At 39.0% G+C, this 286,901-nt stretch overlaps 17 protein-coding genes across 27 annotated transcripts in view; 10 read left to right on the top strand and 7 right to left on the bottom strand.

Annotated features, from left to right (window-relative positions):
- The window catches only part of olfml3b (olfactomedin-like 3b), a 3,844-nt gene extending 3,796 nt beyond the window's left edge, over nucleotides 1-48 (bottom strand). The window contains exon 1 of the mRNA XM_034683639.1: nucleotides 1-48. This exon is cut by the window's left edge and continues 51 nt beyond it. Coding sequence (XP_034539530.1) covers nucleotides 1-48 — 48 coding nt within the window.
- An 8,692-nt stretch (nucleotides 49-8,740) lies between these two features.
- On the top strand, nucleotides 8,741-20,934 carry avil (advillin). The gene is made up of 20 exons (XM_034688480.1): nucleotides 8,741-8,845; nucleotides 9,032-9,146; nucleotides 9,315-9,389; nucleotides 9,591-9,787; nucleotides 9,871-9,979; nucleotides 10,161-10,271; nucleotides 12,094-12,299; nucleotides 12,474-12,552; nucleotides 12,750-12,848; nucleotides 13,849-14,002; nucleotides 14,111-14,211; nucleotides 15,287-15,424; nucleotides 15,551-15,709; nucleotides 15,852-16,031; nucleotides 16,356-16,513; nucleotides 17,115-17,259; nucleotides 17,337-17,525; nucleotides 17,598-17,666; nucleotides 17,880-17,990; nucleotides 20,777-20,934. The coding sequence occupies exons 2-20, from the start codon at nucleotides 9,087-9,089 to the stop codon at nucleotides 20,888-20,890; spliced, it is 2,454 nt and encodes an 817-aa protein (XP_034544371.1). The 5' UTR covers nucleotides 8,741-8,845; nucleotides 9,032-9,086; the 3' UTR covers nucleotides 20,891-20,934.
- A 785-nt stretch (nucleotides 20,935-21,719) lies between these two features.
- si:ch1073-456m8.1 (leucine-rich repeat flightless-interacting protein 1) lies at nucleotides 21,720-33,597 on the bottom strand. Its single transcript, XM_034687436.1, has 6 exons — nucleotides 33,362-33,597; nucleotides 32,984-33,058; nucleotides 27,531-27,566; nucleotides 27,132-27,293; nucleotides 26,914-26,997; nucleotides 21,720-24,453 (listed from the first exon to the last, which is right to left on the bottom strand). The coding sequence occupies exons 1-6, from the start codon at nucleotides 33,452-33,454 to the stop codon at nucleotides 23,911-23,913; spliced, it is 993 nt and encodes a 330-aa protein (XP_034543327.1). The 5' UTR covers nucleotides 33,455-33,597; the 3' UTR covers nucleotides 21,720-23,910.
- A 10,153-nt stretch (nucleotides 33,598-43,750) lies between these two features.
- LOC117827462 (growth/differentiation factor 11-like) lies at nucleotides 43,751-65,108 on the top strand. Of its 2 annotated transcripts, none has more exons than XM_034704067.1 (3): nucleotides 43,751-44,666; nucleotides 57,151-57,524; nucleotides 61,689-65,108. In XM_034704067.1, exons 1-3 carry the CDS (start codon nucleotides 44,252-44,254, stop codon nucleotides 62,067-62,069), a joined length of 1,170 nt encoding a protein of 389 aa, XP_034559958.1. In that variant the 5' UTR covers nucleotides 43,751-44,251; the 3' UTR covers nucleotides 62,070-65,108. The 2 variants fall into 2 exon arrangements, with proteins under 2 accessions (XP_034559958.1, XP_034560038.1); XM_034704147.1 differs by having other exon boundaries at nucleotides 43,887-44,666; nucleotides 61,692-65,108.
- Nucleotides 65,109-85,613: 20,505 nt separating this feature from the next.
- gpr25 (G protein-coupled receptor 25) lies at nucleotides 85,614-86,758 on the top strand. Its single transcript, XM_034685956.1, has one exon. The coding sequence runs from the start codon at nucleotides 85,634-85,636 to the stop codon at nucleotides 86,756-86,758; it is 1,125 nt and encodes a 374-aa protein (XP_034541847.1). The 5' UTR covers nucleotides 85,614-85,633.
- A 10,655-nt stretch (nucleotides 86,759-97,413) lies between these two features.
- On the top strand, nucleotides 97,414-122,849 carry inavab (innate immunity activator b). 2 transcript variants are annotated; one of them, XM_034697783.1, is made up of 10 exons: nucleotides 97,414-97,720; nucleotides 109,596-109,710; nucleotides 114,859-114,992; nucleotides 116,498-116,620; nucleotides 116,732-116,963; nucleotides 117,090-117,143; nucleotides 117,387-117,693; nucleotides 118,335-118,490; nucleotides 118,682-119,387; nucleotides 120,219-122,849. In XM_034697783.1, the coding sequence occupies exons 2-10, from the start codon at nucleotides 109,656-109,658 to the stop codon at nucleotides 120,309-120,311; spliced, it is 1,860 nt and encodes a 619-aa protein (XP_034553674.1). In that variant the 5' UTR covers nucleotides 97,414-97,720; nucleotides 109,596-109,655; the 3' UTR covers nucleotides 120,312-122,849. The 2 variants fall into 2 exon arrangements, with proteins under 2 accessions (XP_034553674.1, XP_034553681.1); XM_034697790.1 differs by lacking the exon at nucleotides 97,414-97,720 and adding an exon at nucleotides 106,579-106,745.
- A 1,669-nt stretch (nucleotides 122,850-124,518) lies between these two features.
- On the top strand, nucleotides 124,519-132,223 carry adipor1a (adiponectin receptor 1a). Its single transcript, XM_034689548.1, has 8 exons — nucleotides 124,519-124,605; nucleotides 126,613-126,828; nucleotides 126,909-127,022; nucleotides 128,222-128,393; nucleotides 128,532-128,718; nucleotides 130,047-130,234; nucleotides 130,350-130,543; nucleotides 130,764-132,223. The coding sequence occupies exons 2-8, from the start codon at nucleotides 126,682-126,684 to the stop codon at nucleotides 130,890-130,892; spliced, it is 1,131 nt and encodes a 376-aa protein (XP_034545439.1). The 5' UTR covers nucleotides 124,519-124,605; nucleotides 126,613-126,681; the 3' UTR covers nucleotides 130,893-132,223.
- Nucleotides 132,224-134,277: 2,054 nt separating this feature from the next.
- On the top strand, nucleotides 134,278-136,110 carry rabif (RAB interacting factor). 4 transcript variants are annotated; one of them, XM_034689567.1, is made up of 3 exons: nucleotides 134,278-134,367; nucleotides 134,972-135,123; nucleotides 135,818-136,110. In XM_034689567.1, the coding sequence occupies exons 2-3, from the start codon at nucleotides 134,980-134,982 to the stop codon at nucleotides 136,067-136,069; spliced, it is 396 nt and encodes a 131-aa protein (XP_034545458.1). In that variant the 5' UTR covers nucleotides 134,278-134,367; nucleotides 134,972-134,979; the 3' UTR covers nucleotides 136,070-136,110. The 4 variants fall into 4 exon arrangements, with proteins under 4 accessions (XP_034545458.1, XP_034545465.1, XP_034545450.1 ...); XM_034689574.1 differs by lacking the exon at nucleotides 134,278-134,367 and adding an exon at nucleotides 134,374-134,500; XM_034689559.1 differs by lacking the exon at nucleotides 134,278-134,367 and adding an exon at nucleotides 134,374-134,505.
- A 3,975-nt stretch (nucleotides 136,111-140,085) lies between these two features.
- On the top strand, nucleotides 140,086-159,944 carry kdm5ba (lysine (K)-specific demethylase 5Ba). The gene is made up of 27 exons (XM_034687928.1): nucleotides 140,086-140,427; nucleotides 148,793-148,870; nucleotides 149,499-149,621; nucleotides 149,738-149,908; nucleotides 150,500-150,625; nucleotides 151,246-151,339; nucleotides 151,423-151,520; nucleotides 151,626-151,784; nucleotides 151,908-152,027; nucleotides 152,668-152,826; nucleotides 152,978-153,159; nucleotides 153,288-153,450; nucleotides 153,580-153,699; nucleotides 154,082-154,276; nucleotides 154,486-154,667; nucleotides 155,151-155,275; nucleotides 155,422-155,572; nucleotides 155,682-155,802; nucleotides 156,018-156,373; nucleotides 156,699-156,837; nucleotides 156,922-157,101; nucleotides 157,185-157,343; nucleotides 158,072-158,491; nucleotides 158,637-158,721; nucleotides 158,821-159,008; nucleotides 159,111-159,374; nucleotides 159,491-159,944. The coding sequence occupies exons 1-27, from the start codon at nucleotides 140,275-140,277 to the stop codon at nucleotides 159,626-159,628; spliced, it is 4,449 nt and encodes a 1,482-aa protein (XP_034543819.1). The 5' UTR covers nucleotides 140,086-140,274; the 3' UTR covers nucleotides 159,629-159,944.
- A 3,067-nt stretch (nucleotides 159,945-163,011) lies between these two features.
- Nucleotides 163,012-175,121, top strand: nelfcd (negative elongation factor complex member C/D). The gene is made up of 15 exons (XM_034690667.1): nucleotides 163,012-163,260; nucleotides 165,168-165,277; nucleotides 165,406-165,515; nucleotides 165,591-165,700; nucleotides 165,781-165,888; nucleotides 168,093-168,245; nucleotides 169,584-169,714; nucleotides 169,857-170,022; nucleotides 170,871-171,005; nucleotides 171,138-171,277; nucleotides 171,461-171,575; nucleotides 171,664-171,759; nucleotides 171,873-172,013; nucleotides 174,410-174,539; nucleotides 174,768-175,121. Exons 1-15 carry the CDS (start codon nucleotides 163,204-163,206, stop codon nucleotides 174,800-174,802), a joined length of 1,737 nt encoding a protein of 578 aa, XP_034546558.1. The 5' UTR covers nucleotides 163,012-163,203; the 3' UTR covers nucleotides 174,803-175,121.
- A 2,196-nt stretch (nucleotides 175,122-177,317) lies between these two features.
- Nucleotides 177,318-187,867, bottom strand: ctsz (cathepsin Z). The gene is made up of 6 exons (XM_034691784.1): nucleotides 187,555-187,867; nucleotides 183,516-183,679; nucleotides 183,129-183,308; nucleotides 182,887-183,037; nucleotides 178,330-178,492; nucleotides 177,318-178,036 (listed from the first exon to the last, which is right to left on the bottom strand). The coding sequence occupies exons 1-6, from the start codon at nucleotides 187,680-187,682 to the stop codon at nucleotides 177,911-177,913; spliced, it is 912 nt and encodes a 303-aa protein (XP_034547675.1). The 5' UTR covers nucleotides 187,683-187,867; the 3' UTR covers nucleotides 177,318-177,910.
- Nucleotides 187,868-190,791: 2,924 nt separating this feature from the next.
- On the bottom strand, nucleotides 190,792-203,927 carry npepl1 (aminopeptidase like 1). Its single transcript, XM_034683711.1, has 12 exons — nucleotides 203,677-203,927; nucleotides 201,100-201,285; nucleotides 199,747-199,917; nucleotides 199,518-199,607; nucleotides 199,332-199,413; nucleotides 198,520-198,662; nucleotides 196,355-196,432; nucleotides 196,176-196,276; nucleotides 195,845-195,968; nucleotides 194,814-194,990; nucleotides 194,032-194,142; nucleotides 190,792-191,579 (listed from the first exon to the last, which is right to left on the bottom strand). The coding sequence occupies exons 1-12, from the start codon at nucleotides 203,824-203,826 to the stop codon at nucleotides 191,421-191,423; spliced, it is 1,572 nt and encodes a 523-aa protein (XP_034539602.1). The 5' UTR covers nucleotides 203,827-203,927; the 3' UTR covers nucleotides 190,792-191,420.
- Nucleotides 203,928-207,237: 3,310 nt separating this feature from the next.
- Nucleotides 207,238-221,679, bottom strand: LOC117818991 (serine/threonine-protein phosphatase 6 regulatory ankyrin repeat subunit C-like). The gene is made up of 28 exons (XM_034692168.1): nucleotides 221,515-221,679; nucleotides 220,722-220,805; nucleotides 220,469-220,547; nucleotides 219,986-220,056; nucleotides 219,675-219,875; nucleotides 219,318-219,405; nucleotides 217,485-217,627; nucleotides 216,198-216,410; nucleotides 215,974-216,052; nucleotides 215,743-215,857; nucleotides 215,414-215,496; nucleotides 215,199-215,301; nucleotides 214,415-214,483; nucleotides 214,183-214,323; nucleotides 214,031-214,087; nucleotides 213,210-213,321; nucleotides 213,054-213,125; nucleotides 212,745-212,946; nucleotides 212,455-212,542; nucleotides 211,937-212,054; nucleotides 211,605-211,824; nucleotides 211,424-211,511; nucleotides 211,239-211,322; nucleotides 210,981-211,126; nucleotides 210,588-210,670; nucleotides 210,158-210,240; nucleotides 209,680-209,771; nucleotides 207,238-209,563 (listed from the first exon to the last, which is right to left on the bottom strand). Exons 1-28 carry the CDS (start codon nucleotides 221,539-221,541, stop codon nucleotides 209,376-209,378), a joined length of 3,129 nt encoding a protein of 1,042 aa, XP_034548059.1. The 5' UTR covers nucleotides 221,542-221,679; the 3' UTR covers nucleotides 207,238-209,375.
- A 2,083-nt stretch (nucleotides 221,680-223,762) lies between these two features.
- LOC117819000 (natural resistance-associated macrophage protein 2-like) lies at nucleotides 223,763-247,822 on the top strand. Of its 3 annotated transcripts, XM_034692181.1 has the most exons (17): nucleotides 223,763-223,938; nucleotides 231,626-231,710; nucleotides 233,162-233,298; nucleotides 234,242-234,361; nucleotides 234,604-234,723; nucleotides 234,952-235,058; nucleotides 235,157-235,227; nucleotides 235,314-235,381; nucleotides 235,499-235,654; nucleotides 237,183-237,341; nucleotides 237,920-238,006; nucleotides 238,432-238,551; nucleotides 238,637-238,786; nucleotides 238,912-238,985; nucleotides 240,741-240,894; nucleotides 241,123-241,176; nucleotides 245,237-247,822. In XM_034692181.1, the coding sequence occupies exons 2-17, from the start codon at nucleotides 231,677-231,679 to the stop codon at nucleotides 245,306-245,308; spliced, it is 1,683 nt and encodes a 560-aa protein (XP_034548072.1). In that variant the 5' UTR covers nucleotides 223,763-223,938; nucleotides 231,626-231,676; the 3' UTR covers nucleotides 245,309-247,822. The 3 variants fall into 3 exon arrangements, with proteins under 3 accessions (XP_034548072.1, XP_034548090.1, XP_034548081.1); XM_034692190.1 differs by lacking the exons at nucleotides 223,763-223,938; nucleotides 231,626-231,710 and adding an exon at nucleotides 232,199-232,275; XM_034692199.1 differs by lacking the exons at nucleotides 240,741-240,894; nucleotides 241,123-241,176; nucleotides 245,237-247,822 and having other exon boundaries at nucleotides 223,774-223,938; nucleotides 238,912-238,989.
- Nucleotides 247,823-249,451: 1,629 nt separating this feature from the next.
- Nucleotides 249,452-255,288, top strand: cnpy2 (canopy FGF signaling regulator 2). 2 transcript variants are annotated; one of them, XM_034691946.1, is made up of 6 exons: nucleotides 249,452-249,625; nucleotides 249,825-249,925; nucleotides 250,009-250,124; nucleotides 253,272-253,469; nucleotides 253,697-253,793; nucleotides 253,892-255,288. In XM_034691946.1, exons 2-6 carry the CDS (start codon nucleotides 249,832-249,834, stop codon nucleotides 253,933-253,935), a joined length of 549 nt encoding a protein of 182 aa, XP_034547837.1. In that variant the 5' UTR covers nucleotides 249,452-249,625; nucleotides 249,825-249,831; the 3' UTR covers nucleotides 253,936-255,288. The 2 variants fall into 2 exon arrangements, with proteins under 2 accessions (XP_034547837.1, XP_034547844.1); XM_034691953.1 differs by having other exon boundaries at nucleotides 249,501-249,717; nucleotides 253,892-255,287.
- A 9,318-nt stretch (nucleotides 255,289-264,606) lies between these two features.
- LOC117817320 (EEF1A lysine methyltransferase 3-like) lies at nucleotides 264,607-269,190 on the bottom strand. The gene is made up of 3 exons (XM_034689966.1): nucleotides 268,867-269,190; nucleotides 268,655-268,766; nucleotides 264,607-265,163 (listed from the first exon to the last, which is right to left on the bottom strand). The coding sequence occupies exons 1-3, from the start codon at nucleotides 269,026-269,028 to the stop codon at nucleotides 264,775-264,777; spliced, it is 663 nt and encodes a 220-aa protein (XP_034545857.1). The 5' UTR covers nucleotides 269,029-269,190; the 3' UTR covers nucleotides 264,607-264,774.
- A 3,348-nt stretch (nucleotides 269,191-272,538) lies between these two features.
- Nucleotides 272,539-285,103, bottom strand: stx16 (syntaxin 16). Of its 3 annotated transcripts, none has more exons than XM_034690991.1 (9): nucleotides 284,607-285,103; nucleotides 280,487-280,498; nucleotides 280,266-280,373; nucleotides 279,217-279,357; nucleotides 277,037-277,199; nucleotides 276,815-276,903; nucleotides 276,261-276,404; nucleotides 274,190-274,270; nucleotides 272,539-274,018 (listed from the first exon to the last, which is right to left on the bottom strand). In XM_034690991.1, the coding sequence occupies exons 1-9, from the start codon at nucleotides 284,730-284,732 to the stop codon at nucleotides 273,917-273,919; spliced, it is 966 nt and encodes a 321-aa protein (XP_034546882.1). In that variant the 5' UTR covers nucleotides 284,733-285,103; the 3' UTR covers nucleotides 272,539-273,916. The 3 variants fall into 3 exon arrangements, with proteins under 3 accessions (XP_034546882.1, XP_034546883.1, XP_034546884.1); XM_034690992.1 differs by having other exon boundaries at nucleotides 284,652-285,102; XM_034690993.1 differs by lacking the exon at nucleotides 280,487-280,498 and having other exon boundaries at nucleotides 284,652-285,103.
- Between the last annotated feature and the right edge of the window lie 1,798 nt (nucleotides 285,104-286,901).

Here is a 286,901-nt window from a genome sequence, read left to right as displayed (position 1 = left end):
AGCGCTGGCCAAGCAGGCCAAAGTAACCAAGACAACAAGTCCTCTCATTGTGTGTCAGGTCAGTCTCTTCAGCTCCTGGACAGATTTGACTCAGGGTTGAGTGAGTGTGAGGAGGAGGCAGCAGATTCCCAGAGGTGGGCTGGAATGTTTTACTAAGCTGTCGGGGAGGAGCCAAAAACATCTAGTGTAGATGGAGGCACAGGGTCTGTACAAGAGACAGGGCAGTTTTTATTCTGCTTCAGGTTTTATTTCATTGATAAATTAAAAAAAGAAAAACATGAACATTTATGACTGTTTAAATGTATGCTTTAAAGTGGGTAGGACATTTTTTTATTCAAGCACAGAACACTTATACAGGACCACAGGCAGTTGCGTGTCCAGAGGGGTGGCCAATGGTGGCACTGGCACCCCTTAAAATCCAGTTGGCCACCCCAGGGACCACCCCAAAATCCTAAACTATGATTGGCTGTTTGCCTTATCAGAGGTGGGGTTTCTATTACAATCTATAATTTGGGATGAGTTAATAGGCTGACAGTAGATTTCTTTATTTGTGCCCTCAAATGTGACTTTGAAAAAACACATTTTTTAAGTCCTTAAAGAATTAAGCTTAGAAGATTTATACCACCTTGTCATGATTTGTTTGTTTTATTTAAGTCAAAATGAATATTACAACTGTTTTATTCTTTAATGAAAGTAGGTTGTGAAGACAGAAAGGGTAAATGTTATTTATTTGTAAATGCACTGGCCACCCCTGCCTATGTGAGAGCCTCAGTTGGGCCACCCCGGTCAAAAAGTTCTGGACACGCCCCTGACCACAGGTAGTACAGGAGGGGGAAATGTTACGTCAGTGGGAGTTGGGAGGCACTGTTCTCACGTTTTAAGTGAAGACCATAAAGAATGATCTCTCTTGCAGGTCACAATGTGAAGCATGTGATAAGACACAATTTATCATTTGATTACTTACAAGAGTTGACAGAAACTAACAAGTTCTGACACTCCAACCTGCACATTTCCTCTCCCAGTTGAAGCCCATGGAGGTCCCTAACAAACAAACCATCCCTTCTCAACCATCCCTGCATGAAGGACTCTGAATACTTCTCACTTACTCTCACAGATTTCCCTCATTAGGAATCTCACATGCAGATCTTGTAAACACTGTCTGCATATCTTGCAACCTTGGAGCATTGTGTACCATGCTAGTCTGCCTAATATGTGCTTGTTGATATTGGCCAATGGCATGCCACAAATTGGCCACCACATTTGCTGATAGTTCTGCGGCATGCCGGTGTGCTGCTCTCCTCAGCGGTATACCACAGGTTGGGCGTTACACTATTTTTTTCTTTATTGAAAACATAAATATACTAAAGTGGTGTAAATTAAGAAAGGTATACATTTCTATTGTTCCTCTTACATGTGTATCGAAAGTCTGGTTGTTTGTGACATAATTTAAGGTGTGGCTTAATGATAGAGTCAATTCTCTCACCTGGAAGGTTGGGGTCTTGATCTCAGTTACAGCTGTCCATATGCCAAACTGCCCTTGAGCAAGACACTAAACCCCCAAACTGCCTCTGGTGGCTGTGACAGTTTTGTGTGAATGGGAATAGTTAATGATTAATACAGATGGGCGAGTTACATAGCAGCCTCTGCTGGCAGTGTATGAATATGGTGTGAATGGGTGAATGTGACATGTAATGTAAGAGCACTCTGAGTGGTCAAGAGACTAGAGGAAGCGCTCTATACTCAACTCAACTCAACTTTATTTATTTAGCACCTTTCATACATAAAAGCATGCAGCCCAAAGTGATTCACAGAATAACAGACAGTCAGAAAACAACAGCAATGGTAAAATTATAAAAGGCATGATTATAAAAAAGAAATAATTAAAAAAGAAAAGAAAATCAACACAGTAAAATTAATAAAATAAGTAAGAGTGGAAAGAAAAGTAAAAAAATAAGGTAGAGTTAACAAGATCAGATGAAAACAAGAAATACATAGATAAATAAATAATTATTTTTTATAAATAAGAGAAATAAATGCATGATAAAACAATGGTTTAGATAATAATGATTAAAATAATAAAAATAATAATAATAATGCAGTCCAGGGCTAAAATAAACTACTCCAAATTAAAAGCTAGATTAAAAAGCTATGTCTTAAGTTTACTTTTAAAAGCACCCAGAGAGCTCACCGCCTTGATGTCCAGAGGCAGAGAGTTCCACAGCCTAGGGGCGTTAAAACATAAAGCTCTCTGAGACACACAAGGAACATTTTAAAGGGAAGCATTTGAGGACCTCAGTGATCGGGCTGGAACATAAAATGACAGGAGATCAGTGATGTATGGAGGAGCAAGGCTTTTAAGAGCTTTAAAAACAAGTAAAATAACTTTAAAATCAATTCTAAAAGAAACAGGGAGCCAGAGCAGAGTTTTTAAAAAGAGGAGTGATGTGATCAGTTTTCTTTCTCCTTGTTAAAACTCTGACAGCAGCGTTCTGAACAAGCTGCAGTTTCTTGAGAGACTTTTTGAGCAGACCCGTAAAAAGGGAGTTGCAGTAATCAATGCGGCTTGTAATAAAAGCATGAATTAAAATTTTGGCATCTTTCAGGGATAAAAAAGCTCGGACTTTTGCAATGTTTCTAAGATGATAAAATGAAGTACTTATGACCTTGTTAAAATGAGCATTAAAATTGAAATCTGGAACTCTCTCCCCCAACACCTCATTCTCTCCCTCACTCACCAAATTCAAATCCGGACTCAAAACACACCTTTTTACGAAGGCTTTTAAACTATAATTGATTGTTTTTTCTCTTGTTTTGTTTTATTTTGCTGCCTTGCTCTTCTTTGCTTTTTTTTTTTGCAGTTTTCCTTTGCTTTTCTATTGTATAATTTTATCTTATTTTCCTGTAAAGCGCTTGGAGAATCTTTTAAAGCGCTTTTATAAATAAAATGTATTATTATTATTATTATTATTATTATAGAATGCAGCTCAGCATCTATGTTAATCATAAATATGCCTGTAAAAACAGCAATCTCCACACTGATATTAAAAGGTTAGCCAGTCAAACTTTGTCCTCTGAATGAAGCTTTCTATTATGTAGAATCACAGTATATCTCTCACTGATTACTCCTGCTACAGTGGCTAAGCTAACAGGCAAGCCACCAACTAAAGTTATATTACTTTTTGGCAATCATGGAAGCACCAAATAACCTTTCTTTCAATACATACGAAGGCAGGCAAGAGAAACATATACATTCATTTATTATTTATATGTCCAGCACTCACTTGCAGCATGCCATTGGCCACTTTTTGATCCATAGTTGCTGTTGTAGAAATCTGCCTTTGCCCACATAGCAAAATTGGTCTGGCCCGGTTCTGGCCCACAATACACTTAGACTCGGCCAACATACTGCAAAGAATAACAGCCCTTAAGTTTGCCCAGATATAGTTTGCCAGAGACAGCCCACACATGGGCCAGCTTAATCAGAAGCTCAACCTTAATCGACCCAGATGCGGCATGGACAGATCTGGGCCACACAAACCAAGCCACAATTGGGCCAGATGTGGCATGCCATCATATATACAATGCCATCATTGCCAGACCTGGCCCACATCTGGTTGACATACCACTTGCCATGCCAGCAGTCAGCCAGCAGTGCTGGCTTGACGCCAGATCTGGCCCAGACCCATCTGCTATGTGGGTGTTTGGTGTTACTCACACTGTCTTAAACACCAGCCTGTATAAGAAGCAGTTCCATGACCTTGGTCATTCGGACACTAATGAATAAGTAATACATTGGTCAAGGGGATCAATATATCATGCTTGGAATATAAAATCACATATACCTTTATTATTATTCCCTGCATCATGTTAGCATCAGTAACCAGTCATTGAATGATCATTTTTGTAATCTTAAACACAGGCGGGCTTCAAACTGAACCGTCTCATATCTTGGATCCATCAAAGACACCAAAACTACAACTGCAGGGACTAATCTCAAGCTACCAACTGATGTAACATTCTTAAAACAATATGTTTCAACATAAGGAAATCCATGAAAAATCTAAATAATGCATCTTTTCTCATACTTTTTTTCATCAAACAGTGGTGACTGTAGTCCTGGGGGAACAGTTTTAATAATTGGCTTCTGTCTACAATATTCCCAAAGCAGAAGTTAGTTTGGCAGGTTGTGAATGACAGTGGAAACATAGATGGTAGTGTTCACACTGTGGCTGGTCTTAATAATAAAATCCCCTGGCTGTGATAAAGTCAGAGCTCATCTCTTTTCACAGGGTTTCCCATAGGAAAATAAATTTAGAGAGGAGATCTCAAAAGTATTTCATTTATGTCTCCTAGACAACAATGAGATCTGTTTGAAAGCAAAATGAGACTATAGCTTATGTCTCCTGTTTCTCATTCTTGCCTTCAGAAAAAAGTTGTAAAAAGTTTCAGCTTAGTCTCCCTTTCAGTTCAAAAGGAGACCTGGTCAAAATCTGAAATGATTCTCAGGTATTTCTCAAGTGTTGTGACTCCTTTTGAGCTCAGGTGGAGAAATCAGGGAGCTCTCTCAATTGTCTCAATCTAACCTCATCCATTTGTTTTTGTCAGACTCAGTTTTTGTGTCTGAAGTTGAGCTCAGATGGAGCAAAGAAAGAGCCTGAGCTCATCTTTTCATGAACATTTATAGTGCCCTGCAAAATTAACATTTCAATGTAATTGTCCACAAACTTACAATTCTCATTAAAACATTAATTTGAAATATGGGCCGCAAAAGGTCCGACCATATTTAGCCAGATTATTACAATTCAAGGGATTGATTGGCAGAAGCGCTGGTCGCCTAGCAGTCTAGGCGCCCCACATACAGAGGCTACAGTCCTCGTCGCAGGGGTTGCCGGTTCGATTCCTGGCTGGTCAACCATTTCCTGCATGTCTTCCCCCGCTCACTACTCCCCACATTTCCTGTCTCTCTTCAGCTGTCCTGTCAAATAAAGGCAAAAAGGCCAAAAATATATTTAAAAAAGAAGAAGAAAATGAGCCATTAATGAGATCTCTCATTTAAGTCTCAAATAAGACTCATGTCATGGTCTCAAATATTTCTCCTTGTGAATTTTAGGAGAAACGAATGAGAACAATTTGAAACTTGAATGAGGCTGAAGTGAGAATCTCAATTTTGTCTCCAGAGACTTAGAAGAGAAAGCTTTGAGCAGTAACATTTTCCTCTGGGTTTTTTTTTTTTTTGCACTGTGTTTATCGTCAGCTCTTAAACTCACACTGAGACAAACAGTTTTTAATTTATAGCACAACACTCCTCCTGTCCTGTTGAGTTTTACGTGTTTATGACTCATTTCATTTTGTCTATTTTTAATCACATGACATCATTTCCAGCAGAGTCATGCTTGAGGCAGACAAACAAGAAGTAAGATGTTTTTCTGTGCATCTGTCATCCCCTATCTATGATATATGGTATTATCACCATAATGGTTCAATATGGTAAACATCAACATCTGAGCTGAGTGAATTTTGCTTATCAAAACAGTATTACCAACTCATGATGTCACTTTGCATTTTCATATTTTCAGCACCGCACCAGTATGTCTGACTACACAGTTTCATTGACGATATTATCCCTGCTTTTATCTCCTATTACCTCCAACAAATGCAATCTAAGCAGGAAGTGTGACATAGAGCAACTGGCTGTATTGCTCACCTACATCCTGAACTCTCATGTAAATCTAGTTTCTAAAAAGTATGTTGGTTCGTTTTGAGAAAATAAGGTTTAAAGCTTTACAGTTCTAAAACTACACTTCTGAATGACTTAAATAGAAAACAGTGAAGACAGAAATGACTTGCCTCATACTTGGACACACAGCAGCCTGCAGGGAAATCCAGAACAACAGAAAACATTGCTAAAAAAAAATCAGTCAAGGAATGAAAAAATGTGGAAGGATCACAACAGTACATTCACTCTGAAAATAGATTTAAGACAATAACATCAAACAGTCCTGGCTCTCAGTTTGGATAGATTATGTAGTCTGCCTTTACATATTTAAATATCCATACAGGAATTTTAGCTTTCCAACAGAAAACCCTGAATCCAACATTTCCAGACCACTCTCCAAAAAATTATACAGCAGCTGCATAGGATGTCAGGACCCTGGTGTTTCCTGAGTCTGAACCTAAAGTCAGGGCTGAGTGTGTCAGTTATTCGTGATCATTACAATGACAATGTAGCTCTGCTGTGATGTGAAGAAGAATACAGCATAACATAATAACTATGAACATATGCATTTGTATGTCAATTCACAGAATAATCAGAGCACCAAGAGTTACCAGCACAGGAAGTGTGTTAAAATACAACAAAAAGGATACTCTCATTTCTATTGAGGTGTGGCGACGATTTTCTACTGTCAGAGGATATTTTTTCTGTCGTCCTATCCACACTGCTTTGCTGTACCTCATATGTAAATCTACCGATAGACCCACACATCATTACATCTACAAACTAATGCTAAAACTAAAGCTCTTTGTTTTGTTCAGCTTTACAATGTGGTCAGTGAATGATTATAGTGGACTGTAAAAGTATGACTCACCTTAATTCCATTCCCATCATACATCATCATTGTTCCAGGTTTGCCCAGAGAATATGTGAATTTGAATAATAGTGCTCTATTTTAATATTTATTTGGTTTCATTTTAATACTGAAAATCAACCAAAACCAGAAACAAGTCACATAAGTAGATATAAATACTGTACAGGTGAGTTAAAACAGGAAGAGATAATGATCACAAACTACTTAAAGGTGACATATCATGCAAAATCGACTTTTTAATAGTTTTCTACCTGAAATATGTGTCCCTGGCATGTCTACAAACCCCCTGAGAATGAAAAAAATCCATTCTGCCCCTGTTCTGATTTCTACACCTTTCTATAAATATGTGCTGAAACGAGCCGTTTCAGACTTCCGTGTTTTTGTTACGTAACAACAATATCCGGTCTGTCACGGAGTCGGAGCCCAAAGCTTGTTCAGCCCATAGACTGTATAAAATACAACTCAACCCCTCCTCTGTTTTTCATTACCTGCACACATGTGTGCTAACAAGGAGCTTAGGAGGGAGGCATGCTAGTTGTAGGCTGTCTTAATAAACACAAAGGTTGGTTTTACTCCCCACGTCTGCAGATTTGAAGATCTAGGGAATGATTTTTATTTGTCATGGAAAAGTGCTAGCGCTAGTTAGCATAGCTACATAGCTACATGTTTGTAGCTGTGAACCAAGACACACATCGACATACTGACAAATAAAACAACAAGTAACACAGAATCTGTGACCAACCCTTCAGAAAGGTCCTGCTGCCTTTCTGGCAGAGGTCGGTTTTACTCCCCACGTCTGCAGATTTGAAGATCTAGTGGATGATTTTTATTTATCATGGATAAGTGCCAGCGCTAGTTAGCATAGCCACATAGCTACATGTTTGTAGCTGTGTACCAAGACACACGTTGACATACTGACAAATACAACAACAAGAAACACTAAATCTGTGACCAATCGTTCAGAAAGGTCCTGCTGCAGGCGCCTCTCCGTCAGGATCAGATTCTGGATCAGATTCAGAGGGTTGAAGTAGCGCAATCTGTGAGCAGCCGTGTATATTCAGCCAACATGTAAACATTAGATCAACATGCTGGAGAGCTGAGGGCACATCCACTTCCTGAGGGGGCGTGGTCAGAGAGAAAACAGAGTGTTCTGAGGAGGACTGAAGAAGAGGGATTTTCAGGCATGCCAAAATCTGATTTCAAAGTGTTTTTTTGAGCATAAACTTTAAAGACATGTTTTGGGGACCTCTTAGACCAATATATATTGATGAAAAAAGCGTGATATGTCACCTTTAATGAGGAGTGAAGGTTTTCAGGTGTTGCATATGAAAATGTTGCTGTGCTGTATAAATGACAATCCAAGGTTGCCAGGTACACTGATGAGTTTGCCTCTGATAGTTTAAAACATATTGTCTTTTACTCTTTATATTACTAAGTCACTGACTGAGATATATGTGTTGAATATGTTGCAGAGAGTAGTAAAATGAACTCATAAGGTTTGAGAAGACTTTTTTTTATTCAAAGTAACACCAATTTAGCTTCATGTTGGACCAACAATGAACAGCTTTAAATTCAGGATGAAAATCAGTGCAGCAAAACAAGAGTTCCTCCTTGCAGTGCTCTGTCTTGTCAAGATTTGACTGCTACTAGAGTACAAAAAATCCAATCCAGTCCAACCCACAACAATCATCATTTTCCTCAACTGATGTCACTTGAGGAAATTGATCAGATTTTGCAACATTTCATATAAACAAAAAATACAACTTTTTACAAGCTTATTTGTCAATACTTACAGCAGACCTGTACACATGCTTCCATTCAAAACAGAAGTGTGTACTCTTTGTGCTTTCATCATTTCTAAAAGTTCATAAACACTTATTTGTTATTATTAATTGGCTGTCTCTCCTCCCATAGCTGTACAAATGCCCATATATGGTGTAAAAGTTGTGGTACAGGGCCGAGTAGGCAGTCCAATGAATGGACTCTGTGATGATGCTCAGTGATACTGTGTGTACATGCGTGTGTGTGTTTATTTGAATATGTGTCAATCTTTTTTTTTTTTCTGCACATTTGCCTGCAGGGATCTGTGTCTCCCTCAGTGATTGGGCAGAAGACAGTGAAAGGTCCCGAAACATGCAAACACACGCAAATCTTTCAGGGGCTCAGAGGGGAAGAGCAGGATTGAAGGCCTTTTGTTATCAGATGGTAATCAGCTGCTGGACTAGACACATAGGAAGATCTGCAAACAAGACAACCAGGTGGGTTCTGTTTGAGGATAATATCATGTTGCATTGTTGCATGCTGTATTCCAGTTGTGCTCAGTTTATCAGGAAAAAGACATGTAATCAAACTTTTTAAATTTTAAGTGAGCCTTTGTGTTGTTGCATGTCTGAATTTGAAGCTCCAAATTTACAAGTGATTACAACGATGATTTCCTCTTTCAGGAAAAGAAAAACCAAGCAACAAAAGTGCAACTAAGGTTAGGTGCCTCTGAGCAACATGGAGTACGCATTTAAAGCGGTAACTCACAGCCCTGGGATTATCATCTGGAGAATTGAGGTAAATTGATTTAACAGCTGTTGCTGTCGTAGTGAAGTGATTTCTTTCGTCAGATCAGTTCTTCAGTCTGAAGTTAGAAGAAAAAAAATGATGCTGCAAGAGAAAATGACTAAAACAGCAGTGATGATGAATGAAAGAAAACCTTGCTTTGTTCTCTCTGTGCATCAGAAAATGGAGTTGGCCCAACTCCCAGAGAAATCTTATGGAAACTTTTATGAAGGCGACTGCTACCTGCTCCTGTCTGTAAGTCTAGGAAGTTGGCTGATCAATCCTGTGGTTCTGTATGCCAGTGTGTCTTTTTATGTTAAGCTCCATATTGTATTCATAGTCTTTGTTCTTAGCTCATGTGAATGGTATTATATAATGAGGTAATAAGTGTATTAGATGGTATCCTACACACACACACACACACAGATTTTTTCTCCACTTCCTGTATTTCTCCAGACTCAAAAGGTGAGCAGCTCTCTGAGTTATGACATCCACTACTGGATTGGCTCTCAGTCCTCTCAGGATGAACAGGGTGCAGCAGCTGTTTACACCATCCAGCTCGATGAGTTTTTAGGCTCCACTCCAGTCCAGCACCGTGAGGTTCAAAGCCATGAGTCTGATGCCTTCAGGGGCTACTTCAGACAGGGAATAATGTGAGTGAAAATGTTGTCACAGTTGGTCATCATTCTTACACACAAGCATGAAGCATAAAAAAGTATCATTCTGTGTTGTGCAGCTATAAGAAAGGTGGAGTGGCATCAGGCATGAAGCATGTTGAAACCAACACGTATGATGTTAAGAGACTTCTTCATGTCAAAGGAAAGAAAAGAGTGACTGCTAATGAGGTGAGCAGTGGTTTACAATGGTGTTGTAATTGGAAAATTTCCCTACAGGGAGTATAAGCAGTGTCATTTTATTGCATCGTATTGTAGCGTAGTGTATTGAATGGCATTGTATCTTATCTTCCATATCATAACAGAGAGAACAGCACATGGAAAGAGTGATTTATATTTGTATTTGTTTCAGGTGGAGATGAGCTGGAAGAGCTTCAACCTTGGTGATGTGTTTCTGTTAGACATCGGCAAGACCATCGTTCAGTGGAATGGACCCAAGAGTAACAGACAGGAAAAGCTCAAAGTAAGTGTTTTGTGACTGTAATGCTTCCTGCGTACAACTAAACATTCATGACGAGGAAACTAGAAAAAAAGCTAATCTAAAATCAAAATTCTTAGCAGAAACTCTCAATCTGTGTTTATAAGGTTCCATCCTAGGTCCAATTTTTTTCTCCATTTACATACTCCCATTAGGTCAACTCATCCAGAAACACAACATCTCATACCACTGTTATGCAGATGACACACAACTTTATCTCCCCATCAAACCAAATAATCTGTCAGATCTCACCTCTCTCACCAACTGTCCTGCAGATATAAAAACCTGGATGGCTCAAAACTTCTTACAACTTAACAACAGTGAAACTGAAGCCGTGCTCTTTGAGCCTCAGGATGCCACCAAACTAATTCGCAATAACCTAGGCAATCTGTCAAACTTCATCAAACCATCTGTTAAAAACCTTGGATTTATTTTTGACTCAGCCCTCACCTTTGACTCACAGGTAAAATCAGTGGTAAAAAACAGTTTCTATCAGCTCAGAAACATTGCAAAGTTAAAGCCAGTTCTTTCTTGAATCGACCTTGAAATACTCACCCATGCCTTTGTATCGTCCCGCCTTGACTATTGTAATTCCTTATATTCTGGAAACAGTCAGTCTTGTCCCGCCTGCAGCTGGTCCAAAATGCTGCAGCCAGGCTTCTGACTGGTACCAGGAAGAGGGATCACATCAGCCCCGTCTTGGCTTCCCTCCACTGGCTTCCAATTCGCTTTAGAATTGATTTTAAGATTTTGCTTTTTGTTTTTAAAGCTCTGAATGGTCTGGCCCCTCCCTATATAACTGACCTCCTGAGCCCTTACAAAACCTCCAGGCCTCTGAGGTCTTCTGACACGGGCCTCCTGGCAGTTCCCCGGTCAAAATATAAACTGAAGGGCGACCGCGCTTTTAGTGTAAAGGCCGTCCCCTCTGTCGACTCATTTTAGACTCGCCTCAAAACACACTTTTATATTTTAGCATTTGAGTCCTCTAGCCCTGAATAGGTTCTCATTTCCAATGCTGTGCTTTCCTTGTCGTTTGTTTGTCTCTTTTTAAATGATTTCTTGTTTGGTCTCACATTGTGTTTTGTATGTATTGTACAGCACTTTGGTCAGCTTCTGCTGTGTTTTAAAATGTGCTCTATAAATAGATTTGACTTGACTTGATCTTACTCCCTCCCAAAACATTTTTGTTCCTTCTGTGTATGTGGTAAGAAAAGAGAAAATCAACTTACCAGTTTGCAACAACTTTGTTCCAAAGTGATAAAGCATATTCCTCTCTTTTATTATTCTGATATCAGGATGTTTTATTATTATGTGAACTAAGATCCATGTGGAAGGATTCATTTTGAGGTATTTAAACTCCTCTGTGTTATGTCCTTGATGTCATTGTTCAGCACTTTATCTGATCTAAAACAATATTGACAAAAGGTAGGATTCCTTTTCGTGTTGTTCTGATAAGATCTAAATATCATCAGTAAAACGTATGTTATGTTATGTTATGTTTGTCACATGCTTGGTTTTCAAGTGGTTAAGTTGTATGACAAGGATCATGCTAAAGAAGGCAGCAGGGAGACTAAAGAAACAACACAGTTAGTGTCTATAAACCAAAAAACTAGGAAATGATAAACCTGATGAAATCATCAGGTTTAACCTCTCAAATAAGATATCTGCCTCCAGTGCAACGTCAGAGGTTGAAAATCAGTTCACCCAGGCTACCTAGCACTAATTATGGTGGTTGCGGATGTTAGTGTATGTAACAGACCTGGTAATGAATTACTGTGTGCACTCAGTGTTGTACCTCTGATCTCAGGGCATGTTGTTGGCCAAAGACATCCGAGACAGAGAGAGAGGAGGCCGGGCAGAGATCAGAGTGACAGAGGGTGATGCAGAGAGCAACTCTCCTCAGAACATGGAGATCCTGAACGATGCCCTTGGAGAAAGATCCTCTGCGCTGACAGACGGGCCTTCGGATGAAACTGCAGATCAGGAGCAGAAGTCAAAACTCATGCTGTGCCAGTGAGCTGTAACCCTGAATGTGATATCTCATGTTTCATGTGTTTCAGTGAATAAGGATTCATGTTCAGTCTGGCTAAAATTTCCCATTTCTCACTCTTCTTGTTCTTGTTCTTCTTGTTCTTCTTCTTGTTCTTCTTCTTCTACTTCTACTTCTTTGTTTCTGCCTTTCTTTAGCGTGACGGATGCTGATGGCCAGATGAAGGTAACAGAGGTTGCAAGCAGACCACTGGTTCAAGATCTCCTTAACCATGATGTGAGTTTGTGCAATATTGACAAAATAAAGATTGAATGTGTTACATATTGTGAGCACAACAATTATCTGTTTTTGTACAGCAACAGTCTTCGAACATATATTTTTAGTCTAGAATCTCAGAGAGGTCACATTAAGGTTCATTTTGTGATTGTATTAAATTATTTGGACTTGTGTGTATTATGCTATTGTTATTTTAGGACTGCTACTTCCTGGATCAGGGAGGAACTAAGATCTTTGTGTGGAAGGGAAAGAAAGCAAACAAAGCTGAAAGACAGGCGGCTATGAGCAGAGCTTTGGTGAGTGTCTCCACACCAGACATAATCATGTATCTTCAACTTGTGTTTGGTGGCCCGAACAGGCAGTATTTTAACTTAACTAAAACGTATAAGTTGGCCATATAGTCTTGTGCAACAGTCCTGCTTTAATAAGGCAAGGTTATATAAGGTTGCATTAGTTTTGGGTAGATTTAAAAAAAAAAAATGTATTTAACCTTTATTTAACCAGATGAGTCCCATTGAGATCAAGACCTCATTTACAAGGGTGACCTGGCCAAGAGGTCAGCAGCACACGTCAAAATAAATAGCACAACTCAACAACATGGAGCATATATACAGACAGTATAAAGCAAACAATCATTTAAAAGTGCAACTTATTTTCAAGTAAAGTGCAATTTGTGATTACAAAACAGCATTTAAAGACACAGGCACTGTTCTGGGGTCTGCCTTTCATTTAAGATGGACCTAAAGGTGTCCAGTGAGATAAGATCTGACAGATTCAAGTCCTTCTGGAGTTTATTCCAAGCAGTAGGAGCAGCAAAACTGAACGCTCTCTTACCGAACTCTGTCCGAACACGGGGAACACACATTTGTTAAGTGTCGCAGGAGCGCAAGGCATAGTGGCTTTTTGATCTTTGTAGGTAAACACATAAATACATTGGGACCAAGCCAAGAAGACATTTATGAATTAGACGTAGCCAATGTGTGTGCCTGCGCACACTCAGGGATGGCCAGTCAGTTTTAACGTAGAGTTCACAGTGATGAGTGAGGCGTGTGCAACCCGTGACAAACCTCAGAGCACAGTGATACACACTATTTAAAAACAACAAACATTTAGCCCAGGCTCCCAAGTACAACACATCACCATAATCAATAAGAGGCAGGAATGTTGCAGAGACTAAAAGTTTCCTCACTCTGAGAGAGAAACAGGATTTATTCCTGAAGAAGAAACCCAGTTTCACCCTAAGTTTGGAGACCAGATGTACCGACCGAGTGTGTTTGCTGCTTTTCTCTGTTACAGGAGTTTATCAAAGCCAAAAACTATCCGATCACCACTAATGTGGAGGTGGTAAATGATGGGGCAGAGTCAGCTCTGTTCAAGCAGCTGTTCCAGAGGTGGACTGTGAAGGACCAGACTCAAGGTCTGGGTAAAGCGCATACAAGAGGGAAAGTGGGTATGTGCTCAAATTCACATAAAAAAACACAGCCAACACTAAAATGACCCACTGCTGCTCAGTTGTGTTGAATACTGATTGTTTTTCTGTCACCATTTTCTGCTTTAGCTCACATCACACAGGAAAAATTTGATGCATCTCTGATGCACGTGATGCCAGAGGTGGCTGCACAGGAGAGAATGGTAGACAACGGCACAGGTCAAGTCGAGGTAACTGTGACAGTCTGCATTAACAGTGAGGAGGGGCTGTCTTTTGTCTTATTTTATCAGTACGTCTAAAACGCACTCACTGAATACTGTTTTAGCTGTACATTTAGATCAGTGCAGACACATTGAACAGGAGCTTGTAAATCATTGTTTTCTTACCAAGTTAACTCTGACAGTCCAAAGTTGGTAAGTTCACATACCTTCATCAATATGTGCCAAACATTCATTAGAAAAATGGAGATGCATAACACTGGTGGTGGAATAACAAATATTAGCTACAGGAAAAAAATATAATATTTATGATATAATATGATTAAATGATGTGTCTTTTCACTTCAGTTCAGTGTATTTTAGCTTTGAAATAACATTAAAGCTGCTGTTGGTAGGAATGGTGTAAAAAATTTTCCTTTTTTTTCTGCTGGGTTTGGAGAAAAGGTCATAATGCCCATCGGTGCTCATCGGTAAGTGGAGTAATTTGAGACTATTGTGAAACCTCTGTGTTGTCCAATGCCTTTGTTTCAAGCAATGTTATTATTCCCTTTGTTCCCATTATGAAGGACCAATCATAGCTAAGCTCCAATCCTCTGATTGGTTAAGGGGCAGCTCCGAATATGTCCTCCGCCTGGTTATGAGTCCGGCACTATCATGACTGCACACGCCGATCTGTGTTGGGCGGCTAAGAGGAAATCTGGTTGGGAGGGGTAGTGTTGACATTTGAAGTCCCTCTCTCGGAACAGATGTTTACTCTGTGACTACCAACAGCAGCTTTAACAAAGGATCTTTTGAATAATCTGCTCTTACACAGTGAGCCAACATGCTTACTACCATGAGTCTGAAACAGCCAGACTGAACTCAACCACATTTAATGTCATTGATGTGTTTTTCGAACAGCAACATGTGAAACGTACAGTAAAGAAGGGTTCATTTATGAACTGAGATGTCATAAATGCCACTTTGGACAAAGTAAACTCTCTACCTTGAATTTGAGACCTTCAGAAATGCCAACTGTGAAGTTCAGCAGCAGATTTCTGTCTTGTGATTCATATGATGTGTTTATTTACCTTTATGACGTGGTCAGGTGTGGCGGATTGAGAATGTGGAGCTGGTACCTGTGGACCCTGAAATGTACGGATACTTCTATGGAGGGGACTGCTACCTGATCCTCTACACTTACCTGGTTAACAGCAAGCAATGCTACCTGCTCTACATGTGGCAGGTGAGGCTTTAGCTTTGGCTTTGTTTTTTTCAACCTGTGGTCTCATACAAATTCTGGCTCTGGATTTATCTTATTATCACAATAATATATGATGAAAATAACATTTTGTAACACTAACTGTTTCAGGGTCGTCATGCGACACAGGATGAACTGGCAGCCTCTGCATTTCAGGCTGTGGATCTGGATCAGAAGTACGGTGGTGAGCCAGTTCAAGTGAGAGTAACAATGGGCAAAGAACCCAGACACTTCATGGCTATCTTCAAAGGGAAAATGGTCATCTTTGAGGTACACCTGTAAAATTTTAATTTAAATGGACAATTTATGCTATTGATATGTTTCACAGGCTGATTTTCTCTTCTCCACTCTTATTCTTTGCATGTGCATACAAATTTACTGACACACAGGTTTTCTCTGTTTTTTCTTTAAGGGGGGCACATCTAGGAAAGGGTCGCCTGACCCAGAGCCACCAATAAGGCTGTTCCAGGTCCATGGATCCGACCCGTCCAACACCAAGGCCATTGAGCTTCCTGCCCTGGCATCTTCACTGAACTCCAATGATGTGTTTCTTCTGAGGAGCCAGACAGGGATCTATCTGTGGTGTGGGAAGGTAAGAAAGATTATGCTTAAACATCAAAAAAGTGAGGAGAAACTAGGTGTTGGTGAACGGGCCTGCACAGAGCCCTATCCAACTTGACTTACAGTATGTTGATTTGACCCCAGTCAAGCTGAGCTCTATTCCCCAACATCTGTATCTTCAATAATGTTCTAGTGGTCCAGTAGGAGCAGATCCCTGTTGCTGTGTCTGTTGGAAAGTCAATCAGCTCTATTTTTGCCCATTGTACTTAGTTATCCTGTATTTTCAACCTTCTGTGTAGCTCATGGTAACTATAGGTATTATGATGTTGTATTATACCTGATTCTCTGTGAGCAGGGGTCAAGTGGAGATGAGAGAGCCATGGCAAAGGAGGTCAGCTCTGTGATTGGTCAAAGCTCACAGAGGGGCTCTGAGGAGCTGGTGGCAGAGGGTCAGGAGCCCATTGAATTCTGGGAGCTACTTGGAGGGAAAGCTCCTTATGCAAGTGAAAAGAGGTAATGATGATACAAACATGTTTAACCCTCCTGTTATGTTGCGGGTCAAATTGACCCTTTTTAAAGTCTATTCTAGGTAATATATGTCTTCCAAACCAGCTACATGCAGCATAAAAATCTGGGCAGCATGTGACAGAAGAGGAGTCGTGTTAATTTATCAACATTACTTCATAAAAATAAAAAGATTCAAAATTTAAATGAAAATAAACAAAAATCTAAGTCATGTACAACTATTATATTTATATTTAGGTCTTTCCAATGTACATTAAGACAAGTTTTAACATTAATTTTAATGATAACGAGTGAGTTATCCTCATTGAACCATGATCTGTGAGAATTAAAGAAGACCAATGGACTAAATCTTGATTTAAATGGTTAGTAATGGTGCTAAAAATTATATTAAAAAAATGTGTTTGGGGATTTTTTTGGGTTCTGACAATTTTGGATAATTGAATATGCCCCGGGTCGAATTGACCCAGGAACATTATTGCTGTTCCAGAGAAACGAACATGACAGGAGGGTTAAGGTATTCAAGTTTAGAAATGTGTCTTATCAGTGTTACAGGTATGGTAACACACACATTACATGCTGTTGTCTGCAGGTTACAGCAGACAGTCTTAGACCATCAGCCGCGCCTGTTTGAATGCTCCAATAAGACAGGCCGTTTTATTGTGACTGAAGTCACTCAGTTCACACAGGACGACCTCAATGAGGATGACGTCATGCTGCTGGATACATGGGACCAGGTAGGAGGCTGTAATGAATATAAATAAACTTTTAAATGTAAATCTTGGTGACCATGGCCTTTTATGTTTGGTGTCAGGTGTTTCTCTGGATTGGTAAAGACACTAATGAGGTGGAGCGCACAGAATCAGTGGTCACAAGTCAGGAGTACCTGCGCACACACCCAGGTGATAGAGACCCAGACACCCCCATCGTCTTGATCAAGCAGGGCTTTGAGCCACCCACCTTCACTGGGTGGTTCACAGCCTGGGACCCCTCCAAGTGGAGTGTAAGTGTTTCGGTTTGACCTGAAACAGAACATGAACATGCACTTGATGGTGACAACTTTTTTTTTTTGTAGGGAGGAAAGAGCTATGAGGAGCTGAAGAAGGAGCTGGGAGATGCAGCGTCACCTCTTCTTGTTTCAACTGTATGTACAAGTCAAATTCATACATCCCTTTTTTAAGTTTGTTTTGGGATTTTATGCCCATGAGCACAGGGCAGTGGAGCAGGAAACTGATGGAAACCTCTTGCCAGAAATCTGAAATGTATTTCTAATCCAATTCAAAATCAAACCAGAATTGGATATAGTGAATAATATAGATGTAGAAGTGTGAACTGAATCTTAATGTCTCCTTTGCAGGAGCAGAGCTGTGTTGAAAGTGAGAAAACGTATCAGTCATTTCCACCTGACGCTTTGATCAACAAACAGGCAAATGAACTGCCTGAAGGTGTCGACCCCGGCCAGAAAGAGGTGGGTGTAGGCAGGGGCGCCACCAGGGATTTTGGGCCCCATGAAAAAATATCACATTGGGCCCCATATATGTCTTGTGATATACCATTTATAATAACATCATAATCAAAGTTAAAACAGTCTTTAAAAATGAATGCACAACAGAAAAGAGCAGCACTGAATCATGCAGAATAATGGATCTATAATGCATCAAGTTCATTAATTACAATTATTAAGAGGTTAAAGCTACTTAAACAAATTGCCCCTTGTGGGACCGCCCAAAATTCAGTCAGCATCAAAATATCTGATTTGAAGGTATTATTTGAGTAATCTCTGTGACATTAAAACAGACTAAATCACTCAATGCTTCAACCTGCCCAGCATCCAAAACAGACTATAGGCTGTAGCTTATGTAGCTTAGCTATAGCTTTGTTTTTACAGGCTTTTGTAGTAGTACAGATAGAGAGAGAGAAACAAGAGATTCCCACAGACCCCCTTCAATAATGCTAATTGACATGCTACGTTGCTCACCTTCTTGTTCATTGGGTTGGGGGGAGTTGTGTGGAGACAGTGTACCTGCTGACATATCAGCTGCTGAGTGTGGTAGGGAGGGCGGGGAAACCCATTTAGTATAATTAGCTACAACGTAGTTCATCTCATTGTGGACATCAAACTAGCAAACAGGCTGATTTTAACCACTCAAAGACTATATCAACCTTTCCTGGAGAAAAACTGGGTGACATACTGTCGCCCTTTCTTCTCTCTCTCCTTTCTTTCCCTCCTTTTCTTGGACCCAGACTTTGTCTTTCCAGACATTTTAGCTGCCCTTGGCTCACTCTCTGCACTGTGCAACTTCTGTCTGACTGCAGCCCAGCTGATTAGCGCGACTCAGGCTGGGCTGTATTAAAGGTGACATATCATGCAAAATTGACTTTTTAATGGTTCTCTACCTGAAATATGTGTCCCTGGCATGTCTACAAACCCCCCGAGAATGAAAAAAATCCATTCTGCCCCTGTTCTGATTTCTCCACCTTTCTGTAAATGTGTGTGAAACAAGCCTTTTCAGACTTCCGTGTTTTTGTTACGTAACAACAATATCCGTTTTTCATTACCTGCACAAATGTGTGCTAACAAGGAGCTTAGGAGGGAGGCATGCTAGTTGTAGGCTGTCTTAATAAACACAAAGGTCGGTTTTACTCCCGACGTCTGCAGATTTGAAGATCTAGTGGATGATTTTTATTTATCATGGATAAGTGCTAGCGCTAGTTAGCATAGCTACATAGCTACATGTCCTAGCTGTAGCTGTGTACCAAGACACACGTCGACATACTGACAAATAAAACAACAAGAAACACTAAATCTGTGACCAATCGTTCAGAAAGGTCCTGCTGCAGGCGCCTCTCCGTCAGGATCAGATTCAGAGGGTTGAAGTAACGCGATCTCTGAGCAGCCGTGTATATTCAGCCAACATGTAAACATTACATCAACGTGCTGGAGAGCCGAGGCACATCCACTTCCGGAGGGGGCGTGGTCAGAGGGAAAACGATGAGGTTCCGATGAGGAATGAAGAAGAGGGTTTTTCAGGCATGCCAAAATCTGATTTCAAAGTGTTTTTTTGAGCATAAACTTTAAAGGCATGTTTTGGGGACCTCTTAGACCAATATATATTGATGAAAAAAGCGTGATATGTCCCCTTTAATATGAATTTGCCCAAATACAGTAGAGATCTCTGATATACATTTTATGAAGACAACGGGACCGTTTTTTTAAAATTACCTTATTCTGAATAAAATATTAATTATGATTATTCTTTTTTTTTCAATTATTATTTTCGGGCCCCCTGTCAGTCGTAGGCCCTTAGAATCATCCTAACTTTCCCCCCCTATATGGTGCCACTGGGTGTAGGAGTGGCTGCTTTTGGTGTATGCTTTGCTGTGTGCTTAAACCTTATCATGCCCTTTTCTCCTGGGACAGTACAGTCTTTGAACGTATGTGTTTTATATAATCACACTTGTGATAAAGACTTGATGGAAAGCTAGAGGCTATTTTATACGTTAATCTGCAAAGTTGTTACTTCATAGAGCAACAGAAAGCCCTCGAAATGTAATCATTAACCTTTATACTTGAAATCAGACTTTATAACTGACTCACAATTAACAAAGAAATTGACAGTTTCTCCAGAATCCACATGTAAAGCAATAACTTGGTAATGCTCTATATTAAAGCTTAAAAATGTAGGGGGAAATAGTATTTATTTGTGATCTATAGTTTCATTACTGAATTTTACTCTGTTTTATGTGACTTCGTTTTTCCATTTCCCTAAAACCCCATTCTTCATGTTAACGTAGTTTTAGAAAATTATGGACCTTTAAATTAAAATTCCACCATGATTATCTTCAATGAAGTATCATGAAGTACCACTACAGATGCATTTAGCATTATTATTTAGGAGCCTATTTTTCTTTCTTTCTTTCTTTCTTTCTTTCTTTTATTTTTAATAAAAAAAAACTAAATTCTTATTCTAAAAAAACCCTAAAACTTATAATTTCCTCATTAGACTCCACATCACTGCGACACACACACATACAACACACATGCACACATTGTATTAATTGCAGGCAGGTCAGACACTCACTCACACCAGGATCCTATTTTTGATAAGTATTAAGCAAATTATTTCTTTACTCACACAACATTTCTGGCTTTGCTCTTCCTTTGTCTCTTTGATGGATTGTAACCCGCAGAGCAATCGTGTTCGTCACCTTTACAAATAAACAGAAGTACTAATTTTTCTTTCTTCTCTTCAGAAATATCTTTCTGACTCGGACTTCAGCGATGTGTTTGGGATCACCAAAGACGACTTTGTGAGCTTGTCGGGCTGGAAACAGCTGAACATGAAGAAGGAGAAGGGGATGTTTTGATCACACTTTTTCCTCTATTATTATTATTAAACTACTAATGTTAATTTAAAAATGCAAAGAGATGCTATTTCTGGCTTTCCACTGTAGCTTTTTCCTCTTCTTTATCTATTTGTGAAGAGATAATTTCTTTGTAATTCATATATTTATGTACTATTTGAACATACATTGATGTTCAATTGATACTGATCAATTCAGAGTCGTCATGATGATATTTCAACTTTAAGTACAAATAAAAAACTATTGGTTTGATTCTACTGTGTGTTTGTAGCAAACTCAACTTAGTAATTTACTATAATAAAACAACTGTTTATGCTAGATCATTAAAACAGAGCTACAATAAACCCTTTAAGAACACTCCACAGTAATTGTACTTGATCTAATGTAGCATGAAAACAGATGTATGATCTCTGAACTCCTCCATAAACACTGAACCTCATCAGCAAAGCACAGGTATCCAACTTTTGATACAAGGCTACAGTGCCAACTGTTGGTCAAACTGTGTCATAACACTGTGTCAGATATTTGATAAATGGAAAATGTTTCTGCAATGCTACACATTTTAAGTTACAGCATTTAAACATTTTAGGTGAGCTGATTGATAACCATTTTGGCATTTTGTAAATGACATTCAATTTTAGGCTTTTCCCCATTATCATCATCACAGTGTTTTTGTAGTATTACATTCTGAGTTACCTTTTAGAAACACAAGCTGACTTGAATTATTGCTAAAATCTCTCAGCCATCTCTGCATTGATTTCAGATATTTAGTTGTACTGTGTCATATTTTAAACACTGGTTAATAAAAAATAAAAAAACGAACAACACTACATTGGCATTTTTCACTTCTTTTATTTTGATATGTCTGGAATGTCATTTTAATTACAAGTATAAATCCGTGCCATCTTCTGTCACCTGTGACCATTTGATACAAAGCTCAGAACATGTCAAAAATATGTCCACCCATTAAAGGCATCAAACTACACTAAGAACTTCATTTTTTTGCATCGCTGTGTGACAAAAATATGCAAAAAAAAAAAACAATTAAAAACGCACAGCTATGTACTTAAATTCAACAAAAAGCATCAGTGATACAAAATAAAAACAAGAAAGTTCCAAAAATGATGTAAAACATTTATTTCAGTGGGACAGATCAAATCCTCTGATCTGACAGGAATGTAATGAAAACTATAAAGTTGATGAAAAAATGTAGCCGACCAATGATTGTGGATGTTCATGTATGAACGTAAGACCAGCGTTGATGTATAATAATGACCTGAATGTTTAAGACCCGACTACATTTCCACCACACAGCACTACAGTAACAGCACTTCAGTAGCAGTAACCTGGTGTAAATGAAGTCAAACAAAAGACACATCAGTAAATACAAACATGAATATCCCGCCATAAACCCACAAAACAACATGCAACCAAATGCAGCAACTGCACAAGTGCTATCATCTAGTATCACACTTTCTTTAATGCTTTAATATGGTTCCACTTTTTGTTTCAGATCTGCCACGATTGGAGATTAAAACTGATTTTCCTTAAAAAATGTCACATATGTTCCCTAAAATATTTGTTAAAGCTGCAAAAATTCCATCATCTCCAAACAGAGTTCTGCGTGCAAATGTACTACATAATGACCGACAGACTGATTCATTTGCAGACTGAAAATGTTTTACATTCTTAGGTGCTCATGCAAATCAAATGAGGTGATAGGGTCTTACTGTTGCTTCAAGCATTAAAAAGAGGAAATATAACATTATATAAAATAACCATAAAACATTGTGATTAAAATACAAAGTGAGTATAACAGCATTCAGAGACATACAGAGCAACTAATTTCAGCAAGTGTGTCTGTAAATGTGCAAACATACAGTTTTCACTGTGCAGGCAGAGAGGCAGCCTGCAGCAGGTCAGCAGATCAGTCATCACTGCCATGTTTGGTTGTAAAGGGAATGTTGTTTCTAATGTAATCTGACAAATTTATGCCACAATACAAGAGTTTCAAAAAGTGCAAATGCAGCCAATTTAATTTCCCTAAATCAAAATACGAACAGGAAAGGGCCGTATATAAAAGATTAAAAAACACAACTACAGGCAGCAAATAAAAGTCATTTTCCCTTACTAAAAACATTTAAAATATATATTTACCACCTGTCTTTGAAAGCCTGTATCAGAGCTTCATGAGGGGATGTCAAACGCATCTTGAACCCTCTATTCTGGCAGATCAAATATCCTCCAAGCTGTAAGTGTGAGACATTTACACTGCCTCTCTAAAATCCCAACTCTCTGTTGTGTAATTATAAATCAGAACACAGCAACAGTTCAAATTCTTTCTAAGCTCATTTTGTTTTATATACAGGTAAATCTGATTTGTGTCCTGGGACCTGGTAGTGTAAAAAAAACCTTCTTAAAAGGCCCCTAAAGAAGTGAACCATCAAAGAACAAGGAGTCCTTTCTGTGTTTATCCATGAATACGAAAAATAAAAAATTTAAGACGTACATTCAAGACAAATGATTGGCAAGTTATTTAAAGTAGTCTTGAGTTGAATCCCAGTTTAGTAAACCACCTGAATCCTGAGTTCCTTTGTCGTGAATTTAAAACCGAAGCTTCGTATTACAGTGATTGACAACTACATTTGCAACGTACCCTTTTATCCATCATCAATTACGCTGCCCAATATTCTCACCATTAATGATTTAGTCATAAAATGTCAAAAAGTAGTGTCTCAAGTCCAAAACACATTTCTTTGACTTACATATAAAACAAACAAAAGCTAATTTTGGCATTTAGATTTTCAATTGCTCAATGATAAAGCCAAGTTTTTAAAAGTTGTTTATGTTAAGGTATTTCATTTATAGACTTCTCCTTTGAGCTTCAATAACAGCTATGGCCATTGCTTATAGCAAACCATATTTATGTGATGTGTGTTAACTGCAAATGAAAGCGCTTTAAAATATTTCAAAATCATCAATAATCTTTGACCTTTCTCCAAGCAGTACATCAAACAGATTGTTTAAGACACAACACAGAGTTCAGGGTTTTGGGGGTCATTGGGCTGGCAGCTGTTAGTGGTACATCCCTCATTATTTTCTGAATCATAAGGAAGCTCTGAATTGTCACCTGGGAAAATCCTGTCCATCTCCGGAGTCTCAGCAGATGCATCCTCGTAGGCACTTATGCTGTCTGAGTCGTTCCTGTCTGGAGAAGAATCTCGTCCCTCCTCCACGCCGTTTTCGTATGGCCTCCGCAGGACCCCATCCTGTAAGACCAGGTTGCCCAGGGCAAGAGTGGGCACATGGGCCAGGGCCTGATCGGCCATCTTCTTCAGCTTTGTCAGGGTGTTTCCTTCTTCGTCTGCCTCTTTGCTCTTTTCCTTTTCCTCTGATGCTCCGCCTCTGCTTTCCCCGCTGCATGGTTCACACAGCGAGGAGTCTTTTTCTTCTCTGTGAGCAGCTTCAGTCAAGTGCTGGACATCGTTTTCCATTTGGTGTCCCCTTATTGGCTCATCAGCACTTACAAATGTGTTCACTGGAGCAGGTGGATGGTTATTTTTCTCCTGTAAATAAATTTGTAATAGTCAATAAAAAAGTGATGTTCCTTTTCAGATCAAACAGTTGAATTTGAAAATCCTTTGTTTCTGTCAGAGCAACTAAATGCTCAACTATGGAAATGAAGAAGTGCTAAAAACCTTTTAGTGCTGAATATTCAACAAAACTGACTGAATGATATTCAAATTGATATTTGGTTTGAATTCACCTCAAATAAATCACAAGATCATTTCAAGTTCTTAAACAAATTTAAACTTTGGTTTATTCAAGGCTAACAATTTCAGAACCCTTCAGTATTTCAGATGTTCAGGTTTTCCAGTTGCTCTTCAATCTTTGAAATGATTGAATGTAAACTGACCGAACAAGGACAGGATATCTTTGTTGGCCCTGGATGTTCAGCTTTCATCTTTGCTTGTTAAGAACCAGTTTCATTGTAGCATGCTGAACCTTTTTATTGAATGCTAAAATCAGATGAGACCCCCAAAAAGCCCTTCTTGAACTAACCCAGTGACAGTTTTATAGACAACAGGTGATAGATTTATATTAGAGATAGACCGATATGTCTTTTTCAGGGCCGATACCGATACCGATTATTAGAAGTCAAGGAGGCCGATAACAGATATCTGGAGCTGATGTTCATTTGCAGTAAAAGGTGAAATATCGGCGTAAAAATTTTGAATACTACAAACTACAACACTTAACTTTGTTTAAATGCCTTTCAGCATAATGTTTACTAAACAGCTTTTCATATTTGCAACATGTTAAAGGTAGTTTTTTTTATCTTAGACAATAGAAGTCTTTGTTTTAAAATTCTAACAAAAGGTGCAGGGAGCTCCGAGGCTCAGCAGCATGTCTTATAAAGTTAAATGAACACTTAAACAAATAAAAAGCTCTCTAAAGTTTTCTACAGTAAATAAAGTTTTTCAAAATGTCAATATAACTGAATGTTAATAATTCACTTATCTTTGTTTTAAAGGGATATTTCAGCTTTTTTTAGTTGGGTTGTATGAGTTTTAAATCACTATTAATTGTAGGGGCCACAACGGATGCTGCTCTGCTTGTCCCCTATGATGAGAAACTGCAGGGAGAAATTAGCTAAAATAACTCAGTTTTATATTGATCTCTTATCGGCCGTCAGATATTTAAAAAAGGCCGTGCCGATATGCGTCAAAATGCCGAATATCGGCGCCGATAATCGGCCAGGACGATAATCAGTCTATCCCTAATTTATATATATATATATATATGTATATATATATGTATGTAAAGACACAATCACTTCTAATATCTTTAAATATTTTGTGCTTTTGTTTTTGTTAAGATCCCTTTATACATACACTTCAGATGTATAATACAGTTTTATATTTAACATACTGCATTCAAAGCTCTGCATTAATCTTACAGTCCTCTCTGACTCACAACATCTGCAGGGACTCTCTAGATCTGGATTTCCATTTAAGGAAGTGTAAATTAAATGAATGCACTGTACACATTACAGACTACACACAGACATACACACTCAGACGGGACAGAAAGACACACACACATATGTAGATGGATGTAATAAACACATTGATATTTGGTACAGGCTTTACGTTCTTCTTCACGGGGTAACAGACAAAAACTCATGTATAAAAAAGACTTTAAGGAATTTTGTCATCTTGTAATTCTCTGTAGCAGAGCCATGTGCAGCTCTGATTTTTGTAGACTGTTCCACACCTGTAGAGCTCAATGGAGGAGCAGACCTATAACTGACAGTTATCCCTGAGTCAGAGGCAAAACCAACACAACCTGTTAAAAAACATGCGACCAAACCCGCAGCCTGAGTCAGGAGCTTTGAAACACTTACGCAAGTGGAGCGTGTCAACACCTGTAACCTTTCGGCAGAAAATATAACCAACTCAATTTTGATTCTAATGTAACTGTCTTTAAAGGCGTGTTGGAAGTGTCATCCACTTCCTGGTTTGAGAAGTTTTTTGTTCTACTAGCCTACATCACTCTTTGAGGGGAAATGTCCCATTATTACACTACTGTTCTGCGGGTTAACCTGGGGGTTGAATTTTTGACTTAAATAAATCGTTATACATTAATCATACATTAATGTTAAGATTTATAAGTCTTTACTGATACCTTGGACCAGCTCATTTCATTTTAAGGGAACTGTGATTTGTTTATGCTCAAGCAGAACAAGCTTTCACAGAGAACTGATCAGTAGCACACATAGTGGACTTGAATGAAGGACCCCAGTGCATGAGGTACTTCCAGATCCCGTCCTATACTGACTTATTAGCACGTGTCAGCTGAGAAAGGTTGAGGCTAGCTGAACTAAACATGCACCATCCTCCTTTTTCACATTCCTCATAATGTGTTATGTAACAGGTTCAATAAGACTGTACCTCGTTATACATTCAAAAAACCCTGTGCCTCTCTGCTGTTATGTAATGTTCTCTCTCTGAATGCCACTTTACCTCTTTTAATCTCTCCACCTCCTGCATAAGAGAGGACACCATGCTCTCCAGTTTCCTCTTGGCCTCCCGCTCTAACACTAACTCCTAATGCAGAGAGAAAGATGGCAAAATGGAAGGATTAGGGTGTTATTTCATGATTACAAGACACTAAGGATGAAGACTAAAGAGGTCAGTATGTGGCTCATATGTTGTTTCAGTTTAGGTGGGCTTGGTCGTACCGTGTTAGTCTGTCCAGCTTCCCTCTGTGTCTCGGCTAGAAGCTCCTCCACACCCTCCAGCGTGTCCTGCAGGACGTCCACCTGGAACAACAGAGTCTCTCGCTCAACCTCCAGCCCACGCAGCTCTTGCACCACCTCATCATAGCTGGCCTGCAGCTCCAGCTAAAACACAGGCACAGTTTGAAATCAGCGTGGGCAACTTCAGAGGTATACCAACACATGCCAGTCAGTGGGTGGGGAGGTGTTTAGCTCTCAGAGGCATCAGTGGGAGGCCTCCTTTGGAAGCATGACAATCCCTCATAATGCACAGAGATCTGTACCACTGCAGTCACCCATTCTAACAGAGCTGTGTGCACGATAAAAATAGCAATATTTGTCAGAGCAGGAGGACGTGCTCACCATTTCTGGGAGGCCCATGAAGAGGTCCGGATCGGTCTGTTGAAAAGGAAAGAAGACAAACAAATAAAAAACTACAGTATGAACAACTACCACAACACAGGTCTGCAAATTATTGTTTTAAAAAATACTATTAAGGTTATTCAAAAATTAAATCACAGTAACTTTCATGAAACATGAAACATGATCTTCCAAATGCTGTGTTGGAAGATAGTGAAAACTGATCCTAAGAGACATGAAAGGTTAATCTATATTAAGATGTATAATTGTCACAATGTGATAAAATACAAAACTAAATACACATTTTTTATTTTTTGCTTATGTAAATAAGTGACATCATATGTCCTGAAAATTAAGACGTATTGTATTTTGGTCATTGTTTTCTCTTAAAGAGATACTCCCTTTCTTTTAACTTTCACAATATCACAACTGAAAATCTTTTTATTATTCATTAATCTATTATTTTCTTACATTATTACAGTTCCTCTACTTGTTGAGTCTGTATCCTTGCTGTGTAAGCAAAAAGTTTGAAGATCTGATCAAAAGATGTCATATTATGTCCTTATGTAGCTTTTAGTCATTTTTAATCATATGGTGCTATTTGTACTTTTCTTTTCTTCTCTCTTTTTGTTTGTTTGTTTGTTTGTGTTTTGGTTTCTCCTCTACCTTCTTACTTTGATTTTATGTTACTCTATTTTATCTTTGTTTAATCATGATCTTTTTAGGGAGCCTTTTTAACATCTGGCAAGGGACTACGGATGTAAACTAGCCTTTTGGCTAACTCTGGCATATTTACAGAAGTGTTAATTAATATGCACGGTCCTTTAAAATAATAAATTAAATAAATAAATAAGAGCATTGACATTTCACCTGGTCCACCTTTGGTTTCTTGTTTCACCTTAAAGCAAATCATCTTCCTGCGTCACAGAATCTGACAAGTCACAGACTTTGGTACATCACGATCAGGATACAGGAGAGCAAGACTGAACAGACTGGTGAAGGCCAGCTCAGTCCTGGACCCTGTTGAGGTGGTGGCTGGTAGGAGGATTATGGCCAATCTGTCGTCTTTGGTGAACATTTCTTTTTTTTAGATTTATATTCTGATAGATTAGATATATATTGACATAGAGTGGTCTAGACCTCCTATGTTTGTAAAAGCGTCTTGAGATAACGTTTGTTGTGATTTGGCGCTATACAAATAAAGATTGATTGATTGATTGATTGATCACAGCTATCAGAACAGCTTAGGTAAATACTGTGTGATGGAAACAGAGACACCATGTCTGACAGAAGCTCTCAAAATGCAGAAATGATTAAGATCTAAAAGTTAAGATTTAAAAAAACAGTGGATGACGGGTAGATAGAAACTCAGCCCAACTTAAACAAACTATACTGCATGGTCTAAAGTGCATGGTGCGAGTGCATTCAGGGTGTGTCCAAACCCTCTATTGCAAATGACACAGCACATTATGTGAGTGCAAAGTGGGGTGCAAGCTGGAAGGCGTTTGTATAAATCTTCTTTGTAATAACAGGTTTGCTTTGGGAATAACAAGGATTAGAGCAATGGACCTGTACCTGGAACATTGCTTTGGAAGATTCAAGTCTTCTTTTAAATAGAGCAGACTTACGCTTGTTTAACCTCACTCCTCCTTCTCTGCCCATGTTCATGTGAGTCACATGTCTTTAAACTTTTTAAACTGTAATGAAAACAAGAGGGAAGTTATTGTGTTTGAATCAAGTGCTGCATGTAAGACCCTAATATTGGACCTGGGCTCATTTTAAATGAGATAAACAGATATATTCCATCGTCTGATTTTGTTTTTATCATTTGAGGCTTTTATCTAAGATTAAATCAGTTTTATCTTTTAATGATTTTGAGCGTTATACATGCTTTTATTTCAACTCGACTAGACTACTGCAATGCACTTTATGTAGGCGTTAACCAGGCCTCCCTGTCACGCCTACAGCTAGTTCAGAATGCTGCCGCTCTGCTTTTAACAGGCACCCGTGAGCGAGGGCACATAACCCCCATCCTCGCCTCCCTCCACTGGCTCCCTGTTCATTTCAGGATTTAAGATTTTATTGTTTGTTTTTAAATCTTTAAATGGAATCGCTCCACAGTACATCACCGACCTCCTACAAAGCTACACTCCTGCCAGGTCTTTAAGGGTCTACAGGACAGCAGCTTCTTGTGGTCCCTAAGACCAGGCTGAAAACCAGGGGGGTCGTGCCTTCTCAGCAGTGGCCCCCAAACTGTGGAACGAGCTGTCCTCCTATGTTAGATTGTCCACAACATTACCCACTTTTAAAGTCACGCCTTAAAACATATTTTTACTCCTTGGCTTTTAACCCAGTTTGAGAGTTGTGTGGTCTCTTTCTCTGTCTGTTCTTTTATTTGATTTTTATTTGCTCTTACAGTGTTTTTATTCTATCTATTATTATTTTTTTAAGTGTTTTATTTGGTTTATCATGATTCTTTTACTTTATTTTATTTTCTGACACCGTTTTATGTTCTGTGTGTTTTAACTGATTTTACCTCACTGTGCAGCAATTTGCTAAACTTGATTGCTTTTTTAAATGTGCTATATAAATAAAGTGGATTTGATTGGATATAGACCCCTGTATGAAATTGTAGAAAGTAGACTGCATCTTTTCATATACCTATTTTTACATATGAATTGTAGCTCGGCTACTTTACTAAATTTGTATCTGACACTAGGCAGCCAGCATTAATACTTGTGGGCAGCACATCTATAGACACTAGTAGTTAAGAGTAAAGACTTTAATATAACTAACTCTATTACTTTTTCTTTTCAATTTACAATCATAATAATAATACTTTATTTATATAGCACTTGTCCATACAGGTAACACAGTGCTTCACAGTGGGCAATAAAAACAAGAAGAAGTGCAAAGCAAACTGAAGCGATTAAAAAATATAATGAAATAAAAACTAAAAAGCCTAGAAACGTATAAAACAGACCCATAAAATCAGAGCTACAATTAAATAAAATCACACAATAAAAGCTTTCCTGTAAAAATGTGTCTTGAGTAATAACATAAAGCAAGGGACTGGTTCTGCAAGTCTAATCCCCTCTGGCAGGCTGTTCCAGAGAGTCTGGAGCCCTGACTGATAAAGACCTGTCCCCTTTGGTTTTCAGTCAGGTCCTTAGAACACCTAACAGAGTACTGCCAGAGGATCTCAGACTGCGTCCAGGTTTGTAGGGGGATAAAAGCTCAGAGATATATAGGAGGGGCAAGTCCATGTTGTGCTTTAAAAGTCAGTAAAATAATCTTAAAATCAATCCTAAAATCAGCAGGCAGCCAGTGTAGATTGAGCTAAAATGGGGGCACATTTTTTAGTTCCTGTTAAAAGACGAGCGGCTGCATTTTGCACTAATTGGAGACGGTGGATTGATTTCTGACTAAGACATGAGTACAAGGAATTACAATAATTAAGACGGGAGGATATAAAAGCATGAATGAGTTTCTGTAGATCTTTAGCAGACATAAATTGAGACGTGAACAAATACAACTATATTGTTACAATAAACAAAAAAAACACAGGCCTGTGAAACAGCCAGCAATCGTATCTTCCTGCTCACAATACTTCATATCACAATATGCTGAATTGTAACACCAGTGTTGTTATAACTGTTGTATTGCCACAGTCATGCTGAAAGAATATTACAGTTACTGATGCAACAGATTGTGAGCAACATTTCAGGCTGAGTTGAGGCTGCTAGCTATTTTGATCCACTGGTTACCAACTGTGAGGCTCATCCAAAGGGCCCCAGAGGAAATCAGAGGAGCCCTTTAGTGAATTATCAGGCAGTGTTGTTCTGCTGTAAAATTGTGTATGCATTTCCAATCTTTGATGTTCCTGTGAAACAAAATATCATATTGTTCATATAAAAAACACGTGATATTCAACCATTCTGCATTGGAGCTGCTGACAACTTATAGGCATGTAAAGCACACCAGAATCAGACACAGTTTTAACTGAGATGTCAAATTGGGAATCGAGGTGTAACAGCTTATTAAAAATCATGTTTCTTTATGTGAAAATCTTCATCTGACCATCGCTGTCAGCTGAATAGAGCCAGTGAAATTATTCATTTGACAATGAAATGTCAGAGGCATGAATCCTGGAGATATCCACGATGATTGACATGTTTTACTGGCCTGAGATGATTCTAATGTTCAGGTGCAATGATATCTCTGTTTTGCTCGCAAGAAAACACACCAGACTGCACCGGTGAACATCCAGGGATTGGACATCGAGAGGGTGGAGACCTACAAATACCTGGGTGTTCACCTCAACAATAAACTGGACTGGTCACACAACACCAAGGAAAAGACTTAACAGACTGGTCAGGAGGGCCAGTTCTGTCCTGGGCTGTCCTCTGGACTCCATAGAGGAGGTGGGTGAGAGGATGTTAGCCAAGCTGACATCCATCTTGGACAATCCCTCTCAAACCCCTGCATGAGACTGTGGGGTCCCTGAGCAGCTCCTTCAGCAGCAGACTGAGACTCCCACCCTGCAGGACGGAGCGCTAACGCAGGTCCTTCATCCCATCTACAATCAGACTGTTTAACACCAGCACTGCTGTGTCCCGTTAATCAGCTGTTCTCATCTTTCATTCCACTAAATGGAAGTTACTGTGTGACTTGGCACAATCACAAATAACAATTGAATCTGAATCGCACTGTTCTTCATACTGTGTATGTTTGTTTTGAAATAACCTGGTGCATTTTTTATTGTGATATAACTTACCTTATCTATTTATCAGATAGAAGTGTACATAGTGTGTATACATCTGTGATAGTTGCCATATTTTATTTTATTCTATTTTATTCTATTCTATTTTATTTTATTATATTCTATTTTATTTTATTCTATTCTATTTTATTTTATTTCATTTTAGTTTATTCTATTTTATTTGTTTCTATTCTATTTTATTTTATTCTATTTTATTTTATTTCATTTTACTTTATTCTATTTTATTTTATTATATTATATTTTATTATATTTTATTTTATTATATTATATTTTATTTCATTTTACTTTATTATATTTTATTTGATTCTATTCTAATTTATTTTATTCTATTTTATTCAATTTTATTTTATTTCATTTTACTTTATTATATTATATTTTATTATATCATATTTTATTTTATTTCATTTTACTTTGTTTCATTTTACTTTATTCTATTTTATTTTATTCTATTTCTTTTTTTCTATTCTATGTTATTCTATTCTATTTTACCTTTGTCATTCCTATTATTATTATTATTATTATTATTATTATTATTATTATATTTTTAAACTATGTTAGTACATTGTTGTTTTCCCCTGTCCCGTGATGTAAGCTTCTGTAAGAAAAGAATTTCCCTCAATGAGGAACAAATAAAGTATATCTCTTATCATGATAAGTTGTGTGTCTCTCCTACCTGACTGTCAGTCCTCCTCTTCAAGGTTCCAGCTCGGCTGTCGCTTCGTGCCAGGCGCCTGGACGAGCTCTCGGACTGATTCAGGAGACAAAAAACAAACACTTCAAATAGAGTCTGAAATTATTCACAAGCAAAAACCACAGGAAAGCTAACACGCTAATGGGGAAGTGAACTAAAGCTACTGACGGCCTGATAAAAACGAGTCTTAAAATTCACATAAGCCACCCCGCAGTGTTAACTAATCGACCTGACTTCAGGCTCACAGCATTTATTAACGTTAATGATTTAGTTATCAGCTGCTGAGAGTTTCCACAGAAAAACGTGCTGTTAGCTTGAGCTGTAAACAAAAACAAACGACGACGTGATTTCTGCGCCCACCTCTTTTATGAAGCTGCGGAGAGACTCGTCCTCGCTTATTCCCCGAGACAGCGTCCGTTTCTTTGGCGAACCATCCAGAGTGACTGAATGCATTTTTTTATTTGAAGTGTTTTTATTTTAGGCTTCCGTTTATGTAAGTGCCACCTCCGAGCTCTCTGCTGAGGTGCTGTTTGGGTGTTAGTTTCCTACGCAGCAATACCAATGAGCGAACTGCCGACGCCCAGGCAGGCCGTGATCTACGGAAAGCCACGAGGGCAAAACTGCCTTTAAAAACCGCCCTCGCTCCGCCTCCGCTTACACAGAGGTCAAAGATCAGCCACGGGGGAGGCGAGCAGGAGGCGAGTCACTCACATAGGCAGTGGTGGACAGTGACTGAGTACATTTACTTGAGTACTGTACTCAAAGGCACTATGAGGAGTTTTTAACTGGCTGAGAAACAGACTGAAACTGGTACTGATGCCTCTTTATGACCCTCAAAAGCAAACAAGACTATCCACAACAACGCTGATACCTTCTCTGTTGTCATTTTAAGGCCTGAAGCTGCTCTGAGGGGGTAGGTATTAGAACCATAGACTGTATAAAATATGGACATAGTATCCGTGACGTCACCCATCTGTTCCTGAGAGCTGTTTTGAAGCAAATCGATGGCAGCAGCCATATTGGAAATGCGGAACTCAACCAGGCAGAGTGTGACCAAGCGGCAACCTCCGGTCTAAAAATACTAGTCCAATGCGGAAGTGTTAAAAACTGCAGTTCATCGAGGATCCGCTTGAGGCTGGCTCAGGAAGTACCAGAAGTCACATACACATGAATGGGAAAAAGACGACCTTTACAGCAGAAATAAACATGTTTACAGCCTGGTACAAAAGACGAGTGTAGTCTGGATAGCTCATTTCTCAATGTGCTCTCACTGTGAGGGGGGTGAGTTTTTTTCTAACGCTGCAATTTCGAAGATATATAGATTACTAGTCTTCCAATGAGAGGCAGAGCTGCCTGTGGGAACACTGCAGCTGTTGGCTAGGAGGCTCAAAGCCCGCCTCTTTACGTCACACTGGCTCGACAGAAGCAATATGGCTGCCGCTGACGATTGGCTTCAAAACAGCGCTTCAGAAACAGATGGGTGACGTCACGGATACTACGTCCATATTTCATACAGTCTATGAGTGTGACGTAGTTTGAGCCTCCTAGCCAACAGCTATGTGTTCCCGACCGGGAGTCACGTCAGTCATGTCCTTATTTGGGCAAAACTCGTAATCTTAATATCTTCTGAACCGCCACGTTCGAAAAAAATTCACCCCCTATACAGTGTGTGCCGATCATAGACTGTAAAAAATATGGACGTAGTATCCGTGACGTCACCCATCTGTTCCTGAGAGCTGTTTTGAAGCAAATCGACGGCGGCAGCCATATTGGTAATGCGGAACTCAACTAGGCAGAGTGTGACGTAGTGTGAGTCTCTTAGCCAATGGCTGTGTGTTCCCAACCGGGAGTCACGTCAGTCATGTCCTTATTTGGGCAAAACTCATAATCTTAATATCTTCTTAACCGTCACGTTAGAAAAAAATTCACCCCCCGTACAGTGTATGCCATTAGAGAGATTAGCTTTGTAGGGCCAAGCCGTTTTTTGAACCAGGCTGTAAACATGTTTATTAATGCTGCAAAGATCGTCTTTTTCCCATTCATATCTATGTGGTTTCCGGTGTTTCTGCAGCCAGCCTCTAGCGGATTTTCGATGTATTGCAGTTTATATCACTTCCGCATTGGCTTCATCGTTTGAGACCGGAGTTTGCCGCTTGGTGCCGATAGAGAGATTAGCTTCGTAGGGCCAAGCCCTTTTTTGAACCAGGCTGTAAACATGTTTATTAATGCTGCAAAGATCGTCTTTTTCCCATTCATGTCTATGTGGTTTCCAGTGTTTCTGCAGCCAGCCTCAAGTGGATTTTCGATGTATTGCAGTTTATAACACTTCCGCATGGGCTTCATCGTTTGAGACGGGAGGTTGCCGCTTGTTTTGAAGCCAATCGGCGGTGGCGGCCATATTGTTTCTGTCGAGCCAGTGTGACATAAAGGGGCGGGCTTTGAGCCTCCTAGCCAACAGCTACAGTGTTCCTGCAGGCAGCTGTGCCTCTCATTGGAAGACTAGTAATCTATATATCTTCGAATTTGCCGCGTTAGAAAAAAATTCACCCCCCTCACAGTGAGAGGACATCGAGAAATTAGCTATTCAGACTACACCCGTCTTTTGTACCAGGCTGTAAACATGTTTATTTCTGCTGTAAAGATCGTCTTTTTCCCATTCATGTGTATGTGACTTCCTGTACTTCCTGAGCCAGCCTCAAGCGGATCCTCGATGAACTGCAGCTTTTAACACTTCCGCATTGACTCATATTTTTAGACCGGAGGGTGCCTCTTGATTAGAACAGATGATTGACATCTCGCTTTAGAGACACCCTTTTTTGGCTGTTTTCATTGCAAATAATCACATAGTGTGATGAATGTAAATGTGAAAAGACAACAGGACGAGGTTATTGTCCAAGGGCACTTATTTTGCATGTACTGGACAAGAGATAAGAGGTGTCACTTTGTCCACAAGGGGGCGCCAGAATCAATACAAACTAAAAGTTCCTAACAGCAGCTTTAAGTACATTTTTTGAGTATCTGTTGTAACTCCCTCCAGCATGGCCGTGGGAAGAAGGGGTGCTGAGGGTGCTGCAGCACCCACTGTTGGAAAAGGCATCACACATTTTTTTTCTGGATGCATAAATAAGAATCAGAATCAGAATCAGAATCAGCTTTATTGGCCAGGTATGCTTGAACACACAAGGAATTTGACTTAGGTAAACTGTGCTCTCTTTGTACAAGGCATAAGAATAAGGCATACAAATAAAAATAAAATAAAAATAATAACAATAACATCAGCTATAAATACAAAAGCAACAAACAAAACAACAAATAGGCATGACTAATATGTACAGGCTAAAATAATATGATAAAGTGCAGTGGTGAGTAGCAGAGGTAGTTTTTACATTAAAAAAATAGTAGTTGAATAATACAAAAATAGAAATATGGAATTCTGCTTGGAGAATTGTTGCATTGTATATTTACAGAGAGTATTGATCCAACAGGTATGACACTGTTATGGTTTAGTGTTCATCAGAGTGACAGCCTGGGGGAAGAAACTGTTCTTATGGCGGGTTGTTTTGGCGCACAGTGATCTGTAGCGCCTGCCGGAGGGGAGGAGTTTGAAGAATTTGTGTCCAGGGTGTGAGGGGTCAGTGGTGATGCTACCTGCCCGTTTCCTGGCCCGGGACCGGTACAAGTCCTGGATGGGGGGCAGGTCGACACCGATGATTTTTTCTGCAGTCCTTATAGTCCATTGCAGTCTGTGTTGGTCTAGTTTGGTTGCAGATCCAAACCAGACAGTGATGGAGGACATTAAGTTGAAACAAATACATTAATTAACACAATAAATCTGTTTTTTTCCATTGTATTATTTTCTGAAAATGTAATGCCTGAGGAAGATCTGAGAAATAATTATAGCAATTTTAAATAATTATTCATTTTAAAATTACCCGATGCCTGGGCCCTGTGTGTGTGTGTGTGCCTACTTAGAAACTAAACGTATTTGGATAAGTCTGAAGCCATGGTGCTCAGTCGGAAAAGGGTGGCTTGCCCTCTCCGGGTCGGGGGGGAGTCTTTGCCCCAGGCGGAGGAGTTCAAGTATCTCGGGGTCTTGTTCACGAGTGAGGGGAAAAGGGAGCGCAAGATTGACAGACGGATCGGGGCGGCGTCTGCAGTGATGCGGGCGCTGTACCGGTCTGTTGTGGTGAAGAGGGAGCTGAGCCAGAAGGCAAAGCTCTCAATTTACCTGTCAATCTATGTTCCAACCCTCACCTATGGTCACGAGCTGTGGGTAGTGACCGAAAGAACAAGATCGCGAACACAAGCGGCTGAAATGAGCTTTCTCCACAGGGTGGCTTGGCTCGGCCTTAGAGAGAGGGTCAGGAGCTCAGACATCCGGGAGAGGCTCAAAGTAGAGCTGCTGCTCCTCCGGATCGAGAGGAGCCAGATGAGGTGGTTCGGGCATCTGATCAGGATGCCTCCCGGACGTCTCCCTGGGGAGGTGTTTCGGGCGTGTCCATCTGGGAGGAGGCCACGGGGAAGGACCAGGACACGCTGGCGAGATTATATCTCTCAGCTGGCCTGGGAGTGCCTCGGTATCCTCCCAGAAGAGCTGGTGGAAGTAGCCAGAGAGAGGAGTGTCTGGGCCTCCCTGCTGAGACTGCTGCCCCCGCGACCCGGACCCGGATAAGCGGAAGAAGATGGATGGATGGTATTTGGATAAGTTCTGTTCAATGCGCTTTACTGCCTTTTGGGCCTGTTTTACCAGGTTTGGCTTGTATGCTCTTTGCTGTACAATGGGGTATAGAAGTTGCAATTTGTGAATTTATAATGAAAAGTTCTCTTGAAAGCTTGTATTCAAACCAGATAAATAAAAATAAAATGTATGTGCGCTATAGCCTATCAGTTGCATAAGTAACCTAAATGCAAAAAGAAAAAAAAATGCACCTCTTACTACAGCACCCCCAACTTAAAGCCACTTCCCACGGCTCTGCCCTCCAGTCAAGACACGGACACAAGGCGTCCCTTTTCTTACAGGCATTTATTTCACACAATCAGTGCCTGTGAGCATGCCGTGAGAACTGTAATAAAAAGCAGCAGCTTTCTCCTCTCTGCATTAACCTTGCTGCATGGCAAGCATGAGGTGCATCTTGCTAAGCCCCAACCCTTTCTCATGTTCTGGAAGCTTTCACTTTCTATTAGGAACAATGTGGGGATAACTAGGAATTATTTTTCTTTTGTTTTAAAGCACACCATGGACAGTGGTGGACAAACACAGCTTCATTACTTAAGTCAAAGTATAGATCCTCCAGGTCAAATATTACTCCAATACAAGTGAAAGTTGTTCAGTCAAATTATTACTTGAGTTAAAGTACTGGAGTACTTCCTTTTAAAAATACTGAAGTATTCAAAGTACTTCTTAAAAAATCTCAAAATGTATTTTCACAATACAGAAGTGAAGTTCAGAATATATAGAAGTACATTCTGTTACATCATGTTTATTTAGAAACCATAACTTGAAATCTCTAAAAACTATACCATGGAGTACAGTAACTAAGCTACTCCAAGCAAGGACACCTTAGTTTGAAATGTTCATCTGGAATGAAACAAATGTTACGTAGCTCAACACGCTTTGCACCACATATCCGTGGAGACGCACAATATACAGGTATGTCTAAACCACTGAGACAAACAAAACTACACAAACACATTTTACTGTCATAGGGGTCAGATTTCAGAACAGAGAAGGAAATTCATGAACTGACTTCAAAGCAGAAGTAGTGAGTAACTAGAGCACTGATAGAATTGTAGTGGAGTAAAAGTAACAAGTTCCCCCAAAAAATAATACTCAAGTTAAGTACAGATACTCAAAAAATGTACTTAAGTACAGTACTCAAGTACATTTACTCTGTTACTGTCCACCACTAACTATGGAGCATTGTAAGTGCAAAGTGCTGTCAAGGAGGATAAGACCAAATATTCAGGTAAGTTGAGGGCTTTCTGAAGTGGTGGAAAGTAGCATTTACTGTAAATTCACTACAGTTTACTTTAGCCTGAGACACTTGCACTTTGAGTATTTCTTATGTTTCTCTTTGTTCTCTCTACTCAACTACATATCAGAGGTAAATGTACTTACACTCCAAAGAAATTAGACCATTAGATATTTTAGCAAGACTAGCTATAGATGCATTATGTTGACCTCATCTTTCTTTTTAATTGAGGTGGCATAAGGTAAAGCTGTAAGATATAGGGAACACAAATTGCCCTTTTTAGAATGTATTCACTAACAGACCATTACTTTGTGAACTTTTATGTGCTAAAAATACCTCCGCCTGTCTCACAGGCCTTTATAAAAGCTAATATTTTGACAGGTCTTGGGATGAAAGGTATGGTGTTAATGAGGGCTGTGTTGTATCACAGGGAGTCATGACATGGTGACAGGGTGTCAGCTTGAGCAATACAAGAATCCAGAAACTGATGCATCTGAATCATAGACTGTATATTATCTGAATGGACTCATTATTATTGTTATTTTACTGTAAAATGTTTCTGATTTAAATTCACAGAGTCATGTTAATAGAGTTTTGTCATGTAAACAAGCCTGGGAGACCTTTTTACATCCCTCTCTTTCTTCCATTGCAGAGTCATCTCACCTGAAACCAGTGGATAGCTGAAGCACCATGATCATGGCTGGCTGCAGCTTAGTACCAGATGAGGCTTGCGAGTCAAAAGGTTTCTGAAGCCTTGAACTCAGCCTCAAAGATGGGACTGCCCTCTTGGGAATAAAGGTGACCAATACTGTGGCGAGTCGTTTCCATGTCTGCATATCTTACAGACAGAGCCCAGTTCTGCTCCACAGGTTGGTGAATTAAAACAGGCTTCAAACATAACATTTATACAGATTCCCAGCAGGAATCTCTGATAAGTGACTATGTGCATCAAATGCTGAAAGGAACGCATCGTCTGAAAGATAAGACGAGAGATAGTCTGATACAGTTCATAATAGGCTTAATAAAGTGTACCACTCACAGCATGTAAATAATAGAAACCCTTTTATATTTGTTCAGCAGATATATTAAAAATTCATAGAGCAAATAAATATTGTTTCTATTCATCTTAAGTCATAAATTGATTGCATAATTTTATTCAGTGTCCTGCTAAGACTCATATGAAAAGATTGATACCACTTATGGGTGCGTGTTGAAGACAGCTACTGCCACTAACTGGTTAGCTCAGCATAAAGACATGGAAACAAAGGAGAAATAGAAGAAAGTTAAAATATATCTAAAAGCAGCTCTGAAGCTCATTGATAGATACTTTGTAGCTCTTTTATATTTTTGTTTATGTCTTTTATTGCAGGGGTTATTTGAAAGAATGTTGTCCCTCGACAGAAATTCTTTCCTCATTTTTTACTGCGATTTTCAACAGGTAAAACACACAAGATATACATTTTTTTATGTTGAGCTTTGGATGGGCTGGTTGAATTTGTAGGCCAAAAGTTTTCTCCTGTTTCTAATATTTTTTTATATATATATTTTATTGTAATTTTTTTAATGATAACATCCTCACATGAGCACTACATGAAAATATAGACATACAAGCCAAAAAAATAGTAAATAGTAATATAAGATAATCAGTGAAAATAGTTATTTCTTCATACTGAATTTTAGTGCCTGCATTCAGGTTGTTTTTTTCCTTATAAAGCCTCATTGCAGCGCTCACTTGAAGCAGCTATGTTTAGAACTCTGCAGAGAAAGTTTGGTAGTGAGATGAAATGTAGCAAGAGAGAGGAGTTTTGTTTTCTTTTGATAATTTTCTTTACCAGGGATGTGAAAGTTTATGCGTAAAATTCCTCTTGACTTACCTTTTTTTTATTCGCAAGAAATGCATGCAGGTCCTGTGATTATTACCCTCGACCTGCTCTGTGAAAAGCAGAAGCTGTGCAGCAGTAATGTTGTGGATGACCAAGCAAAAATAAACCTCCAAGAGCAGAAATGGATAGAGATGGGCAAGTTCATCTTTAACCCTCCTGTTATGTAAAGGGGTCAAATTGACCCTTTTTAAAGTCTATTTTAATCAATATATGCCTTCCAAACCAGCTAAATGAAAAAAATCTGTGCAGAAGAGGTGTGTGTTAATGTATCAACATCACTTCATAAAAATAAAAATAATCAAAACTTAGAATAAGATAAACAAAAATCTGTCATAAAAACTATTGTATTTATATTTAGGGCTTTCCAATGTACATTAAAAAAAAGTTTTAACATAGATTTTAATGAAAAACAAGTGAGCTATCCTCATTGAACCATGATCTGAGAATTAAAGAACACCAATGGACTTAATTTGATTTAAATGGTTAGTAATGGAGTAAAAAATTAGATTACAACAAATGTGTATTGGGATTTTTTGGGGTTCTGACACTTTAGGATAATTAAATATGCCCCGGGTCAAATTGACCCAGGAACATTATTGCTGTTCCATAGAAACGAATATAACTGGAGGGTTAAAGCCCTGCAAATTGGTTCTCTCAACACGTTATTTGCACTTACTCTGGATGTAAATTCAGTTACCACCAGATTATGTCAAGTCTCAAATATCACTTGAAGCCAAACACACAGTTGAGAGCCATCCTCCTTGTCAAAGTTGTACAGACATCTTCGTTGCAAACTATCCACTTGGCCTTTTATTTTCCCTCCATGTGAGGTTAACACAATAACATTGTGTGAGATTATTTGCTGTGAATGTGAAGGATCCGTAGTGGTGTATTAACCAAAAGATGCACGTTCAGGACTTTGCTAGGTGAAAAAGCAAAATGGCTTTGATCAGGATGTTATGTTTATGTCAGTGTGTGAATGCTTGACTGTTTTTTAAGGCCAAAAGAGTTTGAACCTATGCAGATTTAAGTCTTTCTGACATTTATTAGTACACTGAAGCATGCATCATGAAACTGGGGCTGTCAGGTAATGTCAAACCAATACTTCACCTTTTGTAAGCTAACTAAAAAAAATAAATCAAAGTTTTGTCATTGTTTTTTTAACAGTTAACAATTTCACACAGCTATGATCTCATCACTCTTCATCCTGCAAAAAGTTGTCTTAACACAGAAAAGTAGTTTTAACATGAACATCTGTTTTCCTATTATTTTCTTCCACAACAAATTCAGGCTTCGGTGAGAGCAACATCTTTACGACAGTGGGTGATGGTGCTCATGGGAAACGCAGTCTTCATCCTGGAAAAACACTAGCGATTCAACCAAAGGAGCCACAGGAATCAACACAACATGAAAGTTTCTCACAGCGCCTTCAAACACTAGGATGATACTGATCTTCTTGTCAGGTGGTTACTGTCATCTGTGCTTCTATGTTGGTCTGTAAATGTTACATTTCCACTGATTAATATGAACAAGAAAGCCCCCAAACACACTAAGCAGGAACATTAATCGTGCTTCTGGTAAAATATAGAAATATTGCAGTACTATTTTTTCCCTGGAGAAATCACTTTTATTATTTGCATCGAGTCTAACGCAGCAATTATAAAAGGAAGTGATTGTAGCTGCTTGATACATTTTTTTTTTATAGTTTGGAGAATCCTTCATGAATAAACTGGAGCTGAAGCTTCCACATTTTATGCACCAGAAAACAAAATAGAAGGATTGTGAGGAATAAAACAGACAGTTCTTATCAGCTTTATTAACAGACATTTACAAGCAGTGGTTAAAGATGCAATGATGTATAATCCTGTGTATTCATCTGCAATAAAGTATTTGAATAATGTATTTAATACTGTTATATAACTTGAGCTGTGAACCCAGTTATAGAAAGAAAAACAACAATAAAGAAATGAAGATATGTGAAACACTTATCACATGAGGGCAGATACTTAAAACATTGGTGATCATCAGCTGCAGCTGTGTTTTCCTCCAGCAGAGGACACTGGTGAGTTAGTGAGAGCAGACAACTCACTGCTTTAGAAAGTACAATGTGTTAGTCAAGAATCTGCTTTACATGACAAGTTTGATGAAGTGCAAATATGGTGCTAAATACAGAATCTGTTAATTTGCCTATATTAAGGCTATGGTTTGATCAGGTTGACAGTTGGACTTATTGTATGGGCTCATTGACAATAAGTGACTCAAAAGACTAAAAATTAAACAATCTTTTGTGATAAATGGAAATAATTAAAGAATCATAATTTGAATTGTAATGTTTATGCTGAATACACTTATTGATACAATGAATGTTGGCATTGGAACTTTAGATGAGGTCTATATGAGTACAGAATAAGAAAATGCTTTACCTGCATGACTTAAATTAATCTATCAGAATAGATTATAAACTGTATTGTTCATGCCACACAATTTTAGTTGCATGTAACCTCTTTTAAATACACATTCAGCTCATTAGAACCCTTGATTCTCAGGATAAAGGTCAGTTTAAACCTTATATGTTCACAAATACTTTCATGCTCAGTTTACTTCAGATAAGCTCGTGCAACTTCTGTAATCTGCATGTCAAGTGGAAGTCCTCTATTTGGGAAATTAGTTTAGCTGTTAAAAACGTATCATACATATAAATGATATGTGTGATTTATGAGATGATGTGGAGAATTCAAGAGGAACTTATAAAGCCTTTTCATTTAAAACCTAATAAAGCATTTCAGAACACATGCGCAGAGTCACCATCATCATAATAACCTAATTAGGCTTTAGCTGTGATGTGAGATATTATTTGTGCACTGTAAAAACATTTATACTCTCATAACAGCGCGCGCACCCTTCCTCCGCTCTGTCCCTCTTGACTTGGTGACAGACCTAAAAGCCTTTTGTTGCAATCTTAGCCAATGGAGACGGATTACGACACCGGGCAGCTGAGATATATAAAGAGCCCCTTTTTGACCGCACTTGCACATTTTTCAGTGACACTTCTGAACACTCACACACCTCCTTGGACTAAATTGTACAGAAGAAACCCCAAAACGAGCATTACACTACATGTGAGCGGACTATGCATTCATTAGGCAGATAATTTGGTAACTTCAAGTAAAAAAAAAAGCCTGCACCGTGACACACTGGGACCTACTTTTTGTTTTTGAAAATTTATTGCAAATTCTGAAAAAAGCAACTCCGGATGATCGTGTTGGATTAGATGCAGGTCACTGTATCCCTGCCTTCTGTAGGATAAGTCAAGGACCGACGCACTACCGAGAAAGAGGATATAACGGGATAAAAAGAAAGAAAGAAAGTTGTATTGCTTGTTTCCAAGGGTCGTCATGCCGAGGTACAACTTCTTACTGTGCCTGATGGTGCTAGTGTCCCTGGGACAGTCGGGGAGCGATGAGCCCAATCTCCTGCTGCCCTCTCCCAGCGAGACGCCCACGGATGCCGGGCTGTCCCTGCTGGACGAGGACGCCGGTTCCCACGAATGCTCCGCCTGCGTGTGGAGGGAGCAAAGCAAAGTGCTGAGGCTGGAGACCATCAAGTCCCAGATCCTGAGCAAGCTGCGTCTGAAGCAGGCGCCTAACATCAGCCGGGAGGTGGTCAATCAGCTGCTCCCCAAGGCGCCTCCGCTCCAGCAGCTGCTGGACCATCACGACTTCCAGGGAGACGCGTCGTCCCAGGATGAGTTCATGGAGGAGGATGAGTACCACGCCACCACGGAGTCCGTGATCACCATGGCCTCTGAGCGTGAGTAATAGTTTTTACAGCCCCACAATATTGTCTCCAAATGCGTCATTACGCGTAATTGCTTGAGCAGAGAGGTTCAAATGACACAGGCCTCCACTGAGTGTATGGTCACTGACTTAACCTACTTTTTACATTCAAGTTGGGGTCCACTGTGCGTGTCTGAGGTGGACTGATAAAATTAGACAAATGGCTGTGGTCATCTGTGGACCACGGTTGTCAAAACAGGCCAGGGATTACGCGTGAAGCTGATAAATCAATAAACAGCAGCATAAAGAGGCCCGTCACTCTGAGGGAGACAGCTCCAATATGTCCTGATGAACTTTTGTTTTCATGATAATGATGATGATGATGATGACGATGATGATGATGATGATGATGATAATGATGAGGGAGGGCTGCTGCTGCACTCCTCGGTCCACCTGCTGTCAAACTTTTCCTCTTCACATGATTTGTGTTTAACAGGGAGTAAACACATGACAGGCCCGTTGAATGTCAAGTGCATTATTACCAATAACACAGTTAAATCTCTTTATGTCTATTTTGCATAAAAGCCCTTCATTGTGCAGTTGTGATCGCTCTGATTATTGCACCCTCTAACAATTTGCGCCCTCATATAGTTCCCCATAAATCCACAGATAAAACTCAGGCAGCCCCCCTTGGAGACATTTTATAAAATTACTGTTGAACCCCGGCAGCTGTGCTCTATCGCTCTTTTATAGGAGCCTCTACCGGTTTCCCTGCTGTTCATCGCAGTGAGAAAAAGTGTGTCCAAAAAGCTGCTATTGTTCCCCTCATGCAGCGGCCCCCCTCGGCCGCACTTGCCTTTTAAATGCGAAGTTTATGGGCGCAGCTCGTTTTTTTTTCACCACGAGTTACACAAAGACCCAGAATCACTTAGGGTCGAGGGGAGTGTGTGACCTTTTCCTGGCGAATCGCGGGGTTCAACAACATTTACACACGTAATATATTCTGCACAAGGCGGATAAAACACACTCCAAATAATCAGTTTTTTTTTACCCCACGAGGGAACAAAGATAAGCCTGCTAGCAGGAGACATGTGACATTATTGATTCCTCATTCTATCTATCTATCTATCTATCTATCTATCTATCTATCTATCTTTCTATCTATCTATCAACCATCCATCCATCCCTCCATCCATACATCAATATCCCTTTTCTTAGCAGTTATTTTTTGAATGAACTAGTTATTATGCAGACTTTTTTCTCTTCACCTGTCCTAACACCTGTCCCTGTAATTTTTGTATTCAGTGCTTCCATCTACTTATCTAAGCCTTTAACCTTATGTTTTTGTTTGTTTCTGCCACCTGCAGATACAAACAAAAACAAATATTTAATATGAAGGCCTTAAAGTAATCTTTGTTCTGAGGGCATTGAGGGCGTTCAGTTTATTCTAAGGATAAAGCAATGTTCAGCTGATGTGTTATGTTTAATAAGTGAGGTAGGGAGGTGTGTCTGTCAACCCTATATTTAGCAGTTATTTTTAGAGACATTTGTAAAATAAAATCCTCATGTTGCTGCTCAAAGTTCTTACTGTCCATACATCTGTCTCCCTCGGTCACTGCCTTCACTACTTGCTCTTTACTGGATATTTACTACAGAAGGGTTTTCTTTTATTGGCTGATATTTCTCTGACGTGCAGATCAATCTCATGTAAGATATTAGCTTCTCCACCTGTAAATACTTAACATATTCTGTGCTCCCAGCAAACATGCAGACAGCCTTTCACCCTTAGCACACTACAATCAACAAGATCCTTTAATTACAACTGGTAACATTTTGATTCTCGTCTCCAGCATGGTCACAGCTACTCTTACTGTTTTGATACCTTTTAAAGCCAGGACAAGCCATTGACATGCTTGATGTTGGATAATTCTATATTTGTATCAGCATCAGGAGAGCTAATGACTGACATTACCAATGTATCTGTCACGTTACAGCACTTCCTCTGTGTTCTGTTTGCCTCATCTCTTTACGTCAGCTGCAGTTTTTATCATCTGCTCCTTCCCTCTCCCCCACCCCTCCCTCCTCCCTCCACCCCCACCTTCCCTCCCGTTAGCCCCCTCTTCTCTCCTCTCCTTCCTCTTCTTTTTACCCGCTACTCATGGAAGAGTTGAGAGAATGAGTGCATCTCTTTTTGCCTGTGGCGCCTTGGTGATCCCACAGGATTAAAAGTGCCTTTTTCTGTCTCTGTGATAGAAGGAGGACTTCAAACACTATTGCCTGCGCACCTCGAACCCGATCACCCTTTTCACGGTGGTGCACACTGCCTTTGATGGGCCATGTGGGTTCACACAGTACATACTGAACTGGACCTGTGCCAGAGTTGCTTCTTAGTATTCACTCAAGGTACGTGGGTGCCGCAGTGGGGGTTGAGAGGGTCCATGCATCCTGGTCTCTAATTACTATGAAATTTCATGGAAAAGTACAGCTATTTATATCAGAGTGCGGCACTGAAGCATCTCCCACCATGCTGTGTGTTGTGTAGGTAACCGCTTCGCTCGTGGTTCTGGCATTAAAATATGACTCAGTTTGGAGCAGTTTATCGGGGTGGTTTTGTTGTGCAGCTTTCTGAATGAGATTTTCATCAACAAATCTAGCCGCACTAAGACAAGAGTTAAATTCTTTGTGTTTTGTTTGATTTATGTGTTTAATTGTGTGTTTGTGTGTTGACAAAGTGAGATTTTGGACCTGAGATTGTTTTGCCCAAGGTAGGGTGAGGATTTGACCTCACTGGTCTCCCATTTGTCACCTGTCCAAGACATTTAGAGCAGACCTTCCTCAGTCATCACAGACCCTCTCCTTCTTCCTCCTTTCTTTCCCTCTCTGTGTCTTTGTGTTTTGATGCAGAGTAATTCTCATTCAACTGTTTCATTATGTAATCCAGAAATATCTAATACTGAAAACAAACTTTCTGTAATAACATGTCAGAAAGAATATCTATGGAGAAGTGACACGCACTACTCACAACTTAGAATTGTATCATCTATGTAGTGTGTGAAAAAAGGTTTTGGCATTTGTCATCATCTTGTTCTTTGATTAGGCTTGTTTTCTGTGACATTTTAATTAATTAAGAGATTGTCCAACAACAAAGAATCCAGCAGAGAGCAGCACTCGCTCAGCCTCCCTTCAAGTCTTTATTCAAAGTTAAAATGTATTCAGGCAAACATACAAAGCTGTATGTCAAGCTATCTGCAAGGAAAACCATCCCCTCAGGAGTGGAAGCTCAGGCTTCAACTCAAACTGAATCCTATTTGATTCTCTTTCTGTGATCACTCAGGTGTCCTTAAGTCTTTTATCTCCAAAATAAACTATCTTATACCTTAGTTTGGTCCTGTCGGATATGAATACATAAGCTAACATTAGAAAGTTCAGTGCAGCTACTGTTACATAATTCTGTAATGATGAAGCACATTCAGTTAAAGCAGAGGCTAACACAACTCTTTAAAAACATAAAAATGAACTCACAGCTCTACACATCTATACAGATTTCCACATTTGCACATTTGTGTAGACACATGAGGATGCTCACACACACTCAGTCACACCCACACAGTCACACACACACTCCAGAAAAAAGTTCTCCTATTGACAAAAAGGGTCACAGAGTTCACAGCTATGTGATATATTGGACGAGGAGACTATTAACCTCATCGGGTCTCTTTCTTTGACAGCAAAGACGAACCGGTAGTAACTTGAACACTTATCCCCCACCACACACACACACACACACACACACACACACACACACACACACACACACACACACACACACACACACACACACACTCTCTCTCACACACTCATCCACCAACCACTCCCACAAAAAAACAAGTCTTTTATAGTGTTGACCCTATAAAAGGGTCATTTCCTGAAAGTGCAGGAACCATAAAAATTAAGAGGGAGAGCGCTAAAAGGACAGAGCAGCAGAAGTTGGACTGTCTTCAGCTCAGTGGCCAGTGTTTGCTGGAAGTTGATGACTATGTGAGGTTTTTATAGATTTATTTATTCCATGGAGGTCTCAGTTTGACAATGACACCTGTTCTCCCCGCTTAGTTGCCTGCATCAGTCGAGGGAAAGATAAACTTTGGTGTTGATTTGTTTGGACGCCGGGGGGCACGACCAGTCTGTTTAAAAAGAAGTAAAAATGTAAGAAAGAAAGGTCTGTACGACTGTAGAAATTGCACGACGTACTGTCAACTTTATGGCTAATAAAATTTCAAAGGGACCAAAGTCTATTAATACTGGGACAAAATTTCCCCAGGACCTCAGGAATCTCACTCCTTCCCCTATTCCCACGCTCCCGGGTACCGGTCTCTGCAGTCACTCTGTGTTCTTCTCTTATTTGGGAATATGGTGCTTTGGAATTTAATGCATGCTTTACCAAAAATACAGCCCTGAGAAGTGAGGGGAATAGATACAGGACTCCATTTAATGCAAATGAATTAGAAATACTTCTGTTTCCACATGAAAAAAATTATAATTTCTGCCTTCTTGTTGCTACTTGTTTTTGCATCAAAGAGTGTGATGGAGTTAGGTGCACTGTGGCTCATGCTGCGGGCATGAAGGGGGGGTGAAGGGAAGAAGGGAGTGAGCCCATAGGGAGCAACAAGCAGCTCAGTCCTATCCTAAAGGGACAGAAATCATGGAAGGGTTTTATAGGTACAATTAAAAAGACCTGAAACAGATGTTACGTTTCACTAATAAAGGAAATAATTACTTCACACCAGTAATTAAGCCCTGTGTAGGGACATGAGTGAGGAGGAGGAGAGGGAGGAGGAGGAGGAGTGAGAAGATAAAATGGAGATCATTGAGGGGATTATTGTTGATGGATGCGTTCAGTGTGTGTGTGTGTGTGTGTGTGTGTGTGTGTGTGTGTGTGTGTGTGTGTGTGTGTGTGTGTGTGTGTAAGAGTCCATTAAATCTAAGAGGCGTTTAGGCAAAGGAAATGCTGCATGGGCATAATGCCGGATCCCAGGAGGGAGCCACTGTGTCGGAAAGAAGCACAATTAACAGTGGATTACCTCACGATTATCTGCATTAAAATTTAATTTGCCTCCTCTCTGCTGCAGAGGAGAGCATCTCCTTGCTGTATTTATCACCTGTGGTTGTATATCTGCATGCTGTACCCACATTGGCCCAGGACGTTAATTATGGAAGTGATGTAAATGCTCGGTCAAAGTAATTTCTTTAGGGACATGTTTTGATTTATATAATGTACAACACAGATAGATCAAGGGGAGCTCATAAAGAGAACTGTAGATATTTTCATGTTGCTGAGAGGTTCTCGAGGAAACAGTTAAGCAGAAAAGCTTCCTGGAGGGAGAGTTGGCACCATGTGGTCACACTATCTTTGTCTTCAGAGAAAACTCTTGGCTGAGATTCTGACAGATTTGGGTAGCTTCAGGGATTTTTTTCTCTCATAGCTAAGTGCGATCAAACAGAATGACTCCCAGTGAGAAATCTGGCACATTTTATGAGCATTTGAGGTGATGCAACTGATCAGTGGTCAATGACTGTGTGAAGATAGTGTGTGTTGTTCTTTCATGTTCAGTGACAATACATTTACCATAATTATATGCCTGCTTATTTCTTTAACTGAATAAGGAGTTCTTCTGCAGGCTCTGAATAAGGATTTTGCTGATTATTTAATCCTGATGATGCCAATAACTGAGCTTTAAATATTGTGGAAATCAAAGGATCAGCCTAATACTTGAGTTAATTATGCTTCATTCCTCTCTGTGTTAAATGGGTTGGGGTTGTTCTATTTCCTTAAAAAGCAACATCCAGCTGGCACTAATTTTCTTTATTTCTTTTGTAAAAGAAAACATTAAGATTTAAAGATACTTTAGGTAAGTATATGGATTTTTGGCTAATCAAGCATGGAGTACCTCCAAAAAGCTTCTTCCCCTCCTTTCATGGTCTAGATTTGCTTTCTTCTTCTTAGCGCTGCTGCAGCTGCTGCCGTTGCTGCTGCTGCTGCTGCTGCTGATGCACAAATACAAGATGTGCATTAAGTTGAGTAGATCCATCATCCACTTAAGTCAGATTTGTTATATTTTCTGCACATTACTAGAAGTTTCAAAAATGTGTTTCAAGTTCATCCAAATGCAGCTCATAGATTCTAATCAGCTTTTAGAGCTGAAGTTGATTGGATATATCATTATATAATGTATTTTGTAATCTGTCAGTTTTGTTGGTTTTATGGTTTTCAGACTACTACCAGTCAGGCTCACAGAGCATGGCTCACAATGGAGGGGAGGAAACATGTTATCTAATCAAGTATAAGTTGAATACAGCGGTTGCTGTGTCTCCGTAGGCAGTATGACGTATTTTTAGAGTTTGTGTGTCCCTCCATGATTCAGAATATTCTACCCAGATCAATTCTTCAAATTGATCTGGGTAGCTCTTTGTTAAACCGTGTTCTAGACTCTCAAGTGGTTCATCTCAGCAATGGCAACGCTGCTTGGCAAATGGTCACAAGGACTCCAAATTAATGTTATTATTGATGTATGGAGCTACAGAGGCTAACAGTTTAGCATACTAGCAAGCAAGTATACCAATGTAACGCAAAGGTGTAATGAGAGGAATAACACATTGGATGTTGCTGTTTGGACGGCAAATAAAAACTGTGTGACTACAATAGCAGTACATTGACTCACTCAATGAGATTACCTTATTTGAGGTCTACTGCCTCTGAAAGTTAAAGTAAACATGACATTACTTTTGGCTTGGTTTCTGATTAGGAAGACAGTGGGAAATCATGATGTTGCTTCATCAGGAAATATAGTTTACTAGAAAATTCATTTTTTGGTAGTAGTGCAATGAAATGTGTTTTAAAGCAAGCACTGTGCTGTGTGTCTGTTGCACTGATGGACTTTGATATAAGTCATGGAGCTTTTCTCTTATGCTGCTATGGAACTTTGTTCCTCTTCTAGTTCCTAGTGTATCTACATTTGTGCCAATCACTGCTTAGATCTGTCTTTCTGCATGAAGTATAACATTACCATTATTTTCCAAAGTATTGTTGTGTTTGTCCTATAAATTAACCATTCTTTATTTACAAACTAGGTGTGAGTAAAAATAGGTTTATTTAGCGACACTTTTCACAAGCTGTGGTATGGTGGTTGTACAGTATAGTTTGAAGTGTTCAGGTAACTTGTGGCATGTGGTAAGCTAAAGGACAGGCTCATAGAGATTCCTTGTGGAACGACCAGTTATTTGTCTTGCTTGTGGTGATGTTACTCTACACATCAAACCAAACTTTGCCTCAGTTGCTGTCTTTGTTTTGGATTGTACAAATGATAGAATTATAGAATGATTGTTTGAGTTTAGGGATGGTGTTTAGCAAATATCAAAACACTGGTGTAACTACTTTGAATAAATCAACAGATGTTAACAGGTTTTGATCATATTAACAAGTGAACAAATTAACATAGTGACTGACTTGCTCAGCCTATAAAATCAGGAGACCTATGTTTATGTGTGGCTTAAAAACTTTTCATCATCAAATATATATCCAATGACATCCTAACCATACAATCACTCAAATGTTTATTCTCCCTCCTTAATTTTTCATCAGTCATCTCTGACCGAACATCTTGCCTCAGAGCTTTAGCATATTTTGAATTCTCACAGAGTGTTACTGCCAAATCAATCGCCAGACACACATAATCATGCAAACACAGCCGCTCAAGATGCAACACTTTTTAAAAAGAGTCCATGTCAATTTGCTGCATAGGGGCAAAATCTCCTTCCTCAAACTTTCACAAGTATAACAAAGGTTACTCTATAATGTATAGAGGCTGAAATCCAATAGAGACAAAAATGAGTGCAACCGTTTTGTTTCCTTTTAGTGTTATAAAGAAAACTTTTTACCTCTGAATTCAGACGTGTGAGGTGTCATTTTTAAACTTTTAAACTAAATCTGTTGAATTTGACTTTTGAAGACGCAGCATCACATTGTCCCCTGACGTTAACATCTTGCATGCATGTGTGGATGCACACAAACACAAGCAGTGAGACCCCAGCATGCCTCCTGCTGTCCAGCTGTCCACCTTATTGCAGTTCACTGCACGCTGGCTCTTTTCATCCTCTGTGCTGCTGGAGATGTCCCACTAACCTAACCCTCGTAACACCAACACATATAACCCCAACACTAAAAACAATGAGCTTTGAGTGTGTTTGCTGGAGACTGTCTGTTCTGAGCCAGTGGATGTTGTGGGTTTATGTGCAGTTGCATGTTTCCATGTGTTCACCGAGCTTGAACAGGGAGCATTAGGAGGTGTCTTTTGTTGCTCCTGGGGGGCTACTGTGCTCAGTCCTAATAGGAGTCTTGTGCCTGCCGTTGTCCCAGGGGAGGGCTTCTGAATGAGGGGGTCTAACTTCACACACACACACCCCCTCCTCCTCCATCCACAGCTCGAGCCAGGCCTCCCCCACCACCCTTCTCCTGTCCCTTGGGACTGGCCGAGAGACAAAGAGGGAGCGAGGCTGGGGTGGGATGGGATGTTTGAGGGGGTGCACTGTGGCCCCTGTCTTATTAGAAGGGTCGTGAACGTGTCACGATGATTAATATGCCGAGGTGCGTGGGGATACCCTGGAGTCACATTTATTCAACATGAAGGATCCCAAACACACACTCACCACAAAATGGCACATTTGCATTTCCCATTAAGAAAAGAAAATATAGATATATATGCAAATGCAACTCCTATATGGGTTCATAACATTATGCATTATCCATTTGGACATTAACAATAAGTGACCATTTCTCTCTCTATCACAGTTTAACTGCTGATTTTTAACGTGACTGCTTCATTATGACATGACTCTGATTTTTAGGAGTTAGGCTTAAGACTTGAACTCTAAATTAGATGCCTTTTTTTTAAAAAAGTAGTGTGAATTTTTAAAGTCAACAACATGTTGTGGACATTTCCTTGAAGCCCTTTCTATGTATTTTAACCAGTTATATAAGTTTAGGTCTTATAATTGCAGAAAACATATTTATTTTGTTTTTTGTTGCTTATTTTCATATAAGATGCACCAACACAGCAATCAGCCTCGAACAAATAGAGAAAACTTTCCCCCAATTTCTACCTCTGTGTATGTTTGTTGAAGAAATCAGAGATTTTTCAATTTGTACCCCATTGCCAACATCAAAGCAATCTTACTGCTAACACATGTTAACTATTCTTTGTACAACTACACCTTAACTCCACCTCTCCATCTGTTTTCAACAGTTAAAAAGCCTTATGCTCCTGCACCCTTCACTTACACTACTGCATTGGGTTATTAGAAGCATTTAACTTTTAAACAGGCTGCGGTCATATTAAAATGGACAGATGGCAGCGTGAATAAACCCTTATATTCTATAGTTCTCCCCTCACCTACACGTATAGGAGGCTCTGGGCTAACTGTGGGACACAGGTACCCAGGGAGTCCACCAGATGTTTGATAGGCTCACCTGCAGGCCTGCTGCGTGCTGGCAGTAAAATTCATGCGCTGCATATGCTGCAATTATACCACAGGGAAATAAGCTGCAGTAATAATGAAGTAGGCTGGAAACATGAGGAGGGAAAGCAAACAAGCCTGTTTCCTTTGGAAAAACACAGCCTCTGTCCACACTGCTTTTAGTTCTAGTTGTTTTTTATGTTTTAAGTAAAGTAAAATTAGTTTTTATTTTTAAGCATTAGGGAACTGCTCGCTATCCTTGTCTTCAGTTTGGCCAAGCAGAGAGGTGTCATTGCCCCAGTAGGTGGTGCTGAATGCAAAATCAGAGTTGACATCTTTACTGCAGAAATGAAACACTTAACTAAACTATAACTGTGCAAATTGTCCAGGAAATTAAGCCATAAAACAGTCCGGCAGTAAAAACGGTGAGCTAACTTTGCTCACAAAGTTAGAAGGATTGAATGTCCCTTTGGTTTTCTGATCTTTACAAGCTAGCTTTGCTCGTTTTGCACAAGTAGAGTGCTCTGCCAAGACGTGGGCTGTAATTAAGCTGCAGGCATTCAACCTCTACGCTTTGCACTCTTACTTGGGCACTTACAGGATCTATAAAGGCACAAATTGATTTCACCTATCAATGCAGTCATTGTTTAACATGATGTAGCTCATATGTTGTGCATGTGTGTTTAATAACCTTGGTCCTGTACCAGCTCTGCTTCTCAGATTACTCCTCAAGAAGAAAGGCCTCTCCTCTAGAAACTGAACCATTTTAGCTCAGCAGTGTTTGGCGGTTGTTCTTTTATTTGTTTTTTCCTCCTAGAACTCAACAAAAGCGATAACAAATCAGTTTGCAAAGAAAGAGCTGGTGTGTGTCCTCCATCTGGAGCGATTGAACACAACAAAAAGTAGTTATCACAAGTAAACCCCAAACAAACTGCAGAATCATTCATTCCCAGTTTTGTGCTGATGAGCAAACACAACACCACCCACGTTAATTGCTGTGACCCCAGCAACCCACCAGAAGGAACATTGACATATTGTTTGTCCAGCGTGAGACACTGTATAATTTACACTCACTAATGACTGGGCCTGGAAACACAGGCTGAAGGACCACGTCTGTCCCCAGCTTGGCCCTTATTCAATGTTCGCCCTGGACTCTTCTAATGGATAGTCCATCTGTACCTCAGTGAATTCATATCCCTCAATGCATGACCATAATTCAATTACAACACTTGTTTGGTGTAAAAAAAAAAAAAAGGTGGGGGGGGGGGGGGGGGGGGGGGGGGGGGGAGAGAGAGAGAGAGAGAAACAGCCCAGTGCAGTGTGTTCTTCTGGTCAATGGAGGTTTGATAAACAAAACACGATTGGCTGGAGAATCTCCTCCCTAATCAAAACAAAAACAAACCATGGCTCTATCAGTGCTGTTGTGTTGCTGACATTTGAAATGATTCATTTTTTTGTTTAAAAAAAGGCATTTTGTAAAATAAAAAAAAGACATATTACCATTGCCATGGGGTCGACCTTGACCTTCAAACTCAATCTGGCTATTAGGGTAGCCCCCTCCCCAGCACCGCTGAGATGTAAAGAGGCTGACGGTTTTGACCCCTGATCCCATTTCTTAACTAGGCTGAGGTGCAAAATAACCTTTTGACCCAGGAAGCATCTTTAGGTTGCCTGAGCAACCCCAGATTTAGCAATGATTGACAGGTCCATCCACACACTCTTTTTAATCAGTTTTTTTAAGGGAACAACAACCCTCCTGTTAAAGATAAATGACAGAAAACGATGGTTTATTTGCTGAAATCATGTCAGATCTGCTGAGAGAAAATGGGCAGATTAGATATTCTATTGTAGTCAGTTTTCACATTATTATGCCAGATAGATGCAGAATAAATTTCCCTTAATAAATGAATGCTTTACATGGAAATTAATGTATGAATGCAATGCATGGACGTCATTATATCAGATGGAGGTCTATGGTAATGAAGCATGTGCAGATTTGACATGTGGTGCAAATCATAGAAACAGCAGAGCCCAGGATCATGACAGGAATAAATCTGCTTATTTTAGGAGAAGCCTTGTGTTCATTTGACATAACCCATAATCCACAACCCAATCATATATTCCAACAAGGACAAGCCCCTGAAAAAAACCAAAGATTTTTAATTTTCACTAGTTGCAATGTAGGGGTAGACCATTTCATCATGAGTGACCCAGGGGAATCTAAGGTGACCATCTGGCCTCTGGCCACCATTACTTGATCCTTGTTTTAATATGCAAATGTATCTGTTTGTCCGACCTTGATGTAATCACAAATGTAACCTCACTGAAAGGACCGTGTGCACATATGATAACCGACAGCCTTCATGCAGATGTGGCTACAATTAGCAGACGACAAAAAAGCAATGATGAGATTCAGAATTTTGTGTTAGGTTTGTACTTTTTCTGAAAGCTACATGCACTTAAACTCAAATTAATGTTGATCATGATGAAATGACTTAAATGTTGTTGTTATTATTGAACTGTGGATTTCTTGTATTCTCAAGTATTCTTATTTTCTTCATTTTGTCAGGAAAAGTGAACATTTTCAGCCTTACGCCATCACTTCTATGCCTGCTTACTTCTTAAAATCCCACTGCTCATAACTGTGGTGCCATATTCAAATGTTTGGTGCTGAATCAACATCACAACACATATTGTAGAGAAAAAGCATTGCACTTCAAATGAAGTCAAACAGTCTGAGCTAAAGGTGGATATAAGTTGTTGTTTTTGTGGTCCTCTTTTGGTATTGATGTATCTTTTATCTACAGATGTCCTTGCTTTGCTCTAATAAGAATGCAGTTATTAACATTACAGTGGAGGAGTCAGCCCAATGCAGCCCTCTCCTTTTTATGTGAAGTGTTAGATTTCCAAAGGCTTCACTCAGGCTCAGGGTTGCTGTAGTTTTAGGGGTATGACAGACACTTGTTTTGCCTTCATGTCTAAATGCATCTATGTTGTGCTCTTCTCTGCAGCTGAGCCCCTGGTGCAAGTGAACGGGAAGCCAAGCTGCTGCTTCTTCAAGTTTAGCCCAAAACTGATGTTCACCAAGGTGCTGAAGGCCCAGCTATGGGTGTACCTGAGGCCGCTGCAGCAGACCTCCACCGTCTACCTGCAGATCCTCCGGCTGAAGCCCATCACGGAGCAGGGCAGCCGCCACATCCGCATCCGTTCCTTGAAGATCGAGCTGAACTCCCGGGTCGGCCACTGGCAGAGTATTGACTTTAAGCACGTGTTGCAGAACTGGTTCAAACAGCCTCACACCAACTGGGGAATCGACATCAACGCCTTCGACGAGAGTGGCAATGACCTGGCAGTTACCTCGCTGCGACCAGGGGAGGAGGGGCTGGTAAGGACCCTCAGACCTGTCCCAGGGGTTGAGGGGGTGGAAGGGCTGGGGTGGAGGTTGCTTTCATTAAAGCTCAAAAACATGTTAATGCATTTTTAAGTCAAAGGAGGGCAGCCAAATTAATGCAAATGATAAAAAAATTATTTGAAGATAAGCGTGTATTTTTTCAGAACTAAACTAAAATTCCCTTCTATGACAAATTTATATGAAAAAGCAAAATGGTATTGACAGCAGAAGTTTAAAAGTTTAAATTCAGTCTACAGAAAACATGGCTGCTGCGTCTGAATTAACCATCCCCAAAGTTAAAGCTCAGTAATACTAGTACAGCATAACCTGTGTTGTGTTTGGGCAGAATTTGTTTTCTCCTCATGGGTCAGTGAAACCTGAAAATATTCATTTATTAAAATCATCAGTGAACCTGTAATTCAGTCAGAAATCCTGGAGTAACTGGGACTAACTGTTACATACAACATCCATGTTAAATTATGTAAGCCAGTCCTCCCAGTTAAGCAACACCAAATATTTACTAAGCAGACATTTGGGTCAGATCTCCACAACACATATCAGCGGTCAGCTCTGGTGTCTCAGCCAATAAATCGCTGTCCTCTGAGCACACAGCAGTGTGCAATATTATTCTTAAAGAAAAAAAAAGGAAAAGATCAAAAACACATGCAAGTATCAAAATAAAACAAAACACAACAAGCAAAGAAAGATTGAAACTCTGCTTCTTCCTGATCCGTGGGGTCTTTTTTTTCTACAACAAAAGCCCTTAAGGCCGAGCTGACATGGTCTCACCCCAACGGCCTTTCAGCCTATTTCCTCTTTTGAATGCGTCACAAAAAACAGTGCTGGAGCCCAGCTGGAATCACTGTGGGGAGAGGAAGGCTTTGTAAAACAAACATGATAGAGTAAAATATTTGATCCGCTTGCTTTCCCCCAAAGGTCAAGGTTATGGCAGGCTGCAGATGACCCTTAGGGTCAGAGATCACACCGAGCATACAGAGTTGGCCATCGGCACTGGAAAAGGCCAGTTTCTATCAACCAGTCTGTGGTGTGATTCTGCACATATCCTCCTACTTCAAAGTTATTTATTCCCCCTTTTGTTTTTGTGAACTATCAGGTGGGAGGCTCTCAATCATAAGCACTTTAATTATTCTGATAACTTTGGTCAAGACAAGACACATAACATAAACTTCAGTGAAACGTTTTAGAGAAATACTTTAAATCTTCCCAGAAAAGATAACTTACAGTAGCTACCCAAAATATTAATTTCATTTTCACTTCAAATCAATAAGAAAATGTGTTTGGAGGACTTAAACCTTTGTTTTTGTTTTATATATATTTAGATGCTTACTGTGTGAACACGATAGGCCAGGGAAAGCACAGGTGACACTGATTGTAGTGAATCAGCTCCAGTTAAAGTGAAGCAGCAAACAATCACCAAGAGCTTCAAAGTGATTCAGTAAAGAGACATTTACTTTTTATTGTTTTTTAATGTGATCTATCAGACCTGCGACCCAGAGCTTTTCCTGCCAACACAAGACAAAATACCTGATCCTAAAAAAAAGGTCTCAGCTTTGTTACAACAGAGTTAGAAATAACATAAAACCATGTAATTGGTTTAGTTTCTGGAGCCCTGCTCCTTGTAATCGGGGGTCAGAACACATGTTGAGATGTTGAAATGATCATTTAGGTTGAAAGTTTACCGTCAACATTGAAATTATTTTGTAATATTTTCCTGCTTGAGCTTTTATTAAATGTTGGTCTACCTTCTTCTGCTAGCAGAAGCACAAGTAAGAGAGGATGTGCTAGACAAAAAGTTAAATCTGTTTTTCAACTTTACTGAACCTTTGCTCTGACAAAGGTGCTTGAGGGGCAGCTGTCTGCTTTGTTTTAAAGGTGATTTATCACTAACAGAATGTGAAGAGTCTTCAATTTAACATCTAAAATACATGAAAACAAAGAGAAAGTCCATTTTCTGCTTCACATTTTAGACTTTTCAGTCAGTGTAGCTATCACATACAACACCACATCAGTTCATTTGTACAAGCAGTTTTTATCTCTACTTTTAAACATTGATTTATAGATTTTATTGACTCTTAAAGCTGAGCTATTAAGGCTGTCTCTAGGTTATTTGAGTCCCTAAGTTAGTTGTTACATGGATTGGAGACAAAATATGTGCAGTTGTTGATTTATTTAGTGTGTGTTTGTATCTTTCCTTGAGAGAAAAATTCCATATGTAGTCCTCCTTTGTTGCATGAACATTTTGTGAAAATCTTTGTCCTCCTTAGTTTGTCAAAGATACTATGTACCAGCAGAGACTCAGCTTCACAGCAGACTTTTTGAGTTGCAAAAGCAAAGAAATCAGAACTTTTCACATTGACAACAGCTTATAAACCTTACAAGTCCCTGGAGATGGAGATTGTGCAAAAAAACATGATAAAGCCACTAGAAATATTATTCATCAAAAGTTAAAGGAATCAAACAGCCCCTCTCACTCTGGATCACTTTTATTTTTTCTAGTTCTCTTGTCTTCAGAGTTTCAGAGAGCAAAATATGTCATGAGGGTCGACGTGTTCTGTCTGTCCTGTTGGAGTTAAATCAATCATAGCTTAGTAGCGCTCATTCTGATATCATGGACACGTCAAATCAGCATAATATCACAAAAACTTGCATGTGAAACCTACTCAAACTCATAGTCTGAGCGTTATATATGTTTCTAAAACTGTGCTTAGCATAGCTTAGCTTACTGACAAACACATTTCAATCAGAGAGACCTCATTATTCATTTTACAAGTTAATAGAACATGATGAATGATAGCTTTATGCGTTTAGTAAACATGATGAATCAGCAATGTCTTTGGTGATAAGACTCCAATATGTTGTCTTCGAATACTTGATTCAAGATTCAAGATTCAAAGGCTTTTATTGTCAATTTTCACTATATATATGAAGACATAAAAGGAAAATCAAGATGCTGTTTCTGTCTTCCAACTCTTAAATAGCCAAAATTTTAATATAATATACAATAAAATTATAATAAAATACAGTTAAAAACAGCCTGTGTACACAGTGCAGGTAGTGCAGTGCTGTGACAGTTTAAAAATGGACAATGGAAATAGATATTAATGTAAATGATATTAAGGTGCAGACAGTATTGGAGATAAGTAAATGGTTTAATGTGCATGGTTTAATGAAAGGGTAGCAGGATAGGATACTCAAAACTGATGGTGGTGGTGGTGGTGGTGTAGTAAGGGTGCAGGATGAGCTGAGGAGCTGGATTTTGATAAGATGGATCAGAGGTCACTGGGATGGAGGAGGTTTCAAATGATACACCTGGGACACCAACTGAAAGCAGAACAGAGGAGAACAGATTTTAAGTTTTGGGCAGCAGCAGGATGATTGGTCAATAGAAGGAGAGCCTAAAACTGAGGTTGAAAGAGTAACGACCATAATTAGCTGTTCCCAAAAGAACAGAGATTGGGAGTGAGGTGAATAAATGATGACTTAGGAATGAGTGAAAAGGAAATGCAGGAAACTGTCCGTGTGGTAGGCAAAATAAGTGGAAAACATTGGCCAAAATGTTGTTCTTAAACTCGTAGACATCACCTGACGACCATAAGCAGTTTATTAACCTCTATAAACAGACATAAAACATTAGGGGGAAGCTAAAAATCCAATCAATATGTTTTCTCTATCTCCAGCTTCATTCCCATATCACAAGATTGTTTGTAGGGCTGTGAACAAAGAAAAGTGCTGGGATAATGTCTGGCTACTCAGGAAGCCCTGAGTGATGATATCATCAGACGATAGTGGATGGGTTCAGAGATTAGGGAATATGTGTGTTGTCACAATACTTTGCATTTGTAACAAAAGTTCACACATTATGTAACTTATAAAAATTAAACCAAATTAAATGAAGCTTGAGAACAGCATCCAGATTAAATAATCAAGGGATACATGAAGCATCTTATTTGATGTTCTGGGCCATTATAAAATCTGCCATATTAACAAATTGGGATTGACAGTGGGTGGTGATTTAATGCACTGTTTATGTTTCACTGGCTTCTTGTCTGGTATTGTTTTAGGCTGATGTGTCAGCCATGTTGTTCTCTTATAACCACCTCTTTCTCTGTGTCTTGCCCCTCCTCCCCCTGATTCCAGCAGCCGTTCCTGGAAGTGAAGGTTCTTGAGACGACCAAACGATCTCGAAGAAACCTCGGCCTGGACTGTGACGAGCACTCCACCGAGTCCCGCTGCTGTCGCTACCCTCTGACTGTGGATTTTGAGGCTTTTGGCTGGGACTGGATCATTGCACCCAAACGCTACAAAGCCAACTACTGCTCGGGCCAGTGCGAGTACATGTTCATGCAGAAATACCCACACACCCACCTCGTGCAGCATGCAAACCCTCGAGGCTCTGCAGGGCCCTGCTGTACCCCAACCAAGATGTCCCCCATTAATATGCTCTACTTTAATGACAAGCAGCAGATTATTCACGGCAAAATCCCAGGGATGGTGGTGGATAGATGTGGCTGCTCTTAGGCTGCAAAGGAGACACACACTTGTGTACAGGCATCATCGCATTAAACCACCGAAAAACCCTTACGGAGCTCACTCGGCACCAGAACCCACTCCTCTGCACCAGATTTCACTTTTGCTCAGCCACAAAATCCTCCCACTTGGTTTCCATTTTTGCAGTAATTTAATTGATTCTAACTGTAAAAAATTTTAAATGAAACATGAATCAAAAACAGACTGAGGGATGGAAAATCAGTACTTGGAATGATTTAAAGAGGATGTCCGTGTGGAGCAGCTTCAAGAAATGGTAAATGAGACAAAGTTTTGTTACAGAGTGCGTGTTAGTTTTGTGGATTTTAAAGATATTGTTTTTTAAATGGGATCTTTGTGAAATTTCCAGGTCTGTGGATTAAGATGATGGGAGGCATAAGCAAATACAATATTTTCAAAGCATTTTCAGCATCAAGGTAATCTTGGAAATAATGAATTTCATGGATACACTGATTGACGGGTGCATTTTGATCCACAAAAAGGTTTGCAAAGAGGGAATTTTTAGAATAATTTTTGCAATTCATCACTTTATAAAAGGAACAAAAACCCATGCTAATGTGAGAAGGGTTTATAGTAAGTTATACCCGAAGTATAAATCCAAAATCTTGTTTACAGATGTTTAGAGATGTGCTTTAGAGATGTAAAGAGATGAGAAGATCCAAAACCAAACCTATACCCTCTATTAATGTATAACACCCCGGTGTGACATTCTCGAGTATCCACGAAACCTTTCACAGTTACTTTGATCTTTTTTATGTGCAGTCTTGTAAAACTCAAAAAGGGAAAGGGAGAAAAGAGGTTATACTATTCTAACTCTCTCACATAGCAGATAGATGAAGCAAGTATGGCTATTTCTGTGGTTCTGTTAAAGGAGATAATACAGATTAAGGTTTTATTTGCACACAACAGTCTAAAACCAAGATGTACTCTGGAGTCATTTGGCACCGTCTGGGAGAGGACGAGGAGCAGACATGACAAGAACCCGACAAATTTCCTTTCTTCTCAGTAACAAAGGAAAGCACACTTTATCACCTTCAGCTTCTGAATAAAATGTTTCAGAGTACGCAATGCACTGTTTCATAACTTTAAGAGGCCTTGGATTGATGTTATAATAAACAGAAAGCAAAATTCATACCCTAAAAAATTAAATGGTGCTTAGAGGGTTGTCAGTATGCTCAAGGGTTCCCTCCTCTGTAAGATGAGTTAATGACTGAACTGAAAATAGCACAAAACATGATTACAGTATTATCACTACACACTCATACTTACAGCAGCATTCACGTGTGTTACTACAAAATACTCATAAATCAAGAAAGAGTAGCAGTTTATTTACTCATGTCGAGCCGGTTCATTCACTTTTCTTTGGTACTAGTTTCAGACAATAAACTCTCAAGCTGCAGTTCTTAACACAGAGATAAAGGCTTCTATGAATCACAACAAACACTGTCAAAAAATCAAGAGAATGTAACTCAACCACTGACTTTAGTGTAGAGAAAATATTTAATTGCAATTTTCAAATGACCCCATCCACCTCCACCTCAACTGTATTGCTGATATCATAATGGAGAAAATATTGTTAGTGCTTGAATACGGAGTAGATTAGCTTGAAGTATGTCTTTGTCTCCTGGATGTCAAAGCAAAGATATCCTTTTGTTGTAAACGAAAGCACTATGCTGTTGGATAAAGGAAGAGCCTTCTGACATTATATATAAATGATATATGTATATATTAAAAAAGGGGTACAAAAAACCTTTTTTGGGGCACTCTACCTTACCAACAATAAATTTTGCACTATGGGACGTTCATGGCGTGAGGAGGTTAAGTGTTGTTTGTGTTTTACCAAGCACAAGAGAGCTTGTACAGTATAGGAATAAAACTATTCAAGCTTCTGGTGATAAACCATAAACTAGAGAGGTTATCACTTCTTTTTCGATATCATCACGCTTTCCTGACTTTTGTCTGAAGCGGGGGCCTGTCCATACACTCACACACTTCTGTCCAATCTGGAACCTGGACTTACTGTACCAGTGGCCTGAAAGGCCTCCTTGCCCACTCTGGGTTATAAGTCATGTGCATTATAAGTGTCTGGATCGACAAACATAGAATGCTTTAACTGGAAATGGCCCACCCACCAACTTTAATCTGTTACCATGTTAGAGAGACTACGTCCTTTTGACTTAAACAATGTGTCAACTGTCTTTCATGGACATGTTTTTGCCTTGTGTTTGTATTTTGAGTGAAAGCACCCATATAAGAATGGGAGGAGTATCCAGGGATTGTTAGCCAAAGTAGAGGATGACGTGTGCTATAACTTTTGTGATTGCAGGAATATGCTAGAACATTTCAAAGGGAGAAAAAGCTGATTTAGGGGCAGTGGTTGGAAATAATTCAACTGGTCAATTGTTTATTTATTAATAATAATTACAATGCATTTCAAAGTCTGTCTACCTCACTTAAGCCTTCTAAAAACCTTGCTTTTTTTGATTTGTCATCCATTAATCTGTGCAAACATTTGACCCATAAGAACCCCTTACCCCACCAAAACCACCCCCCAAAAAGTGTAGATGAAAACCACAGGGTCCCCTTGCTCTCAGGTTCAGATTGAGTTATTGACAGAGTGATTGATGGTAGTGGCTCTGGTTATGTGTGGTCAAAAGAAATAATTAGCTGTGCCCACATCTATGGCTTGTTGATAAGTTGCATTTTAAATTTTAAGTGTTTGTATACTGCTATGTGTGAGAATGTTTTCATATAAATATATGAGAGTAAGATATCTCTATGTAAATACCTACCCAAACGTTAACGTTTATGATGTTTTGGACAGGTTCACCGCTTCTAATGTTTTGCTCACTTTCCCCATTCATTCCTCTGTTCTTCGTGTAGTTTAAAAATCACCCCAACTTTGTAGTTTGATGGTTGTGCATATGGATAACTGTTCAATTGTTATTTTTGTCTTTTATTGTTTATTTACTGTCATATTTCTTTTGTACAATAAATCATTTATTTAGCTTATGGGATTTCTTGCTCTTTTTTTACTCAGCATATTTTATCTGTCCAACTCGTCCAACTCATCTTGCTCCCTACACTAATTGAACTGCTCCAGAATGCTTTTGATCAATAAGTCTTTCTTAACCTTTAGCATAACTAGTTTTTTTTCACAAGACACTATGCTGTTGACTGTCTTGGCCAGGTCTCCCTTGAAAACCAACCTGGTTAAATAAAACTAAATACAAATAAATAGAAAATAACCAATCAGATTGCAGTTTTAAAAAAAGAGCTCAGATTACTAGCTTTATACTCTCTGCTCAGCACCAAACATCAGACAAATAAAATTAGTCACTTGCTGTGAAAGCTGGCAAAAATTGCATAACTAATTTTTATTATTATTTCACATGGGTGAGGTACATAGACACTCAACCCTTATAGAGTTTTCATGAGTGTTGAAAGTAGGTCCACAGACCAAAACATTTTTTTTATCTCTATTTTTGTCTTATCAGGCCTTAAACATGTTTTAAGCTGAACAGCTGAATATTTCAATATGGGGCTCTATGGGAATAGACTCCCTTCTGGGGCCAGCCTCAAGAGGCAGCTTAGAAACTGGAGTTTTTGGCGTTTCCAGCCTGGCTTATGTTTTTAGCCCTGAGGTGACTGCTGGTCAATAACATGGCAGTGTTATATTCATAGCATATTCCTGCTGCTCTAGACTCACCAAAATATTATTTATCAAATGTTTAAAGGGATAGTTCAGTATTCATGAAGTGGGGTTGTATGAGTTTCATGTCACTAAATGTTCTAGCCACAATGGATGCCAGTCAGTTCTGCCTCCTTCATGAGAAACTGCCAGGAGAACCTGCACTCTTGCTAGGCTATAGTTTTCTGCAGAGGGGGCCAAGTCTGCCAAGTAATTTAGCTATTTTTGATAGACTCCAACCCAAGCACTCTTCTCCACGAAGGATATTTTCAGCACATTCAAAGGTAACCCAGACGTGCTCTTCTACCTACAGAACACTGTTCAGATGTTTGGGTCTGCAGAGGCAAAAATACAACCAAACTACATAATGAGGGATTATGCCAGCACCAATGACATGCCGTTTACTGAGGACACCTTCATGAGCCGGAGTTCAAGAGCGAGAACAAGATTTTGTGGACCAAAGGAAAAAGGGGAGAAACTTCTTTGTTAACTGGAGAGCAGAGTGTTCCCAAGTTATCTGGTGGTGCAGGTGAGTAAACTGCGAGCTCATGCCCACGAACCCAGAATCATGAGTGGGACTTAAACTGAGAATAGTACTTCTGTTGTTAAGTTTGTTAAAATTAGCTAAAGTATCTGATAGACCTGGGCCCCTCTGTGGCTGTTGATCGCCTAGCTTTCCTTCCGGTTTCCCAGACTGTTTCTGAAAAAAGGAGACAGGCTGACCGGCATCCCCTTGTAGCTAATACACACAGAAACTGCAGTTTCTCCAGTTTCTACCTCAGGCTTGCTACAAAAGCCAAGGAACACCCCACCAACACCAATTGTAGTGGCCATTTGTCATAAAAAACTCAAAGAATAATTAAAGTATCAAACTCAAACTTTAACTAAACTTAATCAAAGGGTCACTGATGCACCGTGGGGATGTGATGTACGCAGGCAAAAGAAGTCTAATGTCCATGCAGAAGTTCAGCGGTTCTCAATGGTTTATTTTAATGGAAGCAAGCAAACAAAAAGGAACAAAGAAAATCACGGCTCCTGCTGCCTCTCTTGCGCTGGTAAAAAACCATAGGCCCACCCAGGTGCATGCCGGCCTTCTGCCACCTACCTACCTAAATAACCTCCGGTGCCCACAGTTCGTGATTACCAAACAAACAAAAACAAACAAAAGAAATACTAAATATACAAAAAATCTAAATATACTAAACAAATGACTAACAAAAAAAACAACCCCAAAAACCTAACTTTATTGAGTTATAAAAAGAAAAGTTTTAGATAAATCTAACAACTAATACTACTTATTAATTCCAAACTAAATAAACAACTAAATACAAAAAAATAAACAAATAGCTCCAACACCAATGTTAAAATTACAATTTTTACAGCAAAATTAAAGGTGCAGTGTGTAATGTTTAGTTATATTTAGAAGAGAATACTCAGTAGAAATAGAATACAATATGCATAAGTAAAATTATATTAGCACATAATTACCATAATATAGAAATCATGTTGTTTTTGTTAACTTAAAATGAGCCTTCTATCTACATAAGGAGTGGGTCCCCTTTCGCAGAGGCTGCCATCTTGTACTGTCATGTTTCTATGGTAGCAAAGTACAGACAAGCAGTGACAGCTGTGCATGTTTTTGATTTAGTGAGTGGCCATCTGAAATGCACCAAAAAGAGAGTGGTTGTTGTTGTGACCACAGAAATTTGTATTGATAGACGTTTCTGATTGTAATATCTTGAAAAGAGTAGGATAAAACCAAGCGGCAACCTCCGGTCTAAAAATATGAGTCCAATGTGGAAGTGTTAAAAACTGCAGTTCATCGAGGATCCACTTGAGGCTGGCTCAGGAAGTACAGGAGGTCACATACACATGAATGGGGAAAAGCCGATCTTTACAGCAGAAATAAACATGTTTACAGCCTGGTGCAAAAGATGAGTGTCATCTGGATGGCTCATTTCTCGATCGGCTCACACTGTGAGGGGGGTGAATTTTTATTAAGATAATGAGAATACAAGTCTTCCAATGAGAGGCAGAGCTGCCTGTGGGAACACTGTAGCTGTTGGCTAAGAGGCTCAAACTCCGCCTCTTTACGTCACACTGGCTCCACAGCAGCAATATGGCTGCCGCTGACGATTGGCTTCAAAACAGCTCTTCAGAAACAGATGGGTGACGTCATGGATACTACATCCATATTTCATAGTCTATGGATCAAACTCATAATGCATCACAGCAGCTTATTGTCCTCAAAGGCCACCATAACTACACCGTTAAGAGAGATGATTAAGGGAGCGTTTCAATCAAGAATCTGGCCACTACATACCTCGAAATGTTTCTACACACTGTACCTTTAAACATGTTTACTGACTGGTACAAAACAAAGCTAGGTAGATTTAGCATTTTCAACATGACCACCACCATCATTGTGCCATCTTCAAAAAGCCAATGAGTGATGTTGCTGAGACAACATCCATGTTTTATAAAGACTATGATCATAATGTAAACAATAGTATTAAAACAATTAGTTGCTAATTAATATAAGCACAAGTCTTATCATTGTCTCCTATGGTTATATGACATTTAAGACCATACTACTTCCTGAAAAAGCACTTACTCACTCACGCACTTCCCTAAGCCATCGATGGCAGCCTGTTTCTTAGAAAACACTAACAGGCAGCAAAGGTGGCAAGAAACAGATTCACCGTGAGGCTAATTGGTGAAAGCGAGCAATCAGAGGACAAAGGTTTAGTGTTGGGGTTCGGGTTGCCATTATTTGGATGTCATATAAGATTCAGCCTGACCCAATTAATATGCCACCTGATAGGAGGGCCTCTCATCAACCTAATTTAGGGAATCAATAGGGAACAAATGAGAGTGAGCACGAAGCTCTTTATGGACACAAACAGACAAAGACCACCCAGTACAAGCTCAAGGAGACTGATGCCAGCAATGACATAAACCTTTTGACAAATCCTCACTTGACATAAACAAACATTCAAACAGTCCCCTGCCCCTAAAGTGCATCAATGTGCCGTACCCCTCGTCAGGCATACCCGCCCTACATAGACAAGGCATGACATTGATGGATGTTTTTATTGTTTTGGCACATTAGGAGTAATTGTATGAGTTTGACATGAAGTGTTGGAGGCAGAATACTACACCCAAAGCCTTAAGACTACTGACATGATGAACTCTGACCCAGCTTCATTAAATAAAGCTGTAACTGCTTCGCTGAGGCCCTGGTGGAAGAGAAAAAAAATACAGTATGATGGGAATATTAAACATGTTACAAAGCCCTGGAGAAAGGCTGGTGGGGGCTGGGAGAGTTTGGGAGGAGCTTTTTGGCAATTATAGCCATAAAGTTTAGAAAGAAGGTGAATTGGGGGCAGCTCTCAATAGCTTAAATTGCTGGACACAGCCTTCAGTAACACCTTTTTGTCTGGCTCAGTGACTGGCCTGTGTTTAGAGGGGAACTTTTCAGGGAAGATCACACGCTCTCATCAGGGATGAAAGAATCTCACATGACAATAAAATAAAACCGCAGAGACACAAGATTTGAGTCACATTGATTAGACACAGGCCGACAAAGCTTATGAAAGGTAAACAAGGTTTAAAAGTGGCCATAGTCATGTTTAGTTACTGATCATTAAACACTGAATTTGCATTGCACTCTATTGTTCTATAAAATAGTAGAAACAATATATTTAGATCATTTTTGAATGAATCTCCAACTGCTCAAAGAATTTCAAATCACTTTTTGGATAATAAATCAGTTAACTTTTTTTAAGTAGATGACTGTGCCACTGAACTCACAATTAGATTGACAAAAACCCAGGCAAGAAAGTTGTTTTAAATGCATCAGAAGCACAACTTCATGAATGTGAAATCTTAACAACCTTCTTTCATGTTTTGCAATCTATTTTAGATTTTTTTTTCTTTTTTCTTTATGTTCTCAAATTTTTTTAATCACTTGAATGTAATGGGATTTTTTTTCCTGATACATGTTACAGACAATATTCTTTATCACTGTTGTTATAGCAGAAGCACCTTTGGCACCAGCGGTAGCCTTTCCTTATTATATTGGCACAATATGCTGGTAAATAATAATTTTGGGTTCAGTTAAAGTAGCAGAAAGTAAAAGGAAGAATTATAAATTGTATTTCTACAAAAAAAATCTCACTGTTTCAACTAGCTTTTTATCAAGCTGATCATGTGGATCTGGTGTTCCTTAAATCAGTTTAGATCCACTTTGCTGCAACCAGAGGTTCACAGTCTCTCCTCTCACAGCCTGAATGACAGCTGTCACTCTTTTGTGCTCCCTGCACACCATCTGGTTTGAATCTGATGACTGCTGGCTCTGACATAGATGGAGGTGAGGTGCAGACTGGTGGGCCTGGCTGACACTCCTGCCTGCCCTGCAGGGGCATGTCAGAGTACCGACCCACCAATCTGAGAGAACAGACTTGGGGTCAGGATGACCACCCCTACCCTGCAGGATTTCCTCTGCAGCAGCAGAGAGGTAGGAAATAAGGTGTTCCAATTGCTCATAACTGTCCGTCCTTTTACTGTCTCACAATGCTGTGGGGCCTTTTATTCTGATAAACAAAAAGTGAATAAGGTTGTATCAGTATTTTTTTCTATGGTTGATGGACAGCAGAGGAAAATCTACAGTACATGTTGATATTTAAAATAACATCAAGAGACAAAACTTCTGCAAAGTTACATTTTAATGTGAAATTGACATCTGACAGCAGAAAAGTGAAGAGGAAAGAGGGGAAAGGAGTATTTCAAACACTGCACAAACATGCACATTTATTTCACAATCTTGGTATTATTCTGTTTCTGTGCTTTAAGACGGGCTCATTCATTTAATGAGCAATCTACAGTCCTCATTAAATACAGTAGATATAGATATTTTCTTCACTCAAATAAAATCTTAAGACATTACAGCTGATCGCAGCTGTAATGTAAAAAAGACGTGAAGTGAAAAAAGCTTAGCAACCCAAGAAGGAGATATATCAGTGAGCAAAAACATAAATCACAGGAGTAAAAGAAATGTGTGAAAATGAATTCTCTCTTTGATTCGCTCAGGTACAACCTCTTAATGAAAAGCTTCTCCTCTGCTGGGACACGGCAATCTGCACATTCCTCCACTTATTTTGAATGCTTCTCACAGCAGTGTGTGATTACTTGAAAGTCAGTCGGACATCTCTCTTTTGGCAACAACAGGAACCACTCCAGAGCAAAAAACAAAACGTTTTGTCCCATGCTGCCGTCTTGCAGTTCTGGCTGCTAATTATCCTAATATAATAATATTGATAATACTTCTATATCTGCACTGTACATGACAAAACATCTCCAATCTGAAGCTAATTGCATAGTAACACACTGCATTATGTAATGCAGAGCTGACAACAAAAAGATGCTGGGAGGGGGGAAATACAAGAGAATGTAAAGAGAGGAAACAAAAGAAAAAAATCAGGATGCTTTTTCTATATCATTGGGAAAGTGACAAAGTTGTTGATTTGTCCTGTTAGTCGTTTCAGATAAGATGTAATAAAAAAAGGGAAGGTTATATGAGGACACAGCTGCACTCTCTGTCCAATGTGGTCGGGCTGAAACCTCCAAAAACACAACCCCTGATCAAGTCAGTCTTAACCCTTCTTCCAAACACATCCTCATCCCATGTGCCAAAAGTGCAACAATATTGACAGATTGACTGCGATACTTACAAAATCTAGGTTTGTCCACTGAAAATGAACTGCAGAAGCACAAGATAGAATACATTGTAAAGTAACTCTCTTTTAATTTTACTTGTAAAACTATATTTTCTCTAATTACATGAAAAGTTATTTGCCTAATCGAGCTATCATCAATAAAATTGCATTTGCCTTTAAGCGTCAGTGGTCAGCAGACCCTAAAAGTTAACAGAAGTTATGAAGAGGAAGCCTGGGTGAGTTTAAAACTTAAAGGAGTAGATAAGGGAGTGAGAAGAAATGCTCCATCACTCACATGCAAAGTTAATATTTTGTTGCATAAGCCTTGTAGACTATAATCCCAACATTGCAGATTTAGATTTAATGTAAAACAGCAGCAAAAACAGCTATAACGAGTTGCCACAATTTCGAGAAACCTGGGCAGAGATGCAGTGGGTTACAGTGCTGGCCAATAAAAAGGGGCTGTGGACTTCTTTGAGGCCTGAGCAGTCAGTGAAAGGCACTGTGGGGTCTCCATAGTTCACATGGCAAACTCTCAAACACCCACGGGGGGTTGCCCTCCCTCCCTCCCCTGTCATGCCTTAACTGAGGCTAGTGTTGACACAGTGCTGGCCAATCTAATTTTGATTGTCAGGAGCAAGGAATGGTGATCCTCCCCCCGCCCCCCTGAGATCATCAAGTTCATTTCTCTGGCTGCATAGGGATTTTTTTTTCCTCTCGGCCCCCTCTCCACCTCCCCATCTCCCCACCACTAGAACAATATTCAGCCGTTCCTGGGCCTCTCAGAGTGAGCTCACTGGAGTTAATCTCTCAGGCCTCTCTCTTCTCTATTGCTGCCTCTCTCTCCCTCGCACTCTCTCCCTCTCTTTCTATTCAAAAAGCCATTCGAGAACAGCTTGAATTAGTGACAGTTATTATTCAGACTAATGAGTAAAATCTCAAAGGCAACAAAAGTGGACTGTGGCATCAGCTATAAAAGCATTCATCAATCATTCATTCTTGGCAAGAGGGATTTATTAATAAGTGGGTGACAAATATCATTTTTGCCATTTATAAAAAAAAATTAGTAATTATTGAAGACAACAGTGTTGACAAAAGCAGCAGCCCACAATTTAGAGGATAATCTGCCAAATATCACGAAGCCTTCATTGTATTCCCAGATCTGTATGACAGATGGCCCTTTGCACCTTTGTGTGTGTGGGTGTGGGTGTGTGTGTGTGTGTGTGTGTGTGTGTGAACATGTGCCTGCACATCTCACAGGCCGAGAGAGTGGAAAGGTCAGATTATTTTGATTTTCTTGCCAAACTTATTTATATTCTAATACTTCTGTTTTTATCAGAATTCTGCATATATGAAGAAAAAAATCTCAAAAATGAAACCCCATCACCACCACCCCCCCACCTCCTCCCCAAAGTTATGTGTTGGTTATTGAATGAGAACTGTGAATTCAGAATCATTCATTATTCATGTATTTCCTAATACACTCATTTAGTTCAATGCCTTCCATCATTTTAAATTTAGGTATGCATGATGAGTTGATGCAAAAGAGGGGTTACTTATTGTCTTTTGTGTGTGATGCAGAAGGGAGGGGGGTCTGCAGGGTGACAAACTATGACATTTGGTGGACGCCTCTGTGAGACAGCGTTATTACATTTAAGCAGCCGCAGACAGACATTCATTTTCTCAGCCAATAAGACACAGTGACAGCCCAGCAGTGTGTGGCTTTGTTGTGTGATTAAAACAGAGAATTAAAAATTAGGATTTAGCAAATCAGTGCATCAGTCACCTGAATAATGGCCTGCATTGAAGGAAGATTAATGGTGACTATCGAGCAAAACGCTTTGTAACTGTTGGCTATTTTGTCTTCATTGGTATTCAAACGTGGAAATAATGTCCATCAGAGCTGTCAAGAGCACATCCAGGACACTTGAAGATAACCTTTCCTAATGATTGATCTTTTGGTCTTATTTCACTACAGTTGTTCTGTTTGCCTTGTGAAATGTTGCAGAGATATCACTATGTAACTGACAGGAACAAGTTGGGAAGTTTGCCTGCAGAAGTTTGCATGTAATGATACAAGTTGGCCAGATGGGGGCAATAGAAGTAAAGGTCAAAGTTGAAATTTGTCTTTAACACTCTTTAGCTTTGCTCATCACACTGCCTTCTGTCTATAATTGATTACAAAATAATCAGACTTTATTTGTGAACCATCAACAAAACCTCAATAAAATGTCATGTAGGCCCAACTGAAGTTACAAACTCACACTGAAATGTCAAAAGAGGAGTTATGTTAATAATAATTATTAATTAAATGTACTTCTTGTACATTAATGTGCAGGAATACTGGAGTAGCTTAGTGGTGCTTACCTACATTTTAAGTGAGAAAAATAAAATCACTTCAAATCAATCATTCGTTGTTGTTTGTTTTTTAGCTTTAAATCATACATTTGTACATTTACTTGTCAAAACCTCTTTCATAGTCTCACATTATGGAAAAGCTATTGTTCAAAACTAAATGAAGCCTTGAAGAAAACACATTTCTGAGTTTAAAACTTAAGAAAAGTAACACAAGTCAGTGTTTTTGTGATAGTGCTTTCTGTATTAAACATCAACCAAAAGCAACTTTGCAATTTAAACCAAAATCCCCAAAACAATAACTTTCACATCATTTAATTAGCTGTTGTTTTTTTTATTGTTGTTGGGGGGAGGGGGGTTGTCTTTTTTTCAAAAGTGTCTAAGACAGAAATATGACTGAAGTGTCACTTTAACACCCACTGGATGAAAAAAAGTATTGTTCTGAATTTAAAATAATGCACAGGATGAGCTACATCATAAAGAAGTGTTTCCATCTAAACCTCTCATTCTTTAAATCTGCAAGTCCTGGTTTGCACTTGAGCCGAGGCTCAACTGCAGCTTGACAGGCAATCTTGACATTACAGAAAACAATTTCAAATCGAAAGATCAGAGGTGAAAGGCCATAATTATTCCATCAGGGGTGTTGGGTTCACTGAGAGGGAGAGCTGACCAAAACAGACCCCCCCTAAAAAGGACAAATAGGATTACTAAATTTTACTCATAGTTATATTTCTTAAAAACAGTATTATGCAGCTCTTTATGGTTAAATAAATGATCTTAAATATAAACCATTGATGGAGTGATATTCAAATAAGAGGTAGGGGGGTGTATGTTTTGTGTAGGTGCATGATTTGCAAGCTGTCAGATGACAGCCCTGCCAATGAAGAGCAGTCGGCCCCCATTTTCTGTCCAGTGCTCCGTGCTCCCCACCCCCCTCACTCAAACGCCTCTCCGTACCCCATGGGAGGAGGTCTGTTGCGCTGTGGCCACACTAAATCAACATCGTCCTAATGAGGTGTCACACTTGACCCCCAGCAGCCTCAGCCCCTCACATGGGTGTCAGAGCCACAATGAGCGGCCCTCCATCTCCAGCGCCTGCCTGACACATTTTGATTCATGAGAGAGCCTGGGCCCTGTCAGGTCAAAATTACCCCTATCAAAATGCCACCATCAACACATTCATCAAGTCTACCTCTAAATACGCCCTCTTCAAAATAACAATAAAAGAAAACAACAATACTTCCTTGCATGCTCTCTGTGTGCGCCCACCTTCTGCCTCCCTGAAAACTGGGCACCTTTGCAAACAATCACACCATCGAACAGCTTACACACAACTTCACGTCCTCTCTCATTGCCTCTCATTGCAGCTTGAGGTGATACCCCTGTCTGTCAGCGGTCGGGGTCCAGCCTTCTGCTCCTAATGGCTCTCTGAGTGATGAACTCGGTGTCCCCCAGGTGTTGGGGAGCCTGTCCCTTGACCTACTGACCCAAAACACTCCTAATGTGAACAGGTCCTCGCAGCTAATAATAAACCTGAGAACGAAATCCTGGTGACCAGTTCAATCTGTTTTTGACACTGTGTGACAGCTTAAAACTGATAAGCCTGTGGGCGCAGTGACATAAATAAAGCCAAAAATCATCCACTCATTACATGCATTAAACTATGAAGAGGATGACTGACTTCAGAGAGAACCTGCCCACTCTTCTCCTCTTCCCCTGGAGATCAGCTCCTTCATTGTAAACACAGCTGAGACTTTCACCTTTCGGGCCACGTATCACCCTGGGACGAGATCATCTCCTAATCAACTCAGCCCGGCGGCAACAGCAGGAGAGATCCTGCTCAATTCAAATGAGAGGGATCAATGTCAACAAACCATTTGCTCCAACTTTTATCAATCAGTGGTCAGAACTGACACTTCTTCTGTGTCTTCAGTTTGGTACTACCTTGTTCTCAGTTTTACAAGGACATGTCATACTAATGTGGTGGCCCCCTGCTCAGAAGATCATTTACTGTCAGCTGACACTCAACTCTGCGCACTGAGGCAGCCATCTGCTCCCAAAACTTTCCCCTGGGAAACAAGGGCAATCCAGTAAGACCAGTACACCCATCAAATGACAGTCTGGTCTTCAGCCCTTACAAATGTCCATGATTGCATTGTCATTATCATCTAAGACGAGAATCTGTCACTGTTAATTACCAACACTATCAGCAACCCATATGCAGTCTTGCTATGATGGTCTCATTTATTGTGCATGATTGTAATGACAATAAATAAGGGACGGTTTCTGTTAACATGGTGATGGAGACCCACATTAAGGAAATGTAGAGAGACCCAAGAAAGACTCCCTAACTCTGGAAAAACACATATGAACAGGAGTTGTTCCAGGGACTATATATTCTTTAATGAAGTTTGATATGAATGGGTCATATACTGTAGTGCTTAAAAATGTTCATGACTAGTGACAATGCTGTAAGATCTAATTGCCCTACACTTATAATGTCAATGAAGCAAAGTAAAGGTCTTTGGTGCCTCAGTGGTGTGCAGATTTAAGTTGAAGAGGCTTGATAATAAGACATCATTGCACTAATGACTAAAAAAAACAAAACCAAGAGAGTCAACATTTTATAAAAGAAATCCTCAGTCCTCATCATCATCTTCTCCCTTGTCCTCATTATCCCCAATGTCTACCACCGATGTTCTCCAGTCTGTTAGTGGTTAGCATCCTATTGCTGGAATTAGCAGTCTGTGATAGTTTGCACGAGCATTATTTATTCTCCATGTTTTTTATTTATTTTTATTTAAGTTAGTTGAAGAGAGACCAGAAAGGAAGACATGCAGCAAATGGCACAGGTCGGGAGTTGAGCCTGCTACTGCTGCAACAAGGACTATAGTCTCTGTATAGGTGCATTTCAAGAACCACTTTACCCTCAACTAAAAGGTTCTTGTGCCCCCATTGTTGTCTGCGTTTCCACCATGGGCTGAAGTCCCGGGTAGATTGTGCAAATCAGGCCAGTGACGTGTGGAGAAAAAAAAAAAGTATAAAATAATATTTTTAAATCTTGATAACAAACTAAACTAGTATGCATTCCCAGGAACTCACACTGTGTTTCAACAACTGTGTAAACTCCACAAACACTGTTACGTTCAACCGAAAGTCCCAGGACCTTTGAAAAGTACTACCCACCAAGCAGGGGCTTTTCACGGGGGAGATTATCTACCCCTGAACTAAATTTAGACCCTGGTTCCTCCGGTCGAAACGCACGTAGTTCAGGGTTAAAGTCCCGGGTAGATTGTTCTGGTCCGTTACAGGCTGGCTTTAACACATTAAGATGCACAAGCTTACAGTTCCTCATAAAATTAATTCAACTCTATTCAGAACGAGTACAAATGTTGGTGTAATGCAAATACTCAGATTTTGTACAATATGAACCCACCAATCAAACTGTAGAACAAGCAACATGGTCATCATCGATTGATGACCCTTTGTTGCAGCAAAGGGTTGAGGACAGAAATCGAACCAGCAACTATTGCAATGAGAACTGTAGTCTCTGTAAACAGGATCTGTGCTTTGACCCCTAAGCCACACTTCCCCCCCTCCATAAATATTTTCTACAGCAAATTATTGGTAGAGGGAGGCCTGGGGTGGTGTTACTCCTCTGTTTAAGACTTGCTAGCTCCCAATCCTGCTGTTGTTGCTCCTGCCACCAGCTGCATGCAGTGCTCCAGCAGTAATGACTTTCCCTCTATCCATCGTAATCTCCCTTCACACATACTTGATCCAGCTGCAGGGTAGAGGTTAACTGGTTCTCTTGTCTTTTCTCAGGGTTGCTCATTAAGTTCTCATGTGGAGTTGACAGTAGATGATACATAACTCGTCTCTGAGAAGTTACCATGTGTTCAATACATGCTTAGAGGCGGGAAGATAATATGCAATCAAAAAAGACAAATTTAACTGTTATTTTTAGATATTAAGTCAAATTAATCAAGCAGATAGAAGTGGTGCTCAATTTCACAGCACACCAGTTAATAAATGCTGCAGTACTAACTAGGGTGTGATACATACAGTGGTGGACAAAGTACACAGCTTCATAACTTAAGTCAAAGTATAGATACTGCATGTCAAATATTACTCCAATACAAGTGAAATTTGCTCTGTCAGATTATTACTTGAGTTAAAGTCATAGGTTATAGTACTGGAGTACTTGCTTTTAAAAATACTTAAGTATTCAAAGTACTTTTAAAAATATCTCAAAACATTGTATTTTCACAATACATAAATGCAGTCAATAATACATAGGAGTACATTATGTTACATTATGTTTATCTAGAAACCATTATTTTAAATCTCTAAAAACTATACCATGCAATAAAAATAGCAACTAAGTTACTCCAAGCACAGACAACTTAGTTTGAAATGTTCATCTGGAATGAAACAAACGTTACGTAGCTCAACACACTTTCTCAGGTTGGACTGTGAATTTTTGTATGTTTGGGCAGAGTGAGAAACAGGAAGAACAAACAGGGAGAACATTTCAAACATTATGTCTTATTCTTCATTTCAAAAACCTCTAACACGGGCTGAAGATATGGCCATGGGTGCTCAGGTGGAGAATTATAGCCATCATTACCACCTCTAAATGAACTGCCTGATCTGAGTGAAATTTGCTCTGTGTTTGCTCCACGTTCAACCGTGAAGACACACAATATACAGGTATGACTAAACCACTGAGACAAACAGAACTACACAAACACGTTTTACTGTCTTAGGGATCAGATTTCAGAAAAGAGAAGGAAGTTCATGAGCTGACTTCAAAGCTAAAGTAGTGAGTAACTAGAGCATTGATAGAAATGTAGTGGAGTCAAAAGTACAATAATTGTCTTCTGAATGTAGTGGAGTAGAAGTAATACGTTCCCCAAAAAATAATACTCAAGTAAAGTACAGGTACTCAAAAAAATGTACTTAAGTACTGTACTCAGGTAAATTTACTTTGTTACTGCCCATCACTGGATACATATAGCAATCTAAGTAACCACCTTACATCCTGACATCCACACCAAACATTTAAGGAACCACTTTATGGTCTCTAAAAATATCCTTGCAACAATCTAAGGACATGGCAGCCTCCCTCAACATCTTTAAAACCAGGCAGCAACACCTGGATATCATCTGAAAAAAAAAAAGGAAAAATAAGTATTATTATTGATGCTAGTTTTCTTGTTTAGGCTTTCTTGTTGCATGCACTTAAATGTGTTGTAACAAAGAGAGGCCTAATACCTGGTAATTGTAGCAAAGTGACAGCCAGTTGCCTTTTACTACCCAATGTGGCAGTGGAATATATTTTTTATGCTAGATTGGATTTTTGTGAGATGTACACACTGTGATAGTTATCATTTCATCTTCAACATCCTGCTTTTCTTTACTATCTCCTAAAAATGTGTTATGGCTTTAATATATTTCTTAAATAAACTGAGCTCTTCAGTTTATATTAAATGAGGAAAAAAATCTCTAAGTGGGTTAAAGTCATGAAGGTTTTTTTTTTAAAGGATACAGTTAAAAGCCCCTGACCACTTAAAACAACACAGAATGGAGGTCTGAGGCTGTGCAATCCTTTGTGTTAAAGGAACTTTTGATTTAGTTAAACAGCTAACCTTTCACACCCGAACAATGGACTCCTTTTCTGAAAGTTAGCACTTGACAAGTGAGGAGCAAATTGTACGTGTGTGTGTGTGTGGTGAGTGTTTGTGTGTGTATACGAGTGTGCGTGTGTGCACGTGACCTATGTCGAACAATCACCATGACGCATACCACCCTTTCTCTCCTCAAATAAAAACAGACTAAACGGAAAAGAGAAATCATCCACTGTTGAAGTACTTTACGAGATCCTCCTCTCAACAGAAAAAGGACTAAGTATCCATGGGAATCTTAGCACGTTAGGGAGGCCTTTCTCCCTTCCTCTCATCCGCTCTCCCCCGCTGCACCCATGGACCAATGCAATTGTTTATTTGCTCCTATTGAGGCTGCTCCATTCAGTGGCTCTCACATTTACTCTGCTCAATTGGAGTGAGACAGCACTTATTCGAGGAGAGGAATGTAGCGTTCCACTGACAGAGCAGCAAGAATGCAGAAGAAATAATTAGAAGTTTTTAAAGGAAAAAGTACAGCTGAGCATGAGGGAGAACGACGTCAAGCCAAACAATGCCTACTGACAGGACTTTCTGCTGTGATGAGTTTATCCACACATCACCTTGACACCACCAAAGTAAAGACGTGTTTCAATACGACACAAGGTTAGAAAGTGGATAAGGGATCCTTGGAGGTCGTTCATTCACCAAGCCTTGTTAACTAAAAACTACCCACAGAACAATGAGGTGTTCTCCGGCCTCTTATAAGATGTGGCCTGTCCTCCAACCTCTTTCTTCAAGGCCGGGGCACAACTGACCATTTTCACACAGTTACTATTTTCTTTTGACTATCTCACTGGAAAGCTCAATTGCAGTTACATTGTCATACTTTTGTGTTCCAGGCCATACATCACATATATGACTACATTTACTATTTCCCTGCTTCCTCGTGGTCTGCAAAGACAAATGAGGGAATAATTATAAGCCAGATTTTAAAACAATAGTTATTTGATAGCTTATGAGCAACAGTAAGACAACTGTTAATCCTTACATTAAACCAACTGTTAGCTGAAATTACTACATTCTTCCTCTTGAGATGTATATGAGGGATAATGTATAGTAAATGGGTTGTTATGTGAATTAGAACCTAACAAGGTGAGCCAGATGTGAAGCTGAGGGTTCTTGTCTCACTGTGAAGGGTGAGCGAGTTGATACAAATGACACAACTTTGAACATGGTTGCTTTTATCATCACCACTTATGGTATGAGTCACTTTGAGGCAATGCACTCAACAGCTCTGCTTCATTGCCTGGATTGAATAGGACAGGAACTTTCTCCACTTTAACAGAGACGCTTGAGGACCAGTAACTCATCAGGCTGCTCTTACATCTGTCCCCATTAACTGTTATTATAAGACCCACCATCAGGCTGAAACTAATGTTTTTGCCACAGTGTCAACAGGCAGAGATGTATCTGACTTATTTTTCGCTGTTTGATTTAATATGATCAGGTTGTCCCTGGCAGAATCAAGTATTTCACACAATGAGGTAATAAGTAGGGGACAATATGTAGTAATAATAATAATAATACATTTTATTTTGGGTGCCTTTTAGATCACCCAAGGTCACCTTACAGATAACAAAAACATTCATCATTAAAACATCATAAAAACAAACAAACAAGCAAAAAGTAATAAATAAAAAATTTAAAAAAACTAGTGAAGTGCAGAGAGTCCAGTTACAGTGAATATGCCAGTTTGAACAGGTGAGTTTTGAGTTGGGATTTGAATGATGTTATGGAGTCCGACTGTCTTATGTGTGGGGGGAGGGAGTTCCAGAGTCTGGGTGCAGAGCAGCTGAAGGCTCGGGCACCCATGGTACTGAGGCGTAACTGTGGAATAGTTAATAGTAGTGAACAGCTTGTTAAAGCCGGTTGGATCAAACCCCAACAGGACACCAGGGTCCCTCCTTCAAGGTGATGGAGAAGCCCTGCTCACTGTACATTCTTATTAACCTGCCCCTACTGACTTAGTTAATCATCAAATACTGATTGGTACTACTTTGGTACATTTTCTCTGCTGTTTTCAGCTCTTGTATCAGTTTTCCCACAGGACACAAACCATAGTCAAATTGAGCAGCCTTTTTTCTTCACATTGATATGATGGGTGTTTCTGGTGTATGTTTTATGTATGTATTCTTGTGCAGACAGTGACAACAAATGTCCTTATTCAGGACAAATAAAGATCTATATATCTATCTATCTATCTATCTATCTGTCTGTCTGTCTGTCTGTCTGTCTGTCTGTCTGTCTGTCTGTCTGTCTGTCTGTCTATCTATCTATCTATCTATCTATCTATCTGTCTATCTGTCTGTCTGTCTGTCTGTCTGTCTGTCTGTCTGTCTGTCTGTCTATCTATCTATCTATCTATCTATCTATCTATCTATCTATCTATCTATCTATCTATCTATCTATTACAATTAGTCCACCAGAGTCTGTGATGAGAGCTGCATTGCTTGCAGTGTGGTTTGCTATCAGCGTAGAGACTCTAATCACCGCTTGTTTTGTTCTTCATGTGACTGTCAACGGAGACATAGCAGACCATTACCATGAAATGTTGTTGCGTAATGATCAATCAGGATCAAGTACAGTGCAGTTCAGGTTTCAATGGATGGTCAGCTGAGAAGCAGTGAAAAGTTTGGTTGTGACAGTGACTCATGTCACGATGAATGTGGGGGAGAACTATAAGAACTACAGCCATGCAGATGAAGAGATGCACAACAAAACACAACAGCAATATGTAAATGAACAACCCCTGACATTTTGTGCACAGCAGATATTAATTTACAATGACGTTATTGGCTACAGTTTAGCTGTTATTTTTTTAATCTTGTGTTTTAAGGCTCGTCTTGATCTGTATGTCTTATCTTATGTCAGCCCATCTTCCCAAAACACACTGGCCTCTGTAAAAAGTCAGTCATGAAGTGGAAGTGGAAACGAAAAGTCACTTGCTCAAACAACCAAACTTTGACATTTTAATATCAAGTGCAGAAAAGTTTCATTCCTATTTCAGTAGAGCTGCTTAAATGTTGTTATTTATCCATGATCAGCGCTGATGGCATACACACTTATAACTAAGTTGCAGAAGACTTTTGACACAGTCCCTTGCTAATATTTACATACTTAAATCCTTACTTTTAATTATTTTTAGTGCTGTTCTATTAGTTTGTGTCTGCCTGAGAACAGATAGGGAAAATACAGCTTTAAGCTAACTCAGACACAATGTGTCAAACGATATCAAAACAACAACAGATTTCAGAATCCCTTTATTTATATGTTAATCGACCTGAAATAAAGCAAGCCAAACAACATTATAGCATTGGAGCTTTCTACCTTGAGCATGATGTCAGAGGAAAATGGCTGTTGTGGGAATATGGTAAATATCTGCTTATGTAATGGACCACAGAGTAAATCTCTCCCCATGCAAGGTCTGATCTGTAGTCACAATGAAACTTTTCTTCTCTGTAACAACAGCCTTGCCTGCCAAGTCCTCCGCTGTCCTGTCTATCTCGGTTGTCTATCACCTTGTCTCAGATCAAGAGGAAAGTGCGGATGTCAGTGATGAATGACGATTCAGCTAAAGAAATGGGTCACAACAAACAAACAAACCATCCAGGCAGACAGGAGCACCTGACAGTTTGTGGTTAACACTAGCTTCTGAGGCACACTGAAGCAGTGTCAGGCAGTTTCAGGGGTTTGGGTTTTTTTTTTTGGTGATGGCTTTTAAGGTTCATTACTGGCAGTTCAGTTGTATCTGTGCATTACTGGTCAAAGAAGAAAAGAAGGTTTTGAATCTGCAATGAGAGATGAGAAAAAACTCCCCAAATACTTGAACAGAAAAACCAGAGGAAGGGTAACAAGGAGGCATCTCTCTTACAGTAATGCAAGACAAGTTACAAACATGTTTGTCTGTGCTAACTCACAGGATGCTTCTCTTAGAACAAAGAACAGTTTTATTCTTTATCTGAGTGAAATGCAGTGTGACAGTGACTCATGATGAATGTGGGGGAGAACTATAAGAACTACAGCCATGCAGATGAAGAGATGCACAACAAAATATAACAGCAATATGTTAATGAACGACCCCTGAAATTTTGTGCACAGCAGATATTAATTTACAATGACGTTATTGGCTACAGTTTTGCTGTTATTTTTTTTTATCTTTCATTTTAAGGCTCGTCTTGATCTGTATGTCTTATCTTAAGTCAGCCCATCTTACCATAACACACTGGCCTCTGTAAAAAGTCAGTAAGGTAGTGAAAGTGGAAACAAAAAGTCACCTGCTCAAACATCCAAACAAACCGAAAAAGCACAGAAAAGTTTCCTTCCTATTTCAGTAGAGCTGCTTAAATATCTTTATTTATCCATGATCAGCGCTGATGGCATACACACTGATAAATAAGTTGCAGAAGACTTTTGACACAGTCCCTTGCTAATATTTACATACTTAAATCCTTACTTTTAATTATTTTTAGTGCTGTTCTATTAGTTTGTGTCTGCCAGAGAACAGATAGGGAAAATACAGCTTTAAGCTAACTCAGACAGAATATGACAAACTATATCAAAACAACAACAGGTCTTTTGTTAAAATATGTATTTCTTTCAGTGCATGAAGACGTTTTCCCTAATTATTCAAATATGATCAAATGAACTAACTAAGGTGAATCACTCAGGACAAGCAAACACAACTGAGTGTGAAAGCATGAGGAGTGGAGAATATACAGACTGCACATTACAACATGTTGAATAGAAAGTCTTTTAAAAGCTGTTACAAATAGGTGTGGATGTGAACTAAGTAAATAGAAAATCAGTGATGAATTTGTTTCTATGTACTAAAAATCAGATTGTATGACTCCGTCTCTTCTGTGCTGATATGAGTGGGAAGGTCTCAACTTTCCTCTGCACCTCAGTCAGTTTGAATCCAGGCAGGAGGTCACTACATGAAAACTCAAGTAAATCTCATCTGCCCTCTACTGGTCAACCTCATACAATACACTATACTGTATGTATATAACTCGTATCAGAATTAGAATCAGAATCAGAAAGAACTTTATTCACAATGTATCACAAGAATACAAAGAATTTGACTCCAGTATTTTTTGCATACTCCCTGTACAAACATAAATAGACAAACACCAAAAATCAAGTACTACATTCAAATACTAAATTCAAGGCTGGGATCAGTCTCCCCCTTTATTTGATATTTGTTGGGACAATTAAGATAAGCAAAAAAGCATCCATCTCTCTGCAACTAGGCTGTTGTATGAGTGAAATATTGCAGCAATTCTAATCTTGATTGAAGTTGGTGGTGGAAATTATTTGAGTGCATTTAATCGATACCAGTATTTGGGTACATGCATCATGTTAATATATTAAAGTATCATATTATTGCTATGATAATAATATGATATCTTTGATTTCTTTGCAAGCTCCAATTAATAAAATCGAATCAAGAAATGAATTATAGAATATTATTTTTGGTTAGAATAAGGGTTTATGTTTTATCGCTTGGTGAGATTTATAAGCTATAAATGTGTACATGTGGAAAAAAAACACTAATTTTCTATTAATGTTGTCATTAATGATAGATAAATAGAAAATAAATAAGATTTTTTTAAGTATCAGCTATTCTTTATAATTAGTCTCTTAGTTGGTATACTCATACTTTGGTGCTGTGTTTGTTGAGCTAAATAGAATACATGAGGACTCCTAACACTAACTTCTTTTAAAATGTTTCCACAAAGTTTGTATAGTCTGTGTTTTACTGACGCCTGTTGCACCCATAATGCTGTGGTTTTTTTATAGGATTCGTATCAGAGCCCCTAGATTTTGCTAATTCATCTTTAAAACCTAACTTCATTTCAAACCAACAACTAAATAAGAAGTCTCTTTGTCTTACATCTTTCAGAAAATGAGGGGGGAAATGAGAGGAAGTTCTCTCAGTCTGTGAAAGACGGCGAAGCAGCAGAGTAAGGAGAAGAGCACAAAAAAAAAAGGATCTATTTTTCTGTGTGGTTTTCCTGTGCAATATCAAGTTGGCAACCACCCTGCCTAAACACCAGTTACACTGCAGAGACTCTGTGATCTCTCAGCATGGACGCCTACACTGATTATCAACAATATGACGACTACACCTACCTAGAAAACCTAACCGACAACGAACCCTTTCTTTTCAATGTCACTTTGGACTGTCCAGGCTCTCCCCTCCATGGCTTTAACACCTTCCTCCCCGTACTCTATTACCTGATATTTTTCACTGGCTTTTTGGGCAACCTCTTTGTGATCTCTGTCATGGCCAGCAAAGGCAAGAGAAGAGGGCGTCTTGTGGACACGTTTGTTATCAACCTGGCTCTGGCCGACCTGATCTTTGTCCTCACGCTGCCTCTGTGGGCCGTCTCTGCCGGCCAAAATGGTTACTGGGACTTTGGGGCCATCAGCAACCTGTTGTGCAAACTGAGCAGCTACATCATCGCTGTGAACCGCTTCTCCAACATCTTCTTCCTCACCTGCATGAGTTTTGACCGCTACCTGGCTGTGGTGAGGCTGATGGATTCCAGGCACCTGAGGAGCAGCAGGTGCATTCAGGTCACCTGTGGTGCAGTCTGGACGAGCTCCCTGCTGCTCGGCCTCCCATCATGGGTGCACAGAGGTTTGCAGGACTTCGGTGATGGCCCATCCTGTGTGGAAGACAACAACTCATATTTTTTCCTCAGCCTGAGCCTGATGATGGCATTACTCACCTTCATCTTTCCAGTTATGATCATCGTGGTCTGCTACGGCACCATCATCCTGCATCTCAACAAGCACTGTGCTGCTGCTGCCAATCCTCGAGCTGAAGCCCGCCGCAAACACTCCCTTAAGATGGTCTTCTCTATCATCGTGGCCTTTGTGGTGTCCTGGCTCCCTTTCAACATATTCAAAGTCATTATTGTTGTCTCACAGCTCTCAAATGCTGATTTGAGCTGTGAGGCTCAGGCATGGCAAAGAAACGGGCTCCTCATCTCATGCTGCCTGGCATTCCTCAACAGCTGCATCAATCCGGCCATCTACCTTTTCCTTGACCATCACTTCAGACAACGGGCCAAGATCCTGTACGGCACCTGCAGAGGAAAGAAAAAGTCACTGCAGAGCTACAACTCCTCTGCTTCATTCACTAACGCTGGCACTACAGAGAGCTTAGGAACAAGTGGAGGGAGATCTCAGATTCAGATTGAGTGAGACTCCCGTCTTATCTTTTATTTTGAAGCTTGTAAAGTTCTGTTATTCTTTAAGATGTATGTGACAGCTTTCACTGCTCATCTTCATCGTCATAATTGGTCACAAATTACAAAACCAGATGCATGTAAAGAAAAAAATGTAGGTCTGTAGTTTTGTATGAGTGTCAAAAAAGGTCTGACTTTTATTTTCCATATCCAGATTTTCTACATTTATTGAACATGTTGTGTATGCTACTTATTGAGTTCTTTAAAGTGCAGCTAATATGATGCATGAGCAAAAAGTCTCTTGTGTTATCTTTTGTTAGTGAAATATGAACATTTTTTCAGGATAAGTAAAGGCATTAAAAGTCTTTGAAAAGCTGTAATGTAAGTGATTTGTGCATTAGCTTATGTAACTATTTTAAATACTCAAACATGTCATTGGAAAATGTTTGTAACACCAACTATGTCTCAGGGAAATGTATATATATTGTTTTGATGATTGTGTTTTTCAATAATAAAAGCTGTAAAAAAAATTGTGAAGTGATTCGAGTTATTTATGTGAAGGCAGATTTTCAGCTCTTACTTGAGAATTGTTCAGCCTGGGCAGCATTATTTCACTTATCAAATAGTGGTTGCTCACAACAGACATTACCAGCACTGAAACCACCCCTGTGCATTTCAAATACACAAACATAACATTACAGAACACTGACTTGAACATTTAAATGTTGGTTCCAAATGTATAACTGTGTGTTTAACATTTTTAAGTGTTCTGTTTAACATGGTAAATTTAAGTTATAAAGCAATTGTGTACAGTTAATTCATAAAGGCTCAAGCTCTATAATTAGTTTTTCTTAGAAATAGTGTTTAAAAAAAAAAACCAAAAAAAACCCATGCAGACTTCTCTGCCACACTGCAACAGAGGTGTGGAATATGAGGTTGACCAGTGTGCTCTGCAAAAAATAGCAAGGACATGAAACATACTGTGAGACATAAAAACAAGTCACACCTATCTTAACTTGAACAACAAAAATTCAACTTGTGGATTCTGATAAACAAGAAGAGGGTGGGTACATAACCAATGGCAGGACAAACAACACCTGGCAGCTCAGATGAAGACATCAGGCAAAACACTCGTACCTGCACAGACTTTTCCTGGTATCTCTGGCACGTGTTGATTGTCTGATAAAAGAAACTCAGGTATGAGGAACCTTCCAAGCCTGTTTAACTTTTATCTGAACTGCACTTGGCCCATCTTCTGCCAAATCAAAGTTGTTCTCATGCAATATGTGTAACACCGGGTATTCGAAAGTTCAAATGTTCATGTGCGCCTACTTGTTTTTCAGTTCTGTCTGTGATATATGTAGTGGGTGGTTTCACATTAAAGAAAGCAGATCAGAGTGCCAGGCTGTGGGTACAGGGGTCAGAAGTTTCCACATACTCATTTCAGAGATAAGCGGCTCAGCTCTCACAACTGTCTCCTCCCTATAACAAAAAAAAAACAATCTTTTTGTTACAACTGTGAAATAAACAGTATGGGTGTAGATGATCAGCATTTTAGTGCCTGGAAACAGCTTTTTCTTTAACAATGCACTTGTATGCCGCATAGTAAAGAGAGATTCAGAGCAGGAAATGTTTGAGGGCCGTAAACTAATGTACATAAAGTAAATCTCTATACTTGCTGTGTTGTAATATTATACATAGTATCGATCTTATTTTCTATCTATGAAGATTATGGTATTTTTACCACCGTATTTTTTGGTACCTTTCAGAAAACAAACCTTCAGGAAAGATTAAATTAATGATTGGGTTTCAATCGTTGACTTTAAACCTCACTAAAAGATCATATTTGGGTTTTTTGTTGTTACAGGTTGTTGAGTTTAAAGTAATCACAAACTTCACATAAGACCAAACAATTCAAAAGTTTCTCTACAATCACACACAAAAACACACACATTGATGGCTCTGGGAGTGTGTAGCGTGAAGTGGTTGCTTTGAGGTTTTGTGAACTGAGAGCACTGAGTCACAGTCAAGCAGACAAAACGAGTTAAGGTTCACACCAACTGACCTGCCATGACTGTAAGAAACAAAATTTGATAATTAAAGCTCATTTGAGGAGCTGGTTATAATGCAGACTGAAATGAATAGTGATGCCTCAGTAAGACCTGCAAAAGAAAACAAGATTATCAGCGACAAAAGTGAAGATTTCTATATGGTTATTTTTAATGGATGCGGTCACAGCAGCAGGGTAAGTGATAGATGGAAGTAGTTACAGCACGCTGCAGAAACAGCCTTTGTTGACATTTTGGCAAAGATTCACAGTGAGTAATACAGCTTGCTTTTAAAAGTGAGCAATGGATGATTTTCCTTCAGACACGCCTCTCACACATGTACAGTACAGAACACAGTCCGGAAGTGATTAAAGTAAGCATCATGTCCACAGGGGGCGCCAAATTAGAAGCAAACCTTAATGTTCTCACAGGAATTTGAAGTATTTTAAGCCTAAAGTATTCCACAAAAATACAGCACAGTCATGGTTTTATTAGCCATGCATTACATTTTTCCGGATAAAGTGACTGTCATGTTTTCTTCTTCTGACTTTTACTGTTTTTTTGTCATGCTGTTATTGCTTATATTTCTTGATCGAATGAGGAAGTTCCCACACTTGTTACAAATGTGTTTGTTTGAATCTGATAAAGATAACAAAGGCACTAAAAACTGTCACACAGAAAGGGAGCACTGAAAAAAACTTTACAGAGGTTGTTTACAAGGTCAACAGTGCATTGTGATATTTAAGATTTGAGACTCATGTAAGGTTTTATAATTCTTATATTTTATTCATGTTTTTATTTTTTAAAAGCCCTTTTTTAGATTAACTGGTGGATTTATTTGAAAATATATACATTTAATGTTTCCTGTACACATTATTTTTAAATGGTTAACAGTTTTTAATCATCACATTTATTCACTAAAAGGTAGAACTCAACCTTGGTTCAGCCAGACTGGTTCACACAAAGTGAAAGGTGAGACCTTGGCACTGATCTTTATCATATTTTTTGCAGTATGAGAGTTATCAGTCAGCTTTTGTTTCTGTTCATTTCGCGACAACAGTGCTGAAGTTCTCACAGTAAGTTGCGGCTCCTCCTGCAGTGTTCTCTCATTACAAAACTCAAAAATCCTCAACACGTCAACTCAACTTTAACGTATGATATGAATGAACAAACTTCCCACGATAAGTTTTTAGTTAAAAATATGTTAAAAAGATTTTTTTTCAGGTTCAAGTTGGATCTAGGAGATAAATCATATCAGAGAATGTGTCCATCCAGGTGTTCCTGGTCTTCTGGTCTTTAAAGTCACTTACATAACTTTAGCAAGTAAAGGAGCAACACATCATATTTTAGACAAATTTAAAAGAGGAAATTGTGTGTGACAAATTGGCAACACAATACACATTTAGTCCCACTTCTCTTCTTGCTTTATGTGAAATACTTTGACCAAAGCTACTGATGGCTGATGTTCTGCTGCAAACTTTTGATACATATTGTTCAAAAAATTAAATTATGAGGCCACTTTGGCAAGACTCTTCTCTACAAGTCCTATGGTTACATAACATTTCAGCTTTTACTTCATTCATGTAACGGTCATTTGCTTTGTTTTTGATTTAACTCATGGAGGCATTAAAGACAGTAGAAATATTTCTACACCTGCTGGAGTGCTAATCAAGATATTGAGTGGAACCATTCTTAACATTTTTGCCAGAAATTATTTGCAATATACTTTTTGTCTATTAGTGTTTATATATAATTTTTAATGTTTTGTTTATGTTACATGTGAATAGACTACAGATGTTATTTATCATTCTTTTAAACTTAAGGATGTTGTCAGGGGCATTGCTAGGAATAAAGCTCTACTGGGGCACAGGCCCCTTACTATTTCCCCTTCCTCACACACACACACACACACACACACACACACACACACACACACACACACACTTTTTATGGGCAGGTGTTTTTTCTCGTGCCCTCTAAAGAGATCCAGAGCTTTTTTCTAGTTAGTGAAACCAGTGCTCACAAATGTGTCATGAATATTTCATGTGTTTACCAAACATCCTACATGAGAAACAAAAAGCTGCATCTCTATTTACAGAATATTGTAACCAGGGAAAGCTTTCAAACCATTGTGAATTTAATGATGTTTGTTTTTTAACCCAAAGCAGTGCTGGGGATAGTGGGACTTCACTTGTTTAGGAATTAATGAATGTATGGGAAACACTGCGGTGGATGCAACACATTAACAACTGCGCCTAAAGTCTTTTCCTTTACTTCCCATGGCCTGTCTGCCCCTGATACTGGTGCACAGCTCATTTATACTGAGGCATGTGCAAAAGTAAAGGGGGTCTGGCGACGCCCCTGGATGTTGTGCAATGTTCTCTGTTCCCATCAAATGAATGAATAAATAAATAAATACATAAATAAATGAATAAATACCAAACAAGATTACACTACATTGTGTACAGTGACAGTACAACAAAGGGCACATAGAAAACATCAATGTATATATAAACATTGCACAGCTCAAGTAAAGCTGCCCTGAATTTAGAAACAAAGTAGAACAGCGCAATGTGGTGTGGGCAATATTATCTTTTCACTGCTGAGATGCAGAATCTTCACACAGATCATGCAGCCCTCGGATGAGGCGATTAGCTGGGGTTTCATCGTTCAGAAATAAAAATCAGCTCAAGTCTACATGAGCTCTGCCCAAAATAAACAAGCATATCTTATTCTGTCTGTCCTGATGGCAAACCTGACATCTTTATACCTTTTATGACATGTAGATGACTAACTCCTTTGTTTTCCTTCTACAAGGTTTCAGTTTCTGGCTAATGGTAGTGGATTTAATTAAGTGACAAAAGAGGATCATGTTTTTGGTATGTTCCAATACTTGCTCATCTTACAACTGATCTTTGTTTCAAAGTGTCAAATGATTGCTTCAGGTTCATCAAATGCCTGGGAAATATAAAAACTGAAATGTATGCTGCTGTTTTTTGTTGATGTTCTGAAAGGATACTCCTCAGCCCAAACAAAAAGGAAGTACACAGACAATTGAAAAGACTTTGTTTACCTAAGGTAGACCAGACACTCTGTTAATGCAGAGAATATTCAGAATCAGAATCAGAATCAGCTTTATTGGCCAGGTATGCTTGAACACACAAGGAATTTGACTTAGGTAAACTGTGCTCTCTTTGTACAAGGCATAAGAATAAGACATATAAATAAAAATAATAACAATAACATCAGCTATAAATACAAAAGAACAACAAATAGGCATGACTTATATGTACAGGCTGAAAAAATATGATAATAGTGCAGTGGTGAGTAGCAGAGGTAGTTTTTACATTAAAAAAAATAGTAGTTAAATAATAAAATAAATAGAAATGTGGAATTCTGCTTGGAGAATTGTTGCATTGTATATCTACATGTATATTTCCAGAGAGTATTGATCCAACAGGTATGACACTGTTATGGTTTAGTGTTTATCAGAGTGAGAGAGAGAATATTGTAATGGAGGTCCAACAGTAACATGAAAAAAAACAAGCCCTGTGTAGTTCTCATTTTAGCAGTTTCACGTATTATCCATTGTTGCAGTTATTCACTGTATAACACTATCACCAAATCTGGTCAAGTAATGACTTTTAAATGAGTTTTTTTTTTTTTTAATCTCTAAAATCAACTGCTGTACACAAGATAACACTTACTCTTTGGATTTCCTGTGTTACTATGTGGTTTTAACAACACTATTTTTCCCAATAATACCACCAGCTATTCTGATGAAAGATACGTCACAGCCTCTTTTATGTGGTGACATTTTGATGACTCATATCATTAAAAACAGTGACAGACTGTTCCATTACACAGAACAAAAACTTTTGTCATTTCTTTGATTGTTAAAAAAAATACCAAAACCTAACTGTATGGCTTTGAGTTGTTGGACAGTAAAATAAAACAAAAAAAGAGAATCAACTCAGTTTGAATTTTGACCTGAGAAAATTCAAGTTTTGCCTGGTAAGGTCAAATAGTTAGGTATATTATCATTTAAATGGAGATGTGGCAAATATGAAAGTTTTCACACATGTTTGAATTTATTTGAGGAAAGCGAGCTATATTTGAATTATGTTTGTGTTTTGTCTGTGTAACATAAAGTGGATGTCTTTAAAATGAACTATTCCACCATATATTTTTTTTTTATTTTTTTTTTATTATTCACCAGGCTATGTTGCTTTTAGGCTAACATACTCACCTGCATGTTTATTCTTTATTCAGATCCCCATTAGCTGCCACTAACGCAGCAGCTACTCTTCCTGGGGTCCAAATTCAACAAGCATAAAATACAAAATATACATAAAATACAAAACTGAAAATTCTACAAACATTACAAAGAAAAACTGTGAATGCTATATAGAAATAAAATACACAAAAAAACAGAAAAATGCTACAAACATGAAATACAACAACTGAATATACTACAAATGTAAGAAAATGCTAAAAACACAATGTAGAAAAACTGAATGCTACAGACATCAGATAGAAAAACTGAAAATGCTACAGACATAACATAGAAAAACTGAAAATGCTACAGATATAAGATTGAAAAACTGAAAATGCTACAGACATCAGATAGAAAAACTGCAAATGCTACAGATATAAGATAGAAAAAATGAAAATGCTACAGACATCAGATAGAAAAAACTGAAAATGCTACAGACATAAGATAGAAAAACTGAAAATGCTACAGACATAAGATTGAAAAACTGAAAATGCTACAGACATAAGATTGAAAAACTGAAAATGCTACAGACATAAGATAGAAAAAACTGAAAATTCTACAGACATAAGATAGAAAACTGAAAATGATACAGACATACAATAGAAAAACTGAAAATGCTACAGACATAAGATAGAAAAACTGAAAATGCTACAGACATAAGATAGAAAAACTGAAAATGATACAGACAGAAAATACAGCAGCTAGAAATGCTACAAACATAAGATAGAAAAACTGAAAATGCTACAGACATCAGATAGAAAAACTGAAAATGCTACAAACATAAAATACAGCAGCTATAAATGCAACACACATAAGGTAGAAAAACTGAAAACTGAAGATGCTACAAACATAAAATAAAATAAATCAAAAAACAAAACAGGATGTTCACTAAAATTCATTAAAATTCATTAATGTTAGAGTTATTATTAAGGTGTTCCTTTAAGAGTCTTCTAAAACTGGCTTTACTTGGGGCTTCAGTTATAGTGACTGGTAAATTATTCCACAGTGTGATGGCTCTACACATAACAGATCTGCTCACCGCATCAGTCCTTGGTCTCTTCTTAACTAAATGACCCTGAACAGCCTGCCGGGTACTGTGACTGTGTTGGTCCTTCACACACTTTATTTTTTAAAACAGACAATTTGGTTGTTTACTAAAACAGATATTCCTAATAAAATTTGCAAGGTTGCATGCCAACTTCCTGTCTACTCTGAGCCACGAAAGACTGGAATGCATACTGTCTATACTCAGCCACACACCTTATGGACAGGCCAGAGCGACTCTTGCGGCTTCATTTTGAATTATTTGAAGTTTAGACAGATCTTTTTTGGCAGCACCTGACCAGTGCACCTGAGCAGTAATCCAGATGAGATAAAACTAGTGCCTGTGTCACCAACACTCTAGTGGCAGGGGTGAGAAAAGGGGAGCATCTTCTAATACATGATATCCCATAACCCATTTTCTTTACAATGTTGCCAATATGTTTCTCCCATGTTAACTGTTCATCAAGAGTCACACCAAGCAAATTTGTCTCCTGAACCTGTTCAATGTCTGAGCCCTGGAGAGATAGGCAGAGCCAATTGCACTGTTGCTGCTGCACAACCTATGAAAAAGAACTTTCCTAAAGGACAATAGATATGAATGTGCTGACTTATTTGGTGCCTCGTGAGTCTGAGACAGCAGCAGTGTAGAGAATACTTCAGAGAACGATGGACATATGTATCAAAATACGTCTTTTGGTCACTTTTGGACACTGCAGTATGTAGATCACGTAGTTTACACAGGATTAAAAGTCCACGCAACGCACTGCTGCCGACTAGTGGATGAAACAAAGGGAATTTAAACCTAATGTGTGCCTATTTCAATGTATTCTGTCATCTCTCTACTTACAACAATACTTTTGGACAGCAGGGGAGATAACAATGAGTGGTTTGATGTTGAAATAGGTTGAATTACCATCACTGGGAGTTCCCTGCCCGTAAAACGCCCACACATCCGCGGAAAAGTGGATGCTCTGTGCGGCGTTCACGGACACCTCATGAGCTCGTTCATTCCAGACCTATGGGGATGGATATAAATAAAATATCTATAGCCATAGCCATTTAGAGTTTTAGCTCACGAAAATAGTGGAAAATTGTCCCTTTGCTTGATTGGTTAAATGCTGGATATTGTCTGATTTCAGCAATCAAGTGACACATCGACAGCATTCATGAAAATGCAAAAAATCAAGGATGGTGAGAGTCTTTGATCATTCCTTGTTTGTGTAACACAAATGATATTTGTGTTTATTTGTGACCATTGCAATATTATGCTACTGATTGATTGACTAGGTTTATTTTGGTCTGCATCAACAACCAACACTTCCCTCCACAACATAGGAGCCATGTATAAATTACAAATAAAAGCAAAAAAAAAAAAACAATCACTGAGGGATTCATCAAGGAAATATATATGGAGTCTAGCATATACATACACACACATATTGATATGTACATTCATATGTACACATACACATGCATACATACACAAGTACATTCATGCATACATATAAACATGCATACACATCCACGTATATTTTAGCCAATCACATGCATTTTTGTTGCATTTTCAGTTTTGTGTTTCATGTTTGTTGCATTTTCAGTTTTGTATTTCATGTATATTTTGTATGTTATGTTTGTTTTATGTGGACCCCAGGAAGAGTAGCTGCATCAACAACCAACACTTCCCTCCACAACATAGGAGCCATGTATAAATTACAAATAAAAGCAAAAAAAAAAAAAACAATCACTGAGGGATTCATCAAGGAAATATATATGTATAGAGTCTAGCATATACATACACACACATATCGATATGTACATTCATATGTACACATACACATGCATACATACACAAGTACATTCATGCATACATATAAACATGCATACACATCTACATATATTTTGGCCAATCACATGCTAACTAAAAAAAGGTGTAGGCTGAAGCCAAGGCTTATCCTGCCTAACCTTTAAAATAACTTATACCATATGAGCTGTTATGTATAGAGCCATTACAATGTGGAATAATTTACCAGTTACTATAATTGAAGCCCCAAGTAAAGCCAGTTTTAAAAGACTCTTAAAGGAACACCTTAATAATAACCTAACATTAATGCATTTTGATTCATTTTTTAGTGAACATCCTGTTTGTTTTTTATTGCATGTTTGAAGCATTTTCATTTTTTCTATTTTATGTTTGTGTCATTTTCAGTTTTCAGTTTTTCTATCTTGTTTGTAGCATTTTCAGTTGTTGTATCTTACATTTGTAGTATATTCAGTTGTTGTATTTTCTGTTTGCAGCATTTTTTTGTTCTTGTGTTTCATGTTTGTTGCATTTTGAGTTTTGTGTTTCATGTTTGTTGCATTTTCAGTTTTGTATTTCATGTATATTTTGTATGTTATGTTTGTTTTATGTGGACCCCAGGAAGAGTAGCTACTGCATTAGTGACAGCTAATGGGGATCTGAATAAAGGAATAATAAAAAAAAAGTATAGGCAACATTGTGCAAGTAATTATGTTATTTTGTATAACATATACTGTATAGGCTGTTATGTATAGACCCATTACAATGTGGAATAATTTACCAGTTACTGTAATTGAAGCCCCAAGTAAAGCCAGTTTTAAAAGACTCTTAAAGGAACACTTTAATAATAACCTAACATTAATGCATTTTGATTCATTTTTTAGTGAACATCCTGTTTGTTTTTTATTGCATGTTTGAAGCATTTTCATTTTTTCTATTTTATGTTTGTAGCTTCTTCAGTTGTTGTCTCTTACATTTGTAGTATAGTCAGTTGTTGTATTTTCTGTTTGTTGCATTTTCTGTTCTTGTGTTCATGTTGGAGCATGTTTCTGTTTTTGTATTTCATGTTTGTTGCATTTTCAGTTTTGTATTTCATGTATATTTTGTATGTTATGTTTGTTTTATGTGGACCCCAGGAAGAGTAGCTGCTGCATTAGTGGCAGATAATGGGGATCTGAATAAAGGAATAATAAAAAAAAAACAATAGGCAACAATGTGCAGGTAATTATGTTATTTTGTAACAAAGCAATCTTTTCATTCAGAAACAAACTTACAACCAAAAAAAAACATTTCAATCTCAACAAGCAGCAGTTCAGAAATCTTATAGAAGTCTAATTTAAATTAATAGTTTATTCTTCATCCATTTATTTATTCATCTGTTTGATTTTAAGCATTTTTTTAAAAACACACTTTGACTACTTAACTTTATGTAGATGCTCATTAGTACGAAGCCAGTCGGAAACGCGGTTACCATGGTAAATACTTGCTGTTTGTCCATTGCCAAATGTTTCCGACTGTACGTGAAGGCAACACCGCATTGCTTTACTTTCTCTGGACTGAATAAGTAGCCTCCTCTTCCACACTATCACCTTTGGGGAGCTACACCTTAATCTACAGTTCTTGTTGTCATTGTCTACTCGTCCTGAACACAGAGACGGTCTTTGAGGACTTGGTGTTGTTTTCTTCAGCTCGTTTGTAAACAGAGACAAACTTCCAGCTCAAATCTGGGAGAGCGCGGACTAGAGCCAATGGAGAGCAGATTGTATGGATGCAGATGAGGCACGATGCTAACTGGCTAACTCGCCTCTAAAGGTAAGAGCTTAAAACACTGGAATAGGTTTTGTTAATAAACTACCTGTATGCATGCGCACAACGAGTTCATTTTAATGCAACCAGAAACGTTGTCAATTTGAAGAAGTGAGCGCTGGAGAAGAAAGAAACTTGTTGTGGGAAAGCATTCAACTAGTGCGTGTTTCTAAACTTTGAGAAAGTCCTTCCAGTGGAGGCCCAGCAGCCCTGTGAGGCTGACTAAGAGGGGGGGGATCATGCAATAGATGAGTACATACTCAAAGATGTATCCTTCTCTTTTAACCTCTAGAATAATATCCTTCACATTAGTCAACTCTCAAAGTAAGCTTACTGTGCTTCTGGACTTCATAGTGTAAATGTAGTTGAATTTAAAAGTGTATTTTGAATGTTAATTACAGGTGTATGATAAAGTTGTTTGGCACCAGCTATTATATGATTCCCATGTATTTCTAACTTTAACATGAAGGCAAACCACAGGAATAGAAGCTTTAGAACTGATTGAAGCACACTTTATACAGTTGTGCTCAGAAGTTTAAATACCCTGTCATAATTTATGATTTCTTGAGTCTGTTGTCATTATGATAAAAAAAAAAAAGAGTAGACACAGTTGTTTGACAATAAATGGCTTCAACCAACCACTAATCCAGCAATCAATCAATCAATCAGACTTTATTTATAAAGCACTTTTCATACAATGACATTGTAACACAAAGTTTTGTACATAAAAACAACCTAAAATAGAATAAATCAAGAAAAAGATCCAAGCCCCGACACAAACCTACCCCATAATCCTAAGGTTAAGAACACAATATGCAACAATAGTAATACAAATAAAATAAATAAATAAATAAAAAAGAAGTTGCTGAGCGAACTGAGGAAATGCTCTCTTGATATCTGAATGAGGAAACACTGGAGGTAAAATAAGATGTTAAAACTCAAAACAGGAAATTAAAATCACCAAAGTAAAATACATTACTAAGATAATAAAACACTAAAGTATTAAACCATTAAAATAACTTAAGATGCTAGACTTAAAATAAATAAATAAGTACATAAATAAATAAAGTAGAATAAAAGTGACTAAATTTGAAATAGATAATAAATAAATAAATAAATAGAGCTATTAAGAATACAAATAAAACTTAGTTAAAAGGAAGACTCAAAAGGTATGTCTTGAGTTTGCCTTTAAAAATATTTATGCTCTGGGCAGCCCTCAGCCCTCACTAACCATGAGTGAAAAAAACTTCTTCTCTTATCTTTCATATTCTCTGAAAAATGGCCAAAAAAATCACAAATCCTGCCAGGGTATGTAAACTTATGAGCACAGCTGTAAATCTATTTCACACATTCTTTGCCTATATTTTATAGTAATGTTGTATATTTTGCTTATTTTATTTGTATTACCTTCATACAACAGTTACCTGTGCTTTATGCAAAGTCCCCTGCTCATTTATGAACGTGTGACTTATCTGTAAAAGAGAACCACAGTTTAGAGATGTACCATAAACTACACAGATAAGAGAAGTAATGGGCTTGCAACATCCTCTTTTGGCAGAAATGCACAACCATTAATATTAATTGAGATGCTGCTATGAAGAACAATTACATTTGACTTTTTGATTCACATTCAGAATTGTTGTAAATGAAACGTTCAACTAATGATAGATAAATTGCCAAATGGTTGAAAGGAGATATATTAGAAACTTGTTCAATGTTTGTGTTTACTCTCTAAAGGTTTTCTACAGTGAAGCAGCCCCAGTAGTTAGTTTGTGATTTCTGTGCATTGAAAAAATTCTGCTGTCTACACATTCCTGACCACTGACCCTGAGGACAAGAGGGCAGAAGCAGTTTAACCCCTGAAACCCCCCTGACCTGCCAGCAGGGCAGTAATTACAAAAACTGCCCTGCAGCCAAACTTTATTCAAACACACTAAACTTTAAGTTCTAGTGTCCTTTCTCTTTAACTTTTAAACACTTCTTGATCTTGTGATTGTATTTTTAACTCAATGACATCTTAAGCTTGTGGGGAGCTATAAATGTGTCTCAGTGAAATGAAGCAAATTAGTTAGAGCTTTGTCGCTCTCAACCATAGTTGAGGGTTTTGGTCAGTTTAGAATAGACTTTCATTTCACCTTGCTGCTCACACGTCTACCACAGTGATCCACATCAAACACTCAATCTCTGCACACCTTCTCATTTAAAGGTGACATATCACGCTTTTTTCATCAATATATATTGGTCTAAGAGGTCCCCAAAACAATATCTTTAAAGTTTGTGCTCAAAAAAACACTTTGAAATCAGATTTTGGCATGCCTGAAAAGCCCTCTTCTTCAGTCCTCCTCAGAACACTCTGTTTTCTTTCTGACCACGCCCCCTCAGGAAGTGGATGTGCCTCGGCTGTCCAGCACGTTGATCTAATGTTTACATGTTGGCTGAATATACACGGCTGCTCAGAGATCATGTTACTTCAACCCTCTGAACCTGATCCAGAATCTGATCCTGACGGAGAGGCGCCTGTAGCAGGACCTTTCCGAACGATTGGTCACAGATTTTGTGTTTCTTGTTGTTTCATTTATCAGTATGTCGAAGTGTGTCTTGGTACACAGCTACGAACATGTAGCTATGTGGCTATGCTAACTAGCACTAGCACTTATCCATGATAAATAAAAATCATCCACTAGATCTTCAAATCTGCAGGCCTGGGGAGTAAAACCGACCTCTACCAGAAAGCCAGCGGGACCTTTCTGAAGGATTGGTCACAGATTTAGTGTTTCTTGTTGTTTTATTTGTCAGTATGTCGACATGTGTCTTGGTACAGAGTTACAGCTACAGCTATGAACATGTAGCTATGTGGCTATGCTAATTAGCGCTAGCACTTAACCATGACAAATAAAAATCATCCACTAGATCTTCAAATCTGCAGACGTGGGGAGTAAAACCGACCTCTGCCAGAAAGGCAGCAGGACCTTTTCTGAAGGATTGGTCACAGATTTAGTGTTTCTTGTTGTTTTATTTGTCAGTATGTAGACGTGTGTCTTGGTACACAGCTACAGCTACGACATGTAGCTATGTAGCTATGCTAACTAGCGCTAGCACTTATCCATGATAAATAAAAATCATCCACTAGATCTTCAAATCTGCAGACGTGGGGAGTAAAACCGACCTTTGTGTTTATTAAGACAGCCTACAACTAGCATGCCTCCCTCCTAAGCTCCTTGTTAGCACACATTTGTGCAGGTAATGAAAAACGGAGGAGGGATTGAGTATTATTTTATACAGTCTATGGGCTGAACAAGCTCCGAGCTCTGACTCCGTGACAGACCGGATATTGTTGTTACGTAACAAAAACTAGGAAGTCTGAAACGGCTCGTTTCACACACATTTACAGAAAGGTGGAGAAATCAGAACAGGGGCAGAATGGATGTTTTTCTTCTCGGGGGGTTTGTAGACATGCCAGGGACACATATTTCAGGTAGAGAACCATTAAAAAGTCCATTTTGCATGATATGTCACCTTTAAGACACATGCAGTGTTTTTTTCACATCCTCAGTCGACTAAATTAGAGCCTTCAGGCCATATGACGCTAAAATCTGCACAACTGCAGGCACATGGGAGGGAACCCAACCACTGTACTGTAAGGCTTGCTTTGTTTGCCTTTTAAAGCTTTTGGATTTGTTGCACATTAGTGTAACTTTATAGCCCGGTTTATGACACCAGCTTGATTTAAGCATCATTACGGCTAAATGATCTACCAGGACCTGGCTGAAGAACCAAGCTGCCATAAAATCCAAGAGAAAAATGTGTGACCCTCTGGCAGCTGATGGCTCTGCACACAGCAGCAGCAGCAGTAGTCTAGCCGTACTTTATAAAAGGACTCAAGAATATGTAAGGAATTTGTTTAGCCAGCTGCTGTGTTGTCGACACAAAGCTCTCTCTCTCTGTCCCTCAGGGGCCGCTGGTTTATACAAACTTACCATGACATCTACCAACTGTCTTCTTAGATACTGGACAGTGCCGGTGTAGGGAATGGATTTGGTTGGAAGTTGTTCGGGTTCTCTTCACATCAGACTTGACTTCACTTCAAAGTAGCTGTGGCTGCTACAACACTGTTGGCATCTGTTTATATAACCTCTGTAGTTTCCCATGGTCAGAAGAGACTGCTATTCCTCTGCATGACTGCACTTTCCTTGTATCTGATGTTGGTTCTCAAGCTGCTTGGTATGCAGCGTTTTTACAAAAGACGTTACTCTCCTCTGCTGTTATATTAGCATACAGGAGCTGGAAGTGATACACCTCCTTCAGCTTGTTCTTCACTCAGTTACCAGTGTATCAGTTACATGTTATTATCTTTATTTAAACTCGAAAATCATTGAGAGCAAGCCCTCATTTACAATGACGACGAGCATATAAAAGAAACATTAAAATGCATGACAAGCAAATAAAAGATATAACCCTAAAAGAATGATGATCAGTTAAAAACAGACAACAATTAAATGTAATGTTACACAAAGTCAGTGAAAACAGGTACAATCAGAGGTTAAACATTTTAAAAATAATGATTTAAAATGATTAAAAGATGCATTTATTTTTAAAGTGCTTTGCAGTGAGTTCCATGCAAATGGTGCAAATACGCTAAAACTAATCTCAACTAATCATGCTTTCATGATGAATCATACTGAGTTTAGTGGAGAGGTCTCCTCCTCTTTAATAGAAATGGAAATGTTGATTAAAAAAGCACTGAATGAAGCATTTTCATGTTGAAATCAGTACATGAGATGTTGGGGGGTTAGCTACCAGCTTGTTTTGGTTCCCAGTAGGGCTGCAACTTACGATTATTTATGGTGTCGACTAATATATAGATTATTTTTTCGATTAGTCACGATTATTTGGCTCAAATATTTGAGGGGTGCATGAGTCTCTCCACAGCACAAACTCATCCACATGCCTTTGCTTAGCAATTTAAATAGAAGGAACAAATATAGTATAGATAGATAGATAGATAGATAGATAGATAGATAGATAGATAGATAGATAGATAGATAGATAGATAGGAACTTTATTAATCCTTTAGGAAGGTTCCCTCAGGAAATTCAGATTCCAGCAGCAGGTAACACCAAAGGACAGAAAAAACAGCACGCAGATACAAAAGATAAGAAATCACAGGTTATATACACACAGTACAGTACACAGTAGCAGCAAGATATCAATCAATCAATCTTTATTTGTATAGCGCCAAATCACAACAAACGTTATCTCAAGACGCTTTTACAAACATAGGAGGTCTAGACCACTCTGTGTCAAATTATGAACAGAGACCCAACTTCAAGACAGGGTAAGACTCAGTCTGACCCCACCTTAATCCATCATGAGCATTGCACATCGCAGTATTTAGCTAGTTACAGTGGTGAGGACAAACTTCCTTTTAACAGGCAGAAACCTCAGACAGAACCAGACTCATGTTAGACAGCCATCATGCCTCGACTGAGGGAAAGACAGATAGAGGGGAGTAAGAGAAAGAGGTGATAGTGATGAAACGAGTAGTAGAAGCTGTTGCCGCTGGAGTCCAGCACGTCCGTATCAGCTTGAGTCCAGAACGTCTGCAGCAGGAGGACGTCTACGGCAGCTCAGAGGAACCTACGAGACAATGGAGCTCAGGGACTCCAGAAAGGTCTATGGTTAGTAACTTAAAATAAGTATAAAAAGATACACGTCTAAATAAGGAATACCGGTGCAGGTTTATAATAAAATAGCAGCAGCAATAATAAATAGATAGATCATTAACTGTAAATAATGAGTAGTGCAAGCTTGTTTGAATTGTGTTGTGGTCAGTTCAGTTAAGGCCTTTTTGTTATTGTATGATTTTACTATTTTAAGGCTGTTATATTTTATAACAGTGCAGTAAGTTAAACAAATGATCACTGATTACTTACTGCGTTAATATAAATATCTTATTAAATTAATAGTAATCTGCTTCAAAACAGACAAATTGGATTGGATTGAACTCAGAATGAACGCTAGTATTTACAGGAACAGAAAATATAATAATAATAATAATAATAAAGTTTATTTATAAAGCACTTATCAAAACAGACGTTACAAAGTGCTTAACATCATAAAAACCCACAATAAAGAGAACAAAGCAGGGGGGGGGGTATATGGGGCTAGCAAGACAATTTAAGAGGAAAAACTAAAAGAGAAACTACTAAAAGCAATTAAAACAATAAAACAATTAAAATCAGTAAAACAAATAAAATCAGTAAAACAATTAAAATCAGTGAAACAAATAAAATCAGTTAAACAATAAAACGATGAGTGAATAAAAAATAGATTAAAAATAAATGTAGCATCTTGGATGAAACAATATTACAGGAAGGCCTTTCGATAAAAATGTGTTTTCAGCTGGGATTTAAAAGAAGATACTGATGCAGCTTGCCTGAGAGGCTGGTTGCTGAGAGGGCAACATGTACATGTACCGGCTGGCATGTGATTTTACCATGCAACAATTACAATTAACAAAAATAATATGACGTGCCAACGCTACATTTTATTTTTGTAGTCGACTTAATTGATTATGCCGACTGATCGTTGCAGCCCCAGTTCCCAGCTTGTTAAAAAAACTGAACAGCATACAGCAGTCTTGCTTTGGGGTCTCTTTGATCCCTTTGATAAGACTTTAAGGAACCAGCTGTTGCTAATTTTAGCTAACTAGCTGAATTAAGTACTTAATCTGGTTAAAAGACTCAGTAAGATATCAGTTTGACCAAAAACATCCCAAACGTTTTTCAGTAGCAGTATGAAAATGTTCCAAATCTTACAGGTACAACTTTGGTCTTGTGTAGGCCGATGCAGTAATTAAGTGAAGCCATGAACTGGTAATTAAAGGAGTGAAAATTCAAAGCCCCACATAAAACAGACTAATCTGATTCACCTGAGAAAACCCAGAGTCAGGGACAGTTCGTAGAGCAAATCAGTCTCAGGCTTACTTGTGCCTGATAAACTAACAACTGAGTATACTTGGTTCCTGAAAAGATTCTTTCCATTTGTGTAGCAAAGGTTTGAAAATGTATGTGTAAAATGTGATGACCATTCTAAACATGATACCTAAACTCAAGGTTGATTGATTCATTGTAAAAAAAAATATCATCAGATGAATCAATGATTTAAATACTTGTTAGTTGCAGCCCACAGCGAGGTATCTGGTGTATTTGGAGAATCTGCTGATGCTTGCATTTTTGTTGTCAGCATGTCACTTGTAAACAAATTAAATACAGCTTAATACCAAACATGAAGGCACCTGTGAAACCTTAAAGTAGGACTTACTTCACCAAATATCTGCAGCCTTGTTTTATCACACTGCAACACTGCTGTTGTCTTGGTGGTGCCATGTCATTTGAGATCTGATCCTTGAGTGTCTGGGAATTGCCGGACCCTTTTTTTGCCCCCCCAGAGTGCCGGAGCACCAACATTCCACAAAAGCCAAAATGAATATTAGGATTCAGAGTGAATGTGAGCCATGCAGTCGCAGAGCAGGTGCTGCCCCTGCGTCTCTGTAAATCATGCAGACGATCCCACCACCAAGTGTTCGCCTCTTGTCACTGGTGGCAGAAATGGGGCCTTGGGTTTAGTATTCTTTGAGAAGACAGGAAAGAAGGGAAGATTGGAAAGCTATTCGCAAATTTAAGTTCACACTTTTGTGTACTCCTTTTTCAGTTTTGCTTTAGATGAACGACCAGGAGGTGGCAGCAGGAATGCATTGAACAGATATTTGATCTTTGTACCCTCAAAGCACAAGTGTCTCACTGACAGTTTGTTGTTATCAAACCACAGAAGCTGAAGAGGATTGTAAAAGAGTCATTGATTGTCAGTTATATAGTCACAGTTTCATATTTTCAGCGATGACACAAGGATGTTGACCTTCAAACACAGGCGCAGGAATAATTGACAAAAAGCTCAACACTGTTTGAGGTGCCTGCTTACATGAAACGATAGCCCTCTATGGATAAACTGAGGGGTTGAATCTAACATAAAATTCATCATCAAACAGTCTGTGAACAAGTTAATTGTTGGTTCCATAAAATGTTGGCATATGGTGAAAAATAGAAAATGATCCACATCAGATAAGATAAGATAAGGTATTACTTTATTGATCCCCCGGGGGGAAATTCAGTTGTTACAGCAACCCAGACATAAGTACAATCAAGAAAGAAGTTTCAATAAATACAAATAAAAATAAAATAAAATAAAAATAAGTAAAAATAAAAATAGATAAATAAAGCTAGAATACAATTTAGATATATACAATGTTACAGTGGAATTTAAATTAAATAGAAGTAATTACAGGCAGTATTAAAAAAATTCAGTAGTGACAGGTTGACATGGTGTGATTATGGTTGGTAATGACAAATTTAGCAATAAATAACAATAACATGGGTATGTAATATGACCATGAGTTGTAGTTAGAATAATAATGTAATATAACATAATATATAGATGGGAAGTATTTCAATAGTTTACTTCCAAAAATGTTTTCTCTTTAATAAAATAAAGAAAAGCAGGAACACTTCACAGAAACCACACAAGTGTTCTCATACTTAAATAAATACAACAAATAAGTCAAACTTTTAACCGGTGATTCTCCTGACTGAACACCAGTTGAATAATCAGCTTTTACTGTTGTTCACGTTCTTATGTCACCCTGTTTCTTTCTTTAATAGCACATCTAGTGAGGTAACATTTCAGTCACCTCTCTCTATTAGTTGACTAATAAGAAGGTAAAGTGAAGCGTAATTTCTCTGCGTCTCTGTCATTGTTGTCACAGATTCAGAGTCAGACGGTGACGCTGAGTTATATGATCCTGACTCAAGTGTTTAGCTCTCTGTTTGAGGCCACTCCTCTTCAGCAGGCAGCACTTTGTCAGAGCCTCCCTCTCACTCCTGTCCAGAGGCTTCACAAGTACGGTTTGCTGCTATTCTGAGGGAAACCTTTTCACTCTTTGGATTTTCACACTGTTTTTTTGAGTTTCTCTAAAGTAAGTGACTTTCACAGATTATATGAATTCATAGTGTTTGATGTGCTTTATGTCCGGATTTTAGATTCATCCTGATGAAATTCACAAACGGGATATGTCCGTTATTGTCATTTGCTATTAATTCATACATGGACATTCAGACTATTATGAACTATGTTAATGTAGGGGGATTATTTAGCTAATGGGGGAAACATTTATCAGTCGTGGTGTTTGTTACTGTAAAGGTATCTCAGCACCTTCAGGGAGGGACAACTCTTCTCTGATTTTTGCATGAGTGTTTTCTGACTCTGGATCTAAACAAGTGCACTTACTTACCTTCAAAGTGAGAAGTGTGACACACATCAGATATTATGTGTCAAAATATTTAATCCATAAAATGTTCCTGACTGCTCTTATAAAGAGAGTTCATATAGCGTCTTATGACGCAAGATGCTGCACATCCCCTGTGGGTCCAGATACTTCAGTAATTTTGGTTCCTTGTTTAAAACTCATCGATGTGTATTGGAGGGTTGAGGGTTTGTTGGTGTTTCAGGGGATTTCAGGGACACACATTGCACATTTTGAACTGCAGACCACGAGTCAAGAAACTCTAAACTCTCAAAGATGAATGATGGGAAACACAAGCTTCAGAGTTCAGAGACTCTGTGGGATAAAATCAACCTATTAAACTATAAAGCACTTTATAAAACTACTCAGTTTATGAGTTTAAATTATGAATGATAATTTGAGAAATAAGTTTGTTAATTAACATTGTAGAAATGAACAGCTGTGATATGTGTAGGTTATTTATCAAAGAAAACTTGAAAACTTTCAGATATGGTGATTTCTTACTTTTTACTGTGTGTGTATCACTGTGATTGAATTCTCTTTGGTTTTTGGACTGCTTGTGGAGCGTTTGGAGCTTTAAGATTTCTTGGTTTGTTGTCGTATTGATTAGCAGTGATCCTTGAACACTGTTTGTTGTAGTTTGTTCTGAAGATTGTTGTGCTTGAGCTGGATATAAACAGTAAGTGTACATGCATGTCTAACTCATTAACTGTGGTAGTGTGTACTTTGTAGTAATAAAGAACTGTAAATACTAGTAGTTAAAGATAGTAGCTTTAAATCATTTCTAAAAAAGTCCACATTTAAGTGTGTTTTTCCACTCTGTAGTTTGTTGTTTGCGCTGCACATAAACTGTTTTAGCCTTAACTCTGCAAACATGGCAGCCAATTATCTGAGAGCCAGGGGTGTGAAGGCCCCAGTCAGAGTCATATGAGCTGTGTGGAGTATGTGTCATGTTAGAGATGATGATAGGACAGTTGTTGTTTATCCCTGTATTCATGAATGTATGGCAACAACAAACAACTATTGTTTGTTGTTGCTAATGACTTCAGCTCATTTAGTCGTTCCTCCAAACAATGGCTGCTTGGAATCTGCCGGCCGCCACCAGAGAAAACCTCCTCTCACTGTGTGTGTGTGTGTGCAATCTACATTCCTGTGATCTCTGAGTTAATAATCAAACCGACCAGTTTCACAGTTTTTATTTCACACAGCTCATATTCACATATATGGCTCCTCTCATGCGCCCTGAGCCTCTTATCTCCAGGAACGCGATAATGACGATCATATGACATCAGAGGCCAGCAAACATGCTGTCACAGGAAACACCCCAGACTTGGCAACATGTTTGTGTACTCATGCTGTGTGAGACTGTGACAACACCTGACTGTACGGTCGTACCTGAATCACTACAGCAGCAGGTCACCTTATGGAGTAATGGGCAGGCTTCGAGATCAAAGTAAATGTTAGACTGATAATCATCTGTAGCTTAATGACTACTTGCTTGTAATCTCAATTAATACACAGGGATATATTAAAGTTTCACAAGCCCTGAATGGAGTCACAGAGACGCCAGGCTGTTTCTTTTCTTTGCTTTTCATTTCTGACACATGCAGAATCATAACCTCCATCAGTGTTAACACCAAGCGGCAACCTCTGGTCCCTAAATATGAAGCCCATGCAGAAGTGTTATAAACTGCAGTTCATCGAGAATCTGCTTGAGGCTGGCTGCAGAAACACTGGAAACCACATAGACACCAATTCAAAAAGGACGATATTTGCAGCATTAATAAACATGTTTACAGCCTGGTCCAAAAAACAGCTTGTCTCTTTGTAGCTTATCTCTCTATCAGCACACACTGTACAGGGGGTGAATTTTTTCCTAACAAGACGGTTCAGAAAATATTAAGATTACGAGTTGTTGCCCAAATAAGGACATGACTGACTTGACTCCCGGACGGGAACACATAGCTGTTGGCTAGGAGGCTCAAACTCCGCCTCTTTACATCACACTCTGCCTGGTTGAGCTGCGCAATTCTAATATGGCTGCTGCCGTCGATTGGCTTCAAAACAGCTCTCAGGAACAGATGGGTGACATCACGGATACTACGTCCATTAATTAATCAGTCTATAGTTGACACGCCATTCTGTTTGGTGCACAAGTAGTTTAACTTTGAATATACAGTATATCTTAGGCTCTTTAGTAGGTTTGTGTCCTTAATTACAGAGCACAGTGTGATCAATGTGACCTCTAACATTCCTTTCCAGCCCTGAAACCCAAACCAATGTCTCATGGCCTTCCCAAACACATACTTAGATATCAAAATGTGTTACAGCCAACCAATTTGTAATTCAAACTAAATGAAAGTGGAGTTTTGTCCAGGGTCATTTGAAACAAAACTGCTGTTCTGTATACTTCTTCAAGACAGCGCCACAAATGATTCCAGACTTTTCTGTAACTCAGTGTTGACGTAAGATAAGAACGCTTGTTGCTGTAAATGGTGTTAAAACTGGAACCGTACTTTGCAGGAAATGGAGTGACTCGACATTGTCCACTGAAGATCAACAAGAGGAAGTCCATCAATTCACATGGAGTTCAACGGAGAGATCAGCGACACAGACAGCGGCATCATTCTTCATTCAGGTAAAAGCTTCTGTGCATCACTTAATGTGTGTTTCAAATAGCATGTAGGACTCAAGTTACTCAATGTAGTTTGCTCTAATGCTAAAACAAAAACTCCTCCAATTAGTTTGTCCCAGAAATATCAACTTGTAGGCGCACTTTTGATGACATCATTGATTGGATTATTTATAACCCAGGCAGTTCACTACGCTGAGGTTTAGTATTCAGTCTTGACTCTTTGAAATCTAAGTCAGCAACAAGGGCCGGCATCATGAGACCCGAAGTTACCAGAAAAACACTCTAGACCACAGATTGTCTTTGCTTGATCGCCCAACTGTGTGGAAAACAAAGTGGATTTAGAGGAAGTGGAGTTTTTTCTCTCTTCAGAGGTTTTGAACTATCGCTTTTCAGAATGTGTTTTGACTCCCCAACTTTTTTCCTTCCTAATCACATCAGAGCATCTGCTTTCCAATTACCTCAAACACAACACAAATGAGAAAAGTGCTCAAAGTTTGGTTTATGATATTTTTGTTGTTTATGAATTTGAACCACAGCCCTCATAAAAACAGTGTATAGAATGATCAGTAATGATAGTTGTCACTGAAGGTTTCATGCCTACATCAACAGTTAGTATATATATAGCTTATTGATTCCTCAAGGCCCAGTGGCCTGTTAAATGATAAACATCTATTTTCTAAATAAAGGCGTCTTTCTGTCTCCTCACTCTCTCGGCGCTGTGAAATCAGGACCCTGTTCTGAACATGAATCACTGCCTGACAGAGTTAACCTCACTCAGAGACATCCTGTCAGAAGAATACAACTTATAGTTAACAAATCCTGCTTTTATTCTCCTGTCAGCTAAAAAAAAAACTTTTATGTTAGCTTCTGTGTTCAAGAAAACAAGACGTCATGTGAAAACTGAGGCAGGGACTAAAACGCATGTCTTCATCATCATCATGACTTGCCGCCAGATAATTCACTGTGCCCTGCATGACATTGAGAGCTCGATGCAAATGATCCAGACCAAATACTGCACGCATGCATTTCACTCATATTAGTCTGTGTGACTCACAGTGAACAGTTGTTGTATGTATTATTTACTCACAACAAATGTTATCTCAAGACACTTTACAAAAAGACTAAGGGTAGGTCTAGACCAGGGGTATTCAACAAAAATTGCAAGAGGTCCAGTTAGGAACATTTCTTGAAGCAAAGGTCCAAAGATCATAATGTCTAACTATTTAGTGTGATATACTCTATCTGCATGTAATCAATACCCGACTCTCAACTTAAATGAATTCAGTGCAATTCAAAAAAATTGAAACAAATAATTAAATATGGATTATAAATATAAATATTATAAATATGGACCTTATCACACTTGCATTTAATCATGAGCACTTATTTTGATCACACAGGATTGAACAGAAGAATGATCAGTAGTGTACTCTGGCTGCTTAGAGGGGCAGGGGCGAGGAAAATGGAACAGCCCCTCCTTTCAAACCTGATACCAAAATTTTGGATTCATTTAAACATATTGAGGAAGAGGGGTGTCTGAGGGTCCTCCCCCAGGACATTTTGAGGGTCTAACACAGGCATGTCCAAAGTACGGCCCGGGGACCAATCGCGGCCCAAGGTCCATTTATTTATGGCCCCAAGCTTCCATCTTAAATCGTGTTATTCATAGCAAAGAAATGAATCACATTCTGAATCATCTGTACATTTGCAGTTTCTTTTAAGCGCACAAACAAAACTTAAGTCAATCCAGAAATGTCGCAAAAAGCTTCATATGGACTACCTGTCTAAAGCCAAAGCTCTGGGATAAAATAATAATACAATATTTTTTCCACATTGCCCAACCCCAATGAAAAACATTTTCCTCCAGAAGAAGATAAAGTTTTCTAATGTTTAAGTGGCTTGTAGAGAACTGAGGACTACCGAGTTACTGTTTTATTGAGAAAAAATGTAAAATAATTGTTATTAAATAGAGATTTCATATATAACTTTTAGGATTCCTAAGTCTCAGTAGTAGCCACTGGCCCTGAGGTAATCTGACACATCAAATGTGGCCCTCTTTGAAAAAAGTTTGGACGCCACTGGTCTAACACTTAACTCCCTGCATTCGGGTGAATATTTATGTGACTATTTGTGCTGGAAATTTAATTATGAAAAAGGAAAACACAAAATGGTTGATGTATAAATTTAAAAATGAATTCAAATCCCTGAAAGAAGTACATTCCAGTACAATCTGATGTTATTTTTCATGAGGTCTCTTTAAAACCAAGTAGTTCTATTTAAATCAGAGGTTACAAATAATAATAATGATAATGATAATAACTGATGACACTCTTAATTCAATAAACTCTCTCTGAGGTGTTAAACTAAACTCCCAAACCGTAGCAGTCAGGGGTCCCAATCATTCAGAACTCACTTCAGATCTGAGTGGGTATGTTTTTTCAGATCCTTCATGTTTTGTCTCATAATGGCGTTTCACATTGGCTCTTTTAATAAGTGCGATGCTTTCTTATGAGATACGCTGTGTTAGCTCTCCCAGTGGGAATTTTGAACAGAAATGATTTTATCCTTTACGAATTAAATGCTCTATTTTCACTGAGTACTTTTCTTTTATGGAGAGAGCAATTTGTTCCTTATTTTCTAAACTTTCTCCAGTGCAGTCGTCTGCTTAACCACTATAGTAAAGACTACAAAAGCTGCAACGGCTGCCCGTCAGATTTTATATCAGAACCCTCTGTTTTGGCTGTAGGTCCGGGTCCGTATGGGACGGCTAGCTTTGAAATAAAACCTTGAAAATAGCAAATGTAATGAGTTTTCTGCCTTTCTTTTTGTCAGATGACTCCTAAGTTTAGTGATAGTGAACAGTTGATTATCAAAAGCATCAGTAGCAGCAGGTTAATTCATAAAGCCACAGGAAACACAGACACATGCTCATATAGGTAGGCTAATTTTCTGCAGACCAGCTAAATGAAGCCACATTAAATCACTTTGAGGGACAGTGGGGGTCACAAGACTTTGGCACCAATATTTTGGGGGTCATGGGCTGAAAAGTTTGGGAACCCCTGGTCTAGACCATACCCTCTGTTGTACCTTATATCTGTGATGTCATCCATTAGTTTGTGCATTACTTTGAAGTCTCAAGTTTTTGTTTTTGTTTCATTTTGCTTTCATTAAGCCAGAAATGGAAGTATTTGGACGTGGGAGTGGAAACATTTTGTTACATGTCTGTCTGTCTGTCTGGGGTCAAAGGTCATTGTTGTAGTTACATGTCAATCACAGGTCCTCATTTCCATAATATAAGTATAAATAAATCAGTGAGAAGCAGGGTCTTAGGTAGGACACATCTGTTTCAATAAAACAGAACTACATTTTGAAATCAGTGCAGTCGCACCCTGCTGTCCATTTTCATTTTGAAACCAAGAGGCTTTGTCTACTTTCACTTACAGTCTGTGGATTCATCATCACTCCGTCTGGATCCAGAAGACACTCAGTTTGATTAGAAAGATAAATGAGCGCTTGTCCAAGTTCAACCTATTGTGTGAATTTGAAGGCATAAACATTAACCACTTTAACTGATTGGTTCATGGTGAAATGAAAAGAAATGGCAGCCTTTATGTCTTTACTTTCAGCAAAAAATGTCCCATAGTCTCTTTAACTTGAACTGTCTGGCTCTAGATTCTCAGAAGTGATAATTTGCTGTTAATTTAGCCTCATGTGATATTAATCAGGATATGTTTTGTTTTTGAGCTGTTGGGACAAAACAACAAGTTTGAATGGTATCTTGTGTTTTAACTTGATGGGAAGATTTCTCTTTTTTTATTCTTAGATTTTTAAAACAAATTATTGAGTTGAACTAATTAAGTTATGAGTGGATCATATAGAGAAACTTAGGTGACTTTGGTGCTCTCTGTGTTTTAAAAGTCATTCCAGTTAAACTAATGAATGCCACTCACAAATGTGGTCATAAACATTATTCCCTCACTTTGCTAACATTTCTGTTGATTTCACAGAAAACTTTAGCAGCCTTGTCCTCTCCTCACTCAGCAGTGTCTACCGATTCGTTCTGTCCGTTCTGACATTCTTTGCACCCTAATTGAACCACGTGACGTCTACTCTATACAATGAAAAGTTAAAGTCCTGAATGAATGGGGGAATTGTCACTCTGGGACTAGGAATTCTTTGCTCTATTGTGGTGCTGTCACACTTATTTCCTGTCGCACCTCTGCTGTGTGTGAGTACCTGCAGGGATTCTGTTAATAATCTCTGATGGTATGTGGCACTCAATGCATGTTGCCTGAAGCCACTCCCAACGCCCTGCGACTAATCTTAATGTCATTAGTCACCACAGCTACAGACAACACCAGTCTTAACACTGTGATAGTGTCTATAGTTATCAAGATCCTGACACGCATTGTAGCATACCACAAATGAAAACAACGATAACAACAACAGGTAGGCTCTGTTTAATGTAGCCAGTTGTGTTTCCTGTAAGGCCTTGAGTTCATCTGATGCAGGTGTACTTTCTGATTAAGATCATGTATGGGGCGCCATTGTAAGAGCAGGCAAAATGACTTAACACGCAACAAAAAAAAGTAGAAAAATAAAAAAATTATGTTAAAATGGAACAAGCAAAAGAACACAGGAGGAGAGGTCACCTCCCACTTTACATGGTCACATGATTGTTTCCCTGTTTGACAGAAAATAGTAATTTTTTCCTCTACATTTGTGTTTTTTTGTTGCCATATGTGTCCAAAATGTCTAAACAGCACTCTGACAAATGTCCACATGCACTGCAGCAGATAAAGAGGATGAGCTTCTTCAGAGAGAGGATTATTTTAGGGCTTAAGTAATGCAAGATTTAGCGAAATGCACCCATTGACCCATAATTTCTGTGTCCATGTATTTTGTAAGTACATCAACAGGATGGTATTTAAAGGTTCATCATATTTATATCCATGAAATTGATAAGTTGTAGGGTGAAAGCTTGGTTCACTTTCACTGATTATAATTTGTTTCCCTTCAGAATATAATGTGTCACCATCACCGCTGTCAGTTCTGTCTCATGTGTTGGGTTATGAATAGAAAAAGGCTTAACGGCAGGAGTCACATAATCTTACGTAAGTTGATATGCCTGTGTCCCGTTTTGTTATGTAGGCTCGGACAGCCCAACCACACACACTAAGGATGTGACCACACACACACGGGCGATGAAGCTCAAACACCGTGCTCTCCAAGACCGCCTGGAGATCTGCATACTGGAGCTGAAGAAACTCTGCATCCGAGAAGCTGTGAGTAAAATGAATCAACCAATCAACATGCAAACAGTTTAAACAGAAATGAAGCCATTTACAAAAGTGCAATTGAAAACACATCACAGAAGAAATGAGTCACATAATCAGGATAATCTTAGCTCAATTTGAGACTCAAACAAATTAAAACCAAAAAAAAAAGAACATTGTGTAATCAGACAAGCTGTGACTTCATGTAGCAGCCAGATTGCGTGTGATTCCGCACCTACAGTAGGATTAAAAAGGCGGGGCAGTTTAGGGTAGGATGTTTGATGGCACATTTTACTGCAGGTTAACAAAGTAACCTGCAATAGAAGACTTTCCTGACTAATGCTCTGCCATGTTGACACCACTCCTTTGTCCACTCTACTCTGCTGGGGCCTGAGTTTCAAAAAGATCAAACACAGATTTCCTCATCATGATTGATTTTTAGACTTTCCTGTAGGAGCGTCTGCACAGTATTAATCTTTCTTTCTTTTTATCTGCCCTCCTCTAAGAGGAAACAAAAGGTCTTTTAGTTTTCCTCCCGTCCTATGTGGCTTTATTACGGCGGTTTCTACCATTGAGAGCCATTAAAATATCCTCCCCCTCCTATAAGACACATTTTGCAGTGAAATTAGACCATGCAATGTGGCTACAGTTAGATTTTCTAATGCATCAAAGCGTTTGAAGAATCCTAGTGGTTCGTTTGGTCTAACCCTAACTGCCTGGATTTAAATCCAGCATGAGACCTTTGTCGTGCATAAACCCCTCATTTTCAATCTTGTCTGCATGTTTTTCTTTTTGCTCTGCAAATGATCAAATACGTCTGAAAAATTGCCACAAGAAGTAATCCCGAAACTGGACTTGTGCGTCTTTGAGAGTCTCCCCACCATGCGTCAGTGCTCCAGGGTGAAATCCCAGGACTGATCATTCTTTCCTGTTGACACTTGGGCTGGGCACTCCTGTTGGGACATGCTCAGGTGAACTAATAGGAGGCCTCTCCCTGCTCTCGGTGACAAAAGAACAAGTAATCTTATTGGCAATACTCATGCTTCAGTCTGTCTGCAGAAGTGGCTGGACAGGAGTGAGTCAAAGTAACAGTTTTTATGACAGGTTTTTAATAAAGTCAGTAACCGCGTGTTCTCATGTTCTGTTTCTTTTTTATGATACGGATACTCAATATAGTGAGAATGTGATACCTAAGGAATGTGTTGTGAAAGGAAATATCTGCAAATGCAGAATTGTGCAAGAGATTCCTTGAACCTATGTGCCTCAACATGTAAAGGGAGCAGGAACAGATACGTGTAGATCATCTCAAAACTGCCACAGACAGTTTACTCTATAAGTAGATGTGTCTTGACTTCAATAACTAAACTTAGATGATTGTTCAGCCTTTGAAGATATTCATTTATTAAGATTAACTGTCACCAAGCCAGGATTTATCTGCAAAGAATAAACTGAAATGCGTGTCCATATGTTGATTTATGCACAGCTAATTCTGTGATGTGTTTTGTGTTTTGTAGGAGCTGACAGGCCAGCTCTCAGATGATTACCCTCTGCTGCCTGGTGAGAAACCTCCGCAGATTCGCAGACGTATCGGAGCTGAGTTCAAACTGGACGAACTAAGCATTCCCCAAGGAGCAGAGGTAAAAGCGGCATCCAGAGCCTTAAACTCTGAATTAAGTTATTTTCCATGAAACAATATTTCAGGAGTCAAACTGTTGTTTGTCTCTTTTCACCCTCCTATAACTATCCAGGAGTCAGAACTGAGCTTGGTGGATGCTGACCTGGCACTTCAGATGAAGATATATGAAGCGGCACGAAAGCTCTGCGAGGAGCATCACTTGAGTAAAGCTGTCAGAAAGAGCCGCTCGCAGCAGCGCAAGAGAGAAGAGAAAAAACTCAAACTGCTACAAGAGAGGGCCTTTCAGCTGCGCCTGGAGCACGGACGGTCATCACCACTTCCTGCTTTTAATATTGCACAACAAGGTGAGAGGCACCCAGGCAGTCCAGCTGATAGCGGATATCTTAATTGAACTGTTCCAGGCTTTTTATTGATTCTGATAAGGCTATCATTTAATCATCAAAGTGTCTCTTCTGCTTTGATTTTTTCAGATCTGGGTACATCTGACGACAGCTCTCTGTCTGATTCTGTGGTGCAGGATGAAGGTAAGAGTGATCTCTGCCACATCAAGTCGGTTTACTTCTAGTATTGTTGATCATAAGATCAGGAACAACTCTGTAGTTTAAAAGCTGAACAACTTTGGTCACTGAACAAGTTCACCATAAAACCTGTCAAAGTGTAAACGTGATGTCGGAGACTATCTGTCTCAAGATGTTTCCTCAGATGATAAATAAATAAAACAGTCCATATAAAACATAATAACTTCCTTCTGTTCCATTTTCTTCCAGAAGTGACGAGTCAGTCATCACAGCAGTCCTCAGGACTCCCCTATCCAGCAGAGACAGAGCTCCTCCAGCCCCCCTCGGTGTCCTCACACTCCTTTGTGGATGGCTCCTTTGTGTCTCCCTCTGCTGCTCCACAGTTGGCACCGCTGACCCCAAGCCAGTCTCCCCATCCAAGCCTTGAGTCTACACAGAGTTTAAGCTCGAGCCCTATATATGACCTGCCTCCTATCCAGCATTCCCCGTGGACGGAGTCTAGTCTCGACAAGCCATACCAGAAGAGCAGGAAGTCGCGCTCCTCCAGCAAGACAAGGTAACACAGAACATCCATCATGGCTCTTGTCCTGTTCTTCAGGTTTTGTTTTTAAGTGAAATAAAGCAAAATTTGGGTCACTTGGAAGTCAAGTGGCACTGACTAACTGACTAAATGCTCTACACGCTTTCATTGATTTTGTCATCAGCCAAGGCAACAGCAACCCACACATAATGGGTACTTTTGCGGCTTTGCATTTACTTGTCAATAGTGTTTCTTCATGGTTACTGCAGCCTGCAACAGGAAAATAACAGTTCGATTAGAAAAGCTGTTCTCTACCCTGCATTATAAAGTCAGTGTCAGAGATGTTTGTTCATGTGCAACACTGCCATCTGGCTTTAGACCTGTGCTACAGCAGCTAACAGGAGGCTGACACAGAGCTATAAATCCTGCTGGTTTATAATGATACCAAGACACGGAGGTAAAACCAGGGTTTTATTGTTCAGTAGTCAACTCCTGCAATAAAAACTCCTACCTGTAATAATGTGAGCACCTCTTTCTCAGTCTAAGGAGTTCATGTAAACTTCATCCTCTCAGTCAGGAGGGTACATTTTTAAGTATTTTAGATACTTTAACATGGTAAACTTTAACTGAAAGACAAATTATAACATTGCTTTGTTTGCATGTGTGTTTTTGTTCAGCACTCCAACCAAAACTGAGTTGTTGCCACCATTGGAGGCCTGCTTACCACAATCTGCTCTGCCCGTGCAACTCTCCCATCTGAGGCTGAGCCGCACCCAGTCCAACAGCACACCCTCAACACCAGAGATGCGGGTGCACAGACAACTCTCCCTCAGGTAGCCACACCTGAAGAAAAAAAACCACACACCTCCACTACTTCCCAGTGATATCTTTTACCTGCACATATTAAGTTGTATAAAAAAATGTAGGAAATGTGAGATGTACATGTTTCAAAAGTTGAGCTAGTCTGCTTAGTAGCCATACTAATGCATTTGGTGTTTAATAGTGTTTCTTATGATTTGCACAGATTATCCAACCCTGAATCTCCATTAGAAAAAGAACGCGGTCGTACCAGAGGTCCAAGGAGGCGACTGACAGAATACGCGATCACTTTACCAGAGACTCCTCCCCCTGCTGTGAACTATGGACACCTTGCCAACTCTGAGGACAGCAACTCTGAACATTCGTTTACGTCTTACAACAGTTCACCGTGTCAGGAATTTCCCTGCAATTCTCCCCATCAGTATCAGCCTGCTTTCCCACACTGCAGCCCAGTTGGCAGCTATGCACCTCAAGCCTCCCCACGCACAGGCTTTTACCATAATCCCAGGCACCAGTCCAACCCCAGTTTTCACAAAGCCTATTACAATGATGAAATGGTCTTCCCACCTGATCTGGACTTGGCAAGGGGTTATTACGCCCAGCGTGCTCCCTCTCCTTCCAACAGATATGAATATCGATATAAAGATGCTGCTGTGCCTCGCCAGAGACAGCAGAGGCCTGCTGATATCAGACTCTCCCCCTCCCTGGCTCAATGGGACCATCCACACTACCGCTCCACTGGTCCTGGTCTACCGCAACAAGTAGTGACGGAGCACCTCAAGTCCTGGCATCGACGCAGTCAGCTCAAATCCCCCAGGTCCCGCTCTCTGGACAGACAGGGAGCAGTCAGAGTTAAAAACATGGCCACTCGGGAGGCAACCTGCTATGCAAATCAAAAGTACCATGAGCAGGTAAGCTAGCAAAGAAAATGATTGAAGCTTATTTGTTTAATAAATGTTTGATAAATACAAATCATATTTTTATTCTAAGATCTTTAGACACTGAAACACAGGGGGAAAATATGATACAATAATGGATTCACAGCAGCCACTCTGTCTCTTTGCAGCATAGAGGAGGTTGTAGTAAAAGTGGGTCAATATTTTTTTTAATTGATTTTTGCTTTATGCAAAACATCCTAGGGTGTTTAAAACCTTTTACCACCAAATGTATCAGAGAAATATTATATTGTAAGTCTTTTTTTTGCTAAACATGAAAAAAAAACACTGATTTAAATGATGAGAAAATTACAGTTATGAATCAAAATTGCAATCTGATGTTGAGATGATGAAGCAATTAACCCCTGCAGCTGTTAGAGATTATTTGTGTGGATTTATGTTTATTGATTCAATTCATTTGGACAAAATTCAGTCTAGTTTGATGCAGTGTTTAAATGCTAGCACATATCTAGAAAGCTACAGATGAAGTTAAATGGACACACATACAATAATGACAAATAATAATAATATAAATGATGACCTCTAAGAGGATTACAGATTTTGGATCTGAACTTGTTGGATTTCTCATTGGAATAGTACAAAGTTTATATATAACTAAACACCCAAACTAAGGGGAATAAGCCCATATTGTTTACAGTATAAATGATTCCTTTATTTTATATTGTCTTTAAGTATTAGCAGCAGATGCATGAGCATCCTACCCATTCAAATATAGGTCATTGTTCATCTTCACATTTAAATCATGTTGCTAAAGTCTTGTTGCTTTTTTCTCTTTTGAACTCTCAGGTTTTCCAAAGACGAGCTCCCCAAAGATCTGCAGATGACTCTCAAACACACTGGCTGGTAGATGACGGCTCTCACTACATGAGTCAAGTCTGAACCAAAGTCGCATGAACTCAAACTGAGAGATGATAGCTGCTTTTATTCCCAAGGGACAGTAGCCAGAAAGTCAAGTTGTATTAACTTTGAATGCCCATACAGACTTTTGATCAGTAAGCTTATATCATCATGATAACACGCCTGCTTGTATGAGAGCAATTTTATGAATTTACAACAGTGGCACATACTGCAGCCTCAAGCGTGACAGTGGAGTTCAATCAAACACCTCCCTGGCAGTCACAGTAAAATTGATTGCAGAGATGTTGTATTGGATTTGGGAGTACAGCTGCTGTTTATGATGATTTAAACCAACAGTAACAAGTGAAGCGTCACACGTAATGTTGTTTTATAAATTCGGTGAATTGAAAAGTTTAGAATATATAAATGAGCACTGTTTTAATCTACTCCTGGTGTTCACAATTAAGGTGTCCAAGGCTGACACCATTAATCTGGTTTTAAAAAAAAGCCCAATATTTTCATCATCACAGATATTCATTTATCAGTCTTTGATCATTTGAAATGCTGAGCAGTTAAAAAAAACAGCAATAGTTTTAAACTGTGGTTAAAGACAGCTGAAGCTCTGAGACCAAACTGCACATTTTAGTGAGATAAAAACAGATGTGAACGTTTTGATATCTTTTTCTTTTGTAAGTAAATATCAGATTGTTGTTAAACTTAAGTCCAGAGGGGTATACTACAAACGCCAGATTTGCGGTTATCAAGGTAACTTCAGAGTTAACTCTGGATTTTCAGGTGAAGGTGGTTCCCGTCTTATCTGGGTAGATCACCATGGTTGAATGGTGAACTCCTAACCTGCTCTGGGGCAGGTTCTGTTCAGGATCAGAGATCGAGGGGAGGGGAGAGAGACGGGCAGGACACTTTGTCTACCTGTATGATTTTAGATATAAAACACTGACGACAGTTATTGATAATCTTTCCTGACATCATACTTAAGCAGAGTCTGAAGACAGATTATTCAGATGAAATTGTTTTACTGCATTTGTTGATATGTTGATATGGTCAGGGCTGCAGCTGAAATGTTAGGTCTAAAACTGTCACACACGACACAAGATTAAATCAGAGAGAGAGAGATCACTGTCAGGGAACAAACAGAGTTATTATAGTCAGATCTATCTGCACTAAGTGATGAGAAATAAGACGTCATTTGCACATTCAAACTGTGTTTTTGTCTGATCTCTCAGTTCTTCCTTAATGTTTCAAACTCAGCTGTGTTGAAATTAATCTGGATTATGTGCTTAACTTCTTCATATTTTTCTAATATCAGTGCAGTGTTTGAAATTCATGTGGATGTGCTGACGGCAGACTGTCCGTGTCTGTGATTGGTCACATGTTGCCTTCTCTGCCCCGTTCATGTGAACTCACTTGGGGTAACACTAGATTGCCTCATCAGGTTGATAACCAGCTTCGTGTGACAGTTTAGCGTGATCTCTTTCGTTGGGTTCAGTGAAGCTGGATCAGGAGAAGATATCTAGGATATGTTGAACTTGGTTTGTAGTATACCCCTCAGTTGAACTAAGATTTATTTCTAGAAGCTCACAGTTAAGGATGTTGGATACACTGCTTTATGTACCATACCACACAACCTACCCTGCATTAGAAAATCACAGCCAAATCATTTGTGTGAGAACATGCTCACCCAGAGAAGTTTACTTTTTGTATTATATAAGTGATATTGTTGTTCGTTCTCCTTCCTCACAAAGCTCTTTGAAGGATACAAATTAATTGTAAAATAATGTACATTTGCAATATATCTTTTCTTTTTTTAACATTGATTGAGTCACCACTTAAATGAACTGGAGCTGCTTCATTTTTAAGATTTTTTAAACATGTCTTGTTTTTATGCCAACATGTGTAAGGCTGTGCTGATTAACTTGAATTAATAATGAACTTAATCAACTAGTTGAAACTAGATATTAATCTAATCACCTGATATATATAGAGTAGCAGATTAAGAATAAGTCAGAGTCTTGATGCTTGGCAGCTATTAAGGTGTTAAATCAAGGTGGAAATACATTTAGCTTAAGCACAATCTTTAAAAGTGTCTCTGTTCACAAGTTTAAAGCAGCAGATCACCAAACACTAATATTTGTATTAAAACCACTACAATTCTGACTCAGCGTGCACTGTTCCAAACACTGCCAGTATGTGTTTTACATGCAAGTCTTCTTGCTTTTGATGGTTGATCATTTGAACAAATAGAAAATAGAGAAAATGGTTGTAACTTCAACTACATCACACATACATGTCTATCACAGTGATCAGTTTTGTGTTGATTGATTGTGAGTAATATGTGTAATAAAAGAGACATGGACCTGAATTTATAAAATCCAGCAGCATCTTAAGTCTGTCTTGTTTTAAACAAAAAGCAATCATGTGTTACCTTGTGTGCCTCTTTTTTTTACCCTCATTTTATATTTATATAGTACTTTTGAATAAAGTTGATATTGTGTTCCTTTGCTGTAAAAAAAATCTGTGAAATGTTTTCCCTGTGGAAGAAAATAAAGAGTAATGTTTGCATTCTGTTGAGTTTCCTTTATTTGCATCATTCTATCTAGTGTTATGGCTGATGGAGGCTTTTTTCCACGTATGACATTTTGTAGAAGGAAAAGGCACAGCTGTAATGATGGCCTTATATTATTTAGCCGTGTCAGGAGGTAAGAACTGAATGCTGACAAACTGTCAAGGCTGACAAGCACACTTCAAGCACATTACAAGTTACACAGATAACAAGATTTTTCTCCTTTGATAAGTCAAAATGTTTGATCTACTGTAAACCGTGTTGGTAATGCTCATTTGTAATTTGGGAATCTGTACATGTTTTTCCCGTCCAGGTGTGTCACTTAAAAAGTCGATGAATGGTAAAAGACAGGCGTAACATATAATGAGAAAAACGGTTGGTGCACAGGAAGCACCAATGTCTGCATTTCTCCTGGAAATGATACAAGAATAAGCATATTATCAGATCAGCTTTAAGTTATGAGAGACAGCAGGGATATAAGTTTTTTATCCACCATGATTTTGGAATCTGTACATGATTTTCCTGTCCAGGTGTGTCACTTAGAAAGTCGATGAATAATAAAAGACAGGCGTGACACATAATGAGAAAAACGGTTGCTGCACAGGAAGCACCAATGTCTGCTTTTCTCCTGGAAATGATACAAAAATAAGCATATAATCAGAGCAGCTTTTAGTTATGAGAGACAGCAGGAATATACTTTTTTATCCACTATGTTATTTTAAATGGAAGCCTTGAGCAGACATACATTTTATTTATTATTTCTAACCGAATCAGAATCAGCTTTATTGGCCAGGTATGCTTGAACATGTAGGGAATTTTTCTTTGGTAAACTGTGCTCTCTGTGTACAAAGGCGTAAGAATAAGGCATACAAATATAGATATAGATATAATAATAATAAAAATAACATCAACTATAAACACAAAAGAATAACAAATAGCCATGCCTAATATGTACAGGCTAAAATAATATATGATAATAGTGCAGTGGTGAGTAGTGCAAAGATGCTGACATGAGGTAGTTTTTACATTAAAAAAGTATATGTAGGTGATAGTTAAATAATGAAATAAATAATAACATGTGAATTCTGCTTGGAGAATTGTTACATTGTATATCTACATTTTTTATTTTTTTTTATTTATTTGTAAAGGGACTATATACAATATTTAACATAAATGTCACCATTTGATGCATTGTACCAGAGTTAGCTCAAAGCTAATTTACATCTGCAGTCCCTTGGCAGGTCACAATTAAAACATCACATTGTTAAAACGCTCGCACGCACGCTCACACGCCCGCACGCGCACGTTTATTTACAGAGTATTGTTCAAATACTGTACCAAAATGAATTTATTAACACAGTATCTGTAGAAATACTAATACTAATAAAAATATTCCATGATACATGTTTAAGTGTTTTTTAAAGTGTAGTTTCTTCTAAAAAAGAAAATCCGTTTAATCCATTCGCTTTATTTATATTTTTGAATATAATATTAATTACATAAATGTTACCGACATACGAAAGAAAATGTTTAGCAAAAGGATTTTAATTTATTTGAGACAGACACATCTTTGACTTTAGTTTCGTATTTATGTTACAGAAAATATTTCACATTCTCTTCGTGACCATTTTGTGACTACGTGCTTTTATTTTGAAAGGGGAACCGGATAAAGAGAGGTCTGGACTTCCGGAGAGGATTGTGTTTTCGCATATCGATAAATAATTCATCTTCCTGGTTTGGACGCTACCTTGTCAGGTAACTTCTGATCATTTAATACAACTCTTAAAGTAAGCGTAAGGTTAGTAAGTGAACTATATCCCCGTAGGTTCGGACGCAGGTGTTTGGAGGTTGATCTCGCTGTTTGCTGGTTCGTTTTTAAACCAGTGTCTCCTGTTTGACTGCTTCACGTTAGCCTCCGCTCAGCGCTAGCTCAGGGGTAATGTTAATGTTAGCAAGCTGATATTTTGACTGCTTCGTGACATGCTAACTTACAACCATGCCACTACTTGACGGTTTTGATTTAGTGTAATGTTCTGAGTTTCACTAACCCGTGAAGACACGATGCATTTACGTTACACCGTCGGTATTTTAGGTTGTTTACATTTTGTACTCCATGTTCCGACGCTGTGCTAATCAACATCCGTATGCCTGGCTCTGCTCAGTAACTTGGTTTTAACATTTTGTTTGAGTTGGCAGTCTCATTCATTGAAACGAATGTATATAATATCTGTTATATGGTATGTTATTACCCAGGTATTAACGGTGTGTAATAACTGCGGCTGGTGACATAGATGTGAACAAGTTCCGCCGGGTCTTTGTTCTCTTGTTGTGCATGTGTGATCGATGTGACAGATTTTTACATGAGACAAACAAGTCACCAGCCATTTTAATTTAGGTGTTAGTGATCTGCAAACAACAGTGCAACGCTACATCATCTCCTTGTGATGTTGGAGATATGTTGAATTTATATAGATTATACAACTGCATGTATGTACCAGTGACATTGTTATGCAGTGCAGTGCAGACTGCATGTCCCGTAGCTTCATTGTTCATCGTTTAATACATGCCACATAACATCTGTTATGTTACACATAGAGCAAACTTATAATAGTGATGCATCAACAGGAATTTTTAGAACCCTTCTGGCTGCAGAATGTCAGTGTGTTTCACAATACAGGACACAATAATCAGCTGAAGTTTTGTTTTTGAAGCAACTATCCTTTTATTTCACTCTACTTGATTTATTTCCTAATCAAATATCCCAAAAAAATATCACTTTATTGTAGATTATATTTGATAAAATTAAACAATTCAATAATAACATACATTAGTCCATGTACATTACAATGTAATAAACAAGTTATCTTAGACAGTAACCTGCTTTAAGATAGGTTTTAAATAATTCATAAACTAGAAAAATACATTTTGTTACACTAAAGATTTCAGATCATGCCATATATTTTAATCAGGAGCAATATTAAACTGCATTTTTTATACATAATAACATAATTTATATTAAGCACTTGCCTGTAACTGTTTCATATTTGATATGCTGTCATTTTGTTTTTGAAGCAACTACCTTTTAATTCACTCTACATTTACACATTGTACTTGATTTATGTCCTTATCAAATATCCAAAAACAATATCACTTTATAGTAGATTATATTTGATAAAATTCAACAATTCAATAATAACACACATTAGTCCATGTACATTACAATGTAATAAACATGTTATCTTAGACAGTAACATGCTTTAAGATAGGCTTTAAATAATTAATAAACTAGAAAAATACATTTTGTCACACTAAAGATTTCAGATCATGCCATATATTTTAATCAGGAGCAATATTAAACTGCATTTTTTATACATAATAACATAATTTATATTAAGCACTTGCCTGTAACTGTTTTATATTTGATATGCTGTCATTTCGGATAGGATAATATTTATTATTCCAGCATTCTTGCAACACCATGAGATTGTGAAAACACCCCTTCACACATTGCAGCAGCAGTCTGACCTGGAAGTACTACTTGTATCACACCTCTATGATAGAGACGTTGATCATGTGTGGTTTATTGTCTTTGTTAGCTATGTTATTAGCTTTATTAGCTTGTCTTTATTTAGCTTAATGTGTATTACTGCACTTTTCTGTAAATGTGTTCTCATCACTGCAAAGTCTATCCACAGCTTTTGAGAGCTGGAGTCAAATTTCTCGGGTATACCATCTGAGGTGTTTGTGGTTCTGGTTGTGTAGGAGGAAACTGAAGTGTACCATCTGAAGCCGAACACAGGGACTGTGAGTGGGTCATCAGGCAGTCTCCCTATGTCAGGCCGAAACGGGTCTGCAAGTGATGCAGACTGCCGGATCTCTGAGGACTGCCGTGTCCCAGATGTTGAGCTGATGGAGCTGGGGCCGCTGCTGGAGGAGGCAGGAGGGCGGCAATCGGCATCCAAAGGCTTGCATCCAGAGGTATGACTATTTCAGAAAATTCACACACAACAGTTTTGATGGCTCAGTAGCTTCAGTGTTTGTTTTGTGTCTCTTCAAAGGGAGCGGCAATGCTTGCTGATGAGGAAGAGGATGATGATGAGGTGGGAGAGGTCTTGACTTTACCACTTCAGGCTCACCATGCCATGGAGAAGATGGAGGAGTTTGTACACAAAGTAAATCCTCTTACCATTTTAAAGATACAATACTTATTTTGGTAGCAATTAGGGGTGTAATTATCGCTTCAGTGATTATTGATGCAATATCGGTATTTTCATCTTTGTTTTAAAATTTCCATGGCAGATGTGACTTGTTTTCTGTTGTAATGCACCTTAAAACACCTGATAATTAATGACCAGATTGTATTACACTGACAACTAAGGTTGTCCCATATCCAGAAAATCATTCAATCAAAATCATACAATAGAATCATTTGTGATATCAGCAAGTATGAAATAGATGTTCAAATGATCATTATAATATCCTAACTTGATGAACCTTGTCAGTTAAATGTTCAGTTTGTTTTCATCCCCAAACAATCTCAGGTATTGTTTTTAGTCTTTCACACTGATGCAGCAAATTGAAAATAAGCTCTTCATTAAAGGTTGATGTGAACATGTGGATGCAGATTATCTTATCCAGCATCACTTTCCTGCTCCAAACTTTGGCTTCAGTGTGACAAGATGAACACAGGTTTCTTCAGTAATAACAAGTCTTGATGGCTCATTTTCTAAAAATGTAGGTATTTTTAGTTTTACAAAGCAAGTTCTAATTGTTAAATCTTGGTTGGTAAACATTCAGTAGTAACAGGATACGAAAATGAAAGACCTCTATGTAACACCAGCATAAATATTGCATCAGGTAGGTTAACTGAGCTGAAACTCTACACCCTGTTCATCTCAAAGGTGTAACCCACTCTTGTTGAGTCTGTGGTTCAGCAGAGAGGTGAACAGACATGGAGTGGCAGCTATGGATGAATATCAAGGGGTTGACTTGTAAAGGCTGTGAAGTTTGATTGACTTGTATGTGGTCATTTTTCAACAGACAGGGTATGTGTGACAAACAGAAGGCACATTAAAGTAGCTTAAAACACATTTATGTCTATATAGAGAAGAACCCTGAGCAGAAAACCTATACTTTGGTTTTATTACTATATGTTAAAGACAGAAGAAATACCCATTTATCTGTTTAAAAAAAGACATCATGTGTGTTTGCTCCACATGGTTATTTATTATGATCAAAAGCACATTGTGGGAAAAAAATGTGAATTTCTTGCTTCACATTTATTCTTTAGGTTTTGGATTTAACCGCCTTATACTGTGCTAGATATGAGTGTGTGTGACTCTGTGACTCAAAGACTATTCTTGTGTTTCAGGTCTGGGAGGGGCGCTGGAGGGTCATCCCTTTCCATGTCCTTCCAGAGTGGCTGAAGGACAATGATTACCTCCTGCATGGACACCGCCCTCCCATGCCCTCATTCAGAGCCTGCTTTGGAAGCATCTTCAGAATTCACACTGAGACAGGAAACATCTGGACTCACCTGTTAGGTGAGAATAAAATTCTTTAAGGATCATTTCTGTTCAGAGTTAGGTTTCAGCTGCAGATTCTGCATTTTTTAACAACTCATACTTGATTTGATTTATCCTCTTGCTGGATTATAAAACCCGTCTGTTTTTTCCCCTCAGGGCTGATCTTATTCATCTGTCTGGGCACGTTAACCATGCTGCGGCCCAACATGTACTTTATGGCCCCGCTGCAGGAGAAAGTGGTGTTCGGGATGTTCTTCCTGGGAGCTGTGCTCTGCCTGAGCTTCTCCTGGCTTTTCCATACCGTGTACTGCCACTCTGAGAAAGTGTCTCGCACCTTCTCCAAGTAAGCCCCCATGCATTCAGACACTTTCTTACCTACTCTTCTTGTATCTCTTAAAGTCTTTGCTGTTCACTTATTGCTCTTAAAGTAAGCAGGGTTTCAATTTTGCACCCTGTGTCTTCTCACTAGATTTCCCTGCTCCAGGGTTTAGTGCTGTTACTGAGGCATACATTCAGAATCATCATTCAAACCCATTCAACTACTTAATACAGCCACAACTGACATGATGCTACAATAGCTTTATTAGTGGTTAAATATTGCAGACTAAAGCCTGTCTCTCTTCAGTATCTCACTCTTCCAGTATATCCTGGTTCATTCAGAAATCCCCATTCGTCAGGTGACTTTTAAAGTCAGGCTTGTTTATTTCTTTAACATAAATGATGGATTCCGGGGTCATTCACCAACCGCAGGGTTTTAGGTTTGACCTGTTAATCTCCTATGTCAAATGTCCTTAAGGAAGAAACTGACCCCTGACCTTCTTCTATTGAACCTGACAGTGCTTTAGATTGCGGCTTTTCCAGTTTTGTGCAAGTGGAATGTGAAACCTGAAGATGAGGCACTTTAGAGGACTTTCTACTGAGCCGTGCTTCTTTCTAATTCATCATATTTTACAATAAATGTTCAATAAAAAAACACCAAATCTGAGTTGTAAATGAAGTTTCAGATCAGTTCCTCTAACAGCCAACATCAAAGCCCAACTGTTACGACAGACTTAGCAAAGGGACTGGTATTTTCTCTGTCATGTCATTGTTATGTGTCTGTCATTGCATCTTATCTCATCTTATCTTATCTTTGTCTTTCAATGTAACAAGTTTACAAACTGTAAAAACAATTCATAGTTTTTCAGAATGGATAAAGATTTGAAAAAAAAAGTAAATTGTGATACCCAAGTGTATCTTCATTTTCTTACATTGAAAAACAGTGAGTATTATATAGTGATAGGCTGAACTTCAAAATGAGCATATGTTAATTTATAGTTCAATTTACAAACGGCCTGAAGTTAAGCCCTGTGTACCAGTTAGACTGAAACCCTGTTTGTATTACACCTGGGTGTAACTTTCACACCTAGAAAGGAGCAGGAGCAAGTCTGTTAGGTCTGACTAGTAGGCCTATTCAAGACAATATAAACAGAAGAATAGCAGTCACAGAGAAAACAGCTCTCCTCTCAACCTACAGCATGTGTCGGGTAGACACAGGGTGCCGTCCCCACCTTGCAGACTAAGTTTATGCCCAGCTGGTGCACTCTGCCCCAGGTGTTCAGAAACATCAGAATTCATATGTGTTCGAGCTTTTCATCCAGCTGTTGTCTCTGTGTCTCCTCCTATTTCCAGGCTTGACTACTCGGGCATCGCCCTCCTGATCATGGGCTCATTCGTGCCCTGGCTGTACTACTCCTTCTACTGCTCCCCTCAGCCTCGACTTATCTACCTCACCATTGTTTGTGTCCTCGGCATTGCTGCCATCATAGTGGCCCAGTGGGACCGGTTCTCTACACCTCGTCACAGACCCACAAGAGCAGGTGTCCTTTTTAGATCTTTTCTGTAGTTTTATACATCTCTTTACTTTTGGTTCTAGCTGCAGGCTGATCACATATCTTTACTGAAATGTTTGACTGAAGTCCTTGCTCCTCACAGGTGTCTTTATGGGTCTTGGTCTAAGTGGGATTGTCCCCACAATGCATTTCACCATTGAGGAGGGCTTTGTTAAAGCCACAACAGTCGGACAAATGGGTTGGTTCTACCTGATGGGGGCCATGTATATCACTGGTGCTGGTCTTTATGCAGCTAGGATCCCCGAGCGCTACTTTCCTGGCAAGTGTGACATCTGGGTAAGTATTCCATGTGTTTATATGACATAATACACTTAAGAATGTCATGTGGTTTGTTTAGGATGTAATGTGTGTTTTTAAGGTAAAGCTGCTTATTTACATACCACATTGCAAACACACAGGCAGAGAAAAAAAGAAACAGAAGAGAGGATTATTGATGATTCATAGATGATGAATGAAATCTTAACAGCAGCTGAAACTTTCTTTCTCCCCCCCCCAGTTCCACTCTCATCAGATTTTTCACGTGCTGGTCGTGGCAGCGGCGTTCATCCACTTCTACGGGGTTTCCAATCTGCAGGAGTTCCGCTACGGACTCGAGGGAGGATGCACAGATGACTCTCTGCTCTGAGAGGCCTAACTGTGACCTACTCATACTTTTCTCTTTACCCACACCACACACACACACACACACACACACACACACACACACACACACACACAAACACAAACACAAACACAAACACATACTTAAAATGCTGCTGGAATTCAATATAGTCACTTATTGCTCCTTCTGTACTTCTGATTTGCTAATTTGGTGGACTTTCTGTTTGGCTCTTTTTTGCTCAGATGAAGTAGCATTAACTAGCCATTGAACTGCAGAGGGAATCTTCAACAGACACTACTTCTTAAATAACTCAGAAACTTGAAGTCTGCATTTTTAAGTAAGATCAAAAAGAGGTTAAAACCAAAATTCAAAATTCTGTTAACTGATGGTCACTTATGAGTAGCTCTTTTAGTACCCCAACCTTTCCATTCTGTGTTTCCATTTCTCAGAGGGTACAGTGAGTTTGAGTTGTGCTGTAGCAGAGGGCCAATACTGTAAACTATTCCTTTTTCCCCTCCCACTTTCCATGCAGGTTGGAGGATGAATGTACTGACTGCCTAGGGTGAGGTGCAGAATAATCCAGGAGCTGTTAGATGCTTGAGTTCCTGCACAGACAGACATGTGTGTACACATGTCGAGTGTATAAGTAATTGTGCAGCTGTCTTTTAAAAACCAGAGGGTCGAAAAGAAACTCATCCATGCCTGCTCTGCAATAAAATATGAAATGTGCTCTGAAAGCCCGATTCAATTGAAACCAAATAGAATACATTCTCATGAAAGGAAACATAAACTTAATGATAAATATGATTTACAGATGTACATGAGAAACAGTGTGCTCATCAGAATGATTCTCTTAAGAGGTTAAATACCGTCAATTCCTCAATGTCTTTGAACTGTTACAATTATTTCAAAGTTGATTTGCTGTTACACGCAGTTTCAATTGACAAAAGTCCCATACAAAAAAATAATACAGATTAGCACAGAAAAGCAGCAACTGTTCAGGTTATCATAAGATGCTTAAAATGTTGAAAAGAACTCCCCTGCCTCATTTTCAGTCAGACAACACATTAGTTAATTTTTCACGTGATAGTCCCTGGGCTACGCACAATGTACAGATCTCGAAAGGTCAAGTTGCGCTTTCCTCACATGGAGATCTTTCTTTTGTGCTAGATTTCAGACGCAGTGCAAGGTGTAGATATCAAATGCACCTTTAGTGTATACTATAAAATTCCAAACTTTAAATCACCATATGGGGTTTAAAATGTGTTGTGTATGATTGATATAAACTTTTAGTATTCCTGTGCCTTAGGCCAACGGAAATGTTTTTAAATAAAACGGCCTATCTTAACAGTCAAGGGAGCTTCAAGGATTTCCAGATGTTGACTTTTCTTGTTTTCCTTGCCATATATACAATCAAATCATTATTGAACTTACAACTCCATTGATAGGTTGTATCAACTGCTGTTTAAGACTCCTTTTTCTAGATCAACTTATTCAAGCTTTATTACAAAGACTAAACGATGTGTATTCTTGACTTTGTGTAATGTCCTGTGTAGAAAGTGATAAATCATACATTTCACTGAAATGTAAACATAAATATTTATTAATGGTAATCTTGGAAAATTATTGTAATAAATTTTTTTCCACATGTACAAATATGGTGTCCTGCTTAATGTATGTTCAAGACCCACACAAACAGATAGCTTGCTTGATGCTGTGTCACTAAAGACAATCAGCGTTTAGATTTCCTGACTTCCAGCAATGTATCAGAAATGATGGATCCCACCTCCATTCAACAAACAAACATTGTAGAAGTAGTTTTCTTCTCCTCTTGAGGACAGACCTGACAAAGCTTTTTACTTTCAGCTACAACTAACCTGTAATTACAGATTCTGCATAAACATGTTGAATCTGTATCTCAGGGTCTGGATTTAGTCTTAGAGGAGCTCTGGCCTCTGCCTGTAGTCTAAGTAGTATCGACCAATAAGATATCAATAGGCTTTGGTGTCTGAAGGAAGAACAGTCTGTATGGAGAGCAACAGCAGGTGATCTAGAATTCTGAGAACAAGTTGAACATTCCTTGAAGAAGATCAGACCTAAAAAAACCTGATGCTGTCACAAGACCTGCACATCTGAGGGTGGAGGGGTTAGGGCGATTAGGGTCCTTGATAGACAGGAGCCCAAAAAATTATATCATTGTGGTATTGAAGTGATGGGGCACAATTTAACTTCTTTATCATGAGGTCTAAAATATCTAGTGGCAGGAATTAAGGCAGGTGGTGATAGTTGTAGAAATGGTTTTAGTTATAGTTGGCTGAAATCAGCCTCAAACAGACTTCAGAAGTTAGATTTGAGATATATCAGATGCTACATCAGGAGAGGAGAGATCAACATCAATTTGGGACTGTTTCTTTTCCACAGTAAACTTCATTAGTACAGCAGTCTCTCCAAGTGATGGGAGATATGACTTACAAGATTTCCTGGAGTCAAAGGTATTAAAACAGTTATTTGCAGGCCATTAATTACTCACTACTTTTGCTTTGAAGTCAGCTCATGAGTTTCCTTCTCTTTTCTGAAATCTGATCCCTAAGACAGTAAAATGTGTTTGTGTAGTTCTGTTTTTCTCAGTGGTTTAGTCATACCTGTATATTGTGCGTCTCCACAGACATGTTTGTGGAGCAAACAGAACTAATTTCACTCAGATCAGGCAGTTCATATAGAGGTGGTAATGATGGCTATAATTCTCCACATGAGCTCCCATGTCCATATCTTCAGCCCGTTAGAGGTTTTTGAAATTAAGAATGATATGTATCATTTGAAATGTTCTCCCTGTTTCCCACTCTGCCCAAACAAACAAACATTCACTGTACAACCTGAGAAAGTGTGTTGAGCTACGTAACATTTGTTTCATTCCAGATGAACATTTCAAACTAAGTTGTCTGTGCATGGAGTAACTTAGTGTCTGTTTTTATTCCATGGTATAGTTTTTAGGGATTTCATGTAATGTTTTCTAGATAAACATAATGTAACAGAATGTATTCCTATGTATTCCTGACTGCACTTATGTATCGTGAAAATACAATGTTTTTTGATTTTTTAAGAAGTACTTTGAATACTTCAGTATTTTAAAAAGGAAGTACTTCAGTACTTTAACTCAAGTGATAATCTGACAGCAACAACTTTCACTTGTATTGGAGTAATATTTGACATGAAGTATGTATACTTTGACTTAATGAAGCTGTGTACTTTGTCAGCCACTGCTCTTTTTACAATGATTAGTTCAACGAAGTGAGATTGTAATGTTAGCTACGGCATTCAACTTATAATGGGATTTTGCTGATGGGATATTTTTTTGTATTGGGGTTGGAAAAAAAATAAACATTGAATCAACTGAGAATTTCCGCGAAATCTTCACAGACCACTTCATTACGGAACCATTTGTCAACTACGTGTTTCTGAACGGGTGCATTTGGTGACTGGTACACTCCAAGATCCGCAAGTATGCTATATTAGCTTTAGCTAACCTGGCTGTCTTCCGAAGCTACTGTTTAAATTTACCTGATTGTTCCTCGGATTTTTGATACGTTGTATATGACTCAATTCAAGCGTCCACGGCTTAGTTTGATTGATAAGTGAGGTATTTATTCATTATATCTGCTGTCTGTTGTTTTAGTGTTAGCATAGGTGCTAGCATGTATGCATGGGCGGGGCTTGTGATAGGTATGGATATTGACTATTTTTTAAACAAAGACTTGTACTACATATCCGGATACAGACAAATCTCTCGCTTTCGCTTGTTATACATGTTTTAAATTGAATGGTCAGAATGTCATGAAATGCATTATTATTTGCGGTTGTCTTTGTCCCTGACGTCCGCACTACAAAGTTTCTGAACGTTTTTAGTTCCGGTCCACCCTCCCTCTCTCCCTCTGTGTCCCACGGCTCTATTAACGTTGTGGTATTGCTCCAACATATAGCATATTAGCTGGTTGGCACTGGACAGTTACATTAGATAATAATCGGTAACGGTACCGTTACTTATTATCCATTCTGCACGGCTTTCTGCTGTACATGTCTTATAAAGTAAATTTGCTGCTCGTCAGGGTTCAAAATGGACAATGAACAGCAGTCCAAAGACAGTACGGACCGGTCCGACCTGGTTTCTGAGGATGGCAAGAACAGCAAGTCTGTCGTGTGTCAGCGCTGCGGATCCAAGGTGCTGTGCCCTGGGATGGCTGTGTTTGCAGAGAAAGAGGTATGATGTACAGCATTGAGAGAAAGATTCAAGTCTCTGTCAGACTGTCAGAGGGCTGCCTTCAAATTATGGGTATATTTGTTTTGTAGTATTAATTTGATGTCACTGTTCAGCATTATTTTGTGCAGTGTCTTCTTTGATAATGATACCAGTGGTCATAGCAACAGTGTATTTTTCATCCATGTAATACTTAAAGTAACAAACAGTAATAACCAGACTAGCCCATTACAGACTTACATGAACTACTATGCATTTACTAGAGCAACAATGCTTTGTTATCTAAGAAGACTGGCACATCTTTATATGATCATAATATCAGTGTTCAAGATAACTGCCAGTAAATTAGTGAATACAAATTATTCATGAGATCTCAACTGACTTTAAGAAAGTTGTAAAGGTGTGACAGTGTGACTTTAGAAATATGCATAATGTATAAAGTCAAAGCAAATTATATGCTGGGAAAGGAGCTGTGTGGAGATGTGTATAGTGGGAGAAGGTAGGTAGCAACAGGTATCAAGAAGAGGTGTAAAGTGTTGCATTCTGAATGTTTATATATATTTGTTCCAAAGAGTTGTTATGCTAAGAAAGAAATTACACTTCGGCATGAACAAGTCCCATACTACCCAAGCACTTCTGAAGTGGTTTCTCTCAGATGTGTTTTCCTATCATCTGAGGCTGTGTTTTCTCCCACCAGCTGTTCTTACCGTCCATGCGTAAAAAGAGTGGCATCAGCAGCACCACAGAGGGCTCAGTGGATGGGGACACTCTGACAGCCCACTGGTTTGTGGACGACATGTATACTTTTGAGAATGTGGGCTTCACCAAGGACGTGGGGAGAATCAAGTATCTCATCTGTGCAGATTGCGAGATTGGACCAATTGGCTGGCACTGTTTGGATGACAAGAAAAGTTATTACGTGGCTTTAGAAAGGGTGAATCATGCATAGTCTGAATTAGGGATGACCACAATAAATCGATTATCGATTAATTGATTGTCAAGAAATTACTCGAAACACGCATTTTTGTTATCAATTTTCCGTCACGTGGAACAGACATCATGTGGTCTCATATTACACTCAGCTATCAGGGAGGTGTTTAAAGTTTAAAGAATGTTTAGATGTGAATCAGCTGTTAAAGGTGTTGCGCACAGCGGAGATGCTCTGCTGGCGGCTGCGGCTGCGCGTCAGGTCTCCACGTGCGCTTTTTAAAAAGAGGATCAATACAAAACTGCTGCCAACAACGACATGGACACGAAGGTTCACAACTATAAACAGGAAATTTCCCACCTTTGGATACGAAGGCAACAGACAGGTGGGAAATTCAGGTATACTATGTTTGCAGACCAGCGACATCAGAGCCGTCTGAGCTTTTCTGCAGCTGGACTGATTATGGCCCGGTTGCTCTCCCGACTGACACCTGACCGAATACACATGTTTATTTCTCTCAATAAGAACGAGTAGACAGAAAACTGGACACTGTGAGTCTGAAGTAATTTTCTGTTAGTAGTCTCAGCCTTCACTTTATAAGATTATGTCCGCGTAGAATATTTGAATGAGCCTGATCTTTGATATTCTGCGTGTCAAACATGTACCCGTATTCAATCCTGTCAGTTATTTGCATTTTGTTGCTGTAGAAAATATTATTTAGGGGGAAAACAACGTATTTGGCCATGTTTTTTGACGTAGGAATAATAATGTTGTTTTTTTTATCAATTAATCGATAATTGATCGTTAACATTTCTAAAAATCGATCACGGAAAATAGTTAAAATGTACATCCCTAGTCTGAATGCAAATGTGAGCCCACAAGAACTTAAACAAAAGTGTTGGCAGGATTTGCATCTTTTTGTGGATTATCTCTCCAAGTTGACCCCAATCTAATCAACCAAACACTCACTCTTACATTTACTGTTATGTGTACCATGTTTATGATAACATCACCATGTCTCTTACTCTGACAACAACTATCCTGTTGTAATAAAGATGTTTTTTTAAAGCTGAAGTTGAGGTCCATCCTGTAACTTTTCATTGTTCATTTCATAGGACTGTTAAGTTCATTCGTCTTAGTACCCTTAAGCCAGAAATAATAATAATTTCTGCTCATATTGATTTTTTTTGTAAATCTCATCCTGCTTTCTTGTAACAGTAAAATGTATCACTCATTGGGAGCCTTTGCCTCAGTAAATTGAAAAAATGGCTTTTCAGCAGCCTGCTGTTCATCACTTCATCTGACATCCAGCCCTGCAGGTGCAATTTCAGATATTAAAATAACTACTCAAAAAGAATCAGTCTTAATGCTGAGTGTCTTGTTTGATTTTTAACTCATAAAACAGCATCAATAAGAATGTCTGTCTGTATCACAACCAGATAAAAACTCCTCTGTGGCTTTAAAGGGAGCAGTACACTTGAGAATGTGCTTATAAAAACAACTGCAACATTTCTTTTACTGATACAGTGTTTCTTCTACCTTGGCTTATCCACTGGCATCACTGCTTCCTTCATGTATCACACTCACCTAGAACTCAGAAAACAATTTCATGATCAATAATTCTAATAATGAGAAGATGTCTCAGGGTAGATTTGTAAGATGGGTGAACCTACCCTTATAAAACCCAACCTTTGTAAACCAGGGTGTAATTCTACTTTTTACCACTAGGTGTCATAATTTCAGTACTGGAAACGTATAATTTTGTGGGTTTCTGTATAAATAATGAGCTTGTTGTTTAGTGTGAAGTGCACCTGTCAGCTACAGGCTGTCTCCTCCATATCTACTGAAACTCACCACTCACACAGTGGTTTGAGTCCCTTCCTGTCCTTTAGAACATAATGGATGCAGAATTAAGTATATATTCAGAATATATAAGAAGCATGCTGTGATCACAAAGGTTTCATCTGAGGGATTTTGGGGAACATCTGTGATGTGCTAATGGTCATGTCAACTGCCCCTTATCAACAACAGGAAGTTCAAACGAAACACAGAACAGAAACATTCAAATCAGTCTCACAAACAGAGAGACAAATGAAACATTAGGCCATCCTCAGTTGAAACATTAAATACATGCAGCAAGGCTGAATATGTACATTCTCAATCAGGACAACTGTATTTATACTGATCACAATTCATTCCTCAGAGCAAAATGACAGGCATTCAGACTTGATTTTGGTAAATCTTAAACATGTGATGTTTTATTTTGTTTTGTTTGGGATTAGATTAAGTTTCATACCAATATAATTTCATAAACTAATACCGCTGTTGTTAAGTAAGAGAAGGTGGCTCGGGATTGTGAGATCAGTGATTTCAATTTAAAAAAAAACCTCTAAGCTGTATAAAACCTTTTATACAGTCTATGTATAAAACACCTCAGCCTCAAACACATTACAAACAAGTCAGTGGGCACCATTTTAAATAACTGTAGACATTTAATAACCAACTTCAATCAACAGATAATTGATACTGCGTATCAGGGTAAAAACTAGATAATGAATCAACAAAAATTGTTATAAAGCAATCAACACTAATAAAAATACTATATTATTTATACCTGGGGGGACAGGGCCTTCTCTGTTGCTGCCCCCACCCTCTTGAACTCTCTCCCCAAACACCTCAGATTATCTATCTCACTCACCAAATTCAAATCAGGACTCAAAACCCATTTACAAAGGCTTTTAACCTATAATTGATTGATTTTTGTTTGTTTCTGTTTTGTTTTGTTTTATTTTGTTTAGCTGCTTTGCTTTGCTTTGCTTTTTTGCACTGTTTTCCTTTGCTTTTTTATTGTATAATTTATTTTCTTGTAAAATGCCTCAGGGAAAGTTTTAAAGCGCTTCTATAAATAAAATGTATTATTATTATTTATTTATTATTATTATTATTATTATTTTTAATTATCATTATTATTATTATTGTAATTTATTATTTGTTATTATTATTATGATTGTAATTTATTATTTATTATTATTATTGTTATTATTATTATTATTTATTTATTTATGTGTTTTTATTTATTTATTTAAGTATCCTGTTGAAAGCAGAGAGATGCTAAACTCAACAGTGTTTGGATTTTGAAGTAAGTTTTTACAGCATTCTTTCTCCATGGTGGCTACCATTATTAAAAAAAATTGAAATATTGTTTGTAGTTTTTTGTTTTATTTAGTAAAATAAAATAAAAAAAACATGCACACAATGTGAAAATACTACAAAAACTCTTCTGACTAAACAATGACACCTTTGGCACTTTTTCCAAATACAGCACTTAATGTCATTATCAAAGGGAATACTTTTTGGAGCTGCGTCCAGGTTTTGTTTTGACACAAATAACTGATTGTGATTGTGAAAAGATAAATAGATGAATTGTCAACATATGACTTCGTTCTCCGCCAATCACAAAGCTCCTCTAGACCATTTAAAAACGAAGTTCCGGCTAGAGCGCAATGATCTAGTAGGTGTGTTCGATTACAAATCCCAATGTACCGCCTGAGTCGTCTATTATTTCGGACTGGCCGGGCGGGGAGCCGGATCCCACTCAATTCGTCATTTGTTAACGAATGTGGTACGCCCGCGTGTCAAGAGGATGAATAAAACAAGCTCAACCAATAGGGGAGCAATCATCTTAGATATGAGCATCGAGCTAATACTCTGTATAATTTAACAAGTGAATGTTTTTCTTTAAATAAAGAACTAATAATACACCAAGTTTTCTCTATTCTTCTAAAACGATGAAACATTAGAAATAAATCTGTTTTAATGCTTATACTTGAACACAGTCCTACGGGCATTTAATTTCACCATACAGATCTGAACAGGCACTATATGTGAACTCAATCCATGTAGCCAATAAAAAAAAAAAGCATAGATATTCAATTTGTATTAAAATCTGTAAATGTGTGTGCTCTTAGTATGCAGCTACACACTTGATATAAATGCCACTATTCTTCTGAACTTGCGAGTCTACTTTTTGAAGCGGAGGCACACGGTCTCTGGCTGTCAAGCCTCTCTCGTCTCGAACTAGATAATTCGTCTTTGAGTTCAATGAGTGGAGAGTAGTGCACATGAACTGAACAGACGACAAATCATAAAGCTTACTGAGCATATTCCGCTGGAGGAAAACCCCCCTCAGAAACATTTCCAGCTGCAGTCATATCGAAGATGCAACGATGACTCAACCACAGCTGAATGAGTTCATTCCCCCTCCGGAGTGCCCTGTTTTTGAGCCCAGCTGGGAGGAATTTGCCGACCCTTTTGCGTACATCAACAAAATACGTCCCATTGCAGAGAAAACTGGCATTTGCAAAGTCCGACCACCGCCGGTACGTGTGCTCTAATTTATAACACATTTTAACCTACTAATATATGAGGGGTTTCTCTCAGCTGCTGTTCGTTATTCAGCAGGCAAAGTTGTGTTTGTAGACAGCTTTCAACATGGCGGATTGCGGCTGCCGAGTTGAATTGTCAGCTAAGCAGCCTGAGCGTGGAGTGTGTTGTGTTTTGAACCTCGGTAGTGAAGCTTGAAGAGAAAATATCACAAGTTTAAAACCTTCTCTCGAAAAAACTCAACATTTCTTCTGTTTTTGAATTAAATTTGGCAGGGTTTCAGGAAATAATTCAAACGCTAAAGTTTGCCTCTGATGCAAATAAAATGGAAATTGTTTACGTTAGCGTAGAGAGAGAGAGAGAAATGCTTCCTGGACTGAGAGGACGGAAATAGCCCACTGAGATTTAGACTAGTTATTTATTTATTTAAAATGTAGAGAGTCAGTTTAAATTCACATCTTTAACTTTCCCAGCAGGATTTAACGGATTTAAGCTAGCGTGAGGTGAGCTAGCGTGAATCAGGCCCGTTTTAAAGCATCTTTTCTAACGTTGGCTGACGTTACGTACGTGCACGGAGACCGACTGTTTATGGAGACAACGGACACTCTGTTTCTGTTTTATCTTCGTTAATCGCCTTCACGCCCACAACCTCCCTCAATAACATTATTCAACATTGTTGAGCATGAAGTTTGTTAGCTATTTAGCCTCATATCTACTCTGTATAAATATCGTTTTTATGAGGAACACTCTCGGGACAATGTGATGCTTGTCTTATATAATGCTGTCTCTTCCTAATTGGAGCAATATTCAGCCATGGTCAACACCTCAAATGACACATGACTTCAATATAACAACTCAATATATCACCAGGAAGAAAAGAAGATAAAACAGGAGTGATATTCGAGCAAAAAATACACGACATGTTAAGTGACCTTAATTCTGTCACACTGTGATGGCAGAGGGCAGATAACCTTATTCAAGGGTGTGTCTAGACACATGCAAAGTAGAAAAAACAGATCATTTGAAATAAATAACCTTAGAAAGACTAATTTCTGAAAGCTATCAAAGTGGCAGTTCATCAGGAAGAAGGTACTTGATGAAATTATTTCATGAACAATCAAACTGTAAACCACTAAAGACTCCTGGGACAGATCACATACATGTGCAATACTTTGATTTCCAGTGCAATACCTCATAACCATAGGGGTGAGTATTTGCGAGAACCTCAGGATACTTGGGTCACCATATGATAATATCACAATATATCACTTTATTGTGATGTTGTGATAACAGTTAAGAAAAAAATACAGATGGTGTATATGTAAATCACAATATTACTCAAAATTGAAAGGACAAACTAAGTCAAAACTATTTGATTGAGAACAACTTTTCTACTTTATTGTTTTTGAAATACTGAAGTTGTATTTTAGTTCCAACTCAACTAGAATATGAATTTTAATTTCCAAAAAAATCGATATTAAGAGTTGAAATGTCGATATTATATCAGAGGTCAAAGTATTGCGATGTATTGCTGTATCAATACTTTTTCACACCTCTACATAACCATGTGCAATATTGAAATTTATCCCATAACATATTATTATTATATAATTATAAATGTATTATTGTTACAATGTTACAATGTTACAATGTCATTTAGCAGACGCTTTTATCCAAAGCGACGTACATACGAGAACAAGAACAACACAAGCAAAGATCTAGACAAGAGGAAACAAGATCAGTAAGAGTAACAAAGTGCTTCAAGTCCATTTGGGTGCAGGTACTGCCAAGCAGTGTAAAGGCAATGCACAAAAGTAAATAAGGATATTTTTTTTTTTTGTAAAATAAGGAACATCTACAATGAAGCAACCAAACCATTTAAGACCTTCCTTTATCATCATCAACAATTAACATCACCACAATAATGACCAAAGTACCAAGTGCTGGGTCACTCCAGACCTGAACACAGATTCCCAGAGTAGAGCAGGACAGTGCGAGTCAACTGTAGCTGGAAGACATGATCTGCCACTGGGGACAACAGTGGAGAATAGTCTTGCTATTATATAATACATTTATTATTATATTCATCTACTACATGTGCACTCTGGCTTAGGCTAAATTAACTTATTTCATGTCTTTAAAAGTACTTCTTTACCTTTCTTTGTACAGATAGTATTTTTATTTAGAACTTTTGGATTTGTGTTTAGGTTTATATATTTATTCTCCTTCCTGTCTTGTTGTGTCCTTCCTGTTTTGTTGTGTCCTTACTGTCTTGTTGTCAAGTACCAGTGTTCTATTCACCACGTCAAATTCCTTGTGTTTGCGAGCTCACTTGGCAATAACGCTTTCTTGAATCTTGAATCTTGAATCTTGAAATTAGTTTTCGCAAAGTAACACAAGGCACATCTGCAGCAGAAATAAGCAAGATTCAAAAGTCAATTTTGCACAGTGAAACAGGACAGGCAGGGTTGGGTGGGCTGCAATATAATACAATAAAGAGGCTGGGCTGACTTGTTAGTGTTTGTTCCTCCTAAAGGAAACCCTCACCAAAAGGCTAGGCTGCCAAATGCACCGAGTATGTAAACAAAAGAAGGCAGTGCTGTTTCATGGGTTAGTCAAGAGAACTTTTGGCTTTCCTGTTTACTGGATTGTTTTTATATTAATGTCTTACAACCTGGTCTGAATAGCGTTGATGTCTCATTGCACGTGTAGGTCAAATATGTAGGGTTAATGTAGGTCAATATGTCAAAAAGTTGATATTTAACCCCTGCTTCCTGCTAGGTGTGCTTAAAACTGATGGATTTTGTAGGAAAGGGGAGAGGGAGGAATATATTTGTTTAAAGGTCAACTTAAATTATTTGTCCCAAACTGAGTAAGCTCCATTGTCTGCAGTCCTGTGACATACACCAGCAGTTTCTTCTGAACAGTCAGACCAAAATATGGCTTTTGGGGCAGTGTGTGTGTGGGCCAGCAAGACCAATTACAATATAAAATCTAAGTCCTTCTGCAATGTTGATCTGGGCTCTTGTGAGTAGACTTCTAGCGGCAATTTGGAGTATATAACTGTCTTGTTTTGTCTTCTTTGTACAAATAGGACAACATTGAGTCCTTGAGGCCTGTATCAGGCCAGAGATCTCATTTTGTGTCCATTTTCTTCTTTGTGTAAACAGTTTCTCAAAAAGGACGAAGACATTGTGCCAAAACCTGTTTTTGATCAGTGATTTCTAGGTACACACACTGCGGTCAGTTCTTTTCCACTAAAGTTTTGCAGAGGTCATATTTAGTTTTGAGACGTTCGCAGCACACATGCAGATGATTTCAGTGATATCTGAAGACTGTTTGTGGTTAACGTCTCTCTGCTTGGAAGTGACATTTAATACTTTGTGGCAGTTTAGTCATGTTTAGACCAACATTTCTTTATTCATCTCAAATGTTGTGGTTCGACTTTTCTTTGTGTTGTCGTTCCATTGTGATTGTTTTCTTTGTGTGGGCTTCTAATCCAGCTTTGTGTACAGATAAGGTAGTGCTAATGCACAACTGTTACAGCATGTTCATCCTAGTGAAAGAAAGACTGTCCAGCCTCAATTTGAATCAGATCCAGAGCTTCAGTCTGATTTCAAAGCCTGGCTGAGTCAAGTAACATGATCACAACTTTATCCTGTATGCTAACTTTGAAAATTCCATTTTTTATTGCAGTGGATCAACTATGAGAGTTTGATGAGTTAAAAACAAAACATGGACCGGCTGGCTTCATTGTTTTATGATACATGGAATAATGTATCTCCACAATGCTTACATATACTTGATACAATTTTTTAATAATAATAATAATAATACATTTTATTTATATAGCACCTTTTAAAAACATGTTTACAAAGTGCTTTACGGAGTGCAAGACATAGCGAGCGAAAACAACAATAAAGTAAACAACAAAGGTAAGGAGAGCTAAAATGAGTGAAGTAAAAACAATAATAAAAACCATGCAGAAATTAAAAAGTCAGTGATGAGTTAAGAACTAAAAGCACATTTGAAAAAGTGTGTTTTTAAAAGAGGACAAGGATGTGGCTTGCCTGATCTCCTCTGGCAGGTCTTTCCAGAGTGACGGGGCCCTGACTGCAAAGACCCGGTCACCTCGGGTTTTTAACCTCGCCCTTGGGAGTTCCAAGAGGGACCTGCTGGAAGATCTCAGGCAGCAGTTGGGGGGGACATACATCCTGAGACACTCTCTTAGGAACTCAGGGGCCAGTCCATTTATTGCTTTAAAAGTGAGAGTTAAAATCTTAAAATCCTTTCTAAAACCCGCATTTTATAAAAGTGTGTCAGATTCAGATGGATGAAATGCTACATTGTAAGGATGGGAATTTACCGTCATCCTTGTACTCGATTACTTGAATTTCCTAATGAACAACTACTTGAGTACTCGCAATTATTATAATTTTTTTAACCGTGAACAAAAATAAATAAACATAAGTCCATCAGAAACGGACCTCCCAGACCAGAGTTGTAGTAAGTTCTGCTGCCTTTTCTTCAGACATCTTTTCCACTCTCATAGCTGTTGTTCTCCGTGATGCTAGCTTGTACTCTGGCTCGACTAACGCGATCAGCTCTTTGAAGCCTTCTCCTTCCAGAAAACTTAATGGGAGCATATCTCCAGTTACCATTTTGGTTATTATCAGGCTAATCTTCTCCGCTATGGTTTCCTCACAACGACGTGTGCTAACAGGGCGAGCAAAAGACATGATGGGAGACTGCCTGTTATCTGTCTCTGCTGTTTTCTCCTTTTTCTTTAAGCGTATGTGGTTAAAGCATCAAACTAGTATTTCTATGGTATGCAAGATTAATGCCAAATATCTTGCACTGCACATTAACTTCATCGTTTTTTTGGAAGCACTTCCAAAACCGACATGTTGCAGGTGTTGCAGACGGTTCTGTATTTGTTGTGCTTTTGCTTTCAGTGGAATAATATGTTCCTAGAGAGTTGCCGTAGCCGCCGTAAAAACTATGGTTTTTGCTGAAATCTGGCTCGGTGTGTACTGAAGCCAAGCGGCAACCTCTGGTCTCAAACTATGAAGCCCATGTGGAAGTTATATAAACTGCAATACTTCAAGAATCCGCTTGAGGCTGGCTGCAGAAACACAGGAAACCACATAGACATGAATGGGAAAAAGACGATCTTTGCAGCATTAATAAACATGTTTACAGCCTGGGGGGGGGGGATTTTTTTCTAACTTGACGGTTCAGAAGATATTCAGATTACAAGTTTTTGCCCAAATAAGGACATGTCTGAACTGACTCCCGGTTGGGAACACATAGCTGTTGGCTAGGAGCAAGCGTGCCAGATATGGCCCTGGTGGTGAAGCTTTCAGCAGAGTGTCTGCCCCCTGGTGGCTGGCTGCAGTATAGGTCAAAAAATCCGTCTCCCCCATTCATTTGAATGGGGGATCAGTCAAACTTTAAAAAATAAATACACGTCGTACAAATGTTTCTCACATCCGTATGCTGTGGTGGTATGTAGTTAGTATTTGACTGTTTTGTGTCGAAGGCCTCTTTTTCCTGAAAAGTTTCTTTTTCGTTAGTTATTAGAGTTTAAAAAACGGGGTTTTACTTCCTGGTTTCCTTTGATTCACAGCCGCCGTAGAGGGAAACTTCAAAGGACACACAGCGTCTTGTGACGCTACGCTGTAGGGCGGAACTTATTACAGTGGCTTCCCCATAGACTGTATAAAATATGGACGTAGTATCCGTGACGTCACCCATCTGTTCCTGAGAGCTGTTTTGAAGCAAATCGACGGCGGCAGCCATATTGGTAATGCGGAACTCAACCAGGCAGAGTGTGACGTAGTGTGAGCCTCTTAGCCAATGGCTGTGTGTTCCCGACCGGGAGTCACGTCAGTCATGTCCTTATTTGGGCAAAACTCGTAATCCTAATATCTTCTGAACCGTCACGTTAGAAAAAAATTCACTCCCCGTACAATGTGTGCCATTAGAGAGATTAGCTTCATAGGGCCAAGCCGTTTTTTTGAACCAGGCTGTAAACATGTTTATTAATGCTGCAAAGATCGTCTTTTTCCCATTCATATCTATGTAGTTTCCGGTGTTTCTGCAGCCAGCCTCAAGCGGATTCTCGATGTACTGCAGTTTATAGCACTTCCGCATTGGCTTCATCGTTTGAGACCGGAGTTTGCCGCTTGGGCTTCACAGGCTCTGGCTGCACAATGGCGGCGCCCAGGAGCGGGATTTTTTGGCTTCAGAACTGTACAATGGGAAGAGGCGGAGCAACGCTGTTCATTTTTATTTACAGTCTATGGCTAAGAGGCTCACACTACGTCACACTGGTTGAGTTCTGCATTTCCAATATGGCTGCCGCCGTCAATTGGCTTCAAAACAGCACTCAGGAACAGATGGGTGACGTCACGGATACTACGTCCATTATTTATACAGTCTATGACTGAAGCTGAAGCCGTGACCAGAGAAGTCATACGTGTATATCACGTTAATTATTTTCCTACCTAGTATATTCAGTTAAAAACAAAAAGCACATGGTCACACATGTAACACTGTATGAGTTCAAGTTATCTTGCCAGGTGCGTGTGTAACAAAATGCTACTTGAATAATGGGGTCAGTGGCGAGTACTCGAGTAATCATACCCATCCCTACTACATTGTAGATTAAGGGTGTAGTTGGCTTCTGTGTTGTAGGCAAATGAGGGCAAAACAATAACAAACAGGTTTGGTTACATCGTGTAGACTGATGTTTGTATTGTGCTGTTTTCTTTCCTGAGTTGATGAAAACATTCGTTGTGAGAAAGCAGGCGTAGGAACATTCTCTTTAGGTTTATGGATTTTTGTTTTCAGGGATTGTATATATGTGATGTGTTTTCAAACACACGTCAAAAAACAGTGTGTAAACATGCAAAATCCATGCTCAGTTTGCCTGGGGTTATTTGTTGTGCACCGTGTTTGAAGGGCAACCTTGAAACCTGAAACTTCTCTCCTGGATAAGCTTTGCTGTTTGTTCGTTGGAAATGAACGGATGGATGTTGGGCACGTTTGAAGAAGTAGCTGAAGTAGATCCGGTCGAAAAATGGTTGAAAAGATAACCGCTCTTTAGCTACCACTAGAATGACAGAATAAACCACAAGTCATCAGGGTCACGACAGCCAGGGTTACACTTTCTATCCCACTCAAGGACACAATTTCACTAGTTATTTGTCTGTCATTTGTAAACAGTCTCCCTCATGGTGGCGAGTCAGCAGGAGCAAAGTATCACACTTTAATTCACGTATTGTTAAACTGTTTGCTGGCTCTCACCAACACTCTCTCTAGACACTATGTTTGTCAGTGTTGCAGGAAGTGGTGTGGTTTGCTGTGGGTATGTTTTTTTTAATATATTGAGTGTGTGCATTTAAAGCCAACAGTCATTGTGTCATTAACACAACCGGTGTGGTAACTACTTTACACAGAACAGGCAGCAACCTGATGTTATTGACTTGGAGCTATTTGACCCATTTTCACTCACAGACTCTGACAAACAAATACTAAGAGATACTTCAAATGTGTTTTGTATGACATAGCTTCAAACCATGATCCTTCTGTGCATGCATCATCTAACTAGCTGCTTACAGCCTCATTGTATGTTTGTTTGCACAGACACAGTCGGACTTCCTGTCGGTCTTATTTTAATAACAGTCAGAGGGAAGAACTGCACCCCTGTCAGACTGTCTGTGTAGTTTAGATAAGATTTTACTCCTTTTTAACTACAGACATGCTTGTTAGAGGATCAGAAAATAGATGTTGAAATATCACACTGATGTTAGAAGAGGCAACAGTCTAAGGCTCTTTTCTCCTCTTAATATTGGCTCATTCACGTACTCAGAGTGGTTCTGTATATGTTCCATAAAGTGGAGTCTTGAACTTTTCTTTTTGGACCCGTTCCTGAAATAACCCGCCAAGCTTGTTTGTAAGAAATTACGTAGCTTTAAAAAAAAGTTGTTAAAAATTCATGACCTTCTTTTTGTTTTTTTACATCTTCAATCAACACTTCCTGAAACTTGCTGAATGCCTCAAACAAAATGAGAAGATCTAAAAATAAATACAGACAGGCAAACACATTTCTATTTTTTTGGCTTTTGAACAGGATTTGTCAACGACAACAAAAAACAAACACACAATAACACCAGTCTTCTCTTTTGGAGAAGGCTTGTTGTGGTGGTCACAGGGGGCCTTGTAGTACACCATGCACTCTTTGTCATAGACAGACTAATGTACAAAATGAAATGTTGTTTTCCAAGGCTTCTTTTGGAGCGTCAAAAGATCTGCTGTCTTTTTGTTGACTAAAATGTTTTTGTTGTGTCCTCTCAGGACTGGCAGCCTCCGTTTGCCTGTGATGTTGACAGACTGAAGTTCACACCGCGGATACAAAGGCTCAATGAGCTCGAGGTACGTTCTGGTGTTGTGTTCATTTCTACAGTATTTGTGAGGTGTTTGCTAAGCAGAGGATACTGTCAGGTGATTATTTATACTGGCATTACAATTTTGGATTAAGATAAATATGATTGCACTGCTTCCATCATTTTCCAATTTACTTGGTCAATACAAATGTGTTTTACTAATGATACATTTTGAAACATGTAATTCAATTCAATTTTGCTTTATTGGCATGAACAAAGACATGTTATTACCAAAGCACAATACATTACATATATATTCATAACATATTATATTCATAACATATTATATTCATTACATATTTTATATACCCATTAATGAACGATGACCCATACAGCATATCTCAATGTCCAATGAATGTTATTATTCACATGAATAATTAATATTTTGCTCTGTCAGATTGATACCTAAAAACACATTGTTTACAATTTGGCCTTAAATAGTAAACATTTAATTGTATTTGTATTTTCTAACCCAGCATTAGCCATGTTAGTAGATTGTGACTTTCAAGTGGGTTTCACTGAGATGGTCTTGGGCAGTTTTCAGTATCTGGGTAATTGTGCCTGTTCCTTCTGAAAACTGATGTCTGATGTGTACCAAATGCTCTCTGTGTGTTCAGGCTCAGACGAGAGTGAAGCTCAACTTCCTGGATCAAATAGCAAAATTCTGGGAGCTACAAGGATGCACTCTGAAAATCCCTCATGTGGAGAGGAAGATTTTGGACCTCTACCAGCTGAATAAGGTAAGACATGTGAACCCTGGCTGGTTTGAAATCAACAATCAATCAATCATGTATATTTAAAAAGATAAAATGTCTACTCATACAGACTGAATACATTCTTCCTCTCTCTTCTTAAGCTGGTGAATGAGGAAGGAGGCTTCGATGCTGTCTGCAGGGAGAGGAGATGGACAAAGATCTCCGTCAAGATGGGCTTTGCTCCTGGCAAAGCGATTGGCTCCCACCTGCGGGCGCACTATGAGAGGATCCTTTTCCCATACAACCTGTTCCAGACTGGAGACAATCTGCCTGTATGTCGTGACACACATTTTTTATTCTCCCAGCGACACTAGCTAGACTTAAACAAAATCAGAGAAATCAAAGCTATGGGTTTGTATGCAGTATATTAATCATGACACAAGCTAAAACTTGCTGTAATAATGTGAGAAGAGGTGGGAGACTTTTGTATTCACTTTAGTTTGTTGGTAAAGGCGTTCAGGAAATTCTGGAGGTTGCCCTTTTTTTCATGAACATGAATTATACCATGTTAATCTTATGTATTGAAAATGTTAAAAAGTGTTTCTGCATCACATTGCTCAAAGATTTTAAGCGTTTAGGTTAAATTTTGACCATATTAAACATTTACTTTTGCTTAGAAATATTTAGATGTTGCTTAAATTCTAGCCTTGATATTCTCAGTGTCATGAAAAATTAAATGAACTACTGCACCATGTTAAAATGTAAGAATCACTCACCTTTTGTTAGACATAACCAGTTGTTTATTTCTGTATTGTCCTGCACTCTGTAGTTTCTTTTGTTATGCATTGATTTTGTTACCAAACACAGGCTTTGTTTTCCCTTTTTATGCAACTTTTTTCACATTTCCCTGCTTCTGTTTGCAGAGAGCCACCTTGACCAATGACACTAAAGATAAGGAATACACTCCTCATGACCTGCCGCAGAGACAGTCTGTCCAGCCCCAGGAGACCTGCAGCATCGCTCGCCGAGCAAAACGGATGAGATCAGAAGTAAGTGTGATCACGCCCTCCTTCCGCTGACTTAATCACTTGAACCATGTTTATTTAATCCTGTGCATGCCATGCCAGTATGGTTTTTTCACATCTGTATATATATTGATTTATATAATATATTTTTATTAGGTTTTTCTGCTGTATACACAATCAAAAAGTGCATGTTACCCAGTTTTATATTTTTACAGACAAACAAGAACACATCGTACAATGACAACCACTAGAGTCCAATCCAATGGGTTTTGAAATGTTATCTTAGAAATAAGAAAGCAGGAAGGACTCATGAATTAGATAAAAGATATGATACATAAAATAAAATAAAATAAAATAATAATAATGACTAAAAAAACAAATAAATCAATATATAAATCAATAAATCAAATAAAAATCAAATAAAAATTATTTCTTACAAACAATCTTGAAAGGACTTTTTACAACTTTGCCTATGAAACATATATTACATTAGTCCTCAAGAGAGGAAATAGAATTTACAAATCACATCTGTATGTTTAAATGCATTCTTACATTCATATACCAGACCAAAGATGAATATGAACACATATTACTTAAATGCACAGCTTTTATCCCCTCTCTAATACTCACTTTGCCTCTGACAGAGAGGCTGTGTTAAAGCAGAGCCTGGGGAAATTTGTGAAAACCGCCCCAATCTCAGGAGGAGGATGGGAACGTATTCTGCTAAACGTGAACCGAGTAAGAAAAAGCAATTCTGTTTGGGAATGTTTTGTTGAAAATTAATTTCTTTGGATAACCCCAACTTTGATCATGTCTTTCAGTGAGGATGGCGATCACTGAGGTGAAGGAGGAACCCTTGGATCTCAAAGATTATGAAGGAATTGTATTAAATACAATAAACAAGCCTCCTTCTAGCAAAGTAAGTAAACAGTTTTGTATTGAAATTCAAGCTGTCACCTTTACAACCCCAATATTGACTCGCCACAAAAGAAACGCCGTGCTTAAAACAGCTTTGTCTTCTCAGGTGGACACGTACATGTGCCTGGTGTGTGGCACTGGGACTGCAGAGGACCGCCTGCTGCTGTGTGACGGCTGTGATGACAGCTATCACATCTTCTGTCTGATCCCGCCCCTCCATGATGTCCCCAAAGGAGACTGGAGGTGTCCCAAGTGCCTGGCTGAGGTGAGCAGGGATCTACATCCAGGCAGAGAGGCTCATAATTGGGAACAAGAGCACAATCATACAACTGATAGTCAAGTGTAATGATGAATGTGACTGAGTTTGTATTTCTGTCTGTTTTTACAGGAATGTGGCAAACCCCCTGTTGCTTTTGGCTTTGAGCAGGCAAGCAGGAGCTACACCCTCCAAGCTTTTGGGGACATGGCTGATTCATTTAAATCAGATTATTTCAACATGCCAGTTCATGTAAGTTCACATCACTTCTAATGTGATGTCTGCTTTTAGTTATACTCTGATGTAGTTAAATGTATGGTCACGTGTCTATAGGCTGGAAATATGGGGACAATTGTTGCAAGTTATAATGATACAAAACACAAGGCAATCCTTGTTACAACACATCAACTGTTATTTGTTTTGATTTGGTGATGAAGGGTTTTTATTCAAGCTCTGACCCACATACCTAATACAATAAATTAACATTGAAAACATGTTTTTTGAGCCTTTTGGCTGATTTGGGGAAATATGTGAAGTCCTAGACTGACTGTAACATCAGTTTTTATCATGATGTTGGCCTCTAACAGAGAGGTCTCTGTTTGTCTTATCAGATCTATTTAACCCCCTCTCTCTCACACACACACACACACACACACATTCACATCTCTTTGGTCTACTTGTACTATGCATTTAGAGTAAACAGTGGTTAAGATGGGACACTCAGGGGGAAGCAGGGTTTTAGACAAACATGATGTTGTGCTGCAGGGATGCCAAAAATACTTCAGTGCATCTGTGAGAACTTGTGACAAAGCTTGCTTTGGTTGTGTCTAGACGTGGGTTTATGCAGCCCACAATCACATCATAACTTCTTCTCTTTTCTCATGCATGTTAGATGGTCCCTACTGAGCTGGTGGAGAAGGAGTTCTGGCGTCTCGTCAGCACCATCGAGGACGACGTCACCGTGGAGTACGGAGCAGACATCGCTTCCAAGGAGTTTGGGAGTGGTTTCCCTTTGAGTAACAGCCATTTTGAAGTCGTTCCTGAGGACGAGGTACGATCTGTAAAGTGTTTTGGAGAAGATGTTTTGTATATGCATCATTTTTCTAACAGTAGTCCCCTTGGATAACTGTAGTAATGACGTTGGGGATAGTGCTTTATTGTAGCAGATATATGGATTTTTGAGACTCCTCTTTTATCTGCAGCATTACCTGAGCAGCGGCTGGAACCTGAACAACATGCCGGTGTTCGATGGCTCGGTGCTGACTCACATTACAGCCGACATCTGTGGGATGAAGTTACCCTGGCTGTATGTGGGCATGTGCTTCTCCTCCTTCTGCTGGCATATTGAGGACCACTGGAGTTATTCTATTAACTACCTTCACTGGTAAGAGTGCACTCTCTAAACTCTCTAAATGAATTTCATATGCATCTTTCATGAGAAAAATCATTGTATTGTCACCAGAAATGCAGTCCAGTGTTGTGTTTTTCACTGAGTTTTGACCTCATGTGCAGGGGGGAGCCAAAGACGTGGTACGGCGCTCCTGGTTATGCTGCAGAGCACCTCGAGTCCGTCATGAAGAATCTGGCACCTGAGCTGTTTGAGTCCCAGCCAGATCTCCTTCACCAGCTGGTCACCATCATGAACCCCAACACGCTGATGAACAACGGCGTCCCGGTAAGCTGCTGTCACGACAGCTCAATTATTAACACCACATTTAAATGTCTAAAACAAAGCTCAGTCTTCATTTTAACGTGGGCTGTTAAACAGTTTGTAACCTTGATGTCTTTTCTCTCTGATATCTAGATCTATCGCACCAACCAGTGTGCAGGCGAGTTTGTCATCACTTTCCCCAGAGCTTACCACAGTGGATTCAACCAAGGCTTCAACTTTGCAGAAGCTGTCAACTTTTGCACAACAGACTGGGTAAGACAATCTGTTTGCACAATAACACATTTTGTTTTACTCATGTGTTGGCTCAAATGTTGCACCCATGCACACCGACCTCATTAAGATTTGTTCTATAATAATGGTTGTAATCAGAGGAAATCCTTAATGCATTTAGATTGAACTGGGAAATGTTTTTTTCGTCATTATATTCATAATAATCATGAAGACAAAAGCAGAGAAATGTATGATAATCATTGATCAGATTATCTATGAAGCACCTTTCCTGCTAAGATGAAGCCCAAAGAACTCTAAAAAACAGGATTAGAGTCAAGGATCCTGAACACAGATGATCTGACTCACTAGTTTCTATGAGCAAATCTCCTCTAAAGTCTTCCTTTGTCCATGTGTTTTCTTACAGATGCCCATTGGCCGTAAATGCATCAGCCATTATCGCCAGCTGAGCAGATACTGTGTCTTCTCCCACGACGAGATGGTTTGTAACATGGCCTGTAAAGCCGACGCAATGGATGTGGACTTGGCATCAGCAGTGCAGAAAGAGATGACGGTCATGTTGAAAGAGGAGGAAGAACTGAGGGAAAAGATTAAAAAGATGGTGAGAGGATCTTCTGGTGTCATTCAGAGTAACTTCAGTTGATGAACTTAAACAATGATGAGGTGTAGCAAGGAAGAGAGAAAACTTTAAACATTACATTTATCATAACTGATGCTTTCGATCAGCAGACTTTATGTGTCTGCACATCTGCCTCATTAAGGTCCTCTGTGGCCTCAGAGCCTCTAATGACTGTGCACGTGTATCCCCAGGGTGTGGTGCAATCTCGACAAGTTGATTATGAGGTGCTCCCAGACGAGGAGCGGCAGTGCTGCAAGTGTCGGACCACCTGCTACCTGTCTGGCATCACTTGTGCCTGCAGTCCTGGCAAGATGGTTTGTCTGTACCACGCCAAGGACCTGTGCCCCTGTCCTCATGGCAGCCTTTCACTCCAGTAAGTCTTCAGGAACTGAAAAACTGAACAACTGAACAACTGAACATGCTCCCTTTTGCTGTTTTTACAAATTATATGCAAGTGCAAAAAGGGTTCCTCCTTTTTTTTTTTTAGAAACCCTCACATCGGTCTGTACACCAAAGTTTGTTGTGAGGTATACAATGTATATATGGCAGAGTAAAGAGACAAAATGAACCAAGGAGATTAAATGTGCCGTTTCAAAGGCAAGGACACGAGCATGTTTGATCAAAAGGCTGATTTCATCAAGTTTTAACCTGACTAGATAATTGGATTACATTTCAAAGATCCTACATACAGAATCATTTAGAAAATAAAAAAATGAATCACTGTTTAATAAGTGTGAAAATGCCAGGCAGCCCAGCTCTTTATCCAGAGTTTATTTAGAGATTACATGAGATTTAATAGGAATAACAAACACTCCTTAAGTCCTCAGAAACACCTTGTTTTTTTCTCTCCCTGCAGTTACAAGTTTACACTGGACGAGTTGTATCAGATGTTTGCATCAGTGAAGCTGCGTGCAGAGTCCTATAAAGAGTGGCTCTGTAGCGTGCAGGACATCCTGGAGAACAGAGGAGGCAAGAAAAGAGGTTAGGAAATGAAAGCAAACTTATATTCTTCTAAACTGCAATATCCAAAATATTTCATTCACCACCATATTTTTTTAAGATAGGAACTCATCCAACATTGTGTTATATTCCATACTTTCTAACCATCGGTTCTTTTTTACTGTCAGGTTTGGAAGAGCTCCACAGCCTGGTGGAGCAGGCAGAAACAAAGGCCTTCCCACAAGCCTGCCTCCTGGATCAGCTGCGTGTGGTCGCCTCAGAGGCTGATAAAGTTGCTGTGATGGCACAACAGCTTCTCAACGGAAAGAGGCAGACGAGGTACTTTGAATGAAAGAGATTTTATTTATTCTCTTCTGGTGCGGCTCATAAATCAGTCCAGTGATTCTTGCTTTTCTACATCAATTGAGAGGTTTTGTTTGTATTTTAGGTATCGCTCTGGAGGAGGAAAGTCTCAAAACCATAATGAGCTGACTGTGGAGGAGCTGAGGTCTTTTGTCCGACAGTTTGACAGCCTGCCATGCAACATCAGACAGGCTCCTTTACTGAAGGTTACTAAGCTTTAAATACTCTCAAACTTGAATGTACAATCTCTCAGATTATCTTGTAATATAATTGAAGTTGAATCATTTATTTTGAAACCTGAACAAAGTTAAGTTCTTCATATTGATTTGATTTTGAACAGTGTTTGAGTTTCTTGGTTTATATAAGTGATCCTGGCTTTGTTGAATGAGACCCTTCAATCCTTGTTGAACATTACCTCCAGGACCTGTTGACCCGGGTGGATGACTTCCGGCAGCGCAGTGATCGCCTCCTCTCTGACGAGTCGCCCAGCCCGCAGGAGCTGCAGGAGCTGCTGGACGTGAGCCTGGGCCTGGACGTGGAGCTGCCTCAGCTGCCCCTGCTGCGTGAGCGACTAGAGCAGGCCCGGTGGCTGGAGGCCGTGCAGCAGGCCAGCTGCAGACCAGAGAGCCTTTGTCTGGACACCATGAGAAGGCTGATAGACCAGGGTGTGGGCTTGGCTCCTCACAGCTCTGTGGAAAGGGCCATGGCTCGCCTGCAGGAGCTGCTGACTGTGTCCGAGCAGTGGGAGGAGCGGGTGCTCGGTCTGGTGGAAGCCAGGTGAGGATTCAGGATCACAGGTTTACAGTTTCAAGATAGCTTCCACGACTTTTGTCTGTTTTGTATCTCAATCTGGCTGTGGTTTGGGTTGGGTTACTTTAAATTGGAACGATGAGACATTGGCCATTGGCCTTTTTGCCTCTTTTAATAAGAATACATTTTTTGCTCATACTTTTTGTTACTCTTAACTGGAGAACCTTTGGACCAATAGCACCTTGTGATCTAAAATCTATCACATAGTATAATAAGACTTAAACAAATCAAACAGAAGAAATGCAACTTGAACATGAACACTGTGTTTACTAAATCTCATGTCCCCCCACAGGCCGTATCACGGCATAGAGACACTAGATGCTGCTCTACAGGAAGTAGAAAACATCCCTGCATATCTCCCCAACTGTCTGCAGCTGAAGGACGTCGTCACCAAGGCCAGGAAGTGGCTTCAAGAAGCTGAAGCTCTCCAGGTGAAATATTCTTCAATTTGGGCAACACTGAATGTTCTCAGCACATTACCATTTCTTAACAAAGATGTATGTGCCTGCTTGCAGCTTGGGGGTCGTATACCCGTGCTGGAAAGCCTCTCTGAGCTGGTTCTCAGAGCAGAAAGTATCCCTGTGAGACTGGACCCGCTCAGTCGATTGGAGGCTCTCATTAGTGACGTTCAGGCCTGGAAGGAGAGCGCAGCAAAGACATTCCTACTGAAAAACTCTCCCTTCTCTCTCCTTGAGGTAAATAAATACTAGTTTGTGCTCAAACTGTTTTCCAAATTGTTGTGACAGTTTAAAAAAAAGTTTGCTTCATTGTTTTTCAGGTGCTTTGCCCGAGATGTGATGTAGGGACGGGATATCAGAAGTCAAAGTCGAAGAAGGCAAAAGAAGCCTCACAGAACTGTAAAAAATCTTTGACAAGACTGGATTCTCTGAGTGACGTGGAGAGAGCTCTCTCTGAGAGCAAGGACTCCCCCTCTGCAGTGAGTGACACTCAATGATTTGATCAGAAATGTCATTGTTGACACTTTTAATGACTGTAAACATAAGCCTGTAAACCTAACTGTAAACCTAACCCTAACCCTAACCAATCTCCACTGTTAAAAGTGTGCCTTTTAAAGAAATCAGACTATCCTAAATCTAAGCTAGAGCCAAAGTTTGATATGTGCTTTGAGTGCTGCCAAAGGCCAACTTTGTCTGCAGAAAGTGCAGGTGACCTTGAGTCTGCTCATTGAAATGCATACTGCACTGAAGTGAAACTGTCGGATGTGACTGGAGGGCTCAGTGTTCACAGAAAATCCCAGAAGAATACAAAATCTTTCATTTTTTTTAAAAACTTCCCAGCGTGACATGTTTCTCACGTAGAAGTTAAAGATGCAATGTTCCCAGTTATCCAGGGACCTCCTCTCTCTCTGTGTGTTTCCTGAGCCTTGTACTTTTGAGACAGTCAAAGGCAAATGCAACATAAAAAATGTCTAAACAGAAACATGCTATAATTCTTTTCTGTAATATTTGGCTCTAATGTTGTTTGTCAAAGTCACATTTTTAGTTGAATCAATGAAATGATTGATCTTGATTTTACTGTGCAGTGCTGCTTAGACACATTAATTCTGCATCCACAACAAACACACAGTCTTTAACTGTGTTCTCTCAGAGAGGCAGACTCAATTTGGCTACTTCTATAATTATATTAAATGTTCTTTCTCCACAGATGGCCACGCTTGCTGAAGTCCACCAGAGAGAGATGGAGATCTTGCTGGCTCTTCGTGCTTCAAACGAGTCCAAGCTTTTACCTGCTGAAAACTGCTGTGCACTTAGTGTTTGTGTTTGCCAAAAGGCCCCTTCAGGTGCCATGGTGCAGTGTGAGCTCTGTCGAGAGGTGTTCCACTGCAGCTGCGTTGCAACAACCACAGAGCTCGAGTACGGCCAAGCCTGGCTTTGCCCACTTTGCCAGCGGTCGAGGAAACCCCCTCTGGACAAGGTTCTGCCCCTTTTAGCTTCACTACAGAGGATTCGAGTTCGACTCCCCGAGGGAGACGCACTGCGGTTCCTCATTGAGAGGACAGTGCGATGGCAGCACCGAGTTCAGCAGGCATGCACAGATGGAGTGCTGGAGAAAGTGTCAAAGATGGTCAGTGGAAAACACAATGAAACTCAATAATAATGCTCTTTGTTGTTGCAATGTTTACACAGTCCACTATTAGAGGGTCTGTGTGAGTTTGACACCACCGTTATTACCACACCCGTTGAGTTTGACCCTTCTTATTTCATTTCAGGGAAGAGTTGGGCTGTCTTCTAATCTGCCTCAGGAAAGAAATGGTTCACTTTTTTACACAGAACACCAGTGTGTTCCACTCCAGGGTAAGTCTGAATCCTCCAAACACTTTACATTTCTGTGCATGCTTTTACTAACTTTTGAAATGATCCTCTGAACAATCCATCTCTTATCATATGTTACAGGTCTGGGTCCTGAGCTGGAGGAGCTGATGGTGGAAGGTTTTCTGCTGCAGGTTACTTTACCTGAGACAGAGCAGTTATACAGATACCTGCTGTACAAACTGGCACCCCGGCCGTCACACAGTTCACCCTGTGGGAGCGACACAGACCAGGACTTAGAGTCTCCAGGAGGGAGCCCCCAACATAAAAAGGTAACAACAATACAAAGTTGTGTTCTAAAATGATCAACCATGTCTTCAATCTCAGTCACCATTATTTGTCATATTAATATATATATTTGTGTTTATACACAGAATGGAGTTTCTAGTCTTAAAAAGGAGGCAGTGAACGGTCAGAGCAAAAGGACCAAGCGGCGGAAGGATAGCTCGGACTCTCAGCACAGCGAAAAGGCCAAGAAGAGCCGCAAGAAGAAGTCAAAGAAAAGCAAAGAGAGGAGTGGAGAAACAAAGAGGACTTGTTCTCCCTCGCACACAGTGTCAGACCTTGCTCCCTCTGATTCAGAGGAGGACTTCTCACTGTGTGCTGCACCATGGTGCAGAGAGCCAGAGGGAGACGAGGTGTGTTTTATGAACTCCTTTTATATTTTAGCTTTATTATTTATGATTTTTTAATTCAGATTAACAGTACAAAATATAATTCTACAGCACTGACATACATTTTATCTGTTTGCCAGGTGAACTGGGTCCAATGTGACGGCAGCTGCAATCAGTGGTTCCACCAGGTCTGTGTAGGACTTTCAGCTGAGCGAGCAGAGAAGGAGGACTATATTTGCATAAGCTGCACACAGCCAGACTATGACCGAGGAGAATGAAGACCAAAAAGTGACTTTGAAGGATCAGCAGTTTTTTGTTGCAGGCTGCAGCACTTAAGCGCACACCTGAACTCCGTGTCCTGCGGCTCCTCCCCTTTACCTTCTGGCTTACCCTTAGTGAACATGGTGCTATTTACTGTTTTTTTCCAGACTTACAAAAGACTTTCTGTCACCGTTTTTCGTCACATGGCTGCTTTTTCAGCCAATCAACTAATCCTTTCTGAAACTTTCCAAGACTTGCTGCAGGTGTATTAAATGGCAAACTGTTTCCAGGACAGTGCAGGGATTTTGCAACCAAAAAAAAAAGTCAATTTGACATCACATTTTAGAACTCCTTTTTTTACAATGCATCTGAACAATGTGAAACTTATCTTTCTCTTGTAGAGTAAATATTATTTATCTAAGCAATAACTGAACTGATGAATTTGAGTTCAGTTTCTTCTTTGAGCTATATCTGTGCTTAGAAATTATTTGATAGAAGTGAAAACCATGAATTCACTTTATGAATCCTATGATATTACACAGTTCAAATACACTTTTGTGAACAGAAATACCTTGAATCAAAATCCAGAGAGCAGTGACCATGCTCTATAATCTAATGTGTGCATAAGTTTGCACCTGGATATTTGCCTGTATCCCATAAGTAATCTCTGACTCTGACATAAAGTTTGAATCTCTTCAGCAATGTGAGGAAACATCCTTAATCCCTTGTTACTGGTGTTCGGTGAGACTTGATTATGCTCACAAATTGATTTTGAACTGTCCGACATCAAAGGAATGTACATTTTGAGTGGATTTTCCCTTTATGGTATAGGATGAAAATATCGTGTTGGACTTAAATTTAACACAGACTGTGTGATTTATTTGCCTCGGGTATATATTACCTTTTTCTGCTCCTTTTGGGTAAATAATATAATTCATATGTTGCAGTTTGCATTATAAAATAAAAATGTTTGTTCCCATGTCTCATGTTCGGTCATTCTTATGCTGATTTTTTTATTTCTCTAGCACAACTTAAGTTAAAGCTGCATAGAAAGAGCTGTGTCATCAGACTGTCACTGCAATTTACCCTTTGTGTTTCAGCCAATCAGAGCACAGTGTATATACAAAGTGTTTAACACGTTCATTTCAAGGTGAAACAGAAGGAACATTTAAGTCAAGTCAAGTCAACTTTATTTATATAGCACATTTAAAAACAACCAGTGTTGGCCAAAGTGCTTTACAAGGTAAAAAGTAAAAATTACATGAAGACAACAATAAACAACAACATAACAGGATATTAATGTCCTCTTCACGAGTAGAAGGCCAAAGAGAAGAGATGGGTCTTCAACAAAGATTTAAAACATTCAACAGTTGGGGCCGATCTTAATTGGAGTGGCAAGCCATTCCAGAGCTTGGGGGCCGCTGCTGCAAAGGCTCGGTCTCCCCGGGTTTTAAGGCGACGTTTAGGCACATCCAGGAGCAGCTGGTTTGTTGACCTCAGTGCTCGGGTTGGGTTGTGAGCATGGAGAAGATCAGCCAAGTAGGATGGTGCCAATCCATTTAGGGCCTTGTATGTTAAAAGTGCAACTTTAAAATCAATCCTGTGACGGACTGGAAGCCAGTGGAGAGCACGCAGCACAGGTGTGATGTGCTCCCTCTTTTTCCTGCCAGTCAGGAGGCGAGCTGCCGCATTCTGTACAAGCTGCAGGCGCTGAATAGACGCCATGTCTAAGCCCACATACAAAGAATTACAATAATCAAGCCTAGCCGTAATAAAGGCATGTACAACTCTCTAGATCCTTAGGAGGGAGATATGCCTTCACCTTCGCTATGAGTCTCAGCTGCATAAAGCATTGTGACGAACAGATAAATAACAACCTGCCGTCTGTGTTCAGAAACTACTACAATTCTGAAAGAGAGATTAAACTCCTTAAATTAATCAAGACTTCAATCCATCCATAGCATTTTGCACCTGACAGCAAAAATGAGGTGCAAATTGCCTGTCCACAAATACTGTCCTTTTTAGTGAAATGCTTAGTCGTGTAAATGAGGGGTTTCAAAACTGCCAAAATTGAGCAAACACAATGCCAACGTTGACTGGACATACGTTTGTCTGCGTCTATTCTGCTATAAACTTTCTTTCACTCGGACTTCACTTGTTTGAATGTATAATTTCAGCCGTAGACTTCTGAAGACTTCTGTAGTTTACTTCACTTTAACAACAACATGTAGTCTGCAGTGATGGACAGTAACAAAGTAAATGTACTTGAGTACTGTACTTAAGTACATTTTTGAGTATCTGTACTTTACTTGAGTATTATTTTTGGGGGGTACTTATTACTTTAACTCCACTACATTCAGAAGACAATTATTGTACTTTTTACTCCACTACATTTCTATCAATGCTCTAGTTACTCACTACTTAAGCTTTGAAGTCAGCTCATTATTTTCCTTCCCTTTTCTGAAATCTGATCCTTAAGACAGTAAAATGTGTTTGTGTAGTTCTGTTTGTCTCAGTGGTTTAGTCATACCTCTATATCGTGTGTCTGGTTGAACGTGGAGCAAACACAGAGCAAATTTCACTCAGATCAGGCAGTTAATTTAGAGGTGGTAATGATGGCTATAATTCTCCACATGAGCACCCATGGTCGTATCTTCAGCCCGTGTTAGAGGTTTTTGAAATGAATGATATGTATCATTTGAAATGTTCACCCTGTTTCCCACTCTGCCCAAACGTACAAACATTCACTGTCCAACCTGAGAAAGTGTAAGCTACTTAAGATTTGTTTCATTCCAGATGAACATTTCAAACTAAGTTGTCTGAGCTTGGAGTAACTTAGTTTCTGTTTTTATTCCATGGTATAGTTTTTAGAGATTTCAAGTATTTTTTTCTAAATAAAGATAATGTAACAGAATGTACCCCTATGTATTCTTGACTGCACTTATGTATTTTGAAAATACAATGTTTTGAGATGTTTTAAGAAGTACTTTGAATACTTCAGTATTTTTAAAAAAAAGCACTTCAGTACTTCAACTCAAGTAATAATCTGACAGAGCAACTTTCACTTGTATTGGAGTAATATTTGACCTGGAGGATCTATACTTTGACTTAAGTAATGAAGCTGTGTACTTTGTTCACCACTATTAGTCTGCCTGTGTCGTCACCTGGTGTCCCTGTGTCATTATAATGTGTTGCTGTGCCCGTCATCCTTACCCGTAGTCGGACTGCTTCGTTACACCTCTCCTTTAGAAGTTTATTATGGTTATAAGTGTTGTGTTGTCGAAACATCTTTTGGAGAGTGTTTATTTAACTTTAACTTACAATCTAGACATTATTATTGCGTGTTTAAATGAAATGTCCAGGTGTGCCTGTCAGGCTGAACTCAGGGCACTGACGCGTCCAAAGGGGGCGTGGTCTTCAGGTCACAGTCTCGCCATTTTCCGCTTGTTGTTGGTAGCCTGCTAGCTAAATAAGCTAGCTACTTGCAGCATCTTCAGCACAGCATCACTTGTGTTACAATAAGTCACGTTAAGATACAAAACTCGCCCGTGGGTCACTGAAGCAAACCAAACGACAGTTATATCCCGTCATCATGGACGAGGAGTATTACAGTGGCGGGGGAGACTGGGAAGGGCCGGACGGTAACTTGGTGAGACTTGTTGCTTTTCGGTTGTCTTGACTGCACAGGTAGTTAGCTTGGCAGCATTAGCATGTGCTGCAGAGTTATTAGCTGCTGGTCGTCGTTTGACAAGGCTTCATAAATCCTCAGACCTCAGAGGTGAAGTGTAGAGACAGACGTGTGTACAGATCTCTGTGGCAGAGGGGTTGGTTTAGGTCCACTGGCTCTTGGTAGCTCTGTTAGCCAGCTACAAGCTAACATGCGAGTGGAAGCTGCACACTGACTGTTGCTAAGCGAACATGTCTTTACCACTGTGTCGATTCAATACATATTTAACCTTATCAACATCATTTATAATCATCTTTATTTAAACTCGAAAATCAATGAGAGAGAAACCCTCATTTACAATGACGTCGAGCATTTAAAAGAAGCATTAAAATGCATGAAAAGTAAATAAAAGACAAAACCTTGAAATAGTGATGATCAATTAAAAACAGACGACAATTTAAAAGTCATGTTAAAACCATTGAAAAGTAATGTTAAAACAAACAGGTGCAATCAGAGGTTACAACGTTTAAAACTAGTGATTTAAAATCAATCATTTAATCAAGCTTTATTTATATAACACCTTTCATACAAATCAAATGCAACCCAAAGTGCTTTACAGCCATTAAAAAACAAGAAAGAAGCAGAAATTAAACAATGGCAAGACATATTAGGGGAAAATAATAATAATAATAATAAAAATAGTAATAATAAAAAAATAAAATAAAATAAAATAAAATAGAGACTAATGCACACCAACAATAAAGTATGTCTAATTAAAATAAGTTAAAGCATCAAAATTAAGAATACAAATAGTTAAAAAGGGTAAGGATAAGAGTTTAAAATAAAACTAAGGCTAAAAATATCAATAAAATTGAGTAGATAAATAAAATTAAATAAATAAATCAATAGAAATAGAATAAGATAACAGTTAAAATTCCTTAAATAATAAAGCAACATTTCAATCGATACTACAGTAAAAGGTAAGTAATACAATTGTTAAACCCTACATAAAAGCCAGACTGAATAAATACGTCTATAGTTTAAAATGACTAAAAGAAACAAATGCATTCATTTTTAAAGTGCTTTGAATGGAGTTCCATGCAAATGGTGCAAAAAAAGCCAAAGGCAGATTTTCCCAGCTCTGAATGAACTCTGGGAACGTGGAGAGTCAGCCAGTTAGTAGATCTTGTGTGTTGAGCTCCAGAGGACCAAACTAGTATAGAAGATAAATATGAGGGTAGCATCCCAACAAGTGCTTTATAAATAAACAGGTGTGAATGTAAATCACACCTTTCAGTCAGAGAAGACCATCCCACCTTATTGTACAGGATGCAGGGATGAGTATTTAATGATCACCAGTAATACATCTTAGTGCAGAGTGACAAACAGCATCAAGAGGTTTTAAGGTGGAGGCTGAAGCATGCCTGTACAAAATGTCACCATACTCAAGCACAGATAAAAACAGGTTGGCTCTATCAGGGTTTTCCTACAGTGGAGAAGAAAACTCAAAACAGGATTTGTTTCTGTGGAAAAAGACAATCTTTTAGCAAATTTAAAATATGACTTTTAAAAGTAACTTTTTCGTCAATCCAGATACAGAGGTATTTATAAACCATCACCCTTTCTATATTGGTGCCTGCATTGGAAGTGATGGTGAACACATTATTATTTAAGCTGTATTAATACGATTTTAACTAGAAATTAAAGGAAGAATTTAATTCCCCTAATGACATACATTCTCTGTAGGCATTATGTAAGCCTGAAGTCGAGCAGAATACTTTGAATGTGCTTTGAATCTGATCTACATTTATTTTATAGACTATGATAGTTGCTGTTCACTGTTCATCTGTGTTCACAAAACAAAGGTATAATGAATGTTTGTCTTTCAGGAGGATTATGTTGAAGGGGAAAATGATGGAAAAATCCAGGAAGACTGTTTGACAAAATTCTCCAGCAGGGATTACATCATGGAGCCAGCCATCTTCAACACCCTGAAAACGTATGCATCATTTGTCTCTTATGAATATAACAGAAGTGGATTTTATAAACACATGATTAATGACAGTGCTTCATGAATCAAAAAGTCCTGCTGAGAATTATTTGATGAACACATGATTGGTCTTGCAGGTATTTCCAGGCAGGTGGCTCTCCTGAACATGTCATCCAGCTCCTCTCAGAAAACTACTCAGCTGTTGCTCAGACTGTCAATCTGCTGGCAGAGTGGCTCATCCAGATGGGTAAGTAGAAGGCTATCTATATTTTTCAGGCTACTTGCTAAACTCTTCTAAACGCTGTCCTTATTTTGGCTGCAGGTGTAGAGCCGGCTCAAGTCCAGGAAAGAGTAGAAAATCACCTCAAGAGTCTCCTCATAAAGCACTTTGACCCTCAGAAAGCAGACTCTATTTTCACAGTGGAGGGAGAGGTGAGGTCTCTGAACACTACATCGTCATTTTAGATTGAAGGTCTTTTGAACCAGATAAATGCAGCCTCTTGTGTTCACAGACTCCTGCTTGGCTCGAACAGATGATAGCACACACCACATGGAGAGACCTTTTCTATAAGCTGGCAGAGGCTCACCCAGACTGCTTGATGCTTAACTTCACTGTAAAGGTACAGTAGTAGTTATAGAGGGGCAATGATTGAGGCTCTGCAAGTTTTAAATGTTCACTCTCTCTTCTTAAAATCTTTACTTTACAACACTTCTCCTTACTTCCTCCACTCCTACCACTAAACAATAGAGCAAACTCCAGGGCTGTTAAGTTATTATACAACTCATCATCTGATGAGTTGATACTTGTTTTACTGTATAATTTCAGCCGTAGACTTCTGTAGTTTTACTGTACTTTGACAACAACATATGTAGTCTGCCTGTGTCGGTATACCTGATGTCTCAATGTGTCATCATAGATAGATAGATAGATACATAGAATTTATTTCAGACCCATAGGTCCATATCAGCAGAAAAATAATATAAAAGACTAAAAATAAGTAAAATACATGTCCAGGAAGAAAAAAAAAGATCATGTGACAACAGTTTACACATTCATTTTGATTAAAGCATAAAAAGGCATTTGTTCCAATGTTTCCAAAAGCAAGAAAAAAAACCTTATGTCACTTAAAGCTGGGGTTGGTAATCAGATTTAGATACACTTTTTGTTATACTGGTTAAAATGATCTTTATGTCTTGATGGCAATCAATACATAATGTGTTCTTAAAAAAGAGCGAAGAAAAGCTGCTATCTAGAGCCGGAGTAAACCTGGGAAAACACCAACCAATCACCGTTTTTTGGGTGCCAAAATTTTAAACCATTCAAATCCCGTCCTCCCGTCCTGCCGTTCTGCCCTCCTCCTGCGCGTACATTTCCCCGGCGTGCACTCTGAGTCCCCGTCTCCTGCCGCTGCTTCCCCTGACTCTACTGACTGCCCCTCTCGCTCGACCTCGGGCCTGTCCCCTCTGACCCGATGAGGTGCTTTGCTCAGGACTGTAGTCCATATCAGAGTCTAAAAAGCTCTCACCACGGGGGCTCTGACAAGCAGAAGAATGAATGACATTTACTAAATCCTACAGAAAATGTAGATGTACTGTAGCGTCCGTCCGGACGCTGTAGTGATGACGAGCCGATTCGTGAACACGTTTAGTTTTAATAACCGGTCACTGTCGGCCATGATCACGCCAACCAACAAAGCAACAATCATTGTTTGAATGAATGAAGAACTTCTCCTCTTGTCTCTCCTCTCTCCCACTCACACACTCTACACCTCTCCTGATGCCTTCACTGACCGTCAACACTGTAGGAATTAAGAACATCTACACTGAACACGTTTAACAAACAGTAGAGCTGTTACAGTATTATATATGTGTTATAACTTTTCTCCTGATATCGTGTCACCAGTACAACTGGATAATGCTAGAATGACAGTTGTAAGTACTAACAGCAGCCATATTTGTTTGTGTTTTTAACTTTCACTATGATAATGTTTTGGTGAGGACCAGTTTTGAATCAGTCACCATCATATGGTCGCAAGTCAGCGGCGGTCGTGCCTGTGAGCGGGGGGGGGCGTCGTTTTGGAGGAGCTCTGAGGGAGGAGGGGAGGGGTTAGACGGAGTCATGTGGACATGCTACATTCAAATTCATGCTAGTTTTCGAAGACTGCCAACCCCAGCTTTAATGTGGGCTGAGTGAGCTCCCTTAAAATGTCATTTTCTGAATCAGCTAAGTGACACATACATTTATACATCACATTTCTCAGTACAGCATGAAATGTAGGGACATTGTTTGATACAAACATAAAACTTGCACTGGTCCATCTTGGCAGTTTAAGGAAGATTCTATATGCATCATTATATGCTACCTGAAGCTTCTTCATTTTAGCTCTTCTGTTACTGCACCACACATGAGCAGTATAAAGAGGAAGCTCTAAAAAGCTCTGTTTTAACATTATCTGTGCACATTGGAAATGTACGTGCCAGCATATCAGCCTGTGCATAAAGTTTACAGCACTGTCACTGCAGATCATCATCATCACATAAGTCATTTCTGATAATGTGCCCCAGATATATCACATACGTTGCAAGTAGTAATGATTGTAGTAGTATTTATAGTAAGCAACAGTAGTGCAGTTCCTAATCAGAAGGTATGGAACTACGCTTGCATCTGGAGGGAGCTGATTTTAAGCATTCAAGTTCATCAGTGCATGATTTATTTTTAATATGTGCTGAAAAGTTGACAGTAATGAGTTACTATGTATTAAAAGGAAACATGAGTTAGTTTGTGTTTATTTGGGTCTCATCTGTGTGTTATATTGGTCTTCAGCTCATTTCAGACGCAGGTTATCAGGGTGAGATCACCAGTGTGTCCACAGCGTGTCAGCAGCTGGAGGTTTTCTCGAGGGTGCTGAGGACGTCTTTGGCCACGCTGCTGGATGGAGGAGAAGAAAACCTGGAGAAGAACCTGCCAGAATTTGCTGTAGGCTTTTTTATTGAATTAACCATATTCTCATGAAAGATATGTGTGAATTTGTTTTACTATTTTAAGAGTCCTGCTTTTATAATGTTTAGTCAAGATTAATACACGGTTGACATTTTCAAACCTCCACAGTAGTGGTGTACTCATCTGTTTCATGATTGGTCTGCTGAAAGTGATCAACATAAGAAGCACTGCTTTCTCTTTGCCTCATAAACCTCCTTATATCTTTGACTTCATTTTATATTTTACAGAGTGAAGGATTAATTAGGGCTCTAGCACTGACACACAGTGGCGGCGAAGGCCCTATTGAAACCAGAGAGATTTTTCTTTCTTTCTTTCTACCTACCCAAGTAAATTGCCTTTTTGGAGCCTTCACCATTCCCCAAAACCCACCAAACATTCTGTGGTAGACACATTGACGATTCAAAATGATTAGAGGCATACTGTTCAGACTAAATTGTGGGCGTGGCTGACTTTCAGGTGGTGCATCAAACGCACATGTCTCGCCATAAACAGGAAATGTATTTTAGAGGGCTTTAAAATGCCCAAATCCCACCAAATCCAAAATGCTCATCAGGCCTGGTGAAAAAAAGTTGAGATTTTTTGGGTCTTGTGAAAAAAATCTCCAAAATGTGCTCAGTACCGCCCCCCAGAGTTTTCAAAAACGCCTCCCCATAGAGCTTTTTTTGAGCTACATGCTTGAAAATGAATACGCATATTCATGGCATCAGGACGCACACAAAGGCCTCTTACACCAATATCTGAAACTCAACAGGAAGAGCGCCACCTAGCTTTGAAAATTCAAAATGGCGCCCAAATAAGGGTGCATACTTTTGAGATCTCGTCCTAGGGTTTTTCTCTAATTCAGTCCAAACAAGGCACAGTATGTAGTAGACACATTGACGATTCAAAATTTTTACAGGCATTCTGTTCAGACTAAAATTGTGGGCGTGGCAGACTGTCAAGTTTGGAGGTTTTCTTGGCAATCTGCCAAAAACTTGGAACATTAGCACCACCGAAGGAACACAAGCGGTATAAACTCTCATCTCTTGCTTTGACATCATGTGGTGGCTTATATCAGGCGCTGGTGTACATGAGGCGGTGGCTCCCATGAGGCAGTGGTTGCAGGTGTGCGAGGGCCCGTTCATCGCAGCTTGTGGCTTTAATTCACTTTATAATTTACACTCATCTCTTGAGGGGTGAGTTAAGTCCCTAATGAAAATAAGCAGCAGTGTAACACAGAACCAGCAGTGTTTGTAAAAGTTAATTGGGACATACAGTTGTTTTCTCTCCCTCTGTTTTTGTTTTTGCTGAGTTGTTACCGTCCTTCCTCTGCAGAAGATGGTGTGTCACGGCGAGCACACATACCTTTTTGCTCAGGCGATGATGTCAATCCTTGCTCAGGAAGAACAGGGCGGTTCAGCTGTTCGGAGGATTGGCCAGGAGGTGCAGAAGTCAGCGCATCAAAGGTAGCATTTGTCTCTGTTTTTGAATTTCAGCAGTTTTTTTTGAGTGGATCAGGAAGATAATTATCTCATTTAGACAATTAAGAGAACTTACAAAATACTGCGTCAGTTTGTGACTTTTCTGTGGTTGTTGTTTTTATCACAGAGGTCATGATGCCAGTCAGATAACCCTGGCGCTAGGCACAGCAGCAGCCTACCCCCGAGCCTGTCAGGCGCTGGGCGCCATGTTGTCCAAAGGAGCGCTGAATCCTGCGGATATCACCGTTCTGTTCAAGATGTTCAGCAGCATGGACCCACCTCCTGTGGAGCTGGTGAGGAAACAGTGGCCCAGTCTCAATGTCCACCCTCAAGCACTCACTGACTTTGAGGCGCGTTCCCGCTAAGTCCGTGAGGGCTTAGGGCTGTCCCACTGTCAAATCATCAAGTGTGTGAGGGATCTCTCACTGACTTTTTGAGCCCTTCATGTCCCCTTTCCGTAAGTGGGCATTTTTGCAGACTTAGCGTAAGGGAATTACCCAGAGTTCATAGTATTGTGACGGGAAACACAGGATTCCCAGGGGAAGCCCTTGAGCTTGGAAAGGTAAATGAACGCTGTAACATGGAGAAAAAAAAAAGGAGCAACAGTAAAAAAGAAGCATGAAAGTTGCAATGAAATTTACAGGTAAAAAAGTTTGCCTGTAAGTATAAATATAGAAAACAGCCTTCATCTATTTATCTTCACATATATGTGTATACAATATAATCTATTTATTTATAGTTATATAGCCTATTTATATATTTTAAATTGTGTGGGTAAGCAGTCTGTACAGTAAGAGCCTGGATCACATGGCAGTCAATCATCCCTCAAGCGCCTTGAATTTGAGGAAAGTAAAAATTGTGCCATAAAAATTCCTAATATCGCTAAAGTGGGCTTCCTGACGTCATGCAGGTCACGTGAGAGGTCGCAAAGTGCTGTCCCATTCCCAGTTCTACGGTTTGAGCCCTTACAGCCTCCTGCCCTCAATCACTTTCCAGCTGATGTCAAATAAGTCAAGAAGGGCTCAGGGCTGAGGGAGAACATTGAGATTGGGCCGATGTGATAGACCCTTTCAGAGCCATAAAATGCTTGATAAGAGGCAGTCAGCAGGAACACTTATTTCCTCTCTGCTCCTGTCTTTAGATCCGAGTGCCTGCTTTCTTGGACCTCTTCATGCAGTCGCTGTTTAAGCCGGGCTCAAAGATCAACCAAGACCATAAACACAAATACATCCACATCCTGGCCTACGCTGCCAGTGTGGTCGAGACGTGGAAAAAGGTACAAAGAACTGTTGTGTCTGCATGGTGTTGATATTTTAGTTATAGATGCATGAAAAATAAGCATGTAGGTTAAAGCTCCTACCTAAACTCCCCTTCTCATGTCATATCTTTCTTTTCTGTTCATCCCCAGAACAAGAGAGTCAACATCAATAAAGATGAGCTGAAGTCGACCTCCAAGGCCATCGAGACTGTTCACAATCTCTGCTGCAACGAGAATAAAGGAGCCACAGAGCTGGTTGCTGAGCTTGGTACTTTGTATCAGTGCATCCGGTGAGTGGACTTGAGGTCTTTATTCCAAAACTTCAACCTAGTATTGATAAGTATAAAATATTTTCACCCTTCAGAACCAGTTTGCATGGGATAACCTGCTAGACGAAAATAAACAATAAATATTGTGAAAATCTGAATCTGAATTCTGCCATTAGTAAATGAAGACTTCTTGTTTGTGTAAAGGTTTCCAGTTGTTGCTATGGGAGTCTTGAAATGGGTGGACTGGACCGTGTCTGAGCCGCGCTACTTCCAGCTGCAGACAGACCACACTCCTGTACATTTAGCTCTGCTGGATGAGGTACCACATCATGATCATTGTGAGTGAACGTTAGCTTCTATTCTCTAAACCAGTTCAGTTCAACCATCATTTTTTGTCCTCCACCCAGATCTGTACGTGTCACCAGCTGCTGCACCCACAGGTCCTCCAGCTGCTCATCAAGCTGTTTGAGACGGAGCACTCTCAGCTGGATGTCATGGAGCAGGTGTGTGTGTGTGTGTGTGTGTTTGTGTGTCATCTCCCTCATACAGAAGCGTGTTTGTGGTAAGTGTGGGACCTCTCAGCTGACTGTACCTTGGTTTTACTTGTCTCTCTCAGCTGGAGCTGAAGAAGACTCTGCTTGATCGGATGGTTCATCTGCTGAGTCGTGGCTACGTGCTGCCAGTTGTTGGTTACATCCGGAAGTGTCTGGAGAAACTCAACACAGACATCTCCCTCATCAGATATTTTGTCACAGAGGTAACAGAGACTTATCTTGATTTGTGGTGAAGAGATAAAACATGAGAGAGGAAATGAACTCTGGTTGAACAGTTTCACTCCGTCACTGGTGACTGTAGGCTCCAAAACAGGGATTTATACCCTCAAAGCCCAGCAGGAATCTTCAAAAAACAAATATATTTATGAAATTGTGGATTCAGGGGACCTCTACCATGTATTAATACATTATTAGAGTATACAATTGAGATACATTTTCCTAATAATCATAGTTTGGAGTGAACACCCCTGGTCATGGAAATTTGGATGATTCTTGTGTTAGTGTTTGTAACGTTTGGTCTCACTCTTACTCCTCTGCTAGGCAAGGCAAGGCAAGGCAGCTTTATTTGTATAGTGCATTTCATACACGAGGGCAACTCAATGTGCTTTACATTAAAACATTAAAAGCATTGGAAACATTCAGACAAGCATCAAAGAACACAATTAAAATGACAAATATGATATAACCAAAAAGAAAAGGAAAATTAGAAATATATTAAAAATTACATTAAAATTTTAATTTAAAGTGAGTTAAATGAGCTAAGATAGGAAGGCAGTGGCAAATAAAAAAGTCTTAGTCTTTGATTTAAAAGAGGTGAGAGTTGGAGCAGACCTGCAGCTTTCAGGGAGTGTGTTCCAGATATGTGGTGCATAATGACTGAACGCTGCTTCGCCATGTTTCATTCTGACTCTAGGGACTGAAAGCAGACCAGTACCTGATGACCTCAGAGGTCAAGGTGGTTCATAAAGTAGTAGCAGATCAGCAATGTATTTTGGGCCTAAACCATTCAGTGCTTTATAAACCATCAGCAGGATTTTAAAGTCTATTCTCTGACAGACAGGAAGCCAATGTAGGGATCTAAGAACTGGAGTGATGTGGTCTACTTTTTTGGTCCTTGTTAGGACTCGAGCAGCAGCATTCTGTATGAGCTGCAGCCGTCTGATGGACTTTTTAGGGAGTCCTGTAAAGACCCCGTTACAGTAGTCTAGTCTGCTAAAGATAAATGCATGGACCAGTTTTTCTGCATCCTGCTGAGACATAAGTCCTTTAATCCTTGATATATTCTTAAGGTGATAGTAGGCAGACTTTGTAATTGTCTTAATGTGGCTGCTGAAATTAAGGTCTGAGTCTATGATTACACCAAGGTTTCTGGCTTGGTTTGAACATTTCATCGTTGCAGATTGGAGCTGAGCAGTAATAATAATAATACCTAAGTTTTATATAGCGCTTTTAAATAACTCAAAGACGCTTTACAAGAGAGACAAATAAATAAATAAATACAAATAAAGACATACAAGACAAGCAGATGACAAGGGAAGAGGTGTGAAAAATTAATGTGAGGGGAATGCCTGTTTGAAAAGGTACGTTTTTAACTGTTTCTTAAATGAAAGAAGTGAGTCAGAAGCACGGATGTGTGGGGGGAGAGAGTTCCAGAGGGTGGGGGCGGCTATGGCAAAGGCCCAGTAACCTTTAACCTTTCTTCCTTGGCTCCAAAAACAATCATTTCAGTTTTTTCTTTGTTTAACTGAAGAAAGTTCTGGCTCGTCCAGTCATTGATTTGTTCAATGCATTTACTCAGTGTTTGTATGGGACTATAATCCCCTGGTGATATGGTGATGTAAATGTGTGTGACAAATGTTTGGACCTAAATCAGCACAGTGATACAGAAACATGTTTGACTCATGTCCCATGTTAACAAGTGGGAGGGCAGCTTTATGACCCATGCTGGAGTTTGTCAGAAAGGGGAGCGCCAAATATTTCAGTCTTGTTGTCCTTCTTTTCTTAGAGTCTATTGTCCAAGCAGGTTCTTAGATATCACTACTTACATGTTAACCCTGTTACATTTTGAGGTGATGGTAAATCTATAAAGGGGTTTGTCCAGGTCTTTTGGGCGCACCTTTCCTATCAATCAATCTTCAATCAAGCTTTATTTATATAGCACCTTTCATACAAATCAAGTGCAACTCAAAGTGCTTTACAGCGATTGAAAAACAAGAAAGAAGCAGAAATAAAACAATGGCAAGACATATTAGGGGAAGATAATGATAATAATAAAAAAGTAATAATAATAAAAATTAAATTAAAATAACATAAAATAGAACAGAGACTAATGCACACCAAAAATAAAATATGTGTAATTAAAATAAGTTAAAGCAACAAAATTAAGAATACAAATAGTTAAAATAGATTTTAAAAGGGTAAGGATAAGAGTTGAAAATAAAACTAAGGCTAAAAATATCAATAAAACTGAGTAGATAAATAAAAATAAATAAGTATTAGTTAATTAAAACAGACCTTCAAAGCCAACAGATGATGCTCTTAACTTGTGCATTAAAGAAGCTTTGAGAAAAGTAATCAAATTCTGATATTTTCTTAATAGGTTCTGGATGTGATTGCACCCCCTTACACATCAGACTTCGTTCAGCTCTTCCTGCCCATCCTGGAGAATGACAGCATCGCAGGAACAATCCGCACAGAGGGAGAACACGACCCTGTTGCAGAGTTCATTGGTGAGTGATGTGCTCATATCTGAAATGTCTTCACGTTTTTATACTGAGAGGGGAAAAAACATACTCCACTGTTAGTTTCATCATGAAAGGGCAACAGTTTGCCATACAGAGAGAAGCTCAATGCACATAAACATTTTAAGTTAATTTAACAGATGAACAGTAAAATCCACTCATCATCGTCATCATCGTCATCATCTGAGCACTGATGTTTATTTCCATGTTTTTCAGCTCATTGCAAGTCAAACTTCATCATGATCAACTGAAGTGGATGGCTATGAAATGTTCATGGTGCAGACGGTACCTGAAACACCTGAGACAGACAGCAGATCTGTAATCTCCACGGTAACCTCATGCTCTTGCATCAGGATGGAGAACATACCTTGAAGACTGTCTCTTCGGTTTAACAGAGTGAACAATCGGTATCAAGGAAAAGCAAACGTCGGTGAGCTGATGGCAGAATACAGTCACAAGGAGACTGGAGCCTATCAACATGCAGCTAAATGTTTTTTTTTTAACCTGTATATTTGATTTTCTATGTTTAATGTTGGTTTAAGCGGTTTTAAAATAAATGCCTCAATGTGGTTTATTGTCTCTTTGAATTTATGCAATCTTAAAATTTGGCTTTTTCCAAGTATTCTTTACTTTGATGGCACTAAATACTAATATAATAAATGTGCAAGCAATCAGATCATCAAACCCATGTGGATTTTTTAAAACTACAGTGGGGCAAAAAAGTATTTAGTCAGTCACTGATTTTGCAAGTTCTCCCACTTAGAAAGATGAGAGAGGTCTGTGATTTTCATCAGAGGAACACTTCAACTATGAGACAAAATGAGAAAAAAAAATCCAGGAAATCACATTGTAGGATTTTTAAAGAATTTATTTGTAAATTATGGTGGAAAATAAGTATTTGGTAACATAACCTTTGTTGGCAATGACAGAGGTCAGACGTTTCCTGTAAGTCTTCACCAGGTTTGCACACACTGTAGCTGGTATGCAGATCTCCTCTAGAGCAGAGATGACCTCTCTCATCTTTCTAAGTGGGAGAACTTGCAAAATCAGTGACTGACTAAATACTTTTTTGCCCCACTGTATATATATATATTTATTAATTAATTAACATCAGAGAAACTAGGTTTTTATTAGGGATCAAGACTTCACACATGGAAGGGGACTTTTTATTCCTTAAATATGAAGTGCAAGCAGTTAAAAACTGCATGCAACTCTGAATATTGATAAAGACACCACATTTTTGTAGAAGACTGCCATCTCCATCTTCTTCCGCTTATCCGGGTCGCAGTCTCAGCAGGGAGGCCCAGACACTCCTCTCCCCGGCCACTTCCACCAGCTCTTCTGGGAGGATACCGAGGCGTTCCCAGGCCAGCTGAGAGATGTAATCTCCCCAGCGTGTCCTGGGTCTTCCCCGTGGTCTCCTCCCAGACGGACACGCCCAAAACACCTCCCCAGGGAGACGTCCGGGAGGCATCCTGACCAGATGCCCGAACCACCTCATCTGGCTCCTCTCGATCCGGAGGAGCAGCGGCTCTACTTTGAGCCTCTCCCGGATGTCTGAGCTCCTGACCCTCTCTCTAAGGCCGAGCCCAGACACCCTGTGGAGAAAGCTCATTTCAGCCGCTTGTATTCACGATCTTGTTCTTTCAGTCACTACCCACAGCTCGTGACCATAGGTGAGGGTTGGAATGTAGATTGACCGGTAAATTGAGAGCTTTGCCTTCTGTGGCAAATGCACAGAATCACAGAAATGTCCGAACCAACAAGTGTGTGTAATGCCCAATCAATGAGCCGATTTGTGAGTGGTGTAGGTCGTCCAGAGAATTCACATCGAGAAGATTCTTGTGACTGGCACAAAAAACAGAATACAAGTGTCATTTCAATGAAGAGACTAAAGGAAGACACTTGACTATGTCACCTTGGGAGCCCTAGTATAGGGGGATGCTTAAAGGTGACATATTATGCTCTTTTTCATCAAAATATATTGGTCTAAGAGGTCCCCAAAACATCTCTTTAAAGTTTATTGCTCAAAAAAACCCTTTGAAAACAGATTTTGGTCTGCCTGTAAACCCCTCTTTTTCAGCCCTGCTCAGAACAGGCTGTTTTCTGTGTCTGTGCCTTTAAATGAGAATGAGCTCTCCACCCTCTAAATTTGGTACAGAATCTGATCCTGACGGAGAGGCGCCTGCAGCAGGACCTTTCTGAACCATTGGTCACAGATTTTGTGTTTCTTGTTGTTTTATTTGTCAGTATGTCGACGTGTGTCTTGGTACACAGCTACGAACATGTAGCTATGCTAACTACCGCTAGCACTTTTCCATGAAAAATAAAAATCATCCATTAGATCTTCAAATCTGCAGACGTGGGGAGTAAAACCGACCTTTGTGTTTATTAAGACAGCCTACAACTAGCATGCCTCCCTCCTAAGCTCCTTGTTAGCACACATGTGTGCAGGGAATGAAAAACAGAGGAGGGGTTGAGTTGTATTTTATACAGTCTATGGGCTGAACAAGCTCCGAGCTCTGACTTCCAGTTACAGACCGGATGGCGTTGTGACGTATGAAAAACACTGAAAACTGAAACGGCTTCTTTCAGCACACATTTACAGAAAGGTGGAGAAATCAGAACAGGGGCAGAATGGATTTTTTTCATTTTCGGGGGGTTTGTAGACATGCCAGGGACACATATTTCAGGTAGAGAACCATTAAAAAGTCGATTTTGCATGATATGTCACCTTTAAAAATTGAACTGACATCCAGACACTGGTGTGTGGAGAATTAATGAAAGTGTTGTGTTTATTGGCAAAGTTTGAAAAACAAAAACAGCAACATAATTCACTGAAAGTCATGTAAGGCACACTTAAAGTAGACTATTTCCTGTTTTTTAATACATTTCGTAGAACATGGCATAGTGCAATAGTTTTTAATCATCTACCCCAAACACTGAAAACATTCAGTGTCTTAGCGCAGAGAAAAATATAAACACAGTTGTCTTTGGCTGAGTTTGCATGTGTCAATGAAACGCCCTTTCCCCTCTTAATCACAAGATATGAAGCATTTTTGTTTCTCTATCTAACAGCTTTTAAGCCTTCAGTGCTAAAATTAGCAGTAGGACAGAAGATACTTGCCCCAATCACTCCTTGAACAAGTTTCTGACTGTTAAACAGCCTTCAGTGAGGTAAAAATCAGAACACCTGTCTGATAACCAGGCTGCAAAATAAAAAAAAAACATCCCTATAAAGAAGAATCTTAATTAATTCCCTTTCTACCAATTTGCATTAAAATTGTCCCTCTTTGCCTGAGATAAAAGACACATGAGAGGGCACAGTGATGACTCCCTCACACTGTCGTGGTTGGTCTCTACACGTAGGATTTGGGGACGATTGGGTCTCCGTACATGCAGTCCTCCTCCACTGCCAGGTTGTATGTGCTGCCACTTCCTCCCTTGTAGGCGCTGGTCACAATCCTGAGCCAGCCTTTCTCACCCTGTGGAGAGGGAAATTAAATCATTAACTCATCATAAAAAGCATTCATCGAGCTCAGGCTTCATAACCCTGGGGTTTTTCTGGTTAAAAAAAAATGTCAGCAATATTTCAATATGAAGAATGAGCTGGTTCCTTATTTTAAAGACTCAGTGTTGGTTAAATCTAATCAAACAACACACCCACACAGTCCTGATGAAGCCGATTAGCTGAATTTAAACCCATAAGTGATATTTTTACATTTTATAGGGTTCTCAGGAGGGTGTATGGAGTGAATGGAATAAAAATAAGACTTACCCATGGCTCTCCCCATGAGTTACGAACAATCCAGTACTCAACACCTCCCTCCACTCCCCACCCTGCCACCGACACGATGTGGTTGATGCCAGGATCTGCGCTATATTCAGAGTAGACACCTCCAGTGTAGGCATCCAGTTTATCAGTGGCCATAATCCCACAGCTAGAGAAGGAAGAAAAAAAAAACACAGATACTCACTTGACAATGTGTTTGGAGTAAATGGAAATCAAACTTTGAGCTTGACTTAACCATTTTACTACGCAGAGGAAAACTGGATCATAACTCTGAGGCGCCGTTTGTGAAGTTGTATACACTGAAAAAAAAAGCTACAATTCTCCACTTTTAGCTCCAAAACAGCAGAAAAATTGAATTTTGAAGTCACTTTTTTTTTATCACACATAAAGGAATATTTGTGATCTTCTTCACATTTAATTTTGTTGTGAAAAATATACTTAGTTAAAATCACTGTTAAATAGAAATGTTGAATGTTGAATCTAAATGTTAAATGTTAAATCTAAATGTTAAATGTTAAACCTAAATGTTGAATATAAATCTAAATGCTAAATATAAATCTAAATGCTAAATATAAATCTAAATGCTAAATATAAATCTAAATGCTAAATATAGATCTAAGGGTTAAATGTAAATCTAAATGCTAAATATAAATCTAAATGTTAAATGTTGCTCTGCAATCCTAAATATTTAGCTAATATGCAAATTCACACAGCCACCTAGTGGAAATGCCAAAATAAAAGCTTCATAAAGAGATACAGACTTAGCAATAGCAACTTAGCTTGTCCGTACCATAGACTGGGTCAGTTCTGTCTCTGATAGTTGTGGAATCTCTTTATGGCGTCCAAAACTGCCTTTAAAATATGTATGGTCTGAGCTAGTAACCCATAGGAGTCAGTACTGACAGACTATAGTTAGGATATCTGTATCGCTTTATGAAGCTCTTATTTTGGCACTTACAGCGCCCAATACAAATTCACACAGCCGCAGAGTGGAAGTACCAAAATAAAAGCTTCAAAAAGCGATACAGATATCCCAATCATAGTCTGTCAGTATGACTCCAGTGGGTTACAGCCGGACTGCCCAATGTAAAAATGCTGGATAGACAGTTTTGGAGGCTATAAAGAGAATTATCAACACTCAGACTCAGAACTGACACAGTCTATGGTACGGACAAGCTAGTTGCTATTGCTAATTCTGTATCTCTTTATGAAGCTTTTATTTGGGTATTTCCGCTAGGCATTAGTGTGAATCTGCATATCAGCTAAATGTAGATTTAACATTTTACATTTAGATTTAACATTTAGATTTAGATTTAGCATTTAGATTTATATTTAACATTTATAATTATATTTAGCATTTATATTTAACATTTATATTTATATTTAACATTTATATTTATATTTAACATTTAGATTTAGATTTAGCATTTGGATTTAACAATGATTTAACTATATATATTTTTCACAACAAAATTAAATGTGAAGAAGATCACAAATATTCCTCTAAATGTGATAAAAAAGTGACTTTTAAAAATTAACTTACATTTTTATGACGTTTTGGAGCTAAATGTGGAGAATTGTTGTTGTTATTTTTGGTGTGCACAACTTTACAAACGGCGCCCCATACAAAACTGCTTATCCAGCATCATCCAGATTTAACAATCGACATTTATATTAACATTAAACATTTAACATTTATTTTTATATTTAGCATTTGGATTTAAGTGATTTTAACTAAATATATTTTTCACAACAAGATGAAATGTGAAGAAGATCACAAATATTCCTCTAAATGTGATAAAAAAGTGACTTTTAAAAATTCACTCTACATTTTTATGACGTTTTGGAGCTAAAGGTGGAGAATTGAAGCTGTTGTTTTCAGTGTGCACAACTTTACAAACTGCGCCCCATACAAAGCTGCCTAACTATAATGCTTAATGAACCATTTAAACACCACTTGGGGCTTTTTATGAGGTAAAAGTCTGAACGTTGGACAGTCTGAGTTGTGTTGTTAATGTGTACCAGCACTAATACCCACAACAGCTGACCCATTTAGCTGCATCATCATTTCTTAACTTTGAGTACTTTTTACCACGAGGCTACAGCTGATAAAAAGCTGTATAAAGAGTATCCAAACAGTAAGCCTTAATGTGAAAGTGAGCACATGACCAGTAAACAAAATGATCAGATTCTTTCTTTACAGGTCATGGTTCCAAATGCTCTCTAACAATATACACATTTAATCCTTTTCTACTTCTTTAATGTTAACCCCATCTCACCCAAAAACAGGCTTGTGTTTGTGTGTGCTGATGTGATTGGCCGGTCTCAGGTTCATCAAATATAGCAGTATCTGCTGCTTCATACTGGTCCCACAGAACACACATCAGAGATATAAGGATGTTGTTGCAGATGATTTCCAGTAAACTCATACTACACCCTGAATGACTCACATTCAAGTGCATGTTTCCTGTCTTGCTGCCATGACGTGCTGACGCTGGCAGAATTTGGTTGGTAAACTTTGACCAAAATGAAAAAAAAAAAGTCCTTTGTACTTTTTCTTTTTTTTAACACTTCATCACACCAAACAGCAGTGTGACTCTTTTTTTTTTCTTTCTTCTTTACAGCTTGTGACTGAAACCCTAGATGCTGCATTCGACTGAATTATTTTGGTTTCCTTTTTGTTGGTTATTGTTGGTTTCAATTCTTGTTTTTTTGCCCTCTTTGTATAGGAACAATTTCTTTGTGACCTTAAAGCTGGGGTTGGTAATCAGATTTAGATACACTTTTTGTCATACTGGTTAAAATGATCTTTATGTCCTGATGGCAATCAATACATAATGTGTTTCTAAAAAAGAGCAAAGAAAAGCTGCTATCTACAGCCGGAGTAAACCTGGGAAAACATCAACCAATCAGCCTTTTTTGGGTGCCAAAATTTTAAACCATTCAAATCCCGTCCTGCCGTTCTGCCCGCCTCCTGCGCGTACATTTCCCCGGCGTGTACTCTGAGTCCCCGTCTCCTGCCTCTGCTTCCCCTGACTCTACTGACTGTCCCTCTCGCTCGACCTCGGGCCTGTCCCCTCTGACCCGATGAGGTGCTTTGCTCAGGACTGTAGTCCGGATCAGAGTCTAAAAAGCTCTCACCACAGGGGCTCTGACAAGCAGAAGAATGAATGATATTTAGTAAGTCCTACAGAAAATGTAGATGTACTGTAGCGTCCGTCCGGGCGCTGTAGTGATGACGAGCCGATTCATGAACACGTTGAGTTTTACTAACCGGTCACTGTCGGCCGTGTTCACGACAACCAACAAAACAACAATCAATGTTTGAATGAATGAAGAACTTCTCCTCTTGTCTCTCCTCTCTCCAGCTCACACACTCTACACATCTCCTGATGCCTTCACTGACTGTCAACACTGTAGGAATTAAGAGTATCTACACTGAATACGTGTAACAAACAGTAGAGCTGTTGCAGTATTATATGTGTGTTATAACTTTTCTCCTGATATCGTGTCACCAGTACAACTGGATAATGCTAGCATGATAGTTGTGAGTACTAACAGCAGCCATATTTATTTGTGTTTTTAACTTTCACTATGAGAATGTTTTGGTGAGGACTGGTTTTGAATCAGTCACCATCATATGGTCGCAAGTCAGCGGCGCTCGTGCATGTGAGCGGGGGGGGGGGGTCTTTTTGGAGGAGCTCTGAGGGAGGAGGGGAGGGGTTAGACGGAGTCATGAAGAAATGCTACATTCAAATTCATGCTAGTTTTCCGAGACTGCCAACCCCAGCTTTAAGCAGCAAAGTTGAACTCACAGACTGTCCACTTTTCAACCTGATCCTTTTCTTTCCTCCTATGGCACGTCAAAATGTTAACCGTCTTGAAAACTTCATCTTTGTAAGACTTATTTTACTGCATTTTTTTTTTGTATCCGATTGTGTTTGTCTTTTTGGATTTTTGATGGTATGCAAGGTGAATGCCGGTTTCTCTCAGTATTTTGGTGAGTGGATGTTTGCATATGGATCTGAAAGTAAAGCATACTGAAACTATTCAGTCAAGAAACAGAAGCATGGAGTGCTGCAAGGGTGTGGAAAAGGTGTAGGTGCCCCTCAGTGTGAGGATCCAGTCTCACACTTCTTCAAAAGATCTACATTTACAAATCATCATTGATATTTTGTTAATATTTATCAGTTAGGGTCCCACTGCTTAATTTTTTATATCCTAAAAGTTTACCTATTGACTATGTAACCATACTGATAATGTGACTGCTTGTTTATCTTCATAGGGAACAGCTGGGCCACCACTTTGTGCCTGCTCTGATAAAGCCTTGAATGGCTGAAACGTGTAGGCATTTCCCAAATATGACTGTAGCCTTGAAAATACAGACTTCTACTCTAAGATCCTCTGAGTGACTCAGATGTTTTGAGGACTATTGAAATGACCTTTGATCAAATATGCTGTAAAATGATGTGTCTGAGATTTCAGTGTATTTAAAAAGCTGTCAGTGCGTGACTTTGTTTTCCAAAAGGAGAGCATAATAACCTGATGGGCCCTCTAGCGTAGATCTCTGCCATCATCTTGTCCCTTCCGCTGATTGATCCGTAGTCTCCCACTTTCCACAGGGTGTAGTTCTTCACAATATTGCACACTCCAAAGGTGGTGCAGGTTCCACATGCATTGAAGGGTTTACAATCTTTAGGAGAGGGACACAGAACATGCACAGCTCAATCCCAGACAGTGTGAGTGATTGTTACCATTACGGTCTTCATTGAAGACACACTTACTCTGGTCTTTAGCCTGGTAGTTGTTGCAGGTCTCGTCTGGGATCCCATGTGTGTTAGCGTATTCCCAAACTCCGCTGTGGTCCCCTCCATGGCAACTGCCGGCATCACCACAGTCGATCACGTGTTGGACAGAGAGATAAGAAGAAGGCCAAGCTGCTTTCCGTTTTATGTTGATGCGGTCTGAAAGGAAAGCAAGTATACCACAATAAATCAGACAACCCGTTCCCGTCGTTCTGTAAGAGGAAGTGAACCTTATCAAAATGCGCCACAACAGTCATGTGAAGCCATGGCATGTGACACATTACTGCTCTTCACCTCAACCAAACCAAAATGACTCAGCAGGTTTTTTCGGCTCTCACTAGGTTACTACCATTTGTTAAATCCTACCTGCCATGGCGCTGGTGCTGCCGTGGGCCCAGCAGGAGCCACAGTACTGGGGAATGTGCTGGTTGCGGGTCGTGCTCACATAGTTGACTCCATCGATGTTCCTCCAGTCCCAAGATTTTGGCATATCAGAAACGTTTAAATACTCATGAGGACGAGGACCTGTCCTGTGAATACACAAAACACCAGGTACACATTAGTACTACAGTGGAAACACACTCAAAAACTTGTGTTGTACATGTTTTCAGTGGTTGATAATCACATTTCATATCAAGCAAAAGTTCCAAAAGTGTCTTAGGATACAATGTTACAGTTTGATTCAGCAGACATTGTTGTCCTAGAACAGGGATTCCCAAAGTGTGGGTCTTGATCCCTGGGGGGGTTGCGAGACACAAATGGGGGGTCGTGAGATGTCTTCCAGAATGTTTTTTTTTTTTTTAAGTTATCTAAAATTATATATATATATATATATATATATGTTTATTTTCCCAGTTTTCTCATGTTTATCTTCCTTTTTGTTTGTACTGTTAGTTATTATTACTTGTTTATTATTATTATTTTTGTATTTATTTACATTTATTTATTTATTTTCTTCTCTCTGTTGGTTTTGTATTACTTATATGTAATTTGTTAACTTGTGGGGAACAAAAAATACTGAAAAAGATGCAAAAATAAAAAGTTGAATGACAAAATTTATCTAAAAATAATACATTTTGTCCATTTATAGTAAAAAAAGACCGACAAAAACAGTAGCTAAACTTTAAATAAAACCTTGAAAATAGAAAATGTAATGAGTTTTCTGCCTTTCTTTGTTACCAGATGACTCCTACGTTTAGTGTTAGTGAACAGTTAATTATCAAAAGCATCAGTAGCAGTAGATTAATTCATAAAAGCACAGGAAACACAGACACATGCTCATATAGGTAGGCTAATTTTCTGCAGACCAGCTAAATGAAGCCACATTAAATCCCTTTGAGGGACAGTGGGGGTCTTGAGTCTTTGGCACTTATATTTTGGGGGTCAGGGGCTGAAAAGTTTGGGAACCCCTGTCCTAGACATTGCACATTTGACACAAGCAAAGGTCTAGATAGAAGGGAAACATTAGTAAGTGCCACTAACTACCTCAGGTCCAATCAGACACAGGTGCTAACATGTAGTGCTAGAGGCAATACACAGGTTGAATAGAAGCAGGTTTTTATCTCATCACAAAAGCATCAACAAGAACAAAATGAAGTCTCAATTTCATCATCTTTAACACCAGTGTTATCAACATCATCATCTTTAACACCAGTGTTATCAACATCATCATCTTTAGCAACAAGCTACCTCGCTCAGAGCTGATCACAAAGAGCTGGCTCTTATTCTTGGAGTATTTCATGAATGTATAACTATAACTTTCTCATGATCTTGTTAAAGACAAGATAAAACCATCAGGGTAAGAGAAGGGTGAAATCCATGAATCCAAGATTTAAAGGCACAAACACAGGAATCATTTAACACTAATACAAAAATATATAGTTTAACAAATGAGGGCAATGATCATGTAATGTATTTAGTATACAGTGAAATTTGTCAGGAAATAAAATAACAGTACAGATTTACAACTTATATACTTTCAGTTAGGGCTGGGCGATAATTCAATAACGATAATTATTGTGATATAATTTTTCTTGATATAAATATATAAAATGTTTGATCAAAATTTGGTACATTTAGACCTGTAATTACACCCCCCAACCACTGGAAAGGGAGGGGATGCTTAAATGTTAGATGCCAACCAACATTAAAGATAAATTTGAATCTACCAACAAAATCTTCACTAAGATCTCATTTTACTCAAAAGACCTGCTTCCTGTTAGCACCGTCAAAAATTAGGGATTCAAGAAGCTCATCAGAGAACTCAACTCCAGACACAAGCTAATGAACTATTTGCTTTCTTCAACTTCACTCAGGGGCAAAAATCTGCCTTTACATTTAAATGAAATAATAGTTTGATATTTATCGTGACAATTACCAATATCGACTGATATGACAAATGTTATCGTGACAACATCTTTTTCAATATCGCCCAGCTCTACTTTCAGTATTTCAACAATAAAGTCTCTGTTACCAAGTCTTTATTTGTACTATATATATATATATATATATATATATATATATATATATATATATATATATATATATATATATATACTTATTGTAGTGGCCATTTGTCATAAAAAACTCAAAGAATAATTAAAGTATCAAACTCAAACTTTAACTAAACTTAATCAAAGGGTCACTGATGCACCGTGGGGATGTGATGTACGCAGGCAAGAGAAGTCTAATGTCCATGCAAAAGTTCAGCGGTTTCCAATGGTTTATTTTTATGGCAAGCAACAAACAAAAAGGAACAAAGAAAATCACGGCTCCTGCTGCCTCTCTTGCGCTGGTAAAAAACTATAGGTCCACTCAGGTGCATGCCGGCCTTCTGCCACCTACCCACCTAAATAACCTATCATTTCATTCATTCCACCACGGTGCAAGACTGAACGCTTCAGGCGCTCCTTTGTGCCCACCGCCATCAGACTGTTAAACAGTAACGGAGGCCACAGACTACACCATGCTGACCACTGACACCCCCCCCATGAACAGATCCATACCATCCCGGCTCTGTCTGTCACACTCCATCATCTCATCCCGAACTCTCTCTCTTGACTGCTGCTGGCATTATAATGCATAATATACTGTATTATATAATTATCTTGCCATATTATTATATTATGTTATATTACATTATTATTCTAACTACAAAGCATGGTCATATTACATACCCATATTATTTTTATTTATTGCTTAATTTGTCATTACCAACCATAATCACACCATGTCAACCCTTCACTACTGACATTTTTAAATTCTGCCTGTAATTACTTATATTTAATTTAAATTCCATTTGTAACATTGTATTTATCTAAATTGTATTCTAGCTTTATTTATCTATATTTTGTTTTACTTATTGAAACTTCTTTCTTGATTGTACTTATGTCTGGGTTGCTGTAACAACTGAATTTCCCCCCCGGGGATCAATAAAGTAATATCTTATCTTATCTTAACCTCAGGTGCCCACAGTTCCTAATTACCAAACAAACAAAAAACAAACAAAAGAAATACTAAATACACAAAAAAAATCTAAATATACTAAACAAATGACTAGCAACAAATATAACCCCAAAATCTAACTTAAATGAGTTATAAAAAGAAAAGTTTAGATAAATATAACAACTAACACTACTTATTAATTCCAAACTAAATAAAAATAAAAAACTAAATACAAAAAATAATACTAAGTGTATTGTATGTGCCAAACACAGTAAATATCTGTAATATAAACATTGGTACTTCATTCAAAAACCCACCAAAGTCACACATAGCTTCCTCTTTTTTTTGAAAAAATGCAACACCACCAGATACATTTTGTCCAACATAAATACTGCAACATTTCATGAGATCAAATGTTCCAAAATATCTTATCTCAGAGTATAATGGGCAGAAAAGATTACATTCTTGTCTTTATCTTACAGTGCACTTTTTTTTTTTTAATTTAATCAGGGTCTCTTTGTGTGTGACAGCTAACCTGCTGGGAAGTTTCAGAGCTGTTTACTTCCTCATTCTGTGATTCAGTGAACAGTCTCGTGATTCAGAGGACTGACAAGATCAGCTTTGAGGAGGACACAAACTCTTTTTGATCACCTTGGTTTTCTTTTTCTTTTGTTTCCAGTCAGAGTTAAAACTGGGGTGAAATGAAACCAAAGCTCCCCTAACCCTAACCCAAATACCACCACACAACCAACTACATGTTTTTATTATTAATCAATGCATTTCAATCAAATGTAAGGTTTTGCTTTGGTTACACAAAGATAACATTGTACTGAGTCTGCTGCTCTGATGGTGTAACAACCGAATGGCTACATGTAGCTAACACAGGTCAGCTAGCTAAAACATGCATGTCCCTGTAAATGTCTCCGTGTTTTATAATAATGTCAAAGAAGGGTTTACTTACTTCAGTCCAAAGTTCTCTCTCCTCGGTGAGCGGACATAGCACGGATGTTTTGGGGTGAAAAACACTCCAGCAGACACACCGGACAGGATGACTGAAAGAACAACGACAACTAAACCTGACCAAGTCATCTTCGACACGGAGCAGGAGACAGCTGGTTGACTCTGAAAAGCAGCTTTCAAACTAGGACAAACTACAGGCTGGTATGGTTACTGTACACAGCCTGTACCCTACTGTGTGTGTGTCTGAGGGGAAAAACCTCAGTGCTGATAAACCTGTAAGTGAACCACAGTCATGTGACCAGTTCATGCTGCGCAGACAGCCATGTGTTTTCAAAGGAAGTCCAATAAAATGCCCCTGGTACTAACTAAGCTTTATATTAATGGATAACACTTTTAAAGGTGCCTTTACCAACACATTATTTTAATACCAATAAGGGAAGACAAGAAAAAAACAACAGCACATAAAACCTTTCTAATTATAATGTAGTTAATCTCTGGATATGCTGAGGATCCCCAGTTTGTCAGCTGCAACCTGCTTTGTGTGGCAGTTCTCTCTATCCTCCTATCACCCTCCTATTTTTGTTTTTTTCAATTTATTTGTAAATGGACCATGTACAATATTTAACATACATGTCACCATTTGATGAATTGTACCAGAGTTAGCTTAAAGCTAATTTACATCTGCAAATTGTTCTTTGTTCAGTGGTGGACAAAGTACACAGCTTCATTACTTAAGTCAAAGTATAGATCCTCCAGGTCAAATATTACTCCAATACAAGTGAAAGTTGCTCTGTCAGATTATTACTTGAGTTAAAGCTCCTGTGAGGAGTTTTTGAGTGGTCATGAAATGGACTGAAATGAACAGTGATGCATCTTTATGACCTAGAAAAGCAAACAAGATTGTTAGAAAAGGAATTGATCTATTCTGTTTTGTTATTTTAAAGCCTGAAATCGCCGTGAGAGGGTAGGTGTCAGATGAGGTGATGGACAGCACGTCACGAAAAAACCTTTTTCTGCAGTAAATATTCTTAATGAGTGAAATAGTTGACTGTTAGTTGAAAGCAGGAGGAGATAACATAATTTACACCTGTACAGGACAAAATAAGCAAGATCACTTAGTGCACAGGGGGGCACCAAAGTCAACACAAACAGAAAGTTCCACACAGGAGCTTTAAAGTACTGGAGCACTTCCTTTTAAAAATACTTAAAGGTGACATATTCTGCTCTTTTTCTCCAAAATATATTGGTCTGAGAGGTCCCCAAAACATGTCTTTAAAGTTTATTGCTCAAAAAAACACTTTGAAATCACATTTTGGCATGCCTGAAAAATCCTCTTTTTCAGCCCTGCTTAGAACAGTCTGTTTTCTCTCTGACCACGCCTCCTCAGGAAGTGGATGTGGGCTCGGCTCTCCGGCACGTTGATCTAATGTTTACATGTTGGCTGAATATACGCGGCTGCTCACAGACCCGCGTTACTTCAACCCTCTGAATCTGATCCAGAATCTGATCCTGACGGAGAGGCGCCTGCAGCAGGACCTTTCTGAAGGATTGGTCACAGATTTAGTGTTTCTTGTTGTTTTATTTGTCAGTATGTCGACGTGTGTCTTGGTACACAGCTACGAACATGTAGCTATGTGGCTATGCTAACTAGCGCTAGCACTTTTCCATGAAAAATAAAAATCATCCACTAGATCTTCAAATCTGCAGACGTGGGGAGTAAAACCGACCTTTGTGTTTATTAAGACAGCCTACAACTAGCATGCCTCCCTCCGAAGCTCCTTGTTAGCACATGTGTGCAGGTAATGAAAAACGGAGGAGGAGTTGAGTTGTATTTTATACAGTCTATGGGCTGAACAAGCCCCGAGCTCTGACTCCGTGACAGACCGGATGGCGTTGTGACGTATGAAAAACACTGAAAACTGAAACGGCTCGTTTCAGCACACATTTACAGAAAGGTGGAGAAATCAGAACAGGGGCAGAATGGATTTTTTTCATTTTCAGGGGGTTTGTAGACATGCCAGGGACACATATTTCAGGTAGAGAACCATTAAAAAGTCGATTTTGCATGATATGTCACCTTTAAGTATTTAAAGGCACTGTGAGGAGTATTTAACCAGCTCTTTATGACCTTCAAAAGCAAACAAGACCATGAACAACAACACTGATACCTTCTCTGTTGTCATTTTTAATGCTACAAACCACTCAGAGGGGGTAGGTGTCAGACCACATGATTGATATTTGGCTTTAGAAACACCCTTTTTTGGCTGTTTTTATGACACATAACCACATGGAGTGATAAATCTGGCTGTTAAACGACATTAGGGTGAGTTTTTGTTGAAAACACTACTTTTTCATGTACAAAACAAGAGACAAGAGGTATCAGTTTGTCCTCAAGGGGGCGCCAAAATTGATATAAATCAAAAGTTCCTCACAGCAGCTTTAAAGTACGTTTTTCAAATATCTAAAAACTTTGTATTTTCACAATACATAAGTGCAGTCAAGACTACATAGGAGTACATTCTGTTACATTCTGTTTATCTAGAAACCATTACTTTAAATCTACAAAAACACCAAGTTACTCCAAGCACAGACAACTTAGTTTGAAATGTTCATCTGGAATGAAACAAATCTTAAGTAGCTCAACACGCTTTCTCAGGTTGGGCAGTGAATGTTTGTATGTTTGGGCAGAGTGGGAGCAGGGAGAACATTTCAAACGATACGTATCATTCTTCATTTCAAAAACCTCTAACACAGGCTGAAGATATGGACATGGGTGCTCAGATGGAGAATAATAGCCATAATTTTCACCTCTAAATGAACTGCCTGACCTGAGTGATATTTGCTCTGTGGTTGCTCCATGTTCAAACAAACATACAAAGGGATCAGATTTCAGAAAAGAGAAGGAAATTCATGAGCTGACTTCAAAGCAAAAGTAGTGAGTAACTAGAGCACTGATAGAAATGTAGTGGAGTCAAAAGTACAATAATTGTCTTCTGAATGTAGTGGAGTAAAAGTAATCAGTATCCCCAAAAAATAATACTCAAGTAAAGTACAGATACTCAAAAACTGTACTTAACTACAGTACTCAAGTACATTTACTTTCTTACTGTCCACCACTGCTCATCACTGATATCTGCTAAAGTAGAACCTGCATCCTTTTTAGGTTAGCTTGTATATCTGACTTTAATGTTGAAATCACTTTGTTTTCTGGGTGTTTTACTCAACATGCACACAGAGGTTAGGTGGCACCGCCTTTATTGAAGGACAACATGATTGTCACGAGGTTGGAAAAACATCATACTTGCACTTTATAATACTTGCAGTTGTATTGTGCTGACAAAACTATGTGACACTGTTTGTCAATTATTTATCTGACAACATTGTGAAAGTGTGTGTAAGCATTCATTCCTTCATTTGATCTATGTGTCACACAACAAAAAGATACACAGAGTGAATACAAAGTGCAGTGGTGACTAAAACAGAAATCTCCAACCTAGATGATCCAGTATTTTTTACAATGTGTAAGATAACATGAATGGCAGAATCCTTGGTTTACATTTAAGACATAACTGTAAAATATTACCAAAGAGCCACTTTTTAGACAGCTGTTACTTTTTTCTGTCATGAAGACACATCACTTGCTGTTTTTAGATCTAATACTGCACTGAGAACAAGAGGAAATTGACAGCCTGTGTTGATTACAATCACGTATAACACACCGGATTTACTGATGATTATCTGTTTTTATTTAGTGAAGTCAAATTCAAACACAGGGATTACAGTTTAAAATGTTTGGAGCTCTTGCTTCTACAAAAAGACTGTGGTGGCATCTGACAGATCAGGGTTAAACCGAGCATCATGTCTGTTCTACACCAGCCTTCGTCTCTTGCAGTCACGCTCCATCTGGTCCTCACACACATTTGTGGATGCACCCAGAGGAGACACTTGGTTCAGCATGGAGTCATCCGACGCCTGACCGAACAGGGCCATTAGCAGAGCAACACCGAAGCCTGTGGCACGCTCTCCCTGCAGGGACAGAAGAAAACACAAGGGTCAGATTCCAGCATCATAACAGTAAAGGTAGCCTGATGTTATACTTTTATGGCTGCTTGTTAAGTTCATTTTTCACTCAGAGTCAATGTGACTAAAACTTAAGACTATATTGGTCTATAATTCCTCATTTATGTTGCTATGCGAGTCTCAAAAGGGTTTAACAGGCTGGACCCAGCTTGCTCTAGCCTCTGCCCCCTCCCACTCCCTCATAGCTGTTGAATAGTTTAAATGTCATAATAGGCTTGCACCATCACCCATTTGTACCCTCTGTTTGTTTTTCAACATCTTCTTACATGTACAACTTCACTTATCACTTGTATATGTTCACTATCTTAAATCCATGAGAGTCGGTGCCTTTGTAGATTGCACAGGAGGAGGAGTTTTCTTTGGTAATGGGGACTTTTTGCTTGATGTAGCTGTTACAGACTTTCTAGACTTGCAGGGTTCAAACAGCAGCCTGCTGGGACTTGACATATGTTTTATTATTAGGAGACTGGCATGGAAAAGTCTATTCAAGATACGGTTAAAAATACCCTGACATTTTTCATTCACAAATGCAGAACAGCCGGACAATGTTGAGGAATTTTCAGGAGTGCTGCACAAGAGTGTCACTTCTTTCAGAGTATTTGTTTTCCCTTGGTGTTGCTTCAGATGTCTTGCTTAACCGACGTAATCTGCTCTTACCTGATTTGGTAATATAATGGTCTCACTTTTTTGTGTTACATCAGAGGGAAAACAATGCTTCTATGTTGGTATGGTCACATGATGGTGGTTGTCAGATACTTGTGAGTGTGATACTCACTCTTAATCAGAATCAGCTTTATTGGCCAGGTGTGCTTGAACACACAAGGAATTTGACTTGGTAAACTGCGCTCTCTTTTTACAAGGCATAATGTACAAGAGAGCGCTGTACCAGGGCGACCGTCAGTGGCGCCATCTTGGGATCAAATAAAGCTGGGGTTGGTAGTCAGATTTAGATACACTTCTGGTTATACTGGTTAAAATGATCTTTATGTCCCGATGGCAATCAATACATAATGTGTTCTGAAAAAAGCTGCTATCTACAGCCGGAGTAAACCTGGGAAAACACCAACCAACCACCAATTTTGGGGTCCAAAATTGTAAACCAATCAAATCCCATCCTGAAGTTCTTCCCCGGCGTTCACTCCCCGTCTCCTGCCTCTGCTTCCCCTGACTCTACTGACTGCCCCTCTCACTCGACCTCGGACCTGTCCCCTCTGCCCCGATGAGGTGCTTTGCTCAGGACTGTAGTCCGGATCAGAGTCTAAAAAGCTCTCACCACGGGGGCTCTGACAAGCAGAAGAATTAATGACATTAAGTAAGTCCTACAGAAAATGTAGATGTACTGCAGCGTCCGTCTGGACGCTGTAGTGATGACGAGCCGATTCGTGAACACGTTTAGTTTTACTAACCGGTCACTGTCGGCAGTGATCACGCCAACCAACAAAACAACAATCAATGTTTGAATGAATGAAGAACTTCTCCTCTTGTCTCTCCTTTCTCCTGCTCACACACCCTACACCTCTCCTGATGCCTTCACTGACTGTCAACACTGTAGGAATTAAGAACATCTACACTGAACACGTTTAACAAACAGTAGAGCTGTTACAGTATTATATATGTGTTATAACTTTTCTCCTGATATCGTGTCACCAGTACAACTGGATAATGCTAGCATGATAGTTGTGAGTACTAACAGCAGCCATGTTTATTTGTGTTTTTAACTTTCACTATGATAATGATTTGGTGAGGACCGGTTTTGAATCAGTCACGATCATATGGTCATGACTCAGCGGCGCTTGTGCATGTGAGCGGGGGCGTCGTTTTGAAGGAGCTCTGAGGGGGAGGGGGAGGGGTTAGACGGAGTCCTGAAGACATGCTACATTCAAATTCATGCTAGTTTTCCGTTATTACCAACCCTAGCTTTAATGTTTAACATCATTTTTTAGTCTAACCACAAGGACATGGAAGAGTTTCACTGCCCAGTTTTGACCAACTTCCTAAAAAAATATCAGCTGACTGTCTTCTTTCAGGTTTTCATGTTCCTGAATATCTTCAATATTTTTAGTCAAGAAAGTGAACATTTCCCTTATCTGATACTGCATGTGGAGATGCCCAAATCCAGAAACAAGCAGTTGCACTAGCATATTCAGGATTTGTATTACTTCTGACAAGAAGAAGAAGTAAGATCTGGTCTGAACATGTACGTTTTCTGATGCCAAACTTAAACTGTAAGATCTACTTTATTGTGACACATTCCTGTTCTGCCTTGTTAAGCCAGTTTTAGGCAACATTAAAAAGATTCACCCAAAAAGCACTTCTACTAAGTTAGTATTAACAGCCAGTGTGCTCCTGTTTAAAAATCTTGATGCATAGTAATCTCTTAGCACATGAAGATACTCACAGCGTGGACAGGTGAGGCAATGTCCACATGGACCCAGACTCCAGGCCAATCAAAGCCCAAGTGGGAACCAATAAAGAGGCCAGCACAGGAGCTTTGGGCATTCTCCCGGTCCTGTTGGAACAAAAGAGGAGGTAGGATCAACCTCAGCAACTGCCCTATATCAATTCAAACAATACTGTAGTCAAAGAGCAACTTAAAATTGATCAAATTATGAAAGATTGTGTATTTGTTATTTTTGTGTATTTATTATTTAAATAGAGCTCATCTATCCAGCTACACTCAGACTGTTTCCAGGTTACTTGTCAACCTTAAAGTGGAGACTTCCCCTTTACTAATTCCAACATGGCTCTTATGGGAGCACAAAATAATCTTGGTTGTTGGTTTTAGATTTTATCAACCAAGCCACTCAACTTTTTTTGAGGTATCAAATCTGGCCCGATGACATACTCTCAACAAGACGAAAGCACAGAATAATTGTTATCTATTTGTCAGGTGTTTGTTAGAGGCTGACAAAAAATATTCTTAGTACCAGATTCTGACAACATTCAGCTTTTTGTGTCAAAGAGAAACTCTCTACAAACTAATGTGAAAACAGAGAAATCAACAGAAACTATAAAGCAAATTGTTTGTATGTTTTTACAGTTGACCAGATACCACAAGCTGCACTGACATTAAACGAAACTAAAACATGCAAGAAGAAAAGGGAAAATGCAGTTAAAGGGAGCTACAACTAATGAGAAATGTAGTTAAAGCATTTAAAGATGTTGTAGTTTGTCCCTTACTGCCACAGAGTTCTTCATGTCTGCCATGGCAGAGGTGAACTCGCTGAAGTGCAGCTCAGGGCAGTAGACCAGAGGGTGAGCGAGATCTCCGCTGCTGCGGCCGGCACGCACACACGCAACCTCCCACTGCTCGTTGTTAGTCATCACAGCTGCATGGTACTTTCCTGTGGAGATTCCCTGGACACAGAGAAAGGAACAAAAAGAATACCTGTTGAAGGGCCACATTCATTGACTGTAAATGACTCGAGATGGAGGCTGAAAATCAAACTGTTCCACAATAGTTCAGTGTTTCCCCTACCAGTATAATGGGGGGTGCCCCGCCCCGTATGACGTCGGTTTAATATTTGACGCCAACATTGTTGCCGCTCTCACCGTAAAAAGCTCCACGTCTACAGCTTGATTTGATCCAGTTTGGTGAAACACCAGACACATTTAGTAAGTTTTGATCAACTCCTTAGCATCAAAGAGTGCCGTGAACTGACTGTCTGTCCAGACCAGACTCAGAGCGCCTGCAGATGCATTCAGGGACCGTCGTAAAAGTGCAATGCAGACCTGTATTTTGCGTTCATGGCATTTTTATTTGAATCAAGAGAATCAGATATAGTGGTCACATGAAGAATGTTTTCTGTTGACTTTTTTGCAGGCTAGATTATTTAACTTAAGATATTACAAAAGCAAAAGTGTTAAAAGAGTGAAATGTTGATGATTGTAATACTTGGTAAAACACTGATACCAATATCAGATCGACTACATGAATTATTATAAAGAAAGAAAGAAAGAAAGAAAGAAAGAAAGAAAGATAGATAGATAGATAGATAGATAGATAGATAGATAGATAGATAGATAGATAGATAGATAGATAGATAGATAGATAGATAGATAGATAGATAGATAGATAGATAGATAGATAGATAGATAGATAGATAGATAGATAGATAGTTTGTTGTGGCAAAGTCTGTCTGTCTGCACCCCCCGCCAAGGCTGTAAACCTAGGGGAAACACTGGTTCATGAGAGGACTGCTGTCACCCACCTGTGCCCCCGTCAGAGTGGCCATGTCCAGGATGATATCAGCTGACAGGTCTTTGCTGGCATACACTACTCCATCTGCCAACACCAGCCTGCCTTCTGCATCCGTGTTATTGATCTCCACGGTTCTTTAGAATGAAAAATACCAATGGTTGATTAAAATACTCAGCCTCAACCTGCATTTATCCCTGTCGATTGGCTTGCATAATCATATCAGTGCACATTTATACTACGAGAGCAAGGAAAACACAAACTAGTCATTTAAAAGTCTTTTCTTTTTTTTTTTTTTTAAACAATTCAAAAACTGCACAGGTTTTACAAAAAGAGAGTCTCACTTTCCAGAGTAGAGAGTGTGGATGTCATCAGGCCGTGTGGCTATGGGTCCAACAGCATTCTCTGCGAGGCAAAACACTGCATGGAGGTTATCTTTAAAGCCCTGAAGCAAACAAAGAAAACAATCTGATTAAAGTCAGGAACACAGGGAGAAAATAAAACAGCTGCTGTGGGACCTCACCTGTTTAACAGTAGCTTTGAAAGCTCCCAAGATGGCAGCAGCTCCACCACAGTCTCTCTTCATGCCTGGCATAGTGGTCTAGGAATAAAAAATGGAAAATGTTTACAAGTAATGAAACTTGATTTGATCTCTGTCAGATGTGGCTCTGAGGCTGCACCTCAAGAATGCAAGAAGATGGACAGTGGCTGAACAACCTACATAATTACACTGATGATTTTATCACATAACTCCTAAGAAATCCTGGAATCTTAAGGATGAGCTGCTTGAGTGAATGCAAACTGACATTTTTCACTCCGACCTTACCCAGATTTTTTTCTGCCAGTCCCCAAGAAAATGTAATGGGAAGACAGGTTGAGCCGATGTGAGAACACAGCAAGGTAAGGTAAGGAAATTCAACGCAAGCGGATCACAAGTGAATTATTTTCCAGATTTATACTCAAAAGTAATGTAGCTCTAGTGAAAGTTCAGACAGGAAGACTATAAAAGCAATCACAGCAGTTGTTTAACTCTCATCTCCCTCGTTCAATAGCTCACCTGCTTCCAACTGCATACTCCAGAGCTGTCATTGGTTAATCAGCGGCCTTATCGTCAGCCTATAAACTCTCTGCTGTCTTTTTAAATGTGTCTCTCTCTCCAGCTAGTTCCTTCTTGCATTGATGGTGTGCACCCCTCCACCTCCCCATCTCCACCTGCAGCCTGTTGCACCAGCTGTGCGTAAACTCAAACGTAGCCTTGAACGTCATTTCTCATTTAGGATGGAGTTTACACTCTACTAACGTTTTGGGCGTTGCACCAGCTGAGATAGTTCCAACGTGAGCCTAAGTTACAACTTAATTCTTACACTTGGCTCCTAGTAGGTGTAAAGTCCTTCGTATTTGGAGGATGAGGGGATACAGAGGGTTCTCCCAGCTAGATTATGTCTGCAACGCGATATCCAAGAGAGAGAGATTACATCCTTTGGAAAAATATGATGACCAAGATTTGCCCTCCTGAGTATTAACGTATGTTGTAGTTGATCATTTCACCACTCAATGTCACTGTTATTATAGACACTGCAGATTAAGGATTTAGGCTATAGTTATCACTATACATTAGTTTGATTCAGCTGTCAGTCAGTTCTGAGAAGATTAGGCACTAAAAATAACACATATAATCCCTGCATCAAAATTGGTGCTTTCCTCTGATTGGCTGCTGGAAATGTCAACGTCATATCTGCAACAATGTTTTGGTTAGTTTGGAAGTTACGGTCTACTAGTTAAGATGAACCTTACATCTCTGTGGTGAAACCAAACAATGACACAAGTTAAGTTACAAACTAACTAGTTTCAACTTTTGGTTTAGTGATGACTTTACACTCTAACTTAGGACACAACTTGAGCACTGCTGGTGCAACAGGCTGCAGGTCTCCAAGAGTCTTCAACTCCTAGGATTCATCAACCACAACCAGTGTCTGGACTCTAGGGGGGTTTCTTCTGCTGCCAAATTCACACATCCTACACTCACAACATTATCCCTATAGAGTCCTTACACCAAAGATTTCTGTCATGTTTCATTATTCATTCAGTTTTTTTTATATTTTTTATTAATTTAACCTTTATTTAACCAGGTAAGTTAATTGAGAACCAATTCTCATTTGCAATAACAACCTGGGCAATAATGGCTGTAATAAATAACCTTTCATCTTCAAATTGTGTCTCTCCTGATTGAACTTGTGGTATTGATATCAAGGCAGATATGGAATCTGTTTCATACCGCATCTTAGATAAACAGCCCACATACCACTGTCTCCCTCTCGTTCCTGTTAAGCAACTGAGATAAATGATGATGTAGGCAGCTAGGCTTTCCCAACATTTTCTATAAACTTCCAGGAGTGCATGTGTGAAAATGGCTTGAGAAAAGTTGTCCCAGCTAATCTCTATGTTAAAGCAAAGTGACACTATATTAACCTGTGCATGTAACAACAACAACAACAACATGTGACGGATTACACTGACTTGGCTTAAAGCTTAACAGATCAGAGGTGTAAGGGATCACGTAGACAACAGCAGACTGCTATTAAATACTGCTTGTACTATAAAGTTCAGTGATTAACTCCTCTGCAACACACGAGATGACACTGACACTGTGTTCAATAGTTTCTGTCACTAGAGGGGAAATATGAGTACCTTTCCCTTGATGCTGAGTCCTCCAGTGTCATACACAATGCCCTTGCCCACCCATGCGATGGTTTGGGTCGCACCGTCCGGTGTGTGGCTCAACACTGCTAATGCAGGTCCATGCTCTGCTGCTTTTCCAACTCCATAAATACCTGACAGGGTAGAAGTTAAACATGAATAAACTCAACAAAAAGCCAGAAGTTTAGAACAATGTATGAGTGGAGATCTGTAAAGGAGAGTTTAAGAGGAGTTTTGGGGGCGGCAGTAGCTCAGTCCATAGGGACTTGGCTTGGGAACCGAAGGGTCGCCGGTTAGAGTCCCAGCATGGACGAAGTTTGGCAAGTGGACTGGTGGCTGGAGAGGTGCTGGTTCACCTGCCTGGGCACTGCCGGGGTGCCCTTGAGCAAGGCACCGAACCCCCAACTGCTCGGGGTGCGCTGGTTGACGGCAGTATCCTCACTCTGACATCTCTCCCTAAGCATGTTCACTGCATGTGTGTGCATTTGTATGTATATACCAAAAAAAAAACTGTATGTGTAGCATGTCCAAAATTGCATGAGTGAAAAAATTGAATTTCCCCCCTGGGGATCAATAAAGTACCTTTCTTCTTCTTCTTCTTAATATGTAGCAAAGTTTTAACAAAGAATAGCAGAGAGTTCTTATCACACTATTTCTGAAATACACATGGTGAGGGAAAAAGTATGTCAAGCTAAATTACTGTAAGGGTTGTCAATGAATACTGTGTTCCATAAAAAGGCACTCATACAGTAAAGATACCCTGGGAGGTTCTTTAGTGTCATTAATGCTTTGAATACACGTACCTCCGAAACCCCTCTGCTTCAGATCTTCTCCACGAATGATCACAGGAGTAATTCCAAGTTCAGTTCCCACAGCCTTGATTTCCTGCAACAGAAAATATTGGAGACCGAAGCAGCATAAATATAAATATAACCCAATAAGACAATCATCAAGTGATGATATGTTCAAGGTGACAAAGTTTCACCTACATCTAAGAAGTGATCTGTATTCATCTCGTTGCATGGAGTGTCCACAATGCGAGCAGCCAGGCGCACACCATCAGCAGCATTGGAGAGGCACTGACCGGAGAGGAGAGAGGCTGCAGTTAGTATGCGTGTTCAAAACATGCTAATTGTGGTAACAGCAACCTAAAGAAACCAAAGTTTGTAATTGTAATAGGAAAATTAGAGAAAAAACAAACAATAAAGGAAACCCTACCTTGAGCTCTGAGGCATCCAGAGCACTACTCTCTTGCCCAACGATCACAAACTCCACAGTGACGTGTTTTTTCTCAGTCCTGCGGGAGGAGGCTGAGCGCCGAGAGAAGATTGGGAAGGCCCTGGAGATGGCGCAGGAGGATGCGAACACATCTGAACGCTCACAAACCATCTGGAGAGGAAACGAGTCACATCAGCCACTTATACATTTCCCCACTGGATGAGACAGATCTAAGTGCAAAAGTTCTCCAAGAGGGAGCCACACAATGATGAAAGAGCAGATCTGTTCTGTAACACTGGGAGAGAACTCCCCACTTAAAGGCACTATGAGGAGTTTTTAACTGGCTGAGAAAATGACTGAAACTGGTACTGATGCCTCTTTATGACCCTCAAAAGCAAACAAGACCATCAGCAACAACACCGATACCTTCTCTGTTGTCATTTTTAATGCCTGAAACTGCTCTGAGGGGGTAGGTGTCAGAACAGATGATTGACATCTCGCTCTAGAAACACCCTTTTTTGGCTGTTTTCATGGCAAATAATCACATTGTGTAATTAATCTAAATGTTAAAAGACAACAGGATGAGGTTATTGTGTGAAGACACTAATCTTTCATTTACAGGACAAGAGATAAGAGGTATCACTTTGTCCACAAGGGGGCGCCAGAATCGATACAAACCAGAAGTTCCTCACAGCAGCTTTAACTACTAACTTTCATGGGAAAGCAAGAAACCGATTCTTTTTTTAAAGCTGCTGTGAGGAACTTTTGATTTGTATCGATTTTGGCGCCCCCTTGGGAACAAACTGATACCTCTGATCTCTTTAACTGTACATGCAAAAGTAGGGTTCTCAACAAAGACATTATCCTGTTGTCTTCCAACAGTAAAATTCATCACGCAAGGTGATTATTTTCCATGAAAACAGTCGAACAAATGCTGTTTTTAAAGTGATGTGTCAATCATCCGGTCTGACACCTACCCCCTCACAGCGGTTTCAGGCATTAAAAATGACAACAGAGCCGGCATCAGTGTTGTTGCTGATGGTCTTGTTTGCTTTTAAAGGTCATAAAGAGGCATCAGTATCAGTTTCAGTCTGTTTCACAGCCAGTTCAAAACTCCTCACAGTGCCTTTAAGTTATATATCTGGCCTTTTTGCCTTTATTTGACACAGCTGAAGAGAGACAGGAAATATGGGGAGTAGAGAGCAGGGGGATGACATGCAGGAAATGGTCAACCGGCCGGGAATCCAACCGGCTACCCCCCTGCGACGAGGACTGTACCCTCTGTATGTGGGGCACTTAGACCGCTAGGCCACCAGCGCCCCAAACCGATTCATTTTTGATGAAGATACTCACCACGATGCAGCGGTTGTTCCCTCCGGGCAGGCAGGATCGGACCAGGCGGGACACAAAGTTGGCAGAAGATGGGCTGTTGTGCCGGCTGACCCGGGAGGGTAGAGCAGCCACCGCAGCATGGTTGAGGTACAGAGGGCAGCTGTCTGTGGGGTTCGGGTTCAAAGCACTGAGAGCCGCCTGCCAGATCTGAGAAAACATGAGAGGGTAAGGCAGCAGCCATTAGTGGATTGATGGGTTGATTTGAAAATGAGAAAATGTAGCTGGTACTATTATGTTGTTTGTTATTAATCCATTAATTATTTCATTTATTTAGTTATCTATTTAAGTCTAAGGTGATTATTAGGGGTGCAACAATACGTGTATCTGTATCGAAATGTTGGATACAGTGCTCACGGTTCGGTACGCCCTATGAACCGAACAATATGCAATTTTATATTTACTTTATCAACTTCTGACGAGGCGCTCTGTGCTGAAAGTTCAGAGGGTCTGCTGAATTTGTATTCAGTCCAAGCTGGTCACGTTAGTTTTAACTGTGCTTCATATGGAAATATATATTTCACTATAAAACGGTCTGCTGGGTTCATATGTTCATGTATGTGTGTGTGAGCGCGTGCCCACACGAGAGGGAAGAGTTTTTCCGTGATCCTGTAGTGATGCTAGACTGGGTGATGTGGTTTTTAAGTGCACACTCTTAAAATGTGTTATTTATAGCACAGAAATTAATCCCATTCTGAATCATCTGAACATTTGCAGTTTCTTTCAAGCACACAAACAAAACTAAAGTCAATCCAGAAACGTCTCAAAAAGCTTCATATGGACTACTTGAATAAAGCCAAAACACTTGGAATTCTGCAAGACGGCAATAAAGAAGAAACACAAGAACTCTTAAAGTTGACAGGTTTTCAAATTGATGTTTTTATCATGATGTGAAAATGTTCTTGATGAACACTAAAAGTTCAGAAGACACAAAAGAGGACGCAAGACAAGATCAAAATTATGAAATCGTACAGCAAAGACAAAATTGGATGCATAAAAATTGTTCAGAATGCAGGAAAATAATTATTTTGTTATGAAATGTCTGCTGGTCAGAAAAGTCTTAAAAACAACATGGAAAAGAAGTGAGATAAAATCCAGATCCAGCCACACATTGACCGACACTAATGAAAAACATTTTCCTCCAGAAGAAGATAAAGTTTTCTAATGTTTACAACGTGGCTAGTTACTGTTTTACTGAGAGCATTTTTAAATAATTGTTATTAAATAGAGATTTCATATACAACTTTTGTGATTCCTAAGTCTCAGTAGGAGCCACTTGGCCCTGAGGTATTCTGACAACCCCTACCTTACCAGTAGGCCACTCAGGTCTTCTGACCAGGGCTTGCTGGTTGTCCCTCGAGCTCGTCTAAGAACAAAAGGCGACCGTGCTTTTGAAGTTGTGGCACCGACATTGTGGAACGCTCTTCCTGTAAATGTTCGTTCAGCTATCTCTGTTGTCGCCTTTAAAAAACTTGTGAAGACACATTTATTTAAACAGGCCTTCGACTCACTGTGTTCAGACTAATGTTCTATTTATGCTATGGTCTGTGCTATACTAAATAAAATGTACTTACTTACAACATCAAATGTGTCCCTCTTTGAACAAAGTTTGGACACCACTGGTTTACATATGCTGTTTTTATATAACTGTATTTTATTATATTTTATTGTATTTTATATTTAAAAGCTGGAAGAGAGAAACAGAATCTCGTTTTTCCTGTATGTCTTGTATATTCAGTGAAAATTGACAATAAAAACCTTTGAATCTTGAATCTAGAGGCTTCCAATGTTTGAGCAAGGCAAAATAACACCAGTATAAAGAGCTTTACCCTGCAGAAAGAAAACAGAAGTAAAACTGTGGAGTAAGCAACTCTGTGGGATAAGAATTATCAGAAGTCACTGAGGGCCTCTGGATAGTTGAAAGACTTCCTTGATTCCATTGTCATTCTTTGAAGACTGTCTTTATAGGAGGCTGACACCATTGCACAACAATCCATAAGGACTTTGCACGGCAGATACAGAGAACAGAGTATTTCGGGCGGGCTTTGACCACCTGTAAGGAGGGAGGGACACCCTGACAAGCTGCAGGGACAGAATGAAGCCCAGTCTATGTAAAATGACTCCCATGGTGATACTTTTTTTTTTAACTTAGTTATATTAAATATAATTTCCTCTCAGAACAAAGGCATGGAAATCCCACGTTAACACACAGTAAAAAAAAATTTAAATATTGTATTATTCTGTGGGAAGTTTATTCTCTGGTTGGTTTGGCGTGAACATGAAACAACAAACTGTTACTTAGAAAACGTGAATTAATTGAGCACCACCGACGTTTTAATTTACTTTCACAAACTAATAAAACAGCCCACCTCTAACTATGACTTTCAAAGCTGATGGATGAACCCAACTCTATAGAAACATTGTGTCCCGCTCCTGTTAGCTGGCTCATCCAGCTTATCCAGTTAACAGGAGGATGTTAACTGAGCCATACTTGATAAGCTAGCAGCATTAGCTCTCTGTCATGTTCATTCACAGTTTTACCTCTTTGGTCACAACAGGCTGCAGCTTCCCTTTGATCTGGCTCCAGTTGACTTGCTGCAGACTAGTGTGCTGCCCAATGATCAGAACAGGGCGACTCTGTGGCTCGGAGTCCCCGGCAGAAGCCTTGAACTCCAGCACCACGTTCGCCATTTTTTTTTCCCTTGCAGACTGATAACTCTACACACGGCTGTGTTATATGAACGGGCAGCAGCGGCGGAGGGGCACCGGTGGAGCCCGGAGCTGCGACGGCAGCCGGGAGAGGACAAAAAGCATTCAGTCGGTTAATTAATTCATAGAGGCTGAAAGCAAGGCGAAACCTTCAGCAACCTCTGCCGGCGACCAGCAGATACTACGGAGGCAATGATAGAGAACTTCTTCTTCTTCTTCTTCTTCTTCTTCTTCTTCTTCTTCTTCTTCTTCTTCTTCTTCTTCTTCTTCTTCTTCTTCTTCTTCTTCTTCTTCTTCTTCTTCTTCTTCCCTCCTCAGGTCGATAAATCAGGTCCTTAGATCAATCAATCAATCAATCAATCAAGCAATCAATCAAGCAATCAAGCAATCAAGCAATCAATCAATCAATCAATCAATCAAGCAATCAATCAATCAATCAATCAAGCAATCAATCAAGCAATCAAGCAATCAAGCAATCAAGCAATCAATCAAGCAATCAAGCAATCAATCAAGCAATCAAGCAATCAAGCAATCAAGCAATCAATCAAGCAATCAATCTTTATTTGTATAGCACCAAATCACAACAAAAGGTCCACTTTGGAATATAAAGTTCTGTTGGTTAATCTTCTTATCCTGCATTTGAAATAAAGGCTCCAATAATAACCTGCCGGGGGGGTTCTCAATTATTCTGTCTGGTTGGATCTGCTCCCAGGATTCTAGGTGGGCATCAACTTTACTTCACTGACATCTCTCTGACTCCTCTGTCAGGGTGGGATAACTTATATTGTTACATTTCTTATGAGTGAGCAGGATTGTGTGTCTGTTTTATGACGAACATACCTCCACTTCAATCAATCAATCAATCAATCTTTATTTGTATAGCGCCAAATCACAACAAACCTTATCTCAAGACGCTTTTACAAACATAGGAGGTCTAGACCACTCTATGTGAAATTATGAACTGAGACCCAACACCAAGACAGGGTAAGACTCAGTCTGACCCCCACCTTAATCCATCATGAGCATTGCACATCGCAGTATTTAGCTAGTTACAGTGGCGAGGACAAACTTCCTTTTAACAGGCAGAAACCTCAGGCAGAACCAGATTCATGTTAAACAGCCATCATGCCTTGACCGAGTTGGGTCTGGAAAGAGGGATAGAGGGGGAGTAAGAGAGAGAGGTGATAGTGATGAGACGAGTAGTAGAAGCTGTTGAGTCCAGCACGTCCACAGCAGGAGGACGTCTACGGCAGCTCAGAGGAATCTACGAGACAAGGGAGCTCAGGGACTCCAGAAAGGTCTATGGTTAGTAACTTTAATGGGACAGGCAGAGTTAAAGTAAGTGATGAAGGGGTTGGGGGGAAGGGGGTGAGCTATCTTTCACACTGCATGAGAACATGACGCACTGACTCCACGTCCCCACAGTCACACTTTCCATCAGGGTGCTTCCCTATCAGGGCCAGCCCTCTCTTGAGCCCACAATGCCCGAGCCTCAGCCTAGTTATAACTGCTGAGTCTCTTCTTTTGCACTTAACATAATATTTTTCCTTTCCCACTGCGCTCTGAATTTCAAAATATGACCTCCCCTTTCTTTCATTTTCCCATGCATTTTGATAGGGAACTTTCCTCTGCATCAACTTATTTACCCAGGGGTGTTGTAGTGTGGGGTGGGGGAAGTGGAACTGTCTACCTATGGCCCAAGTGGGAAGAGGGGCCCTTAACCCATCACACCCAAAGCCCGGACCTCCTTTGGTCACACCTCCTTCCAGTTTTCTGCTGCAAATGACTGGAATCACCTGCAACAATCCCTAAAGCTGACCTCTGGGGCGGCAGTAGCTCATTTGGGGCGGCAGTAGCTCAGTCCATAGGGACTTGGCTTGGGAACCGAAGGGTCGCCGGTCGAGTCCCAGTATGGACGAAGTTTGGCAAGTGGACTGGTGGCTGGAGAGGTGCTGGTTCACTTGCCTGTGCACTGCCAATGTGCCCTTGAGCACGGCACCGAACCCCCAACTGCTTGGGGTGTGCTGGTTGATGGCAGCATCCTCACTCTGACATCTCTCCCAAAAAGTTCATGTCCACTGCATGTGTGTGTGCAGGATTGTATGTTATATACCAAAAAACTGTGCGTGTAGCATGACCGAAAAAACAACACGAGTGAAAAAATTGAAATGAATTAAATTAATAAAGTATTTTTTGTTTCTTTCTTTCTCTCTCATTCCACTCGCCACTTTCAAAAACTTAATACACCCCATAACTCAACATCACTACACTTACTTTTAAATTGCTTTTAAGTAGTTCACTGCTGTCATATTTTTGTATTGTATTGTTCTGTCTCTAGGTTTCTCTGTATGTCCTCTCTGCTTTTTGTTTTGTCTTTTATTTATTGTCATGCCACCTGTGCTGTCTTCTCTCCCAGGTCGTTATTGCAAATGAGAATTGGTTCTCAATTAACTCACCTGGTTAAATAAAGGTTAAATAAATAAATAGATCGATGCACAACATGGGTCAAAAGTGACCCGACTGAGTTTTCATGTGCTATATCTTTGCAATAAATTTATTTCATAATTCAGTATTCCAGGGATTCCTAAAATAACTTGTTTTTGTGCATAATCCATCCTTCTTTTATTTTTCCCTTTCTTACTTTTTGAATTAAAGCACTTTTTGTGTCACAACCCCTGTAATGCACAACATGGGTCAAAAATTACCCGCATGAATTTACTATGGTATTTGGTGGCATCCTTTGATATTTGTACTTGTTGGCATTTAGGAAAACATCTTCTGTGGACAACTATTCACCTGCCAGACATTTTAAAGTTCAGCACAGCTCCCACTGCACATCTGATGTGACATGTAAGTCTTGCTTTTACAATTATTCTTACTGAGGAAAACATTTAATAACCTGTGAAAGATAACTGTATAATAATTGTTTAGGTTCAAGTTACCTAGCTAAGATAGCTAAACTAACTAATATATAATAAGTCAACAGCTAGCTTTACTAAAGTAAAATATAATAGCAATAAGAAGCAAGGAGAAAAGAGTCAGATCAGACTTGACAGGAAAAGAAAAAGGCAAAGATATGGACCTTTTGGAGATGGATTCTTAAGAAAACAAGTGACCAGAGCTCCAAGAGATAAGAGGAAGTTTTTTTTATTCATTTGTACCTTACCAAGCTTTTTTTTTTTTTTGCCTGAGTGCAAAAGTATCACATCCATCATATTTACAATGCCATGTAAAATAGAGTGCTTTTATTTTCACCTGATTTCTAATGAGACTTGCATTTTTTAAATATCATGTTTATAGAAATAACTATCAGGGGTAACTCAATACCACTTTTTCATTAATGCTTTTTACTGTAGTTTGTGAGGATGTAAAGAAAAAAAAACACAAAGGCAGTTCAGATATTGCTGATTTATTTATTGACTCTTTTCCATTTACAACTAAATTCACCCAAAAAATTCAAGTTGTGAGTCACACCCTGAAGTATTGGTTAACATGAAAGCTTATCCACTAACAGAAAGATGCTGCAGATGTTTTATCAGTCTGTGGTGGCAAGTGTGTTATTCTATGCTGCAGTCTGCTGGGGGAGCAGTATAAAACACAAGGATGCGAGGCGACTAGACAAACTAGTGAAAAGAGCTGGCACTGTGATTGGAACCAGGTTGGACTCACTGGGGGCTGTGGTGGAGAGATGCAAACAGAAAAAGCTAGAGGCCATTCTAAATTACACAGATCATCCACTTCACAACTTCTTTGTGGAACAGAGAAACAGCAGAGGTGGACGGCTCATCTCTCTGCGCTGCAGGACTGAGAGATACAGAAAATCATTCATCCCTGCAGCCATTAGTCTTTAGAACTCTCTAGCCAATGGGAGGTGAGCTGACAGACACCTGAATTACTTGTTTATGTGATTTTTATAATTTTATCTGCTAGACACCTGAATTTCCCTTCAGGGGCTAATAAAGTACATTCTATTCTATTCTATTCTATTCTATGAAAAGCTGCGACACAGCGATTCCTGGAGAGATAACAGATTTCACTGCTACTAGTGTTCAGAAATGTCAAACCTCTTTCCCCACGAAATTCATCAAAGGAATAAATGAAATACTAAAAATACCTGTTGTCTTTCAATTAGTTGAAAGTTAAATTTGTTGAACCGACTTAAAAATTTGATTATTTGTTTGCATAAACCAAAGCTGGATAACCTAGTGTAAAGTATAAACTTTCAGGTCAGAGTGCAAATCTATAAAGCCATTTAAAAAGGATACAATATATCTAAGTATATCTGTGTTTACAGCTCTCAGAATGTCCTAAGATAAAATATTTCATGCACATTTCCACTTATGAAAAAGAGAGAGAAAGGCAGTGACAGCTTTGTACCTGTAAAAGTGTATTGTACTAGACTATTTCAAAAGTAAAAGCATTATTTGTTGACAAATACCATCAACATTTTCTGGTTTCAGTTTCTGAGATTGAGAAATGTAATGCACTTCTTAGTCCTCCATCTGTCTATCAAATATCTTTGGGTTTTCAAATGCCGTTCATATAAAACTGTAAGACATCACTTTGGGATATCCAAACTTCAAAAGAATCAAGCAGTAAATCAAAAGTTGCAGATGAACAGGAAAGCAACACTGCTTGAAACTAGAAGGATTATATTCCCCTTGAGCTTTGACGGTTCGTACAAACACATGTTGACTCTATTCTTTGTTTTATTCTCTGGCTTATTGAACTTACACATGATACCTGTCTTTGTAATGTAATATTTATCTCAAACTGTGCTTTTTATTGCATTCACAGAACAGCCGACACTAGCCTGAGGTAAAGTCTGGATAATTTGGGATTCTGGATAGTACAAGTGAAAGATAAACTTCTTTTTAAAAAACTATATTTACACTAGACTCTGTTTACCCTATTTATACACATGCTTGTAACGTTTACTAAACTGAAATATAAGTCATGATATTATTGGAATAATAAGCTTATCTAAATCTGCGTAGTGCTTGCTACACTCTGGATAAGATAAGAAAATAGAGTTTCATAAATTGCATAAAAGGTTAACAGCACCTGTTAAGAGTTTTTAATTCATTAAGAAGCAAGGTCTAATACGCAAAGTAACACTTTCAGACACACACACACTCACGTAGATTAAACACACAATCATCAGGGTGTCTGTGCACTTGTCAGGTTCAAGTGTGGAGGGGCTTTTGTAGTGTGCTCATTAAAACTTCCATTCATTTCTCATATTAGTACTCCATTAAAATAACAAATGTGCTAAACTAAACTCAAGTCACAGAGAACATAATCTGAGAGGTAAGCTAATAATAGAGATGTGTAAGACTAGACTTTAAAGAAGCATTCAATGCTACTGGTGCAAGAGTACATTGCGTACATGCAGACACACACACACATGTAAATGTCATGGTGCTATTCATGATCACACATTCCTGTGCGTGTGTGGGGTAAATCTGTGGGGACTTTAAGTTACACTAAGATTGAGGATCATTCTTGCGGGCCCATAGTGCCTGTCCTACTTAGGCATGACACAGGTTACCATTGGACCCGCAAGTGGAAGCGATGCCACAGTTTAGGATGGAGTTGAAGTGGGAGGCTGCCCCAGTACCGGCCTCTCTGGGAGGGAAAGGCTTCATGGTGGAGAGGATCAGGGCCAGACAGTCTGCCACGTTCTTGTTCGGTGCACAGGCCAAAGCTGGTGTGTGTCCTTCAGAGGGTCAACAGGCACGTAATTACCACAAGGTGTCATTTAATAATGTTTTTAAGCAGGAAATATGACCTCCTTGGTATTTAATCATATGAAATGTAAAGCTCCTGGATTACCTTCCTCATCTACAGCCATGACTGCTGCTCCTCTGCTCAGTAACACCTGCACTACTGTCGCCAGGCCTTTTCTTGCTGCAATGTGAAGGGGCCTGCATGAGAACAACAGACAGATCTGTTACAGAAGGCTCAGAGAGAACGGCAACATTTAGTCACAGACTGAAATGCAGTCTTATTAGAGGCCAAACACAACAAACATCTGTGGCATCTTGGATGATGGCAATGACCTTAATTTATGCTCTCACTTCCCATTCATGCATTTAAACAGGAGTATGAGCATTAGAAATAGACCTTTATTGAAGTCTTGTGATTTTTTTCAAGCAAATGATTACTTTCTTTGAACTTAAGTTAGGCTTTTGTGTTTTTCAGGTGAAAGTTTCATGGAGCTGTCACTTGCTAGATCTTCTGCAGACACAGATGTGACTGTCCTGCACAATAAATCTGAGTTATCATGAAACAAATGAACAGAAAAACTCACATTTGGAGAGCGCTGTTTGTTGCATTTATGAGAGAGGAGTCGGCGATCTCACCAAGGATCAATAGAGCACACATCTCATGACCCTGCAGGATCAAACACACTGTTGTAAGAGATCATGTGTTCCAGCAAAAATGTACAAACTAACTAAAAATTACTACATTTGCAAAAAGGTGTAGCATTGTAGCACCACATTACCTACATTTTTACTGGTAAAAAACATTGATAATTCAATATAGGTTAAATAACATACTTTTAATAAATGTATCTGATCACACTTGAAATCAGACTGTAACAGGGATATTATATCATGGCAGGTTATCACTTCATTTGGCAGTTGTTACAGTAATGTTTCACAGTATTGCTACACACATGCTACAGTCATTGTGTCATTGCATATACTACAGAGCATGCATGTGAATGTGTGAGTGACCTTGCTGCAGGCTAAGTGAAGGGCAGTGTTATTATTGACATCCACCAGCGTCAGGTCTGGCTTCGCGTTGTGCAGCAAGAACTCTGAAACGCAGAAAATAAAACACCCTTCAGGATGAACACAGGGCTTTACATTTGACACTGAGTTGTTGTTTTTCAGGTGGAGGAACTTAAAATCAGTGCAACAGGAAGGTCAGGTACATACAGGGATTTAAAGCAAACGAAAGTGAAGCCTGTGAGGGTCCAAACAATGATACTCACCTGCTAAAAGCAAATAAAGAAAATTACAACTATGTAGTAATTTGATGGTTTCTGAAACTCATGTGTCTTGAGGTTGACTCAGGTTAGAGATACACATTATACAACAAACAGCACAGTCATTGAAACAACATACCAACAGCCCTTGTCTGTCCACAGTCGGCAGCAACCATCAGAGCAGAGCACCCACAATGGTCCACAACATTGACATCTGCTGTCTGGGCCAAGACCAGCTGGAGCCCAGCAACATTCCCTGAATAAGCTGCTGCATGCAGTGGGGTCCTGCATTTCAAAGAATTTAAAAAGACTCCTCATTAGCATCATCTTCAACTGATCCACAGCTGTACTGTCACATGAGACAAAGCTATTATGTAATGCTGAGCTGTGTACCCACCTCCCTTTGGCATCATTAACATGAACAATTTGGGGGCCAGCTGCCTTCACCAGAAGTTCAGCAGCGACGCCATGTCCATTAACTCTGTGGACGAGGATCATAGTGGTTAGATTATAAAGAGCCATGATAAGATTATCTGTATTATGAATAAAACATGAGCATTTTCATGCATTAAGGGTACTCACAGAGCACAGTGCAATGGGGTGAAGTGATTCCCTTCCTGGTTGTTAAACATTTTGTTTTCAAGTAAAATGTGTAAACATCCCTCACGTCCTGCAGAATAAAGAGGAGATCAGTACTACTGCATTTTACCTCTTGTGTTTTTTTACAAAGAGAATAAATGAAAGCGATGCTGTGATGCCTCACCGTGGTATGCAGCCCAATGTGTGGGTGTGTAGCCTCTGAAGTCCAATATGGAGTCCAGCGGGTCAGCTTTCACAGCAGCCTTTAGCAAACTTGTAAGGAGCTCGGTGTGGCCGAGGGATGCCACGAGGTGCAGCGGGGTCCTTCCCTGAGAATCTCTACAGAGTGCAGAGGCCCCGTGTTCCAGCAGAGCAGATACACAGTCCTCACTGCCCAACATGGCCTGCAGGGGGAAGACATAAAATATGATTTGAGGATTTGAGAGGGAAACACACATTTATGACACCCTGCATTAAAAAGGACAGTATGATGTTCTCAAACACAAGTGCACGTACAGCTCTGTGTAATGCTGTAAAGCCCTTTTTGTCAGCAGCGTCAGTCTTTGCTCCTTTCTCTAGCAGGATGTGGACGCAGTCGGTGTGACGTCCAAGGGCTGCAAGCATGAGAGCCGTCCTACATACAACAGAAACAAACGTGAATTGACTGCTGGTAGGAAGTTTTCCTGCTCAGATCAGACTTTTGCAGCATTACTTTATTTGACTGCATTTTACATGAATGAATATAACATACTTTTTCCCCCTGAAATTTGCAATCACATCCCCGAATAAGAGTTATGAAACACAAAATCTTTATGCTTCTGATTGTTTGAAAACACCTATGAAAGCCAATATCAATACAAACATCCTACTAATAATGTATCTGTGATCCAGTTCTTTGGATGCTTTTAATGTTATTGTCAGATGAGTGTCCATTTTATACAAGAAATATTTACTCATGTCATGAGGGAGTGACAAGATATAAAAGGATTTCATAATCAGTCACGTCATAGCATAGAAAACGTTTAGGTACTCACTGTCCCTGTGTATCTGGACTGTCGATGATGTCAGCACTTTGTTCCCTGTTGACTAATAAAAGCAGACAGTCCATTTGGCCTTCAGCAGCTGCACAGGGGAAAACAAACAGACATAAGTCATTCATTTCAGACATTTTTAAAGTCAAGATTTTTTCATCAAATCATCTTTCATAGCCATCAAACTAACAGCAAAACTAAAATATACTGGATATTTTGAAGTCCTAAATTGAGTGGGTTCCTGAAACACCTTTGGCCATGAAACACCAAAGTACACACTCACACACACACACCTGCAGCGTGGAGAGCAGTCCATTTGTTCCTATGGTCTCTCAGTGTGTAGGAGGCCTGATGCTCCACTAGCACCTCCACACAGGGGGCAAAACCTCTCCGGGCAGCCAAATGAAGAGCAGTTCTTCCCTCAATGTCCCGCACATCGAGACTCACCAACGTCTCAGACAGCAGATGCAGAGCCTCACAGTGACCGTAATAGGCCTAGAGCAGCAGAATTTACAATAAGAGTGATAGTCAGATGCCTAACAAACATGTGGTCTTGATGAAAAGCCCCATTATTGTGTTAAATGTGATCAAATGCTACTCACAGCTAAGTGCAAAGGACTGACTGGAATATTACTCTCAACCTCTTCCAGACAGTTAAAGGAAATCTCCAGGAGCTGCAGAAGAGACAAGAAGCATGAATACTTTGAAGAGGCATATCCTGAATTTACAAGATAGAAAATAAAAAAATGAAGTCTGACCAGTTCCAGGTGCTGTTTGTTCCCATAAGCTGCTGCATAGTGGACGGCACTGTAACCCTTACTGTTCTTCAGAGTCGGGTTCGCACCATTGTCAAGCAAGTAGTCCAAACAGCTGAAAACACAGAGGATATTATTAAGAGGACTGCTGGGTTTGATTTCTCTTCTAGGTACAATAAGAAGGAATGAAAGAAAGTCATTATATGAAGAGCTTAAAAACACTCACATGTCTTTGAGATGATGTTATGTTAACTAAAACAACATTTTTCTATTTCATTATGATACTTTTTTTTTTTCTAGAAAGATCGCAATGCATGTTTTAATCAAATTATATCAATAAATCAAATGACACTATCAGTCTTATAATTGTTTTGATCTTCAGCAGTGTTTGTCTGATTTTCACCTTGTTTTTTTACCTGTTCAAAGTTTGCCATTCTACACAAATTCAAGTATGCTGTAAATGCATTTCAGAAGATGAGTGCAGCTCAATGTATAAGGTTTAAAGTCACAGTTTATCTACTAGTGCACCTCAAAAAAAATTAATATCATGACAATTTCATTTTTTTTATCGTATTAACTTAAAATTAGTAAAGGTACTTGGCTTTGAATATCTTAATTTATTGAGATCCGTTTTTTTTCCAGCTACAGTTCCAAAAATTAGCAAGATTGAAACAGGAAAATGCTTGAAGCATTTCAGTTTGCTCGTAATGGGTCTAGATTATACTAACGTTTCACTTCCTAAAATAACTTTTTGGATTTTTTTTGAGACGCACTAGAATATCATTAAAAGTAATATCTGTTATATAATAATAAATGTCACTTACAGTGAGGCTTCATGTTCCCTTTCCAAACTATACTCAGGATCTGAGTGTGTTTCCCCTCTGTGGATTAAAAAAAGAAGAAATGAAGAAATGCCCTCAGTGTGTCATTCTAGTAAACTCCCAGTAAGCTGAGTAAAAATCAAACACTCTCTTACCCACAGAAGGTGTGCGAAGCTGCAGCGTAGTGAAGAGGGCTGCAGCCCGTCAGATCAAGCTCATTGACCTCAGCACCGGCTCTCACCAGAGAGATTGTGCACTGGCTGTTAGCGTTAGCTGCAGCGTAGTGCAAAGGAGATCTACCGGGTGCAACAGGAGACAGACAGCTGTGTTATCAGACAGCACCAACAGAGAAAACTATCTTAGATCAAGACAGTCAGCTGTGCTTACCTTCCCAAATTATCTTTTATATCTAGCTCAGCAGCACTGCTCAGCAGCAAGTTCAGACACTCAATATTCCTGTCACACAAAAAAAAGTACAATTATTTTAATTGTCAACAATCTGTCACTTATTGTTTCTGGTTATTCATTACTTAGTTCAGTCCTATTCAATTAGCAGCTTGCAGGCCACATGCGGCCATAAAACAACCCTGGAGTGGCCCAAAAGCAACTGCTAAGTGATTTTGACTTTCAGATGTGAGCAAAACAAAAGATGGTGTTCCTAATCTGCATGTTGTTTTTTCTTTGTTCATATGCACCTTAACATGTGCTTGTATTTACCTGTCAAAATGTGTTGAAGTTATGTGTTTGAAATGTAAAATTTAAAGAAGCAGTATTTCAGCATAGGTTTAGTTTAAGTACTGCTCTTTTATTGTGTTTATGCCCTTTTGGATGTGGCAATACGTTAATAAACATCCAGTGTGTTTGTTATCTTATCTATTTGTTTTTCTTTTAAATGGTTAACTTTGCTCACTGTCTGCTAAAAATATCCAGCCCAGCTCATGTCCTTAGTCTGAAAATCCAGCCCGACCAAATATTGAATTGAATATCCCTGACTTAGTTGATCAATGATAACTTAGGCAACATGTTGATCAGAGTTCTCCAAACCGAAATGATATTCTCAAATGCATTTTTTGTTATCAACAAAGATAAGGAAAAATCAGAAAACCTGCTCATTGGGGAAGCTAGATTAAAACCATTCTTGCTATAGGTGTGTGTTTGTGTGTAAGCTCACCCTCCAGAGGCAGCAGCATGCAGACAGGTCCTCCCGTGGTCATCTAAAATGTTAACATCAAACCCAATTGATGACGTCGGGGAAGGCATCATGTAAAACTGACCTGAAGGATCAGAAAAACAATTTTTAAGTGGAGACATTTTGGGTTGTGTCAGTAAATGAAACGTAAAAAAGGAGAGAATAGAAGGAGGAGGGTGGCTCCAACAGATTCTCACCATTAGACAGCAACTTCCGGCAACAGTCTGGGAACCCATAGAGTGCTGCCAAATGTAGAGGAAGCATCCCATCAACCCCTTGTCTTTAGAAAGCAAAAAAAGATTGACTTTAGTATGTTGTAAGTTGAAAAAGTCTTCATAATTTTCTTGATGCTTTTAAGAATCAAGGGAATCTCTTGAGTATGATCTTAAAGAATTAGGAAGCCTATCATCACATATCTTGTCATTTCAAGCATTCAGGGACGAAACTTGTGATAATGTTGATGAATCAAACTGACAAGCTGCAACAAAGAAGAAAATGTAACAGTCTCAGGTATGGTTGGACATACTTGGCCTTGTCAGAACCATTTGTCAACAGAGTGCTGATCAGTAACTCCTGCCCGTATCTTGCTGCAACATGAAGAGGAGTGTTCCCATACATGTCAACAGAGTCGATCTCCCCACCTGTGTACAGGAGACAAAAAAAGAGAAGTGAAATTCTGATATTTCAAGTAAGTGTCTTATGTGTCAGTAATCAAGAGAACAAGAGGAGCCTGTGGACATCTTTGAATTTATTTTACCATTTTGGATCAGAATCTGGGAGCCTGTGAAGCGTCCGTACATGGCAGCCATGTGCAACGGACTCTTCCCTTCTTTATTCTGTTAATCAAAGAAATGAAAGCATGTTATGTTAAAAGAAAGTCATAAATCATGTAGACTAAAGCTTAACTCTTTTGGCCAATGACAATACTCATTCCTCCTTTTGATATGCTTTTCAAAACCACTTATTAAACAAGCTGTTAACCTGCACAGAGACATCAGCACCATTGTTGATCAGCAGCTCCAGACACAGCACCCCACTGGCAGAGGCAGCAGCCAGATGCAGAGGCGTGCTGCCATAGTGGTTAGGCTGATTGATGTTGGAGCCACAGTTCACCAGCTCTGTGGCCACACCATCCTGCCCCGTGTGACAGGCCATGTGGAGTGCTGTGTTCCCATAAATGTTGGGTTCATCAATCTAAGAGATGGAGGAGAGATGCAAATTGATAAGTATGACATTTTAACACATCTGGAGATTTGAAAGCATAAAGAGCCTTGCTTGGCAGCTCAAAAATGTGAAGAGACAAATGACTTTGCTGATGACATCAGAAGGATATAAGGAGTTAGGGGTTTTAAAGGGCAGACTGTAAATCTTTTTGGAGCCCATGAAGAACTGTTATCCTGCATTCTTTTCAATGGTCAGTTGGGGGCGACTGCACTTAGTGAGAAAAGTCTGGTTGTGTGAAACAAGAGGAGAAAATGACTCATCTTCTAACATGATTATTTACCCTAGCTAACATTTTCCTTGTGATTTCATGAGCCCCATGTCTAATTTCACATCACTGTCATTAGAGCTTTATGTATATTTTATAATTCATGGTTCCATTTAGAGATAAAATGTTGATATCAGCAGGGTTTTATGTAAGGATGTTGGTATCAGAGAATAAGAAATTGCCACTATGACTAGTCAATTGAGGTAGATAGCTAGGCCCGATGTTCCCTGCGAGCTGAGGAGAAGGAGGCAAGGACGACGTGCTGGTACTGAGGTGCAAGCTAAGAAAGACGACATCGACCTGTCCTTCCACCCACCGTTATGGGGAATGTAAGATCTATCTACGATAAGGTGGAAGAGCTAACCCAGCACTAGAGGGAATACTGGCAGAGTAGCATCATGCTAACAGAGCTAACACCGGACACAAACGCCACATTGGAAGGATTTCACCTGCTGTGGGTGGACAGGATACAGGAGAGCAAGACTGAACTAACTGGGGAAGAAGGCCAGCTCAGTCCTGGACCCTGTGGAGGTGGTGGCTGACAGGAGAAATATGGCCAAGCTGACGTCTCTGATGGACATTTCTTTTCTATATATATATTCTTGTTGAAATTCTTGTACTGTACACCTTTTTGTTTGCTGCTGTAACTCCATGAATTTCCCCGTTGTGGGATGAATAAAGGAGTATAGTATCTTATCTTATCTTATCTTACAGAGTGCAGCTATAATCATTTATTACTATTCTGATGGTCTGTTAGTGATGTGATTAGGCCACTTTACCTCCATCATCAGTTTCAACAAATATTTGACCACTTCCAACTGTCCACCAGCAGCTGCAGCATGAAGTGGAGTGTAACCACGTTTGTCCTTGCACATTACATCAGCGCTGTGCGATAGCAGCAACTTCACAACTTCGACATGACCTGAAAGAAGAAACAGTTACTATAAGTATCCATTATGCACAACATATCCCACCACAAGTCCCTATTGCTGAAATAAATACACAAAATAGAACAGTGATGGCACGGTTCAAAAGAATATAGTACTAGGAAAGGAAAGGTAAAGGAAAGGTGCTTTTATTAACTTTTAGAAATTCTATTTTTTCCACTTGTGTTAATTTTTGGTCATGCTACACACACATATTTTTGGTATACATACAATGTTATGCACACACATGCAGTGCACATGCACATAGGGAGAAATGTCAGAGTGAGGATGCTGCCATCAACCAGCACACCCTGAGCAGTTGGGGGTTCGGTGCCTTGCTCAAGGACACATCGGCAGTGCCCAGTCAAGTGAACCAGCACCTCTCCAGCCACCAGTCCACTTGCCAAACATGGTCCATACTGGGACTTGAACCGGTGACCCTCTGGTTCCCAAGCCAAGCCCCTATGGACTGAGCTACTCTTATTTACACTGATTATTTTTGCTTTGGGATAATTCATTTATAAATTATGCACTGCAGCACACAGAAATGATTAACCCTTGTTTCTGCTGCTCCCTGAGCTATATCAGTGCTGTGTCTGGAGCTGCTGATCAACAATGCTGCTGATGTCTCTGTGCAGGTCAAGGTTGTTATAGTTTTGCATTTTTCATTAGTTTTTATTTTTATTTCGTTTTAACTTTTTTTTAAAAAAAAGTTATATTTTTGGCCTTTTTGCCTTCATTTGAAACGACAGCTGGAGAGAGACAGGAAATATGGGGAGTAGAGAGAGGGGGAAGACGTGCAGGAAATGGTCGACCGACTGGGAATCGAACCGGCGACCCCTGCTACGAGGACTGTAGCCTCTGTAAGTGGGGCGCTTAGACTGCTAGGCCACCAGCGCCCCTCGTTTTAACTTTTTGTTTTCTATTTCAGTTTAGTTTTAATTACTTTTTAAAGCAGGTTTGCTAGTTTAGTTCATTTTCTATTTTTTGAAAATGCTTAGTTTGATAGTTTTAGTTTAGTTTTTATCAGTTTCAGTATTAGTTTTAGTATTTTTTGTAATATAGGTTAGTTGTCAGGGGCGAGATTCAAAAAGGTCAGAAAAAGCATTGTGCAATAAAAACTCAAAACATCATACTATTCTAAAAAATGTATTCACCTTGGACAGATCAACAACCATCATAAAACAATAAAATGTGTCACTCAGTGTTATATTGTATTTAACAAAAAAATGGTCACAACAGCACATAAAGCATATAATACTGAGTTTATGTATGAGATATATTGACAGACACGAAAACTAACAACATGTTCTCTATAAGTTTAGTTTATTTTAGTTTGTTTTGTAAACTCACAATACAGTTAAAGTTAGTTATTGTTATTTTTGTAAAGCCTTGTTTTTATTTTTATTTCAGTTAACGGAAATGTTTTTTTTACCTCTCATTTTCATTACTTCGTTAGTTTTCGTTAACGATAATAACCTTGATGCAGGTTAACAGCTTGTTTAATAAGTGGTTTTGAAAACTTGTATGTTTTACTGTGACATAAATATCTAGTGCCTTTTACACTTTAACCAGTCAGTGCTCTATTGGTTGTTTCTTGAAAGCTTGTTTTAGAAGGTATATTTTTGTGCTTTAAGACATCTTCTCTTTGTAACATTTATTTATTAAAGTGACAACGCTCCTTACCAAGGTATGCAGCCCAGTGGATTGCCTGCCTTTCCTTCTTGTCTTTGGCACTCACAGTGGCACCTTTGCTCAGGAGCAAGCTCACCATCTTCAGAAACATGAATGGAAACAATGTTGAGCAAACACATTTCAGCCCTAATTCTTAAAGGAAGAGGAAGCACATACTCTTTGAAACTTAATCAATAGATAATGAGACACGTGTCTTCAGACCCAATTTGGCAACAACTAGTGGAAACCCCAAAATGTACCTCAGTTATCATTACATTTCTCAAAGCATACCTACTTTCAAATTGTGTTATGTATGAAATAATAGATATAAAATATGGCATGTTTAATAGGAATTAAAACGACTTTCACCTCTCCGTGGCCGCTGTGCGCTGCATGTTGTAGTGGTGTTCTTCCTGACCTGTCAGCGACATCGAGGCTGCACACGTGTGGTATCAGAGCTGAAGCGCAGCCAGTAGACCAGTTTGCTGCTGCCATGTGTAAGGGTGTGTGCCAGAATTTGTCCCGTGTGTTAATCTCTGCTCCATGCTTTAGTAGCAGCTGCACTGCTCTCTGAGGGAAAAGACAACATTCAAAAAGAGAAAGTCACACAATGCAATCTGGTGGCCAAGTCCTTAGAAAAACTCAGAGTTCCTCTGTGGCAAAAAAAAATGGGTACATACTTCATTTCTTGAGGCAGCAGCTCGATGTAAAGGTGTCAGTGAACCCTGGTCCTTAGCGTTGACATGTGCACCTATACAGGGAAGGGAAGGCAGAGATGGACTTTTCTTCTTGACTGTTTTGGTCAAATTTAGTTCCCCTGTACTTGATTCATTCAAAGATTCAAGATCAAGATTCAAAGGTTTTTATTGTCAATTTTCACTGTATATACGAGACATACAGGAAAAAGAGATGCTGTTTTTCTCTTCCAGCTTTTAAATATCTAAAATTTAAATATAAAACACAATAAAATATAATAAAATACAGTTTTATAAAAACAGCCTATGTACACAGTGCAGTGACAGTTTAAAAATGGACAATGACAATGAAAATTCATTCATTATATTAAATGATAGAAAGGCTGACTCATAGAAATTGCAAAAGCACAAAAATGCACAAACAAACAAACAATAGGCTTCATTATTACTCATGACAATTATTCCTACCTGAAGTAATAAGTAGGTCCATAATGCGAACATCACCCAAATAAGAAGCAACATGAAGGGGTGTGCTTTGTTCTTGGTCCTGAATGAAGAAGATTTAATGATGGAAAAAACAGTTTAAGTATACAGTGAGCATTTTGGCAAGGGGGTTCATTGCTTAATCATTTGTACAAGCACAATAGAAGTGTTACTTTATGTCCCAAAACTATATGCATCTAAGTTTCCCATCACAACTGCCATTAAACAGAGATCTTACCAGAGAATTCACATCTTCCTCCTGGCTCAACAAAAATGTCACTTCTTCTACATTTCTGCTGAATATAGCCTGGACCAGTGGGGACTGGAAGACAGATATGACATATAAAACAGGTTGAGAAAAGTAAAATGTATCATCATAAAAGTCGTGTAAGAGTTTAATGCTCTTCTGTGAAACATCTTGGGGTGATAAAATGGATAACAGCAGTGCAGTCAAGATCTCACCTTAACAGCTATCCTCAGCAAACTTGTAAACATGATTCATAAATACATGATGACTCTAAAAGCATCACTAGGAATAAAGATAATGACTAAACCTATTTGATAGAATGATCCAACTGAATTGAGGCAATCTGCTATAGTTAGGAACATCTCGTAAAACTTGCAAATCATTGTGCTGTCATTTAGCTGAGGGAAGCAATACATGCCAGCTGGTCTCTTTGTAAAAATACTGTACTTTCTTGAAAAGTATGTAAACTTTATTGTACGCAGATAAATTTAAATATAGCTAAGTAACAGATCTTATACAATATTGATGTCAAAAGTGTTTGTAGGTCAGGGTTTGGACTTCATCTCAAAGAGAGCCCAGGGTCCGACATACTAGGGTCTACATGCATTAAAGAAAGGAAACATTAAACATAAAACTGAGAATGAGTCTGGGTTTAAGGATCGGGGGAAATGAAACATTAATTAGCTCTCTAGCAAACTTTGCGCGACATTTCGCTCACAGGACGAGGCAGCTGTATGCCGTTAGTTTTTATTTTAACGTAAAGTAGAACGGTTTTATGTATTACCTGGTCCTTGATATTTCTTAAGTCCATTGTCAAATCACTCTGGAAGCTCTTTCATTTAGTGTGAGTGACTACATTACACTTTACAGCAGCTAGTTAGCCTAGCTGTAGCTTAGTTAGCGACTGGGGGTATATGATGAGTAGATGTACCAGAGTTGCTGAAATATCGCGAGAGAAGTAACGGGAACGTGATTTGGTGGGACTTTATTTTACGTCAGATCTTTTTAAAGTTTTTCAATATTCTTTTCTGAATAAAATCACGTGTGAGTGTTGTTTGTATTACATGATAATCTTAAAATACCTCTCCTTACCAGAGTTAATATGATATTAGTTCCATGATTGTTATGGTTATTTTTATAATCAGCCACATCAACATGAATTTACACTTTACATTAACTTTAAGCATGTTTTAAGTATTTATTGATGACCCCAACCTCTGTCGTCTTTTGGTTTTTGTTTGTGGTAGGCTTCTTTCTTTTATTGATTTATTGTGTGTGTGTGTGTGTGTGTGTGTGTGTGTGTGTGTGTGTGTGTGTGTGTGTGTGTGTGTGTGTGTGTGTGTGTTTATCAGAATCAGAATCAGCTTGATTGGCCAGGTATGCTTGAACACAAGAGAAATTCGACTTAGGTAAACTGTGCTCTCTTTGTACAAGGCATAAGAATAAGGCATACAAAATAAAAATAAGAAAAATGTAATAACAATAACATCAGCTATAAATACAAAAGAACAACAAATAGGCATGACTAATATGTACAGGCTAAAAAATATGATACAAGTGCAGTGGTGAGTAGCAGAGGTAGTTTTTACATTAAAAAAATAGTTGTTAAATAATAAAATAAATAGAAATATGGAATTCTGCTTGGAGAATTGTTGCATTGTATATATATATATATATTATAGGTTACAATGTTACAATGTAATTTAGCAGACGCTTTTACAGAACATCATTAAAATTACAAATATAATCAAACACAGAAGAGAAAAGAAAAATTAGAAATATATTAAAAGTAACATTAAAATTTTAATTTAAAGTGGGTTAAAATTAGCTAAGATAGGAAGGCAGTGTCAAATAAAAAAGTCTTAATCTTTGATTTAAAAGAGCTGAAAGTTGGAGCGGACCTACAGCTTTCAGGGAGTTTGTTACAGATATGTGGTGCATAATGACTAAACGCTGTACTGGTACTCCATTTGGTATCAGATCACTTGCGGTGTTCTGTACATTCCCTTTCCGTTACAAATGAATGTAAAGTAGTTTCAGAAATGTTAAAAGTGTTCCATCATTTGTAAAATTGTCTCACCGCTTGTAAATGTATTTTTTATTTTTTTTTAAATCTGTTTTCTTAAATGTTAATTTGTTTTGGCCTTGGTAAAAGTGTTTTGCTGATGCAAGTTTGTTTTATAAAATGTAAAAAATGTTTTCCAAAATGTAAATTTGTCTCCAACTTTGTAAAAGTGTTTCATCTTTTTTGAATTCATTTTGTCCTTCCGGGCCACCATATTTAACACCCACTGAGTCAGTTTGTAGGAATAAAGTATCAATCAATTTTGATTTTCTCAAGATGAAGATAGTTGGTAACTGTACAAAGCTAAGATGCGCTCTTACTTCAAATTAAATTCACAGGTCCACTCTTATTCAACTCATCAAACTTTATTTCTTCATCCTCCTAAATGTTTTACCTGTAGAAGTCAATTCTCAATATGTTTCAGGGGCAGCAAATTCTGGAACATTATTCCAATGTAGCGAAGAACTGTTTATCTTTGAAATGTTATAAAGGATGCTTGAAAAACCTTTTAACCACTGTTACTTAATTATACTCATCATAGAGTAGGTGTCCATACACATCATATTCATATTTTGTACTTTTGAATTCTGTTGATATAATAACTGTATTTATATTAATTGTTAAATTTGTATATTCTTATGTTATTTTATTTTTAGTATCAACTTTTGTCTTTATATGTGTCAATTTAGTATTTTTTTTATTCATTTTTGATATTAGAACACTATTTGGGTAGAGGCTTCAAATAAGCTCTCTGAGTTTTCTGCCTCTTCCTGTAAATTGTATTATTTATCTTTGCTATTTTTTTGTTTGTATTTTCTTTTAATTGTGCAAATAAATAAACATAAGACCTTTAACATTACCTAAGTACCTGTCAGGCAAAATGTAGGGAAAACCAACGGAAAACTTCAGACACAATCACGTGACGTATGTCCCCTTTTGACCAATCACATCACTTCAGTGTTACTGCACATGCGCACTTCTATCTCCTACTTACATTTGACATGAAGAGTCGACTTTGCCAGCATTTCGCCACAGAATGCGCTCTAAAGCGACTTTCTAAATAACACACGTGTCCGTTTTAAAGGAACTTTAACCGTCGAAACCCAATACTTCATTTTCTGCCTTTCAACAAGGTTCTCACAGGTAAGTGCGTTTTCATACTTTGGAAGCTAACGTTAGCACACCGGACACATAAGACATCATGGAAGCCTGTTAGCTTGCTCTGACATATTAGCAGTAATGTAAATTGTCACCAACAGTGGCAGTGTTTGTGGCAAGGCTCCAAGGTTGGAAGTGTTTGAGTTTTTTCTTATGTGTTCAAGGCTGCTTTTGTTTACTTATCAACCTGGTTCATGTGTGGGCTTGGTTTGTATTTTCTCTGAGTGGTTCAGCTGCAGCAGCATCTGTGGCTGACTCACTAGGACTTGAGGTCAAAAGTTTAAAGTTGTAATGTATTTTGTTAAAACTTCTCACTAATTCCTGAAAGACCTTGAATATTTACTGACAGTATTCATTAAAAGAGTATTAATTTACTCATGGTTTAATTGCTGTCTGACTAGGGCTGGGCGAGAATTCAATAATGAGAATTATCATGATATAAATATAACAAGGGTTTGATAAAAAATCCATATATTTAAATGCCTGTAATCAATAGTAACCTTAAACTGGAGTGCACTACTCACAACAATACTCTATAACTGATACACAGCATACAATGTGATGTGTCTTTGTTGTAAATTTAAAGCAAAATATGTAAATAACCTCAATCTGAGAAAAATAAGAATCTACAAACTAAAACATCACAAAAATCTCATCTCACACAAAAAACCTGCTTCCTGAACTAAATCCAGATACAAGCTAACAAACTGTCTGATTTCTAAAACTTAAAAAAATCTTCCTTTAAATGTAAATGAAATAATGATTTGATATTTATCGTGACGATTATCGATATCGACTGGTATGAAAAACTTTATCATGATAACTTCTTTTTCAATATCGCCCAGCTCTATGTCTAACTACATGCTGATGTTAAAACCCACGTGATACAAAACAGAGACTTCAGCAGCTTTTACTACCTGGCTCCAGTAATTATGAGAAGTCAAATCAACTTGCTGATTCATGTCATTGCGGGAATTGTAATCAACTGTTGTTAAAATGAACCATATAATTCACTTTAAAGTGTAATGTTAGTTTGATTTGGGTAATGTTTTCTTTACAGTCTGGTTGACATTTTCTGCTGATGCCTTTCTTAAATTGACTTGGAATGAGATCAGTTGTTGAACTGATCAGAGTTGCAGAATAATAAGATGTTTCTTTTTTGTTTTAGATTGTTGAACACAGCAGAACTTTGCTTTCTTTGAGTTCTAAAGTGTACATCCATCACTTTGGAATTAAAAAAAACATGTTGACACTTGCTTTAAGAATTTATTTTTAGCAAGAGTGAATGATTCAACACAAAATATATACTGGAGTCAGTCTTAAAATAGCTTTAAGCCTCAATATGGCTTTTAATAGTTGGTTTGGACCTTAAATACCACTTGTTACCGCTGGGCAACTCATGTTTATAAGTGAACACAGTTAGGCATTTGAGCTATGTTTTTAAGATGTTTGTGTAATAAGTGATATTCTTGATGGATCAGTTTTTACAACACAAGTTCTTGACAAGACAAGTTCTTGAATAATGATTTCCTTGTTGGACTGAGAGTGCAAAGTTACATTCTTTATGCTCACTGTGCCGAACAGAGCTTTGCTGGATGCTGCAGATCTACTGCTTTGGTGCTACTGCTTCTGAGACCTCTTGTGAAGGCAGTAAAAAATGACTTGAACTATGTTTTTTTTGTCAGATTCGTCAAATATTGTTGCTGATGAAACATCATCTGCTAAGGCTTTGTGATTAAGCCAGGAAATCCTCTGAGTTTGTCATGTGGGATCCTTGAGAAACATTTAGAACAGCTACTGGTCGGTTAGGGAGTTGTCATAGATTAAGTGATTGTGAAAGCTGTCCTGTGCAGATTAGCCCTCCGTGGTTTTTGATGAGGCCAGGGCTTTGAGAGAAGTCACTACATGGGTAGCGAAATGACATGGCTTCTTATTAGGCTTACCACTACTCTGTCATTTAAATTAACTAGCCCAGAAAATCCAACATTACAACATTTAGTAAAGTCATGAATCATGCCGTTGTCTTGCTATTTCCCCACAAAAATCATCCTGGCACAAAAAGTTTTAAACATCCTATGTGGATTTAATTTGACCCACTTCTGAGCTGGTAGGAATCTGTGTCAGTTTATTTTAAAAAACAAATCCACATAGTTGCTACAGAGATTTCACAAGATTAGTGCTCCTGACTTACAGGTTGTAAATATGCAGATGAGTAGTAGTAGTTAAAGTTACTTAAAGCTCACAAACTTTAAAAGACAGACATAAGAATGTCTCAGATGCTGGTAAAACAGAAAGATAGGGTCAGTAAGGGCAACATGACATACTTTAAATCTACTGAGTGAAGCTACTGTACTTTGATCAAAGCAGAACAGACTTGACAGATAGCTCTGGAATGTTTGTGAAAAAGAAAGAGAAAGTGTGAGGGTCCACAGCTTAGACCATGTTCCATTATGTTCCACAAGGCAGTTAACCAAGTATGCCTGCATACTAAAACCTGTGTAATCTTTTTTTATTGGTCGACTGATCATCAGCTTGGCCTATCAGTGGGGGCAATATGCATTTGGCACATCTTTTTTGGCGTTTTATTTTACCAATCTCCAATAAAGTTGATTAAAAAGTGCACTACTTTGGCTCTGCTGCCGGTGTGCCTTTACCTCTAGGTCTGTTTCCATTAACCACTCTGTCTTGCTTAATGACCTCGCCAAAAACTACTGCTCCTTTCACTTCAGTGAAAAACGTGAGCACTTATTCGACTGGTTAACACATACATGAACTGTAAACAGTGTTCAGTGTCAAAGATAAAAACTCACACTTATTGCAGTTGTGCATATTCATATAAAGTAATTAGTCATGAAGTGGCCTGTTTTTGTGAGTGACAGGTCCACCTTGTACATTTTGACATGAAGACTTACAGTTTTCTGTAAATGCATCTTAGTTATTATATAATATAATACGTGATTGTGTCTATAATATCAGCTATCGGTCACAAAAACTACCAGTAATTGGTATCCGCCCTGAAAACCACTACCGGTTGACCCCTAATCTCTATAAACAGTCCTGATACAGAAAAATATACACTGACACAGGATGAGACTTGATTTGTGGTCAGTAACATTGAAGCCAGATAACTTCCACTGTCTGCTGGAAGGACATAATGATTCCTCTGTGCCTGCTGATTAAAATAATACAAGAGGGTGAGTGAACCTGTGGTCCACTTCCCTCCCCCAGAAAGATAAAATACTTCTGATGTTTCATCTTGCAATAAGATGGTACACTGTCACTGACTGCAAAACTGTTGTCAAAGGAAGGATTGTTTTACAGGAATAAGAGTGATTTGGTTCATGGTGGTGTGAGGGCATGTGGTTGTTTGGACTTGACTGCTCGACAAAACAAAATATTTTGCAAGCAGAAATCATTTGAATCTATGGCTAGGGAATTTAACATTTGATACAAATCCTAATTCTAGTTTTTTTTTTTTTTTTTTTTTAAGTTATATTTTTGGCCTTTTTGCCTTTATTTTATAGGACAGGTGGAGAGAGACAGGAAATGTGGGGAGTAGAGAGTGGGGGAAGACATGCAGGAAATGGTCGACCGGCCGGGAATCGAACCGGCGACCCCTGCGACGAGGACTGTAGCCTCTATATGTGGGGCGCTTAGACCGCTAGGCCACCAGCACCCCCTAATTCTAGTTTTTGATATCTACAAGGGCATTCTACTGGTCATACTGCTAATTAGGGGTGCAACGGATAAAAAAACTCACGGTTCGGATCGTATCACGGATTTGAGTCACAGATCGGATCATTTTTCGGATCAACAAAAAAAAAAAAAAAAGAAAGAAGACAAGACAAATACAACTTTGTCCCTCTATTTATTTTGTAAAACACTTTGCCCATTAAATAAAAACAACATTCAACTCAAAAATTTACAGCTTGTGCAAAGCACCCTATCTGTGGGCCCAGTCCTGCCTCAGTCACTGCATTTCATGGCATGGCAAGTGAAGGAGCAGAGGAACTTCAAAAGTTTCACTCCATTCTTCTTTCAACCGCTGATTTTCACCGTCCACTTTTCTTTGAGCAGCAAACTGTGAACACACCGTATTATTCTAGGGTCCTACAGCTGGCAAAGTGCCAACATGCGAACCGCTCCATAAACGAAAGTGAAAGTTAAAAATTGCACTCGCAGCATTGGACTCTAAGTGACCCATAACAGCCTGTCTGCGTATCTAACATGGAGAAAAAAATTCCGGTAAACACGCGGTGACCCGACCAAAACACAGAGTGAAGGAGTAACAGTTCGGGGGCCACAAATAGGCGGCCGGATGCGGCCCGCGGGCCACGTATTGACGGCCTCTGTTCTAGTGGGTGCGCGACGGAATTTCATAACGTGGCCCAAGCACATTCAGCATCAGAGCCGGCTCTACCCAATGTGGTGCCCTAGGCGAGATTTTAAATGGCGCCCCCCTCCATCGGCGATTAACATGCACTTACAAAAGAAATCGAATAGCATTGCTTTTATCAATGTCTTTAATTTGTAAGGTAACATGTCACCAAATTTACATACTTAAATACAAAAAAATATGAAATAAAATATAAATACCCTAACTACACAATAAAAACTTGTAAATAAGTGAATAATAATAATAATAACAATAATAATAACAATAATGATAGTAATAAATTACAAATAAAACAATCAACATCAAACAATTTAAATAACCACACAGTTTGCTCACAAAAATTATATGCATAGGCTACATTTACACTCTGCAATAACTATATACAAAAACTAAATAAAATATATACAAAAGGGGACGCCGTCGCCCCATTGCTTTACATTTAAATCAATGTGAGCTTTTCCATTTGAAGAGTTAATAGTAATAACTAGTTTTAATACAATTATATTTAAGGTATTTTTTCCCTCTTTTGTGGCGCCCCCTAGAGGCCACGGCGCCCTTAGCATTTGCCTATATTGCCTATTGGAAGAGCCGGCCCTGTTCAGCATTCACTGTATTTCACAGGGAAACCAAAATGCTCCAATACATGTGACTTACAAGATGCAGGAGGGTTATAATGTTCCTCTGCTCCTTCACTTGCCATGACTACCACTGCGCTTGACGAGTGAGTTGACGCGCAACCTTTTTTTTTCATCAACCGATCCGCGGACCACGTCCGTGCCGAACCGTGGAGAGGCATCCGTATGGATCACGGATCAACGATGATCCGTTGCACCACTACTGCTAATTTAGTGTATTAACATTTTTACTGGTCAATGTTATTTTGATATGGAAAATTAGATTTTAGAATTTAATATATGTATTATATATTTTTAATTTCCACAATGCTTAAAATTGACAGTAAAATTAGTTTTATAGACTTATATTGCACTTTAGATTATTTTTCATTCATGTATTTTTGTAGTTCTTTTTTTCTATTTTTTTTTTTACAAGATTTCATCTTCTATGCCAACGATTAAAAGAATTTGGAAATGCATGCTAAATCAACTGGCTGCTTAGGTTGACCTGCGATGTTAAAGCTCTGTGAACACTATAAATACTGTGAAGTAGACTAACATCGCTAACAGTGAAGTATACCTCGACCTCAGAGTATGAAACTTCTAGCCCTGTCATACTGGTTAAAATGATCTTTATGTCCCGATGGTAATCAACACATAATGGCCACGGCTACATGATGTTTTTTAATTCAGAATTAATTACTCAGAATTAGATATTCAGAATTAAAGTATTCTCCTTTGCGTTTACATGGAAATAGTAATTCCGAATTGAGGTTTACATGGAAAACACGTTTAACCGTCTTTATACAATTCCTCTTAAGGTCTGGGGGTTAGGAAGGGTTCTGATTGGACAGGGGCGGGCGTGACGTATTTATGTTTACTGGAAGAAAACAGACTCAAGTTCCTGCTTCTTTTATTTTCGGTTACAACATGGAAGACCACACAATAAGCACAACTTTCGCTTTGATTTTGATTATAGTTTTGAATAAGCAGCTGGACACAAACATACTGCTTCACTTTCGTCAGCTGAGGAGGAGAAGAGAGATAGAGTACAGGAGAAGGGAGGAGGAAGACTGTACTTTGGCGAATCAAAGCCAACGGTTAGTGCAACGGCTGCTCTACCTCAGCCTGGAATATGCGCCCGATAGTGCTGAATATGTTCGTCAACGCGACAGGACAAGGGAACAAACATGCGCAGAACGACCAGAATTAATTTAAAGTGGAATGAAAGTATACATGATCGAGGAATTATTCAATTCGGAATAAACCAGACACTTACTTCAGATTTAAGTTTTATTCGGAATGGTCATTTTCATTCGGAATTAGGTGTTTACATGTGCTAGTCTGTCTTCTCTTGATCTTGGAAGGTTTTGGGTTTGATCCCAGCCAGGTCTTGTTGTCCACATGCTGAGGTGTCCCTGTGCAAGACACTTAACCCTAAGTGGCCCTGGTGGCTGGGCCGGCAGTGTGAGTAAGATTAGTTGATACCATAGACTGTATAAAATATGGACATAGTATCCGTGACGTCACCCATCTGTTTCTGAAGAGCTGTTTTGAGGCCAATCGTCGTCGGCAGCCATGTTGCTACTGTGACGTAAAGAGGCGGAGTTTGAGCCTCCTAGCCAACAGCTACAGTGTTCCCAGTCAGCTCTGCCTCTCATTAGAAGACTCGTAATATAAATATCTTCGAAATTGAGCTAACCAGCCTACACTCGTCTTTTGTACCAGGCTGTTTATTTCTGCTATAAAGATCAGCTTTTTTGAATGGGTGTGTATGTGGTTTCTGGTACTTCCAGAGCCAGCCTCAAGTGGATCCTTGATGAACTGCAGTTTTTAGCACTTCCGCATTGGACTCATATTTTTAGACCGTAGGTTGCCGCTTGGTTGATACTGATGGGCGCTTTCCATAGCAGCCTCTGCTGGTGTGAATAGGTGAACCTTAAAATATACTTTGTTACATATATATTGTATGAATATATAATATACTTGGTTTAAAAAATGTATTAAACCAATCGTTGCAACTGGGCAAAGTACCTTGAACCTTATCACTTTGATAATGCTTATTACTCTGAGCCAGAGGAAGTGGCACCCTGATGGAAACCTTGAACGTTTGAAAGCACATGACTGTGGGATCATATGAGGCCGCAGACAGAGCAGGTTTCAACAGGGCTCCCCCCCCCCTCTCTCTCTTTCTCTTTCTCTCTTTCTCTCTCTGTTTTTCCATCAGAGCACAGTCTGTTCCTAAATGTTCTGAAACTGGGATGTTTTACATTGTAATCCTTTGGGTTAAAAGTTAAAGAGGAAGTGTTTGGTAAATTGTGCATGAGGCTGAGTGTCAGAGGAAGTACGCAAATACTTGAAGTGAAACTGGCGCCTAAGTTGACTCAAAGTTTCCTGACATAATTTTAAATTAAAGCATTGACCTCCCACATGCTGCTTATTCTGCTTAGTCATAAAGTATGACTTGTGCATTTTTAAAAGTTGATGATTTTTGTTTAAGGGGGAAAGTTGAACTAAATTTTGCATGGTCATGTAGAACTTACTGCGGGGAACCTCAAGTCTTTTTTAACACACTTGTTTGCTTTACTGCTGAAGCTTTACCCTACACAGTATTGTCTTTCATGCTTCTTCAGGTTATGTAACTGATGTTTTCTTTTTCCAGGGAATCTGATATTTATCCCTCAAGTTCCCAGGGATCCCTCAGCTTGCCCTGATGAAAGCTGAGCAAGACGCAGACCTCATTGAAGGTAACCTCTTATAATAATAGAAGCATCAACTTCAATGCTCCCAAATAGGCGTTCAGTAAAGGATGAGATTCACGTTCTGTGTCTGTGTGCTTAGAATAATATTATACCAAAGTCCATTTTCTCTTCATGATTGCAAGCTCAGCACTTTGGTTTAATGCTGGACACATCTGTAATCATATATCCAAGAAGGTAGAGTTAAGCAGAATCTGTATGTTGTATATGCTTATCACGTCCTCTGTGAACTTTATTGCTGCCCGTTGTGTTGTGCAATTCATCAAAGGGTTAAGGGTAGGGCATTCTGTTGTGGTGGTTTATTGTCATCTGCAACAAGCACAAGTTGGGGAAGTGTGCTGAGGTGTGCATTCTTTACTTCTCCCCCGGTTGGGAACATTTTTAGAGACATGATGCCAGAATGTTGTTGTGACATGTGGCCCAAGAAAAAAAAAAAGGAGATTATAAAGCGCTGAGTCATATCAAAAGCAGAGTCCTTGTTAGAGAGCCGTGGACTTTAAGACCGGCAGTGAGTCTGAGATGAAGAGAGGAATGAACGAGAAGTCCTACCTGAGTGAGTAGTGCACATTGTTTAATGGTACACTTTAAAGTATTTGTTAGGGAATCATAGTACTAGTAACAGGTGTTTCACCAGTTTTGTGTGTTTACAACTGATCTGTTGTATATCACTTTTATTTTATTAGAAGAAAACGTGAAGATTTGAGCAAAGCACTGCTTTGTCACAACATACTGATTAAAGAGATGTTGAAATTCTTGAACTTAATCACTACTGTAGAGGTTTCCAAATTGAAGTTGAATTGTTTGTAGCATATCAGTGGTACAGTTTGTTAAATCTGGTAATTCAAATGGAAAATTGGCTTAATCTTAAAATTTGTGCAGCTTCATTAATAAAGCCGCTGCAGTGTTAGATAATCTAACTTAAAAAAACTTCTAAGAAAGGAATGAATAAAGTTGTTTTTGTGCCATTTTTAGATGTATGTATGTATGAAGCAGAAAAATGTTCTTGGTTATAGAATAAATTGTTCACAATACTCTAAATGTATTTGAACAACCGCAGAACTCTTTCCTGAGTGTGGTCAGGTTTGAACTCTGCCTGTGTCACTTTGTCACTGACGGGCTTTATTTCACAAGTTGAGTATTTGGTTGAGGATTTGTTTTGTAAAACTTTTTCTTGAGAGGAGATCAGAGGGGGAAACAGAATCAGTCAAATCATTTTGAATGGCCTGCAGCACTCACAATCACAGTAGAAACTAAGTGTTGGGTGAAAGTTAATCATAACCAGTCAGAAGACGACAAGAAGCTTGAGGTTAAAAGATGGTTTCCCGAAGACGCTTCAACCTCACAGCAGCAACTTCACCTTTGTCTCAATCTGACTCACTTTCTCACGCTTCTCTTGTCACTAATCACACTTCCTGTTTCAATCTCTGTGGTTTTGTCAGAGGACTCCCCTCAGGACAATGCCTCAATCAACAAGTACAGCTCCATCTTACCTCCTGCCTCACCTGAGGAGGAGGACGAAGCCTTCTCCACCACATACTTTGAAGAGAAGGTGCCCATTCCTGGGAACATCGACCAGGTACTCATCATGGCACAGTTTTTAGGAAGCAAACTTAAAGTTTAGGTATCCAGTTTAGGTACAATGCTTCCCTCACTCCGTCCTCACATGTTCACAACCTCGGTATCATTTTTGACTCCCATCTCACTCTGGAACAGCACATCAAGCACATCACCAAAACCACCTTCTTCCACCTTAAAAATATCGCCCATCTCTGTCCGTCTCTCTCCTTTTCCACCGCTGAAACCCTGATCCAAGCCTTTCTTACTTCCAGACTAGACTACTGTAATAGCATATTCTACGGCCTTCCTTCAAAACAACTCAACAAACTACAATATATCCAGAACTCTGCCGCCTGCCTGCTCACCCACATCCGCGACCACATCACCCCTGTCCTCCAAAACCTCCACTGGCTCCCTTTAAAACAGTGCATACATTTTAAAATCCTCCTCCATAACCAGGCCCCCTCTTACCTCACCGATCTGCTCCACCACCACACCCCCTCCTGTAACCTCCGATCCTCCAACACCCACCTCCTCTCCCTACGACCTGACACCAAGCGCCGAACCTGGGGGGACAGAGCTTTCTCTATCGCCGCCCCCACCCTCTGGAACGCCTTACCACTTAACATTAGAACCTGCCCCAACCTGTCCACCTTCAAATCACTCACCAAAACCCACCTATTTAGAACTGCTTTTAACGTATGACTGCTTTTAAATTTTATTTTATTCATGTTTTTATTATTCTGTTTTATATGATGTTTTATCCTTTGTGCAGCGTTTTTGAGTTTTTAGAAAAGCGCTTTATAAATAAAATGTATTACTATTATTATCGTTTATTTCTACACTTTATTATGATTTGATGCCTGATTTACAAAACATTTAAATGATTACTGAGCCAATTTTTATATTAATGAAATAACAAAATCAGAAATATTCATGATATGCTGCTTATCTATTATCAGGTGTTCAGTTTCCGTAAGCTCTGGGCCTTCACTGGACCAGGGTTTTTGATGAGCATTGCTTACTTGGATCCAGGTAACATCGAGTCTGACCTGCAGTCTGGAGCTAAAGCTGGTTTTAAGGTAATATATATCAGCCTGGCCCTTGGATAATACATTGAATCACAGGCTAGTTTTGTTTTCCTTTTTTCTCATTTTGTTAGGAGGAAGTAATTTTTGATGTTCTGTTTACTTGTGTGTGTCTTGTCTTTTACGTTTCTCCATCAGAAGAACATTGATCGTGTTATGAAAAACTAATGTTCATTTTTAATCTAAGAAGTCTCATTTCTGCTATTTTGTCCCTCAATTTTATCATTTCCACTCAGCTCCTATGGGTGCTCCTTGGAGCCACCATTATTGGGCTGCTGTTGCAGAGGTTAGCTGCACGCCTGGGGGTCGTCACCGGGATGCACCTGGCTGAAGTCTGCAACCGCCAATACCCCACAGTGAGCTTTAGTTACCTCCATCACTGAACTATCATTGTCTTGTTGAATTTGTATTTGATGCAGGGATGTATTTCTAAAACCAGTCTGTGTTCCATTTTGATTTGAATCATAACCCAACATTTTTTACAAGATGAGGACTGTTGCTGTTTCTGACAAGATAATAAAACTCTGCTCAGTGAAAAGATTTTTATTTCAATATTTTAATTTTATACTTTTATATTTTTTCAGGTTCCTCGGATCATACTTTGGTTAATGGTGGAACTGGCAATTATTGGCTCAGACATGCAGGAGGTCATTGGCTGTGCCATCGCTTTCAACCTCTTGTCAGTGGGAAGGTACTGTCTTTACCACCTGTCTATTAAAAGTTAATGCAACACTTGAAAAACAACTTGTATAGAAATATGTTCTGACATTTCTCCTGCTTGTCCCACAGGATTCCCTTGTGGGCTGGAGTCCTTATCACCATCACAGACACATTTGTGTTCCTCTTTCTCGACAAATATGGTATGGATGTCATAAAACTTACTTATCAGTAGGTGTCTAAAAAGCTGTGCACTCACAGTGTTAATAAACTTTGTTTGTCATCCTAGGTCTGAGGAAACTTGAAGCTTTCTTTGGCATACTCATCACCACAATGGCTCTTAGCTTCGGTTATGAGGTAATGCCCCTCACAAATTCCCAGTTTAATGCAAGTGTTTCTTGAGGAAAGGCAGAATATTTGCTAAAAAAAACCATGAATGAGGCAATGACGTGGACTTTTGTGTTGCCTGTGTAGTATGTTCTGGTAAAGCCAGACCAAGCGGAAGTGCTGAAGGGGATGTTTGTACCGTACTGCTCTGGCTGTGGGCATGTTCAGCTGACACAGGCTGTTGGAATAGTGGGTGCCGTCATCATGCCACACAACATCTACTTGCACTCTGCACTAGTCAAGGTGAGTAATGTATTTGTTGACATATGCAATGGGAAAGACTTAAAGGTGACATATCACGCTTTTTTCATCAATATATATTGGTCTAAGAGGTTCCCAAAACATGTCTTTAAAGTTTATGCTCAAAAAACCACTTTGAAATCAGATTTTGGCATGCCTGAAAAGCCATCTTCTTCAGTCCTCCTCAGAACACTCTGTTTTCTCTCTGACCACGCCCCCTCAGGAAGTGGATGTGCCTCGGCTCTCCAGCACGTTGATCTAATGTTTACATGTTGGCTGAATATACACGGCTGCTCAGAGATCACGTTACTTCAAGCCTCTGAATCTGATCCAGAATCTGATCCTGACGGAGAGGCGCCTGCAGCAGGAACTTTCTGAACGATTGGTCACAGATTTAGTGTTTCTTGTTGTTTTATTTATCAGTATGTCGACGTGTCTTGGTACACAGCTACGAACATGTAGCTATGTGGCTATGCTAACTAGCGCTAGCACTTATCCATGATAAATAAAAGTCATCCACTAGATCTTCAAATCTGCAGACGTGGGGAGTAAAACCGACCTCTACCAGAAAGGCAGCAGGACCTTTTATGAAGGATTGGTCACAGATTTAGTGTTTCTTGTTGTTTTATTTGTCAGTATGTCGACGTGTATCTTGGTACACAGCTACAGCTACAGCTATGAACATTTAGCTATGTGGCTATGCTAATTAGCGCTAGCACTTATCCATGACAAATAAAAATCATCCACTATATCTTCAAATCTGCAGACGTGGGGAGTAAAACCGACCTCTGCCAGAAAGGCAGCGGGACCTTTTCTGAAGGATTGTGTCTTGCTACACAGCTACAGCTACGACTTGTAGCTATGTAGCTATGCTAACTAGCGCTAGCACTTATCCATGATAAATAAAAATCATCCACTAGATCTTCAAATCTGCAGACGTGGGGAGTAAAACCGACCTCTGTGTTTATTAAGACAGCCTACAACTAGCATGCCTCCCTCCTAAGCTCCTTGTTAGCACACATTTGTGCAGGTAATGAAAAACGGAGGGGGGATTCAGTATTATTTTATACAGTCTATGGGCTGAACAAGCTCTGAGCTCTGACTCCGTGACAGACCGGATATTGTTGTTACGTAACAAAAACACGGAAGTCTGAAACGGCTCGTTTCACACACATTTACAGAAAGGTGTAGAAATCAAAACAGGGGCAGAATGGATTTTTTTCATTCTCGGGGGGTTGCATGATATGTCACCTTTAAAAGGAAAAGATTAATAATGGTCTAATTGTCCTGAAACATCTCTCAGTAAATATTGAATGTTAGTATTCCCATTTGTTTTCATTCATGATTTTCCAACAAATACAGTCAAGTTCTCAAATACTGAGAAGTCAAAATCAATTGTAGCATGTCTGCCAGTTTTAGACTCTTAGAAATTAAACAATATGTGTAGCAGTATGATGCATTTTTTTACACACATTAAAAACTGAAAACTGTTATGAAATTAATGTGTTGTTCTTTTTATTTCCTCATGAAGTCTCGGGATATTGATCGCAAAAATAAGAGGGAAGTAAAGGAAGCGAACAAGTACTACTTCATCGAGTCTACTATCGCTCTTTTTATCTCCTTCCTCATAAACGTCTTCGTTGTTGCAGTCTTTGCTGAGGCCTTCTACAATAAGACCAACATGGAAGTGGTGGGTGAACAGTGTTGATTGCTGAAACGTGTGGTCATGTTTAAACTGGTTTCATTTTCTGATGGGTGCTTTTAGCACATACACCGTGTTCCAAATTATTATGCAAGTTGCATTTTTGTGAATATTTTAAAAACTGTCAACAGTCATTTTCAAATGTGTGAAGAAGTCAGATAGTGAATATATTTCTTCAACTGTGTGGTTAAAATGATGCTTTTCAAAGTATGTTGGCTGTATTTTTAAATAAATGCAGAATCTGCAGAAATGAGCGTGCCAAATTATTATGCAAGTTGGTGATGAGAGCATATAACTTGAGAAAATTAAAAACTACACACCATTTTAAACATTCTATTGATTAAAAATAATAATATTTACGATAATTTATTGAAAGCATAATTTTAACAACACAGTTGAAGAAATATATTCACTATCTGACTTCCTAATAAATATGAAAATGGCTGTTGTCATAGTTTTTAAGATATTCACAAAAATGCAACTTGCATAATAATTTGGAACACGGTCTAGACAATATGCAGAGTCTTGGCTTGAGGCTCATTGTGTGATTGTGTCCCCTGTTGCAGAATCAAGAGTGTAATGCAACCGGCTTCCCTCACACAGATCTTTTCCCTTTAAACAACGATACACTGGAGGTGGACATCTACAAAGGGGTACGTGTATCATCATAACATCTCCATGTCACTGTGGAATAATAAACATGCTATTATAACGTATTGTATTTAGTCATTATTGATATAATGAGTAAAAAAAGAAGAAAAATATAGGGTGGGATAAAAAGAAAATTCAATGCTGTTTTCATTTCATTTATTGCCAGGCCATTTGTAACAGCCTCTTCTTAAAGGTTCCACACACACAAAGTGTTTTCAGTTATTCTAGCTGATGACCTCCATTGAAGATTAAATTAGGAGAGTTAACTGTGTCCTATATGCCGTCATTGGAGTCCATTTCTCTGTCAAATGTGTGTATGTTTTATGTGTTTATGTTGCTCATTGCAACATATTTAACTATTTCATGAATGTATTGATGAAAAGAGAGAGAGAGCGGCTAAATCAGCTCTGTCATTATCTTTCCTCAGGGAGTTGTCCTTGGATGTTTCTTTGGCCCTGCGGCCCTCTATATCTGGGCAATTGGGATCTTGGCAGCAGGACAAAGTTCCACAATGACAGGCACTTACTCTGGGCAGTTTGTTATGGAGGTAAGAATAACTATTAGTAATAAACCTCGAAAATGTATTGAAACAAATGTTTTGGTGCTCATGGTTTACTTTGATGTTTGCTCAGGGTTTCCTGAATCTTAAGTGGTCCCGGTTTGCTCGGGTGCTGCTGACCCGCTCCATCGCCATCACGCCCACTCTGCTGGTGGCCATTTTCCAGGATGTTCAGCATCTAACAGGGATGAACGACTTCCTCAACGTGCTTCAAAGCATGCAGGTCAGGATCAAACACTTCACGGAGAACTGAAAATTAATTCTGTCAATAAACTTCATTAATAAGCTCCTCCTATATTACTATATTGTATCCTGTAAAATAATCACTTTCCAATTCATGTTCAACAGCTTCCATTTGCATTGATCCCAATCCTGACATTCACCAGTCTGACCTCCATAATGAACGACTTTGCAAACGGATTGTGAGTGATGAGTATACTTTTTTAAACTCACTCTTATGTTTTTTTCTATCTCTTGTCTTTCCTTTGTGGTCATTTTTCATAATTGACTTTATCATACCTCTGGATTACATAATGTTAGTTCTTCTCCCCAAGCTGTTTGTATTATGTTAATTGTTAATGCAGACCATTATAAACTTCTTGGACTAATAGATTAAAGATTGGAGAGTCAGATCCCTCATTGTTAAGAATTGTAAGACAAAAACAGTTAACAGACAGAATTGAGATAAGATCAGATAAGAAACTCTTTTATTCGTCCCACAACAGGAAAATTCATGGAGTTACAGAAGCAAACAAAAAGGTGTACAATACAAGAATTTAACAAGAATATATAGAGAAAAACAAATGTCCATCAGAGACGACAGCTTGTGACTTTTTTTAGGATTTGTTTTAGGTTAAAAGTCAAACCAACTTAAAATAGAGTAAGAGGCCAGGGCCTGTATTCATGTCCAGCCATTAGCGATGAAACAGCCCGTTTGTACTAGGCAAGGCAAGGCAGCTTTATTTGTGTAGCGCAACTCAATGTGCTTTACATTAAAACATTAAAAGCATTGGAGACATTCAGACAGGCATAAAAAAACACAATTAAAATGACAAATATGATAAAACAGAAAATTAGAAATATATTAAAAATTACGTTAAAATTTTAATTTAAAGTGAGTTAAAATGAGCTAAGATAGGAAGGCAGTGGCAAATAAAAAAGTCTTAGTCTTTGATTTAAAAGAGGTGAGAGTTGGAGCAGACCTACAGCTTTCAGGGAGTGTGTTCCAGATATGTGGTGCATAATGACTAAACGCTGCTTCACCATGTTTCGTTCTGACTCTAGGGACTGAAAGCAGACCAGTACCTGATGACCTCAGAGGTCGAGGTGGTTCAGCAATGTATTTTGGGCCTAAACCATTCAGTGCTTTATAAACCATCAGCAGGATTTTAAAGTCTATTCTCTGACAGACAGGAAGCCAGTGTAGAGATCTAAGAACTGGAGTGATGTGGTCTACATTCTTGGTCCTTGTTAGGACCCGAGCAGCAGCATTCTGTATGAGCTGCAGCCGTCTGATGGACTTTTTATGGAGTCAAATGGTAAAAAGAAATGGATTCGCGGTCTGCATGAGCCAGGTTAACGCCCCAACATAGCATTAAATTTAATGGCAGTAGACCCCACCATTCCAGGTGCTAATGGCAGGATTACAGCACCTGTTTTATTTTGTAGGTCTTCTACTGTGCGCTCAGAAACATCACATGCATTTACCCGGTTCAAGATCTGAAGCCAAACTTTCCCTTTCTCCTTGTTTGTTATCTTTGAAGATTGACTTGTTAATAATAGCTGTTTGTTCATTCTTTATTCTTGTAATGAATTGTCCATTTCTTCTTCTTCTGAAAATGTGTTTTTTCTTGATTTTCTCTCAATCACCCCGGTACCGCTCGCCATGTTTATTGTTGTTTATGCTTAGTAGGCATGCTCATGGCCCTGGTCTTTGTCAGTCTGACAGCCATATGTTCAATATGTTGTTAGAGATGAGTGTTGTCATTCATTGATAAATCAATTACAAACCAATTACTCAGTCTTTTGTATATTTGATTTTGTCAGGTTGCTAAAGAGACTGAAGCCAGTCGATTGACCAAGATTGAATTGTGCAAAATGGGAATTTACTCAGTATACGTCACTGGAGGTGAAAAACATAATTTCTCAATGGTCAGATAAACTGTCTGTGTCTTTAGGGTGTGGAAGATTTCTGGAGGCGTTGTTGTCTTGGTGGTTTGTGCAATCAACATGTACTTCGTGGTGGTTTACGTCACAACACTGGGGAGCACGCTGCTCTACGTTGTCGCTGCCCTGCTCTCCGTGGCCTACCTGTGTTTTGTCGCCTACCTGGTGAGTTATATCATTGCACATTTTTGTTCAAGTAACACACTCATTAAAATATTGAATCAAATGTGGTTTTGCATGGTTTCAGTGTTTGAATACTCTATGGAGAATGCAATTCAGTGTTTGTGCTCAAGGCTACTGTCTTATCATTGTTTTGTGCACAACAGATTTCTTGAACACGTGTACACAGACCTTGTAGCATGTCGACATCTTTCCTCTCTGTCTTGTCTGCAGGCTTGGTACTGCTTGGTTGCCTTGGGAGTTTCCTGTCTGGACTTTGGCAGCAGGGTAAGCAAGCGACCTGCTGTGTTAATAGAGGAGCAGTTTGAGTCGGACTCGTAGAGCTGAACAGGACACTAACCACCAGCATTCCTCTTTCCTCTCGGGGACTCTGAGCCATGTACTGAACAAGGACTCTGCTAGATCATGTAGGATCTCAAGAGCACAATACCTGCTAAATGTGTACTTTGTATAGGTCTGGATGTCACAGTTTGGTGCTTTTCCGGTACACGAGTTAAGACATCTAAAACTATAAATACAATTTTCCATTTCGTCATATGTTAACTAAAAAAAAAAGACCTTCCTTTGTTGCTCCATCTTAGTAAAAACAAACACATCACACCCTGACAGTCTCTGTTTGTCACACGCTTTGGCTGTCATGGTGAGAACAATGCAGGATCAATTGGAGGTTAAGCTTTTGCGCAGATTCTTTTATGATTGAAGACTTTTTAAAACAAGAACACATTTGAAAACGAATAACCCCACTAATGTTAATTATAAGTCAGGATTAGATCGATTCAAAATTTCAGATTTCCCCTGATTGATTTTAAATTTGAAGTATGATATATACAAGTTGTATCAGAGATCTTTGGTTTGATATGAAATGGAAATGGCTTGTTATTTCCCACTGATTGAGCTGTTGAGGTTTAACTCATATAGTCATGGTTGTTCTTTATTATTTTTTGAACAAAAAACAAACTAGTTTTGCTAAATTATTGTTCAGTAACAGCTTACCTCACTTTCTACCTGGTACATTAATCTTCTTTTTTTTGTTGTTAAATTGATCCCTGTTAATGCTAGCTGCACCACACCAACTGCAGTCTACCTCAACATCCTCATATTATCTCATCCACAAAGCAGTTTGATTCACTGAGTATCCTGACAATTTTTAGAGAATGAGATTGTTACGTAACTGATTTGAAGGTTATTTAATGCAACTTCCTTAACCAAAAAACACCAAATGATATCCAGAACCTAATTATTTGAAAAAAACTAGTTTGATGTTGTTGACCTGATTCCTGACTGACCTGTGCAAGAAGTAAAAATGACGCGTTTCAGTATCATGCATGAATGATGCATCTACTTAACTTCATCCGTGTGAAGTCACAGCTGCAGTCCACAGTAGACATCAGGCTGATCTAACCAAGTCTATGAGAAGACAGAGCCTTTGGAGTGTGAAATCATGTTTATCTAAAATTGGCATGAATATGGAATCAATTCTGTCTTTTGGGCAGTGTACCATTTAAAATCCAAGCAGCAGATTTCCTAATGAAATGAAATGTATCCTGTAAATATGAGTTGGCAGCCTCATCCCCTGAGCCTTTAATTTTGCCTCTGTAATGAGGATTCGGAGGAGCGGAAGCAGATGTTTTTTGACTGGGGGGAGCCAATTTGGGGCTCTGACTTTTTGCAGGGGTGGCATTAAGTATGTTTGCACAATAGCATTTTTATTCCACTTTTCATACTTAAACTACTAACATGAAAGTATCTAAAAATATGTTTTATACCTGTATATTTTTTGTTTTTTTCTTTGAAAAGTAACACAAAAGAGTGGGAACATAGCTTGAAGCTTTAAGGGCTAAATAAAATAGATGTTCAAGTTAAAATGTAACATGACAAAAGGAAAGTATGTTACATTTAAATGTAAAACAAATGCTTGCTTATTTAACTTTAACTCTGACAAGGCAAATACCAATCATTGTTTAGGATTTTGGGGTGGCAAGTCAGTTTTTAAGGGGGGCCATGGCCACCCCCTGGAGACACCCCTGTCCATCAACTCAGTTTGATCAACAAGTTAAAGTGAGCTTATCAGTGTAAAAGGAAAAAGAAAGACCATTCAGTTGTTGTACTGTGAAGAAGTTGTTTCAGATGTTGGATAAAAGAAATAATCTGTATAAATATTGAATTGTTTTCTATTCTTTAGTTAAAGAAGCAAATCACTTTTTTAAGCTAAAGGAGGAAGGGATGACAGGAATGTATTGTAATATTACAGTTGTGAAAGAGAACTGATAGACTATAGTGCTTTGGTAAGAGGGAAAGGAACTGTCCATCAGGCATTTTTCATATTAATGTCAAGTCAAATCTGTGTTTTAAGGAGAACTGAAAAAAAATGTCAAAAAAAGCTCAAAATGTCAAATACAGAGTAAGTGAAGTTCACATGTAGCTCCAAATCACAAGCTTTGTGTGGGGTTAAATGTTAATGCAGACCATGAAGGTTTTACAATCTGTGATCTACTTTTAGAGCACTGAAGGCAGTGGTTCTGTGAACTGAAGTCCAAAAGTACCAGACTACAATAAAGTCAGCTCAGATTCAAATGTAGAAAATATTTTGCTAGTTTTTGTGCAGCACATCAGTTTAAACAGCAGAGCCACTCTGGAAGAATCATTTCAGACCTTCTTATGAGAATATTTGTTCCCCTCTTTCAACACTTAGTGAATATTAAATCTGCTTTTTCTTTTACTCAAATATGAAACTATACACATTTACTGTAGATACACAACCTATTTAACTTAAACATTATAAATGTATATTAAGGGAAAATGATTTTATTCACATTTGTATTTTAATAGAAGCCAAGTGCCGCCATTTCTGCTCATTAGATTACAGCTGAGACTTAAGCTAGCATCGTCTGCCTTTACACAGCCTGGTCTATTTACCATGTTGCAACACTGGAAAACGTGGGCGGGGAAAGAGAGCAAAGCTTGTCAAAAATGTGCAATAAATTGTCAGAGATGGTGATTAATTTTAGGATTTGCAGATTAAGTCCGATTTGTTTCGACTTGTAAAATAAATAATCAGTAAAGAAGCTCTCAAACTTTGTTAACAGACTGTGTTTACTGTACTGCAGCACCTAATGTAGCAATATCCAAGCAAGATGTTCCTACTGATCAATACACACGTTGGTTCATACAGTGATCACTGCAAAGATCTCAGGTTCTTCTACAAGTTATTGTTGTATTAAATGTTCACTTTATTGTGGTGGATTAGGTACAGCTGCATGTCTCTGGTTCATAGTTCTCAGAAGCGTTCATGAAGTTCCTCAGCTTTTTCATAGAGGTGACTGAAATGTAAGATGACATTATTTAGACAACTGTGAGTTCATGAAGTGTCTTATGAATACCTCTCTGGCATTTGTACTGTCAGAGTAAAGTTTAAAGGAGTGTGCAATGAAGTTATCACTAATTTCTACTTTTTAGGAGCAAATGAATAATGTCTGTTGTTGCTACTGGATAAAGCACATCATGTGTTCGAAATAAATGGGAAATAATGCATATAAAATTTGTTGGCGTCTTCTGTCTGAGGGTCTAAAGAGGGACTCATCAGTTGTATGTCTCTTGTTATGTATGCATACATAAAAACAAAGCAAAAACATGGAGTGTTAAAGAAACCTGATTGAAACTAAGTTGATTGATGAACAATTACAAGTAAAAAATACACTGATGAATCCTCTACATACACTGAAACTACACCATGCAACTACACATTCCTCTTTTCAAGACTACAGCGTCAAAGGGCCAAATTTAAATCACAAAGTTCATGCTAGGCAGTAGATCCTCTCTTCTGCAGGACTTTCCTGGATTTAAATGAGGGGAGTTGAGTAAACAGTGACTCAAGGTGAGCACCCTTAATAAATCTGTAAACTCAAATTATGAACTGATTGAACCCCGTTTGCCTCTGATCAAAATGCATCATTGATTTTGATGTTCCCACCTAACCATGTAAGTGTCAATACAGCAAACCCCTAACACTTTATACCCCGCAGTCTCTGTGTAAATGTTCCTTGGAAAAAAGAATGAAGGATGCTTTCATAAGGTCAATGTTTTAATGTAGCAGGCAGCTTTTTTGTCAGAGGATTTCCTTCATTATTTAATTAATTTCCATTCTCAGTTTTCAATGAAAAATCATGTATCAGTGTGTTGCAGTTAAAAATGTGTCAAAATTATGTGAAAATCATCTTTCGTCTATTGAAATTGTTATTATGTAATAATAAAATGATGCTAAGCCTATTGCAGTATCCTAACACATCTCTCACCAATCACACTTCTCTTGTCTCTGCTTCACAAACAGTTGGGACTGTCGCGGCACACGGATATTTACTTACTCAACGACATGGATGCTGACATGATGGTTGAGAGATAAAAGCTCGTATGAGCTGCCTGCAGCGTGGGACCATCAAAGTTTGGCCAGTATGTGTTTGTCTTCACCTCTCTGTGCCTTAAATACATTTAAAGTGCACTTACAGCGCACACAGATGTCTGTTATGCTGGATGAATGAATGATGGCATTTTTTTTCTATCACGAATGCCTCTGCAACTGCAGCTAAATAATATTTATTTAAACAATGGTTAAATATGTGGGAAATGTCTCACAGTTCAGATCCTGTAACTGTGACAGAGTTATCTTAAGCATGGATGAACCAATAACACCTTGAGGTCCAATGCATCATGTTTTTGTCTAAAAGGCAGCATGACTTGTGAAAGTAGGTGCTAACCAGACTCTTTATTTTGTAAAATAACAAAAGTTTCCAAACTCTTGAATTCAGAGACACAGCCGGCTGTTTTTTCACCCAGCAGGATCTGTATTATGGTCCCTTGGGTTCAAGGTAGGCTGGTGTTTTATGTGAGTGCGCTTACATACTGAGTGTCTTCCTGGTGTAGCTCATGACAAATTGATCAGATCTTGTCACATCAGCTGATCAGCACAACATGAGAATATTTAAGTAGCCTGATGTCACTGCTGTGTGATTTATAAATTAAACTTAAAATATCAAAACTGTGGAACGTTTGGTGGGACCAAACACTAATTATTCTGTTCATTTTGAAGGTGAAATTCATCTACCGGTTTATGTCAGACTATACAGGTGTAATAGTCAACATTTTGAACAACAGTATACCTACCATGCACTTATGCATGATAAGACACACTTTTCTATGTGTAAAATTACAGTTTAATGTGCAGTTTTATATGCACATTTGCAGTCTGATTTACAGTCTTGAAGTTTCTGTTTCTGGAGACGAGGTGTGCCAATGTATTTACAAATCTTTTGTAGAGATGTACTGAAAGGTTTTGCTACTTAAAAGTAAGTGAGTTAAAAACTGCTTTAGTGATCCTAGTTTAAAGTATCCAAAAGACACAGAGGCAGCAGAGACAAACAGAAGGCTAAAAGAAAAATTTACTTCTCTCAACACATGATTACATCAGCATTGATTTGGGGTCATTCATCTGCAGTTGTAGCAAAAAGAGATACTCCTATCAGCTTAGTGTTTCTGAGTGTGTCTCTTATCTGTTGCCTCACATGAGAGTATAATCATTAGGTTTCAACTATTTACTTATTTATTTTTTTAAGTACTTTTCATTAAGCTTAGTTAATTTTGCTTTAGATTGTTTTCTTTTATGTTCTATTGTTTTATTTGACTGTTTATTTATGTGTAGTTTATTTTTGTTTGTATGCAGTTTTAGAGAATATAATGTTTTTCTTATTTAATTAAGCTTCAGCTTTCATAGCAGTAGAACATTAACTTAAGTATGCCAAATTTGTGGTATGTGTGATATATTCAAAGTGCACACTGTTATAGAAAAAAAGGAGGATGTCATTTCAAAAATTATTGTAGTGAGTATTTTTTTATTATTAAAAATAAGCACTTCAATAACAGTGTGGAGAACAAAAAAAAAAGAATACAGTAGACAGATTGTGATATGTGATTAAAAATATTTATATATAAAGCGACACTAAAAACCCTTGAAAGTTATGATTGGGCTTCTATTGGCTGATAGATCAAACAGACTTTTCTTTGACCAAATATTTAACTGCACTTTTACATTTTCAAACCAGACCACCAAAGTGCCTCCTGTACTCTCTACTGTGCCTTGTTATTATTCAGATGGAAACAATAACTATCTTCTACAATAATATCTCATTGTTGTAGGTGGAACAACTCCACGAGTACATTAAGTGGAATAGGTACAATTAGGCTGAGAGCAGCCTTCTTAAAAGACTAATTATTTCAAATGTTCTTTTTGCCATTGTGTTCTCTATTTGCCATCACACTTTCTGAAAGCTTTTCTGCAGAACATTTATATATATTTATTTGCATAAATTATTATCTTCACATGTGATTACCAACATTCTTTATACAAATAACACTTTTAATTTAAAGATCCTGATTACAATAAGAAACAGTCCAAATTGTTATTGAAAGCATAAAAGTTGACATCATCAGCTTGTTGACAAAATATGTTTCCATTTTAAAGGGCTGCTAAAGGGATTACATCAGTTAACATACGGTTATTATAACTGAACCTTCCCTAGTGCAAAATCATTCTGTTTAAGACTGTAAGATAGGATCTCCCTCCATATGAACCTCAGGCTGTGATATAAACTGAAATCAGTAAAGAATTTACCCCTAATTCCATTTTTTGATTGATTACTTTACTTTTAACTTTGAATATGAGAAAGTGTCTGAATTTGGGAACACTTGCTGATATGATTATTCCCATGACCAGCCAGGAACGTGGTACCTTACTGTATTGTAAGTTTGATTAAATGTTATTATTGTACCATATGATTCAGTGTTATGACTTGACTAACATAGTAGTGTTGTGACCAGACATGTTTAAATTAAATGCCATCTCTGTTACATTTTAAACTTTTTTTTTAAAATAAAAACATGCCGCTGAATAACATGCCTCAAAGTTCCTTATCATTTGTGAATGTGTTCTGTGAAGTCTTTTAGTGACTATTACAACATTCATAGTTGTACGTTGGGTCTTATTCAAAGATATCCTGTGAAAAACAAGGAGTTTTACTATCCAGCTGCTGCTTTATCTGTTTACCTCAAAGTTTAATTGTTGTCATTTTCATCATAACTAACTAACTAACTAACTAACTAACTAACTAACTAATTAACTAACTAACTAACTAACTAACTAACTAAAAGGGTTTACACAGGAATTAGAAGTGTAAGACTTTGACTTTCCAGACATTTTAGCTGCCTTTAGCGCACTCTGTGCAACTTCTGTCTGACTGTGCGGCACAGCTGATTAGACTCAGGCTGGGCTGTACCATTTCATACAGGGGGGGATTAATATGAAATTCAATCAGTCTTTATTTTATTTGTATAGCGCCAAATCACAACAAACGTTATCTCAGGACGCTTTTACAAACATAGGAGGTCTAGACCACTCTATATCAAGTAGTAGAAGCTGTTGCCGCTGGAGTCCAGTATGTCCGTATCAGCTGGAGTCCAGAACGTCCGCAGCAGAAGGACGTCTACGGCAGCTCAGAGGAATCTACGAGACAATGGAGCTCAGGGACTCCAGAAAGGTCTATGGTTAGTAACTTTCAATGGGACAGGCAGAGTTAAAGTAAGAGATGAAGGGGTTGGGGGGAAAGGGGTGAGCTAGGATCCCAGTGTGTTAGTGTGCCAGTTCCTCTGGTAGTCTAGGCCTATAGCAGCATAACAAAAGCTGGTCCAAGCCTGATCCAGCTCTAACTATAAGCTTTATCAAAAAGGAAAGTTTTAAGCCTACTCTTAAAAGTGGAGAGGGTGTCTGCCTCCCGGACCTTGACTGGTAGATGATTCCAAAGAAGAGGGGCCTGATAACTGAAGGTTCTACCTCCCATACTACTTTTAGAGATTTTAGGTACAACTAGCAAGCCTGCATGTTGGGAGCGTAGAGTTCTAGAGGGGTAATAGGGCACTATGAGCTCTTTAAGATACAAGGGTGCCTGATTTTTAAGGGCTTTGTAGGTTAAAAGAAGATTCTATTTTAGATTTTATTGGGAGCCAGTGTAGAGAAGCTAACCCTGGAGAGATGTGCTCTCTCTTCCTAGTTTTAGTCAATACTCGAGCTGCAGCGTTTTGAACTAGCTGAAGAGTCTTTAGTGACTTATTGGGGCAGCTTGATTAGAGGGAGTTACAGTAATCTAACCTGGAGGTAACAAATGCATGGACTAGTTTTTCTGCTTCGCTCTGAGATAGGATGTGTCTAATTTTAGAAATATTGCGCAAGTGAAAATAGGCGGACTTTGAGATTTGTTGAATTGTAATTGTAATTGAAATTGCCCAAATAAAGTAGAGATCTCTGATATACATTTTATGAAGACAATGGGACTGTTTTTTTAAATTACCTTATTCTGAATAAAAAAATAATTATGATTTGAATTTTTTTTCAATTGTTATTTTCGGGTCCCCTGTCAGTCATGGGCCCTTAGACTCATCCTAAGTTTTCCCCCTATACGGCGCCCCTGAATGTAACATGTAACACGCATGTAACCATGGATACATGGGGGGGCCATCAGCGTCTTCCTGGTCACGCGAGGGCGCTGTGTCGGGCGCGACTCCATCCTGATCCTGTCCTGTTGCTCCGCTGCCTACGTCACCACATTTTACCGAATGGGATGGAACAGCGTGGAAAAGCGTGAAGGTGGTCTCGAAAAAACACTAGAAGAAACTTGTAAGTTGACTGAGAAGTTCACATAATGTGTGTTTCTGTGTCTTAATCTTGCTCAGCTGCAAAAATAGTTGTAAAGGAGGATTGATTGAGCTGTAGGTTTGCAGAGAGGTTACCGGAGAAATCATCTCTGACACTCAGACGTCTCTTCTTTTTTTGCCGGTTGATGTCAGCTTGTAATGAAACTAAACCTGTGTTCTAGGTGGAAGATGAGGGAAGTGGTTCTTGTGCTCGCATCGTGTGTATTTCTCCTCCTGAGCTGCAGCCAGGCAGCAAGGCAAGGACAGGACATCAGATGTGGAGGTACTTGTTATCGTCTCAGCTTCACTCTCAGCTCAGCGCACAAATGAAGAATAGCCTTAATGTGGTTATTTTGCTCTCCGCAGCCTGCAGGGCTCTGGTGGATGAGATGGAATGGGCTATCTCCAAGATAGATCCAAAGAAAATGATTCAGACTGGATCCTTTAGGATCAACCCTGACGGCAGCCAGTCCATCAGAGAGGTAACGCAGCAACACAGCCACGTAGTAATCTGTCCAACCCACTCTGAACACACTGATGATGCAATGTTGAAGAAGGTTCTCGTTGAGATTTTTGAAAGATTTTTTTTTTTTGTATATTTCACTTTTTTTTTATTATTTTTTTTATTGTTTTCAAGAAAGTGCAAAATTCAGGAAGAAATAAAACTACAGAAACCAGATACATTTCACATAAAAAGTAGTAATAAGGCCAATGACAGAAGAAAATCATAGCAATACCAAAAAAACAAGTAATAGAACAAAAACAACAACAACAAAACAAATTTCTCAGAGGAAAAGCACCAAGCTCAGTGCATCACGACCACTCACACACTCCTATCACACTCATGAACACAGGTAGTTATTCCATATTACTTATTCATCAGGGTTCCCACGCGTCCTGGAAAACCTAGAAAACCTGGAAAACAGTTGATCAGTTTTCCAGTACTGGAAAAAACCTGGAAAATGGGAGAAAAAGTAAAATGTCCTGGAAAATCACAGATTGTTCTGGAAAATGATTCCAACATGACTGCATGCGACCTGACAAGCTTAAAGAAAAACACATCCCCATTCAACTTTTGTGGCCATTTTTGTCATTCAGTTCTATTTAGGTCACTTTATGCACTGATCCTCTGATTATTATTATTGTTTATTTATTTCAGTAAGGCAGCTTCCAGATTCCTTTGCTGGCTCTTTTGTTTTTTACTTAGCTAATTTTATATTTTTTGAGAAAAGGGAAAGCTGAGATGAGAGTTGGTCATTATTGTTACTTGGTTGCACTAATAAAGTGCTGTACATCTGTGGTTGCATTGTTCTATAATTAATTTGCCATAATTTTTAAGCATGTAAGAGATGATTTCATGGATAGCCATAGACTTCACGTCTTTCAATGTAGACTTCCACTGAGAGGAACATATTAGACTATTTAGGAACTAAATTAGGAACTCAATTTAGACTGTCATACCAGCTTGATCATCTCTGAAAATGTCCTTGAAATGTCCTGGAAAATGATCTCTGGAAAAGAGTGGGAACCCTGATTCATGCCTTCATATACTCCCGCCTCGATTACTGTAATTCCTTGTACACATGTCTTAGTCAGAAATCAATCCACCGTCTTCAAACAGTTCAAAATGCAGCAGCTTGTCTTTTAACAGGAACTAAAAAATGTGCCCACATCACCCCCATTTAAGCTCATCTACACTGACTGCCTGTTGATTTTAGGATTGATTTTAAGATTCTTTTATTGACTTTTAAAGCACTACATGGACTTGCCCCTCTATATATCTCTGAGCTTTTATGGACTTGGTAAATGGTAAATGGACTTGTATTTATATAGCGCTTTTCTAGTCTTTCTGACCACTCAAAGCACTTTTACACTACTCGTCACATTCACCCATTCATACCCATTCACTCACTGATGGTAGAGGCTGCTCTGTAGTGAGGAACCATCAGTGTTAGCTAATCTCATTCGTTCACATTCACACACCTCTGAATAACAGAGGGAGCAATTCTGGGTTCAGTGTCTTGCTCAAGGACACTTCAACATGTGAGGAGCTGAGATCGAACCGCCAACCTTCCGATTGATAGACGACCTACCCACTGAACCACAGCTGCCCCTACAAACCTAATTGCAGTCTGAGATCCTCTGGCAGTGCTCTGTTAGGTTTTCCAAGGACCTGACTGAAAACCAAAGGGGACAGGTCTTTTTCAGTCAGGGCTCCTACACTCTGGAACAGCCTGCCAGAGGAGATCACACTTGCAGAGTCAGTCCCATGTTTTATGTCATTACTCAAGACACACTTTTACAGGAAAGCTTTTATTGTGTGATTTTATTTAATTTTAGCTCTGATTTTAAGAGTCTGTTTTATAAGTTTGAAGGGTTTTTTAAGCTTTTATTTCATTTTATTTTTTATCGCTTCATTTTGCTTTGCACTTCTTGTTTTTATCTCCCACTGTAAATCACTTTGTTACTTGTATTGAAAAGTGCTATATAAATAAAGTATTATTATTATTATTATTATTATATTGTATTGTATCCATAAAGGGGCCCCATATGTCCAAAAACATCTCCTGTTTGTTATTAAGATTTAAAATGAGTTGTTCATAGGTAGCTATTTTGGTCATTTCTCCCAGCCATTCATTATGATTAAAAGAAATGCTACTTTTAGTTTTCCAGTATCTAAGCAAAATCCTACATCCTGTGGTAAGAGCCAATCTACAACACAGAGTCTGGCGATGTGATATTCTAACCCTTCTGTTATTATACCTAGAATGCAAAGCGTAGGGCTCAACAGCAACTTGATTGAGAAATGCTACTACATTTTTCCATAAACTCCAAGTCATTTTGCATTCATAAAGCATGTGTATAAAAGTGCCCAACCTTTCTGATCCAGCCGTCAAAGATGAGGTGTTTTACTTTTTTGTCAACTTTCTAAGGCAACAAATGTACTAAACAGATATTAATTCACAACTGTCTCCACTTCTAAAAAAGAGACTGAAAACATATTTATTTTATTTTGTATGAATGATTTGATGACTGCTGTGACTGGATGCATGTGCAGCAACAACTGCTGTTTGTTTGATTGCTGTGTCTGATGTATGTTGGGTGTATCTATTGTTTTTCTGTTTTATTTATTCTATTTGGAAAAATGTTTTTATGTTTTTAATTCCCCATGTAAAGCACATTGAACTTACATGTAATGAAATGTAAATACATTTGCTATTGCTATTGATATTGCTATTAATTGTTGAGAATTAATGTCAAGATAGAATTTAGTGGCAATGGAGTCACAACATAAATTTGATTTAGAGAGACAAAAATAAGGCAAATCAACTTGTATTTTTACCTGACCAATAATTCACTCTCAGCTGGCCAAGTAAAGGGTGATCACTTTATCACTTAGATTGTTCTGACTACTTGGAAACAACTGATGTCTTTTTTTATAACCCAAACCAAAGAAGAAGCATCAAATATGAATGCTCATTATAAAAGTGTGATAAAACTCACAGGGCACAACAATTTACTGTTTCAATAGAAGATAATATCAACTAGTAGTTTCATGTTTGAGTGGACTGGTGTGACCAAACAACCCACATCATCTTTAAATTAAGAGTTATTCATGATGTCAACAGGTTCCTCTGGCCCGATCAGAAGGAAACCTGCTCGAGCTGATGGAGAATGTATGCGAGAGGATGGAGGACTACGGGGAGCGTGCAGATTCTTCCACAAACCGTAAGTCCTATCTTAGGATCAAGTCAAGAAGTGGTGAGGCCATGGATCTGTCAGAGGCTACCCTGGATTCAAGAGTTACATCCAGTTTAAAGTTTGCAGTGAGTATACATTTCTTCCCCTTCTGAACAATCCAAGAAAATCACCTGAAGCACTCTCATATGTTTAGACATGCTATACTATGGTGCTGTTGTGAAGACAAATTAAGAAGCTATCTGAGCTACAATGATATCCTTTAATTATAGTAATCTCAATATTTCTTTATGCCGCCCAGACCTCTGATGTAAATTGTGCAGGTTCTAACATTGTTTCTTACTTCTTTCCTAAGTGTGAAACAATTGTTGAGCAGAACGAGGATGAGATCATTGAATTCTTCGCTCATGAGACGGAAAATGTCAAAGACAAACTCTGCAGCAAGAGGACAGGTATTGTTTTTAATGTTTTTAATACAATCAAACAGTTAAATACATCCACTCTTCTCTGTATTTTAACTGACTGTACTGCCACCCTGTGTGCTCCACAGATCTCTGTGACCACGCTTTGAAAATACCCCATGATGAACTTTGATACCATCTCACCATCGCTGCCGTCTCTCCTCAGCTGACATGGAGATGTTAGGTGCTGTAATGTTTCCAGTTATCACTTCTCACTGGTTCACATCTTGGCAGTGGTGAAAAATGTACACAAATTTATATGCAAAGTAATAGAAAATGATCCTGGAGATAAGTGTTGTTCCTGTTATCTATGAGAGTTTAAGGACCAGTTTGCCATCCATTACCTTTATCTCTTTTGTCACATGTTTACATACCGTAAATTATTTTACTTCTCAGTGTTCTGTTTCTTCTTAAGGCTCTTGCCTAACATGTTCTTCACCGGATAAAACTGTTACTGTGAAACTGTGAAATCAGTCTTCCCAGTACATACAGGATTCCTCAAATGATTCTGATTCTGAATGATGCATTTTGTATATATGGTAACTTAATTAATTTAAGACAAAAGCGCACAGATCTGGGTGAAGTTTGGTCATATGGTCCTTAGATGCTCATCCCAAAATTCATAACACAGGAACAACTCATGTCACTTCTTTACAGTATCCCTTAGATGTAAAGCAACAATTAAAAGGTAACTTTGAGATTAGTAATGAAGATGATTTTATATTTGAGTGAATGAGTCACACCAGTATTGGAGTTAAAAATGTGTCTGAACAAATGTTTCCCATGTAATATCACACTCTTAAAAGTTTGAGCCTCAGCATCGATGAGGAGTTGTATAAATACTTCAGGTTTGTTTTTCACAAACTGTGATCTGAAATTTTCCACTTGCTAGAGTTATCTTAAGTTTTAAGAGGCAAAAATGAAAATGGAGGAAATTCTTCACTGTATCATGTGAAACTTTGATTACAGACTTAATTTGATCACATCAAGTGACCCATACTTGTGTTGTTGCCAAATTAAAATACACAAAAGAGTAATGATAGGAAATGGGCTGAAAAGTTTGGGTCAGTGTTGACACAGAATGATGTACTCCAGTTGGGGTCATTTTTTCACTTAAATCACTTAAAAGATCACGGTTCATCTTTCATTAAACACTGATCGTCTTTTAGTTACCTGTAGTTCTACACAACCTAGCTGCAATCCCATAGAATTGTGATATTTAGAGATTATTCTGTCTTAATCTTGAACCCCAGAGTCCCACATTTCTCTGTCTTCTTCAGACTATTTAAACTGAGTTCTAACTTTACCCCACTAGAGGGTGCTGTAGTCCACAAAAAAAGTTTGAAAGTCATGTTGTACTGTCAACTTACAATCTGGAAGTACTTTTGGTATCATTTATTTGTGAATGCCGAAAAGAGTAATGTTTCTGTCTCATGTGAACATTCTCCTGTTATTCCACTTTTTATAAATAAACTTTGTAAAGTTTTCTGCATCTGTGTTGTCTTTGATCATTGGAAGTTTATTTTTTAACTTGAAACAGAAGTTTATGGAATCACTTGCATCATAACCTGTTTTAACCAAAGTATTTAGTATCTGCATATATCACATTTTGGAATTTCAATTGAAACTACCAGAAAATCAGAGCCAGAAATAAGCATATATAACATTTTGCTGTGATATGATGTGACATAACATGACAGCATGTGGGCGTTTTCTGTATAATACAGAGACATAAAAGTTATTCTTTCTTTGTTGCTGAAGACTTGAATTTCATCAAGTTTTTCTGAAATAGTAAATTCTTAAATTTTCAATTATTAAACACTTGCTGTTTGTGCCAAAGTGAGTAAAATTGGAAGTTAAAGGTGACATATCATGCAAAATCGACTTTTTAATGGTTCTCTACCTGAAATATGTGTCCCTGGCATGTCTACAAACCCCCTGAAATTAAAAAAATTCCATTCTGCCCCTGTTCTGATTTCTCCACCTTTCTGTAAATGTGTGCTGAAACGAGCCGTTTCAGTTTTCAGTGTTTTTCATACGTCACAACGCCATCCGGTCTGTAACAGGAAGTCAGAGCTCGGAGCTTGTTCAGCCCATAGACTGTATAAAATACAACTCAACCCCTCCTCTGTTTTTCATTACCTGCACACATGTGTGCTAACAAGGAGCTTAGGAGGGAGGCATGCTAGTTGTAGGCTGTCTTAATAAACACAAAGGTCGGTTTTACTCCCCACGTCTGCAGATTAGAAGATCTAGTGGATGATTTTTATTTTTCATGGAAAAGTGCTAGCGCTAGTTAGCATAGCCACATAGCTACATGTTCGTAGCATACTGACAAATAAAACAACAAGAAACACTAAATCTGTGACCAATCCTTCCGAAAGGTCCTGCTGCAGGCGTCTCTCTGTCAGGATCAGATTCTGGATCAGATTCAGAGGGTTGAAGTAACGCGGGTCTGTGAGCAGCCGTGTATATTCAGCCAACATGTAAACATTAGATCAACGTGCTGGAGAGCCGAGGCACATCCACTTCCTGAGGGGGCGTGGTCAGAGAGCTCATTCTCATTTAAAGGCACAGTCACAGAAAACAGCCTGTTCTGAGCAGGGCTGAAAAAGAGGGGTTTACAGGCAGACCAAAATCTGATTTCAAAGTGTTTTTTTGAGCAATAAACTTTAAAGACATGTTTTGGGGACCTCTTAGTACAATATATTTTGATGAAAAAGAGCATAATATTTCACCTTTAAATTTTTGCCTAGGAACCAGGAGCTTACTAACACACAAACAAAATGTCCCTGATAAACATGATAAAGAAATACAACAGCTGCTTGTTACTCCATTTAAACTGTTTTATTTTCCCCAAAGTATCATCACCATGAAACCTCACATAACCAGATTTGTTATTTCATACATGTCTACCATTTCACACCTGAAACATTACTTAAAATATGTTGTAGGGATAGCAGTTAGTTAGATAGATAGATAGATAGATAGATAGATAGATAGATAGATAGATAGATAGATAGATAGATAGATAGATAGATAGATAGATAGAGTTGATCATACTGAGTAAAAGTATGACTACATCTGTTAAACAAGAATGAAATAATGAATAAAAACGGTTAGTTTGAATATGTTAGAGCTCCCTAATGTTAAAACCCTACATTTCAAATAAAGTAAACGTGTCTCAACTCATCCATCAATAATCTACCATTGTTAGAATATCTGTTATAAAGTGTTATTAAAGAAATGTCCAACTCATTAAGCACAATAGAAATGTGGATGTTACAAAGATGTTAAATGCTTTTACAAACTGGTGAAGTGTTAAGGCATTATTTTACAGACTCCTCAGTCATCCTGCCGTTAAAAACAGTGACTTCTGAGAGCATGAAAACCTATTTTCCTCTTGGCTTTGTTGCTGTAATTTCATTCAAATAAGAACTCCTCGCTCATTCGTTTTTGACGCCCTCTTCTCTATCATTATAGATTACATTCTCGTCTTTTTCTGTACAGAAACCACATCATTCCTCCTCAGCCTCCTGAAACTTTTCATAATTCTGTTTGTTGATTTCTGTCCCGGCATCATATTGCAGTTCCTCCACCTCCTCCTCATCAGCTATAATAACCGTGTCCCCAGAGCTGTGGCTGCTTGTGCTGCTGCACGACAGTGTGTCTTCTTCTACGTGTCCACATGTCTCTGGACTCTGCTTTATTTGTCCCTCCCCAACTTCATCAACGCTTCCTTTTGCATAAACCTGTTGCCCTACTTCATCAAAGACTGTGTTAACAGCTTTCATGATCTCTGCCCTGTCCTCCCCTAGGCTCTCTGGATCCCACGGCTCACTCACTTCCTCCTCTTCATTCTCAGAGTCAGGGGCTGTGTGTTTCCTAATGCGATTTACCGCATCCCGCAGTGACCTGGGATACTGGGGTTGTTCTGTCAGAGTAAAGTCAGGGGAACAACTTTCACTTCCCTCATGTGGCAAAGGAGGTGAAGAGCTGGTAGGCAGGACAAGGGGTAAATCAGGGGAAGATTGGAGCGGAGGATATTCCTCATAAGAGTCCAGAGGAAGAGGATGGAAGGAAGTTTCACGGATGTCCTCAGCAGGAGAAACATCCACATTAGAACTCAGAACAAAGGGACAGACTGAGTCAGTTTCCAAAAGAGGAACTAACTCTTTGTCAGGTTTGTTTGAAGCATCTGGCAGAGAAGGAAGCTCAGGAGGTGAAAGCACATCCAAATGTGATGGAGACACATCCCAGTGGGGTGAGGAAGGAGAGGAGTTAGGGCCTTCACTCATTGGTTCAATGTCCTGTACAATGTTTGTCTCCAACTGAACTTGAGAATCTGTTTTGTAATCTGTTGATACACCTGTGAGATCTTCAGTGACTTCCTTCATGTGTTGCTCTTCAGACATGTATGAATCTTTATCCTGAACTTTGTCTGCCTGGAAACATTCAGTTTGCTGTTGCAAAGCATTGACCTGCATGTCATATTCCTTTAATATATCTTCAGTACTGTGATCTGTAAGATCTTCACTGACTTCTTTTGGTAGCTCCTCTTCAGTCAAATATCTCTCTGTTGTACAAGCGACATCCTCTGATTGGACACCATCATCCATGATATCTTCAAAAGGATCTTTAACGGCTGGTTTTGTTCTTTGGTCATCAGTGGCATCGAACTCTTTCACAGAAGAAGCATCGTCTGGTTGCCCACTTTCAAATTGCTCTTTTGACTCCCATTCCTCTGTTGTGTCTTTGCCGTGGTTGTCACACATTTCATCATGTATTAGCTGTAATGTTGCAACAATTTCATCCTGGTTCTCGACAACACTGGACAATGCCCCTGCAGTTTGATCAACTGAATGAACAGAATGAGAGCTGGGGGATTGGTCTGTATGTGGGTCTGAGCTCTGGGAAGAAGGGGTTGGCAGAGAAGGAGGTGGCAGTTCTTGAAATGGGGTGTCAGTGAGAGATGAGACTTCAGGGGAAAGAGTTTGGTTTTCTTGGTCAGTCAACACAGACTTTTGAGGAAGAGCGTCATTTTCAACAGGCTGGTTTTCATCATGGTTCTGCTCAGTCATATCCTCAGTCCTTTCACTTTCAAATGAACATTTGATGTCTGTTACGAGTGGGGAGACAACATCATTCTCTTCAGATGTGTCACAAACCTGCTCCTGTGACTTTGCAAAGTCTTCATCACTTTTATGATCTTTCTGATCTTTGGCATCATCATTCTCCTGCAAACAAACCACATCCTCAGTTTGGCTGATCTCTGTCTGATTCTGTGATTCTTCCTTTTCTTGTGTGTCGTCATTTATTTGTTGATCTGCTTCACAAGTGTCGTCATTTATTTGTTGATCTGCTTCACAACTGTTGTTATCCTCAGTTGCAGAAGGGTCAGCTACCTGGATCTCCAAAAACGAGTTCAAGCATGTGGCTTCCGGTTCTTGGTCCTCAGTTTGGCTGATCTCTGTCTGATTCTGTGATTCTTCCTTTTCTTGTGTGTCGTCATTTATTTGTTGATCTGCTTCACAAATGTTGTTATCCTCAGTTAGAGAAGGGTCAGCTACCTGGATCTCCAAAAATGAGTTCAAGCATGTGGCTTCCAGTTCTTGGTCAAGGATGTAGTCTTGTAAAGGGATTCCAAGGATCCGTTCAGCGCGCTCTGCCAAGGTCTCTCTTTCAGAGACCGGAGATGAACTATAGGGGAAGGAGATTTCAGTTTCTACTGCAGGTTCCAATTTCTCCTGATGATCTGTGTCCAGTTGAATCTGAAGATCTTCACTAAGTTGCCAGGGGTTAGTTTGTGTGTGTGGGTCAGCTGTTAATTCTTGACTGTTCGATTGGACCACTTCAGGAGAAACTGATGAGGGGATATCAGGTGGACTGTCCTCAATGTTGGGCGAAGTGTGTAAATAATGAACATGCTCTTTCTTTGGTGATGGAATCAGCTCCATTTTGACAAGAACACAGGTCGTGTCTATAACCAGTAGACCATTACTGTCTTCAGACTCTGTGGCTTTTGTGATGTCCAGTCTCCTTACTTCAATGTCAATTGGTTGAATGATAACAGAGTCTTCTTGATTTTGTGAAACATCACATTTTGCGTCCTTCCTTACTTCCTTCGGGCATGAGGATGGACTCTCACTTTCAGCTCTACTTGTAAAACTGGGCTCCCTCCACAAAGGGTACTTGACTGACGCAGGTTGCACTGACTGAGAAACCTGTCTCCCAAATGAAGACTCTGTGTAGTTTGTGGCATCAATACTTGTCTCTGATTTCTTTGATAGATTATCTTCTAGCATTTTATTTTCAACACAATTTGGTGTTTCCTCCTGTTTGGCTTGGAGACTCCTTGAATCAGACGTATTGGACTGCTCTGTGAGCGGTGGCACCCTGAAGTCTACCTCATCAGAAAGTTTATCATCACTGTCCTTGAGATCTTTGGTAACCCCTTCTGAGTCTGTGTTTTGAATGTTTCTTGAGGTACACAGGGGAAGAGACGTCGTCTCTGAGGTGCCTGCTATTCGTGACACCAAGCAGAATATGGTCATCCCACCTGTCTTCTTATTTAATCTGAATTTTCTTCCTTCAATGACTTTCAACAATGAGTCCTCATTTATCCTTTTATCCTGAACTGCTTGCAACACTTGTGGCTGTTGTGGAGACAACATACCCTCAGGCTGGATGTTTGTGATCATTTCAGGACTGCTTGCCCATAAAGAAACTGTTTGCTGTCGCCTGTGTTTTAGTCCTTCAAGTTCAGGGTAGGTTTTTAGATTCCCATCTGGTTGTTGAAAGTCCTCTTTTGCAACTTTTCTTCGACCAAGCAGATCTACAGAGACATCCTGCTGTGACCAGTATGATTGCCTGTTACCGTCCTTCTCCAAACTAGTGTCACATTGGTACAATCCGGGTGAGCTTTTATGTGGGCCATTGTAAGGAGGAGGAGCAATATAGCCAGGAGGTTGGCTGAACATCCTCCTTTGGTAGCTAATCTTTTCTTTCATGTCCAGCATGTGGCTTGTTTCCCTGGGAGGAGTTTGTGATGGGTAATTGACTAGACCTTGCTGTCCCCCTCCTCTATCCCACAGTCCTGATTCTTTGATGTGTGCAGATTGCATGACTTGTTGCAGTGCGGCTACTCGAGGATCTGCACTCCTGCTACTGTCTCTGCTTTCCAAGAACCCCTTAGAAGCACCCCTCAACTCTGCCTCTATACGTTTCCTCCTTGGAAGTGAATGGCTGTATCGGGCCGCCCAAGCCTCCAGCTCTCTGTAGCTGTTGTCGCTCCTCTTCGTTGAAACTTCCCGGTTGTAGCGGACTGGACTACAAAGCTCCCACCTCCTCTGCCATCCCTCCCTTGGACATCCTCTGTCATATTCCCTTGCTGCTTGTTGAGCTGCTGCCCACTCTCTGCTTCTCGCTTCATGCAGTTGGTATTCCCCCAGATCTTGGTGCTGCTGAGGATGATGGTCAAGAACGAAGGGGAATTGTGAAGACGTAAGACTAGTCAAATCTTGGTCTGTCCAGTTAGTGTAGTCATGCGGACCCCCTCCTGTTCTTGGTCCCTGGGCAGTCCAGTGACTGGACTCCCTGCCTTGATCTTGCTGCACACTGTAGTACAAAGGATGGTATGTTGCCTGATGTCTGTCATTGTAGCTGTGGGTAAAATGGTTGGAAAATAGCTGAGCAAATATAAATTAATTTACAAAGCAATCTCAAACAACATATTTAGTTATCCAATATGCTATGTTTTAGGAAAATCTTGCAATAACAATTGGCACCATGTGAACACTCGGGTGTTGAAGCTAGTCAAGTGTTACTTCAGTCTAAATAAATCCAGCTAATATAACCATGAACTCTTCATTGAGGAACTAATTCTGTAACCCAATAGTTTGGTATCAACACTGCAACATAGATCAACTTTTAGTATTTCGAACGAGCTCAGTGAAATGGCAACAAACTTATTGCAAATGTAGTTATCACACTAAACTCACTTATTTGCCCAGTTTCTCCCAGGAACAGTACCAAATCTGGAGTAAAGAGGCGATTGCCCCTGATTCTCACGCCAAAAGTCCATATTTGGGTCCAATACACAGATCTGAAATGTGAAATTGAGTCTTAAATATTATTGAACTGTTTCACTACCATGTGAGGTTATGCCTACACCTGCAGTTTAATATTAATACATGTAAACAGAGGGATAGATGAACACACACAACACTGACCTTTACTTGCAGTTTTCAGATTATTGTCCTTGCTGCTCATGTAAAGATGTGCGATCTAATGAAACCCAAACAGGGCAACTTGTTTTAAAGGATGCTTGGTTTTTCATTCCCCCTCCCACTTTACACACACACACAGACACACACAGCGCCGTCACTGTAAGCCCACACCCTCCTCGGACACAGTCAGTGCCCAGTTTAAATGCCACCACAATATTCTTTAGATATTCAGTTTTTAGAAATCTTATCTTTTGGTGCATCAAACAATATTGAGTGAGGGACCATGGTAGATATGTCAACAGCTGTTCAACTGGAAACACATTCAAATATATAAACACAACCCTAATGTGCTTGCTACTAGAAAGGTTTTACAGCTGTAGCTGAGATGGTCTTTTTGACATTGCTGTACTTGGAATAATGTTAATTTTGTAAAATGATACAACCAAAAAAATATTTTAGACATGAATTACAAGTAAGACAGTGCTCACTCAGATTTCTACTCTACTTTTAATTAATGTTATAATTTAAGTTTTTTGAATTGGTTGTTTTCCCACTGGCTCAGGTAGCACTCTACGTGTCTTCTAACACTACATATAATTTTCATAACTATGCCCAATTGATCAAGTAGGCCTACAACAACAAAACCACCACTTTGCATGGCAGTCGCGTGGGAGGTGTTCGGCCTGATGTGGGGCAGACTGCACATGCAGATACGATCTGTTGTTTTGTCGGCTGAATTGTAGCAGAGGGAGAGACAGGCAGCGGATGCGTTTGTGTCCCTTTCTTTGAAACTCTGCAGCGTAACAAACAGGCTTTCCTCCTCTGAACAGAAAGTCTGTACATCAGCAGAGAGCAGGAGAGAGGGGATGAAGTGCGCACAGACAGTGGGCTGCGGGGAGGGCAATCTGTCGATGTTGACAGAATAGCTGGGGATGGGTTGGACTTTGTTGGGGGTTTGGTTGTCTCAATTTAAAAAACAACACTAAAATTATGCTAGATATAAAAAAACAACAATGCAACAAAAACAGGGAGTAGAGGAACTTCAATAATCCAAAACCTAAGATGAATTTTGTTATTGTTGAAGCAAAGTGGGTGCTATAAAGATCATTTTCTAATTTATGTCCATCCATACTGTTGTACTGAAAACTGCAGAGTTTCTTCCTCAGTCTATGGTTAAGATTTAACAAAGACAAACTATTACTAACTAAACTTTTCAGCCCGTGACCCCCCAAATAAAGGTGCCAAAGACTCACGACCCCCACTGTCCCTCAAAGTGATTTAATGTGGCTTCTTTTAGCTGGTCTGCAGAAAATTAGTCTACAAATATGACTGTGTGTCTGTGTTTCCTGTGCTGTTATGAATTAACCTACAGCTACTCATGCTTTGATAATTAACTGTTCACTAACCCTAAACTTAGGAGTCAGCAGGCAAAAAGAAAGGCAGAAAACTCATTACATTTTCTACTTTCAAGGTTTTATTCAAGTTCAGCTACTATTTTTGTTGATATTTTTTACTATAATGGGTAAAATGTACTATTTTTAGAGAACTTAAAAAATAAAACATTCTGGAAGACATCTCACGATCCTCCATTTGTGTCTTGCAACCCCTCAGGGTGTCCCGACCCACACTTTGGGAACCCCTGACCTAGTGGGTATGGGCAACCTGATATGAAATCCCTCAAAACATTTTCCATAAAATTACATATTCATTACGAAATGAGAAACAATATATGTTTAGACATTTTTTGGGGGGCTAAAGGTTTTATTTATTAATCTTACCTCAAACTCACTTATGGGACTCTGTGCTCATTTGGCCAGGCAGAAAATCATACAATCCCTACAATTTAATCACACTGTCGTTGAAATGTGACAACACTGAGCAGAGTGAGAGTCACCTTTTTCAGCACAGTCCCACCCACCTAAAACCAGTCAGAAGACCAAAAGAGACAAGTTAAAACAAACTTAACAGGGCTGATGTGGCTCAGGGGTCGAGTCAGTCTTCTCTCAGTCTCTCAGGTTGGAGGTCCGATCACAGCTCCCATGTTCCACATGTTCAAGTGTTGTTGGGCAAGACACAGAACCCCAAATTTCATCGAGTGGTACAGCCAGCAGTGCATGAATGTGTTGGGTGGATGTAACATGTAGTGTGCAAGCACTTGCAGGACCCATGCAGCCCCAGACCATGACACTCCCACCACCATGCTTGACTGTAGGCAAGACACACTTGTCTTTGTACTCCTCACCTGGGCGCCGCCACACACGCTTGACATCATCTGAACCAAATAAGTTTATCTTGGTCTCATCAGACCACAAGACATGGTTCCAGTAATCCATGTCCTTAGTCTGCTTTAGCAAACTGTTTGCGGGCTTTTTTGTGCATCAGCTTTAGAAGAAATGTGAGGGGTGTACTCACTTTTGTAAGATACTGTATATATTTTTGTCACATAAACACATGTATTCCATATACATACCTTTTTGTTGTATTGGAAAATATAAATGAGATATAAATAGGATATTACAGATTACTTAATTAAAACATAACTTGCAAGGTAAACAAATAAATACGAAACACAAAAATAAACCCCAAGAAACTATTAATCAACATCCCTCTTTTAAGTGCATCTCAAACAATGCAAACTCTTCATACTCTTACAAATGCACCAAATAAATCAGTCATAACTGGTCTCAGCACATAAACCAATCATGTCTCAGGATTGTGGTCGGTTGTTCCCTCTGTTGGGAGTCTTACTTTAGAGATGCTCTGTATATATTAATGTTTTGTATTTCATCATGGTGCACAAGCTCCACATTAAACTTGCCAGGCAAATAGTCTTCATAGAATCTTTGAGTCCCATGCTCTTTCCTCATTTTAGATGACAAATATACCAGGCTCCCACTCTGGCACAGATGAGCCAGTGTTTCTACAAGCAGAGGGTAAGTCTCCGAGAGGTAAACGATGTCTGCACCAAGGACCAGATCCCAGTCAGAGGGGAAGTTCATTTGGTCCTCACCCCAGGATAGAGGGAGGACTGTTGGATAGGTGTTAGGCCAACCACTGGGTGGCATGTTTGCAGAGATGTTCGACTGAAGTTGAGGGAGAACCAAAGGAAGGTCTGTGAGCGTCACCACTGCACCTGAAAAGATAAATCAATCAATCAATCAATCAATCAATCAATCAATCAATCAATCAATCAATCAATCAATCAATCAATCAATCAATCAATCAATCAATCAATCAATCAATCAATCAACCTTTATTTGTATAGCGCCAAATCACAACAAACGTTATCTTAAGACGCTTTTACAAACATAGGAGGTCTAGACCACTCTATGTCAAATTATGAACAGAGACCCAACTTCAAGACAGGGTAAGACTCAGTCTGACCCCACCTTAATCCATCATGAGCATTGCACATCGCAGTATTTAGCTAGTTACAGTGGTGAGGAAAAACTTCCTTTTAACAGGCAGAAACCTTGAGTAGAACCAGACTCATGTTAGACAGCCATCATGCCTCGACCGAGTTGGGTCTGAAAAGACAGATAGAGGGGGAGTAAGAGAGAGAGGTGATAGTGATGAGACTAGTAGTAGAAGCTGTTGCTGCTGGAGTCCAGATCGTCCGTATCAGCTGGAGGAATCTACGAGACAATGGAGCTCAGGGACTCCAGAAAGGTCTATGGTTAGTAACTTTCAATGGGACAGGCAGAGTTAAAGTAAGTGATGGGGGGAAGGGGGTGAGCTAGGATCCCAGTGTGTCAGTGCGCCAGTTCCCCCGGCAGTCTAGGCCTATAGCAGCATAACAAAAGCTGGTCCAAGCCTGAGCCAGCTCTAACTATAAGCTTTATCAAAAAGGAAAGTTTTAAGCCTACTCTTAATAGTGGAGAGGGTATCTGCCTCCCTGACTTGTAGATGATTCCAAAAGAGAGGGGCCTGATAACTGAAGGTTCTACCTCCCATACTACTTTTAGAGATTTTAGGTATAACTAGCAGGTCTGCATGTTGGGAGCGTAGAGTTCTAGAGGGGTAATAGGGCACTATGAGCTCTTTAAGATATGAGGGTGCCTGATTTTTAAGTGCTTTGTAGGTTAAAAGAAGGATTTTAAATTCTATTCTAGATTTTATTGGGAGCCAATGTAGAGAAGCTAACACTGGAGAGATGTGCCCTCCCTTCCTAGTTCTAGTCAATACTCGAGCTGCGGCGTTTTGAACTAGCTGAAGAGTCTTTAGAGACTGATTCAAATCGGTTGATGATGAAAGTCTTCAACCATATTGTTTTACACATCAAATGTCTTATTTACAGATATATGCTACACCCATAAAACACAAAATTACTTTACATTTTCAAAAATTGCTTAATGAGAGACTGTTAGAGGTTTACAACAGTGACACTGTAGGAGCATCACCTGCTTCAACAGCTGCATTAAAGTGCCTCTAAATGTTCAGCAGCACATGTAGTTGGTATGAATGCTAGAGATGTGACGTTCCCAAACGAGTCAGTCTTTTGAACGGCTCTTTTCAGTGAACGATGAGAACCGATTCGCAGTTGCGAGCCGTTCATATGGGAGCCATTTTTATATGCAGATTGCCCACGCTGCCTTCACGTGTCACCAGCGTGCCCCATGAGTCTTTTGTGTTCACACTTATTGTCTACACTTTGTAATTGTTTACATTGTTTTGATGTGGATTCGAGTGGATCAGAATAATTCAAACTTACACATCCCACCAATATATATACTCTATTGGTGGGAATTATTCTGAAATATTGATTATAATTTAATTTGGCTTTGTAAACATTCCATAAGATGGTGCCATATCCCCATGCTTCAACAGTGAGATCACTATTTTGAATTTTCCCTCACCTAAAAAAAAAACTTTGTGGCACTATAAAAACTACGCAGGCTACAGATAACTTCCATGCAAAACAACTTTACTGTAACATTTTCAACACAAGAACATTTTTTTATTTTTTATTTTTTTTTTAAGTTATGTTTTTTTGCATTTTTGCCTTTAATGACAGGACAGTTGAAGATAGACTGGAAATGTGGGGAGTAGAGAGTGGGTGACGACATGCAGGAAATAGTTGATCAGCCGGGAGTCGAACCAGCGACCTCTGCGACGAGGACTGTAGCCTCTAAACGTGAGGCGCTTAGACCACTAGGCCACCAGCACCCCACAAGAACATTTTAACAATACAGAAAAAAAAATAATAAGAATAAATAATAATAAATTTATATTTATATAAAAAACAACTAGCTCAAGAAGCTGAGCTCCTGTTTGTGAAGCAGTTCAGGTGTAGAAACCAAGTTCCCGATCAAAAATATGAATCAAATGCAGAAGTGCTAAAAACTGCAGTTCATTGAGGATCCTCTTGAGGCTGGCTCCAGAAGTACCGGAAACCACATACACACCAATTCAAAAAAGACGATCTTTACAGCAGAAATAAACATGTTTACAGCCTGGTACAAAATACGAGTGTAGTCTGGATAGCTCATTTCTCGATCGGCACACACTGTACGAGGGGTGAATTTATTTATAATGCGGCAATTTTGAAGATATTTAGATTACTAGTCTTCCAATGAGAGGCACAGCTGACTTGATTGACAGGCGGGAACACTGCAGCTGTTAGCTAGGAGGCTCAAAGCCCGCCTCTTTACATCACAATCACTCGACAGCAGCAATATGGCTGCCGCCGCCTGGCCTCAAAACAGCGCTTCAGAAACAGATGGGTGACGTCACGGCTACTACGTCCATTTATTTTACAGTCTATGGTAGAGAAACCAGGTGGGGTAGTACAATTTTGCATTCACATTTTTATAATGTCCTAATTTTTGTTCTAGTTGTTTTCATATTTTTTAAATAAATATATATTTATTCTTATTTATTATTTTTATATTTTAGTTGTTGTCACTGTCAAATGTCTGAAGTGTACCACTGTGCTTTTGAATTACTTTAGGTCATTGTTGGACATGTGCAGTATTGTAACTTCTCTTCTTTCTTCTTTTTCTTCTTATGTTGTTGCTCCTATTTTGTTTTGTTTTTGTAGTGTCTTGTAAGGGCAGGAGCTGGGCACCTTTATGGTGCACGACAGGATGAATAATAAATAAACTAAACTAAACTAAACTGAACTATATTTCTGTATTGTTAAAACGTTCTTGTGTGGAACACACAAAGTTGTTTTGCATGGAAGTCATCTGTAGCCTGTGTAGTTTTTATAGTGCCACAAAGTTTTTTTTAGGTGAGGGAAAATTCAAAATAGTGATCTCACTGTTGAAGCACTGGGATATGGCACCATCTTATGGAATGTTTACAAAGCCAAATTAAATTATAATCAGTATTTCAGAATAATTCCCACTAATAGAGTATATATATTGGTGGGATGTGTAAGTTTGATCCACATCTTATCTTATAACTGCTACCTGTGATTGTTTCCTTAATAAAAACGAGTTACCCCTGGTTGACTTCTAAAAAATAAATAAATATATCAATGAGCCAAAGAGCCAGTCTTTTGAACGGCTCTTTGAAAGAAACGGCTCCTCAAGATCCGGTTCCCTTCAAAGAGCCATAAACCCCATGTGTAATGAATACTCCTCAGTGTAGATACAAATAAAGGGCGTAATAATAACATACCCATGCGTGCTGCCAAAATACCGACCACACCGGTCCCTGCTCCCAGCTCAATTATGCGCTTTCCTCTTAACTCCAACGACTGCTCTTCAAAGTAACAACACAACTGTAACGCCTGTCAACACAATCAAACATGTTTATTAGTTAAATGTCACACTGACACAGTGGGGATAGATATGTTCATAGCATAAACCTAAATTAGGCTGGGTCCTTACAGATTCCCACACCGGGGCAGCCACGCCGAGGTTTCCCCCAAACACCTGTCTTATCTTCAGGTCCTGCCCGCATAAACTGTAAACAGTGTCCTGACAAAAGGTTTCGGCAAAAAGGCAATCCTCTACAGGGAAAGGGTCGTTTTCTTCCCCATCAAAAATCATGTCTTATGAATTAAATCAAGCACGCTTTATCGATATGAAGAGCCAGCACCGTTCACAGACACGCGCAGAGGCAGAGGCACACACTGTACGACTGAACATTAGTATCCGGGTCAATGTTAGCTGTTAGCTGGGCAATGGTAGCCCGACCCAAATGACTGAAGAGTACTACCTTATAAGTACTACTCATACAGTCTATGGCAGGGGTTCCCAAAGTGTGGGTCTGGATCCCCTGGGGGGTCGCGAGACACAAATGGGGGGTCGTGAGATGTCCTCCAGAATGTTTTTTTTTTTTTTTTAAAGGCACTATGAGGAGTTTTTCACCAGCTGAGAAACAGACTGAAACCAACACTGATGCCTCTTTATGACCTTCAAAAGCAAACAAAACCATAAACAACAACACTTATGCCTTCTCTGTTGTCATTTTTAATACCTTAAACCACTCAGAGGGGGTAGGTGTCAGACCACATGATTGACATTTGGCTTTAGAAACTCCCTTTTTTAGCTGTTTTCATGGCAAATAATCACATTGAGTGATAAATCTGTCTGTTAAAAGACAGCAGGGTGAGGTTTTTGTTGAAAACACTACTTTTGCATGTACAGAACAAGAAATAAGAGGTATCACTTTGTCCACAATGGGGTGCCAAAATTGATATAAATCAAAAGTTCCTCACAGCAGCTTTAATTATTATTTTTTAATTATTATTTTTTTGTTTATTTTCCTTGTTTTCTCATGTTTATCTTCCTTTTTGTTTGTACTGTTAATTATTATTATTATTTTATTATTATTATTGTATTTTTTATTTTTTCTTCTCTTTGTTGGTTTTGTTTAATTATATATAATTTGTTAACATGTGGTGGACAAATAAATACTGAAAAAAATGCAAAACAAAAAAAGTTGAATGACAAAAGTTATCTAAAAATACTACATTTTGTCCATTTATAGTGAAAAATATGGACTAAAATAGGAGCTAAACTTGAAATAAAACCTTGAAAATAGAAAATGTAATGAGTTTTCTGCCTTTTCTTTTTGCCACATGACTCTTAAGTTTAGGGTTAGTGAACAGTTAATTATCAAAAGCATCAGCAGCAGTAGATTCATTCATAAAGGCACAACACAGTGACATGCTCATATACTGTAGGTAGGTAGGCTAATTTTCTGCTAAATGAAGCCACATTAAATCACTTTGAGGGCCAGTGGGGGGTCTCAAGATCTTTGGCACCTATATTTTGGGGGTCACAGGCTGAAAAGTTAGGGAACCCCTGGTCTATGGTACTACTCTGTCCCAACGCTTTGACTAGATAGTTGCGACCCACCACCTAAAGCACGTTTTCTAAGTAGTTAACCAATTGTTTCTTAAGCTGAACAGTCAGCTAACAAGAGTTGACAAGTAAGGACTTCGGCTTTTGATTTGAGTGCAATTTTAGATCGCGAACGAGAGAAATACTGCATACACATTCTATGTAAAAGGTATAATGTCTAGTAATAACTCATATTGTTCGTTTAGGTGTTGTGGAATAGAGCTGTAAATTCAAGGCTAAACTTTTACATTTTTATTTTGAGTCAGGTTACAGGTTGCTGGACTGTATGGGGGCACTGTTTATAGTGAATTTTTAAAAGTCACTTTTTTATCACATTTAGAGGCATATTTGTGATCTTCACATTTAATTTTGTTGTGAAAAATATTTTAAGTTTAAATTTTGTTAAATCCAAATGCTAAATCTAAATCTAAATGTTCAACGATAAATCTAAATGTTCAATGATAAATCTAAATGTTAAATTTAAATCTAAATATTAAATCTAAATGTTAGATATAAATCTAAATGTTAAATCTAAATGTTAAATGTTGCTCTGCGATCCTAAATATTTAGCCGATATGCAAATTCACACTGCCGCATATCAGTTAAATATTTAGGATCACTGCGCAACATTTAACATTCAGATTTAACATTTAGATTTATCGTTGAACATTTAGATTTATATTTAGCATTTGGATTTAACAAAATTTTAACTTAATAAATATTTCACAACAAAATTAAATGTGAAGAAGATCACAAATATTCCTCTAATGTGATAAAAGAAAGTGACTTTAAAAAATTCACTTCATTTTTATGACGTTTTAAAGCTAAATGTGGAGAAATGTTATTTTCAGTGTGCACAACTTTACAAACGGCGCCGCATGTGGCTGACCATGTACTGTCAAATGGGCCACATGATAACAGACTGGTGCATTCTTGAACTCATGTTCTTGAAATAATCAGATAAAGCTGGTTTAAATCAGTTCCCTGAAAACGAATAATTCCTGGCCTTTTCACACATAATCCCTTTCTATATTTGTAAATCTCAGATTTTGTCACTGGGGCATTGCTGTTACTTTGCAGCTTTATGTGCTAATGGAGTTTTAAATGGTGAAAACAGGCATAAAAGTAGTTCTGTTTTTACGTCACTATAATTAAGTAAATCTTTATTTCCCCGTCTTGATAGTTATAACAGAAAAATACATTTCCACATTATCTTATGTACGCTAATTTGTGAGTAAGCCTGTAATTTAGAATTATTTGGTCAATTAATTAATTGTTTACTTATCAAATTCATTTAGTAAAACATTCACTTTAGTTTAAAAAAATCACAAGTCATAGGTGACATCTTCAAATTGCTCACTTTGTTACATAGTTGAAAAGTGAACAATATTTCATTACAATGAGAGAAAAGTAGCAAGTCAGTACCTTTGAGGAGCAGGAATATAGATGTTTGTTATAATTACTTCTTCAGAGTCCATCATAAATGATAAATGATAGTAGATTTCCAAAGATCCAGGCTCTGCCATCAGCTAGTTAACATTCAAGGGGTGGACATCAAGGTGGTGCCACCCTACAAATATCTAGGTGTACACCTGGACAACCTGCACTCTACAGGAAGGGGCAGAGCTGCCTCTTTTTCTTAAGGAGGCTCAGATCCTTAGACATCTGCAGAGAGATGCTGCAGATGTTTTATCAGTCTGTGGTGGCAAGTGTGTTATTCTATGCTGCAGTCTGCTGGGGAAGCAGTATAAAACACAAGGATGCGAGGCGACTGGACAAACTAGTGAAAAGTGCTGGCACTGTGATTGTAACCAGGTTGGCCTCACTGGGGGTTGTGGTGGAGAGATGCACACATAAGATAGAGGCCATTCTAAATTACACAGATCATCCACTTCACAACTTCTTTGTGGACCAGAGAAACAGCAGCAGCAGTGGACGGCTCATCTCTCTGCATTGCAGGACTGAGAGATACAGAAAATCATTCATCCCTGCAGCCATTAGGGTTCAGAACTCTCTAGCCAATGGGAGATGAGCTGACAGACACCTGAATAACTTGGTTTATGTGATTTTTATAATTCTATCTGCTAGACACCTGAATATACCTTATAGAACATTCTATTCTATATAATATTTCATGTGATTTATTACCAATATTTTCTTTCAGCTGTATGTATCATGCATCAGTGCTGCAATTGAAAACACAAAACACCATCATGTTTCAGGTTTATTTAAAAAAACGCTGTCTCCTCATCCGTTTAGTTTTGAATCAAAACTTTAAAGTGTACCACTTGGACATAAACTGTTTTCACACACAACTTCACATCAATGACACAGATGATTTACCGAGCGTATTAAGTGTAGATTGGAGTACGGATATATTTAGGAAAGCTCTTCATCACTTCAGCTTATCAGTCTTGATAGAACACAACAACATAAAAAGAATTTCCAGCACAGCCAACTTTAGTGTAATGTGTCCGATATGATAAAGAAACATAATTCTGTCTTTGTACGTCTTCTTGTGTTGGACTACATCACAGTTTTCTCAGTGGAGGGGACAATAACTATTGAATATGGACTAAAGACACTCTTTACTCATCATACAGTAATTCTGCCTGGGACAGAATGTCTCAGAACCTCTTGATTATTTGACATTTTTGAAAAATAAATAAATCTTTTCATCATACAGATGACAGTAGTATTACATCCATAACACAACCACCTTCCCCCTCAGGCCTCAATGTGCAAACTGCAAGAGTTCAAAAAAGGTAGCACTTTATGCAAGGACCATGTAAAACAAAACAATTAAATGTTTTTAAAAAAGGAGCACTTGATGAAGAAGTGCAGCAGGTCACATTATATTGAATGACTCATTAGATGATTGATTTCATCCTCCCCAGGCCAACAGTGGAGTTATAACAATCTATACATTGTGGATTAAAGTAATAAAAAAGTGGTCCTTGATTTGAAGGAATAGATTTGGTAATTCATGACTATTCTATTTCTGACTGGTACTGTCCTAATGAAAATTGTTACTCTCTCAGGGTAAAATACTGACCAAGGACATGAATGTTACATTGAGATGCATATTTCTCTTTCACAAACATTAGTTTTTGTCAAAGCTTCCACACAAAAACAAAACGTTTGTGATGATATTGGACAGAAGCAATGAATCGTCACACATCAAGTGTCACAATTCGTGCTTTGAGTTTAAGAAGACTGATCTCTGCATCAGCATTTAAACATAGTGAGTCCATTTTCACACACTACACAATGTTTTCTTTAGTTAAGACACATACTTTAACATAATCTTGTTTGATGAGCCTTTTCCACAGTCTTTGCAAACTGGGTGTGTTGCACTTGATAAAATAGCACATCGCTCAAACTGATTGTTAATTACTTCATAACAGAACTGAAGACTCCCACACGGACCAAAGTGCACCTGTAAAGAGATGATTTCTTTTTCTTTGTTTCCTGGTGGGTATGACAGGCAGTCAGCTTTTGTTTTCAGTAGAACTGAGACCAAGTCCAAGTCCACACAGTTGCACAACAAACACCCACACAGACAAACAAAAGCTAGAGGAATGCATTATTAAAACTTTGTTCCAAAAAGAATAATAATTAGAACAATGACTATGACAAATAAGATCAAAATGACCAGCATCTTTCTGTTTTTCTTCTGATACTGTTCAGCCTGCAAAGAAGATTAGAAAAACATTTTAGTCATGTAGTGCATTTCACTTACATTTCAAGAAACAAAGACTCAATTTAACAGAATTTATCTTATTGTGCAGAAACTGATGTAAAAATGGCACCAGTCACAGAATTAAAAGTATGTATGAGGACATGAGCAACGTGCATTTACCTTCTGTAACTGCTTAAGTCCGTCTTCTGTTTTAACACAAGCCTGCTCCACATTGAAGTCAATTCTGTCCAGAACTGTGCCCTAAATGAAGAGGATACATTTAGCAATTGGTTACGCTTATACCTGTAGATTTTAAACAAAGGTAACATTGTATGCAGCTGTTCAGTCCATCCAGGAAGTTGAGATTTCACCCCTGTACGTCATCAGTTTCGTCATCAATTTCACTTCCTTCCACTTGACTGGCACTTTTCAACAGTAAAACACGCATGGAGAACGGGTGTAAAGCGAGGACAGCAGGCAGGACAAGTGACGATGACACTTTTTTTTTAAATTTATAGATACTAGAGTTATTAGTGATTGTTTTTGGAGCCAAGGAAGAAAGGTTAAAGGTTACTGCTCAGCTCCAATCTGCACAGATTAAATGTTCAAACCAAGCCAGAAACCTTGGTGTAATCTTAGACTCAGACCTTAATTTCAGCAGCCACATTAAGACAATTACAAAGTCAGCCTACTATCACCTTAAGAATATATCAAGGATTAAAGGACTCATGTCTCAGCAGGATGCAGAAAAACTCGTCCATTCATTTATCTTTAGCAGACTAGACTACTGTAACGGGGTCTTTACAGGACTCCCTAAAAAGTCCATCAGACGGCTGCAGCTCATACAGAATGCTGCTGCTCGAGTCCTAACAAGGACCAAGAAAGTAGACCACATCACTCCAGTTCTTAGATCTCTACACTGGCTTCCTGTCTGTCAGAGAATAGACTTTAAAATCCTGCTGATGGTTTATAAAGCACTGAATGTTTTAGGCCCAAAATACATTGCTGATCTGCTGCTACTTTATGAACCACTTCGACCTCTGAGGTTATCAGGTACTGGTCTGCTTTCAGTCCCAAGACTCAGAACGAAACATGGTGAAGCAGCGTTTAGTCATTATGCACCACATATCTGGAACACACTCCCTGGAAGCTGTAGGTCTGCTCCAACTCTCACCTCTTTTAAATCAAAGATTAAGACTTCTTTATTTGCCACTGCCTTCCTATCTTAGCTCATTTAACTCACTTCAAATTAAAATTTTAATGTAATTTTTAATATATTTCTAATTTTCCTTTTCTTTTCTGTTTTATTATATTTGTCATTTTAATTATGTTCTTTTATGCTTGTCTGAATGTCTCCAATGCTTTTAATGTTTTAATGTAAAGCACATTGAGTTGCCCTCGTGTATGAAATGTGCTATACCAATAAAGCTGCCTTGTCTTGCCTTGCCTTATTAGCTGAGGGGCACAGTGTTAGCTTGGTCTCTACCTGCAGCAGGTGTGCTTTATGAACCAGCTCTCCCACCTACATGAATCTGTCTTATCTTCATCGATGATTTTTACCCCCCGGTGTGCGTTAGTGACAAAGACACAACCGGGGGACGTCTGTTTACTATTTAATGTTTGACGTTGTTGCCGCCATTACCGCGAAAAGCTCCCGTCTACAGCTTGATTTAATCCAGTTTGGTGATACATCAGACACATTTAGTAAGTTTTGATAAACTCCTTGTTGAAAGATGCAGATGCATTTCAGAGTGCCGTGAACTGACTGACTGTCCAGTGCCTCTGTCACTGCAGGTGCATTCAAGGACTGTCGTAAATGTGCAATACAGTCCTTTCATGGCATTTTTCTGTGAATCAAGAGAATCAAAATACAGTAACAGTGGCCACATCAAGAATGTTTTCTAAAAACAACTATAATTTCGCGTATTTACTTGAAAAAAGAAACAAAAAATTGCAACTTTCACCGCAATTTTTTCAAAAAGCTGTCGCAAAATCAGGCTTTTAGGGCCGCAACAATCACAAAAAAGTCCAGTGAAATCCTGGAGAGACTGGCTGTTTGCTGCAGCATGACAATCTTGGATTTTTGAGAATGTAATTGTTTCCATTCCAACTTTATTGGTACAAAAAGTGCAACTAATAAGTATCGTAGAGTAGTAGAGTATGTAGAAGATAAAAAGGTGTCACAGTGACAGGGATTATATCATAAGCTGTTTATTTCTGTGTGCAAGCAGCTGATGATATATTTAAATACCTGTTCAACCACCATTCCAGCCAAGTCTCTGAATATCTCATTCAGATCTGAGATGGACTGAACTATTTGACGGATCTCCCTCTCTCGTTCCTCAACCATAACTGTGTTCTCCTCCACGAGCATCAGCTGGTCATCTGTGAACCCCTGAAAGAAAGTAAAGGAAAAATTAAAGTGGTTGATTTTATGATGAGACAATAATAATTCTGAATGCACAAAGTCTGAGCAGATGCTTTGTTTATTTAAATTAAAAAAACACTGATTACAGAGGCATAAAGAAGTCCATTTGGACTGACTGTGTTGCCCTCTAAAAATCTGTACTAACAATATTTCCTGTGTTGGTTGTTAAACTTTCTTAGCCTCAAGTTTTCAACGTATTTCTAAAATGACAAAAGTTTAAAAACATAGTACATAAAAAAAGTCTTCCAGAAATCTCACTGATAAATTCTGTATATTTCAACAGCATTTGAATGGCTTTATTATTAATGTAAAACTAGGACATTATATCAAACTAAACATTTTTTATCATCTTTTTTTTTGTTTTTTAAGTCAGTCACCTTGTCATATACAGCTAAATCTTCATCCTCTTCCATAAGGGGCCCAGAGTCAAAAAAGTGCTTTGATCTCTCTTCGCGGTTCTTCATACCTGGAATGTAAACAACAACATGATGCACTGATAACATGGGAAAAATACCAAACATACGAAGCGCACAGAGACATGCAGTCTGAGCTAAAACCTTGATGACAGAAAATCAAGAAGAGGACTTGCAAGTTCTCACGTTTTAAGTAGCCGGACTGTGTGTATCTGAAATTGGTGGACAGCTCCTGCAGACTCTGTGCCAGCGATGAGACCACATTTCTTAGTAGTCTTTCCTCTTGCTCTGTGCAGTGGCCACAACGAGCCTGCAGACTTGTAACTGCTCGCTGGCATCGATGGAACATCTGCAACAAAGGGAACAATTGCACTAACAAGCAGAGACAAGTTTCTAGTTTCATTTCAGATGTGTCTTTATTCACTATCTCAGTCTATCAGAGTACAGACGATTACTAAACCTGTTTACAGTCTACACCAGACATTAAAATAATGCAAATACAGGGTGCCGGTGGCCTAGCGGTCTAATGGCGCCCCTTATACAGAGGCTATAGTCCTCGTTGCAGAGGTCGCCGGTTCAACTCGTGGCCGCGACCATTTGCTGCATGTTTTACCCCAATCTCTGCCCCCAACATTTTCTGTCTCTCTTCAGCTGTCCAATCAATAAAGGGTATCACCTCTCTCTCTTACTCCCCTCTATCCCTCTTTCAAGACCCAACTCAGTCGAGGCATGATGGCTGTCTAACATGAGTCTGGTTCTGCCTGAGGTTTCTGCCTGTTAAAAGGAAGTTTGTCCTCGCCACTGTAAATAGCTAAATACTGCGATGTGCAATGCTCATGATGGATTAAGGTGGGGTCAGACTGAGTCTTACCCTGTCTTGAAGTTGGGTCTCTGTTCATAATTTGACATAGAGTGGTCTAGACCTCCTATGTTTGTAAAAGCGTCTTGAGATAAAGTTTGTTGTGATTTGGCGCTATACAAATAAAGCTTGATTGATTGATAAAAGGCAAAAATATAACTTTGATAAATAAAATGGTGCAAACGCATATTGGCAATGGAGTAATGAGTAAACAAGCTTTAAACACTGATCTAAAATTATTACCAGCACCAAAATGTCTGGTTGTTGGGTGGCTGGTTGTCAGAATCAATATTCAAACCGTGGACTCAATTTCTACAGGATTAAGTCAGAATCACGACCGCTTTAAAGAAACTAGTGTTTTGGTTTAAAGAGTGACCCTGTGATGGACGCTTTCGGCTGAATGACTAAGTGGATGTCATGGTTACAGCAGCTGTTGAAACACAAAAAGAGTCCTTGTGAATAGATCACTGTTCTTCTTATTATAATGTCATAAATTACTCATTAGGTTTTGCTTTAATGAAGAACTGCAGGCCTCTGTGAGTGATTCAGCTGAAAGTCACCATTTACACCAAAACACTAGCCGTGTGTGTGGCTGCAAGCTATCAAACATCTTGACTGTATCCATCTTCAGTTCAATCAGGTTTTGACTACAAACAAACAACAATACCTGCTGAAATTCTGAGCCCAATTACCAATGTTTGTGGTGATAGAAAAAAGGGGTTTACATTCTGGTTGCAACTAAATAATAGAGGCACGAAAATTTGATATTTGACCACTTGCTAATGTCCTCTACCTACTTGTCAAAATCAGTTTGATGAGGTAGCATTTGTGATTTTTGGTGGTTTTCCTCTTTTGTAGCTAGAGAAACTATTGTACTCTGCTGCACTTTAGTAGCCAAAATGCACTCACATACTGATGTCATACATCTGTTTTTAACAGTAAATGAGTAAATACCATAGACTGTATAAAATATAGACGTAGTATCCGTGACGTCACCCATCTGTTCCTGAGCGCTGTTTTGAAGCCAATCGACGGCGGCAGCCATATTGGAAATGAGGAACTCAACCAGGCAAAGTGTGACGTAAAGGGGCGTAGTTTGAGCCTCCTAGCCAACAGCTATGTGTTCCCGACCGGGAGTCAAGTCAGTCATGTCCTCATCAAGGAAAAACTTGTTATCTTAATATCTTCTGAACTGTTGCGTTAGAAAAAAAATCCGTACAGTGTGTGCCAATAGAGAAATGAGCTACGTAGAGCCAAGCCGTTTTTTGAACCATGCTGTAAACATGTTTATTAATGCTGCAAAGATCGCCTTTTTTGAATTGGTGTCTATGTGGTTTCCGTTGTTTCTGCAGCCAGCCTCAAGCGGATTCTCGATGTATTCCAGTTTATAACACTTCCTCATGGGCTTCACCGTTTGAGACCGGAGGTTGCCGCTTGGTATATACTTATCTTTCCCTTTATCTGCCTTGCCATGTATCTTAAATACTACACTGGTAAACAACTGTACCTGTGTAATCTCTTGAGTAGTGATTTCTATTGCGTGCTCCTCTTCACTACTGTCATCAAGAGTTGGACGATTCATGTGCTTGTCATGAAGTATCGCCAGTTCCTTCATCTTCTGCCGCACCCGTGTGATTTCATACTGGATCTGAAGGGAAAAACATGAAGGCAAGAGGTCACATTGTGTAGAAAACTTACAAACAGAAACAGACAAAGTTAACAAGTTACAATGTCATTTAGCAGACGCTTTTATCCAAAGCGACGTACATATGAGAACAAGAACAACACAAGCAAAGATCTAGACAAGAGGAAACAAGATCAGTACGAGTAACAAAGTGCTTCAAGTTCATTTGGGTGCAGGTACGGCCAAGCAGTGTAAAGGCAATGCACCAAAGTAAGTAAGGATTATTTTTTTTTTGTAAAATAAGGAACATCTACAATGAAGCAACCAAACCATTTAAGACCTTCCATTATCATCATCAACAATTAACATCACCACAATAATGACCAAAGTACCAAGTGCTGGGTCACTCCAGAGCTGAACACAGATTCCCAGAGTAGAGCAGGACAGTGTGAGTCAACTGTAGCTGGAAGACATGATCTGCCACTGGGGACAACAGTGGAGAACAGTCTAGCTAAGTGCATAGTGCTTCCTAAAGAGCTGGGTCTTTAGCTGTCTTTTGAACGTAGAGAGGGACTCTGCAGATCGAATGGAGTTGGACAATTCATTCCACCATTTAGGGACAACAGAAGAGAAGAGTCCAGCTAGTGATTTTGAGGCCTTGTGTGCTGGAAGCACTAGGCGCTTTTCAGAGGCTGAGCGTAGCGGGCGAGAAGGGCAGTAGACCTGGATGAGGGGTTCAGGTAAACTGAAGCGGTTTTGGTTACTGCTTTGTAAGTGAGGATTAGAGTTTTGTATCTGATGCGAGCTGCAACTGCTTAAAAGAGTAACCCTGTGATGGACGCCATCAACCAACCAAGTTAAAGGTGAAGAATTTGAGAAAGATGTGGTTATGGTATGTTTTGCAGGAATAATATTCAAAGTGTTTTTTTTACCTCGTCGACTCCCTCTATCCATTTAGGAGGCAGTTTCTTGGTGACTCCAATGGCAGCTTCAGGATCCAGGCTAATCCCGGACACCAGTGCCATCCGGTCATCAGCCAACTTCAAAACAAATTACATCATTAAAACTTTTTATATTTAAACGACTGTTTAATCTGGTGGTGAAGCACTTAATGCATTCTAATGAATACTCCAACAAAGAGAAACAGCAGTACCTCATCGAGCTCCTAATGGGATTTGAAGATAGCAGAGTGGTCCCATCCAACAGAGAACAAAGAAAAGAAGAGAGAAAGACAAAAGTAACAGAAAGTGAGCCCCAGAAAATCAGCACTTACTACCTAATCAAAAATGTTCCTGTGATTCAGTCCCACCAACAATAAAGGCATTTGAAGTGATAATGAACATAACTGTAAAGCAGAGGTAAAAAGAAAAAAAAGAAGTGAGTATCTTCCAGTTAATTTATTGTTTGCCCTCAGTTTAAAGTTGTATCCACTTTTAATTGAAGTGAGTGAAAGAAGAGAAGAAATAGTCCAGAGTCATGATCACTTGAAAGATTCCCACAAAGATATGATTTGTTTCAGAGGATTTAAAAGAGCTGGAACACTTCCACATTGACTCATATTTTTAGACCGGAGGTTGCCGCTTGGTGTCAGTAGATAAAGGTCTTGCTGCTTTCTGTTAAAGTTCAGGTCCATTATTTTAAACCTAAGTGTACAGCTGATTCAATATAACTAATGTGTATCTTCTGGTGGCAATCAAAGACATTTTATTTGTGTCATTTCTTTTAAAAGTGCAAACATATTCAAGTCTTTGGATCTGTGGGAGCATCATGATTGCTCTGCTGTAAAATGAAATAAAACACTTGTGTTGTATTTCTCAGTTTTCACTTTGTTAGCTTGACGGCTCTATAATAACCAGTTAATTAACAATTCATACATGATGTTTCAACAGTGGGGTGGAACCAAATTATTCATGTAAAATTGGTTTAAAGAAAAGGAATGTTACAATAAAATAATATAGCATTTATGGAAGAAGCATGACACAAGGATTACAGGAACAAATATACACTGAAAAAACACTTTGCAACACAAGCCAGACAATAAGACGTAAACATTTTTGCATGCAACATTTTAAATCTAAATTTCAGCTACATGTGACACATTATGTTTGGTATTCCAAACAGTTTAAGAAGTGTCCACAAAGAATTGAAGGACAACTTTTTGAGAGAGTGGGAACTTGGTAAGAGGAGACAGGCTGTGCAGGTTTACTGAGAAATGACAGTTTTATGAAAGAATATATTTTTCTTTATGAAAAGGAATTACTTTAAGAAGGCCAAACTAATTATGCAGCACAACTGAGGCCTGTTGGACAAATCCAGTAAATCTAAGCTCTGCTACCGATGATGATGATGTAGAGCTGAAACCGAAGAACTGATGAGCTTCCAGTTTAACTGCAGGTGACTGAGCAATGAATGGGTCTTGTGTTTGCTCTCAGTAGGTCAAATAGCAGACAATGTTTGAGCACTTCATTTGCTGAACACAGCAGCTACTCTGTCGGGCATGACTCATTTTTTTGCTAAATGTTCACAGCTCTAGAGACGAGGGCTTCAAATTGTTTTCCCTTATCAATACAGTAGATGCTGACACTCCTGATGGGTGGATGTGACACCACCACTCACAGAGAGATGCACCAACAGACAGTGTGCTTCCAGGAGCTGCAGCCTTTTTCATGTCTTCACTTGGCAAGTTAAAGCGTTCTGATTTGTCAGTGATACTGACAGATCTACATTTCCAAGTTACGTGTATCAGAGGAAAACATCCTGAGACTAAGGGGGAGTCATTGATCGCTCTGCTTGGTGCAGAAATTATCAGGATATTTTAAGAAATGCAGAAGAGAAACAGCTCAACATTAAGTGACATCCTGCAAAGCTGAATATGTCTGAGTGTGCCTGGAACAACATCCACGAGTTGGCTTATTGAAATGTTCCCATCTGTGTGTGAACGGTCACACACACCCTCCACCTGCTTGCTGTGCTTTGTATCCTGCACCTGGCCTCCTCGACTGGAGACATAAAGTGAACTCCAGCACAAACACAGCAGGAGTGCTCATGCTCAAGCTTTTAAGAGATGTCAGAGAGAGTAAGGGGAATCTGTTTGTTTTTGATATTGTAAACTGAATAAACTGAATTATCAATGGCAGGACTTTCATTTAGGGGTGAATCCATACTTCAGAAAATACTGAAAGTAAATTATTTGTTGTATATGTGATATTTTCCAATCTGCTACAACCATGTCTGCCCCCACACTAGCCACGTTATACAGAAAGGCAAGGGAATGTCATTCTGCCACAGGGGGCAGCCCCACTGTTTAGACTTTGGTGGAATGACAGGGTCTGGTGCAAAATGTTATTTTTCACACAGTAAAGTCGCTGTTGTGTATCTGTATGGGGCGCCGTTTGTAAAGTTGTGCACACTGAAAATAACAGCAACATTTCTCCAACCTTTAGCTCCAAAACATCATAAACATGAAACATTTTTTTTAACACATTTAGAGGAATATTTGTGATCTTCTTCAACTTTAATTAAAAATATTAAGTTAAAATCATTGTTAAATCCAAATGCTAAATCTAAATAAAAATGTTAAATCTAAATCTAAATTTTCAACGATAAATCTAAATGTGAAATATAAATCTAAATGTTAAATGTGAAATCTAAATGTTCAACGATAAATCTAAATCTAAATGTTCAACGATAAATCTAAATGTTGAATATAAATCTAAATGTTAAATGTGAAATCTAAATGTTCAACGATAAATCTAAATGCTAAATATGAATATAAATGTTAAATCTAAATGTTCAACGATAAATCTAAATGCTAAGTCTTAAATCTAATTGTTCAATATAAATATAAATGCTAAATATAAATATAAATGTTCAACGATAAATCTAAATGTGAAATCTAAATGTTAAATCTAAATCTAAATGTTAAATCCAAAAATTCAACGATAAATCTAAATGTTGAATATAAATCTAAATGTTAAATGTGAAATATAAATGTTCAACGATAAATCTAAATTCTAAATCTAAATCTAAATGTTAAATCTAAATGTTAAATCTAAATGTTAAATCTAAATGTTAAACGATAAATCTAAATGTTAAATATAAATATAAATGTTAAATTTAAATTTTAAATGTTGCTCTGCGATCATAAATATTTAGCTGATATGCAAATTCACACTGCTGCATATCAGCTAAATATTTAGGATCGCAGAGCAACATTTAACATTTATATTTAACATTTATATTTCATATTTAACCTTTAGATTTAGATTTAGATGTATCGTTGAACATTTAGATTTATCGTTGAACATTTAGATTTATCATTGAACATTTAGATTTAGATTTAACATTTAGATTTAGATTTAACATTTATATTTATATTTAGCATTTGGATTTAACAAAATTTTAATTTTATATATTTTTCACAACAAAATTAAAATGAAAAAAATCACAAATATTCCTCTAAATGCGATTTTAAAAAAGTGACTTTTAAAACTTCACTTTTTTATGATGTTTTGGAGCTAAATGTGGAGAATTGTTGTTATTTTCAGTGTGCACAACTTTACAAACGGCACCCCATACATCTGAAGTTGAGGAACTGAAATGTGTATCAGGGAATCCAAAGTGAGAAAAATGCATCACTCATTAAAGCAACATGTAAGACTACAAGTTTCACAGGAAAACTGCATTCCTGGTTTTCATGATGGCTCTGGTCCCAAGGATCACTGAGGTTTCTGGAAGGCAGGGTAAGTTTTCCCATATCTCAATAATAGTTGAATAATAACTTGTAATTTTTGTGACAACCACCCCCAAAAACCTGAATAATTTACTGGTTGGGTTACAGTGCTAAACCAGCTTTATTCTAGTGGAACCATCAATTACAATCTACAAACAGAAATTGATTTACAATGGATGATATACTGTATTCAAACCACAGCACACTTTAAAACTAGAGGGGATAATTAATCATGCTTTAACTTTGACAAACCCTACATTTATTTTATAGCATGCAGATTGCCATTCAGCTAACTTAAGTCCAGTTATTACATGTTTCTGTTTAGAATTAAAATCAATAAATATTCCTGCACACCTTTTTTCATCCTCCTCCATCACCTCACTGGCTCACATTTCTCAACCCTGAGGTGTAACTACTCCAAACTGAAAAACATCGTCTCTCTCGAACAATCACTAGCAGCTACTTAAACACACTTGTCTAGCTAGCACTGGCTAAATGAAAACACACACATTAAAATGTCAAAACGATGCAGACCACTCACCGCAGCATTGCTACGTGTACTCAGACGGGGGTCGTATGTACTCACTTGCTCTGCCAATATCTGCCGGTTTTGGATTGCATTGTTCCGCATTAACAAGAAGGCATCGGTCAGTCGCCTAGTGGCCATGACTGCCTTGTTAGAGATCTAAAGTAACACTGGACTAAATGCGGATCAGGCGACGAGTTATTAAATTATGTCCAATGCCGCTGACCCGCAGCTAACACACCGCCAGCTTTAGCCTTTAGCTTCTCCTGCGATGAAGGATCGAGAAACAGCGCATACACTGGACGGCAAACGACTGAGTCAAAATCTATCTGTCAAGCATCTCCAATGCTTATATTAGAAACGTGAAACATGACCGAGTATCCCTTCTCAAATGACTGGATTCAAAGGTAGATGGATGAACGTTACTCCGCTTTGGTAGCTACGGAAGTACGAAAACGTAAACACCTGCGTAGACTCCTGCTTCTTCTTCTACTACTCAATTACTGCTGCTGTCAACTGCATCTAAGCTCATTATCGACACCTACTGTTTCGGCAGGAGGAGACAAAACTGTGCTCTCTTTGTACTGTACAAGGCATAAGAATAAGACATACAAAAAAAAAAAAATAACAATAACATCAGCTATAAATACAAAAGAACACCAAATAGGCATGACTAATATGTACAGGCTAAAATAATATGATAATAGTGCAGTGGTGAGGTAGTTTTTACATTATAAAAATAGTAGTTAAATAATAAAAAAAATAGAAATATGGAATTCTGCTTGGAGAATTGTTGCATTGTATATTTACATCCTCTGCTGGACCTTTTTCCTGATTGTGTCTATGTGGGAGGTCCACCTCAGGTCCCAGGACATAGTGGATCCCAGGAACCTGATAGAGTCCACAGTAGACACAGTTGTGTACAAGTGAGCGCAGTACCAGGGCGACCGTCAGTGGCTCCATCTTGGATCTTCTCCGTCTTCTCCATATAAGTCCAGAAACTTACTCAAAATATTTTTTTATTATTTATTAGTTTATTTGACAGGGGCAATGCAAAAAAAAACAACTGTCAAGCCAGAGTTAGCTATAAGCTAATTTTCATCTGTGGTCCCTGGGCAGGAAGATGTAAACAAATGTACAATACAAACGATAAAAAAAAACATACTAGCATTTAAAACAATACATAGGCTACTCAACACAGTCCATCACTAATAACAACACATTTAAAATTACATTTCATTGTCTCTAATTTGATGCATTCAGATGAGCACATAATTCTTTTTCCTTGAGCCATAATTTCAGTGTACTTTTAAAAACACTGAGGCTTGTACAGTCTCTAATGTGGGTAAGAATTGAGTTCCATTTTCCTGCTGCTCTGACTGAAAATGCAGACTGTCCAAATGCAGTCTTCCTACGTTTAGCTGAACAGTCTCCTCTTGCTGATGCCCTGGTCTCCCTAAGATTGCTCCTGCAGAGTAACATAGATTGTTTAAGTGGTGGTGGGGCCTGATCATGAATGAATTTATACATCAGACACATATCTGCATAACAAAAAAAAACTGTCAAGGGTCATTAAGTTATATTTCGTAATGATTTTACAGTGGTGGTAGTTCCTTGGTTTTAGAGTTTTCAGTGATGGTTTGTAGAGCGTGTATAATGGTTTTAGAGTGGTTGCTCCAGCCTGAGACCAGCTCGTGGCACAATAACATAAATGAGAAAAAAATCATTGAGTGCATGTACAGTTTAGCAGCGGCTAACGGTAACTGATGCCTGACATGTATATATACAGAAAATATATTCATATACCCAGTGGTGGACAGTAATGAAGTACATTTACTTGAGTACTGTACTTAAGTACATTTTTGAGTATCTGTACTTTACTTGAGTATTATTTTTGGGGGGTACTTATTACTTTTACCCCGCCTACATTTGAAAGACAAATATCATCCTTTTTACTCCACTACATTTCTATCAATGCTCTAGTTACTCACTACTTTAGCTTTGAAGTCAGCTCATGAATTTCCTTCTCTTTTCTGAAATCTGATCCCTAAGACAGTAAAATGTGTTTGTGTAGTTCTGTTTGTCTCAGTGGTTTAGTCATACCTGTATATCATGCGTCTCCACGGTTGAATGGAGCAAACACAGAGCAAGTTTCACTCAGATCAGGCAGTTCATTTAGAGGTGGTAATGATGGCTATAATTCTCCACATGAGCACCCATGGCTATATCTTCAGCCCGTGTTAGAGAATGAATGATACGTATCATGTGAAAACATACAAACATTCACAGTCCAACCTGAGAAAGTGTGTT

The sequence above is a fragment of the Notolabrus celidotus genome, chromosome 1 (genome assembly GCF_009762535.1).
Source record: "Notolabrus celidotus isolate fNotCel1 chromosome 1, fNotCel1.pri, whole genome shotgun sequence".
Classification (NCBI taxonomy): domain Eukaryota; kingdom Metazoa; phylum Chordata; class Actinopteri; order Labriformes; family Labridae; genus Notolabrus; species Notolabrus celidotus.
This window is presented reverse-complemented; position numbering and strand designations above follow the sequence as displayed.

Bases quoted from the DNA above. Each gene is read 5' to 3' on its own strand.
- LOC117827462 (XM_034704067.1), top strand. From the start codon at position 44,252: ATGCCGAGGTACAACTTCTTACTGTGCCTGATGGTGCTAGTGTCCCTG. The intron at 44,667-57,150 runs GTGAGTAATAGT...TCTTCTCTGCAG, and splicing joins GATCACCATGGCCTCTGAGC to CTGAGCCCCTGGTGCAAGTG. The intron at 57,525-61,688 runs GTAAGGACCCTC...CCCTGATTCCAG, and splicing joins GACCAGGGGAGGAGGGGCTG to CAGCCGTTCCTGGAAGTGAA.
- npepl1 (XM_034683711.1), bottom strand. From the start codon at position 203,826: ATGGCGAACGTGGTGCTGGAGTTCAAGGCTTCTGCCGGGGACTCCGAG. The intron at 201,286-203,676 runs GTAAAACTGTGA...ATGTTTTCTCAG, and splicing joins AGCCTGTTGTGACCAAAGAG to ATCTGGCAGGCGGCTCTCAG. The intron at 191,580-194,031 runs GTGAGTATCTTC...CTGTCCCTGCAG, and splicing joins TTGCCTCACCTGTCCACGCT to GGAGAGCGTGCCACAGGCTT.
- avil (XM_034688480.1), top strand. From the start codon at position 9,087: ATGGAGTACGCATTTAAAGCGGTAACTCACAGCCCTGGGATTATCATC. The intron at 9,980-10,160 runs GTGAGCAGTGGT...TATTTGTTTCAG, and splicing joins AAAGAGTGACTGCTAATGAG to GTGGAGATGAGCTGGAAGAG. The intron at 17,260-17,336 runs GTAGGAGGCTGT...GTTTGGTGTCAG, and splicing joins TGCTGGATACATGGGACCAG to GTGTTTCTCTGGATTGGTAA.
- gpr25 (XM_034685956.1), top strand. From the start codon at position 85,634: ATGGACGCCTACACTGATTATCAACAATATGACGACTACACCTACCTA.
- si:ch1073-456m8.1 (XM_034687436.1), bottom strand. From the start codon at position 33,454: ATGCATTCAGTCACTCTGGATGGTTCGCCAAAGAAACGGACGCTGTCT. The intron at 27,294-27,530 runs GTGAGCACGTCC...CCTGTGTTTTAG, and splicing joins TCATGGGCCTCCCAGAAATG to CTGGAGCTGCAGGCCAGCTA. The intron at 24,454-26,913 runs GTAAAGTGGCAT...ATTTATTTACAG, and splicing joins AGGTGGAGAGATTAAAAGAG to GAGAAAAATAACCATCCACC.
- LOC117819000 (XM_034692181.1), top strand. From the start codon at position 231,677: ATGAAAGCTGAGCAAGACGCAGACCTCATTGAAG. The intron at 231,711-233,161 runs GTAACCTCTTAT...TGGTTTTGTCAG, and splicing joins AGACGCAGACCTCATTGAAG to AGGACTCCCCTCAGGACAAT. The intron at 238,552-238,636 runs GTAAGAATAACT...ATGTTTGCTCAG, and splicing joins CTGGGCAGTTTGTTATGGAG to GGTTTCCTGAATCTTAAGTG.
- ctsz (XM_034691784.1), bottom strand. From the start codon at position 187,682: ATGACTTGGTCAGGTTTAGTTGTCGTTGTTCTTTCAGTCATCCTGTCC. The intron at 183,038-183,128 runs GTAAGTGTGTCT...CCTCTCCTAAAG, and splicing joins CTACCAGGCTAAAGACCAGA to ATTGTAAACCCTTCAATGCA. The intron at 178,493-182,886 runs GTTATTATGCTC...TTCCTTCTCTAG, and splicing joins TACGCTAGAGGGCCCATCAG to CTGTGGGATTATGGCCACTG.
- rabif (XM_034689567.1), top strand. From the start codon at position 134,980: ATGGACAATGAACAGCAGTCCAAAGACAGTACGGACCGGTCCGACCTG. The intron at 135,124-135,817 runs GTATGATGTACA...TTCTCCCACCAG, and splicing joins CTGTGTTTGCAGAGAAAGAG to CTGTTCTTACCGTCCATGCG.
- stx16 (XM_034690991.1), bottom strand. From the start codon at position 284,732: ATGGCCACTAGGCGACTGACCGATGCCTTCTTGTTAATGCGGAACAAT. The intron at 277,200-279,216 runs GTACAGTTGTTT...CCTTTGTTGCAG, and splicing joins CTACTCAAGAGATTACACAG to ATGTTCCATCGATGCCAGCG. The intron at 276,405-276,814 runs GTGACTGACTTA...ACTTTCTTTCAG, and splicing joins ATTTAGCTGTATATGACAAG to GGGTTCACAGATGACCAGCT.
- cnpy2 (XM_034691946.1), top strand. From the start codon at position 249,832: ATGAGGGAAGTGGTTCTTGTGCTCGCATCGTGTGTATTTCTCCTCCTG. The intron at 250,125-253,271 runs GTAACGCAGCAA...TGATGTCAACAG, and splicing joins GCAGCCAGTCCATCAGAGAG to GTTCCTCTGGCCCGATCAGA. The intron at 253,794-253,891 runs GTATTGTTTTTA...TGTGCTCCACAG, and splicing joins ACTCTGCAGCAAGAGGACAG to ATCTCTGTGACCACGCTTTG.
- LOC117817320 (XM_034689966.1), bottom strand. From the start codon at position 269,028: ATGATTTTTGATGGGGAAGAAAACGACCCTTTCCCTGTAGAGGATTGC. The intron at 268,767-268,866 runs GTAAGGACCCAG...TTGTGTTGACAG, and splicing joins CTGCCCCGGTGTGGGAATCT to GCGTTACAGTTGTGTTGTTA. The intron at 265,164-268,654 runs GTATGTTATTAT...TTATCTTTTCAG, and splicing joins TATTTTGGCAGCACGCATGG to GTGCAGTGGTGACGCTCACA.
- kdm5ba (XM_034687928.1), top strand. From the start codon at position 140,275: ATGACTCAACCACAGCTGAATGAGTTCATTCCCCCTCCGGAGTGCCCT. The intron at 151,785-151,907 runs GTGAGCAGGGAT...CTGTTTTTACAG, and splicing joins GTCCCAAGTGCCTGGCTGAG to GAATGTGGCAAACCCCCTGT. The intron at 156,838-156,921 runs GTGAAATATTCT...GCCTGCTTGCAG, and splicing joins AAGAAGCTGAAGCTCTCCAG to CTTGGGGGTCGTATACCCGT.
- nelfcd (XM_034690667.1), top strand. From the start codon at position 163,204: ATGGACGAGGAGTATTACAGTGGCGGGGGAGACTGGGAAGGGCCGGAC. The intron at 165,278-165,405 runs GTATGCATCATT...TTGGTCTTGCAG, and splicing joins ATCTTCAACACCCTGAAAAC to GTATTTCCAGGCAGGTGGCT. The intron at 165,889-168,092 runs GTACAGTAGTAG...ATTGGTCTTCAG, and splicing joins TGCTTAACTTCACTGTAAAG to CTCATTTCAGACGCAGGTTA.
- LOC117818991 (XM_034692168.1), bottom strand. From the start codon at position 221,541: ATGGACTTAAGAAATATCAAGGACCAG. The intron at 215,302-215,413 runs GTGAGAATCTGT...CTGATCCTTCAG, and splicing joins CCGGAAGTTGCTGTCTAATG to GTCAGTTTTACATGATGCCT. The intron at 211,825-211,936 runs GTACGTGCACTT...TTCCCCCTGCAG, and splicing joins TTACAGCATTACACAGAGCT to GCCATGTTGGGCAGTGAGGA.
- adipor1a (XM_034689548.1), top strand. From the start codon at position 126,682: ATGTCAGGCCGAAACGGGTCTGCAAGTGATGCAGACTGCCGGATCTCT. The intron at 126,829-126,908 runs GTATGACTATTT...GTCTCTTCAAAG, and splicing joins CCAAAGGCTTGCATCCAGAG to GGAGCGGCAATGCTTGCTGA. The intron at 130,544-130,763 runs GTAAGTATTCCA...TCCCCCCCCCAG, and splicing joins CTGGCAAGTGTGACATCTGG to TTCCACTCTCATCAGATTTT.
- inavab (XM_034697783.1), top strand. From the start codon at position 109,656: ATGGAGTTCAACGGAGAGATCAGCGACACAGACAGCGGCATCATTCTT. The intron at 116,621-116,731 runs GTAAAAGCGGCA...ATAACTATCCAG, and splicing joins GCATTCCCCAAGGAGCAGAG to GAGTCAGAACTGAGCTTGGT. The intron at 117,144-117,386 runs GTAAGAGTGATC...ATTTTCTTCCAG, and splicing joins TTCTGTGGTGCAGGATGAAG to AAGTGACGAGTCAGTCATCA.